Raw genomic sequence first — 288,358 nt, 5'->3', positions numbered from 1 at the left:
ATGTGACTTTGCTCTATCACCCCCAGGAACATACCTGAAGGACTCCAGGGCAGCTCTTCAATATATACCACAGCACTGTCCACAGTAGCTGCCAGCTGGGCCAGCCTAAACATCCACAGACATGGGTAGATAGAGATGTCATGTGCACGTGTGTGTGTGTGTGTGTGTGTGTGTGTGTGTGTGTGAATTTTATTCATCCAGAAAGGAGACTGAGTGGAGCTATAGAATACCATGCTAACCAAAGTCGGACTCAGAAAGACAAATATCCTAATTTTCTCTCCTATGCTCAGTCTAGGCAATATTAATAGCTGTATATGGCTGGAAGTAAAAGGGATACTGCGAGAAAATGGCAGAAGTCTAAAGGGAGTGAGCGAGAGAGGGAAATTGGGAGAAGGAAGAAAGACGCCAAATAATTATGTGTTTGTAAATCATATGCAGAATACACACACATAAGCAAACATACGTATGATCACATGAAAACAGAAGAGCTATTTGAGGGGAACCACTGGGAAGAAAGATGGGGAATGGAAAGAGGGTGGTGGACTGACAAGGTAAGATTTCATGTGTGTGTGTGCGTGTGTGTGTGTGTGTATAATGTGTGCATAATATATGTATGTATAATCTATAATGGAATCCATTATTTTGTGCAATAAATTTTTAAAGGAAAAAACCTCAGTTTGGCTAGCAAATCTTTTTCAGAGTCCCCATAGATACTACACATCCTATAAATATTAACTTCAGGTGACCCTTAAAGGTGAGTGGGTTAGACAGCACCACCGAAAAAGGAAGCTGTGGTAGAGCCTGAACTGGGGGCTGAGGCCTGCCTTCTGCTATGCAGAGAGCACTGGCTCTCCAGGAGCTGAGACGCAGAAGTGAGGTTCTGTGTGGCCGTGATGAGCAGCGTAAGTCAACAGACACGAGTGAAGACAGTATGGGAGAGGTGGCAACCCTTCAGGGTGGAGATGGCAAACCTTCAGAGACTGACTCAGCTCACCTGGGCCAACCGGACTGTGTGGTGAGGCCTAGAGGCCTGAGAAGGAGGAAGGGGTGCTTGGTGCTCGGCGGATCATGACGTGAGCACCGACGGAGGGTTTAAACACCCCCAGTGACCACAGTGGAGAGATGTCATGAGGGGACCGACCGCCTTGGCAGAAGTGCTGAGAGGCCTAAAGGCTTAGAAAAGGGGATGAGGCCACTGGAATTTTGCCAGAAGAATGTCACTGGCGGTTTTGGTAAATGCAGTTCCTCCAAGGTAAAGAGCAGAAATGAAGAGCCAGTCAGCCATCCTGCAGTGCGCTCCGGACAGGAACCACGCTCGGCTGTGTCTGTGTTTCCCCTAACACCGCTAGCACCGAGAAGGAGAGCAGGTTCAGCCCATGCCAGGTTTCAAGTAATCCAGAAAAGGACATTCACGTGAAAATAGAAGTAACTGGCATCCAAGACATGCTTCAGGGGAACTATCCGACTATCCAACAAAAAGGAAGAGAAACAGGGGCCGTCACAGAGATGGGCACTGTTAAAGCAAAGTGAAGAGGCTGCCCTTGGGCTTGCTGGAAGCCAACATGATTAGTTAAGCTTGCTGAGATGTAATTTTTCTGATCTAAAGAAATGTCTTTATAGGTTTAATCACATTGTGTGTTTATCCTCAAAGAGTGTTAAACTCAGAGGGAAAAAAGAGAAAAAAATTATATGAATATTGTGTGACCCCTAACCATGTTGGTAACATGTTGGGGATTTCCCTAACTGCCGTATCTTTTTCTCAGAGTTAAGATCACATCATGCATGCAATTTTGCATCTGCTATCTTCCCTTAACCTCGAATCATAAGCTTTTCCCCAAAATTAACGAAAATTTTCATAAGTATAAGTTTCCAACTGTGCAGATGTACCAATGCATATTTAGTTGTTCCCCCGTGATTCAGTATTTAAAGTGTCTCTTAGTGTCACCTCCATCACTGTTGAGATCAATGTCTTTGAAGACATTGGAGGAAAAATGCCCATTTTAGCCACGTGGTTGTTATCTGCTCTCATATTAATGCATGGGAATTTGCTGTCTCTTGTTCAAGGACCAGTTACTTGTTCAAGGACCAGTCTCTTGTTCATTCATTCAGAAAACAGCCCTGCCACATCTTCACATTCCAATGGAGATGGCTCCAGAGAACAAGACCATTGGAGGACCCTGTGTTCCGGTCAGAGAAAGTGATTACAGAGAGCATGCTTAGAGTGACTGAGACAGAACATGACCAGCAACCAGGCCTTTGTGGATAAATGTGGTATGGGTGCTGGAAACCCCTAAAGACTCCCTAGGAAGTGGCCTTTGAGTATAGGCCTGAAGGAAGGCAGGGGGCAGGCAGCATTCCAGGGAAAGGATTGCTAAGAAGGACAGATGTGTTTTTCTTTATTTTTCATATGGTGCATTTCTCAATGAGGCATGTGACTGACAGAGGCTGCCCTCATTCCCCAAATGACATTGGAGAGCTTGGCCAGGTCCCCTTCACCTCATTGTACTGTCTAGAATGGGATTATAATGTTCAGTTATACGAGACATTGCTGGGGTTCAGTGAAGAAAGTCCCATAGCCTCTGACCAGATATCAGGTTGATCCTTGTGCACTTTGATGCCCAACGCTGAGCCAAGATCCAAAGTGGTTAAAGCTCGTATGAGGTATCCTCTGGCCTCCCAAGACCTTTCTCGGTGATGGAACCAGGCCCCAGGCTGAGCACCAAGTCCAGGATCCCTTTCCAGAGCTCAAAGTCTCAAAGCCAACTCAGGGCAATAATGTTCCAGTCAGTCCCTTCCTAGAAAGTCCCCTCAGACTGTGTCCCACACCATGCTCATCCAATGAGGATCAGTTTCCCTTGCTTCAGGCTGTTGTGCTTGTGCCTTCCAGACAGGCAGCATTTCCTTCCTGTGCACAGGAGCCTGTGACAGGCTTCAAAAGGAAGTGACCTTCACTGTTCCCACCCTGAGGGACTCCAAAGCCATCATGAATAGACCTGAAGGGAGGGAAGCGATTAGTGTCCATGGTCATAGGGAACCTAGTTCCTCCTGACCTCCCCCTGGCCCTTACCTAACCAGTCAGAGGCAGGAAAATAGAGAAGCCAGCTGCTCACCACAATATCCATTCTGTTCAAGATACTTCACCATCCACATGTCCCTCTGGGTGTGCAAATGCATCCTACACATGTGTGTCCAGGCTCAGAGTTTCAGGGAATTCTGGGAAGTCATGGTGGCAAGAGCTTGAGGCAGCTGGTCACATTATGTCAGCAGCCAGGGGACAGAGTGATGTTGGTGCTAAAGCTGGGTTCTTTTACTTCTTCTTGTTCGGCTCAAGACTCCAGCCCACAGTAGGATGCCATTCACTGTCAATATGGGTCTTCATACCTCAACCGACCCCATCGAGAAACTTCTTCAGAGACTGTTTTCATGGCAATTCTTTCTCCATCTCATTGAGCTGTCAATCTCTATTAACTTCGCCACTTTCAGCCTTCCCTTCTTAATATCACTTTTGTCTTTGTTTCCTTCCCCCTGGTAATGACACCACAGTCCCTAGGGCTCAACATCCTTAATGACCCACCCACCCCTCACTTTTGCCCTCTGAGTCCCAGGCTTGCCCTCCTTCAGCATGTCCGTCCTATCTTTCCATAGTTTGTTTACACCTCTATCCAGGCTAGTCTTGCAAATTTGCCTTCCTAGAATTCCAGTTGAATTGTGTCACACATAACTACCAGCCGCTCCTCTTCCAATAGTGTTGTCTGAAGCACGTGTCTCTTAGACTTGACCTCCCCACACTTCTATCCCCTTACTATCTAATAGAAATGTAGATCCCAAGGTCTACTGGCTGAACCTTAGAGTTTGGGCTGGCCCCAGAGTGTATCCTATCCCTGTAACGAAGAAGAACTAATGTCCTGTCCAGAACAAGGGCCTTAAAAGTCTGGAGTTTCTCCATGGCCTTCCTTTTCCAGTTCCTCAGTCCCCATGCCTCCTTCAGACTGTTTCTCTTCTACTAATATCCCCTGTCATACTTTAAGATTTCCAACTCTGCTAGTCTCGACCGAGAAGGTTCTTTTCCTTCATATTGTATTGAAATCCTATGACTCCGAGGTTCAGAAGAGAAGTCTTCTTGCTGATTTTTTTTCTTTGGTTTTCTCAATCATCTCCACTCATCTGCTACTTGGTACTTTCCTAGAGAACGATACTTTTGGAGATGAGTGATATGAACCCAGTACCAAGCTGAGTCACCCTCAGCAAGCTCTTTCGCCATCCCTCACTGCCTCATCTTGAGCCTCACAGGAGCTAAAGAGCTGAGATAAATCAATAGAACCTTGGGAGAACATCGTAGTGTTCCACGCAGGTGGCCATTCTAGCTTGAGCGTTAGGCCTCAGAGTGTCATAAGAAGGAGAGGCATGTAGTGATATTTCATTTGTCTTTCATTAAATAAAGCTGGCCTGAAGATCAGAGAGTAAAACAGAACCTCCTGGTCAGCCTGACAGACCAGGCAGTTGTGACACACACCTTTAATCCCAGTAGCCACAGTAGTTTGCTATAGAAACCAGGTGGAAGTGGTGCATGCCTTTAATCCCAGCACTAGAGAGTAATATAAAACGGGAAGAGATAGCTCTCAGTCTTATTCTGAGATTCCTAGAGGCAGGACCACCGTTTCAGACTGAGGTAGGGGTATGAGCCAGTGGCTGGCTGTTTTTGCTTTTCTGACCTTCAGGCTGAGCTTTAATACCAGTCTCTGAGTTTTTCTTACTCATGCTATGGAGGCAGACCTCAAAGGTTGGAGCTTTGCAGTCACAGCAGCAGTGCCACAAATTTTAGGCCTGTTTTTGCAAGTACTACCTCTGAAGAAGGCAGCTGCATACGGTAGAATATCTCATCCACCTACAAAACAACACTAAACCCCACACAAGGGGCCTCTGCAAAGCAGGGGCACAGCCAGCAAAGAGAGATGCTCCCTGGCCCTTAGGAAGGCTAGCTCATGGCAATGAAGAGAAGGGAAGAAAGTATGAAAGTTGAACTTGGTACTCAAATCCAACAGTGTGAGGCACCTGCTTATTTGCCTTTTAAAGGCCTGCTACCATAGGGTCTACATGCCCTGGAAAGTCAATCTCCTCTTGGAATATTGTGACACGTTGGGATGTCTTCCCCTACTGCACAGATGGAAAAGCCAGATGACAGCTCTCCTTGTTGTTTTCAAGCTCCATCTGATGCCAGATGCCCCCGGTGCATCCTGAGGATGCAGCTACAGTAGTCCTTTGGTCACAAAAGACTGACAACACTCATGTCAAGGAGTGTCACTGCTACGTTCTGAAAACGCCCCTAGGTTTATGCATTAGCGCCCACTGAGTACATACCATCGGAGTGAGTGGCTAACATCCTGAAACTTAACTTTGTTTGGTGTGTGTGTGTGTGTGTGTGTGTGTGTGTGTGTGTGTGTGTGTGCTTAATTTTCCAAGGGAAAAAAACTCTGAAAGAACTGGGAAGTTTCTGCGGGGGGAAATGTTGATTTCCAGTTTATAAATGGTAGAGGTGAATGAGCCAGCACACGAGAATCCATTCATCACAGATTTCCTGATAAAAAAGCAGGAGAGACTATGAGCCTGCTCAATAAAGGAGGCATTCAATTAAAATTTAATCAAATTAAAAGTTCATACAGTTACAAATAAAAAAAAGATTAAAGTCCATCATGCTAAGCTTCTTCTGTGCAGCTCACTCCCTCTGAGCATGTCCACATGCCTCTCCGAAGAACCCCATTTCTGCAGCTGAACACACTACCAGGGGCTACCATGCACCGTGAGTGTTCCGTTTCCAGCAGAGTGCATCTGCTGAAGAAGACTAGTAGAAGTACACACAGCTGGGCCTCAGGGGCTCATCTTCGGTATGAATGAGTTTCTTTTACGCTGAGCGGATGATATCAAATAAGAACAATATGTTATGGAGCTACAGGTAGCCAAGGCCGTGTATCTTTTCATAAAAAACTGCCTGCGGATCATGATTTTGCAAAGAGTCCAGGGCAAAGCACAAGGTTTAGAACAGGAGGCAGATCCCAGATGAAGCGTCATGACCTCAGTTGGTCTGAGTTGGTCCAATAGGCTAAGCAGAAAGACCCTTCCACAAAGATGCTTCCAAAAGGCACACGGGGAAACAATCCTAGAGAACTGGAGGTGTCGAGGGAGGAGAAGAGAACCAAGTTATCCGCATCGAGGAGGGACCCCATCTCATGAGGATCGTAGGATGGGTTCTTAAATTCATGCTGTCAGTACTGCTTGTGGCTGCTGCCTGGTACAAAGCAACACACTTCACATAAACAATCTACGTCGCAGGCTCGCTTAGAGATTGGTACAACATGTTGTATAGTGTTGTCGAAAACAAAGACCGAATTCCTCAGCGTGACCTCTGTCAGTGCCCACAGCACCTTCAGCACTTGTTCTCTGTCCTAACGTTGTATATTGTCCAAACTGTCCCTACCTTTGAATGTCCCCAATATGATCTCTGCCCATGCCCACAGCTCCATTAATATTGTCACTTTGTCTTTCTAGAATTCCAACGACTTGAGAGGAAATGCCTAAACAACATCAAAAAGGTGAACCTCGCTGAGTACCTGACCTAACTGTAGTGGCTACGAAGGAGATGCAACAAGTATCTCTTAGTGGACTCCATGATTCTTTTATTCTCTTGGATCATGGGAACAAGCTACAGACAGGCTGAAGCGTCCTCTGAGGAGAGGGTGAAAGGGGAGACGCAGGATGCTCACACCTTAACTGTTACTTTCTCTAAGAAGGAGATCAGGTGGGTTGTAGGTAAGGTGAAGGCATTGGTAATTGTGAACTATGAGACGCAAGTCAAAGAGGAAAGCTAAGGAGACATCACACTGCTCCGTATTCCTGGCCTCCCAAATCCTGGGGAGAAGAGCAAATGAAGATGAACGAAGAGAACCATCCAGAGTCGTGACCCCAGAAAGGTATCAGGAACAGGCCAAAGTTTAGAGCACACGACACCTTCCCAGTGTGTGGTGAGGCTGGTTCCATGGCCATCTGGGCAACTCCAGGGGAGCTCCATGGTGTTGACATATTCCTCTCTAAGATAGGACTATGCTCCCCTCTTGTCTCCCCCACCTGGCCATAGTAAAAACTGACTGAGGAAACTGTAGCCTGGGGCTGCTACTGAGCTGAGGGTTTGTGCTATAGCCACCTTGTGAGATCATCCAAAGCCAGGGCAGGTCTGGAGGGCAAGGCTCACTCCAGTTCAAGACTACATTCTTTCCCATCTGCCATGGAAGGTCTGTGGACACTGCCATACCCCACTGCCTTTAGCTTCCAAAGACATTACTTTTGGTCACTGATCCTTCAGAGAAGACAGAAGGCACAAATCCACAATCCTGTCTGAGGAGAGCCCTGGCTGCCTGGTCTATGCAGTCCACCATACTTGAAATGGGAAAAATCAGCTGCGTTCATAAATGAGAGCCTTAGAATACTGAAGAGAAAACATGTTCAGATGTTTAAATGTTCATGGAAAGAAGCTGAAAAAGAATCTTCTCTGGGTCGTCCAATGCTGACATTGAAAAAACCTTTCGACTTTCTTGCTAAAAGTGGTTGGTTGTGAAGATCACTTTAAATGTTTGTGTTCCACAGGAGGACAACGTGGACTAAATTGGACCCCCACAGTCTGTTTAAAATTGCCTTCCTGAAGACTCCCTGAGCAGCCAGAGGCATGACTTCAGGACTCAGAGGCAGGCTGGGAAAACTGGTCTGTTAGCCTCTGATGCCTCTCTCTGGAGTTTTCCTCCTCCTGCCCAGTCTGGAGAAGCATAGTTCTGCAATCAGAGTTCTGCTCAAGTCTAGCATGATATGGTTCCTTCGCACTCTCTGAAGAGCCTACTGCCCATGGCTGCTGTGTGACATGGGGGAATGTTCCTGCCGAAACCTCAGGGAGGAGTGATGCTCTCACACACGCCACATGCCATATGCCAGCACTTACCAGCTAATCACATCATGTAGAAAGGAACACTGGGCACACAGGTATCAAAACACCGCACAGCACCCTAGTAAGGCACACGATTTTCATATTTCTCTTTGGTATCACCTAAAAGATAAGTTTAAATTGAAAAATGTTGATCTCCCAATGTGGGAAATAACTTTAGTTTATTTGAATGACATGAGAGCTAAGATTGCTTTGGATCAGAAACCACTTCCTCTGTCTCTCTGCCTCAGAGGACCGAAGACGCTCAAGAGAACTCTTTCTGTGCACTCACAACCATCAGATATAAGCAGCAAAAGTTTTAATGTAACTGCTTCTTAGTTTCTCTTTCTGTCCCTTGTTGTAGGGTAATCTGCATCAATAAACTTTGTCAAGATTTTGAAAAAAGAGAAGTAGAGGAGAAGGGGAGGGAGGCAAGGGAGGGGGAGAGGGAGGAGAGGGGAGGAGGGAAAAGAACAGGGAGAGGGAGGAGGGGGAGGAAAAGAGAGGGGAGATGGAGGATGAGAGAGGGGAGAGGATGGGAAAGAGAAGGGAAAGAGAGGAGGATGAGAGAGGGGGAGAGGAAGGAGGGGGAGAGAAAGGAGGGGGAGAGGAAGGATGGAAAAAGAGAACAGGATGGAGAGGGAGGAGGGTGGAGTGGAGGAAAAGAGGAAGGAGGAGGGAGAGGGAAGAGAAACAAGCAGGTGAAGTTTACACAGAGAAGACAGGAAAAAAGAGATGCCTGGTGCTGTCCTTCATGGATGCAGGAGATACTGCCCAGGTGGTATCTTTGGCTGCAGAGGGAACTGCCACTCCCAGAGGCTCTCTGAAAAGGATAGTGATTCTCCCCTTGTGTAAGTCACCGTGCTGCTGTTATCTGCCCCTCTTCCACCCCATCCTCATGGCTATGCAGAAACCAACAGCCAGGGTCAAGTGACTAGATGGCGCATCGTAGGGAGGATGGGGTCTGCTTCCAAAAGGAATCACAGTGTGGATGGTCTCTGATTTACCTTAGATTGACTTAATAGTTTTTATAATGCCATAAATGATGCACATCTAGTGCAATCATCCTTTGAATCCTCAACTCTGATCCTTTCCCTGCTTGGCCACAAAGAGTTGATTCTATCTATCCAAGCTAGGCAGCAGCAGGGGCCTCAACTTCCAGTCTCAGTGCGGTGGCCAGAGGAGACAGCTCTGCACTGTGCTGATCTCCGAAGCGGGGATGTTTGAAAGGTTAACTGTAGCAATGCATGTGACTTATGATATTTTCAGCTTATGATGGGTTTGGCACAGCACCAGTAGAAGTTGAGGAACATTGATACCTACCTGGAAGGAGCCCTCATGAGGCTGATTCTGGGGAAGAGAGGACACTGGCTCAGTTGAGAGAAAAAAATCACTGTGTCGTCTTGCTTGGAGAAAAGAACATGGTACACTCAGAAGGACTCCTGGAAATGCTAGCAACACACCACTCTAGGACTCCCAGAAGAGAGATCATTGAACCACAACAAGTAGGTAATACATCAACAGCCAGGCTGTCAGGGAGACAGGAAGGATACATACGGTACACAGCAAGCAAAATCCTTCACTTCTTATTCACCTTAAGAAAGTCAACTTGAATGACCAGCAGCCCTGTTCCCCTGCACTGTCTATGATCAGTGGGTAGTCTCTCAGTCTGAAGGTTAGAGGTCCAGAAGACACAGAGAGATGCACTTGGTTGGAAACTGAGATGGACATTTAAAAGGCTCCTCTGGTACAGGATTATCAACATGCTGATGGTCTGAAGACCTGAAGACATGGGGTTATTGCTCATACAATGTAGAGGTCCAAGGGGACCTACTTGGATACCCTTAGTTTTTCTTTGTCAGTGTTGATGGGGAACTATAAAGTGTTGACAGAGATTTCTGTCCCACCTGGTCCCACAGCCATTCAGTCCCAAAAAACCACATGGAGGTCTAAGTTAATCATAAACAGATTGGCCTAGTAATTATATTATATTATATTATATTATATTATAACTTATATTAGCCCATAATTCTTATCTGTGTTAGCCACATGGTTCGGTACCTTTCATCAGTGAGGTATTCCCATCTTGCTTCCTCTGTGATGACTGCAGACTCAGCCTTTCCTCTTCCCAGAATTCTCCTGTTCTTGTCATCCCACCTCTACTTCCTGCCTGGTTACTTCCTCGGCTATACTTCCTGCCTGGCTACTGGCCAACAGCCTTTTATTAAAATACAAGTGACAAATCTTTATAAAGTGCAAGACCATTGTCCCACAGCAATAAAGGCAGTGCAGAACCTTTGGACCAGAAAGGACTTGGAGACCAGCAATTCAGATTCATCATGGATAAAGGCTTGCTTTGTCTAGTGATCTACTCAAGCTTTAGTTGAGTATTTTATCGCAGCAACAGAAAGAAAGGTTTGTCTGAGCTAAAAGTGAGGATTATCAAACTTGGATACCCTCAAATTAAAAAAAAATTAGCCTAGTATAGACAATACCTGCCCCAGACATGCCCAAAGGCTCATCTCGTAGATCTAGACATCATCAAGTTGACAGTATTAACCCAGGTCCCAACTTCCAGCTCAGAGTCACACTTTCTCTGTGAGAGTCTGGGAAGTGGATTCTCAGGGGTACCATTTCCTAATCTCTGCACCTGGATCTCTCCTCATCAGGCTTCAGGTCCTCTTCCTTAGCACCCCCAGTTTCCCATGTGCCTGCTCTGCCTGGGACCTTGTCTCCTCTGTAGAGTCCTCCCAGGACTGGTCATTCCCCTCTGTCTGCCGTACCCAACCAGAGCCAAACAATCCCTCCTTTGCTGTGGCTCTCACCTCCTAACAGGCAATGTGGGTCATGGCTCTACACACACAGCTTGTTGCCAGCATGACAAGCTAGTGCACGAGTCTTGCTGAACCCCTTTTCTTTGCCAGAGGTCAATGGTGTCCCACACTGACTGGTCCTGAATAGCCCATATGAACAAGAAGGAAGTCAGACCCCTAAACCTGAGGTTGACCATACACAATGTCACGTTCCCTGAAAGATATGCTCTACCACCCCAAGTGCCCCAGCATCAGAAATAATGGCACCCGTGTGGCAAGTGATGCACAGTGTTCTGCTGAAAAAATAGCAGCTACAGTTTAGAATGATCCAGAGTCAAGCAATGCTACACACGGGCGAGATGAGACAATGCTATTTGCCTTTCACCTCTTGCTTCAGTTTTCAGAAATTGTCCTCAGTGATTGCACCCCATTTGCACTTTTGCTGGCTTGGGAACAGGAGTTGGCAGGATCAAGTGGCTCCTTGCTCAGAGTCACGTCACTATTTACGCAGCAAGCCCAGCAAGTCAGAGAGGACTGTTACGAGGAAACTTCTTAGAATGCTGTTGATAAAAGGGGACAAAAGGGGAACAGTCCCTTGTTTATAAACATGACGAAAGAGAAGGGGCAGTGTTGCCCTAGAGTCACAGGCTTGGTGACTCCTTATTACATAATTGATTAAAATGACAAGTCTCATTTCCTATTAGCCTGAAAGTGGTTACTTTCTGCCTAGGACACAGCCACATATTTTTTTTTTATTTTCAAGACAGGGTTTCTCTGTAGCTTTTTGGTTCCTGTCCTGGAACTAGCTCTTGTAGACCAGGCTGGCCTCGAACTCACAAAGATCCGCCTGCCTCTGCCTCCCGAGTGCTGGGATTAAAGGCGTGCGCCACCCCGCCCGGCTCAGCCACATATTTTGACCCCTGGCATCGACTGTGTTCACAGCAGCTTCTGCTTCTCTATGACTGATATTCTGGAGGATGTTTAATACTGGCGCTGTGCAAAAGCACAGACACACTCAGAGCATTTTGCAACTTCAGTTAAGGAGATATGTTCAGGACTACATAAAAACAGTTGTATGAATGATTGCCCAATAATGCATCGCTTTTCTAAGTGTTCAGTTCAGCTCCTGGGATCCACCTGCCTCATCCTCTCAATTCTAAGGTTATATGTACACAAAGATATGCCCAGCCTTTTATATGGGTGCTAAGGACCTAAACTTGGGGTGAATTTTTATGCTCGCAGAGGAAGCACTCTTACCCACTGAGCCATCTCCCCATTCTCTAACTTTAACCCCAGGAGCAGCAAACAGATGTGTACATGGGAAAGGCTGGTCCACAAAAGCTGAGTCCTTGGGCAAGTCACAGAGACGGCCAGTATCCCTTCTGGGTCTCTCTCCTCATGTGCACAATTGGACTGAATACATGTTGCCCTGAACACCATGGTTGAAGGACAAATGTCACTATGTCTGTGACACTTCCCAAGTGCTGCTTTAGGATACAAACAGTCACAGTTCCAAGAGAATGAACACTTGTGACATATATATATATATATATATATATATATATATATATATATATATATATATATATATGATTTCACTGTCAGGACACTTTAGAGGGCGGGTCACTATCACTCTTGACCGTGGGAAAGTTAGATCACTATCCAAGCCTTGACTACATGAGCTCTAATCACTACCTCCCTGCTACTTACTTACCAGAGAGTAGTCAAAGGTCATACCCAGCATTCCCTGACACTAACCATGGAGTGGTCAGAGGTCATACCCAGCATTCCCTGACACTTACCAGAGAGTGGTCAGAGGTCATACCCAGCATTCCCTGCCACTAACCATGGAGTGGTCAGAGGTCATACCCAGCATTACCTGACACTAACCATGGAGTGGTCAGAGGTCATACCCAGCATTCCCTGCCACTTACCATAATGTGGTCAGAGATCTTACCTGACTCTCCACACACTGTAGTCAGGGCATCAGATTTTTTTTTTAAAGTCAAAGGCAACCTGCATTAAAACCGTAGAACATGTTTTTAAACTTTCCTGTTTCATTTTTTAGTCTTTTTACAAAAGATTAAAAATAGTCACATTAATTTTTTTCAAGTACAGAATTTCACTTTTTTTTAAAAGACAAATTGTTATTCTCATTTTAAAGAGTGACTTCATGAGAAAATACATTTATCCAAAACAAGGTCTGAGCCTCTTGGAGGGGTGACGGCTTTGCTTAGGGATGTTGGGGTTGAACCCAGCGCCCATTAGGAGCTAGACAAGCACTCTACTGCCAAGCTACACCCGTGGCCAAATAACAACTTTTGGTGTGTCCATGGGCTCTGGAAACCATTTTTCTTACATGTGAATGTATAATTTTAAAAGGTCAATTCTTAAACTATCGAGTTTAGGTCTATTCAGTTTTTCTCACAGTTTCCTTATGGTTAAGTGTTAATGAAAAGTTTACCCTGTTCAGATCTGCTTCCCTGCTTAGCGTTCTTTAGCCAAATAACCCAAATAATCTCCATCTGGACCATAGAGTTCTGCCTTTGGGATGGGTGCTCAATTAACTCATTTCACATGACATTTTAGAACGACTGTCCACTACTTCACTGGGGAATGTGTCGGTTTTCTCAAGTCTCAGTGGGAAAGAGGATGGGGGGGGGGGTCTGTGACTCTCAAAACTGCCCCTTTCCTGTCAACTGTGACTATGATTAAGAAGTTCTCAGTGAGCACCTTGGTCACCCCTTTCTCTCCACCAGCGACAATGTGAACATCAAGAACCTTCAGTGATTCATATGGAAATTTCATTTAACCAAAAAGAGAAACAAAATCATACTGTCTGCAAGAATGGTTGGGACCAGACCTCAGTGTGTTGTGTGAAATAAGCCAGTCTCTCCAACATGTGTCTCACATGCTTTCACGTGTTAAGGCAAGGGCATGAAAGTAAAAGGGGACGCCTAAGGATGTGGGACAGGGCGGAAAGCTCGAGGGGTGAGTGGTAAAAAAAAATGGCACTAGAGGAGGGGAAGGTGACCCGAGTATTCTCTATCTGTGGATAAAAATGCCGGGAAGAAACCTAATACTGTATGCCATTAAAAGATGCCAATGAACCAGGAAATGCTAATGGTTCAGATAGTTTATTGTTTGCATCCACCTCACCGTTAAATTATCACAGTTAGGGGATCTAGCCGATGACAAACAAGTAAGCCAGAAGATGGCGTTGAAGATTAGTAATCACATCTTTAAATGAGATAGCCATGCGAAGTCTCAGAAGGTTTCTGGTAATGACTGTTGTTCAAACTTCTGAAAACAGAGGATGTGGATGGGCGAGGAAAATGTTAAAACCGTCTAAGCCAAGACAGAGCACACGGGTATGGAAGGGCAAAAAAAAAAAAAATCTCTGGTTTGTTGTTTTTGCGCGGAGTAGTCTCCTATTTGTGCACACTGTGAAGGAAAATAATTCCCCAGTGGCAACACCGTGCTATCTGAAGCAACAATCTCTCCTTCACCCAGAGATGTGTCTCCAGCGACCAGGGCAGTTCCCAACAGGTAGAAGGTGTTCAAAGAATATTTCTGAATGAACAAAGTTGTGAAGGAAGAAGAGGGGAAAACGGGTGTGACCAAAGTTTTCTTTGAACGAAACTCTGTTGTTTACTACCCTGGCTCTGACAGTGGAAAACTGGCTGGGGTGAAATAAAGACATGGCATCCTGTTAATTTCTGAGAAAGCCTGTTGCTGTTAGGAAAAAAGCATCACCGTGGGCATCGCTGAGTCTGTTGTGCTGGGGCTGAACTCAGCTGTTTCTTCTAAAGTCCAGGACCCAGGGTAGAAGATTAAAAGAAAAACCGAGAAATAAGTGAAATGAAAAGCTTTACAAACGTCCCAAACTGACCTGTGGTGGCTGTGATCTAAAATCATATAGAAACTGGTGATCTAGCTGCTTACCTGAAAATATCAAGTAAACAACATATTGCAGACGTCCAAGGCTGGCTGGAGAAAGCCAGTGGTGAAAACTCGGGGAATTAAATTGACCACGTTGTCACTGAAGCAAACTCCTTAGTCCACTTAGCTCTCCTGTTTGGGGCACTCTTACCCCACCGGTAACTGGTAACTGCCTCTCGGGAGGCTGAGGTTAAAATTACCATTTTAACGTGAATTGACATCCGGAAGTACTAACTACCTGAATACTTAGGGATCCCCATCTCTTTTATGTTGCCATAATTGAAACTTTGGGGGCTGTGTGTTGTCTGAGTCATCTCAATTCATCGGTTTCATACACCCAACGTGTGTATAAGCGTTTCAGACACCGTATTTGGACCACGACTTATGGACTCCTCTCTCTATTTTCTTTTTAGTGAGCCTGATGCGGAGAGACAGGGCTTTCCGTTGTCTGTGCCAAGGATGCTCCCTGCCTCTCAATCTATCTCTTCTGTCACGTGCTGTGAGAACCAAGTTCCCTAGACTCCAGCCCCTCCACCGCTTCCCGCCCTGGTCGTGCCGATAGAGATCAGCGGTTACTAGTTAGTACCTAGTCTCCGTGTAGATTCTAGTATCTAGCGGAGATTTCCTTTCTGGGCTTTGTCCTCCACTGGAACGGGCCAGAGTGACTGTCCCATTGGACTGAGAATTTCCGAGTGTGTCAGAGTCCCAATCTCCCTCCCCTGGAGGGACTGGAGAAAGTCAGAGCTTGTCCGCAGGGGGACAGCCCCTGACCCTGTGGGCTACAATCCGAAGCTCCTGTCCCAGCCGGATACCCTCCTTTGGCCTGGCACGCGGCAGGGATGGAGGGCTGGCCCGGTCTAAGCGAGTCACGCCTTCGCAGGCGGAGCCGCCCCGCCCCGCCCAGCGCAGAGCCCCGCCCAGGCTCTATAAAGTTCCTCTTTCTCACCTCGCTTTCCGAGTTTCACCACTTGAACTTGGGACCCTTTGCTGCCCTCAGCTCAGAGTGCGGGTGAGGTAAGGCCTGGAGTCGGGCAGAAGGAGGAGTATGATGCTGGTGACAGGACAGGGCGGGAACGAAAAGCTCAGCTTTCATCCCTGAGTCCAATCCCTGAGGGAACGTGGCGAGATAGGGGTCCCACAGGCTCCCCCCACTCTGCGTTGACCCGGGATATGTGCACTGTGGGTTCTGTGTGAGGCTACTTGGACACCCAGAACATCCCCACGGGCTGGGCGGGACGAACTAACGGGACTGTCTTACCATCAAAGGAGCACACACTGGCAGCAGCTTGCCCGCAGTGGGACAGCCACTGACCCTGTGTTGTTTCCGTTGGAAAGTTCTTTCTCAATCCTGGTTCATAAGGACCCAAACTCATTGAGGGCTCCAGCGTGATTCCTAGGCTAATGGCAAAGGAAAACTAGGAGCTCTAAACTTGGGGCGCTCAGAACCCCTTCCCCACGCCCTCCTTCGCTTCCCGCGCAGGGGAGCTGGTGCTGTCTGCAGCACCCAGTATCGCCAGATTTGCCTTAACCCCCGCCTGGGGTCGCACCGACCCTCTGCAGGCTGGAATCTCCCACTTTTTGGCTGCGCTGCTCACCCCAAACCCAGACTTCCACTTGTTGCTTCCAGGGCCCAAGTAACCGTCTCTGGCTGGGTAGGTAGGCCTGGCGTTATCCCGGGGACAAAGTGAGGGTGTCAAAGAAAAGAGGGAAAAAGTTGAGGGAGAGGAGAGCGAGGTGCTCCACATCTACCATGGGCACAGGACCTGGACAAGGGCTAGTCCACGTGTCAGGTCCTTCGCGCCTGGAGAAGCCTAACCCCAGGAGGGGGACGAAGGTAGAAAGAGAGTGAGGGGAAAGTGGGGTGAAAGGAGCCGGCAAAGAGGAGCGAGCAAGCAAACGGGGCGCCCAGGATTACACAAGACTTGGAGTGTTCAGAGAGTTGTGTCTCTAGGAGCTTGCGATGGGGAGCGCGTTAAAATAGTGAACAGTGGGGCGAGGTGGTGCGCGCCAAGGGATGCTCTCCACATCTTCGCCAAAGTACCTTCTCTTGGGGGACTCTGGCGAAATTGCACGCGAGCACCTCGCAGCCTTAGGAACTCCGGGGCCTCGTGGTCACTGCAAGGGTTTGGGTCAGGGTGCCCCGAGAGAGATGCGACGGTGGCTGCAGGGAAGTTTGTCTCCCCGCAGTGCGCGAGCTCGGGAGGAGATTGGCACGCGGCATGAACCTGGAGGCGGGTAGCCGGGGCGCAGAGTTCGGCATGAGCGCGGTGAGCTGCGGCAACGGGAAACTCCGCCAGTGGCTGATCGACCAGATCGACAGCGGCAAGTACCCCGGGCTGGTGTGGGAGAACGAAGAGAAGAGCGTCTTCCGCATCCCGTGGAAGCACGCGGGCAAGCAGGACTACAACCGCGAAGAGGACGCCGCCCTCTTCAAGGTTACCGGCAATCGGGGATCCTAGGGCGGGAGAGAGTGGGGGAAGAGAGGAGAGTCAGACAGCTCTCTGGACTCTCTGTACCTCCAGAGCAAGGGACCGGGAGGTCGGGTGGGCCCGCGAGGCAGAGGCCTAAGCGTCAAGCTTGAGGTCCTGCTTGGCAGAAGCCCCGGGAGAAGGGAAAGAGGCTCTCTGGTGATTATACCATTGGAAAACCAGGTCCCCATTCTTACTTGAGCATCCCTGGGGCGCAGAGGTGCCCCGAGGCTGGGGCTCCTGTTACATAGTCCCCTAGGCGATTTCCTGCCACTGTCACCACCGACTACTAGGACCACTCTCGGCTACCCTGTCTCTATTTTTCTACTTTTCTGAGTTTCTCTGGGTTTTGTTTCTTTGGTTGGGCTCCTCTGTAGTCTGGTTCTAGTTCTGGAAGCTTCCATCTCTGTTTTTGTTCTATGGGTGACTTTGTCTATTCCAAGTGTTCCTCTGGAACGCCCCCACACACACGCATGTGAGTAAGGTCCCCAGAGAGTTGGTTCACTGAACTGTGAAGCCCCCAGCCTCCACCTGGCAGCAGGGTAGGGGAAGGGGACTTCCTGCGGGAATTTGTTCAAAGTACCTCAGTGTGACTTCGTAGATGTCCTCTCTGGGGCCTGCCCCTCCGCAGCTCTGCAAGCCTTAGTCTTATCCACACTTGATGCAGGCACTGGGCACCTAGAGTCCACACTAGCGGGGGTCTCCCTATCTCACAACAGGGTCGTAGGTGAGAAGTTCTTACCTTAGCGGAATCCGGTATCATGTTCTATGTTTCGGGCAGCAGCCAAGCTGAAACGACAATCTTCCTTTCAGAAATACAATTTGTAAATTCCTTGTGAAGACCTAAGCATTGACTTTTGCTTCTCTTCACTCTTAGGCCTGGGCGCTATTTAAAGGAAAGTTCCGAGAAGGTATCGACAAGCCAGATCCTCCTACTTGGAAGACAAGATTACGATGTGCTCTGAACAAGAGCAATGACTTTGAGGAATTGGTAGAGAGGAGCCAGCTGGATATTTCCGACCCATACAAGGTGTACAGGATTGTTCCAGAAGGAGCCAAAAAAGGTAGGGGATTCCCCCGATATAGATCTTAGGGTAGAGGCAGCCTGATACTCACAGATCCCAATTCCTACTTGGGCCACCTTCTACTTCTGTTTTGTAGATTGCTACCTCCTGCCCCATGGCCAAGCCCAGCAGCCTCTTTGCCCATGCTCTCTGGGTTATGAGTGAAAACCCTGTGGTATTAGTTTAAGATTACGTCTCAGACTTTAAGCCCGGTGGGGGCGTGGGTATGCCCATGCAGGCGTTAAAGTGTTCCGGTTACTCCATTCAGTTAGGATGTGAACCAAATCTCCAAACAAAAACTGCAAGGTCCACTAAAGTTTTACTTACCTAATATCCTCTAATAATTAGGCATTTTTAGAGGGGAAAGCACATTGCACACTCCATAAATATTGACACTTATTGTAATAAGAATGCCAAAGTTTCTACGGCCTGCTGGGGTACTTATGAAGATTCAGATCTATGCTTTCCTCTTTCAAAGATTCCAACTGGTGTGTCTAGATCGGAGCCCGGGGAATATGTGTTTGTTCCAATCAGGCAGGATGCCTCAGCTAGGCACCATCTCACTGCCAGAAACCACTCACTCGGTGGATCACAGAGCCCTGCGTTCTGTTTCTTTTTCTGGCTGTCACGCACAAGTCAAAACTTGTTTAAACAGTCTAACAGCACAGACAAATAATAGCTGGAGGGAATTGCTTGAAAATAAAAAAAAAACACCTGATGGGTTAACATGGCTATGCATTCTAAGAATTAAATGCTCAGGTATTTTTCTAAGATTTGCTATTCAGTTAAGTCAGTTCCCTCTTTCAGTGCTGTTTCTTCTTCTTCCCCAAACACGCAGGAGCGAAACAGCTCACTCTGGAAGACACACAGATGGCCATGGGCCACCCCTACCCCATGACAGCGCCTTATGGCTCACTGCCAGCCCAGGTATGTGGGGGACTGTTGGGCTGAGTCTTCTGACCGGCTCCACCGAGAGGGGAAAACAGCGGGACTTGCTGTTGGCTGTGGCTAGGACAAACCCCTGGCCGGAGAGGATGTTTCGGTTTCAACATGGTGTCACTCTCCCTGGTGGTTGAGTTGGGGAGTCTGATGTGTCCCACCTATTGAGATGTGCTTCTCTACTGATGGCCAGTCTTCTGGGAATGAGACCTTTTGTGGAAGTCAAGGAATTTGGAAGTAGGACCCTGTCATGTGAAACCACAGGGCAGCTGACTTCTCTAGGCTTCCCTGACGTGAATTACAGTACTGTTTTATTCTCTTTGGAGGCTTACAAAGGGCAGACTGCACTGCAGCTTTTTTGTTGCCACGCTCGGGCCATATGATGAAACTTTACAAAAATCACAGATTAACACAATGTCCCCATTGTGCCCCTAGACCCTCTATGGCTGTTTCTTACCTACTCTGATAGACAGTGCAAACTACTTTTTGGACAGGAGGAGTTAGCTGCTGGCCAGAAAAAGGTGTTTTCCTCTTAGCAATGCCTGTGCTCTGTCAGCAGGTTCATAATTACATGATACCACCTCACGACAGAACCTGGAGGGATTATGCTCCTGATCAGCCACACCCAGAAATCCCCTATCAGTGTCCTGTGACGTTCGGCCCCCGCGGCCACCACTGGCAAGGCCCATCTTGTGAAAATGGTAAGGAATGTGCCAGGGAAGGAGACAGAAGAACAACCTGGGCTCAGGGTGTGGCACCCCTGGGTGACCCTCCTGGCTAGCACCATAGGGCTGTCCCCTTCCACAGAGATGCTGAGAGACATCACATGAAGACTGGGGAGGGTGGGGGCTGTGGGGCGGGCTCTTGCCTTGTCCTGTAAGATGCTGAAGTCTTGAGAGCCATGAGAAGTATCACTCTGTGTGGGAACTTAATTAAAAGATCCCAGAAATCCTTTCAAGCAGCTGAAAAATGCCCCCCTTTTAATAAATAGAGAAACGCATGGGTATCTACAAGTGCCCAGTGTCAATTATAAAACTTGTCTATTTGGTTTTTGTTTCAATTGTTTGGCTAACATGATCTTAACTCTCCATAGCATCATGTTTTCTTTGACATATTAGGACAGAGGGGCAGATTTTTGTCAGCCTTCCCTCTGAATTGTCCCTTATTACTGATAGAGAGCCATATTATCTCCCGAGTCTATTTCTTCCAACTCTCCTGTAAGGGACCATACTACAAACTGTGCCCAGCCCACCTTTCCAGGGACTTCAGGAGATCACTGTTAGTTCATGGCTTTTGAGTGGTGAGTCATAAGTAGCCGTTCTTGGTACTAAGGGAGGAACAGATCACAAGTAATCCACAAAACTTCTCTACAAACGAGTGTCAAGTTCCAGAAGACCTGCAGGGTCCCCAGATGCCAGAGGAACTCCCACAGAACACAAACAAACAAACAAACAACAACAACAAACCCACCAATTAACCGGACACAGAAAATTCTACAAATTCTGTTAGGCGAAGCTTTGATCATTTGGTATTTAATCAGGCGAGAGCACTGAGCTGCACCCTGCACCCCTTTTAAACTGTGTGTATTAAGGGAGAGTCTTGCTAAATTCTCCAAGTTAGATCACTCTTTGAACCTCTTGCCTTGAGCTCCTGAGCAGCTGGGATCACATGTCTGTACCACCAGGTTGGCCTTCAACCAAGCTTTTAGGACTTCTAAGTTTATTATTTAAATAGAAGTCTTGACACAGGTCACCACACATGTAGTCCTTTTAGATTATTCTGGGAATCATTTCCTTGTCACAGTTTCACTGCTCCCCGCCCCCTAGCACCTGCATTCCATACTTGCTTAGACTATTCTTGGTTTAGTGTGCCATAACTTCTGGGCTGCCGGGGAACATGGTTCAGTTTTCCCCAAAACTTACAACCAGCAAGGAGCATAAATGATGACTGAAAAATTTGTTAGGTTTTTAACCAGCTTGTATCTAAATCTGAACTCTGGCCCCGCTGGAAACGTGATGTGTGGGCTGGTGCAAATCCCTCTCCTTCCAGGCCCCAGGGTCCTGCTGATGGGATAAGCAGAGAGCTCCACATTTCCACCAGGGCTGGGCTCTAATTCCTTCCTCCGCGCCACTCTGCGTTTTCCCCACTGAACTTGGACTCTGCCCTTTGCCTCATAATCACATGCTCTGCTGACAGCGGGTGTCGGGAGCCTCTCAAGCTTGGGTTGGAAGGTGACAGGGTGTGGCTCCTCCCAACTCTAGAGCCCCTCTGCACTTGGACTTTCTGCTTAGACATCAACTGATTTTTATTTGCAAACACAGGTTGCCAGGTGACAGGAACCTTTTATGCTTGTGCCCCACCTGAGTCCCAGGCTCCTGGAATCCCCATAGAGCCAAGCATAAGGTCTGCTGAAGCCTTGGCGCTCTCAGGTGAGTGTAGTGCTTCCTTTAAGGCTCTCAGGGAGGTGGCATCTCTCCTCAGGGTAGGTTGGGTGAGGATTTAGATTCTTACCTTGCTGGCCCTGGGGTCTGGAGTGGACATTCACCCAGGATATGCAAATATCACAGAGACTAATCTTTGCAGGAATACCAACTAGCCAAACACTATTTGGATGAAGTCCTTAACCTCTCCATTACCTGCCCAGCTTTCCAGGAATGTGTAGCCAGGCTCCTCCTCCAGCCAACATCACAGAGCAGAGAGTCTTCATAGGCATAAGGCTTTTCATTTCCAAATGCTGTCTGTCCTTTCAGCATTAGCCACAAACAGGTGGTCCTGAACTGCTTCCAGGGAATGCTGGTTCTGGACCCTGGTCTCTGAGAAGTTCTTATGCCCCGCAAAGGACCATATTGCTCTGTCTCCCTTGCAGCTTCGACAGAATTTCTGATCAGGCATGGATTTGATCTGATTTTAAAGTTCTGCTACTAATTAAGCCTGAGCTTAGAGATGCCTACCTGTTTTAAGGGAGCCCCAACACACTTGAAATATGCAACCTATGTCCATTTAATCTTTAGATGATTTTTTTGTATGTTTTCAAATGGGTGAATATTAAAGATAGTTTGCACATTAGAATTCCCACCATGCCTATCGCTGCCTTAAAAGTCTGAGATTAAAAATATCAACTAAATTGTAACAGTTTTAGGCACTTCCCTTGCTCACAAGGGAGGAATAAATCTTGACACCTAGTTCCTTCCAATTCTGATGCTCAGGGGGACTTTGTGAGCCACTTAAGAGCAGCAGAGGGACAGGTGGGAGCATTAGGGCTTGCCACTGAGTCTAGAAAGCCCCAGACCCTCTTCGGGAACACCTAAGACTTGTATGAGTGCCCCAAGAGTAGGAAATAAATATCTGTTTATAGCTCTGCAATCTGGTGACTCTGGTGACATTAAATGAAATGAAACCTGCCCTGCCAGTCACCTCAGATGGCCAACGCCCCCTCTCTTTGGGTTCATTGACTGACTTGCTCTTTATAGCAGCAGAAATGGGAGACACCATGATGTGGGCTGTGTCAGAATCTGCCATTGAAGAATACAAGGGTTTTGTGGGTTTCTTTTTCTGGTTTGCATAATTAATTATCAACCCGGGGTGCACTTTTCAGAAAGCCATTCTTTCCAGGCATTGTTTGGGCTCCAACCCCCACCACAGGTATCTGTCTCTGCCTGGGGAGCCCTTTACACACCCAGCCTGCCCTTTAAGACTGTGGGTGGTGTTCTAAAGCGGTTTCTGAAACAATAAAATCATTTGTCAATAATGTCTTAAAGCTGTAGAAAATGTAGTTGTTGGGTTCTTTTCAAAGTTGAACACAAAGTTTAGAGGGATTTCAGAAGATTTAACATTAATTTTTGGCTCTTAGAGCATTTTCTAGTCAATTCCTTTTTCCCACCCAAAGAAAATAAAAAAATAAGAAAATAAAGGTATCATTTTTTCATGGTCCAGAAATCGTAATTTCATTGCTTACTTCCAACATATGTACATGAGAGTTTGTTGGTTGGTTGTTGTTGTTTTGTTTTTACTTAGATGACATCATGGTGATACGTTAGGGAAGTTTCAGAGCTATCGATACATTTGACTTGTCTTCTGAGATGTTTCTGTAGTTTGTAACTAGTGAAATTAATCTTAGGGTTCAACTTCAAAATTAAAATGGATTTGGCTGTGAAATGACTTCCTATTCAGTGGTGTTACTTCCTATTTTAGATAAAATGCCATCACTGCTAACATCATCATCCAGCCAACACACATAGAGGTGCTGTCTAGTAAAAATGGGCTGGAAATCCAAGCAATACACCCCTCCCCCAAGATGAGTAAATGACCACATCAACCTTTGAAAATGAAAATGTCATGTTAGAGAAATAAGTTTCCTTCCAGTTTCTTTATGGTCCAGGAATCTGCAGGGGACAAGGGCAGCTCACATCTCCCAGACTTCCTTGGCCCTGCAACCTCCTGCTTGTTCATGGAGCATCTTGACACTAGTGTTCCACCTACTGTACTGATATGTAACACATATCAGTGTTGTCGTTGAGTCTTTGGGCCTCTGAGCATTGTAGTATCCGCCCCAGGTCCATCAACACTGACTCCAGAGTTCTCTTCACAGACTGCCGGCTGCATATCTGCCTCTATTACCGGGATATCCTAGTGAAGGAGCTGACCACATCTAGTCCCGAAGGCTGTCGGATCTCCCACGGACATACCTATGATGTCAGCAACCTGGACCAGGTCCTATTCCCCTACCCAGAGGACAATGGGCAGAGGAAGAACATCGAAAAGTTGTTGAGCCACCTGGAGAGGGGACTGGTCCTCTGGATGGCCCCAGATGGGCTCTATGCCAAAAGACTCTGCCAGAGCAGGATCTACTGGGATGGACCCCTGGCATTGTGCAGCGATCGGCCCAACAAACTAGAAAGAGACCAGACTTGCAAGCTCTTTGACACGCAGCAGTTCCTATCAGGTAATATACCTCACAACCTGTTTGATGGAGGTGGTGATGGAGGCTGGCATTGGAAGGTCCCAAATGGTGGAGTCTGCCCAGGCAGGGGTCTTCCTCCTGAGATCATGAGCTCACCCAGGAATATGGTTTCTGTTTGACTCGTGTCTTATATTTGTCTGTTGTGTGCTCCCCTTATTAATAGAGGACCAGGAAGAGGGTCCCTATGACCTGGCCAGGATATACTATGGTGCAGAGTGATATCTTAAGTTATCATTATTATTGTCAGTCTTTCTTTTGAGGCAAGAGCTATGTAGCTCAGGTTGGCCTAGAACTGGAGATGCACCATCACACCTGGCTAATGAAGTAAAATGTGGGTTTTTGGCAGCTCGTGCCTCTCCACCATCAAGGTTCCACTGTATCGGCTCTATGCTCTCCGCAAGTTTATCTGTTGATACTACAGCTTCTTAGGGGTTCCTAGAAAAATGAAGAAGGTTAGAAGCATATTGTTAACATTCTTGGTCAGAAGATGTGTCACCCTTATGGAAATACCACACTGCAGGTGGGACCAAGGTAGAGAGTGTAAGGACCAGCTTCAGCAGGGGGGACACGCTGAGAAAGCTTGGCCTTATCTCTGGCACATAAAGGCTTCTAGTCATATTTTCCAGAACCTGTATTTCTTATTGTTTACATTTTGCTTTTGTTTAGTTAAGTTAGCTGCAAGCTGACTTCTATGAAGTCATTCTCTATGCCACTGTGGGGTGCCATCCAGAGCGTTTCCCTAGCTGTCTGAGACAGGATGTCTTTGGGGGAGTAGGCTGCTCTGCTGGCTGCTGCCAGTCTCCCCATCATATCTTGAGCTTGCTTTTTCCTGAAGCCCTTCCCATACAATCCACACCTCTGACTTTTCTTGTGCTTTCGATTACTTGAACCTGAACTGGTTTTGCTCCTTTCATCCGTGCATAGCAGGGTAGCTTAGAATGCATGTACACTGTGTAAATCACACTAGTTAGCATGTGTATCATCTTGCATGCCTATCTTTTTTTTTGAGGGGGGACAAGAACACTACTTGAAATCTACTCTCGGCTATTGTCAAGCATGTGGTCCATTATTGTAGTCATGAGAATATACCATCGTTGAGCTTGTGTTCAGCAAATTTTTGTCTTAGTGAGAGCCTATATTCTTTGACGCATAGCTTCCTAACCGCTCCCCACTTTGGGTGACCACCATCCAGTGCTACTTTTATGAGGTCAACTCTATGAGAGTTCACATGGGGGTATCGCTCAGTATTTGTCTTCGGATACATAGCTAATTTCACTTAGCGTGATGTTCTCCAGGCTCCTCTGTGTCATTACAGCTTGCAGGCCCTCCTTCTTTATGAGGGCTTAGTAATAGTCTGTTGTTATCTGTATTGCATGGCATTCTCTTTATCTGTGTGTTAATTGGCGGGCACACAAGATAACTCCTTATCTGAGATGCTCTAACTGGTGCTGTTGCCATGTGAGAATCTAACTGTCTCTCCAATATTGATTCGCCCTGCCTTGGATGTATACACAGGGAAGACAACTGAAACTTCCATGTGCTTCTTCCTTCCATTCACTTACAAGTCCCAGCGTTCTTGGTGCTAGCGGCGTTTCCTCGGTCTTTTGAGCTTCGGTGGCCAGCATTTGCTTAGGTTCATCCAAAGACTCTTTTATTTCCCAAAGCAAAGCATGTTCCTTGATAAATACTGTTTTCTAAGAGTTGGGACACTAAAAGGGAACCATCTCAGGCTCCAAGGCAGCTGTATAGGGAAGACCCTTGGAGCTTGGCAAGACTGTTTTGCTTCCCTTGTGGTGAATTCTAGCTTTTGTAGTCTAAGGCAAAAAAGAGCAACTTCTTGGGATGGTCATCCACACATCCTATGCTAGCACTGGGGTTTGGAAGTCCTCATGCGCCCCCCCCCAGAAGATTACCACCAATTCCCTGCTTGACTAAGGAGTCCCAGAACAATGACGGTTGCCAGAGTGGGGGGCTGGGAAGTACACTTGATTTTATTTTTTTCCTGCTGGGGATCCAGGCAGGAGGCTGGTGCCACAGTGGAAAGAACACTTCTGGCTGGAAATTTACTTTCTCGGACTTAGAGTTATCCATAAGCAAGAACTGTTCATTCCTGTTTCCCCCTTCTGTAGTGGGACTTGTTCCTGTGGCATCCACAGCCTCCACAGTCCCCAAGCGGCAGAGCAGCCTCTGCACCTAGGGATTCCTTGTTCTTGAGTTAGCTGGCTGAGGTGGGCTTTCTCAGACACTTGTCCTCACTTGCTCCTCTGACTAGCCTGTGGTATGGGTGTCCTCCCAGGCTCAGGGCTATGCCCTTTACACACTGTGACTGAACCACTTGGGTTTGATTTGAATTCTGGAAGAAGAAAGAGAAAGAGAAGCAGGAAGTCGGTTCTGTGAGCTTCTAGAAGCTCTTCAGTTGCAGAGAGCAGTGGAAATCTTTGATATCTACCCATTCAGGATTTGCACCCTACTAGGGACAGTCCCTATACGCTACAGGGTTGAGCATTCATATCAGATAAGGGCAGAGTCTTCAGGGCTGCTCTGCAGGAGGGCAGCTCCTTTATGTCAGTTTTATGAAGACAAGACCTGGGAACCCAGTGCCAGGAGGAAGAGTTAGGGTTGATGTCAGTGATTGAATGCGGCTTTCTTTTTGTTCTTAGCAGTGCTAGGGGTGGAACCCAGGGCCTTGCACACATAAGGCAAAGGCAAATGCTTGGCCAGTGGCAGTGCGCCCGGCCAGGGAGAGGTTTCTTTTCAACAATGTTCTTCTCTGTTTCACGTCTCTCAAGAAGGAATACCCTCAGCAGGCACATCCTTGTCAGAGGGGTTTATCAACCCTCATCCCCCCCCCCCCACCTCCACCTACCTGCCGTTCTTACCTCATCATTCTGTCCCCAAAGTGAGACTGAAGTCTGCTCAGGTCATGGTTTGGAGCTTTAGACATAGTACCCTGTGGGACACTACTGCCAACAGCTGGTGTGGGAGACAGATGCCCTCCATGCCCAAACACCACGTGGCCACCATGGGTAGGGCAGCGGTGTTTAAAAATAACCTCAGGCCACCAGAAGGTTTTGCCTTTTGAAGTTGAAATGTCTCCTTTGCCTGTGCTCTTTGTCTGCTTCAACAAGGCTACTTTTCTTTGTCTTTTCTGTCCTCCCTCACTTCCTTCTCTCACCTTGTGCATTTCCATGAGTCCAGTGCTGCAGAACCAAGTTTTCACGCTTTGGTCGTGTTCCTCAAGTAAAATGAGCTTATGAGGTCACATGTGAATTCGAACATGAGGTTCTGTGTCTGGGGTCTGTCCCAAGAGCTAGATTTAGGTAAACAGAGCTTGGGCTCCCCCAAAGCAGAATCACACGTGGCTCTTGTTTTCCATCCTGCCCACTTTACCAGATGTCTGAGCAGTTTTTTTTTCCTTTGTGGGTTCCCAGAGCTGCAAGTGTTTGCTCACCACGGCCGGCCAGCACCGAGATTCCAGGTGACCCTGTGCTTCGGCGAGGAGTTTCCAGACCCCCAGAGGCAGAGGAAGCTCATCACGGCTCATGTGAGTTCCCAGTTACATCACTGTCGAGTCACACACTGTGGAGCAGTCCCTTTTAGAGAAGTGGCAAGCGAAGAGCAAACGTCAACTCACCTGGGAAAATAAACGCAGCCCTTAAAATAGCAGAGGAGGAAACAGGCTCCAGTGAGCAGCACAGCTCAGGGTGACAAGCTTCCAGGCAAAGTCTGTCACCACCAAAGCAACAGGGTGGATGCCTTCAACCCAAGGCTCTGTGTGTCCGGTATTCTTCATCTCCCGTTCTAGAGGAATTTTAAGCAGTTGGTACCAAGAGCTGCCCTCTGACCTCTCTGCTTCTTGTGGGCTTTTAAAGGGCTGTCCATTCTAGTAGAGCTCCCTTGAGGGGAAGAACTTTCCCCACAGGGAAGCTGCCTGTTGTATATAACGTAGGTTCCCTCCAGATAGTTCCGAGGACCTCTTTTTGTCTGTGGTACTTTGGGGAGTTATTTAATAGTTCGACAAGAGGTCTGTGGAGGAGGCCTAAGTCTTCCCAGGAGTCCAGGTAGGCCAGTCTGTCCTTACGCCCAGTCCAGTTTAAGATGTGTGCAACCGTGGCCTGTAAATATCTTTTGCGAAGAAAATATAGCAGATTTATTTAGACAATGTTTAACACTCATTTAATAATTAAAAAGCAGTTCTGAATACCTGATGTTTTTAATTGGAAGATTTTCCTCTATTGCCTGTCTAGAAAAGTATCCAGTACCAAGTTACTGTTACTTTTCCAAATACCCACGATATCCAAATGCAAAGGGGATTTTAGTTCTGAGAGTATTTCTTAGTAAAAATTAAAAGTCAGGCATACAACTCAGTGGTAAACAGTTGTCCAGCACTGGTAAAGCCTTGGATTCCAGACCCAGCTGGGGATGGGGGTAGGGCACTGATGCTGAACACTCAGCCTCCCTTCCTGATTGCAAAACAAAATCCAAGAAGCAACTATAATCCCGGACTTGAGCATTTCCTCCGTTCTATTTGGAGGTTGATACAATAAGTTTGTAATCGAGTGGGTGAGTCTAGCATTGATAAGCAGCATTTTAAAAGTAGTGTGGAAATTCCTGCCTCGATCTGATTTGAAGGAATTTGGGATGCAGTGGGGCTCCACAAGGAAAATCAAGGGCGGGCCTATAGGCAAAGGGCCTCAAAATGCTGCCCTAAGGTCCATAGGTGGAAAACATACTCAGGCGCCCAATCACGGACTCTCTTTGTTGTCTTATTACAGACTTAATTCATGTAGGTGATTACAGAGGAGTCATATCGATCATTGTATATCAAATAAGAAAAGTTTTAATGCATATGTGATTGGTTGATAGAGATCATTCAGCCTGACTTGGCGAAAGCTGCCTTTCATTGGGAATGTGATCTATGCTCACAAACAAACTACATCCACCAGAGCCAGTGAACCACGGTTTGCCATAATGCTGTTCAAGTGTTTGTCTTCTCCCTGTGGTTCAGAGCTGTACATACTACACAGTCATCCGGTCATTCAGGGTGACCCCTCTCCCTGTGGTTCAGAACTGTACATAGCGCATGGTCTTCTGTCTGTTCAGGGTGACCCCCTCTCCCTGTCAAACTCATGAACCTAACTTACCCTGAGTTTTACTTACCCCGTTATTTAAATTTTAATTTAATCACCTGATAATGTCCAGTCATTCAGTCAAATAAATTCCAAGAGACAATTGGTTTGAAAAATGCCATATTCAGCTTCAATTATAAAATCAAGAATACTGTTTCCAAGATATGATCTTTGGGGTGTTGTAAGTGCAAACAAAACTGGTTTTTCAAATGGCTCTGAACATGTTTTTGCTATGTTACCTTATACAACTTGGGGTTGTGCTTAGAGTCTGGGGGTCATTTCATGACGCTTCAACTGTATGGTGCTAAGAGAATGCTTTTTCACATCTACTAATGTCTCTTTTTAAAAAAAATGTCTTATTAAAGGTGGAACCTCTGCTAGCCAGACAACTGTTTTATTTTGCTCAACAAAACAGTGGACACTTCCTAAGGGGCTACGATCTATCTGAACACATCAGTGCTCCAGATTACCACCGATCCGTTCGTCATTCTTCCATTCAAGAGTGAACCAGCCACACCAAGGATTTGGCTTCGTTGTATATACTCTGACACGGCAGCTGATTGATGCACCCTTTTTTCGAAAGATCTACCAAGTGGGTTCACAGTTGAAGACACCACCAGCAGGGATCTGTGATGAAAAACAGCTCTATCTGCTCAACAGAGGCGCTCGTCCCAGAAGAGTGACTCTCATCCAGGTCTTGACAAGTGCTGGTATTTTGGTGACCGTGCTCTGGCTTATAACTGTGAAACCTGATCTGACCAGTGATGTGTTTACATGTACTTAATGCTCGCTAGAGCCTGGTGTAGACCGGCTTTTGCTTGCAGACTGAAAAACTGTTGGTATGAATCCCTGACTAGAGAAGGCAGACTTAAGCAGTCCATTTCTCAGGAAAGTAAAATCTATACTGGAGACTACCCTGCCCACCCACAGAAAAATGTGTTCCGGAATGGCGGGGATCATGTCTCTCAGCCTTAGCCTAGGTTGCAATGTCCCTGTCACTCAGTCTCTGCAAGTAGACCCTGTATCCTGTGTGTTCCTTCTCCTTGGCCTTCCCTCACAGCCAGCTGGTGTACTCTGTGGTCACATACTTGAGCCAAAAAGCATCAGGGATACATAAGATGGGGCATTTTTTAATGTCCTTCCTTCTAACAATGACTACAAAGCATTTTTCTTTGTCTCCCTTTATTATTTTTTTCTGAAATAAAGGAAGAAAGGAAGGAAGAGAGAGAGAGAGCGAGAGAGAGAGAGAGAGCTAGAAATCAAGAGACTGAATACTAGAGGTAGTTTTTTTTTTTTTAAGTTCTGTGCCATTTCCCCTTCTATTTGTTTTGCTGGCCATCTGTAGTCTCCATGGCAACACTGGAGGGGAGGAGCTTTTGTGCAGGTTGGGAACTATCAGGACACCAGTGGTTCAGCTGACTGAACAGCTGCAGAGTCAGTAGGTTGTTTCTGTTTATTTTGTATGTTAGATGCTTCCTTGTGTCAGTAATAGTCTGACAGTCTCAAAATTACTAGACTTTTCCCAAAATACATTCTTTCACAGAATTCCAAGAGGCCCATTTGCCTTCGTCAGTCTGGCCCCTTACTCTCTTTCTCCTGTTTTTGTTTAGGTGACTTTGCCATGTTCCAGGATTTCCCCTACCACCACGTACTTTCTGTTTCTCCCAGGCTCAGGAAGAGTCAGCTTGTCTCAAACACGCGACACTCATTTGCTTTGTTTTCTTTCTTTTTATTTTTTTAACATGGTACTCCTTACTATTTCTTAAGTCATTCCACAGTATATATTCAAAGAAATGGAGCATTGGAGTGTCATTTTTTTATGTTTAAAAAGAAGCTTTTGTGAAATAATACACATTATGGAAAATATCATCAATTAGAGAAGGGGAAAATTGAAAAGCATTTTATGTTTAAATCTTCCTTCCTAGAATTAGCTCTGAGAGTTCAGTCTGTTCTTTAGAGCTGTTTTAGTTTTCTATACTTGTGCATACAGACGCCTTTTACCGAGAGAGGGAGAGAGAGAGAGAGAGAGAGAGAGAGAGAGAGAGAGAGAGAGAGAGAGGTGGTGACAGACTCTTATGGACCTGACTATGCAGCCTTACCTCACCTTTTGAGTGGCATGTGGAATTCCACAGCAGTGTGCTTGGCTGTGGTTTAGGCATCTCGTTAGTTACTTGTCAGGGATGCATCCCAGCAGCCCACTGAGTCTCGTGAATGGAAGTCATTTATACATCTTATAGATGCAAAGCATTCTGGGGTATATTATCCCAAGGGAAGAAAAAAAGTGAGAACCGCTCTTTCCCCGAGGCCCGAAACTGTAGCTATGATCCTGGAGAGTATTTAACCACACCCACAGCTGGCACTTCGCCAAAGTTCTCTGTCCTGTCCGGTATGACCACGACTCTTCTTCCCCCCACAAGCAGATGCTTCATCCCAATTGCCATGTGAATTCTTTTCCTCTACCTTAATGCTATGCCGTTTTAAGAGTGGAGCTGAATTTTCTGGAAAATGCTTGGTCGTTTGGACCACCAACTCCTATTTCACTTTACAGCCATGTGCGCTGATGGCTCCAATCTTGAGCCACATATAGGAAAGAGAAGCACACAGAACGGTTAGGCGAATGCTCCTGACATAGAAAGGAATGGCTTCCTCATCCCTTTTAAAACAAAGCGGCTTGCACATACTGGAATCTAGTTTTCCTCACGGGAAGATGTTGTGGGAGAGGCAGGCTGAGGAACACTGCATCATGGAGGGAAAGTACTCGGCTCCCAAGGACACATGCTGTTGGCTTGTTTCTTGTCCTTGGGCAGTATTAATGTTTAGTTTAAAATTAAAAGCCCCCAATCCCTCCGTTGTTGTCCTAGACAAAGGTTATAGAAACCACCTTTTGAGATCTGGCTAGACTCTGGAATTGGAGCAATGAGGGGCCTGCCTCATTGTAAAAATACCAGGACTATAGAGGCCTGGGTGGACTATCTGACTGGCTGTATGCTGGGTATAAGGAATGCCACCAGGCTGAGTTTGGTGACTGGTTAAGGCATGTGTGAGGTACTCTTACTCTGTAGAGGAGTTGAATGTGAGCCCCAGCAGCAGAGGATTCTGGGAATCTAGGTGTCATGTCCTATACAGGAAAAGCCTTCACTATTGCTTTAAAACTTTTATTCCATGGGTGATATTTTGACCAAAATTCAAACAAGGTTTAAATGCCCTTTTGTTCCTCCCTCCTTTCTACAGGTGAATATGTTGTTGTTTGTTATTGTTGAAAAATGTGAAATTGTTAAGCTCTCTGTTTTTGTTATTTATCTCCCTAAATCTCGTGGCTGTTGTATCCACTTTGATGTTGCCATAGGGTCACACATCTTTTTGCAAGTCGCCTCTTCACTAGTTGAGGCCTGTGCTGTATGCGGGGACTCACCCAGTCTTTGCCAACTGCTGCTCACTGTTACACGAACACGGGGAAGGTCAATTTTCCTGGATCCATTTTCACCGCTTGGAGAAGCGCATCTCCCGAGATTACGAAAGTAGATCAGAGAAAGGCCAGCAGGCCAGCCCTGTTAGACACTGAGATAAGCTTCACACTCTTCAAGGGAAAGACATCCATGCCCCCTTGCTCCCATGCCCTGTGCACCCACTTCACAGTAAGAGAACTGGGTGGGGGACAGGACTCAGAGATCTCTGGATCAGAGCCCATACTTTGGAGGTCTGAGCTGGGAAAGCAAGGATGCCTCCCATTCTGCATGCGGGGTTGGCATATGCCATACATTTTGCTGTAAAACTTGCTTCACAGAGCGAACTGTGTGTTTTTAAATATTTGATAAATAAAGGATTTCTAAGAAGATGGACTGTGGGGCACATTTAATACAACCCTGGCAGCCTTTGAAATACTTCCTCCATCTGCTGGGTTCTTGGAGAGCCTGTCAGCACTCTACTTCCTTCCGGGCTGCCTGCATGTCCTTGAAATCAGAGCCCTATTCAGCTGAGGGGTGGGGGGAGAGGGAGGAGGAAAGAAGGAGGGAAGACAGCAAGCCACGACTGTGCCATTATAGACCTAAGTCTTTAGTTTTGTCTGAAGGCAGCACCTAGTCACCCCATGTGCTCTCTCTGCCCTGTCTTTTCCTCCCTAGAGCTGTCTTCTGAAAGGCCTGGTGGACCCAGGGATTATAATTTTTTCATTTTAAGAAAAAAATAATTTATAGTACGTGTGTGTTTTCCTGTGTGTAGGTACGTGCACATGTAGGTGCCTACAGGGCCCAGAAAGTGGGTCCGATCCCCTGTGGTTGTGTTACAGGGGGATGTTAGCCACATATATGGGGACTGGGAGCCGATTCCCAGTCCCCAGGAAGAGCAGCAAGTACTCTAAATGAAGGTGAGCCATCTCTCTAGTCAGGCAAAATAGTCTTTAATTGTTTTAATGCTCGGTTTTATACTTCAAGTCCCTCTGAGCTTCTCGTCACGGGGGTAACATAGAGCAAGCCAGCATTCTGATAGTGTAGGTTTTAGGAGACAGGCACAAGGTGCAGGTTGACTCCTGGTTGTTACCTGGAACTCCTTGGCTGGAATTCTCTCTGAGAAGCCAAGCCAGAGAATCTTTCTCTCCTGAATCTCTTTTCCTGACAAGGCTGTGAACTTCCATATTGCCCAGTCTCATAGGAAGACTGTCAGCCCACAACTACAGCCTAGGCTGTGAAAAGCTCAGGGCTTCATGGAGCTCTGGGGAAAGGTTTTAGTGTAGCTGTAGGAACCCAGAATATCAGGGTGATTTTGAATTTACTAAATAGTAATGAATAACCACTAATTCTCCTTTGGAAGCTCCCTGCGCCCCATAAGCATAGATGGACTCAAGTCAGCACACACAGCCAGGATTTTACCAACTAATTTTACTACTCAAACCTATGCTTGTTCAAAGGGATTTCGCTGAATTGAGTTCTTAGCTTTTTTGTATTCCTACTGGTTCCTCGGTCTAAGATTTTTCTTTCCAGTACAAGGTGGACTGTTGGTTTTCTGTGGTCAATTGGTAGTGCCAGGACAAACACGATTATGCTTTGCACTTGGAGCGATATTCATCTATATCAGGAAGACATGGCATCCATGCATGCTGTCTTTCTGGGAAGGAACTGCAGGGTTGGCTGTAATCTCTCACATTTTCTAGCAGAGGCAAGTCTTTTCCAGTTTGGGTCTAAAGGCCAACTGAATTAAAGGCCAACCAGGATGTACCTCCTGCGGTGTGAGCCAGGGCTGGAGGGCTATCTTGAGGATGTCTTCACAGGTACCCTGGTCCTCTCTCTTGGGAGACTTCTCCTGGTACCTGTTCACCTAGGCAACCCTCTCTCATGAGGTTAGAGTGTCGTTTCTAGAAGTGCTTCACCTCCCGTGCATACTTTGTTCGGTTCCGAGAAGGGTGGCATTTCTGTGGTCCAGAGAAACTCCATCTCCTGCTTTTACTTCTTTCCTTTGGGACCAGGGATCAAAATGGCCAGAACATTGAGAAAGACTAATCCTGTCAGTTCTGTTGGTCATCTTGCTTAGCAGAAGAAAATGGTCAATCTAGCTAGGGAGAGAAGATAGAAGATGAGACCAAATGAGGTATAGATGCCAGCAGTCCCTTAAAAAGAGAATTATATTCTGTGAAGCAAGATTAATAAAAACTCAGGGAGAGAAATTAGGGTTCAACCTGACGGTCAGAAAAGCAAAGCAACCAGCCACTGGCTCTTACCTCTACCTCAGTTCAAAATGGCGGCCCTGCCTCCAGGAATCTCAGAATGAGACTGGGGCTGTGAGCTGTCTCTTCCTGTTTTATATTCCTCTCTAGGGCTGGGATTAAAGGCATGTACAACCAGAATTAAAGGCATGCACCACCCGGTTTCTATGGCAACTAGTGTGGTTCCTGGGACTGAAGGTGTGTGTCACCACTACCTGGTGTGTAAGGCTGACCAGCAGGGCTGTTTTACTCTCTGATCTTCAGGCAGGCATTGTTTATTAAACCACACATGAAATGGCACTACAGTTCTGCCTCCTGGAAGAGAAGTAAACTGGAAGGAGTAGTGAGAGCCAATAAAGGAGTAGTAGAGAAGCAATAAAAGACTACATCCACAGGGTGGGAGGACAATTTCCTGGTTGACTATGTGGACCAATAACTAAGAATTATGGACATGCTGAGATGGGTCTGAGTAGAGCTGAATATGGGGCCAGAACTTACAAACATACATACCCACATGCACACGAACAGGAGATGGGGGCGGAGTTAGGGTCCTAATAACTCCTTCAAGGGCACACCCTCAATTATCTTCCTCACGGTAGGCCCCACCCGTCAAAGACTGAACTAAAGACCATTTCACCTCCCAGTAGCGCTTACCAACCACAGAAGCTATGTAATATCTATGTCTATGGCCTAACACTGGCCGTTCTTTACGGCAATTTCCAAGTTCATCAATATGTCCTCCTGACTATCAACTTCTTACAGAGAGAAAGTGTGTATGCCATTATGGACCTGCCATCTGCCCACGGTGGGAACTCAGTAAATAGATGGGAAAAGACAGACTTAGGAAATTTAGATAGATCTGCATTTCTGTGTAACACTGCCCATGAAGGTCCACAGGCAATCCATCTATGGACCAAAATAGTGCATAACCACTGAAAGCTCAATACTAGTTCAGTACTTTATGACATGAGAAAACTTACTTTCTATTTATTTTTTTTACTTAAAATACTTTAAATGTACACACTTGTACTATAATTATTCAGTTCTGATTTGGTTTCTGCCTTGCTTAAACAAGCACTTATAAATGCCCTTTCTCTTTCTGCATCTATGCCAGACTCTTTCACCTCCTGCCCACACACATCCATACCTCACTTCCTCTTTTTCCATCCTGCCTCATTTCAATACTTCCTTATTTATATCCATTAAATGAATAACTGGATCACACACAATCGATGCACTAGTGCTGCTGTCCCTGAAACGTCCTGGAGACACAAGGGAAGCACCGGTGTCTTCTACTGCGGGTTAGCACCAGGATTGCTGAGAAACCATCACGCTTTTTACTGCAGCTGGCTTTCTCCATGAGTTTTCGTGAACATGTGAATTCAAGTGAAGACAGCACACCAGGAAGACTCAGGAAAAACACAATAAACACACAAAAAGAGTGTGTGTGTGGGGGGGGAAGAATCAAAACCTGGAGGACATATCCAACCAAACAGGTATAAACCAAAACAAAGATACACAAAACAGGAACAGTTGCCACCCTGACCCTTCCACAGCTTCACAACCTAATTCTGGAAAACAAAAAATGGAATGACAGAAGATTTCATGATCTCAGTCTTGTAAAGGATCAGTGTCAACATAGAGGAGTTTAGTACACAGAGAAATGAAGTAAGACAACCAGCTCAGGTTCTAGATTTCAAGTATGCAAAGATAGAATATTAAAATCTGTAAATGAAGCCGGGCGATGGTGGCACACGCCTTTAATCCCAGCACTCGGGAGGCAGAGGCAGGCGGATCTCTGTGAGTTCGAGACCAGCCTGGTCTACAAGAGCTAGTTCCAGGACAGGCTCCAAAGCCACAGAGAAACCCTGTCTCGAAAAACCAAAAAAAAAAAATAAAATAAAATAAAGAAGATCTGTAAATGAGGGACACTTACAGTAACACTAGGATGTCGGAAAAAGCCATATGGAAACCTACTATGTTACAAGTTTCATACACACAGGGAATAATACTTATCACTGAAGCCATATGCTAACAGCACCAAGTATGAGATACTTCCCCTCAAGTTGTTAGTCAGAGGTGTCCTGGAGACCCCCCAAAACAATACAGACCATTTTCATTGCTGTTGGTTGCCCACCAGAACTTCATGGTAAAACCCATTGCCGAAGACATCACACACATTGGTCATAGGAACAGAGAGATTCAAGTTGGTGCAGACTAGGAAACTACCTAGTTTTCATAGTTCGGTAGGGAGGGGGGATATCATAAGCGATCTTACCTAGCTGTAAACCCTGTGAAATATAGCAATGATTGGCACAATAATGGCATGATCGTTGTATAGGTAACCAACTACTTTCTGATTTCTATTCCACAGGAGGAAACTCATGCCTGGTTACTATAAGTCTGGTCAGAAACCCATGGTAGATGATCCCATAGGCCTCAGGATATTATTCTATTAAGTGAACACAGTTTCAAACTGCTTTCTAAATTCATATCTTTATACCCAGAGATCAGTGCAATTTTCAAACCTCACCTGAGAAGTTTCTTTATGAAGCAGATGGTGGTTAATGTAGAAACTCACACATGGCAGAAGTGAAGGGAATAAGTGTCAGTGGATTTTTCAATCACAAATGGGACATCCAAAATATACCCCTCCAAGGACGAGGGACCGTTAAGGAGAAGGGGGCAAAAAGATGGCAAGCTCCAGATAACGCAAAGAACCAGAGCGAACAGTGTCTCCTAGACAGAGAAAAACTGTGGCATGTTGGCATTCATGAACAAGATCAAGTCAGCCCACATTATGGCAATGAGGGGGAAGATGCTCCTGAGCCACCACTTCTAACCAAGGAACTATAGACAGTTGATGGCTTCTCGGGGAGAGGGAGTCAGTTTTTTTAAAAGTGTGGTCCTGGTAAGTCAACCAGGCTCCAGTGTCTGGCCTCATGTCTAAGAGTGTATGACACTGCTAATTGGACTTGGTGTGTTATTTTTAAAAATAATGAAAAAAATAAAATTGTGTCCATAGAGAGGTGGGAGTAGCTCTCAGAGGAGCTGAGGAAAGATTGGGGGTTGATGTGTTCAAAATACATTGTAGTAAATTCTCAAAAGATCAATTTGAAACATTTTTTTTAAAACTGCAAGGTAAAAGCACTTGTTAGCATGTAAAGAAAATTTCACCAGAGTATCATCAAATCACCAACACCATGCGCAGTCTCTCATCTTTCCACAGGTCTCTGTTCTTGTGGAACAGAATAATTGTTTAACTGTTAAGATGTGTTGCTTTTGTTTATGCTGCATTTGTTTAACTATATAAAGATGTGTGGCTGTTTCATCTTACCTGCCTAAGGTAACTGATTGGTGTAATCAAAAGCTGGACAGCCAATAGATAGGTAGTAGAGGGATAGGTGGGACTGGCAGGCGGAGAGAATAAGTAGGAGAAGGAATCTAGGCTCAGGAGAGAATGAGGGAGAAAAAGAGGGAGTTACAGGGGTCAGCCAGTCAGACAGCTGCCAGACAGACAGGAGGAAACAGGAAAGTAGTAAACACAGAATAGAAAAAAAGGTAAAAAGCCCCAAGCCAAAATGTAGAGGAAAGGGAAACAGGTTAAAATAAGTTATAAGAGTTAGTGGGACAAGCCCAAAGGATTCATAATTAATAGTCTCTGTGTCATGATTGGGGGCTGACATTTCAGGAAAACCTGCTGCACCCTGTGATGGTTAACTTTAATTGACAACTTAATGAGATCTAGGATCACCTGGGAAGAGAGTCTGGGTGAGGGATTGTTAACATTGGCTTAGCCTTTGGGCAAGCCTATGGAGAAAGTCTTATAAAGTTAATTGATGTGGGAAGACCCAGCCTACTATGAGTGGTGCCATTCCCTAGGCAGGGGGTCCTAAATAGTTTATGAGTGGAGAAATGATCTAAGCACAAGCAAGCTAGCATGTACACATTCATTTCTCTCTCTCCCGTTGACTGTAGTTTTGATTTGACTTGCTATTTGATGTTTTTGCCTTGACTCTCACACAGTGGTGGACTGGAACCTGGAAGGGTAAGCCGAAATACAATCCCATTTAATCCCGTTTCCCCTTAAGTAGTGTGTGTGTGTGTGTGTGTGTGTGTGTGTGTGTGTGTGTGTGTGTGTGTGTAAGAGAGAGAGAGAGAGAGAGAGAGAGAGAGAGAGAGAGAGAGAGAGATTTTAATCACAGCAACAGAAATAAAAATAAGGGTTTCCAAACTAAGAGTAAGCAAAGGAACTTCACAACTAAAATATACCAGATATCAAGTGGACTTAACAGGTATCAACAGACTCATTTGTCTAAAAGATACAAAGCATGTATTCTCATTTTCCCATAGAATCTTCCTTAAGACTAATCACATTATAAACCATAAAATAATCCTTACCAAACACAAAAGAACTTAAAAAAGAAAAAAAACTTGGACTTCATTATACCATAGTGGAATAGAACTAGAAATTAACACCAACAGAAAATAAACAAATTCTAGGAAGGTGGGCAATTTACTTCTGATTGAACAATAGTTATTGAAAAAGCAAGGGAAGAAACTTTAAAATCCCTAGGACCAAATGCAAAATAACATACAGCCAATCGAAGAGTTGGTCTTTGAAAAAGCAAAGAGAGATAACTCTCAAGTCAAAAAACTAAGAGACAAAACAGGGGTTGTTAAAACAGACTACAGTGAAATCCAAAGAATCATTAAGAAGTACTTTGGAAACTAAATTCTAAAAGCAAAAAGTCTAGAAGAAATAAATACATTTTAAAACACATATGATCTATTAATAAGTCAAGAAGATATAAGCAACATAAACAGGCCAAAATAACCAATAAGACTGAAGCAGTCATTATAAATTTCCTCAGAAAGAAAAGTCCCAAACTGCTTAATACTACCAAACTGTTAACGGAGCCTTAACAGAATACTCTTCAAACTGTTCCACAAAATAGAAAGAGATGGAAGAGCACCAAAGTCATTTAACAAAGCCAGAGAAACCCAGATTGAAGAACTGGATAAAGATACAATAAAAGCTAAAAAACACAGACCAATTTCCTTTAAGAATTCTCAGCAAAATACTTGCAAAATAAATTAAAGTACTCAATAAGGGAACACAACATAATCAAGTTAATTTCATCTCAGGGATACAATATTGGTTTGACACATGCAAATCAATAAATATAATATATTATAAGCTTAAGGACAGGAATCAGAAGATAGTCTCAAGAAATGCAGAAAAGACATTTGAAAATGCTCAACTTTAATAGAGTCCTAAAGAAACTAGGAACAGAAGGAACACGATAAAGACCTTGTAAAAACTTATATCTAATGTTTTATTAAATGGGGAAAAACTGAGAGCATTTCTTCTAAAATCTGGAACAAGACAAGGATCCCACTGTCTCCATTACTATTCAAGATACTACTTAAAGTCTTAGCTAGATCAATAAAATAAAAGAAATAAAATGGATACAAATATGAAGGGAAAATTCAAGATATCTATATTTTCAGATGGCATGAATATACTTAAAGTCTACTAAAGACTCCACCAAAAACCTCTTAGATATGATCAAATACCTTCTGTAAAGTAATAGGATACAAAAATAATATACAAAAGCAGTACCTTTTCTTTTCTTTTTTTTTTTTTTTTTGGTTTTTCGAGACAGGGTTTCTCTGTGGCTTTGGAGCCTGTCCTGGAACTAGCTCTGTAGACCAGGCTGGTCTCGAACTCACAGAGATCCGCCTACCTCTGCCTCCCGAGTGCTGGGATTAAAGGCGTGCGCCACCATCGCCCGGCAGCAGTACCTTTTCTATATGGAAACATGGGACTAGCTGAAAAAGAGAAGAATGAAATATCTATTCACAAGAGCTTCAAAAATGCCTAGACATGAACCTAATACAGAAGATAAATGTTCTTTAAAGCAAGATTTTTAAGACAATGAAGAAAGAAATAAAAAAAGACATTAGGATATGAAAATGTCTTCCATGCTTATGGAATGGCATAAATTAATATTGTAAAAATAAATACACTACTGAAAAGGAATACAGGTTCAATTCTATTTCCAACAAACTTCGAGTATTGCTCTTAACAGAAATCCTAAAGTTCATATGGAAAGACACAAGTTGTTAAAGAGCCTAACCAATCCTAAGCAGAAAGAACAATGCTGTGGGCGTTATAATGCCTGACTTCAAACTGTACCACAGCACCCCAGTGACAAAGTCAGCATGGTACTGGCACAAAGACAGACTAAACTAAATGGACTAGATCAGAGTAACCAGAAATAAACCCACACAACTGCAGCCAAATAATGTCAACAGAGGTGTCAAAAATATATATTTAAAAAGATAGCTTCTTTAAATAGTGCTGGGAGAACAGATATCACAGTTCAAATTAGATTTTTATGTCTCATCCTGCACAAAGCTAAATCTGTAATGGATCAATAACCTTACGATAAGACTGGAAACACTGAACTGCTAGAGGTAACTATGTCAAGACAGAGAAGCCTAGACAATGAGTTTCTGGAAAAGGACATGTGACGCAGGAACTAACCCCAAGGATTAACAAATAGGATTAAAGGAAATAAATCCTTCTCTCCGGGAAGGAAACAGCCACTAGAGTGAAGATTCAGACTGCAGAACAGCAGTTTTGCTAACTATAAAGGGTTAATATCTGAAATATTTAAAGGACCAGACAAAACAAAACCAAAAAAATCAAGTACACGCAAAACCAATATTTTTTTTCTAGTCAATAAACGGGCCAAAGAACTGAAAAGACAGTTCTTCAAGGAAGAAACACAAATGACCAACACATTTTGAAGAAGTGTTCAGCATCCTTAAGCGTCAGGAAAATGCAAGTTAAAACTGTACTGAGACTTCATCTCACCTCAATCAGAAAGCAACCACCAACACACCCTGGCAAGTGCAAGGGAAACAAGACACCTTGTCAGTGTTGGGGCAAGCATAAACCCATAGAGCCTCTCTGGAAATCAGCACGGAGGTTTCTCAAAAAGCTAAAAATAGAACTACCAATAACCCAGCCCTTTTATTACTGGAAGATGCCAAAGGATCCTAAGTATTATCTCAAGATACTTGCCTGCCCATGTTTATTGCCCTCCTATTCATTAAAGTTAAGACATGGAATAACCTAGAAATCCATCTAGGAGGGGAGGAGGAAAATCACCAGGACCTTCATTTAGGGATGGGGTAGAGTCTCAGAGCTCCCTTCTCTGTAGGTCCAGTCCAGAGATTGTCCTAAGGCTGGACCACATCATTGGCTGCTTACATCTGTCTAGGTCTTACCTGCCCTCCACCTTTCTTTTTTTGTGTAACCGTGGCTGAGGGGATGCCCCACATCATGCAAAGGGTATCTCATGAACTCCTATTCCCACCGAGGCTTCTCTTCTCCAGGCCTGACACTTCATCTCCTTCAAAGATGGGCAGAGGAAGTGAACAAAATAACATTCACCTGAAAGAAAGCCTAAGTCTCTGGACCTTCGTCCTCCTGCCGCTGCCATCACACTGTGGCTCTCACCTGTTCCCACCTGGACTGAGCATGCTCAAGGTCTTCCTTATGTGAGTCACCTAGGCTTGGGGAAAAGTCTCTTGATATTGAAGAAGTCACATGGAAATGGCACAGAGTTGAATAGCATAATCTCAGAGACGTGAGGAAGATCGTAGGCCCCAATTCTTTACTCCAAGAGAAGCAACCATGGATGAAGGCACATTGACGAAGAGAGGGGACAAGTGGCCACTCTTCTTTCCTACATTGTTCCTAAACTTTCCAGAGTGGCATCCCTCCCCAGAGGTAACTAAGTCTGAAAGGCAGGGAGCCCCCACCCCAGCATTTGATATTATCAAGATTTACTGTATGCCTGCTAAGAGAGCAAAAATAACGTGCAAAGGGCTGTGTCACTGAAGGCCCCTGTTTTGGAAGGTGTGGGACTAGAAATGAATGGAAAACATTGCAATGGGTACACTTTGTTGTGCTACATCTTCCTTCCAGTGATGCTGTCCTCTTTGTTTAGACATCTTAAACTCAGCTGGTATGTTGGTATTAGTAATTCCAATTTCTTGTTTAATTTCCACGCAAGATAGGGCTTGCCTGTAAAGTGCCCTGACAGAGGAGGCATTCTATATTTAGTGAGGCAGATGCTATCGACAAATTACAGGGAAGTGATTGCATCAAGGTCCTGGGTTGGTGAAATAAACCACAATAAAGAAACGAGGAGCAGGCAAGAAGCAGCGTTCTAGAAGTCGCTAAGAACCAAGTTGGTTGGCTCCGACTGGTGATGATTTCTTGGTCCTCAAATGCCCTCCCATACCTGAGCAGTGTGGCCTTCATGCCCCTAGGGTTAAAGGAAGAGCAATCACATCAAACAATTTCCTCTGTACCCTGAGAAAATGATTATCTTCTCCACTGGACAGTTAAGTGAATAAACCTCAAACCACCACTGCAACTGGGGGTTTTAGGAAGGAGGAGAAACAGGGCATATATCTTGTGACTCATCTAAACCAACGAGCCATAAGAGGGCTTCATGCCACCTTTTCTGGGAAAAAGACAATAAACAAACAACAACAGCAAAAATGGAGAGACGGGGCAGGCATGGGGCCTGTCTGGGCCATAAGACTAACCAAGTCTGCAGCACCCATGCCATGTTTTTCCCATGGGATTGTTACCATAGACAAACACAATTCAGGCTGCCATGCTAAACTGCCTTTAAGATGGCAAATTGCCCAGCAGGTCTTAAAATAAAAATATATGGATCCAGTACATTTTATAATAGTCTTGTAATCCAATGTCATCTTTTCAGCTCACGACCATTTAATTATCAGGGATTCAGGCTAACTTATTTTTTTTATACTTGTTACACATGTTCATGTAGACCAGCTGCATGTCAAGGCATCATATGTGATCTATGGCTGTCACTGTCCCCTGGCCTGTAAAGGTGAAGACTCAAGTACATAATCAGAAGTTACAGTGTGAGTTCCTAGCGCTCTGGTGACATAAGACCACCTCCTAGCTTTATGTCCAGCTTTTTCAGTCCTGCAAACCCAACAAGGCCAGATGGCTATCAGTGTCCTGCCTGCTGTCTAGCCCTTCGAAGTCCACTGAGGTCCTCCATTGCTAAGAGGGGTTCACGTGGAAGCGCTGGGAAACATGCCTTATTGTCTTGCCGGTCAGGGTTATTCAGGACTCATAATGGCAGAGATCATTAGTGTCAGGAATTTCATTCATTTAGAAACAAACGCTTTCTCTGTGCAGGAGATATTGTTGGCTAGCACAGCTTGGTGATTAAGTAGCCAGATCCTACGGTTGGCAGAGAGGATGAATACTCTGTACTGGGCATAGTTGTTCTGAAACTCTGAAACTGGTCAGAAGCAGAACTGTTGTCTACACTTCCCATTGATTATAATCAAGGCAGTTATTAGCCTGGATGGACTGTTATAGAAACAAGGCACCTCTTCCTAAACCAATTGCACAGCCAATCACCACAAAGTTGTACCAAATACGCATACAAGTATTACATAGGTGTATATATTTATCAATACCTGTGTGCGTGTTACAGTGCAATGGCATCCCTAGAGTTGTACAGTATAGACCTGCACCGTAGCACACAGAGGCTCTGCCTTATTATTACTTCATTGGAGGAAGAAGTCCCATGAATTAGTTACTAAAGTCAAAGTCAGGGAAACAATTCACTAACAGAAGAAAAACTCAAAACCAAAAAAAAGAAAGAAAGAAAGAAAGAAAGAAAGAAAGAAAGAAAGAAAGAGAAAGAAAGAAAGAAACCCAAACACACGAAAAGACAAAGGGTTAAAAAAAGAAGTAAACAAGAAGAAAGATACAAGAAAAAGATTAGGAACAAGATGGGGGCCCTAGGCAAGTGATCAGACACTAGCTTCACCCCATCATGGCCTCCTGATGTTTCTTGTTATTACTGTTCTAAGTGGGCTGAATACCTGCTGATGTGCCCCTGGGCTGCCTCAGTACTAGGGACATCCCCAGGAGCCCCACAGCTTATAAAGATATCAACTTCAATCTCCTGAGTTCCTGGGGCCACACTTACCCAGAACATGAGTCGCCTCCCTAAAAGGTATCACTACCATGACTGACATCTGAGAAACCTGCTGGGCTGGCACAGGGATTTGGGGCACAAGCAGTATGGCTGTCAGTGGACAGTGCTGGAGTCTCTTTGACTGTGACCTAGATATCCATAGACATGTTTTAGAGAAGGCCCACTGGACTCTATATTATGGCTTTGTCCATAGTCCTAGTCACTAGACAAAGAAGTGGGCCCAACCTCAGAGCCAAAGGAACACCTCAAGAAGTTTAAGTGACTCATTCCTACTGAGTTAAAATAACTCCAGCAAGACATACTCACTGGCAAAATAAGGGCATAAAGACATGGGAGTAATCCTGTACTATTAAATTAAATTTAAGTCCCGCTGCAAGAGATAAAACCCATATCTAATACATTAATCCTACCAAGAACATGTGGCTAGACAGGTCATGGGCACGAGGGGAGAACTTATTACTACTACTATTCTATATATAGAATATATATATATATATATATATATATATATATAGTAGTATATATATAGAACCAACTCTTAATGACGTGGCATTATACCCATAGATCAACACATCTCTCAACCCTCATCAGAGAAGCTTCTATTTACAGTAGATGGTGATTAACACAGAGACCCACAACTGACCAGGATGCAGAGAATGGGAATCTGCAGAATTTCTCATCCCTATAGGGAACATATGTACCACATCCCCAGCCCCAAGGCTCAGGAGAAAGAGAAGGTAGAAAGCTTGTAAGAGCCAGAGGATGACTACAAAGAAACAGTGTGTTCTGGACCCATCAGTGGGAGGAACATGTATGAACTCACAGGGGTTGCTACAGTATGCACAAGACACATCTAAGAACAAGCCATGCCAAATCTCAGCATGAAAATTGGAGTCAGGCATAAAATCCCACTCCTATCCACAGAGCTGTTGGCAACTGTTAGCTACTTGGAGAAGGGGAGACAATTCTCTAAGACCTTAGCTCCCAGTAACTTGACCACAATACAGTGAAAGAGCACACATCCAAGAATATTTGGGTCACAAAATTAAGTTTCAGTTTTTTTTTTTTTAAAGACACACAGTTGCGTGAGTAGGGATCTGGGTTGACAGAGGTGATGAATTGGTCAAAACATGTGCAAAATCTCAAAGAATTAGTTATATATTTAACTATGTAATTATATTTTACATAATATAATTATATAGTAGATAATTATATAAAATATAAACAACTATACATACTATATATGAATAAGAACTCACAGCCCAAGAAGCCATGGAAGGGGGCATGTAGCACTTCCATCCCGTCCATAAGTCAACACCATGGGGAAAGAGCTCCCAAGAAGTGTCAGCCTTCAATCTCATAGAGCTGGGCTGCTGCAAACCACATGCTCATAGAGACAGAAAGAGCTTTTCAAAGGACTGAGAGACAGTGGGTGTGACCACATCCACCAGAGTTTAGGATCTCCTCAGCGAGGCCTGCAAAGTGAAACACATGGGAGAAAGACAAGTCCAAATGGCAACGCATCCTTGCCCAGCACGAGGAACATAATAGCAGAAGTACGCCTGAAGGCTAGGCCTTAAATAGGTGGCCCATGCCAGTTCCGTTAAATACTCTCTTTCCTTGCTGCACCCTGAGCGCAGATAAGTGTAGATGCCTTTGAAGTAGGGAGTGTGCAATGCCTTTGAGTCATCTTGACTCTGTAAGTAACAACAAACTCATTGTTTCACTAAGGTAGACCATTTTGGGGCAGGGGGCTTGTCATCAGTGCCCTCCTTGGGGCGAATGGACATTTGCTCATTTGTCCCCAGAAGAAGTCAGATAGTATGGAAAGTTCCCAAAGCTCTGCCACATGCTCACCACAGGCCAGACAAATTCCTTTCATCACGTCTTTGCTTCAGCCTTCATTGACAACGCTGGCTTCAGGATGACTTTGTGACAGGTACCTAGTAGCCACAGAACCACATGAGTATTGGGCAGCTGCCTTCTGCTCTGCCTGGAGCTGTGCGCTATAGTAGGTTGTTTCTGACTCAGGCGATACCCCAGGGACCACCAACTTCACCAGTGAGTCACTGAGATGAGCCTAGGGTAACCAAAGGCCTGGTAAGAGCCCAGCTTGGGTTGTCCACAACTCTACCTCTCAAAGGGAGGAGCAGAATCTCCACACACATAAACATCGGCTTTAGGGAGAAGTCTGCCGTACCTAGAAATATTACTTGTGTAGATCTCAGATTGTACCCACAGAGTAAAGACTCCATCACCGCAGTGAGAATTGCACGCTGTTGGAAACGGTCACTCCAGTCTAGCAAGAAGACACAGGTGTCACTTGTATGTTTGTTCTGTCCTGTCTTTACAACGTGTGATAACAACACACGCCTTGGACTGAGGAGCTCTGTGACTGGGCAGGACAGTGAAGACATCCACGCAGAGGCTGTGATCCTGGGGTCAAACAGAGGCAGAGTGGCCATGTGGAAAGGCTGAGCTGTGACTCATTTCAATGAGATGTGCATTTTCATCCTCTGCTGATCAACTGTCAGCTCGTAAGGGGGAAACGCCCAGGTCACACACAGTTCTTCAGTTATTAGAACCGCTCTGTGGTTCCCCAGCTCCTTGGCCATAGCTACTGGCGTGATCTGAAGCACTAGAGGCTCTTGCCCTGCTAGCCGCCTCATTTGTTTTTGATTAGGGGGATTGAGGAGGGGAGAGACCCAAATCTCTGTCAGCCCGAGGCGCTGATGGGTGGAGGCTGGCGATGCTACAGGAGCTAAGTCTGGGGCCCAGGACTAGAATGTAGATGGTCAGGAGATAAATGCTCTCAGTTTTGCCGTGTGCTGCTCATGCTGTAACCTCCAGCCTCTGTCAGGCCCTGGAGCTGCACCTCAGAACAGTCTCTAAGAGGGACAGCCTAGACTCAATCCCGCTCATGGATGAGGAAGCCTTCCAAGTAGAACCAGTGACCTCCGGCCTCTGTTTCAACCTGGTACTGGCCTCCGCTCTGCCCAGAAGACACCTGCCAGGCTCCAGATGTTCCATGTGGTGGTGCAGAACGATGTCTAATTTGGACTTTCCCATCAAACCTGAACCAGTTGCCAACTGCTGACATGCCCCTGCATGGTGGTTGCCTGATCTCTACAGCAACTGTGGCGAAGGTCAAGAGAACGCCCTGCAGCCTGTCTTAGTTAGGGTTTCTATTGCTACGTTGAAACACCACAGTTGGGGAGGAAAGGGTTTATTTGGCTTGCATTTCCACATTGCTGTTCATCCCTGAAGGAAATCAGGACAGGAACTCAAGCAGGACTGGAACCCAGAGACAGGAACTGATGCAGAGGCCATGGAGAGCTGCTTACTGGCTTGTTTCTCATGGCTTGCTCAACCTGCTTTCCTATAGAACCCAGGACCACCAGCCTAGGGATGGCACCACCCACAAATGGGATGGGCCCTCCCCCATCAATCACTACTTAAGAATATGCCCTATAGTTTGCCTACAGCCCAATCTTATGGAGACATTTTCTTAATTGAGGCTCCTTCCTCTCTGATGACTCTAGCTTGTGTCAAGTTGACGCACAAAACCAACCAGTACAACTTGTCTCATAAACACATCACCATGAAACCACAACACTTCATTTCTTATTCATCCCCAAGAGCTCACATTAAAAGCATAAATAGCTTTAAAAGCCCCACAGTTTTACAGATTCAAACACATTAAAATTTCAGCCCCTTTAAAATAGCCAATCTCTTTTAAAATCCAAACTCTCTCAACTGTGGGCTGTAGTAAAATACTTTCTTTCTTCAAGAGGAAAAAAAAATCAGGGCACAGTCACAATCAAATCAAAGCAAAACCAATTCTAACTGTCCGGTGTCTAGGACTCACAATCTTCTGAACTCCTCTGAAAGGCTTGGGTCACTTCTCCATCTCAGCCTCTGAAGCACACACTGCTGGTCTTCTAGGCTTCAGCTGCTCCGCTCTGCCACTGCTGCTGCTGTTCTTGGTGGTCATCCACAGCACTGGCATCTCCAAAACATCCAGCTCTTCTGCTGCAAAGAACTGGGCTCCACTTTCACCAATAGCCTCTCACAGGCTCTCTTCATGGTGCCAAACGTCAACTTCTCTGCATGATCCCTTCCATCCTGGGCCTTCACCTGCCGCTGAGGCTGCACCTTCACCAATGCCCTCTCCTGGCCTCTCACAGTACCGAGCCTCAGCTGCTCTCCATGACCCCTTCATGCCTTTCAAACCACTGCTACCTGGCTGATTCTTACACATCACCAAGTCCAGTTGCCAGCACAAGGTACAGCATTGACCGCCTCTGGAGCACAGCTTCTCTGTGCTCTCAGGAAACACTTCCTAGAAGATTTCACTTCAATGCTGGTCTCTTCTCAGTCACCACTAATTTCTTAGCTCTAGCTAACCAGTATCTAGTGTCCCAGCAAAGCAAAGGCTTCGCTTCAATGGTACTGGTCTCTTGTTTATCACGCTGACTCTTCAGCCCCAGCTCACCAGAATGGCAGACTCTGAACTCAAAATAGCAAACAGTCCTGATAGAGTCCTTAAACTTCCCTCTGAAACCTCACAAGCCCAGCCTCCATCCTATGCACCGCTCTCATGATCTTCCAAGCTCACAAAGAGCGTCCTACTGAGCTCTTAACACTCAATGGTTCTTCTAGCCCAAAGTTCCAAAATGCTTCCACAATCCTTCTCCAAACACAGTCAGTTCTATCAGAGCAATACCCCACTCCTGTTACCAACTTATCTTAGTGAGTGCACCCCCTCTAGGAAGAGGAGACAGAGCCCCGGACTCTGAGCTATGTTTAGGGACTTAAGGGCTAAGGAAATGTGCACTCCATTTCTTTATATACATACTCATTAAAATGTGTCATCTAAGCCATTTTTAATTACTTAGTTTAGTGGCATCTACGTGGCTGTGAAGTGATCCCACAATCCACATCAAGACACTTTCATCTTCCTAAATTAAAGCTCTGCACTAGTTGAAACACAACTGTTCACTGCATCCCTGCCCCCTGAACACCAGTGATCTCCATTCTGCCTTGTTTCCACGAATTTACCTCCTCTAGGAACTGCACATGACTGTTTGTCCTTTTTTTTAAAAAACAGAATTCCTTTAGTGATTCTTTGGGAGTTTCACATCTTGTATCCCAATCCCACTCATTTCCTAGTCCCTCCATATCTGTCCTTCACCCTTGTAGCATCCTCCCCGCAAAGGAAAACCTAAAAAGAAACAATAAAACTGAAAAATAAAAAATAATATAAATAATATTAATTCAAAAGCAAACAAAAAACCCGCACATCACTCCTTCATCTTTGCTGCCTCTCCATCACCTCTCCATCCCTTTAGTGGCACTGGGAGCTGTGCTGTCTTTTGTCCAATCAGCTTTACTTGCATATGTTCCTTGTGTAGTATATTGTTGCTGGGGTTCAAGGCCTCTGGCTTCTGGCACACTATTCACCATCAATGCTGGACCCTTACCAGATCTCCTCTCAGATTTCCTTCCATTGTCATGGAGATTCTACAGCGACAGTTCCACAGGGCAAGTCCCATCATGTGCTCCAGCAGGTCATAGGTGGGGTAGATGTTGAGGAGTAAAAACTCAAAGCTCTGGATGTGTGCCTGGGGGGGGTAGCTAAGGAGGTCAGTCTGGGCTGCTGGGACCACCCACCTTAGGTGAGCGGGCAGAGCCAGCTCTCCCACTCCCATCGTGAGGGGTGGGGCCAGCATTCTCAAGTGCAGAGGTGGAGGAGTGGGGAACGGACAGCTCTCCTATGAGGGAAGGGCCAACAGGGGCAGGGTTGGCTCTTCTGCTCTCCATGAGTGGGGTCCAGCTCTCCCCAGGCCAGTGAAGTTTGGGACGAGCTCAGTATGGCACTCGTACTTCAACACAAGGTTCAACACATGGTTCACATAGGCCCCTGTGGTAACATGGGTAATAGACATCAATCCATACCCCACCTGCATCAGGACCATGGATTCAGACATGACCAGCAGAAGCAGCTTGGGTCCATTTGTCACCATGGCCCCAGGTGGCAGCACAAGGCTCTCAGATCAGAATGGGTCCAGCAGTACTGTGGTCCCTGGACTTTAAGCTGGTGTCCCAGACCCCAAGTGTTTTTCCTTTTTATGTAACTATCCTGTTACTTTGACCATCGATAACTTCCATGATGTAGCATAGGCACGAATTTTTTTCCTTTTATGGTTAAATTGCATTAACCACATGTTACATTTTGTGTATCAACCTAGCCATTGTTGGATGGGTGGCCAGCTTCTACCTTTCTTTACTGTTAAGTAATGCTGCTATGTACGTGAGTGTTTGGCCATCACTGGCTCCTCCCTGGAGCTCTTTTGGGTATATCCTCGGAAGTGGAGGAGCTGTATCACATACTAAGTCCACACTTAATCTAGAGGAATGGTCTTACTGTTCTCCACAGCAACTGCTTCATTTTGTCATCTTGTCATGACTTTGGGTGTTATTTTAACACTTTGAGACAGGTATAAATGTGTTAGTTTAACCACAGTTGGGGGCAAGGGTGGTGTCTGCATCCTTGGGAGTCCAGGACAGGAACATCTGCCTTTAGTTCTTTTACCCTCTTCAAATGTGTACCTTATTAGCTAAAATCGAAGAGGGCATTGTCAGGATAGTGGTGGAAAAGGTGCACCTGGCCACAGCAGCTCTCAGGGACCCTACAGACATGTCCCAGCCAGAGTGACTAGGCTTCCCTGCATCGGGGAAACAAAATGGCACTGTAAGTGCAAGGACTTTGTGTGCACCTGGCAGACGCTTTTAGGACATGTCAGCCCCCCCCCCCCTTTCTGGGCAGATCTAAGAAGGCCAGCTAAAAGGTATTACAGAGCCACTGAAACTGGCTGCCATTTGACAGATGAAGGACAGGGAGGTCACACGGATCATGGGGGAAGCTTGGGTTCATCTCTGGGCAGCCTGACTGCCGAAGTGGGGTGCTGGACAAGAGACACCCGCCACCCTTAGGGTGCACACAGTGGAGTTGAGGGCTCCGATAGTAAATGCACACGTGTGTGAAGTGGCACAGGGATAGGGGCTATGCATGTTCTCTTGTTCTCTGGGAAGAAGTTCACAAGGCCCATTGAAGTCCCCTAGACACACTCAAAGTCTGCATATTTGCTATGGGGGAGGGGCGCAGAGAGATCAGTGCCTTGGCCTCCTCTCGGGCTGTCTGCATCTAACAATTTATCTGAACCACAAATTATAGACTTGGGCTGAGCCCAGGCCTCCGGGTTTTATTTTATTTATTTTGTGAAAACAATTCTGACCTCGTTGGCCATCTTCACTTGTGCAGCAGTGATTTCAGGGATACCTCACACACCTTACATTTGAGTCTTTACACTCATCTCAGAAAGTAAAATACTCTCAAACTATTGGTCACACTCTCCATCCACCCCCCAACTAATCTAGTGGAAACAACACATGGGTCATCTATCACCAGAGCTAGTCATTTTCATCTTACGGTCAGAGTTCTTGACTGCTACCACCTCCTCCCCTGGGACTGGGATGTGGGATGTCCTTCTGCATATGTGTTGCTTTTATTGGATAATGAATAAGGCTGTTTCAGTCAATGGCTTAGCAGAGTAAAGCCAGGCAGGAAATCCAAACAGAGATATATAGAGACACTGACAGTAGGTGGAGTCAAAAAGATGCCATCTAGCTGATGAATGAGACAGATGCTGGAACCTTACCGATAGGCCATAGCCTCATGGTGATACACAGATCAATAGAAATGGGTTAATTCAAGATGTAAGAGCTAGCTTGAAATATGCCTGAGTCATTTGGCCAAGCAGCGTTGTAATTAATATGGTTTCTGTGTGATTATTTGGGTCTGGGCTGCTGGAAACAAATTCACAGTCCCGTTACATAATGGTGCCAATGTGCGGCAACTACCTGAGATAACTTGAGAAGGGATTCTAGACATAAAAGAACAGAGTTAAGCACTTCTTCTTGGTAGTTGCATGTTTTTCAGATTTGCTCTGTTTACTGGTGATTATTCAGCTCTGGGTGGTCAGGAAACATAAATGCAGTCTCTGCTTACAGGATTGTATGGAAACAGATGCTAGACGTCATGCCAAGCAGCAAACTGATTTTAAACCACATAGATCTCAGCCCATTTATTATTTAAGAGAAATGTACTAAGCAATTGCAATATCCAAATAGCTATCATATTTCTTCATTTGAGTGTATCTGAATTGAGCAGGAAAACCTGTCTTCCTACTTCCTGAGATAAAGCACCAAACATATTTTACCAATCCACTTGCACAAACAATAAGATCTTTTTTTCTGTGCATCCGCATCACACCCCTGCAATGGCCCAAAGAGTGTCTGACAATATTGGAAAACATGAGGAAGTGATATTGTCCCAGGAGAACCCGCTGATAGGCTGACAGGGTGTAGCTAGGTCACTCCTGCCAGACTGGCCCTTGGAAGCTGTGGAGCCTGAGGAGAGGGTATTGTAGAAGCTGCTCTAGGAAGTCAGCTTGTTGAAACCAGTTGGGCAAGACTGTCTGACTGCAGCCACAAGGAGACGTGACTGCGGTCGGCGGCTTTGTGATAATCACCCTTCTGTGACCTGTGACCTGTGGCTGAAGTAGCAATGAAATATCTGACATCTGTCCAGCACTTTCCAGTTATATAAAAAAAAAAACAACTTCCCTTCATGTCACCTCACAGGTATATCAGCTTCCATTCCTTATTTGTGGTTCACCAAAAGAATCCTGTGATGGAAACTACGGTGGGCTTGATGTGGCCACATTAGGGACCGAACGTCCTTAAGCTTAAGGCTTCTGTTCCGTCTGCTGAGATTTCTGTTTCTTGACACCTCTTCCTAGTGAACAGTCTTTGCCCCAAACTCTACGCCAGCCAGAGATGTCCTTCTTCTAGTGGTTGAGACTGAGGGCCAGGCATATCACCATGCTCTTGGAGAGGAGCAGTCTGGTTCGGCATGTCACTCCTAGACTGGGAGCGTGATGAGGCTATCTGAGCCTGAGAAGCAGGTATTCCAACCCATCCATCCCATCGCATTCCAGATTTCTGTTGTTATAATGAATAACTAAAACAAATAAATTTTAATTTAATTCATTTTGGCTCACAATTTTGAAGGCTTTATGATGTGGAATATTAATTTAAGACGTGTTGTATTCGTTTATGCTATGAAATATTAATTTAAGATGTGTTACATTTGTTTATATGTTTAATGCTGCAAAGACATGTTGCATTTGTTTGATTAAATAAAATTAACCTGGCGTCAGGAGGCTGAGTCAGCAACTATCTGACAGGAAGTGGTAGAGAAGAACCATGTGTAGTTAGGCTTCCTAAATGGGAGCTGAGCAGAAGGTCACCCTGTTTTCCGGGGAGACAGGAGCTAGGAGAGGAGGTTACCTACTCTCTGAGTGAGCGGATTTTCATCTCAACCTTTGAATCCTGAGTTCTGTAGAGGGATAGAGATCTAGATAAAGTTCCCTTTAGCAGCTGTGATAGAGCCAGTGCCTGAGGGAACAGAATTCTCACCTGGCTGCGGCCAGTGGATCTTGTAGCTGCAGAGATGCAACTACTGATTAGGACAGCAGTTACTGAAGGGGCAGCTACTGAATTTAATGAAAGACAACAGTTTTAGCTCGGGATTGCTTGGCAGCATTGCTTTGGGCCTGTGGAAGACAGCATACCATGGGGGTTTGGTAGAGTAAAACCCCGTTATCAGCCAAGAAGGAGAGGGAAAAAGAGTAAAGGCTGGTCCTAAAATCTTCAAGGGCAGGTCCTTAACCACTCTGAATCTTTCCCAAGTCTCACCTGCTAAAGGTCTCACCGTTTCCCAACCTGGCCACCCCAGTGAACACCTTGGACATGTGGACCTTTTGGAGATAGCCAAACCACAACACCAGAGTGTCATCTTATCTCACCTCATCCATCTCCCCCCAGATGTATTAGCGTGTGTGGCTGTGACCACAATAATTGACAGGAACAACTCGGGGGAGGAAAGGATTGTTCTGGCTCTGAATCCATCCAGGTGGAGAAGGCATGGTGAGATTGTGGTCATGGGATCATGAAGCAAACGCTTCTCACTTCACAGCGGACCAGGAAACAAGAGAAAGAGAGAGCCAGGGGCTAGGTATAACCCTCAGAAGTACCTCAGCAACCTATTCCATCTAGCCAGACCCCACTTTCTTCAGTTTCCACAGGACCCCCCAAATAATGCCACCAGCAGGGGGGCAAACATGTAAAACATTAGCCTGTGTGTGTTGGAAGTCATTTCAGATTCAAATCATAACATCATCCTTATACTTTCTTTCCCATTCCTTGCAGGCACATCCTAACCCAGTCCATCTCTTTCTATAATATCCTATTGGATCCCAACACCCCAGATTCCCACTGCCTAGGGAAGCCGGGATGCAGCCCACCAAACATGCTGCCTATAGCTTCATTTCCCTTTCTGTATAGTCTCAGCTGTTCACGGGCCTCATGGCAAGACTACCTCTTTGAAGTATAGCTCCCCTCTGTCACTTACTATGACAGAGGGAATGTGAGAGGAAATGACTTGTGTCACCTCACGTGGGTACTTTAAGAGTGGGTGCACAGAGTGCCAGTGTCTCCTTCCCCTTGCCAAGGGGCACATGCATGTATGATGGGCTGGAGGATCCTGCCTGCTATCAGCTCAGTCCCAGCCTTTTTCCTTTTTCCTCCAGCCCACGCAGCTGTCCCAGCCTACCCACCACACACTTCAAGCCTCCCTCTTCAACGCTGCTGTGCTCTTTGCTTAGGGCTCTGAGGGTGATCTTAGGAAGGCTGAAGGGCCCGCGAGCTGGCAGGGACATTGCGGCACCTCCCTTCAGGCGGGAGGTGGGGAATTACGGGCAGTTTCTCACGAGAACCCTGTCTACATCATGGCACGACACCACAGAGCTCTTCCTTTGGGATAGGACGGCCATCTGTCCTGATTTGCCAGGCACCAACTGAAGGCCTCTCCACACATTCTGTCTCTTTACAAGGCCCTTCTGTGCCTCTAAGCTCAAGAAATGTGGCCTCTTCCATGCCCACAGGGAAGTTCTGGACCAGCCTCTCTGGATGGACTGGCTCTTGAGTCACAGCCGGTGTGGGAGCAGTCAGGATGCAGGCTCAGAACAGAGGAGAGGTGCCACATGTACCTGGCTTCACTCCTGGGGGTACCCAGGCCTGGGCCATGTGCTGGGCTGGCAGGAACAGCTGTTTCTGATTTTCCCTTTACTGATTCACTGTGGCAGGTTATTACAGCTCCCTCTCCTGCGCACCACGCATGCTCCAGAGATATTTTCTTCCATGAAGCTGTGACATGGAGGGAGGTGTACAGTGCAGAGTGTCCATTTCCCATGGACAGGATGCTGCATTGCCATCTTGCCTCCTGGTCCCATGCTTTGCTAGCCTGGTCTAACGGAAAGTATCCCTGCTCTACGTGTGCTTTTAAAGACTCAGGGATGGTGTTGGAGGTCTTCTGTCTATGTGTTGCTTTGATTGGTCAATGAATAAAGGTATTGCTTTGGACCTATAGCAGAGCTATAAGAGAACAAAGCTGGGGGGGGGGGACTAAACGGAATGCTGGGAGGAAGAAGGCAGAGTCAGAGAGATGCCATGGAGCTGCCAGAGTCAGACATGCCGAATCTTTGCCTGTAAGCCACTGCCACATGGTGATATACAGATTAATAGAAATAGGTTAAATTAAGATGTAAGAGTTAGCCAATAAGAAGCTAGAGCTAATGGACTAAGCAGTGTTTTAATGAATATAGTTTCTGTGTGGTTATTTTGGTTCTGGGCGGCCAGAGCAAACAAGCGGCCTCCTTGCCATATTTGTCTTCAAATTTTCTGATCAGACACTTATGTGGTCATGAAGAAAATGCTGGTGTGGTGGTAATGGTAGTGGCCATTGTGGGGCATAAGTATTTCACAAGTTCCAATGACAAAGCCCCAAGGTCTACGAGGATGGATCTGTTTCTCATGGGCAACCCCACCCCCATAGTGCTGGGACATCACAGAGTGTAATAGGGGGAAAAAGCAGAAGCTGCTTCTCTCTCTCTCTCTCTCTCTCTCTCTCTCTCTCTCTCTCTCTCTCTCTCTCTCTCTCTCCCCCCCCCCTCCGCCCCCGGGCTCCTCAGCACCACACCTTCTGGAAAGGGCTCCTTAAGGCTACACCTCTGTGGTTTCTTTGCTCCTTTCCAAGGCCTGTGGGCTGTGATCACAGTGTAAATGCAGTTTTGTTGTTTGTAAAATAAAGAAGTCTTCCAGGACTGTGTGGCTGGCAGCGAGGCAGTGTTACTAAGCACCACGCTTTGTTTCTTCATTCTCTGTTGCTCACATTCAGCTTGGCTTCGTCAGCCAGTGCAAAGCATTAGTCAGCTTTCACTACTGTGAGAAAATAACCCAGAGCAGTTGATTTAGGGCAGTCTTGGAGGTGTGGGGGCGTGGCACCTGCATCAGCTCCCTTCTGGTGAAGAATTACTACAGTCACAGCAGGTTGAGGCTCTTGAGCACGTGCGTGTGTGAGTGTGCATGTGCGTGTGCGTGTGTGTGTGTAAAGCTTATGTCTCCCACAGGAAGTTAGGGAGGAGCTGAGATCCCACAGTCCCCCTGAAGTAAGAACCTCACACTGGGTCTCTATTCCTAAAAGTTCTGCCATTTCCAAAGGGCTCCACCCTGGAAACTGGCCTTTAATCACAAGTACCCCTGAAGGACATCCAGCCCACACCAGTTTTTGTCAGCTTGACACAAACTAGAGTCATTTGGGAAGAAGGAAGCTTAACTGAGACAAGGCTTCCATTACATCGCCCCACAGGCAAGTCTGTGGGGGATATTTTCTTGGTTAATGATTGAGTGGGGGGGGGCTGCCCACTCTAGATGATGCTGCCTCTGGATTGGTGGTCACGGGTTGTATAAAAAGGAAGCTGAGCAAGCCATGGAGAACAAGCCCGTCATCGGTCTTTCTCTGTGGACTCAGCTTCAGCTCCTGCCTCCAGGTTCCTCCTCTGACTTCCTTCCGTGATGGACTATGACTGCAATATGTAAGCCAATAAACCCTTTCCTCACCTGCCCACCTTGGGCACCTTTGTAACATACAATTGCTTTGCCTATCTTTGCTGGGATTTTCCCTTACAAACACAGTCTCCTCATTTATAGGTGCTGCACGGCCCTTGACAGTACCTTTATTTTAGTCTCAAATGACTTGCCTTCCATTTTCTAAGCAATGATGATGATGATAAGCACGCTGTTAATAACAATAATACTAGTAATAGTAAGAATTATAGCTGCCGGTCCACACAGCTGATTAAACTTATGAAATTTCTAAGTGTCTTTTCTGGATCTCACAGAGATTCTTCATGGGAAAAGGAGAGAGGTTCACAATCCATAGGATTGGACCCATGAAGCTAACATTATAATCCAGTTCTTCTAATTCTGTCAATAGAAATCTAAAAGGCTGGAGAGATGGCTCAGACAAGGGTTTGCTTCCCAGCACCCAGCTGAGAGCTCACAGACACCTGTAACACCAGCTCCAGGGAACCGGAGGCCCCCCCCAATGCCCCCACAGTCACCTGTACTCTCATGAACATACCCCCCACATAATTAAAATAAAATAAATCTTTCTTTAAATTATGAAGGCAATATACATAAACTCCCAAGGGGTACAGCAAGACTGGCCACAGAAAGAAGCTTGCTGCCAAAGCCCACTCAGGGCATTCCCACACATTGTTCCCTGACTTCTGCATTTGAAGGGTGGTCGAGTGCAGTGACCGTGAGTACTTGCTGTCCTGCCTCCATTTCTCCTCTAGGCACATTGCTGACACTAGCTCACTTGTGGGATTTCCTCCTCCTTGTCTTGTTGGTGGCATCTTCCGTCCATAGTTCCCCCATCTCTTAGGATCACTTTGGATCTGCCTGATCAAATTGCAGGTGACGATACACTCTTTCTGCTTAGCCATCAAATAAGTCCTCCTCCGCTGCTATGATGTTTCCTTCCTTGTACAGATTTTTTTCTTTTTGTTTTTTTTTTCTCTTTCCTTTTAGTTTCTGACTCACTAGTGGGGACCCAACTAAAGCAGACAAGTGGGAGGAGCAAAAGGGAGAGGATGGACTAGGAATGCTGGCACTTCATGGCATCTTCCGAAAGGCACCAGATGTGTGCTCCTCCCAGGAGCACAGAGCCTCATGCCACACATGGCTAGGCCCTGCACTCCCAGCTCCAGCTCCAGCCTTGTGGTGAGAGCAATAGAGGAACATCTGGGAAATAACTGGGTGCCCACAGACTGGCAGCACAAACAGGGAAAAGGGGGTTTCGATGCAAGCAAAGGAGACCTTGTCTGACAAAGCTGTCACACGGAAGGGAGTTGGACCCAGTGGAGTGGATGGCCCTCTCTCTGGGAAGGTGGGACGAAAAAAAAAATGGTCCAGGACAGCTGGAGTTGTGTATTCTTAGCCCCTCTGCCTTCTGTGCTGTCTGCTAATAGGTCAGGAGGGCCTGACTTAGGTGGTCGTCCCAATTGATCCCCAGCACGAGCCTTTTCCCAGCATCTGTGATGGGAAGACCTAGGCCCTGGTGGTCACAGTTTTTCCCTGTGAACATGGGGATGGATGGCTGTTCAGTTGTTTTTAGTGAACATGGGGATGGCTGTTCAGTTGTCTCTAGTGAACATGGGGATGGCTGTTCAGTTGTCTCTAGTGAACATGGGGATGGCTGTTCAATTGTCCTTAGTGAACATGGGGATGGCTGTTCAGTTGTCTCTAGTGAACATGGGGATGGCTGTTCAGTTGTCTCTAGTGAACATGGGGATGGCTGTTCAGTTGTCTCTAGTGAACATGGGGATGGCTGTTCAATTGTTCCTAGTGAACATGGGGATGGCTGTTCAGTTGTCTCTAGTGAACATGGGGATGGCTGTTCAGTTGTCTCTAGTGAACATGGGGATGGCTGTTCAATTGTTCCTATGAACATGGGGATGATTGTTCAGTGTCTCTAATGAACATGGGGATGGCTGTTCAGTTGTTCCTAGTGAACATGGGGATGGCTGTTCAGTTGTTCTTAGTGAACATGGGGATGTTTCATTCTCTTCTGATCTTCTTGCCCAGCCTTGTGTCCCTGCCAGGAACACGGCCATCCCTCTACTGGGCATAGGTGAGATGGTCTGGGACCCCCCAGTCCATCTGATTTCTCTTTTATTATTCTCCTTTCTTGAGATAAGGTCTTGCTATATTGAGGCTAGCCTCAATCTTGTGATCCTCCTGCCTCAGCCCTTCTGAGCATTTTATTGACAAAAAAATGATACAAGGAGCCAACAATTAATCCAATAACAATTATGCATTTGTCTTTGCTATATTGCAGCAGAGTACACACAAGTAAAAACAGGGGCATCACATATGTGCTTCCCCACCACACCTGGCGCCCCCTAGACACCAAAACCAAACAGGCCCTTTGGATCTTAGACCCACTGCAGTGTGTGGCTTAGATTTGGCCTCTGCATTTTTGATCCATTGCTGTGAGATGTTCTCACCTCCCTTTGCTGTGGTCAAGTCTGCACAATATGAGCCCTGCTACAGAGCAGCTGGACATTTGGGGGCACCCCTGACTCCCATCATCTCTTAGGTAGGGAAGGCAGAGACACGGTTGCATTCTCAGGGTTGTGGTTAGCATGCTCTGGGCAGGTACAGGACAAGGACAGCTCATGGCAAGTGCTCATTAAAGGAAAATCCAAGGAGTAGAGGCACATTGTACCCGTGGGCCTGAGATGGGACCCCAGCAGTGGTTCCTGCCCCAGAGGGGGCCAGCATCACCTTCCCCTAGAGGTCCCAAGGTGTCCAGGTGGACACACAGCAAGGCAGGCTGTCAGGACATAGCTGGCAAACAGATTGGTAGCATACCCATTGAGAGTGTGCTGGATGGAAGTTGACTGAGCTTGAAATCAAAGAGTAAACCACAACTCGTGAGGAGGAAACATGAGATGGTTCTAGAGAGGGCGAGGGTTACTGAGTGGCAGACAGTGGAAGAGCAGCCACCCCTCCAGCGGGGGCTCAGAAACCCAACCCTAGCTGCTAGTTTTTCCTTCTCAGATGACTATGGTGACTGCGTTTTGTTTTGCTTTTGTCTTCCTCTGATTTTCTTCAGAGTGTGAAAGCGGCAAGTTGGTGGGTTTATGAGAATCCCTGTAAATGAGCTAGCTCGCCATGACTAAGCTGGCTCATTCACTGGCTACCTTGGTTCTGCTGTTTCAACTGTGAAGGATCAGAAACAAACACAGGTGGAAGGCTGGAAGGATTGTGCCTCATGCCCAGGGGCAGCCGCTGAGGACCAGAGAGGCTCCAGGAGCCATTTAAAAGGAGACACAGATACAGGCCCATAGGGCCTTGGAAACACAGACAAACCATGCCAGAGATGTGTCACCTGTAATAAAATATGACACTCTGTAAGATTCAGGTCAGACAACGTGGCAAAGTGGTGGCAAAGGGGCGATCAGAAGCTTAAACACAGGGTGTTGTTGATGAGCCATAGGGAGATCTGTATCAATCAAGGATAGGACAGTTGCCTTAAAGCACCAGGGCCCCATCTCCACAGCATTGTAGGAAGCCAGGGAGTGGGTGCTTGATGACATTCATACCAGAGCTGGGAAGGTCTTCAGGGTATCTAGTCCTCAAGGAGGGAGCAGCAAGGTCCCTCCGAAACACACAGAAGTTTACTGAAATGGCCCATCACACGGGTCCCTGGGGGTTTTGCCTTCAGCAAATTCCAGTACAGGGACTGAGCCTGTGGCTGAAGGTAGGGACAGATGGCTGGAGGGATCACACAGGCTGTGGGAGCGGGGTTTGCAGCTATCTTAACAAGGCCCCAGGTGGCTCCACCCTTCCCAATACAGGCTAGCCATAATTTATATGCTAGATTTGGGTGCTATCTGAGAGAGCACCTGCTTCAAGACTGCTGCATTTTCTCATGGAAATGCTTTGAGCCTGTCTCTTGACCTCCTGCCCCAGAGTCTAATTCTTGCAACTTCCTGAGTTTCTTGGTTCTAGACCCCTCCACCGCCACTCTCAGGACTTTTCTTGCTTGCCTGGCTCCCTACAGAGACAGATTGAGAGTGGGAAAGCGTGCCTGCGAGGGGAGACAGAGCTCAAGGCCGAGATGCTTCTGAAGAGGAAGTTCAAGCAGATGTCACATGCAGAGGAAAGACCACGAAGGGCACTGGGCAGCAGCTGGCTTGCGAGCCCATTCTGCCCAAAGCATCCGCACAGCTCTAGTGTAGACAGAATTCAGTACACAGAGGATGGTGGCCAAGAGGAACACTGATGACAAGGTGCTGTGTGCCTTCTGCTGGCAATCTCTCCCCTCCTTGGCTCTGCACACTTGGCTTGTCCTTCTGCCCATCCATCATTTCCTTGAGCTTTTTGTTTCCCACCTTGGACGGAAGGAGCTGGACTCAGTGGTCTCCTAAGTGTGGGTGTGATGGGCCCTCCTGGGCTGCTTCAGGTTGGGGACATCAGCCAGCACACCCTCCTCACCTCGTTAACCTACTTAGTGGATGACTTATGCAATTGAAAAAACCCCAAACCAAACAACAACAGAAACACAAGCCACAGCCCCAGTGACTGAGTTCCACCGGGAAAGTCAATTTCTTGGTGGAAACAGTGATGCAGCGCTCGATCCTGTTTAGCTGGCACAGGCAGCTGCTGCAGCTCTGCGAAAAAGAGGCGTGGCCGGCCTGACTCAGTGGAAGGAAGTGGTGTGTTTCCATCGCTGAGCTCAAAAACAAGGTGGTTTGAGGAACAGCCTGCGTGTCGTTGGCATTTCCCTGTCCTGTTTATGAAACAAGGTGGGAATAAAGGCAGGGTTACTCTAATCTCGTCTTTTACAAGAAACCAAGAAGCCCTCAGTGGGAAGGCAGCCTGAGGCAGGGGGAAACCCAAGGGCAGTGGGCAGGCAGGGGGCTGATGCACTGCTGAGTTCTTCAATGCCACATTTTAGATGGGCCGCCAGCCTAGTCTGATCATTGGGTCCTGGGCCAAGAAGAGATCTTATCTAAAAGCATGTGCACACATGCACACACACACACATCTCACACTTACAAGACACAAAAGAACACAGGTGCACACTGAGAGGGACAATGCGAGGATACAAGGAGGCAACCCCATCTCCAATCCAGAGCAACTGGCCCTGTCTATGACTTGATCTTGTGTGTCAGCCTTCAGAACTATGAGCAAACAGACTGCCGTGTTTGCCCTGTGCAGTCTGCTGTTTCTCATGGCAATGCAGCGCTTTTCCTAGAGTCTGCCTCTTGCAAAGAAACCCAGAACCCATAGAAGGGAACCCTCGTTTGACAGCTGACTAAACTGAGGTCCCCAAATTGACTCCTCACCCCCAACAGGAGCCAATCGTATTTCCTGAGTGTTCTCTAAGAGCCTGATCTGAGGGACAGTCCAGAAGGACAGGAAGGTGTGCGGTTGGGTGGTTAGGCAGTTTCCCAGGGAGAGCCAGGAAAGCACGGAAGGGCTGCAGCTGGAGCCCAGCAAAGGGGCAGAGATAAAGGAGAGAGGATGGGCTGACAGGACAGCAGCTTTGTGAGAGCGCCAAGGGTGGCTGAGGGTTAGATCCCTGCGCAGATCTCCCTTCCAGTGGAGGGATGCCCTGAATGACCAGGGGACCATGGGAGGAAAGGGAACAGTGAGGAGGCTACCACAACTGTGAGGGTGGGATGAGAGCGGCGAAGCAGCTCTGGGTGACCCTGACTTATGGAAGGATATCTGTGACAAGGTTAGATGCGGATACAAGACAGAGGGGAGAACCAAGAAAGTTCCTATGTGACCGTGCGCCAGGTGACGGGAGGCCAAAGGAACTGCGCTGCAAATCCCACCTGAAGCCGAGGAACGGCCACGATGCCTGAGATCGTCCTCAAACCTCCGGTGGGCGAGGGCAATCAAGATCAGAGGACTGCAAAAAAGTGGGGCCAGCGAGCAAACGAGACACAGGCAGAAGGATGAGGAGGAGAAGCACAGGAGAAGTTACCACGAAGCCAGTGAGGGCTAGAGTTCATGGCATGCTGCCAGGACCACGAGCCTGTGATCCTGGCAACTGCAGTTTGGGGGTGACGGATGAAGGCCAATGAGACAAGACGAATTGTCCGGGTGATGAGTTTGGGTAATCCAAGGTGGGGAACTGAGAGACCCAGCAAGTGTTTGGGTGCCCTGAGCGGGAAGGATGTCTTTAGGGGGAACTGGTGAGACTTGCATGCCTATGATAAATGATGCTACACAGAGGATGCGTGCTAACGGGAGGGAGAGAGCAGGACCAAAGGCTGACAGAGCCAAGACAAGTGCCACCAGCCACTTCTTCACCGCTAGGAAGACCTAATTCTGTTCTCCTTCCAAGAAGTCATACCACTTAGGGAAGGCCCCTAAAGTAAGTGAGTTCTCACCAAAAAGACACTTGGCCCTGGAGATCGAGTGGGTTCTGGAGGGGACGCCACCCTCCTATGAGATGCCCTTCTTCTCCTGGCCCTGGACTTAGACCCGACTTGCAGCAACTACTTTGGGATCTTAAGGAGACCACTTTCAAACGAAAGCAAGCAAGTGGACTATGGTAGTACACTGGACTCTTGGTGTCACCAGCTACCGGGGACCAAACTCTAGCCTCTTGGTAGGTGAGACTGTGAATACCACACAAACCAGTCACTTTCTTTTCTTTCTTATGACGTCTTTGATCTGAGGAGCAGAGAATGAGTTGGCAGGTGTCCTCTCCTGTGACCTGATAGCGTTGCAGCACATTAATAAATACCTGAAAACCAATCTGATTATAAAGAAGAAAGGTTTTCTGAGGCTTACGTTGGAGGCTTAGCCTATGATGAGCTGATTTTCACCGCAGTGAGTACCTATAAGAGCCTGGTGCATGGTGAAGGAATACCATTTCTGTAATGGCTGGTGGTGGTCACTGAGTCAGAGATAAGTTGAAGTTGGGGGTGCTATAATCTATTTCAAGGACACACCTCCAATAGCCTAAAACCTTATCATAAGTCCTACTGTTTAAGAGTTCACCACCTCCTTGGTGGCCAGCTCTCAAGCAATGGACCTTTGGGGGTTCATTTCATATACAAACTATATCAAGATTTATATTTCAAAACAATTTAATTTTTCTTTAAATATTTTAAATTCGTGAGGGAAGACATTTAAACCTAGAAATTTCTTTGTGAGAGGAATGTTAACTATAAATCCATGTATGACTGTTTGGGTTGTCTAATTCTTCTTCTTCGAGGTAGGATCTCACAATGTAGCCCAGGCTAGTCTCTAATGTACTATGTGTCCTGGCCTAGGCAGGAGAGGCTGAGGAGGGGAAGGGAGATGGTACGGGTTTTCAAGAACACTGGGAAGCATGAGGAAACTTTGGCCAATGGAGATCTTGAAGGAAATGGAGAAAGAAAAAGGGAGACCCAGTGTGAAGAGCTTGGCTTTGACATTCTGAAACATTACATTCTCTTGGAGAGCAGAGACAAAGCACCTGCCACTAGAAGAGAGGGCGTTAATTTCACATCACGTGACTCCACTTAGAGAAGTGGTTCTTAACCTTCCCAACACTGCGATGCGACCTTCATCTTGGGATGACCCCAACCATAAAATGATTTCATTACTACCTCATCACTATAATTTTGCTACTGCTGTGAATCATCATGTAAATATCTGATTGGCGACTCCGAGGGGTTCGTGACCCACAAAGACGAGAACTGCTGCTCTAGATGCGGGGTCCCTGAGCAAAGGGCTCCCAGAGTCCCAGGCCTCTTCCAGCTAATGGGGAAACCATGCTAGCACCTGCTCATCTCTGGGCTTTTTTTCCAAACCTCCCCTCTTGCTGTCAGGACTGGTCCTGAGGAGGCACCCGCACTCTAAAGCTCTTTAGGGGTAGAGCTGCTTAAGCATCACTTTAACTTCTGAAATGCTTAGCTGGCCCTGAATTCTTCCTAGCAATCTAAAATTTCAGATAAATGTAGACAAACAGAATCAAGACAACCATAGAGGGCCACACACTCTTGATTTCCTTTACGGTCAACATTTTTCCTCCCCACAAGCATTGTAGAACCATGCAGACAGGAATTAAAGCGACTTAAATACAGACTCTGCATTCAGATCTGTATAACACTTTAATGAAAGCAATTCTGCCATTTGCGGGGGGATGGAGGAAAGAGCAAGTTCCAGAGCAGCCAGCAGCAGGAGGCCTGATTTCACTGTCCCCCAAATCCCAATGCACTTGTTACATCTTGAGGCTGCAGGTGCGGCTGAGCTGAGCGAGATGGAGGAAGGAAGCCAGTCAGGTGGGAAGCATGAACTGTCACCTCTGTTCTGTGTCTTGATGGCCCTCTGAGGGTGAAAGTGCTAGGAGCACAATTGGGTTGTGGGTTGTTGTGGGGAGAGGCCAGCTATCCGATAGAGAGGGAGATAACGCTTGTGGGATACTTTACAGTTTACAGAGCTCTTCACAAAATGACTAACGGTGTCCAGAATCTGAGCATGACTCACCATAGGTGAGTCCTAGAGAGATGAGGAGCTTCAGCAGTGACCTGGTCCGTTTCCACCAGGCACGGAGCCAGAACTCGGGGGTTGGTGCTAGGAGTTGCTTCTCCAGGGTCAGAGTTGAGGGGGGAAAGCCTTCTGGGACATCTAAACTCCCAGCGTTGTTCTGTAAGACATTTTCAACCTGTATGTCCAGAGGGATCAGCTTCGGCAGCAGAACTTCAAGCTAAGACAGAAATCCGACGGCCACCCTCCGCTGTCCTGATGAAGAGCAAAGGCCGAGAGGACTTCAGATCACGCCCAGGCCTGCCAGTGTTGCCAGCCCCAGAAGCAGAAATTCTGCTGGAGTCAAGGGAGGCTCAGGGAATCCCTACTTTAGGAAGATAAAATTTTAATTCTTTCCCACGTTTTCTTGAGGGTTCCTGCTCAGAGATGCTGGCAGAGTTTTATGAAACCCCAATTTTACTTGGGACATTTTTATACTTAATGACTTAATGCTCCATGGGATTTTGGTTTCGGTTTTGTCTGTTTTTCAAACGCTTTTAAAATATTCAGAATTACTTGAGTTTCATTTGTAAGGCAAGTTATCAAAAGTATTTTTTACTTAGTAAATAAACACTTGTTTGGGTGAAGCAAAGTTTTTATGGTGTTTTCTTCAGACAGAACAGCACTGAGGTCTTCTGAGTTGAAGCAATAACAGTCTACTCTGCCTGGGGGGTAGGGAGGAATTTAGGACCCATCAGTATGGTGGTAGAATCATTTGCTTTGGGTACCAAACAGCTTTCTACCTGACCTTCACTGTCTCCCTCAGGTGACCTCACGGCAGGGGAGCAGGTGTGTCTACGGGGTAGTGGAAATCAGGCTCCTCATGTAAGGTGACCGCCTCTTTTTTTTTTTGAAAGATTTATTATGTATTCAGTGTTCTGCCTGCATGTATCCTTGCAGGTTAGAAGAGGGCACCAAAGCTCATTACAGATGGTTGTGAGCACATGTGGGTGCTGGGAATTGAACTCAGGACCTTTGGAAGAGCAGGCAATGCTCTTAGCCACTGAGCCATCTCTCCAGCCCAAGGTGGCTGCCTCTTAGCAAACTTAAAGGCTGACAGCCTGAGGGATTTTTCCACTACAGGGGGTTAGCAAGAGAGAGAACCGCAGACAGAGACAAGCCGGAAGGTCTTTACTGATTTATAATCAGTAAGGACAGACTCTTCTCCCAAGCAGAGAGTGTGCAGGTTGATTCTAGGGCCCCTGGACTGACTTCTTACACACGGTAAAAAGCCACTAGAAAATGACTTGAAATGCTCTTACAGGGACGCTTTAGCGCACTCTGAATTTTCTCTGAGTTGTATATTTCCTGAAAAGTAAAATCAGGAAAAGCAGCACCTCTTATTAGCAAACATCTCGCTCTTCTTTAAAAGTGTAGGGTGTGTGAGAGGGACAACTGTTGGCTTAATGCCTGTCAGCAGAACCCACTGGGTGTTCTGGGTAAGGTCCAAGTCACCAGAGGTGGGGATGGCCTTGGGACACCCTCCCTTTCTCTTGCCTTGCTGGCATCCTTATAATACCTTGCTCACTCCAAGCTCTGAAGAAGAGGAGCCCTCATTTCAGAGACATGAGTAGTTTCACACGCTCAGCTGTCCTTGACACACCCCCAACCCTGCCCCTCCATTCTCCGTGTCACTCTGTCACTAGGGCACCCATCATGGCCCCAAACCGTGAACGCTGGGAGTGAGGAGGCTGCTGGAACACTGGTGGAACATCTGGCTTTAGTCTTGACCGGGCAATTTAGAAAAACGAGTGAAGGAAGCCCTTAAAACAGCAACCCAGAAGTAGGATCTGTTGGTCTGTCAGTGATGACGCCTCAGAGTTCCGGCCTTAGTGTATAAGGTTCCAGCGCTCCTTAGTGTAATAAGCCATCGGTAGTTGTTCACACCCAGTCCCAGAAGGATTCTTTACAAGTGTGATGATTCTTTGTAGCTCAAATCAGCTTTCATGGAATTTTAGAAAAATCAAAGTAAACAAAACACAACATCCTGACATTCAGGAAGCAAAGCTGTTGTCTACCATGGATGTGCAATTTCTCTCCACCGGCTTCATGCTGTGGCACCTGTCACGGAAACGAAGTGCCCAAGTGCCTGTCATTTCATGCTGACATACATGCAGCACACAGCACACGGAGAATAAGGCTACTCTCGCACATGACAACACCATTATGACACTGACTTTGACATATCAAACCCCCAGGCCATGTTGAAGCTCCCTCTGGTGACATCCAAATCCTCATTGTATGCTTTTGCTTAACAGTTATTCTAATACAGAAGCCAAGTACCATAAAGGCATAATCCATTCAGATGAGAAGTTCTGATGTGGATGTAGTCGGTTCCCCCAGAGACTGGAGAAATGACTGGGGGGAGGGGGGAGGTTGCTGCACACGGGGATCTGACTGTAGATCCTCAGGGTCACCTGGAGAAGGCAGTGTGCCTCTGCAATCCCAGCACTTCTACCACAAGATGGGAGACAGGGACGGAATTTTCGGAAGCTGGGGCAAGCTAGACTGGCATACACAGTGAGAGCATCAACAAAAAACCTGTCTCAAAAATGGTAGAAGACAAGGACTCATAGCTAAGGTTGTCCTCCAAGCTCTATCCTGGCCCCTGGCATGTTCACACACACACACACACACACACACACACACACACACACACACCCCTTCCAAGGCCCACTGGACTTCAGGTTTGTGCAAGAGCTGAGGGCAAGCAGCAAAGGCCAAGGCCAAGGAGATGGTCATGGGAAATTGTCTTCCTTGTCCTCTCCAATCAAGCTTTAGTCCCATGGTAGGAAAGGCGTCACTAAAGTGAACACTAAGATTCCATGAGTGGTGTTTTTTTTTTCCTCTCATCCCTTTCTCAAATGAATTGATGATTACAGGTAAGTTATTAAACTCTCCTGGCCTGTTTCCTCTGTTCAAAAAAAAACAGACATTAAAACATTCTGATGAAATTTGGTACCTGGAGGTACTTGAAAAAGTGCCATATGCTACACCTATGAGGTGCTGTCCCAAGTCAGAAGCTAAGATAAATATAGATACACCTGTGCAGACATGCAGGCCAGGAGCGGCTCTGCAATGTCAAGGGCAATGGTGTCTGTACTGGAGCTAGCACAGCTGAGTAGTTAGCTTGTTTCATTAGCTTGGCCTGTTTTCTTATAGAACCCAGGACCACCAGCCTAGGGATGACACTACTCACAATGGGCTGGGCCCACCTCCATCATCAATCACTAATTTAAAAACAAACAAACAACTATATAGGCTTTCCTACAGCCTGATCTTATGGAGACATCTTTTTTCTTTATTTTTATTTGTTTTTTTAAAAAACTTTTTTTTTCATTTTATATACCAATGCGAGTCTCATTCCCTCCCCTCCTCCGTTTCTTCCTCCTCCTTTCACCCCCACCCTCATCCACTCCTCAGAGAGGGTAAGGCACATTGCTCTGAGGAAGGACAAGGCCCTCCCTGCTGTATCTAGGCTGAGCAAGGTATCCATCCAAAGAGAATGGGTTCCAAAACACGAGTACAAGCAGTAGGGATAAATCCTGGTCCCACTGCCAGTGACCCCACAGTCTGCTCCAGCCACACAACTGTCACCCACATTCCGAGGGCCTAGTTTAGTCCTATGCTGGTTCCTTCCCTGTCCAGCAAGAGTTGGTGAGCTCCCATTAGCTCAGGTAAGCTGTTTCAGTGGGTGTACCCATCATGGTCTTGACCTCTTTGCTCATATTCTCACTCCTCCCACTCTTTGACTGGACTTTGGGAGCTCAGCCCAGTGCTCTGCTGTGGCTCTCTGCCTCTGCTTCCATCAGTTGCTGGGTGAAGGTTCTATGGCGACATTTAAGATAGTCATCAATCTGACTACAGGGCAAGATCAGTTTGGATCCCCTCTACTCTATTGCTTAGGGTCTTAGCTGGGGCCATTCTTGTAGATTTCTGAGAATGTCTCTAGTGCCAGGTTTCTTGCTAGCCCCATAATGGCTCCCTTAATCAAGATATCTCTTTCCTTGCTCTCTGTCTCTGTCCTTCCCCCATCATTCCCTCAAGTTCTCCTCCCCCCTTCCCTTCTCTTCTCTCCTCCACCCCTTCTGCCCTCTTGAGAAGATTGAGAGCGTGGGGGTTGAGGTTGAGAGAGAAGGGATGGAGGCATTTTCTTAACAGAGATTCCCTCCTCTCAGATGATGCTAGCTTGTGAAGGGCTGACGTAAGAGTCTTGCATCTGTGAGCTGCCCCTTCAGCCTGGACCATCTGGAGTTCTGTCCCCAGCCATGTCTCTAGTCATGACATACGAGCACAGTCACGCTCCCTCACAGTACATTTGACCTCAATGTACTGCAGTCTCCATGTGTAAGCAAGGATGGCACTGTAGACCTGGAAAGACCTGAGTGCAAATGCTCACCGGTGTCAACTTAGAACAATGCTTGACAGATGGCAAGGGCTTAATGTAACATGACGGGCCTGCTCTTTGGGGTTTCTGTCCTGCCCAGTTCCCGCAGCCATTTAACCCCAAAGAAATCATGCAGAGAGGTCTATATTAGGTTATAAACTGATTGGCCCATTAGCTCAAGCTTCTTATTTACTCTTATAACTTATATAGCTCATTATTCTTATCTATGTTAGCCACATGGCTCAGTACCTTTTTCAGTGGCGTAGGTCACATCCTGCTTCTTTAGTGGTCTAGGCAGGACTGGGAGGAATGGGCTTCCTCCTTCCTAGAATTCTCCTGTTCTCATCACCCCGCCTCTACTTCCTGTCTGGTTGACCTGCCTATACTTCTTGCCTGGCCAATCAGCGTTTATTTCAAACATAATTGACACAATACAGACAATTCTCCCACAACAGCTTAATGTCAGCAAGGTACCAGGGACACCCCAAAGTGACGTGTCACAGAGGCTGGAGAGTGTAGGAGCTTAAGTCTTCTGCTGTGCGCATCTCAGAAGCCCTGGGGAATTAGTAAAGAACACGGAAGCTGGGGCTTCTCCAAGTAACCAAGACTTTGTGTGCAGTGGGTAATCCCAATGTTTGGGGTCCATATTCTTAGACCCTACTTCTGGATAGCTCTCCTTCCCTTGAAAAATAAAGCAGGAGAAATAGCCAGGTTCTCCTATGCCTCCCCACCCCCGCTTTCTTCATCAGCATGTGCCTGTGGAGATGCTAACCCATACAGAGTTAGGGAGTATGTGAATCCAGCTGCATGCATCTGGCCAAGCCATTATCTGCATGCCAGGAGAGAGAAGAAGCAGGTAGTTTTAGTCTTATATATGGCATCATTTCTCTAAGGCTCTGGCTAGGAGTCTCCATCTTTCAAGAGCCACTTTTTATTCACAATGTCACCTTAATGATATCTTACCCATCAGCTCACACATAATAGGGTTTCATGTTGTGACATGGCACTGTCAAACACAGCATAATAAACTTTTAAAGAAGACAAATCCCACATGGCAGCTTCTCATTCTCAAAAGAACCTTTTTCAAAGAGGACCTGCATAAGCTCTAGGTGGCTGCTTGCAGGGGGGTGGGGGAGGGGCTCACTGGTGGAGCCGCTGATTTTCCTGTTCTGTTGGGATGGCAAGAGAGCTAGGAGAGAGCTGGCGGGGAGAGCGGTGGCTCCATGGCATCTGTACCTCCTGCCCTGCCGACCTTGTCCAGAATGCTCGGATGGGGCTCGGCTTAACTGGGAAATGCCATCCTTAAGAAGCGCTTCCTGGATTATTTCTTTTCTCATCCCGGACATTTGGCCTCACCCTTTTCTTCCCCCACTTTGACCCACCAGGCCAAATTTGGACCCTAGTCTCCGTTAAAATATTGTCCAAATATTTCATTTGGCCATCGCTGCTTCATCTTCTGTTTTCACTGTTGTCTTTAACTTCCTCCCTTGACTTTCTCTGTAGCCGTTCCTTTAATTATGTTTAAGAGTTTTGTGTTTGACACCCAGCTCATGTTCAGCAGCTCTCCTCTGCCACCTAAGCCACAAAAGGTGCACATTTCCACCTGATTTACACATGTTGATGAGAACATATTTACTGTTGTTGCTTGACTTGTCTTTTTGTAAGATTTAATTCGGTATGTATCTGTGTTTTGCCTGCATGCGTATCTGTACCGCATTTGTGTCTGGTGCCCAGGGAGGCCAGAAGAGGGAATCAGATTCTCTGGAATTGGAGTTAGGGATGGTTGTGAGCCACCATGTGGGTGCTGGGAATCAAATCCAAGTCCTTTGGAAGAGCAGTCAGTGCTCTTAACCACTGAGCCATCTTTCTACCCTGGTTCTTGATTTTTTCTAAGTTTTGGAAGGTTTCTTTGTTGGCTCCTGTGCTGATCAGAAGTGTGTTCTGAAGTCCCCAGATGTGCAGGTTGCAGGTTCCTTTCTGTTAGTGATCTCTAAAGTGCTGTCACCATGGTGGGAGAGTTCACTGCTTTCCTCAAGTCTCTCTGTATGGCTGCCAGGTAGCCACTTGCCATTAAAGGCCCTGAAACTTCTGCCACATTAAGCCTGCTAACTGCTGTTCAAATCTTTTTCCAATTAGTTGATTTATTTTTTTTTTACCAGTTTAGCTAACCAATCCTGAGGAAATCTTGTTAAAAATCCACTAATACAAATATTAATTGCAAATTCCAGACGTTTAAAAATCATCTACCAAGGTTCTATTAAGCAATGTTTTTCTTCTTAGGAAACTGTTTTTATCTAAGTGGTAGCTTTTACTTCTAAGCAATTTTGCTTTTAAATGTCTTTTGTGTCATGTTGACTCTTAGCTCTCTTATCATGAATGTCCTTGATACTCATGGGATCTCAGCTGGCAATAACGAAGTGGCCCTAAGGCAGCAAGCAGGTCTCAACCTTCCTACTTTTGCGACCCTTTCATACAGTTCCTCATGTTGTTGTGACCCCCAAACACACAACTGTTTTCATTTCTTCTTCATAATTAATTTTTCTGGTATGAATTATAATATATATATCAGATATATATATATATATATATATATATATATATATATATAAGCCCTGTGAAAGCGTTGTTCAACCCTCCAAAGGGGTTAATGAGCTGATGAATCTGCCAAGAATTCCCCTCTATTCCCTGGTTATTTCCTCAAATGTGTAGGCTTTGTCTTCATGGGGGATGGTAGTTACATTACTTGATTTCTTTGCTTCTACAATGCTGAAACTGATCCCATCTGTTCCTTGTTCCTATAGCTTCATGAACCAGGTTGTGAGACCCTCACTCATTATTCAAGAGTATTTCCCAATCCATGCCAGGTGTGGCGCCATATTTCTTTAGTCCCTGAACTTTGGAGTCAGGGGCAGAAGGATCTCTATAGTTCCAGGCCAGCCTGGTGGGTGAGTTCTAGGATAGCTAGGGACTATTTCCCCATTGTCAGTTTCCCGGGCCATTATTGATGCACCCCTCTCTCAGGTGTGCCACGGATTTTCCCTCCCTCTGCATTGAAGGTCAATCAGGAGGGGATCTTGTACCACACTCCAGTCTCACTTTGTCTTCACGGCCGGTTCTTCCCAGGTGTCCCAAGGGTTAGCTCTCAGGACGGGTTATTCAACACACATCTAATTTGGACTGCTTCCCTTCTGTGCCCTAGCCTCCCTCCCACCACAGCCACAAGAAATGGCAAGCCAGCATCTCATCTCATTCTTTTTACTTTTTATTTTCCCTGTCAGTTCAGAAGCTAATGCCAAAGGCTGTACCTGCATGTCTTTTTCTCATTGTAATCCCCGCCCCTTGAGGGAGTTCTTTTGGGGAGCACAGCTGAGCCTCAGTTGTATATTTTATTGCCCATAGAAAGGGCTCAGGACTGAAGTCGTGCCCTGTTTACCACCTTAAAGTGTCACTAGAGTCTCCAATTCCCCCATTCATCAACAAGTCTTGCTACCCCACCCCACATAGAAGTAGCCTGCCAGTCTAGGAGTCCCAGCATGGACACTTGCTTTTCAGACAGCAGCCTTAACCACTGTCTTTCCATCCACAGTCGGGTCAACAGGACGGCCACCGCAGCCATGACACACCAGGAATGGCCATGTTTGGTGCACCCCAGCAGAGGCTCCACCACACATAACTTAGCTTCTGTTACACATCTCACTCCCCACAGCAGAGATGCCCCTGCTCCCAAACTCAGGTTTGGTTTTGTCATGTCTCACACATAAGTGCCAAGTTTTGTGAAGAACTCTTTCTAGGAAGATGAACGAGTAAGTATCTCTTCACTTCAGGTCACTAACCACAGACCAAAGAAAGAATTCTGCTCATGTCTAGCTTGGTGAAACAGTGATGTTGATTAGAATGCTTTACAGTAACGCATGAATAGCTATTCCACTGAAGCAAAAATCCTTCCTGGCAACAGTGAACTGCCGCAGCAGTGAGGGGCGTGGCTTTGAGCCCGGTCCCTTGGCCGTGAAGGAAAGTTAATGGACACAGTTTTGTGCAGGTCTCCTTTGAGTAATCACAGTTGCTGACAGTTCCAAGAGAAACAGTTGCCACATTATGACCAGAGGATGGGGGTTCTCCAACTACTTAACTCCATACAAACTGGTTTATTTCATAAACTATTTTTCAGTTTCAAAATTGTCATCATCTTTCTGCTGAGATTTCCCATTAACTGATGGCTAGAATGTTTTACTTCATTGTGGACAGTTAAAATATCTCTTCTAAACACCAATCAGTTACCCATATGCTCATCCCTGAAACCACACACAAGGAACATTACAGAGGCTGAGCAGGTGGTATTTCTTTGTTTAGGAATAAATATGTATACACATATGCATGTAACCACAACTGATAAAAAAAATGAGGTCATGAATTTGAAAGAAAACAAAGGAAGGGTAAATGGGAGGGTATTCAGGGTATTCAGGGGGAAAAGGGAAGGGGTAAACTATGTATTATATTATAATCTCGAAAATAAAAATAACTTAAAAAATGCCCACATCTGGATCATTTGGGGGTCCTCATCAGTTGACTTCTGATGGTTTTTAAAATGTATTCTAAATTGTTCTTTTGTTCTGCATGGCTCAGGTGATTTCGCAGTCTGTCCTTGACACTCTGAATGGCCAGTAATGGTTGGTCTGGTTCCTGCTTTCTTTCCTTGTGCGGGTTGGGACAGTGACTTCTTTCTTGGATGCTGCTTTTCTTCTCAATTACAGCCCTCGTCTACAGCTAACCTGTTCTGAGTCTGCTGCATACACGCATTCTTATAGGTCTCCAGGAATTGTAATGGACTCCAGAGATCTTTCCCTTTTCTAAAAACCACCTTCCACCTCTCTCCAGTAGCAGCTATTTTCTGGATTCAGTTTTCTGGGCCAAGGGACCAGAAAGAGCAGTTTTCCCATGGCACCTTTTGGGTCCATTGCAGTGGTTGCAGACTAAAAGCCCCGCGAAGGGAGGCCTCTCTGCATATTTGGGTGTGGTGGTTTGAAAGAAAATGGCCTCCAAAAGGAGTGGCACTATTTGGAGGTGTGGCCTTGTTGGAGGAAGTGTGTCACTGTGGGGGCGGGCTTTGAGGTCTCTTTTGCTCAAGCTTTTCTCAGCATGACTCTCAGCTGACTTCCTGTTGCCTGTAAGATCCAGCACTCTCAGCTCCAGCACCATGACTGCCTGCAAGCTGCCGTGCCCCCCAACATGCTGATAATGGACTGAACCTTGAAACTGTAAATGAGCCCTTCCAATTAAATGTTTTCTTTATAAAGGTTGCCACGGTCACGGTGTCTCCTCACAACAATAAAAACCCAAACTAAGACACTAGGTTCCTGATGATGTGGGTGCTCTATTTATTTCTGTGTCTTTGGGTAGTTTTTCATGTGCCACAGTCAGAGTTTATGGTTGTCAGCCCACAGAACGTCAAAGGTATGGAATTTTACCCAAAAATCAGAGTTGTAATGTAGCTCTTTCTGAATTGATTTATTAAGTTTTACTCCGACTCTAACAATATTCATTAAAATGCTAATCCTGGCTTGGTTATGTAACTTGGTAATGGAGCATTTGCCTAGCATATATGAGACCCTGGGCTTGACCTCAGGATTATTGAATGAATGAATGAATGAATGAATGAATGAATGAATAAACGAATGAATGAATATACCAGTGTTCCTGGTAGCCTTAATGGAAGGGTTATAACTTTTCTTTATACAAAGCTATGTCTTGTAAGGAGATTTCTTTTCTGATACTTGCTTGTACAGGTTACTGACAATAACCTGGAAGGGAACAAATGTCTCATCTGCTAACCCAAGACCACAGACATGATTTCTCATCCAGTGATCAATGAACATTCGCTCTAAGAAACACCCCTGCATTAGTCACCTTTCTTATTGCTGGGGCCAGATCCTTGGTAAGTGACTTCAGGGAAGAAAGGCTTATTTTGGCTCCATTCCATCTCATCAGAAATAACAATAAGAGAATGAAGTGGCTGGTCACCTTGCGTCCAGAGTCAAGAAACAGAGGCAAATCTGGTATTTAACTAGCCTTTTTCTTTTCTCTTTTTTATTCAGTCTGGGATCTCAGCACAGAGGATGGTGCCACCCACATCCAAGGGGAGTCCTTCCTCCTCAGTTAAACCTTCCTAGAACCCCCCTCAAAGATATGTACAGAGGTGTCTCCAAGGTGATGCCAAATCCTGTCTACCTGACAACAAAGAGCAAGCAACGTAAGCCACTGGCCCACATCTGCTTGGTGCCTAGACACAGTTCGACACCCCTTACCTCTTGCTGGTGCCCAATATCCAGCGGCTTTACCATCACCTTTTTCAATTATGATAATATTTGATTCTAGTTACTGGCCCTTGTTTAACTGATCATCCTTTAGAATAGTCTAAACGTGTAATCTGAATTTCTCAGAGTAAGGTATTATGTGACTCAAGATTCCACAATTACTGGCTCTGGGCTACTCATCCTTACCTGACATGTTGTGTTCACCCTTCCCTTATCTATAGTCTACTTTATGTCTTCACCCACCTGTGTTTTAGAAGCAACCCCTAGACATTTAAAGGCTAAAGACATCATATGCACAGCTGTCCCTTGGGACTCTTTGTGGTGTTAGTTCCAGGACCTCCAAGGGCATTCAAATTTACAGGTGTCCAAGTCCCTTATATAAAGTGACATGGCATTTGCATATAACCTACATGCATCCTGTGTTCTTGAATTATCTTCAAAGTACATGTAAAACTTGATCCTATATCAATGTCTTAGATTATTGTCCCCTGCATTATTTAGGGAGTGATGAGAAGAAAGGAGTCCGGAAGTGACCATCATGACCTAGTATCAGGAAGGTCAGGTTTAGATGGAGCTCACAGAAGAGCTGTGGGGACATGGGTAGCAGAAGCAGCAACAGGACAGAAGGAAACTGATACACTCTCTGTGTGCACTTAACATAGGGCTTAGTGCACATCAAATTCAAGTTTTGTTTTTGAAACCTTCTAGGGGTTTCCTTGTGAATACTTCCACTCTGCAGTTGGTTGAATCTATCTATGAGTGTGGAGCCAGGGCACAGAGGGTTCTCCACTATCTATCTTTTCCAGCACTTTCCCCCCTCCGAGAGGTGTTTTAGGTTCACATCAAAACTGAGTGGGAAATACACAGAGTTCCCACATACACCGGCCTTTCAGACCCTTAGTTCTGCCTAAGAAACATTACCTGCCATATAGTACATTTGCTACAATGACTCCCTATTGACACCTCACTATCATCCACCCAGAAGCACAGCATTCAGGCCAGGTCCTGTGCTTCCTCCAGGTTTCGAGAAATGTAAAAGGATGATATCTATCACTGCATTAGCATAGCACACAAGATCGTTCCACTGCCTTAAAAGCCCTGCTGTCTACTCACTTCTTCCTCCCCTCTGGTCCTGGAAAACACCAATTTGCTTGAGAGCTTTGTAGTGTTTTCTTTCTAGAATGTCACTAGTTGGAATCACAAGCATACAGCCTTCTCAGATTGGCTTGTCAATGTACGCATTGGGGTTCTGCCCCATCTTTGCAAAGCTTGATATATGTCTCTTATTGCTGAATGTTCTTACACTGTCTGGTTGGACCATTTAGTTATCCAACTACCTACAGGTCATACTGGCTGCTTGCAAATTTGGGCATTTTTAAGTATCTACTGTTCCCAAAAAGTTCTGATCCCAAACTCATCTAATTTTTTCTGTTATTTCCCAGGAGCTTTCTAGTTTTCATGTTGAATTTTGATATACAATCCACTCGAATCTGCTTTTGTGAGGACTGAGAAGTCTATATTCACTTTTTGCAGTTTGATATTCAGTTTTTTCAGCACCATTTGTTTTATACTTTCTCACTGTATACGCCTTTGCTCCGCTGTCTGAGATCATGTGGCAGTATTTATGTAGGTCTATCTCTGGGTATCTCTGGGTTCTAGGATGTTTTATTTGTTAATTTACTTATTTTTAGCAATGACTTAAAACTCATAATCACACACATAAAATATTAACAAGACCTTACTATCAATTCTGCTCACAGATTTAATTTTTGTTTTATGTGTATTTGAGTGCTTGCCTGAATGTATGTCTATACACTACATGCATGCAGTGCCCATGGAGGTCAGAGGAGGGCATCAGACACCCCCCTTCCCCGGGACTTGTGCCACAGTCAGTTGGGAGTTGCGGTGTGGGTGCTGAGAACTGAACCCTGGTCTTCTGGAAGAGCAGCTATGCACCCACCCACTGAGCCAACTCTTTAGCTCCTTAGGAATCATTTAATACATCTCAATTATTAGTGAAGACTTTCTTGGTTTGAAATATTCAAAGTCTAAACTGTGTCCACAAAATGCCACTGGATGACAGATCTTGGAAGTACCTACTATTGTTGCGTAGGCTCTCTCTGGCCTCGCCGACCTTCCTACTCTCTAATTCTCTCTGTATTTCCTTCTTGAATTCATGTGGTTGTCTGCTTTCATTTCCAGCAACGCAGACGATGTTGGGTGGCCACCAGGATGTTTCCCTGTCTTGAGTTTTCTGTAGTGTCAAGCAGACTACTTCCTTGGTGTGTCTAAACCTTGTTTCTACCTAATTACAAGAGATTATTTCCTGCAGGCAAACCCTGATTTGGTGATGCCACTGGTGACCAGGGACAGAGGGAGTGAATTCACAGGACTAGAAGGCCCATGGCCTGCCTTCCATTAATAGTCTTTCACATCTCAGGAAAAAGCAAAGCAGCATACACATGAACACCATTGTTATAACCAAATTTAACCTGAATTTTCTGCAGCATATAGATGGGTGATACAATGGCTCAGGGTCACCAAACTGCACATGACAGGACAGGGTTTGGGGATGGGGAGCAGTTACACTGCACATGTGCCTGGAAGCTGATTCGGTATCCAGAGAAGGTAGGCTGCAGACTGGCAGTGTTTCAAGCAAAAGATATCAAATTTGAAATTCTGATGGCAAGATTCCTATTATGGAATCAGAGGTGAGGATTAAGTTAGGGTCAAACCCCAATGATCAATGTGAGGGCACTGAGTAAACAGCCTGGTAACCCTGGGGCTGCCTCTTGCCAACACAACTGGGCAAACATCTTGACCCTCTGCCCCAGAGGAGCAGGAGATGCAGAGGACTCAGGAATGTCACTGCAAGCAGGCTATTGCTGATAAAAAATGACTTCAGACTTCCTCCTCACTTGGCTCCCAGGACTCCCTCACATGAAACTCTAATATCTTTCCCTTGGAATCTGATCAGCCCCAGAGGGATGGCCCAAATATGACAAGACTAGAGACTTCCCACTGAATGCCCATCCCAGCATGACCGATGTACCAGCTGAGTGGCCCTGCCCACTATTAGAATCACAACCTCAACCAGCTCTAGAGACCTCCTACTCTTAGACACCATTACAAACCCACAGCGACTATTTCAATGGACAGTCGGGTGAAAACAGAAATAAAAAGAGCCCCCTCACCAGAGTATCACGATTATTTCCAGGGAAATAAGTAAGTAGGTCCTAAGAGACTAGTCAGAGAACAAAGAGCTTAAATTAAACAATTCTCATAATGCAGAATAAATACAGAAAACAAGAAGATTTTTACATTTAAAGGACACTGCTAGGGGATCCAGATACTGAGAATAAAAGAAAACAACCAACCGAATTAATCAACCTTCTAGGATTGTTGAAGATTTATAGAAACAATTCAAGGAAATTTCCCAGAATTTGCAACACCCTAGTAGGAACAAAAGAACATCAACCCAGAAAGGCATCACGGACTTCAGAAACAAGGCCAAGGAGACTCTGTAAGCAGAGACATAGAAGATACTGAAGGGCAGCTGGGCAGAGACTTCTTTATGCCGAGGGCAAATGATTTCCAGTCTAGCGTTTGACATCCATCCAAGCAACCAATACGGATTTTCTTCAGATATGAAGACCTCAGAATTTAGACTTCCAATGTATTCCTTCCGCAAGAAGCTACCAGAGGACGGTTCTACCAAGTGAGGCAGCAAACCAAACTGACACGAAGTGGCTGATGCACCAGAGGAGCGAGGATGAATTCAGGATGATGACTGCGGCAGGAGGTCCTAGCTGGAGGCTTTCCCAACTCACCTCACACAGGGTCCTGCTTGCCAAGGTGTCAGAAGCTTTCCAGAAAGACACATTTGTAAATCCACCACAGAGACATCTGAATATTCAGGATGGAGGTAGTTTCTGAGAGAGTGAGGACAACACAGGATGCACAGAAAATACAAAAAGCAATCAGAACAGGAACAGTGTGTACTGGCAGCACGTCCGCAGGCTTAGTAACGTGGGCAGGGAATATCGACCTAAGCAAAGCTGGAGGAAGAGAAGGGAAGCTGTAACGAGAGAGCTAGATTCTTACATCCAGTTGTAGGAAGGCCACAGTGATCCAAACTGAAAGACTGAAGAAATAACAATTTAAAGCTGTTAGGAAGTGACACGGAGGTCAGCACTAAGAGATTAAGGACGGACAGAGATAGATAGATAGATAGATAGATAGATAGATAGATAGATAGATAGATAGATAGATAGATGATATCTATCTTAAGTAGGGTTTTATTGCTGTGAGGAGACACCATGACAACGTCAACTCTTAAAAAGGAAAACATTTGCATCCTCCTGAATATTAACCTTCATCAGGTGATGAAAGGAGACAGAGACCCACATTGGAGCACCAGACAGAAATCTCAAGGTCCAAATCAGGAGCAGAAGGAGAGAGAGCACGAGCAAGGAACTCAGGACCGCGAGGGGTGCACCCACACACTGAGACAATGGGGATGTTCTATCGGGAACCCACTAAGGCCAGCTGGCCTGGGTCTGAAAAAGTATGGGATAAAACCGGACTTGCTGAACATAGCGGACAATGAGGACTACTGAGAACTCAAGAACAATGGCAATGGATTTTTGATCCTACTGCACGTACTGGCTTTGTGGGAGCCTAGGCAGTTTGGATGCTCACCTTACTAGACCTGGATGGAGGTGGGTGGTCCTTAAACTTCCCACACGTCAGGGAACCCTGATTGCTCTTCGAGCTGATGAGGGAGGGGGACTTGGTCGGGGGAGGGGGAGGGGAAATGGGAGGTGGTGGCGGGGAAGAGGCAGAAATCTTTAATAAATAAATAAATTAAAAAAAATAAAAAAAGGAAAACATTTCATTGGAGCTGGCTGGCTTATAGGTCAGAGGTTTTGTCCATTATCATTATGGAAGGAGGCATGGTGGCATACAGGCAGACAATGTGCTTCTACATCTTGATCTGCAGGCAGCAGCAGCAGCAGCAGACTGTACACAACACTGGGGTAGCTTGAGCTTATAAGACCTTAAAGCCCTCCCCCACAGTGACACAGTTCCCTCAACAAGGCCACACCTCCTAGTAGTGCCACTCCCTATGGGCCAAGTCTTTAGACACATGAGTCTATGAAGGCCATACCTATTCAATCCACCACAGTGATTGAATCTTCATTTTCTTAATGAGAATTCCATACATGTATAAGCGTCTGACTCCCCATTTCCTCTCCTTCACGTCTCCCTCTCCTACTTTTTTCTCCCTACTTTGTGTGCTGTTTCTAAAACCACATGGAGTCCACTAAGTGTTGCCTGCGCATGTACAGGTGTAGAACCATCTACTGGAGTGTAGGAGGCCTTTCATGTGCCCCATCCCTGAAGAAAACTTATTCTCCTTCACACAGTAGCCAATAGCAAGGGTGCAGGCCTTTCATGAACCCCTTCTCACCCATGCTGGGATTTTGCCAGGCTTGATCTTGTTCAGGTCTTGTGCAATTGCTATGACTTGACATACACAAGGGCCTAACAGACATCTATATTCCACCTAAACACTAAAGAGATACACATTCTTCTTAGCAGCCCATGGAATTTTCTTTAAAACTGACCAGATGTTAGGACAAAAAGTCTCAATAAATTTAGGAAAATCAAAATCATATCCTGTATTCTATCTAACCAAAATGGAATAAAGCAAGATCTCAAAAATAACAGAAGCCACAGAAAGCTCACAAACTCATGGAAACTAAACAGCACAGTACTAGATGGTAACCAGGGCAAGAAGAAATCAAGGAGGATATTTAAAAATCCATACAATTGAATGAAAATGAAAATACAACATCCAAAAATCCATGAAACACAATGAAGGCAGACCTAAGAGGAAGACTTACAATCCTGAAAAATTAGAGCTCTCAAATGAATAGTTTAATGATGAACTTGAAGGCCCTGGAAAAACAAAAACAAACACCGCACACAAAACAGTACTAGGAAGAGGTACCAAAAAAATCAGGGCTCAAATTAATGAAAAAAAGAAAATAGAGTTGGTTATTTGAAAGATTAACAAGATGGACAAAGCTCTAGTGAAATTAACAAAATTAGAGATGAAAAGGGAGACATCATAACAGACATTGAGGAAACCTGGGGGAAGCAAAAGGACAGACTTTAAAAAAAAAAATATTGGGGGCTGGAGAGATGGCTCAGTGGTTAAGAGCACTAACTGCTCTTCCAGAGGCCCTGGGTTCAATTTCCAGCATCTGCATTGCAGCTCACAACTGTCTGTAACTGCAGTTCCAGGGGACCCGGCACCCATGGCAAAACACCAATGCACATAAACAAACAAACAAACAAAATGTTCTACTAAGTTTTATTTTAAAGCAGTAGAAACTTTAAAAACACAGCGCTCTTCCACAACTAAGAGTATACCACTCTACAGCAGACATTCAAACAGAAACACACACCATTACTTTGTACTCAAACCAGAACACAATGCACCGTACTCCATGCACTTTTCTTTAAGGAACTGCACGCCAGGCTGTCAGAAGCACAAGTGAGACAGTGAGCTGTGCCTGCCAGTGGTGGTTGTTTTGCAATGCCCACATCATTTCTGGAACATGCCACTTTCATGGTACATTGATATAGAAAGTCTTAGAAAAACCAAATTATTTCGAGTAGCCCTTTTAGTCCTCAAGGTGAGACCAATGTGGTAACTCTCATGAAGCCATGTGGAGCCACATAGGCAGGGACTTGCTAAAGCCAGATGCTCCCTAAGGAAGAGCAAGTCGCTTGTCACGAAGCCTGGCTGCCTCTTGGCTTTCTAACTCACGTCTTGTTGCTGTGCCTCTCTTCACCACTAAAGTCACACTCATCTGTAACTCACGCTTTCGAAATCCCCTTCTTCCAAGAAGTCCCCCAGACTTGTTGGAAGCTGTCTCTGAGCTCCCTCATTTGGGTATGGGGATTTTATGCCACTCTTCTCCACTCTCTGTGCCATCAAAGTGTTCACATGCTCTGAGCCGTGGCCCCAGTGAAGGACGACAAAAACTCTGCTGGACTGGGAGGAACAAGTGGGTTGTGGTGAAGCTCAGGGCCAGGAAACGAGAAGGTTGTAAGTGCAGGCGTGTGTCCCCAGCCACCTCCCAGCCTTAGAGTCTCAGGAGGAACTCGCCCCTCGCTAGGCCTGCCTGAGGCCGTCCTAACCAGTGTCTGGGATGGAGTCACTTAGTGTCCACAAACATAGTATAAACAATAATAATAAACAATAAACTCAATAATTTTCAATATAAAAATTAGAAATAAACACACAGTATAAAACAGAGAACTCAACATTTTATTTTGAATATTAAAATTAGAAATATAAACAATTACAGAGTTAATAAAAGTGTTGAAGAAAAGACACTTAGATTTGAGTATTGAATTTATTAAGTATTTAAAATAATAAATCATTCCATACTTCCATTTTGGGATTGAGTTTGGTTAAGCTACCTATAATACTGGTGTACCAAGAGACACTGCTGTATACACGTATCAGCCTTACCAACACACATGCGAATGATTACGTCTGTGGCAGACACTCACTGACCTCAATCCTCCATATTGTGCGCACACTGTGCTCTGAATTATGCGAACTAAGAGTGACGATGACTTCTGTCTTCTGAAAGAGAGGCTCCTACACTATCCCTGCGTCATTTTGAAAAGTGAAGTACAACTGAAGCCAAGGGTAGGATGGAGTGAGGTGAAAGAGCCGCTTGCAGGTCACAGTGACCCGAATCTACTCTGCAGGCCGTCAGCAGTGAGTCACTGCTCAATGCTTGGTGACCTGAGGGCACCTCAAATCTTTACAAAACAGCCTGTGTCTTTCCAGCTAGGGAGCAAGACACTCCAAGGGTGGGAAGTAGCAGAAAGGAGTGGCCTGCTGAGGGGAAGGAGTGCCGCCTTCCCCAGGAGCTGCCTTTGTCTTTAGGTTGCAGTGTAGACCACAAGGCTTCCACAGGGCCTGTGGGTATGACAGGGCCTCTACGTGCAGGTCCTGTGAGCCCTCACCACACTAGTGCACACCGACAGATCAACTTCAGTGTGTAGCACTAAGAAAATTAAAGTCAGACTATAAAGTTCAGATCATTTATGGCCATCTGCATCACAAATTATCCAAAATTTAACATTTTTTATATGTAGATCGTATATTTTTCTAAAAAACAAAAGCAAAACAAACCTAGGAACCTTAGAGCGAGTTGTATGAAACGATGACTTTTAGGTTTTGGGCACAGCTCCAAAGCTGTGACTTTAAATCTCTTCTCGAATGTCTCGCCTGGACTGGAGATTGCCAACACTGAGGCAGTAAACAGGTGCTTAGAACTGCATTCATTTACACCATGGGCCACTCCAGAACACTCTAGAGAAGTCCCCTGAAGCTCACACCATACAACATTTAGCCAAGAAAAAACATTTAGAAGAGTATGCTATGTAGCCTTACAGGACCAAAGCTAATAACAATAAGAACTGTTTGTGCACATTTAAGATAGGGTTGTTTAAATAGGCCTTAATTAAATATCCACCAACATCTTTCTGTGCCACCATAAAGGGGAAAAGAGAAATTAAACGCAGTGCTTGGACATGGGCTAGCCCTCCGGCACAGGAAGAGGACGGTCTCACACTGGCTGTCTCTGGATGCTCTTCCTCCACAGGCAGCTATGTTTTCATCATGGTGGGGGATGCAGCTTGGAAACAGGCGAGCTGCAAGTGCATACTGCTCTTGAACTTGTTGAGTAGCTCTTCTAGTAACCTAAAGGGAGGAGACAGCTTAACATTCTGACAGTACAGGTCTGTGCTAGCTGTATGCCAACTGGATACAAACTATAGTCATGAGAGGAGGGAACCTCAATGCGAAAATGCTGTCAGAAGTAGGCAAGCCTGTAAAACATTTTCTAAATTACTGATGGAGGAAGGCCTTACCCACTGTGGTGCTATCCCTGGGCTGGTGGTCCTGGGTTCTGTAAGAAAGCAGGCTGAGCAAGCCATGAGGAGCAAGCAAGTAAGCAGCACCGCTCCATGGCCTCTGAATCAGCTCCTGCCTCCGGGTTTCTACTCCACATGAGTTCCTGCCCTGATTTCAATGATGAACAATGGTGTAAAATTATACGACAAATAAACCCTTCCCCCCACATTGCTCATAGTCATGTGTTTCATCATAGCAATAGTAACTCTAACTCAGAAAAGGGGTTGTCTTAGTTTGCTTTTCTGGTACTATGATGTAACACCACGGCCAAAAGTAACTTGGAGAGATTAATCTTGATTACAGGTTACAGGTCCACCCTCATCTGGGGAACCAAGGCAGAAACTCAAGGCAGGAGTTTGGAGAAGAAAGCACAGAGGGATGGTGTTTACTGGTTTGATGTCAGGCCCCCAGGAAGCCACCTTTCTTACACAGGCCTGGCCCACCTGCCTAGGGACGGTGCAGTTCACAGTGGACATCCATCAACAATCAAGAAAATGCCTCTCAGACAGGCTATGGGCCAATGTGGTAGGGGCAATTGCTCAACAGAGGTCCTGCTTTCCTCGGCTGTCAAGTTGACAATGAAGAATAGCCAGCACGCTAGCTTAGCAACTCAGCAAATATGTAGGGAGCTGGGGCCCAGGTCTGAAGTCATTGTCTATGGGGTCTTAATCAGTAGCAGAAATATCTCAACCAAAAAGAAAGGGGCTGCTCAAAGAATACAATAATATACAAGTCTATGTTTTTCTTCAGTTATTCTCTTGATACTCCTTCTCTAGAGTCCTTCCCAGAACAGGATAATGCTTAGGCCTACTCTCTAATAATTACTCTAACAATCAAGAAAAACTAAATCTTACTTTTTGTTTTCAGTTCTATGACTGTCAGCAAGCACACAGCGTAGGACGGTTCCAGGGACACGGCTTTCTTTCACTCTACTCATTAAAATTTTCATTTCACTTTATTTATTATCATTGCCTGTGTTGGGGGTGGGCCTGCACGCCACAGCACACATGTGGAAATGAGAGATAACTCTGTGGAGTCAGTTCTCTCCTACCTATACGAGGTCGCCGTGGACTGAACTCAGGTCACAAGGCTTGCAGCACCCGCGCCAACTGCCTTTACCTAACTGAGTCGTCTCATTGACTGCTTTTTTTTATTTAATTTTGAGACAGACTCTCAGTTTATAATGTAGATTACTCCAGATATTTAAACAAAACATATTATTACCATTTATTATCATTCTGAGGGAAAGATACACACACAGGCTGGAGGACAGCTCATAGAGCTGACGTCTCCCCTCTCTTTCTATGGACTCTGCACACAGAGCTTAGATCAGCTTCCATGGTAGGTATTTTAACTGCTGAACCATCCTGTCCTAGACCCTGCACTCTGTTTGCTCCCGAGTACTGACGCTACAGGCACACAAGCCCTGACACACAACAGCATTTCGCTCCAACAACCGATTACTGGTTGTTCTCAATATGTTCAAATGCACTAGCCTTTTGAAACACGTTTCATGTATTAAGGATAGTGGTGACTATTTTTTAATCTTTTATTTTAAAGAAACAAGAAGGTCTTGGAATGAATTCCGAAACAAAAACAAAGTAGGGAATGGAAGCAGGGTATTCTGTGGTGTGGGCCACTGTTCTGCTGCTTGCCTGCCACACGCAAGGGTCTGAACTGGGGTCACACATTCAGGAAGGCTGGTTTGCCCCCTTTTCTCCCAAGCTCAGTCACCCTTCATGACTACTGCTGGTCCAGGCACTTTCTCCACACAGCAGGCCTCTGGGCTTGTCCACAGAGCCCGGCACTGTGTGTTTTCCCCAAGCAAAGGCAGGTGGACTTTTACTAGGAACGGTGACAGAGCAAAGAGCTACAGGGTCTCCACGGCCTAAGCTGAGGCTAGACTGGACATTTACAAAAGATGCATGGCCTAGACTTCCCCTCAGGTCACAATTTCCTGATACACGAAGTTTAAATTGAGGCCATGCTCATTAATGTAGCAATGCCAGAGCTGTTCTGTGCCATGTTTGCAACTTGTCTAATGGTGGGTTTATAGACGTAAAAGCCAGTGGATGTCCTGATCTCTCTTCTTCACACAGAAGTTGCTGACTAAGTCAAACGGCTTTCCTAGATTCTCTGTACTTGTCACTTAAAGCTGTAAGCCAAACCTAAAAGACAGAATTCATCCTGTCACTTGGAAGATAAGCGAGGCCTGGGTAGCCTAGCATACCATATTCCAGGTTAGCCTGCACTCTCCTAACACCTGAGCGAACCTCTCAAAGAATCTTCAGACACTTTGGCTACCAGAGCTTGTGCAGTTCAGCCAGTGGGCTCAGAAGAGCACCCAGAACTTACTTTTTGTCTGTGCCACTTGCAAGTTGAGGCAGGGCTTCCAGGGCCTGTTTAAAACTAGATCTGAAACACAAAAAGCACACCAGTCAGATAGCCCACAGTTCTGAGCAGCCTGTTAGGAGATCACTGTAAACATGCCCAAGCTCATTTTAGATATAGAGACACTAATGGAGGCCAGTGATGTCAGCAGAGAGGACTGAGAAAAAGTAAAAGTGAAAAACAACAGGAAAAGAAAAAGGGAAAGTAAGGCTATAGTGAGCAGGCTGGCAGGGCTTCAGGGGCAGGGCCAAAGAGATACAGCCAGGAAGTGGAGCCTGGCCCAGACAAAGGGAGGCTGCTCAGGAGCGCTGAGGCTGGTGTGACTGCGCAGAGCCCAGGGCAGGCGGGAAGGGGGGCAGCTCTAGCTAGACAGCTGTGAGGGCAGTAAGGAGAGGCAGGACAGGTCTAGAACCGTGCTCAGGACAGTCGCAGCGTTGACAGGGCCTGCTTTACAGCTAAGCCTTCTCAAAGTGGACACTGGGGGACAGCTTCTAGTTCTTATTAGAATTAACATAGACAAGAAAGGAAGATGTTTACATGAGAAAGGGAAAATGAACGACCTGAAGAACTACTTACTTAGTAGTTTAGTTTTTCTCAAGTAGAGAGTACCAGACGGATTACTGAGAGGGGTGAGGCTTATATTGGAGAACGTAGAATAATACCTATTGCTTCTGAGAATAGTTTTGAACTTTTCATGTCTTCTACTTTTCTAGTGGAGTTGAAGAAATACATGTAATCACTACTGATCAAGGAGGTCTTCGATCTTGTATGAAAATCGACCAGGACATGAATGTCCGAACCACGTAAACTAAAGGGATGCGAACAGAATGAGAGTCCTAACAGAATCCTAAAGACGCCTCTGGGAATCATCCATTGTCCCTAGTTGAGCAGCTTGTGGGTGGGGACAGTGTCTGTTGGCACATTAGGCTGCCTTTCCCTGTCCACTGGGCTCTCCTCTTTCCTGCGGAAGAGGGAAGTCCCTTCTATCATCTCTACCACATCTTATTCCCCATAGGGCTGGATTAACTGAAACAAACACACTGCTTTATTGTTCTTTGTTGTCAGGACAAAATGATGGTGATGAAAATGAAGGGCATTCTATTATTTGTAGGACACTCACAGCTTTGAGGGTGACCTGACATGCTATGAAGCTCACAATTCTGTGTAGGAGTTCACAGGATGAGTGTCTCTAATATGAAATCCAACGTGCTCCAAAATTTAAAATGTTTAGAGCACCAACAGGATGGGAAGTTCCATATCAAACATTAAATTACTTCTCTTTTTCATTTTATTTTATGTGCAGGGGTGATGTGGGATGCCCTTCTGTAGGCTGTGAATATATCTTATTATCATTGGCTAATGAAGAAGCTGATTTGGTCAACATCCAGGCAGAACAGAGCCAGGGGGAAAATCCAAGCGGAGATACATGGAAAAAGAAGGCAGAGTTGGAGGGATGGACACCATCAAAGGCCACCAAAGGAGAAAGATGTTAGTCAGAGCATTACCAGTAAGCCATGGCTACATGGCAATACATAGGTTAGTAAAAAATCCTGTCTCAAAAAACCAGACAAAAAAGGGCGGTGTAGTTAATTTAAGTTGTAATAGCTAGTTAGTAAAAGTCTGAGCTAATAGGCCAAACATTTTGTAATTAATATTAAACCTCAGAGTGGTTATTCGGGAACTGGTGGGCGGGAGAGAAACCTCTAGTTACACGTGGGTATTTTGCCTGCATGTATGTCTGTATGCCACATGCATGACTAACGGGTGTGGAGGGCAGGAGACGGCATTGGGTTCTCTGGGACTGAGTTGCAGACAGTTTGAGCCACCATGTAAGTTCCGGGACTCAAACCGAGGTCCTCTGGGACATCTGTCAATGTTCTTAACCACGGAGCCACCTCTCCAGGCCTTCAATCATTAAGTGATTAAGAACTGTATTAAATTACCTTTAGTCGTGTGTTTGGATATAACGAAACTTAAATAAATTTCCTTGTTTAGACCTGAGTTCCATCTCCAAGATAACTCTTCATGTATCACACATATTCTAACACACACACACAAAACCTAAAAGTAAATATGCTTCTGTTCCTGGGTATTTTGGATACAGGATACTCAGTTTGTATTATCTTGAACCTAGGTTCCAAAAGGTTAAGTCCAGGGGATAAACAGGCAATATGGATGGACTGGGTACTTCCAATTGTTGTACCACTTTAGGCAGGAAAAGGACTGGTTGGGGAAAAGTGTATTTAAACAATGAACACAGGAACCAACTAGAAATAGTTTGTGGTACACCATGGCAGGAAGGAAGAAGACAATTTTACCTGTTAAGAAAATAATGAGCATTTTCAGCTGCACGGGTGACAACCAGGCTACCGAAGGCCAGAGATGAATGAGCGGTGTCCCGCAGTGTCCTTGTGCTCACAGCACAGAGTGACTTCCCGGGCAATGCTGTGACTGTGGCAAACATTCTGCGCACGTGGGCAGAAGGTCAGCTCACTTCACCTACTGATGTCTCAATAGTAGGAAATCCTGACTTTCATTCAAAACAACTAAAAGTTACCGTCAAATTTCCACTACAAGACTCTGCAAAGAAACCACAGGCTTCCTCTTACGCTGGTATTTACAACACTCAAACTGTCCATCAAGTCTGGTGAAGATTTAATTTTTTTGTCTTTCCTTTTAAAAGAGTATGTCATACTTGGCCATATTATTAAAAAGATTAAGTTATATAAGCAATGAATGAAAAAGATCACATTAAATTTACAATGTGCTCTAAAGAAGTGGCCTTGAGAGTCACTGTCTTGTAGGTTTGTACTTCTGAGTAAAAATTTCTAATGAAATATCAAATTTATTGCAATGCAAATTTATGAGCATCTTTGGTAAGTTATCTGCACAGAGGACACAGTACCTGAGTAAAGCAATCTTGATGTAAAAAGAACTGGGCAGCAACACTCAGCATCTCACCTGCTTTCCGGGGTCAGGTAAATGGCTACGGTGTCTCTCAGAGCACAGATTTCAAGTCTTGCCTAAAGATGGGAAAAAGGTAAGAGTGACAAGCGTCAGTTACCAAGCGACAGCAAGTGCTGAGGAGATGGTCTGAAGCCTGCTGACTGTGGGCCAGGTTGGCCAGAACAACAACACAATGACAACATGCTGGGAAAGACTCTCAAAGAACAGCACTAACATACCAGCGTGCTAACCCTGCTGTCAAAAACGACTCTGTGGGTAGGGGATGGACATACTGCATGAGAATTACCAGCCTACTAGGATTTGCCTTTTAGTTTGGTTGTGTGTGTGTGTGTGTGTGTGTGTGTGTGTGTAGGGGGGGGTATGGAAACACTAGCCTGATTGGCTGGGCTTGCTTCCCGGCACCTACATCCTTTCAGGTATAGTCTCTTTTACAATAAAACCAAGCTCTACAAAGTCAATACCATCTTTGTTAAATTCATGGATGAACTGTGAAAATGATGTTGGAAACAACAACAGTTTGGAAGCCTCATATTTTCTGATTTCAAACATTCACACAGCAAGCATGTCGGTGTGTCTCCACACACGGACAAGCACTGAGCTCATACTGCAGAACGAGAGCCAACCGACTTCAACAAGGGTCCCAATCATTCAAAAGGGAAAACATGCATTCAGTGAACAGAAACAGCACAACTGGAGCTCTACACGAAAGAATGAAGCCCAAGCCACTCTTAACTCAAAACAGACCACAGGCAGACCTAAATGTAAAACCAACTATGGATTATTAACTCGCAGAAGAAACAGCAGTAAGTTTTTCTGACTTCAGCAAGACTTCTAGGAAAATATAGAAAGTACCAGGAATCAAGTGGAAATCAGCTGAACTTCATCAAAGGAAGCACAGCTACTCAGCAGAGATGCCATGGGGAAAGTGAGACCACAGCTCACAGAACAAGATACCTATTCACAGCTAGGACGATGGCCAAAGTCCATAGGGTAGTTTGCTAATGAGTGTTGATAAGGCAAGGGGGTAACAAAAGGCCTTGTTAATGGCTGTCGGGTGGACAGCAGTGTCACTGCTTTGGAAGACACTGTGGTACTTCCGATGATGAGATGATGTGCACCAACACTCTCACTGGGCCACACACCAACCTTTGTTCTTTTTATCTGGAGAGTCTTGCTGAATTGCCAGGCTGCCCTTGAACTCACTGTACAGACCACGTAAACCCTGATTTGCCATCTTCCTGTCTCGGCCTCTGGAGGAGCTGGGACTGCAGGTGTGACCATAATGTCCAGCAGTAGATAATTCTTACTTCAAGTTTCCTAGTCTGAGGTGGGCTGGTCAGAGTGGAATCTGACCACGCACACACGTCTTACGGGATCAGCCAGGAAGATGGGCAGTGTGCGCGCAGAGCTGCAGTGTTGCTCTCTGGAACACTTGCCTGTGTTTGGGGCTACTCCAAATTCTAAACCACAAAGATGGGAAGGTTTGTACTGAAGTGAACAACTTCCATGCTAAAAACCTAGAAAAACTGGGAAGTTTCCTGAAGTTCCATTTCTTCTAGTCTATTCCCTCAACGCCAGTTTGTTCTTTGATGTCATCGACTGTGGTGCTTACTTAAACAGACATGTTACGTTTGCGAGTGGTAACCGCAGCAGGCAGGCCTGATAAGCTTCAACTGCCAGCTGAGAAACTGCGACTATGCTGTTGTAGTGTGTGTGTATGCAAGCACATGTGTGTTTTACTGAAGAGTGAACCTCCAGGGTCTCATACAAGCAAGCACATCTTACACCACAAAACTACACCCACATCCCACCACTGCTTCTTCAAATGCACACCCACTGTCTCAATGCACAGGAAGCTTACAAGCAGGCCCTGTCCCGTGTCCTAACAGATACCTTGCTGAGGAGGAGGAGACAACCAGCGCTGGATGCTCTGGAAAGACATGGAAGGACCGTGGGTCCGTGCTCAAAGAGTTTTATAAAACTCTTGTTCTGTTTTAATGCCTGAAATAGAACCTCTGGGAACTGCAGACAACACACACAGTGTGTACGTGTGTGCATGCACAGTAGGTATATGTGTGTGTGCTGAACAGTAGCTATGGCTTGTGGGTGTGTATGTATGCATGTGTTGTGTGTGTTGTGTGTGTGTGTGTGTCTGTGTGTCTGTGAAATTAGCAGGGGCACTGGAAATACCGGCTGTGTCTACAAGGCAGGTAGTTAACACACCATTGCCTATTTATAAACCAATTTCTCTTGAAACTGAAGGACTGGGTACCTGCAGCGCTCCATTTCTGCTGAAGGAAGACACACACTGCATCAGCCGGCTCAGCTCTTCAGAGACTGCTTCTATCACCCTGGACAGGACCCGGGGCACCAGTTCTTTGGAAACAGTGAACACCTGATGGAAGGTTTGGAATAAGAAACAGCGCATTACACATACTTTTCCTGGCTCCTGTCTGTCAAAACAAAGGCTTCTGTCTGTCAAAACACGGTAATAAGTAAAACAACAAATCATCTAAGTTTTCTAATATAAAAATTAAAAATATCAAAGTTATGAATGGAAGATAAATAAAATTCAGCTTTTAAAATTTATTTTTTGTGTATATATATTTTGCCTCACAGAAGTATGTATACCACATGTATGTCTGGTGCCTGTGGAGCTCAGAAAAGGGCATCAGATCTCCTGAGATTACAGTTACCAGTGGTTATGAGCCACCATACGGGTCTGGGGTCAAACCTTGGCCTTCCATAAGAGCCACAAGTGCTTTTAACTTCTGAGCCACCTCTCCAGTTCCCAGACATACACTTTGGATACATTTACTGATTAATGACAAATACAGCTTTAAAAAAAAAGTATTGCAGATGTTGACTAAAATTTATTTTGAAAATTTTGCTTTTTTTTTTCCCCCTGAGACAGGGTTTCTCTGTAGCGTTGGAGCCTGCCCAGGAACTAGCTCTTGTAGACCAGGCTGGCCTCTAGGTCACAGAGATTTGCCTGTCTCTACCTTCCCAGTGCTGGGATTAAGGGCGTGCACCACTACTGCCCAGAGAAAATTTTATTTTTTTTTAACGTCCCTTTTATAAGAATCAAAATTCCTAAAAGGGATAAAACCTCTGGGTTGGTATTTGCTCAATATAAAAAGATTAAGTGAGCTGGCGCTGGTGTCGTGGTGTGCTTCTGCTGGCCCAGCTGCTCACACAGGGGATAGGGAAGAACTGCAAGCCAGGAGTGTGAGTCTGGCTTGGGCAACACAGGGAGACCCTGTGTCTAGTAAACAAATGAGTTTCATTATATGTAACGATGAACATTCTAGTTCTTTTGTGTGCTAGAAATACATTATTTCTTTTCATCTGACATACAACATTGTTCAATTTTAAACACACACACACACACACACACACACACACATACTTTGGCGTGCATATGGAGGTCAGGAGATCACTTAGAGGAATTGGTTCTCTCTTTCACGGTGTGGATTTTGGGGGTCAAACTCAGTCCATTGGGCTTTGCAATAAGTGCTTTTCTCTTGGTGGTCCTACTTCACATTTTAACCTTTGACAAAGTTATATCTGGAGGTTTAGTATTCACCAATTAAAGTATGTTTTCTCTTTACCTTTGCCTGTTCTCAGTTTGAGGGGCTAGTGTTAATTAAACATTCTTGTCAACACAAACAATTTGAATATTCGGCAAAAATTTTGGCAATTTAAGCTATTATTACAAATGGTAGCCCTGGTGAACTTCTACTTTGGGTTACTGGACTAAAAAGGGACTTGAAAGGCTGATAATTAAATAACCTCACAGCTACTGATAACGGCTAATAGCCAACCTTCAAGATAGAACCAGAGTGACCCTTACAGTCTTTATGTCTGCAGTTCCTTGCTCTCTGCATATAGGGTGCTCCTATCCACCAATCATTTCATTTAATGCTTGAATCTTAAAAGAAACGAACACAAGAATTATCTCATATGTTTAATAAAATTACAGAGATCAATGAGACCAACCCCTGCCAGAGTTAAATCATATAAGATCTTTCTTTCTAGAGAGATGCTCACAAACATCTTCCCTAAGAAGTGCAAAGTTAGGAGGCAACATCACTCCTGTTTCCTCTGATCGCTCTGTTCTTCTGTTTTTGCTGTCCTTATCCCTGTTTTTCCAGATACCATGATGGCCTGCAAACTTCTAGATGGAGAAAGCCATATACACACTTGCCTGGTGCCTACAGCTAAGCGGAGGAGATATCTGACCCTCAGTGTTGTCTTGGCCTTAATTTAGTCTATGGCTTCCCACCATTCTGTGAGCAAACCTTAGAGTGCTGGCCATGAAGCCTGCAATAGACTGAGCTCACTGCATGAAAATACGGCAGCAATGGTGGTTGTGGCACCAATGGTGGTAGCTTGTTTTCCCATGTGCCTTGGAAGAGTGACTCTCACTCCTAGGATGTCTAGTAAGGATGCCTGCATGATGCTTCAGATGTTAACTGTGGGGGACAGCTTGTGTGAACCAAAGGGAAGCAATATCCACACACCCCTAAGCAACACAAGTGATCTACTAGCTTCAGTGTTTAGGCTCATAGAAGACATGTACAATTTCAGAAAACACTAAGTTACACACAGACACACATATGCATAGGCACACACAAAGACACATGCACACACAGAGACAAGCACAAGCACTGCACACAGACACACAACATATGCAGATGCACATACATATGAACATGCACACATATAACCATACCCACGCATCATGCACACAGATGCACATATAAATAACATACATACATGCACACAGACACAGGCACATATACATAAGAAAGCTGAGCTCTCTTTTACTTATATGCCCAAGATACATTCTGAAGGGGGAAAAGAGACCCCTCTAATGAATAATAATCGAATTTGCTTCTTTTTCTTTCTTCCCCCTCAATTACCTACTTTTGTAGGAACAGTTAATGACAGCTTACCTCTGCGTGCACAGCAATTATGTTCACCAACGCTTCTTTTAAATAGTTTCTGACACCTGAAATCAAGATGGGGGAGGGAAAGGCACTCAGTGAAATCCTCAGCCAGCCTCTCCCCTGCAGCATCAGCATGCAACTGCCAGAGTGGTCTGAGGAAAACTGAAAATAACACCATTACTGTCCATTTCCTTCTGAGATAGACCGGTGAGAGGACTATTTCCAGAGAGGGGAAAACAGAACAGTGTGAATGAGAAATTTTCTTTCACTCTTTTTCATTCTTATGACTGTTTGCATGGAGTTTACTATCAGTTGGTCTCAGAACCAAAACTTAAAAATGTCCTCCTATTTCACACACATATCAGAGAATGTGCAGCGGGCAAGAGCGGGGAGCTGGAGTCTGGAAGATGCATGTTGGACGTCCATCACAGCATTACACAGAAGGAAGTTTAGATTCTGAGGAATCACTATTTTTCCTGTGTGTATATGTGTTTATTTGTACCATGACCGTGCAGGTGCCTGCTGAGACTAGAGGGCTAGAGGGCATTAGACCAACTAGAACTGGAGTTATAGGCAGCTGTGAACCACAGGGCATGGATTCTCTGCAAGAGCAGTAAGTGCCCTAAACTGCTGAGCCATCTTTCTAGCCCATGAATGACTTTCAAAGAAGAAAACCTGAAGGTCTGGGAGATCACTCAGTGGGGAAGCACTGGCTGCGCGAGCATGAAGGCTTGAAACCCAAACACCCATGTAAAACCCTGGGCTGAGCAAGGCTTTTTGTGCCTTTAACCTCAGTTCTGTGGGGGTGGAAACGTGAGGATCGCTGGGGTTTCCTGGATGCCAGCCTAGCTCCAGGTACAGTGATAGACTCTGACTCAAGCAAGTAAGGCAAAGAGTGACAGAACAGGATTCATAGGTGTGTGCAACCCCCGTCTATGTGCCCACGTAACCCACTACACACAAGAGAAGCTTGTTACAAAATTAATTAAACCTGATCCTATAAGCAAGTTAAAGATTGGACAAAATAAAGACATCAGACTGTGGGGCCCGAGCTAATTAGCACAGCTCCAGTTGAGAGCAGCACCCAGCTTACGGGTGCAGAGTGTGGTCACAGCGCTCTGACTTTGGTGAGGAAGCCTTCCCACGTGTTGAGCGAGTATAGATTTTGCAGCTCTTCTGCCAGACTGCAGTGAGGATTAACGGTGACCACGCATGCACAGCATTGTGCTCCTTAAGAGGCCACCATGGTGTAAGAAAAACTATGTAAGCAGAAGCAAAGTGTTGTTTCCCTATAACTCCAAAAGACAGCTTTTTTTTTCCTGCAGTAGAATACTCTAGACTGTCTCCTAGAATTAACTACAAAGGCTGAAGGTCACTACTCCCTCAAACTGTCATCCATAACGTGAATATGGACAGACTATGAACTGGAATCAATATTTTCTGGTTGTTCTGAGACAGGATCTTGTGCAGTCCAAGCTGGTCCTGAACTCACTATATAGTCAAGAATGACCTTGAACTTATCCCTCTGATTCCCCTTCCTGAGTGCTGGGATTACAGGTTAACTCCAAGGGAAGGACAGAAGAACACAAGGGATCTACAAAAGTGAAATACACTAACTTGCAGAACAAAGCAATTTCTTCCAGTCAAAGAAGCGCCATGCTACTGAGGTCTCCTGCAGCAGCTGGGCCTTCTCCAGACAGCGCCTTGAGCATCACTCCAGGTATCGGAGCACACCACTCAAAAATTTGGTCACTGTCTGGAGTCCAGGGCAGTCTGTGGCAGACCTGCTCATGTCTACGCATATCTCTGCATACCTGCCTAACATGCACAGGAACTGAAATCGCAAGCCTAGGGAGAGTCTGGTGGTGCTCTGAAGAAGCAAGAGCTAAAACTCAACAGCCTCTGTCCTGTGAAGCCAGGCTCTGTTAGCACCAACGCAGCGTAGATGCCAGCCAGGTGACTGCAATCGTAGGGCAGCTTTACCGTCCTTAACTCTTTGATGCAAAGTGAGAGTGGGGCTGGAGTGCTGACTGCTAAGCCGAAAATTAAAACTCGACTCCAGCCAGGCAGTCATGTGCCCAGTGACCACATACTACCAACTCAGCTTTCCCTCTGGCCCTGACAGGAAAGACATCTGGCAAGAACATTACACTAAGCACCACCACCGAAATACCCCATAGCAGAGACAGCCCTGGATTAGTCAATACAACTCTAAAGATGCAGCTGTGATAGCAAACAGTAGGAATATCAGCAGAAACCGGGCTCCTGTGAGCCCCACTGTAGGTTTTGCATGGATAGAAAAGAAGCCTTAACCTTGGGGAGAGTATTTTATAATTCTTGGAGTTTTTATCTTTATGGCTAGGGAAACAAACCTGCTTCTCTTCACAGAACAACAAAAAACTGCTTCATGGACTATGGGGCACGCTGGAGCAAGGAAGAAACAGACAGCTAGTATGGATGGAAACAGCCCTTCTGCATAAGCGGTCTCAGGCCAGTGAGAGTACAGGCTGATGTTGATCACCCCAGCACAGGGCAACCAGTCCCAGCTGGATCTGCCTATGGCAAAATCCTAATGTCCCAAAGCAATGCATACACTACAGGAATAATGATTACAAAACCAAGCTTCTTAGGATGGGGCATGCCTGCAATCCCAGAACCCAGGCAGCCAAGGCAGAAGAACTGTGAGTTCCAGGGCTACACAGTGAGAAGTTTATAAAAAATATATAAAAATAGAAGAAGAAGAAGAAGAAGAAGAAGAAGAAGAAGAAGAAGAAGAAGAAGAAGAAGAAGAAGAAGAAGAGGAGGAGGAGGAGGAGGAGGAGGAGGAGGAGGAGGAGGAGGAGGGATGGAGGAGGAGGAGGAAGAGGAGGAGGGATGGAGGAGGAACAGGAAGAAAGAAAGAAAAGACAGACAGACAGACAGAAAGAAAGAAAGAAAGAAAGAAAGAAAAAGAAAGAAAGAAAGAAAGAAAGAAAGAAAAAAGAGAAAGGGTTAAAACCTCTCTAATTCGTTTGTCTGCTCTTGGGACTCTTCTTCCTACTGGGTTGTAGTGTTCAATTTTGATATAAAAGTTTTTCATCTTATATTTTATTTTGTCATATTTGGTTGTTATCTCTTAGAAGCCTGTTCTTTTCTAATGAGGGACAGAAGGGAGTAGATCTGAAAGGGAGAGGAGGTGGGGAAGAATTGAGAAGAGTGTCGGAGAGGAATTATAATCAGGATATATTGCATGAGAAAATAATCTATTTTCAATTAAAGAAAAAATGCTCAGAACCCCTCCCCCGACAGGCTTTCTCTTTTCAAAGAGCAATCACTATACTGAACAAGTATCTTCTGCTAGCAAGAGAACTGACATATTTCATCCAAAGGAAGTGACTACAAATATTCATTCATTTGTTAGCAAACATTTCCTGGGATTCTCCTATGTGGTAGACTACTTAGGTAAATGTCTATCAATCAGCCCTTTAAGTGGAACATGCTGGTAATACCAGAAAGATGATCACAAAGATACCAAAAGTTTGGCCATAATTTACTGCTGTTGGTTTTTGTCTATATCACATATAGCAAATTTATACAAGACAGTTATATAAAAGGGTTTTATATTGCCAAGAAAAACCAGTGTAAAAGAATCTATAAATGTGTTTGGTTGCTCTCTTCATTTTATGACACTCTTAGCTGGTTAAACACCAGTACTGGGATAGAGGTAGAAAAAAATCATGGTGAAGGGCCAGCCTAGGTAGCATCTATGTTTGGAAATGGTCAGTCTGCCTCTAGTGACTAGGCGAGCTGGCGTGATTTTCGTCCTGCCCAGCTCCCGCACGGCTAGCTTTACACCTGAAATAACAACACACAAATTGTATTCTTTTAAACACTGCTTGGCCCATTAGCTCTAGCCTCTTACTGGCTAACTGTCACATCTTGATTAACCCATTTCTATTAATGTGTGTAGCACCACGAGATGGTGGCTTATTGGGAAGATTCTAACCTGTGTCCATCTCGGAGAGGAGAGCTATGGCATCTGCCTCACTGCCTTCTTCCTCCCAGAATTCTGTTCTGTCTTCCCTGACTACCTATATTCTGACCTATCAGGCCAAGCAGTTTTCTTTATTAACTAACCAATGAAAGCAACAGATACATAGAAGACCCACCTACATCATCTGCCTGCCCCTTCATGTGGTGGCAAGCAGCTGGCAAATGTGCTTTTTGCTGACTGGGCAAAGGAAAGTACAGTTGGGCTTCCATTTCCAGAGATTCCATGTCCACAGATTCAACCAACAGTCAACGCAGAACATGGAAAGCATCAACACAAACACATTTTCCTGTCATCATTCTCTAATTAAAAGCCTATTACAGTTATCCATGTTCAGCATCATAAGGAATCTAGAGGTGATTGACAGCTAGCAGCTCTGAACCCTTTCACAGGATGGATCAGGCATCTGGAGCACTGGTGTCTGCTGTGGCAGAAAAAGGGAGACCTACTTCCCACTGAGGCTGTGTGCAAATGTGCTGGGAAATGTGAGGCTGGGTCTCACCCGTGGCCTCAAGGACAACAACTGAACCTGCCATCTCGTCCTTCAACTAGAAGTAGGGCAAGGAAGGAAGGCAGAAGCCAAGAAGATCCCAGGGAAGCTGTGCAGAAACGCACTGTCTAGAGCAAATGGCTGTCCCCCTGAGGTGAAAGCAGAGTGGATTCCCAAGGTGCCTGGCTTTGGTGCCTGGGGGCAGGATCAGAATTTGATTTTTGGTAAGGGCTGTTTCTACAGGACAGAGGACTATGAGGGAGGAACGTCACTGTAGTCTACTCTAGAGGCAAATGTTGGCTTCTGTCCTTGTCACATTTTATTCTATTTTAATATGATTAATATTGACAGTTGCTAATTACTTTTTATGTTCCTTGAGATGACAAAAAGCACATGTAGGATCCAAACTGTGACTTGTCAATCACTAACCACATGACCCCAGACAATTCAGTTTGCCCCTGAAGTGACTGCCAACTCTGAAAGGCAGTGATTACAGTGTGTCCTTTGCTAACAAAGCCATTACAAAAATGCTGTTTATTCCCTCAGTCTTCAACAGCACCATCTAGCCCGTGTGAACACCACTAATGTGGAGTAGGAAGTAAGCAGAGCACATACATAGAGTCTACAGCCCCAGGAGAGTTCAGACTGGTGGAAGAAGTGTTCGCTTGAGTCTCAAGCAGAACAGAACACGTCAAGGGCTACAGCTTTAAATAACAGACTAACAGGCATGCCGGATGTAAAAGGCACTGAATACAGCTCCACCTTCTGAAACTCCAGGTGTACACGTGGACGCTAAAACCCACTGTGACTGACTGCCATCCAGCTGCAGCTGCTTTCTTTGGAGCAGTATGGGAATTAATTAACTGCTGAAAACCTGTTTGTCGTACATGGTGGCAACAGGCAGCCTGACATAACATCCAGTGTGGCTGTGGTGGGGGCTTACGAGGGCTCTGTCTCTGATAAAACTTCTGGGCTGGTTTCACAGCAAGTGGGCTGGTGATGCTTTAGTGGAATTCCTATGTCATATTTTGCTTTGGCTTTGAAAAGAATGACAGAACATTACATATTAGCATGGCTAAAGGAGACTATGATGTTTGGTCTGACCACTAGAATTTAATGAACTGCCAAGTGAATGGTGAATGAATCAACAAGCAAAGGAAAACTGAACTGTGAGGAAGACTTCTAAGATCCACAGTCAAATAGCCTCAGCCTTCAGCAGGCTGCTAACTAGAGACATGTGAGCCTGTTAGGAGGTGTCCTCTGGTAAACATCTCTTTGCATAAGACACAGGAAAGCAAGGGCATTATGTTTGAGATTAAGCACAAGGATCCACTGAACCATACAGTTAAAGAAAGCAGAGCAGAATTAAGTGTTTCTGAGGCTCAACCAATCTGCTTCCCCAAACAAGCTTTGTTCTTCTGATGACTGACAACTTGTCCCACACAATAAGCAAGCATTTTGCTCAGTGCCCGTGATGTACTAGACACTACAGCAATGCTCAGGTGGCTAATACCACAGTGGGCACAGCCTGTGAGTAACAGAAAACCCTGGGTTTTAGTTTGTACTCCAATGGCAGTGAGCAAGAAGTGCTAAGTGTACAGTACAGACCTGATTAGGAAAGGGGCCCTCAGTGTTGACAATGTGCACAGGAGTAAAGAAGAAAACCAACTTGCTTCTTAGAGTTGTAGGAAAGTGCCAGGTTATTATGATGTAGTCATGAGTGTTGTTTTTAAACAGCTCTACTTAGATAAACCCCCATAACTTTCCATGTTACTTAAGTGAGGGAATGAGAAGAAGTTTCTGAGCATTCAGAATATCGACTTCTCTGCTCTGAATATGAAATTAGAATGTGTCATGATATTTGACCAACAAAGTGTCCCCACCCACACAGCACAAACTCAGACGATCACTTAGCAATTAATTAGAAGTGTGGAAATTCCTCTGAGCAAGGTCTTAAGGGCTGCTGTTTGCACGGTGGGCTTCCGGTTAGTGAGCGGGTGTGACTTGACATCTCCCACGAGGAAAACAGTGTTTGCACACATCGAGTTAAAAAAGAAGCTCCTTGATCAAATTGTCAGTTTCTTCTTTTTCAAGTAGGCAGGTCACATGATTTGGGGGATAGGCACACTATTACTAAAAACACCACAGTGAGAGCCCTAATATTAGTATTCCATGCCAGACCCCATGTCACATTCTGAGGCAAACTCAAACACCTTCCCCACCGAGCACAGAGCCAAGGAACGTAACACCCAGGTTTAATATAATAAATGGTCTGACTGCCTTACATAAAAGAAAAAACAGTCCAGTAAATGATCCTTAAACAAGAAAATAGCTGCATCTCTAAAATTAATCAGGCAAACAGTAAAAGCTGAATTTGGTAAAGGCAGGCTGCTGCACATGAAGATAGCACCACTGTGTCATCATTGACGGTTGAAGGGATGCTGGTGTCCAGGCAACAATGTGCTAATGCTCCACTGTGTACCGCAATGAGAAGTATTAAAGGCGAGCTGGGAATCGGGTAGTTCATTCGAGCTTTGAGTTCTCCTCACAAGGGGAAATGCTCTATTAATTAAAAAGTGTTACACGGCCAATTCATATTATTATTTTCATTATTAATACAAACCAACTGCTAGACAGACTACTGAGGATGTACCCATATGAAAGAACAAACTACTGAATGATCAGGCCTTTCTTCCTATTATTTTTTAATTTTGAAATTTAAAAAATTAAATGTCAGCCGGGTGGTGGTGGCGCACACCTTTAATCCTAGCACTTGGGAGGCAGAAACAGGTGGAGCTCTGTGAGTTCGAGCCCAGCCTTGCCTACAAGAGCTGGTTTTAGGACAGGCTCCAAAGCTACAAAGAAACCATCTCAAAAAACAAACAAAAAAAAATTAAATATCTGCTGAATTAAACACAGAAGTATGAGTTTATTTAATAACAACTAAAAATTCAATAAATGTTTTCCTCAACTAAAAGTTCAATAAATATTTTCTTCACCTCTTTCCCCAGGACAATTTGGTATATTCTTTTAGACTTTTGACTAGGAATATATATATAAAAGGTTATACCACACATCCCTTCTTAAAACTTAGTTATATTATATTCTTTTTTTTTTTTTTAACAATCTGTTCAGAGCAGAGTTGGGTCTTCAGCATACACCCATGCCCTCCTGCTCCCATGTACAACAGCACAATAGGTACCTTCCCAGGCAGGAACAGCTGTCCTACTGCCCCTCTCTCTCACTAGAGGGGTACAGTTGGTACAGTGATGGCCCAGAGCCCACGGTCTGTTACAGCCACTGCTGGATAAGCAGATTCTCAGCTGCGTACGCTCACTGCTATCCTGTGATGTGGATGGTCTTTACCGCCTGAAACTCCAGCGCTGCCTCTCCACTAATCCTGAACTCGCTAAGCTTTCACTCCCTCCACTGCTCTGCCCTTTCACAATGTCGTAGATATGGGGTCACACCGTATGTAGCCTTTGTAGACCAGAGCCCTGAACTTGTAGTTAGTCCTCTTGTCTTAGCATCCTGAGTGCTGAGACTACAGGTGTGTACCACCTAAGTCACACATTTTCATAGAATAATCCAGAGATGGAACTGCTGAGTTCAAAGGTTTTCAGTCTTGGTAAGGCCACAGGAAAGTGAACTCTTGTTTCTTTATGCGTCTTAAACGTGAGTTGTCTGGTGCTATAATGTGTCCCAATTTAGTGGTGATGGTTCAATGAAAACTCTTAAACAGTTATTTGACAAAACTTTTCAACTTAATCAAGTAGAATTTTAAAGCTAAATTTAAAGGTTGACGATGTGCCGAGACAGGCAAACCTTCCCCTCTTCTGCCTAGACAGAATCTCAGAAGGAGTTACAGAAAGCATGCTGTACCATGCAAACCTCTACCAAGAATGCAGCACTCCCTGCCCATGAAGCGCTTCCTGGCACAACTGACATTACTTCTCTAAAGGCAGAATCATTCAAGGTACTCTGCCTAGTGTTGTTTTGAAACCCGGCACTCCCCAGTAATACTTCAAGAAACTGAATTGGAAAGTCTGGAGACAACCTACTTCATACACCACATTTCCTGTTTTTAACCCCCATGCCCTAAATCAGTTAGCACTCCTAGTCTACAGACAAAAATAGATCGAAAAAATACTATAAATATCCCACAATGTACTTTTTAAAATTGTCAAACTGAAACAATACATGAAAGAAGCCTGGGGTATTTTTTTTCAAGTAAATTATCTACTCAATTATATCCTAAAGGCACATCAAGATGACCGCCTGTTCTTTGTTTAAAAAAATAAAGGTGCTAGAAACAGTATCAATATTGGCATAACAGACAAAAGAGCCTAAATAAAACACAATACAGACAGCTTTTGTTGGAAAAGAAAAAGCAAGCTTCTGTTGACACGTTTGGTCTTCACGTCTTAGTGCACAGTCCCACCCTGCCTTATCAATAGTGTTTAAATGCGGACCCAGGGGCAAAGCGCCCTATTAGTGTGGGAGAAACTTTTGCCTCTACACCATTCTGTTTTCTTTCCCAGGACTTTTTCCCTTTACCAACATGCCATCCTACTGGTCAGTATGGTGGGTTTCATAGGAAACGTCAACCCCTTAGAAAACAGAAAGTATTACCTGCAAAATGCTAATGCTTCATGGTTTATTTTTATACTCATATATATATATATATAGTGCAGTAGAGCTTAACATCAATAAACTGCACAGACAAACAGCTTTCAAAACTTAAAAACAGGCAAGGGGAGTGCAGACCCCCACCCTCTTTTCAGAAGTTTACTTGGTGAGTTAAAGGGACCATGAATCACACTATTAACATGTTACAGGATACTCTATACAATCAGCACACAAAGTCATTCCATCCTTCATAAACCCAATGTACTGAATTTCAGGATTAAAAGGAGACGGAGTTAACACGACCTGACAAACTAACTACCTTGTATCAACCTGGCTGTGCTCGCACAACTCTTTCTCGCCCTCCCTGACCCCCAGGCTCCCGCCATATTTTTCATTAGAAAGCAGCCTCAATTGGAAAAGTAAAAGTAACAAGAACATAAGATTGTCTACATGCAAATGAATGTTTTTATTCACACCGTGAACTAACACTCCTGGACATAATTGCATATGTAGGAACTGTTTAATTTTCAAAATCTCAAGGAGACCTGTTCAAAGAAAGGATGATTTCAATAAAATTGAAAACCCTGAGACTTGGGCTGGAAGCACTGCTGGGAAGCAGGCTACTGGGCTGTGGTCTCTGGGATGAAATGTGAACCGTGAGGAGCCATGGCCTGGCACCTGCAGAAGGTACAGGGCTGCTTCTGGGCTTATGACATCAGAGAGTGGCAAGGCTGCTCTAGGGCTGGAATACCACTGTGGGGTGGAAGAAGGACTAGGTGAGGCCTCATCATCCTCAACATCTAACTCCATATGCTGAGCTTTGATAAGAAGGAAGCTTTAGTCATTAAGTCAAAGGAGAGACTGGAAATTACAAAAACCTTAAAGTCAGCAGCTGTGAGTAGTTCATTTCCATGGTAAAAAATCCAGGGAGAAGTATCTGTCTGTAGAGTCCTAAGTTTCTGCACACGCCACTCATCTGCTCAGAGGATTAAAGCCACAGTGTTGAGTTTGCACCCCGTTGAATTCAATGGCAGAAGGAAGAGGCTGAGTAGAAAGGGCATAATGGTGGATCTGAGTGTGTGCCTCTAGCTCCCTGCAAGCTAACCACATGCCCGGGTCTGTATTTGTAGAGCTGTGCTAACAACTTTCAGAAATGGTTCTGAGGACAAGGCATGAAGCTCAAGGGCAGAAAGAAAATTTTCAAGACAACAGAGGAGTTAGCGACTCATTTCCTGCACAGGATTTTGTTTCTGACTCCTTATAATGCAATCTTCCTTCAAATGCATGAACTCAAATGGCGCTTTCACTCCAACCACTGATCTGCTCTTTGTCCTCACGTGAAGCTTGGTGCTCCAGTCACTCTGAGAAATGCACCCTGAGTGCCCTGCAACAGCTCAAGCAGAGTTTTAATGCCAAGGAAATGCAATGCCTTTCCTCTCACTGATCCTTTGCCATTCCCGTGAGGGACTTGTTGGTAATACCTAAAAATGATAAAGGCACAGCGCCTGCCACCAGGAGGCACAATCTAAGATTTTAAAATCTACTGGACTGTTCAAATCAAAGGTGGACAAAATTTAACCCTCAACAGATGTATATTTACATCTAAGGCTATAACATGACCCAAATATAAAGCATCTATTTCATAAAAACATGTGTCATACATGTCCAGCACTTGGAGGGGTCTTGTCATTGTGGTGGCTCTCTAGACTCAGGAAGCTCCCTTGGAACCTATACTTCCAAGGTCACAGGTGTAGGAAGAAACAGTGCAACCTTCTCCCAGGAGGGAAAGGGAGTTCAGTCAACAGCAGCACAACAGACAGTTTCAGACAAGTGCTCTGGAGTTTATACTTAAATCATCTGAAGGTCTGATTCTAAATCCAATCTGTTTTGCTACCTAAATTTAGTGGCTTTCATCGCTGAGAAACCGCCACACTAAGACTGCAGGTGTATTTAAAAGAGGTACCTTTACCTCCCACCAAATCACTATCCCTGGCTGTCAGGGCTTCCAAAGGAGCTTTTCCTTCTGTCTTAAAATGGAATATAATTCTATATAGTGAACTATGGAATTCCATTGTGTACAATTTAGTTTTGTACATTTTTCACATGCATATATAGTACATAGTCACACATGCACTGGCAGGATATGGACGGGAAATAGTAGTCCTATTCCAGCAGACTGCAGCAGTCCTTGCCTATCTGCAATGGCACACCCTTCCTTACACCTGTCTCTGTGAACACACACACACACACACACACACACACACACACACACACACGTGCGCGTGCGCTGATCTGTAGTGCATGGTCACTGCATACGCACATGCTCACACACACACACACATGCTGATCTGTAGTGCATGGTCACTGCATACACATACACACACGCACGCTGATCTATAATGAATGGTCACTGTTGTTCACACGCATGCTGAGCTGTAGTGCATGGTCACTGCATACACACACACACACATACACACACGCACGCTGATCTGTAATGAATGGTCACTGTTGTTCACACACATGCTGAGCTGTAGTGCATGGTCACTGCATACACACACACACACGCACGCACACGCACGCTGATCTGTAATGAATGGTCACTGTTGTTCACACACATGCTGAGCTGTAGTGCATGGTCACTGCATACACACACACACACACACACACGTGCGCGCACGCTGATCTGTAGTGCATGGTCACTGCATGCGCACACGCTCACACACACACACACATGCTGATCTGTAGTGCATGGTCACTGCATACACACACACACACACGCACGCTGATCTATAATGAATGGTCACTGTTGTTCACACACATGCTGAGCTGTAGTGCATGGTCACTGCACATGTCACATCTGTAGTATGTGCAGTCAGCTGTCTAGTAAGGAGCGGGGCAGCAGGGTTACAATCCCAGCTGAAGAGCATCCCTGTTCAACAGTTTATTTTCAGGCTGCTCCATGTGGGCTTTCATATATACGAGCGGCACTGCCTCTAATGAAAACAAAACAGGAACTGCCAGACCTTTTTTTTTTATCAGTATACCCATTTCCCAGCATAATATAAAAACACGAGTCAAAGCACCAAGCTACAAGGAAGAGAAATAAAAGCCCGAGAACGCAAAGCATTTTTTTCTTTTCTTTAACACTACCTAATAGCAGAGTACAAGATATTACATTTTTTCATCTCCATCATATTTAAAGTTTGTGAAGACAGTGTCGGTAATTTTACAAAACCTATTATTAAGCTCTTGAACACACAAACTTGCTATAAAAGTGATATGTATTCTATAGAAGATGCCTCAAAGTCCCTGTCACCATAATCACAGGCTGTTGTAGCATCTGCAACCAGAAATGACAGCAATTTCAAAAAGCAAGAATGGGTTTTCAAGTATATCGTATTTATGAATTTACTGTGGCTGTCATTCAAACATTTTGATTATTAGTATGTGGTATTATCAGAAAATTGAAGTCAATTGATCAAAAAGAGAAGGCACATCCTGAGGATCCTGTACAATAGAGGTTTTATTAACTTTCTCTCATAGACACAAACTGCTTCATTTTGTTCCAAATATTGATAACACAGCTACTTGCTGAGGTTTTTATTTGAAGTGTCTATTTTTTGACTGCTTACACAATGCATAGATCAGACACATTTAAGGAAATATTTTATGCACCTACGTGTGTGTGTGTGTGTGTGTATGTGTGTGTGTGTGTGTGTGTGCACGCACGCATCCTGAGAATGTGGAGCTCAAAGGACACAGTGGAGGAGTGGTTCTCTCCCTCTGTCATGTAGGCCTAGGGGACTGAACTCAGGTTCTTAGGCTAAGCCATCTTCCTGCCCCTCAGGCACACTAATTAGCTTGCTGATAATGGTATTTTCAGAGAAGCTAAAAGAGAGAAATTCCAGGTTTGTCAGGCACTGGCAACTCTGTGGCTTAGAGGACATGTCAACTATGAAAGGAGGGAGGTCCAAGGCCTCTCTGGCCACCTCAGACCCCTACTTTCTCCTCTATTACGGACTTCGAAGAAATGTTCAAGATCTTACTTTCAAAGTCGGCACCCTGGCTTTCAGAATAAACAGTAATCACGATGGTTAATTACGGTGTTGCAGGGTGGCTTTTACTGATTAGTTGGAGAGAGCAGACTTCTGGAAGTGATCACTTCATTAAATATTCATTAAGAACCTTTATCTGTGGGCTGGAGGAGGTGCACAGCGACGGCAAGACTGGGTAGGGACCGCTCTGTGGAGGACACAGACAGTGAAGACAATTCTAACCCGAGTAGGAACAGCTCTGTGATTTAACTCTTTAAAAAATTCCCACCAGCACAAGCCATTCACAGATATGCAGCTGATGGTTCACTGGAGGCTCCTGGGAGAGGCAGATTCACACCCCAGAGCTCTCAGGAAAAGCTTCAGTAGAGTCCTGTGCCAGACCCACAGGGCCCCAGACACAAGGACTGTAGGACAGAGGAGACAGGGAGGATGAAAAGATGAAGATGTTTCAAAGGGAAAGTAACAGGAACCAATATGCATCTTACATAAAAAACAAAAAGAGATGATAAGCAATGAAAGCTCCACTCTGAATGAATCACCCTTAAAAAAGACTGTGGGGAGAGGGGAGCTCTAGAGATGAGGATAACAGCTACTACAAAGAAGGAAGTGGGAAAAATGGGGGACTTTAATTGGGGGGTGGGAGGTAGACAATTCATGAGGAAATGGACAAGGGACAAATACCAAAATACCCAGGATGTTTGAAAAAGCAATAGGGAATATTGTTTTATTTAGAATACATATATAATGTGAATATATAGAAACACACACATATAATTTTAAAAGACAGATTTATGCCACTTGTGGTGATAATGCTCCCTCCCAAAGACAGAATATCTAACAAAACCCCCAGTAATAGGCATGCATGTCCTCCCTTAAAGAGCTGGTCAGGGGAACCCAAGAAACTCTCAAAACAATATAGGCTGTTGCTGCCAGTCCGTGGCTGCTTCCCAGAACCTGAAGGTAAAAAACTATTGGTAAGATATCCACACTTCAAACACAGGAATTGGAGGAACTGAGATGAAACTGACCCTAAAGCCTGATGCCTAAATATGCTAGTGCCCGAAGATGCCATGCAAGCTGCCAAGAGAGGAAAGTAGTCAGCAGTCCTACCCATTAGTAAGGTTTACAAAATACAATGACCAGCTGAGCAAGATATCCCGAATCACACAATAGAGGAGCTTTTGTCTTGAGTGTAACCAACAGCTCTCCAACTAAAGATAAGGACAACTCAATAGGAAGGAAATCATGCCTGGTACTGTAAACCTAGCCCACTACCAGTGGTTGAAGGGGACAGAGACCCTAGAAGAGAACCTGGCATTTTCCTAAACCAATACAATTTCAGTTTCCTAAATACTTATGTTCACAGGTAAGGGCAGTTACACACACACACACACACACACACACACACACACACACACACACACAGAGAGAGAGAGAGAGAGAGAGAGACACAGAGAGAGACACACACCTACCCCCCACTCTCTCTGCAACAGATGGAGACCCAGCCCCAACTGATACATTTACAGTGTACCCTGCACCTAAGGTTCAGGCACACCACAGAAATGGGGGCAGAAATATTCTGAGAGGCAAAGGATTAAGATGCCTGTTGTTAGATTGTCTTGTAGACATGACAAGAAAGTTATACCCATGAAATCTCAACAGCGTGCCAGCCTAAACATACCTTCATAATGGTAACAGCAGCTGGCATGATAACGTGGATGAGGAAAATCTCACAAGGTCCCAGGTGAAGAACTAGAGAAAACTAACAGCTTCCGGGAGAGGGAGACTCAGTTAGCCAACCCCAGGCAGTCAGCTCCAAACACATTTACACATCAACAGCACTAAGTGGAAAATATAATAAATAGGAGTTAAAGAAGAGGCCATGATTTGGGAGGGCTGTGGGGCCACAGAAGGAGCTGGAAGAGTAGTGGGAAGGTAGAGATGATGTGAATACAATACACAGGTAGGAAATCCTCAAAACATTACACAGAACTAAACAAAACTGTCTTTTAGTTCCAGCACACACAAAAAGCATCTGAATGGTGCTGCTTCTCATCAAACCAGAAACAAACTTCTAACAGTTATATATAAAGGAAAAGATCCTTGAAATACACATTTTTTTCCAACCCAGCTCTCAGAATTATTTTAATTGCTCAAAATTAGTAGCTAGGGGATATAATCTATTTTACCCTATACCTCCATAACAGAACAAAAAGCAAAGAAATTTAAAGACACCCCAAATCCAGAAAGGCGGGCTAAGCCATGAGGGTGGTGGCAGTGAATGCAGAAAAGCTGCGTCTTCACTTCGTCTCCTCGGCCTCCCCTGTGGACCTGTCACCTCTCATGCCCAGGAAGTTATCTACTGCACAAGCAGGAGGACCTAGGGAAAGAAGGTGACAGTGGCGGGAACTCCTGTGACCCTAGCACTAGGGCAACAGAAACCGTGGATCCTGAAGCTCACTGGTCAGCCAGGCTAGCAAAAACAATGGGATCTAGGCTCAGTGAGACAGCCTGTGGCAAAACAAACAAACAAACAAAATAAATGAAGTTGAAAGCAATTAAGGAAAGACACCTGACAGAAACCTCAGACTGCCACACTCGTATGCACCCATGTGCATGCACACTAGCATGCACAGGTGCACATATTCACACCAAGAAGCACAACTCAACACTGTGAGCTAAAATCCCCATGTTACACAATACATCTAGAGGCCAGCAGCAGCTTTACAGTTGGCTACAGTCACTCCAATTTCAGCGTGTCGGCTGGGAAGAGACACCCTGATCCTAGGGAGGGCAGGGCTAGTAACAATAATTTCCATTACACAATGGTTTTCTATTAAAAATACCACCCTCACCACCCCACCCTCCACACACGAGTGGCCTTGAGTACCTGAGCCGAGCACAAAAGGACCTCTGCGTTTCTTTTCAGACAACTCATCTGTCCTGAGCCTCGCTACTGTGACTCTGATCTCTCGGACCCCAGGAAACAGGGCTACACTATCAAGGCACCTTCGATGGTGACTTAAACCTTGTAAGTGGTCCAAGTTTAACATTTGGAACCTATCTGGGCTTTGGCTTTCTGTTGTGATGGGTGTTATAAATCAGCAGGAAAGCACAGCACTGACCCCTTTCCCAGTTCAATTTAACAACGTGGCCATGTTCATGTCGCAGAGGGCAGTGCACCCACCCACCAAATCTCATGGTAACCCTCAAGTGTCACCCAGCCCCACCTTCAACACCCAGTAAGAGGCTAGAATGAGCCTAGCGGGTTTTCTACACATTTGCTTTCCTAGACCAGGGTTTTGACTACTAAGTGAGGCTTTATTTTGAATAGGTGTTGGGTGATAACATGGCAACTCCTAGGCTAAACACAAGAGACCAACAAATCCAAATTTTAACATCTGCTGTAAATCTATGTTCTCAGACATGGAGCTTGTGCCCCTGTGCAGACAGCTGCCATTGAGCAATGGGTCTGCTCACCAGACAAAGGCAGACTGAGGCAGACGGCACCACAGGGCAGCCCTCAAATGCTCTGGGAACACCGTTAGACAGAACTACTGAAGACAGACAGACAGTTCGGGGTAGCAGGAACCCAGTGTAACAGGCCACAAACGAGCACTAAACAGACCCTGGAGGAAAGCATGCCCAACCAGAGTTCTTGCAGGACCTCTTTCTTTTACCCTACTGTTTACTGCTATACAAAGGGCTGTAAAGTGTGAAATTAGTTTTGGAAAGAGTCTCTTAGATTTAGAGCTAGACGAAACGGGGCAGACTGAGGGGGAAATCCCTAACACTTTCCATAGTCCTGTAGAAGCTTACGTTCCACCGGCTCCATACAGATATAAATTACTACATATATACTTTTTTTCCAGTGCTTCACTACCTGGAAGGGGCCACGGCAGAGAGCAGGGACACACCCTCTATCACCTGGCAGACGGGAACAGTGGTATTCTGGAAGTGCTCAGTACATGCTAGCTAAAAAACAGAACTATGGTATCCTTAGTCCAGAAGACAAACCAGGCACTAACACTGCTCAGTCAACTACACAACAGACTTCTGGATGAGATTTACTGACAGAGACCACAGAAGCCTGGGCAAGATGAAGTGGGCAGACACACTGTGTAAGGAGAGAAAGAGAACTGAGATAAGATTTCCTTCCTCCAGTGGCTGGTCCTTCTGGGACAAGGATGTCACACTGAATGTGGTATGCAGCACCACAGCAGAGCACAAGATTACAGGGGCAACAGTCTTCAAGACCAGAAGTCTACTCCAGGGGCGGATTAGTAAACAAACACAACAACTACTGCTAATACAATGAAATAAAACTTACCAGATTATTCATACTGGGTCCATAAAATTTTAAAGCTAAAACTATATTGAAAAATGCTAGGAAACTTGTTGGGAACTGGCTAAACAATGGACACATTCTCCTGCCCTTCCTGTATGAAGGAATCAAACAGCTGATGGGGAAAAGATTTTAGAAAATTTGTTTAGTTTTCTAGCAATATTTTTCAACTCTTAATAAGAAATAGATTATCTGGGTGAAATGGAGGGAAAGGAAGAGAAAGGATGAAACTCAGGAGTTAGGGCACCAGACACTTCCTGTAACCCACAACGTCAACCCAGTCAGTGGTCTGTTCCAGGCTCTTGATTCACTGACTCTAAGACTGAGGTCTAGAGAACAACCAGAGAGGTGGATTTTAAAAGGAGTTTTTACGCTGGGCGGTGATGGCACACATATTTAATTCCAGCATTTGGGAGGTAGAGAGGCAGGTGGATCTCTATGAGTTCGATGCCAGCCTGGTCTACAAGAGCTAGTTCCAGGACAGTGAGGGTTGTTACACAGAGAAACCCTATCTTGAAACTGAGCCCCCAACCTCCAAAGGAAAAAAAAAACCCAAAAAACAAAACAGGAGTTTTTACTAGAGAAGGTTTAAAGAAGAAAGCTTAAAGTTCTGAAGCAGAAACTACAGAGTAGTGAAGCTCTGGAGGGCCCAAGAGAGGGTCTCCAGAAACGGGAGATTACCTCCCATGCGGGAGGGGCCTCATGAGAGGGGAAAACCTGCTGGGCAGTTTTTCTAGGGGCTTCTTACAGGACTCAAGAGAGAAACCTGACGAAGAATGAGATGGATTCTATTGAAATTGGTTAGTTTCTCTGGGCTTACGTCTGACCAATTAGGGCACTGCTGTCCTATGTCTATTTCCCTAGCCCAGCCAGTTTCTGAGCACTCCTACACTCACTCCACGCTGTCTCTGACCTGCTCTACTAGGTGCTGATCTTGACTGTTGGTCACTAGCTTGGGATCGCACCGCAGTGCTTGGACCCTGCAGATATTGCTGGTCTTAGAGGCTATCAAGTCTGCTGGCCATTAATCAGACTGTTCCTTCTGTCCTCACATTCACAGTATCAGCTTGGAGTTCATCTGGATTTTTTTCCTCTATGGCCAACAGGTAGTTAACTCTTACCACAGTTACCAAGATGTAGCTGTTACCTCACCTTCAACTCCTTGCCCATGACTGGTCTTCCAGGACTAACTGGGAGGAAAATGTTACAAGCCAGTCTTACTTACAGGCTGCTCACCCACACTGTATTATCGGCGGCATTGGAAGCAGGAACTTGTGAAGGGATACAACACCTTGCTTGTGTTCCTTAAAGGGTGGGAGTGGGGGTAGGGGTGGGGTGCTTTGTGGGGGCAGCCAGCACTGCCCTCCTACTCAGCTTATTTTAACCTTTTCACTCCTCTTAATTCTGATGACTGTTCTCACCATATCAGTGGGTTGGGGATATAGCTGTGTGGTAGAAAACCCGCCTCACATACAGACAGTGTAGGGACTGGGTCTGACATCCAGTAGAAGAAAGGCAAGAGAGACATTTTTATATTTGAGTTGTAACTTCTCAAGATTAACGATATGACTTAAAAAACAAACAAAACCCAAAAAGAGCAGTCGCAGCAGCTCACTGGGTACAAAGACTTGCTGATGCTTTGCACTCGAGCCACAGAACCCAAGGACAAAGTTGGCGTGGTACCACTCTTCTATAATCCTAGCACTGTTATAGTGAGATGGGGAGTGGAGACAGGAGAAACTTCTGGAAGCGACTGAGCCAGATAACCTGGTGATGGGGGAGTGTCATATATCAATCTGTTGATTTCATTGGTTAAGCAATAAAGAAACTGCTAGGCCCATTTGATAGGCCCACCCTTAGGTGGGAGGAGTAAACAGAACAGAACGCTGGGAGGAAGAGGAAGTGAGGTCAGACTCGACAGCTCTCCGCTCGGGAGCAGACACCTCAGAGAGAGACGCCATGCTACCTGCTCCAGGGCAGATGCACGCTATGAAGCTCCGACCCAGGATGGACTTAGGCTAGAATCTTCCCGGTAAGACCGGTGCTATACAGATGATAAGAAATGGGCTAGTCCAGGTGGGAGAGTTAACCTAGAAGATGCTAGGTAGAAATGAGCCAAGCAGTGTTTAAATGAATACAGTGTCTGTGTAATTATTTCGAGTAAAGCTAGCCGGGCAGGCGGCTGGGGTGTTGGGGACGCAGCCCCGCCGCTCCTTATTACTACAACCTGGAGTATGCAGTGTGGCAGAAGCAAGAGAGACCTTGCCTTATGAAACCCAGCTGGAAGAAGAGAGCCTGCTTCTGAACAGTCTGCTGACTTCCACGCGTGTCTCAGGACACATGTACACTCCACTCATGCACACACACTAAAAAAGAAAGAAAGAAACAGATCACGGCACAAATCATCAGTGTGGATGAATCATTAGAGACAAGTTCATGGTGAATCAGTAAAAGGATGGTCTACATAACACTTGAATTCCATTTTCAGTCTTACTACCACAAACAGGAAGAGTAGCAACAAGCTTGGCTACTATGGACCTTGCGTAAGTAAACTTTCATTTCAGAAATAGAATTTAACCTACACCTTTTTTTTATTAATTTATGGGAACACAAAGAACAGATAACAGCATGGAGACAGACTCCTAAAACCCAAGACTTCTGAAAATCCACACAAGAAAGAGCCTGATTTATTCAACAAATACACTGGAAAGGGGACCCAAGTGAGTTAAACAAAACTAATCAACCAACCAACAAAAACAAGGATGAGTCAACCAATGAAATACAGAGACCTAGGGAAGCTTGAGCATGCCTTCTACGTAATAAATATCTATAATTAGAACAGTGACAGGACATTTGGTGAAATTAAGGAATTACTATTAACTTTCTTCCAAGTGTTATGATTGGTTGTTTCATTTGGAAACATTCGTTCTTATGTTATCTGCATATAGATGACTGATCTAATATCTGAGATTTACTTCAAAATAATAGTCCTGGAGGCAATAGGAATCCTGCGTACAAACAGAACATACAAGGCAAGGGAAGGTAAATGCTGGAGTTGGGCAATCGGTCGGTCAAGATTTGTTATTCTGGTCTATTAAGTGTCTGAAATTCTCTATGAAAAAACTTAAAAGAATGAGTTTGATTTGCACAATAGGATATTAGTTTACCCCGACACCAAGCGGCATAGTTTACAGCTAGCAATTTAATACATAATAAATACTTCAGCAGATAAAACATGCAAAGAAGAAACATGCAAGCCACAGTCCACCTCAAGGTTAATCAATTTCACATTGAGGACAAGAGAGGCCAAAATTAAGCTTTATTGAAAAATGCTTGGCAGACGAAGAAATTATAACCAAATGTCCAAAGCATTGTGCAAATGGTTTGATGGCATTGACTATAATATATCAAGCTGTTTGTTAAAAGGAGACAAGGTCTGAAGACCAACGTGAGCTTACACAACGAAGCTGTGATCTAGAGAGATGAATAGTTAGGCTTATCTTCTTTCAAAAAATGGAAAATTGCTTTTTTCTTATGATCAGATCAAATACAAAACCATTAAAACATCCTCACAAAATTTAGGTGAAACCAAGGACGTCCTGTGAGTTATGAACGCTTTTCCTTCAGAGTTCAGGACAGAGGAGGATGAGGACTGGGGCTTCTGCAGGGACAAGGGCGCTCAGTTGGCAGCTGTTTTCACAGAGAGCAGCTTTCCTGCTGAGCTAAGTTGCTCAGAGCAGGATTCCAGGAATCCGGGAGGAGTGGCCCCAGCACCAGCACATGTTCCACAGCCAGAGAAGAAACAGACTTTTGACAAGTACTCAAGCATATAATATATGATCTGTAAGGCTCAGAGAATTCTCAGAAGTGTTCTAGAGAGGCAGTGCTGCCTCTAGGAGATCCTCAGTGCTAAGTGCATTGCAAATACTCCCATCCACTGTCTATTCTTTTTGCAACTGCTATGATATTTAATCAACAAAGTTCCCCTCTCTGACATTCACTGAATAAGAATAGTTGATTCCATCTGACAGTCTGTTGAAAATTAAAACTAAAGTATAAGTTGGCATTTTAATTGCTGTTTATTTTCCCACTGTACCTTGCTGGAAGAAATTTGTCAGGGTGTTTCTTGTGAATTAACTCACTAATTGTTCACAGTCTGTTAGAAAATGTACGTTGTGAGTAGAGTCCTACAGAGGGTGGACACAGCATAGGATAAAACAAGTTCAGGCAGGGCAAAGAATCCAGGGAACACCAGGAGAGAAGTCCTGGCCGGGCTGAAGCAGCTGAAGGTGCTCTCTGTGTCACATCTAGATGCTGCAGTTAGAGCAGGCAGGGTGATGGGAAGTCCCGTGGAGGAAACACCACGTGCAAGAACCTCTGGGAAGGAATGCCATGCTCTGAGATTGGGAATAACTGCATGGCTGGGTGTTAGTTACAAGAAGACCTCATATTAAGCAATGACGCGGGAGAGGGACACAGGTTCAGCTCATGACCAGCACGGAAGCTGTGTATGTCCCTGAGACCAGGGGGACCCTTGTGGAAACTTCCAAACATCTCAGGCTATTGCCAAGACTACTACTGCTCTCTATAAACTGACAGTAAAGCCACTGCTGATGACAACACTTCAATATTTCACTGAACACGGAGAAGTCAAGCCAGTGGGTGTCTAAGGCCTTCACTCCTACCGACTGCTGTTCATGGTACTGGAAGCTGTACTCTGCTTGCTACCAGGGGAAAAAGGTCAACACCAATCCAGCTACAAACCCTTCTATCAACAAGAGTGGCTGTCTGAGTGACATGCCGATGCCACAGTGGCGCAAATGTGGGAGGACCCACCCACTCTTTGACTAGATCTAAGGTCCACTCCACGAGATGGAACCATGCCTGACACTGCCCAGGCAGGCAAGAACTGGAGACTGGACAGGCCACAGGCACCAGGGAAAACCCAGTATGATTGTTCTGCTAAGGAACAAAACAGTAAGTGGTTCCTAAGGACATCCTGCTATATCCATATCAGTACCCTGCCCAGCTATCATCATCAGAGAAGCTTCCTCTTACTGTAGACGGGAATAAATACAGAGACCCACAACTGGACAACGTGCAGAGAATGAGAGGTTTTGGAACACCCCGTCCTAAATGGAATGTTGTAATCAAACCTCTCCCCTCAGGGCTCATGGAGCTATGTGGAAGAGGAGATGGAAAGATTGTTGGAGCCAGAGAGGACCGGTGATTCCAAGGAAACAGTGTCTTCCAGACACAAGGGGACTGACACACATAGGAGCTTACAGACACTGTGGCAGCACGCACAGGGCACACACAGGTTCAAGCTAGACTGTGTCCCAGCGCTGAGAAGGGGGAAGTGGACGTGCGCTCCTACCCTTATCCAAAAAGTTATCTCCAATTAACATGTCTGCAAAACAAACAAAAAAGCACATATGCAAACAAACAAAAAACTGGTTTTCTCCAATGGAGTTTCACAGGGAGAGAGGCTGGGGCCAAGGAAAAGGCATAGTGAGTCTCCACAGGTCAGTGGCAGGGAGGAAGGGAGGAGAAAAGGAGGGTACGAGGGGTACACAAGTGCGGCAGAGGGGACTGACTGCTGGGTTCCATTACCTAGAAAACCAGAAGGTATTTAGGGAGAAATATTTCAAAGTTCATTTGCAGTTTACAAGTTGTCTTTACAATTGATCCTTTTGAAGTGTTAGCAGAAGAATTTTACTTGCATAGGAATCGATACTGAATGTTTAGATGAAATACATGCTTTATGTAGAGCTCAATAAAAATTAATAAGAGAAATAAATGCTTTGCTAATGGGTAGCATAATTTTATTTGTTGACATTATTCATACCTTTTTTGTATACTCAGAACTGATATTAGTCACATTCATTATACTTATTGGCTACAATTAATATAGCAATACAGTGTATCAATAATTACAAATAATTTGAACTCACATGAACATGACTCAGAAAGGTAAACCTATGTGTGCCGTATAAAGGATCCTGAAGAGTCGGTTAGCCACCTTCTACCCGTTCTTTCACTGCTGTGAGGATACAGGCTTTGTCCTCTCTGAAGGACATGGCTACACAGTACCACTGAATTTATTATACCTTGATCTTAGACTCCCAACCTTATTCTTCATAAACTACCTGGCTGGAGGCATTTTCTTACTGCAGCACAGAGGAAAAGGCAGAGCCAAACATTTATTTTAATGATTACTTGTTAGGGACAATATCAAGGTTGTCTTCAGTGTTCAAATTTTTCAAGATCAAACAGAAAATCAGTGTTTCCTTATCTCCCCTCCTCTAGCATTCTTTTAGGGGCACCTGAGCGTGTGACAAGATACGGTAGATGATGACCAAATGTGCAATGTCTTTCACGCAGTTCAGTGAAATATGTCAGACAGATCCCAAAGGCAGATATCTGAAGGCACAGTTGAAGTTGCTCTGGGGAAAACAAACACAGACACGGAAGAGCTATGTACTTACTATGTCACATGAGTAGTGCGCCTCTGTCCTGCCTCAGACTGAGGAAGCACTGCCTAATGCGCACTTCTGGCAGCAGACAACTCTCACAGCTCAATCATGGGCCGGGGCACTATGGTTGCGTCTGAGCCATCATAGGAGTTAGAATCACGCTGCTCTGGACCACAAACATTACCTACTCAAGCTTTTGATTGAGGTGTGATTCCAGAATATTACTGTTGTAATATGGGCGGCAGCGGGGCTGCGTCCCCAACACCCCAGCCGCCTGGCTCGGCTAGCTTTTGCCCCGAAATAACAACACACAAACTGTATTCATTTAATCACTGCCTGGCCCTTTAGCTTTTGCCCTTACTGGCTAATTCTGATATACCGATCAACCCATCTCTAATAATCTGTGAGCACCGGTCTTACCGGGAAGATTCTAGGTCGGAGCTTCATCGCGTGTGTCTGCCCGGGAGCGGGGCATGGCGTCTCTCTCTGAGGCGTCTGCTCCCGAGAGGAGAGCTGTCGAGTCTGCCCTCACTTCCTCTTCCTCTCAGCGTTTTGTTCTGTTTACTCCTCCTACCTATCTTCTAACCAATGAAATGGGCCAAGGCAGTTCCTTTATTAGCCAATGACCTTCCTCCATCATATTACTAGACATTTCATGTCATAATATGTGAATCTCTACAAGTCCATCTGAAATCCACATATCACAACTAATACAAAACATTTGGATCAAAATTCAGTTATGTACGTTACCTGAATAAAAATGGCTAAGTTTAAATTCATTTATTAAATACTTTAAAGAATGTTTACAAATTTAAGCTTATATGCATGATGGATTAAAAATAATAGCTAAAAGTAGTAGTTTAGAGAAAATTTAAGTAAGTTTTTTTCCCAATATGCTTCTAAGACCTGAACTTGCATGTGTATTTGACAATGAGAGATCAACAATATTTTCAATTTTGCTAAAATTCATAAAATGTAAATACTCAGAACCTCCTAATAATCATTTTAATAGAACACTTGAAATCTTAAAAACAGTCAGTTATCTGATACAAAACTAGTAAGAACAATTTTAGTGACATATATACAAACACATATACCAACAGAAAGGTATGTAAGTATCTGTCAGGTTGCAAAAACATAGCTATGGTTTTAGCTGAAATTTCTTCTTAAATTATAAAATTAATCAACTGGATTTTTAAAAATTACTGTGTATAGTATTGGAAACACAATTTACTGCTAACTCCTCTAACTAGTAGTTAGTTACCTACGTGGTTTCTACAATTCAGCTGTGGAGCTGAATACTCTAAAATAATATTAAAGTTGTTGACTGAAATACTTTAGAATGGTTATGTCAATTTTGATCAATCACCTGACATGAGGGCCCAGCTTTTAACCAACAAAAACTCACTAAATGACTATACAAGACTGAGGTTCAGCCGTAATCAAGAAGTCAAAACTACACAAAGAACAAAACTAAATCATGTTAAGAAGTAAAATAAACTTCTCAGTGCATTTGCAATGTGAGAAATGTGAACTGTTGACAGTGCCATAAAGGAAGGTTATCTTATAATTAAGATCAAACTAGGTTAAAAATGCCACTCAGCCAGGCAGAAACTCTATCCTGAAAAGTCTGAGGCTATCGACTAGTATTAAGATAAATCTTATGATTAAATATTTCACACTCTAATCCTAACCTGCAAGTGCCATGATTGGAAGAATCTGAAGATAACAGAGAAATCAGACTTTGGTTACTTGAGCTAAAAACATCATAGCAGAGGATGTGAACTGTGGAGTCGGGCTGCTTTAATGAACTCAAGGCACCTGGCAGTGCTATTCACATACCCCTGCCCCTCTGGCTAATTACACTAAGTATTGTCACAGGAGCCAGGCCACATGAAAATGGGCAGCAGAGCCTGCACAAGAAGTGCTGGGACCTCACAATGCTCTCGGGGAGAGTAGGACCTCATACTGTCCGTGCCCGTTCCAAAGATGTCCCTAGAGAGGGAAGTGGGACAACAACTTGGTTCTCCTCGAACAGGGAAGCCTCACCACCACTGCCAGCATTCCCCTTAACGGAATGCTACTGTTGGCATACACAGCAGTGAAGAGAGCTGAGGAAAAGGAAGTCCTCTGCCGCAGTGCAAGCTGCTGCTGTTCCTCAGGACCAACAGAGCTTCCCATGAAGACAGACACCAACCCCTGACAACCGAGACTGAAACTCAGTTGCAATTCTAATTTGTTGAAGTTTATTAAAGCAGTTGCACCAAGAGCCACAACAAAAAGACAGCACAAAAGAGACATGTATCAATATGATAGAAAGATTGTCAAGATATAAACCCACCAAACTGAAACAGCCTTTCTCTCAACACAGGTCTCAAAAAAAAAAAAAAAAGCGCAATAGATAAAAAGGGAAACCTTTCCCCAAACGCTGCTTGGATGGATGCATTCAAAAGAATAAAACTAGATTCTTATTTTTCGTTCTGTACATGAATCAATTCACAATATAGATAAAACTTGAAAGCTTTGAAAGTGCTAGAGGAAAGCACAGGAAAACACTTCAAGATACTGTCAAGGGTATTTCTCTGTTAGGACTTTAATAGCTGAGGAAGTAAGAGAAAGAACGGCCAAAAGGGATTCCATCAGATCTGGAAGCTTAATAGCTTAGGCAAACAATCAGGACATCGAAGAGACAGCCTACAGAATGGGGAATGCAGGGATGGGGAGACCCAGCTTTTACATGACACAGGGGATAAGGAACCCCCTTCCTAACAGCCTTCAATTATTCAATCAATAAATGGGCGATGGTTAGAAATTCTCAAAAGAAGCAGAAATAGCCAGGAAATATATGAAAACATATTCAAGCCAGGTGGTGATGACACACACCTTTAATCTCAGCACTCTGGAGGCAGAGGCAGGTGGATACCTGTGAGTTCAAGCCTGATCTACAGAGTGAGTTACAGAACACAGAGAAACCTGCCTCAAACAAAAGGGAAGGAAGGAAGGGAGGGAGGGAGGGAGAAAGAGAGGGAGGGAGGGAGGAAGGAAGGAAGGAAAGAAGGAAGGAAGGAAGACATACTCAAGATGCTAAGCTATTGGGGAAATGCAAATAAATACTATACTAAGATTTCATTTCATAAAGATTATCAAGAAAACAATGTCAACAGATCTTTTCATCTTCAATTTCTTTCTCCCAATACTTGAAGTCCTTGATATACAAGTGTTTCACTAGCTTGGTTAGAGTTATCCCAAAATAGTTTTTTTTTCCTTTGAGCAATTATTAGTGATTATGGTTATCTGTTATTTATGGGTTATGGCAGGTGACCATTTTTATTTTGTTTTAAATTGAGATATATTCCCCCCCTCCCTTCTACCCTCTCCCATGGTTCCCATGCTCCCAATTTACGCAGGAGATCTTGTCTTTTTCTACTTCCCATGTAGATTAGATCCATGTATGTCTCTCTTAGGGTCCTCACTTTTGTCTAGGTTGCCTGGGATTGTGAACTGTAGGCTAGTTTTTCTTTTCATGAGTGAGTACATATATTTGTCTTTCTGGGATTGGGTTGCCCCAATCAATATGTTTTCTAAATCCATCCATTTGCCTGCAATTTTCAAGATGTTACATTTTTCAGCTGTGTAGTAATCCATTGTGTAAATATACCACATTTTCCTTATCCGTTCTTCAGTCGAGGGGCATTTAGGTTGTTTCCAGGTTCTGTCTATGACAGACAATGCTGCTATGAACATAGTTGAGCACATGTCCTTGTGGCACAATTGAGTATCCTTTAGATATATACCCAAAAGTGGTATTACTGGGTCTTGAGGAAGGTTGTTTCCTAGTTTTCTGAGAAATCGCTCCTTTGTACCTGCTTCTGTAGAAGTCACTGCCTCAGGCCAGCTCCAATGGAGGTAGCTGGCTTAGGCTTACTCCAGTGGAGGTTGCCTGCTCAGCCCTGCTCCAGCGGAGGCTGCTGGCTCAGGTCTGTCCCTGACTTGTGCCTGGTCTGCAGATGTCTCTGGCTCAGGTCTACTCCCTCCTCAGTTGCTTCCTTGTACCTGCTCCTGTGAAGGTCGCTGCCTTGGGCCCCAAAATATTTTATATTATTTGTGGTTGTTGTAAAAGGTGTTGTTTCCTTGGTTCCTCTCTCAGTTCATTTCTCATTTGAACAGAGGATGGATACTAATTTTTTTAAAGTTAATTTTGTATCCAGCCACTTCACTAAAGGTGTTTATCAGCTATCGGAGTTCCTTGATGAAATTTTTAGGCTCATTTATGTATACTATCATATTATATGGAAATAATGATACTTTGACCTCCTTCAGTTGTCTTGTGCCTCTAGCTAAAACTTCAAGTATTATATTGAATAGATATGGAGAGAGTGGACTATCAGATTGCTTTTCAAAGAATTGCTGTGATTTTCTCTCCATTTAATTTGATGTTGGCTATAGGTTTGCTGTAGATTACCTTCATTAGGACTTTTATCATGAAAGGGCGTTGGATTTTGTCAAAGGTCTTTTTTGCATCTAGTGAAAAGATCATTTTTCCCACTTTCAGTTTGTTTATATGGTGGATTACATTTACTGATTTTCATATATTGAACCATCCTGGCATTTCTGGGATGAAGCCCTCTTGATTATGGTGGATGATCTTCTTGATGTGTTCCTGGATTCGGTTTATAAATACTTTATTGAGTATTTTTGCATCTATGTTGATAAGGGAAATTGGTCTGTAATTTTCTTTCTTTGTTGAGTCTTTAGGTGATTTGGGTATCAGGGTAACCGTGGTCTGATAAAATGAATTTGGCAACGTTCCTTCTGTTTTTATTTTGTGGAATAATTTGAGGAATAATGGTATTTGTACCTCTTTGAAAGTCTGGCAGAATTCTAAAACCATCTGGCCCTTATTTTGGTTAGAAGACTTTTAAAGACTGCTTCTATCTTCTGGTGGGGTTATAGGTCTATTTAAATTGTTTATCTGATTTTGATTTAACCTTGCTTGGTAAAGTGGTACCTATTGAGAAAATTATTAATTTCTTTTAGATTTTTCAATTTAGTGGAGCACAGGTTTTAAACTATATCTTTATGATTCTCTGGATTTCCTCAGTGTCTCTTGCTTTGTCCTCCTTTTCATTTCTGATTTTATTAATTTGGATATTCTCTCTCCATCTTTTAGTTAGCTTGGATAAGGATTTTTCTATTTTGATTTTCTCAAAGAAGCAACTCTTTGCTTCACTGATTCTTTGTATTGTTCTCTTTGCTTCTGTTTTATTGATTTCAGATGAGTTTGTCATCTACTCTATTAGGTGCTTGCTTCTTCTTGTTCTAGAGCTCTCGGGTGTGCTGTTAAGTTGCTACTATGAGATCTCAGAGACTGAAGCAGCAAGCATGGGGCCTGCATGAGTCTGTAGCAATTCCTCTGTGTGTATGTTGTGGCTGTTAGCTTGGTGTTTCTGTGGAACTCCTAACAATGGAAGTGGGTGTGTCTTTGACTCTTCTGCCTACTCCCAGGACTCTTTCCCTCTTGTTGGGTAGACTTATACAGCTTTGGTTTGAAGGCTTTCGCCTTGTCTTATTGCATTTTGTTTTGTCATATTTGATTGTTTTCTATTGGTGACCTGCTCTTTTCTGAAGAGAGACAGAGGGGGACTGGATCAAGGAGGGGAATGTGGAGGGAGCTGGGAAGAGTGGAGCGAGTGGAAACTGTGGCTGGGATGTATTGTATGAAAACAGAATCTATTTTCAATTTAAAAAAGGAAAGGAAAAGAAAGGAGAGTTTTACTTGCTCATAAAGAAGAAATTATGTTACCTGCAGGCAAACAGATGGAAGCAGAGGTTATCACAAAACAAGCCACGTAAGAAAGACAGATGCTGCATGTTTTTCTCTCACATGCAGGTGGAGATTTTAACACAAGAGGTGTGAAAACAGAAGGGAGGAGTGACTTGGAGTGAGATAGGCAGTCAGCAGGAGAGATGAGATGATGCTGAGAGAGTAACTGGGGAACGGGCAATATGGCACAAGTCCAGGATACACATGTATGAAAACACGGATACACATGTATGAAAACACCATGTTCAGGATACACATGTATGAAAACACCGCGTCCAGGACACTCATGTATGAAAACACCACGTCCAGGATATACATGTATGAAAACACTACGTCCGGGACATTCATGTATGAAAACACCACGTCCAGGATACATATGTATGAAAACACCATGTTCAGGATACACATGTATGAAAACACGGATACACATGTATGAAAACACCGCGTCCAGGACACTCATGTATGAAAACACAGATACACATGTATGAAAACACCACGTCTAGGACACTCATGTATGAAAACACAGATACACATGTATGAAAACACCACATCCAGGACACTCATGTATGAAAACACAGATACACATGTATGGAAACACCACGTCCAGGACACTCATGTATGAAAACACAGATACACATGTATGAAAACACCACGTCCAGGACACTCATGTATGAAAACACGGATACACATGCATGAAAACACCACGTCCAGGACACTCATGTATGAAAACACGGATACACATGCATGAAAACACCACGTCCAGGACACTCATGTATGAAAACACGGATACACATGCATGAAAACACAAATACACATGTATGAAAACACCATGTTCAGGATATACATGTATGAAAACACAGATACACATGTATGAAAACACCACGTCCAGGATACACATGTATGAAAACACCACGTCCAGGATACACATGTATGAAAACACCACGTCCGGGACACTCATGTATGAAAACACCACGTCCGGGACACTCATGTATGAAAACACCACGTCCAGGATATACATGTATGAAAACACTACGTCCGGGACATTCATGTATGAAAACACCACGTCCAGGATACATATGTATGAAAACACCACGTCCGGGACACTCATGTATGAAAACACCACGTCCAGGATATACATGTATGAAAACACTACGTCCGGGACATTCATGTATGAAAACACCACGTCCGGGACACTCATGTATGAAAACACCACGTCCGGGACACTCATGTATGAAAACACCATGTCCGGGATACACATGTATCCACAGAGAAGCCTTAGCCAACAACCAGTAGGGGACCTGCATCTAAGGACCCATGAGGAACCGAAGGTTAATATCAGCATGGCCACTTCCACAGAAACAGGAGCTCATGTAGTCCATAACAGTGTAGAAAAAGAAACAACTATTTGTTTAGTCAGAAAAATTATACAATGGCTCAGATCACGGCACATGTACATACACACACAGAGAAATTTAAAATATTTATTTGATTCAAAAAGCAACAGCTATTTTTAAAAGATCTAAAGTGACAGAAGCTGCTTTCAGCTATCCCACGAACTTCCCACTGGTACTCCACCCAGCCATCCTGTGTACTGCTTTTTTCCTCCCTGAATTACTGTAATAATCTTACTCCTGCACGCTTTCCTTCTACACTTTCAGCATCAACAATTAGATATTTCACAGGACTAAAATATCTTTAATTTTTTTGCCAACACTCACAAGATCACAGAATAAAACTGTCAGTCCTTCTAGTATCTATGTGGAAAGGGAGTATTGTAGGAAGACATTCTACATCTTCAAGTCATCCATAATCCAAATGTATAATTAATGATTCTCTGGAGGCAAAGAATAAGCTACTGAGTATTCACGAGGGAAAGTACACCAAATTCCACTATAAAACATAATTTAAACCAATAAGTAAATATAACAAATGTCCTATCTTTGGTAAGAACAGGAAAGAATGAATATAAAGAAAAACTGTTTAACCACATCTTGGCTGAGAAGCCTATCTATATCTAGCACCCTAGATAGTATTTGGAGAAACTGAGAATGCTTGTAGACTTACCTGTTGGAGGCAGGCAGTCTTTCCAGTCAAAATAGCCTGCATATATCCCGGGTTCCAGGGATCCAACAATAGGATCTGCTTTTAGCTCAATGTAATTTTCAAAGAGTCGTTGGTCTAGTTCTTTCAGTGATGCCATGCTAACCTACAACACAAGAGAAAGAGTATAAGATGTCAATTGAGGAGCTAAGGAAAAATAATGCAAGTAAATATTCAATATACTTTAAAAAGAACTTTTCTAGAAAGTTCAGGTTTCTAGCTTACCTACCTCAGTAATAAGGAGAACTATTAGCATGGCTATTTTACACAGTAAGAAAGAGTGCAGATTATGTTTTGGAATACTTTAAACATTCACTCTGTAGGCAGAGCAAACTGGCAGCATAAATAGCAAACAGCCACTGGCCTACAATACAAAGGGCACCAACCGCAGCGTGCCGCATCAGTGCTGTCACTGGACGGCATCCTGCTCTAGTAACCTGCCTGAGAGTTGTGGGAATTCGGACTGAGCCATATGGATATGGTCTTCTCTGGGTATGTGACCAGCTAAGAACTGAGGGTGAGAGCTGGGCTCTGTCTCTGGGATGGTGAGGGAATTGGCAGAGCTACGGCTCCCCTGGCCTCCTCAAATCCCATGTCTGCATGACTGAGATGTGTCTCAGCGCTGAGAAGACTAAACTTATACTACTGTTATTCCACGGAGACACAAAGTACAGGTCTTGTTCCCTCGCAGTTTAAACAATAAAACAAAGATGTTACTAGAGAGTCCTGGTTTGAGTATTACAGAGGCCCGGATCCAGGTACAGTCCAGCACAGACCACCTGTAGCTCCTGCTGGCAGGAAGGGCAAAACAGACAGAGAGGCTATCATCAGCCTTACAGGAGTGGGCTTGGTTTCAATGGCACTCAAATGACTAAGATGTCATTTGACAGCAAAGGTGTGCTGGCTAGGGGCACTCTGTAGTGGAACATGGCAATCTTCTTTCGCACTGCTTACCCGAGGGACACACAGGCTTCTTGAACACTGGACTTGAACACACTGATGAGAAAGTGGAACGCACATCTAAGGAGTGCGCCCAATGGCAACCACAGCACCTACCAAGCAGCGATGAGAGCAACAGCAGGAACAGAGCACAACGAACGTCCTTCAGAAGGGGTACAGTAGATCAGAGGACAGGATTTTATGGAGACAGGACATGTAATTTTCAAAGAGATTGAAGTGAAAGGCAAGTTGTCCTTCAAAGCACAAAGTAACATATACAGAAATCTAAAATTGAAGTTAGAAACAAGGAAGATGGTCCCAGGAGGCTGTATAGCACAAACCCACAGAAATTCAATGGGGAGATATATGGTCAACAAAAGAAGAGTCAACAATCCAACAAGCAAAAGCAGGTATTTTCCTGGATTTTGAGCCGGAGTTTGAGCTATAGTAGATTGCGGATGACACTGTACATACCTAGGCGCACGCGATTAGAGTTCCCGGTTTTTAAGTGAATGCGAGGGGGTGAGACTCTCTCACGTTTTTAGAAGAAAGTAACGATACGTACAGAGAATCAAGGATCAGTGTGAGTTCTGAAATGCCATTCTCAAACCCGAGAGATCACTGCAAGTATCTCCAGCAGTAAAAGAACCCAACCTCGGAACCATGTCAATCCCTTAACTAAGTCCACAAGACATACATTTGGTCATGAAAAGATACAGAGAACGTATCTTACGAATTTGTGAGAAAATGTACTAAACTGAAGTCAAACAAATCAGTCTGGGAAAGATGAACTGTTGAGGAAAACAGTGGTAGAAAACGAAATCCAGGTCCCTTCCCAAAGTCCTCCATGCCTAATATCTACAAACATAAACCTAACAGACTAGAAGCATCCTAGAAAAGTGAAATGAGTTCTACATAAGTATTCTTTTCAAAAAGGTTTTGTTTTATGTGCTTTACCTGCCTATATGTATGTGCACCACTTGTATGATGTGCCTGTGGAGGCCCAGAAGACGACATCAGATCCCCTGGAGCTACGGGTGGTTGTGAGCTGCCATGTGGGTGCTGGGAACCAAGCCAGTGTTCTCTGTAAGAACAGCAAGTGGTCTTGACTGCAGAACTATCTGTCCAGCTCCAAAGATTCTTTAAAGTATTCTTAAAAGAGGGTACGGAATACAGTGCAGAGGTAGAGCCTTGCTTAGCATGTGCGAGGATTTGGTGATTGTTAGTAATGCCTCCTCCAAGTCCTCAAGAAGAAATTCTTAAGCAAAAGGAGATGGACAAGGAAAAGGCAGCCTTATCTAAACCTATGTGGAGACTGGGCAGTAAGTAAATAACTTTGAGCTACAGATATTTAAAGAGAGCACTTGAAAAGAAGAAAAGCTTAGAATTAATGTTTTAACTCCTTCAAGCAGCTAATAAAATAGAAATTTAAAGTGTAAGGGAACAAATCCAGTTATTAAAGAAAACCATTAATGCCAAACATAGTATGTAGGTTTGTTGGGAAAAAAAAGTGGGATGTAGTTCAGTGGTAGAACATTTGCCTACTATGTACAAGGTCCTGGGTTGAATACCTGGTACTGTAAAAAACAAACAAACAAACAAAGAAACCCTAGGAGATGGGAGAGGAAGTGGGAAAGGAGGAAGGGGAACAAGGGATGAGAGAAAAGGAAGAAAGAGGAAAGTTCCCAGCAAGGCCAATCTGCAAATGAAGATGAGGCTGGGAGACCACTGAGTGGGTAAAGAGACTGCCATGTATCCACTTAGAAAACCACTTGTGTAAAAGAGCCAGGCCACAATAGACAGTTGTGGTGACACAAACTTGTGATCTCCACACTGAGGAGGCAAACAGGCAGACACCTGAGATTACCAGCCAGGCAGCCTAGCCTGATCAGTGAGCAACAGTTCTTAGTAAGAGACTGCCTCCAAAAACCAACATGGACATTCATAAGGAATGACACATGAGGATAACCCCTGACCTCTACATGCAAATGCATACAGACCATGCACACCTGCACACACACAAAGGAAGCTGCACACATATGAACATGCATGCACGCACTCCTGTACACTTACCCATAAACAATGGAAAACAAATGGCTGAGAACAGAACACCTACACTGGCAGGCTAGAGAGAAGGTGTCACAGTTTCATTCCAGGAAGTCTGGTAATGTTGAGAAAGCAGACAAACTCAAAAGTCATTTGAGGCTACTATTTTAAAAAGCTTTGCACTTGCTACTTTTGTAGAGGACCAGAGTTCAATTCCCAGGACTTTCATTGGCTGGCTTACAACACCTGTAATTCCAACCCCAGGAGAGCTAATGCCCTCTTCTGGCCTCTGTGGGCACCTAAACATACCTGGTGCATGCATGCACGCACCCACATGCATGCACGCAACATACACACACACACACATCTGGTGCGGGACAATTGTCTGTATTCTGTCAATTATATTTTAAATAAACGCTGACAGGTGAGTAGCCAGGCAGGAAGTATAGGCGGGACAACCAGACAGGAAGTAGAGGTGGGTCAATGAGAACAGTAGAATTCTGGGAAGAGGAAAGCTCTCTCTGCAGTCCTGGCCCAGCCACAGAAGAAGCAAAATGTGACTGCCTCGCTGAAAAAGGTACTGAGCCATGTGACTAACACAGATAAGAAATATGGGTTAATATACGTTATAAAGAGTTAATAGGAAGCTGAGCTAATGGGCCAATCAGTTTTATGACTAATGTACACCTCTGTGTGATTTCTTTAGGACTTAACGATTGCGGGAACCGGGCAGGAAAGAAACCCCATCAACACACATTAGTAAGATAAATCTTCAAAACTTAATTTGGAAGAGCCAGGCATGGTGGCACATGCCTTTAATCCCAGCACTCAGGAGGCAAAGGCAGGTGTATCTCTGTGAGTTGGAGGCCAGTCTGATCTACTAAGGGAGTTCCAGGACAGCGAAGGCTGTTACACAAAGAAACCCTGTCTCAAAAAAATCAAAAATATAAATCAATTTATAACAAGAAACCAGCTGATAATAAGAGGGGTGGCTACTAACAGAAAAAAGCAAACTGGATGAATCAGGATGCAGGTCGATGACAGCCTAAGAGCTGGCCAGTAGGCTGCTTTCCCTTGCAGGGGGGGGTCTCAGTGACTCACTAAACCTGGGTGCTCAATACAGCTACACCTCAAATGCGTTCATTCCCTGTGACTGCTTATAACCCACCGGACACCTGAGGATTAGGCTTCACTCCTGTGCTCCAGTCTCTCCCTCAGTGGCATAATCACACACCGTCACTGATTGGTTTAGCCCTCGCCCCATCGGAAGGATGGGAGGATGTGATGAACAACTGCACACCCAGTATTTTCACCACTAGTGTTCGAAATCATTTCACAGTTAAGTTAGCTGTTTCTCCTTCCTTCCTTACTATCCCCAGAAAAACCAGGTTTCTAGAGATGAGAATTAACTGAAATATTATTCCAATGAACAGGACATTTCAGTGAAATCAGACACACGTGAAGATAGGATGAATGAGAGAACAGAAGAAATACCCCTAATTTTAGTACTGAGAATTAATGATGAGGATCAATGAACTCTGACAAAAGCTGAAGCACTGTGGAGAATGAAGTGAGGAAGTTTTGTGGTTGATGAGCTAATAAGAATGTACGGTTAAATACCAGCCATTGATGGGAAGGAAATATCACAAAATATGATGAAAAGGCCAGCGGTTCAGAGGGCAACAAGACTTTGTCAAGCTGACATTGGCTAAAGAAAAGCTATTCTATACAGTCAGGGAAAGCCACAGGCAAATGTTCTTTCAACAGAGCACAGGAAGCCGGTGCTGAGTGAGTGGCTGAAAGAACAAATGAATGAGAAAGATGGCTAGATCAAATGAGTTGAGTGACAGCCCTCTAAAGTTAGGGAGACGGATGAAAGCCTCCACCAACATCAGCTAGGGCCATTTAGGTTTCATTCTTCAGGCAAGGAGATGTTCAAGAATATGGGACGGAGGAAGAACTATGCAGTAGATTGGTTTCTGGATACTCTGTGAAAGATAAGCTGGATATCAGAAAGAAAACAAAAAGGTGAGAAAAAAAAAATACATCTGCAGAGCAGGTTCTTGAAACACCTGAGGAACAGAAAGGCCAGACTCCAGACAGGAACAGCTGCTCAAGGGAGCAGAAGATGGTCCAGAAGAGCTGGGGCTTAGGGACAAGTGCTCAGCGTAGACTGTCACAGGGTACGCCGGCAAACAACTCCCATCAGCAGAAGAATAAATGCGTATGAGTTGAGGATGTGACTCAGCTGGTGGGATGCTTACCCCACATGCACTGGGTTCAGTCCCCAGCACTGCATAAAACTGGTTGTTTTTATGGCTGTTGTAATCCCAACACTGGAAAGAGGAAGATCAGAAGGTCATCCCAACTACACAGGGACCTTGTTTCAAGAAAAAACAAACACCAACCACAAAAACAAATGAATAAGAAAAGGTAGTAAGTATACATAACAGAATACTACACAGCCTTAAAGAATAAAAGCCTGTCATTTGCAATGATAATAATGAAAACAGAGGACTCTGTATTTAGTGAGATAAGCCAGGCACAGGAAGACAAACACTGTGTGGTCTCACCAACAGCTATCTTTCTAGTACAGTTTCATAGACCCAAAGCAGACAGTCCACAAACCATGAAGTAGGGGTATGAGAGAAGGAGAAACTGGATCAAAGGCACCAAGTTTCAGAGTCTGAAAGAATCCGGTTCAGGGACTACTGCATGGGGAGGGGGCGGTACCTACCAATACGCATTTTAGCTTTAAAATTACTCAGATAATACATTTTAACGTTCTCAACACAAAATATGGTTAATGAGTGCATGGAGATGCTAATTAAACTGAATCTATTATGTATACAGAGAACAAAACATTACCACTGTACTCTACAATATACATAATTAGCATTTGCCATTTAAAACAGCTACATAATTTAATAAGGAAAAGGGTACAATTCACAGGTTCTAGCTGGCTGACCCAATGGTGACTGTCTACAACAGGAAAGACATTGAAAGAAAAAGGAAGGTGACTTTGGCTTGAAATCCCACTGGAAATGTCTAGTGAAGATGTGTGGTAGGAAATGGCAATCAAGTCTAGGGAGGAGGTGGAAGGTTCAAGCATTTGGGCATCACTGGCATTAATGGTGGACAAAGCTGTGGGCAGATCTTATCACCAAAGGAAACAGTACCAGGGTGATACGGAAGCAAAAGTCATGGTCAGAGTACACAAGTGTGATGGAGATGGTCAGACGTAAGTTTCTAACTTGAGACCCTCACACTCGACCCTGGAGAAGTAGCCATGGCACTCTCTTGTTCCTATCACTTCATGGCTTTCGAAAGACACAGGAGGCAATCCAGTCTCTCTGACCTCTGAAACCACAACCTGGGCCTGAATCTTTCATCTCCTTTCTAAAAGCTTTTGGAAAGGCTGCACTGGGAAGCACGCTGTCAATGGTAGGCTCCTGACTTGACTAATGGATAGCTTTCTTTTCTTCTCTCCTCTCACGCCTACTCCCTCCTCCTTTCCCTCCTTCCCTCCCTCCCTCCCTCCCTCCCTCCCTCCCTCCCTCCCTCCCTCCCTCCCTCCCTCCCTCCCTCCCTCCCTCCTTCTCTGTTTCTTTTCATGGTACCATGGATGGAACCAGTAGGCAAGCAAGCCTACTCCACCACTGAGCCACATCCGCAGCCGGACTGTGGATTTACTCACATTTATATCTTTTTGCCTTTCCCACAAAGGGAAGGATGTGAGGCAGCTCAAGAGCATCAAACATTTGCTCAGTGTTTGGTAAGAGGGAACACATTTGTTCAACTTACTTGTCTATAGAACCTTAAACTCTAAGGTGAATTAATTACAAGTAACTTGTACAAAAATAGTTTCTTAACAAAACTTAAGGTACTCTGATAAAGAAATGGGAAAGCTAAATCAAGCATAGACACAGATAATACAACAGGAAGGAAAAAAAAGCTGCATTCATTTCCATCAATACATTCAAATGGACACAAACTTAAAATATCTAACAAGTATATTCAATTAAACTAAAAATAATGAACTAATGTAAAAATAATGAACTAATAAACTATGTAATAATAGCACATATGGCTCAAGAAATAGAAAATACTTTAAATTGGTGACTGGATATAAAGGCTCTTCTCTGGATTTGTGATGAAAACAAACTGTCCCCTTCACCCTCCTGAGTGGAGTTTCTGAAGTTAGGAGCATTTAATACCAGACTTGATCAATGTCTGCATTCTCAAGGCAGGGAGACTCTGTAATTATACAAATGCTAAATCAGATGTTTTTCTTAACACTGATTCAGGCTAAGCAGCATGCAACAGATGCAAAAAAAAAATGTCCCTAGAATTACATCAGTATAGCAGCCACAATAAAGTAACATGTTAGGCTTATTAGCCATGTAGCTCTCATGTTCTCACCAAATACTCCTGAGGAATTTGATCTGTGTCACATCCAGTCTCTGTCCTCAGAACAAAGCTCTCTGTCTCCCTTGGTCTCTAGATACTTCCCAGCTGTCTCTTCTATCATATAGTTAATAAAAATGGAAAAGTATTCATTTCTAAAAAGAAAAGGCATGCAAATTAAAACACATTAATGGATATTTTTACGAATGAAAATTAAGAATTATGCTGGGAAATGATGATTAAAACATAATGTAGCTATCGCCCCCAAAGCAACCTGGCTATTACCAGGAGCCTGCAAATCTTGGGGTCCCATGTGAAGTCAGTGAGGGGAGCTGACTGGGTGTGGGGTAGTGATGTGATATGGATCTGCTAGGTATGGGAAGGTGATTAGGAAAGGGTTCAGGTTTACTGTTGGGGGGCAAATGGACACGTTGGAAGTACTCTGTCTTATGAATAACAATAAACACTTTGTTTAGTACATTAAAGATGATTCTTACTTTTATTTCTCCTCAAAAATTTTGCTAGGATTTTCACAAACAGAAAAAGATGGGTGAGAAGGCACAGAGCACTCGTTGTCTGTGTCCAAAAGGTAGAGGCCTGAGTGTTCCTCTAGGGAGGCTGTAAGGTGGAACCTTACAGGGTAAGAGGACTTTTATATTCTTATCCAATGGACCACCATTCAGTGTCACTCAAGGTTAAATTGTCACACATTAGTCAATTACCTTTGTGTCCTAGTTTCATTTCCTTGGGGGTCTATCATGAGACCAGTTCCATTCTCGGCCTTAGTATATAATATGGGGCTGGAAGCGCTCAGGACATGGAATCAAGGACTAATTTTCAAGTCCCTGCTATATTCCAGTGAAGTTCACACGCTCTGCACTTATGCCCCCATGAAAATCACAGAACTAAAACATCATCCTCACTTATTTCTCAGAAATTCTACATTAAATAAAATTACATATTGAGGGGCTAGGGAGATGGCTAGTTTGGCTGGTGTTCTGTGTATAATCATGAGTAACTATGCTTGACTCTCAGCTACAATGGTGTGTACCTATATCCCAGAACTTCATGGCCAACTAGCCTTGCCAAATTGGTGAGGTCTAGGTTCAATGAGAAAGCCTGCCTCAAAAGATAAGGAAGAACACAGAGGCAGACCCCTGATGTTGGCCTCTGGCCTACAAAGACAGCCCCCCCCCCCCGTACACATGAACACATACATATGAAAAATGACATAAAATACAATTGTATCTGTGAAAATCATCCTACCCATAAATGTAATTGATCATTAAATTTTAATAGTCCTAAAAAACATGGCAATGCATATGCTATTTTTATATTAAATCAACTCTTTTGAAGGTAAAAACAAAATGAAGGGCCAGAGAGATGACACAGTTGGTAAAAGGTGCTGGCTGCCAAGCCTGATGACCTGAATTCAATCCCTGGGATCCATACTGTGGAAGGAGAGAAACAGCTTCCACATGTTGTCCTTTGACCTCCACATGAATGCCATGACATGTGCAACATAATACATTTTTAAAAAGAAACAAGATAATTAAATAATTATTAATCGAGAAACAATATGAAAGGAATTTTAGAAATGGTTGTTTTTAGGCTTCTACTGGCAGAGTACCAATAAGGAAGAAAATGGGAAGGGAAAAGGAAAGGCAGCAGGAAAGAGGAAGAGAGAGGAGGAAGGAGTGGGAGAGCTTCCCTGCCCTGCCATACAGCACATCTCTAGGAGGAACGGAGAGAGGCCTGGCACCCAGTGACACAGAGAGAGAGAGAGCGGGGGTGGGGTGGGGGGGGTGGGGAGGGAGGGGGGCGGGCTTCCAAAAGAGTATAGCGGCCGGCCGGAGTAAACACAGAAACAGGAGAGACAGCTGTCCATCGTGACCCGCCCTATGATTTTCTTGGCAGACATCTAGAGTTATGTCATTGGAAAAGGAACTGTGAAAAAGAAGGGCTGCGAGGGAGCTTTTTTCCTTCAGAGCAAGTGGGTTTTACTCATTTGACAGCATGGAAATAAGAGCTTCAGCACACAGTATTGTAGGCAGGTGTGCTGTGGCCCAAACCACTTTATTCATTTCAGCCACAACTGAATAATTTCAAGACATTCAAGAAATAATTTTTAAAAATATAATGCTAAAGTGGATAAAAAGCCTGTTGCTTATTCTAAGCTGTCCCCAGGTTCTCATATTATCTTCTTCTGTGATTTAGACAAAGACAGGAAAAGATACCGAAAACCTTCCTTTATGTCAGTTTCGCTCTGCTTCTTAATAGTGTAAACAGAGGCAACATAATTTCTGCTTATTACTTCACAAAAACAGAGAATCAAACTCTGCTTCTAACCTATGCAACTCTTGATCACTTCTCACACTTTAATGATAAAGTTCTGCATATTGAATAAAGATAGAGTGCCTACTTTCCACAGATCTTGCAATTATGAACATAAAAAATTTCTGGAGCTAAACTAGACATTTGGCCCCCAAGCCTAAGTCACAGCACTTATCAGCAGGATGATTAATCTTTACGAAAAGGCAGGAAAACAAGACAGAGCCACCCACTCTGACATTTTCATTCTTAAAAAAAAAAAAAACCCAAGCTAGTTTATGAACTGGAAGCATCATTTATAAAAAGTAGATCGTCCACCGAGAGTCAGCGCTGATGACATGATTAATAAGATGGTTATCTTTCTTGTTTTCTTCGCTGAGAAAAGTGTCCTGGCATTAGACAGTTGGCTCAGTTTTACCTAGAAATCTGATAAACTTTGCTCAGGAACTAGCAATCTTTATAACAAGGTACTTCATTTTTTCCTTTTCTGCTTATTTGAAAAACTATAAACAAGAGAGTGAACATTCTAAATCACGAAACCGGCTCCCCTGATCTGCACACTTTGCCTACATCCAGCAGGCGGAGCACAAAGCATATAAGAGTTCTGGTTAAGCCAGGAAGGAAGAGGCCAGAGGCTAGGGAGCAGGATGTGTACTGTGTGCAAAGGCAGGGCTTGACTCCCAGGGAGATGAAGAGGGGAGGGACAGGCTAGATTAGCAAGAGGTCTCTGTGCAGTCAGGACCAGGGTTGATGTCAGCAGTACCCAAAGGCTAAACCCAAAAGGAGTCAAATGGAAAGACTCTGACAGATTCAGGCTTGCTGTTTCTCTCTCCTAATTGAACAACTTTGACAGGATTAAGCAAACCACTTCAACCATGAGAAAGCTTTGCTCCAGAGAAAAGCAGTGTTACATTAACAATTCAAGGCAAGGAAGGAAACCATTCCTCTGATGGATGGGTCTGGTAAGAATGGACATGGGGGCCTGGGGAACCAGAGCGAAGGGGAGGCCAGGAGGTGCTGAGAAAATAGTGTGGAAAAGCAGTGTACTTGACTACCGAATACCAAAGCACTTACCTGTGTTATTTTTTCTATTCCCTGGAAGTTGTGCTTTTCAAAATGCTCTGCTATGTTTAGGAAGGTGTGACGTTCTAAATAGCAGCAATTGCTCAGGACTATCAAAAGTCGCTGCTCCTAAAATTCAAACAATTCATTAGCCGTTTACATTGACAGCGCTGGAGAATGCAGAAGATAACCCTGATCATATATTAAGTGTAGTGATAGGCTTCTGCCCTTTAACATCAATACCCAATGCCTGGATTTTCTTGGCTGTTTATTTCCTAACACACAGAAAAACATAATCCAATTCCACTAATTGTTGATTATTCCATTTACACTGAAGAGTTGAACAGAGACTTGGAGTACAGCCCAGCAGTGAGTTGTTCTCCTGAATGGACAAGGCTCTGGGTTCTACATCCAATATCCCCCAAAGAAAAGAGTCAAATGTTTTCTTTAATATTTTATGTACACAAAAGGCCACCCAAACTGATATTATAAATAACTATATAAAATATAGAAACTATTAGAAAATGATTTATGAATCTTTCACAACTTAAGAACATTTTAATATCATATTATCTATCTGAAGGGCTCCTTGTTCCTTCAAAAAGCTCCTGCCTGTGGGGGCCTGTGGGACTGTTTCCTATATCCAGGAAGAGCCTCCTTCCAATGGGGAGTGAGTGTCTCTGAGGACACTTCCCCTTTCCTCTCCCCAGAAAGACAAGGAACAGGGAAAAGAGCTTCTTGCTGTTATATTCTTCAAGGTTTTACCTACCTAAATAATCTCCAAAAATTATTAGACGGCAATTACAATGCTATGAATACAACGGGCTTCTTACAGTTCAGAAGAACTATATCTGTAAACAAAATTCTAGGAATGGGCCTGCTGCTGCTGTGGTTCACTTCAGGGCAGCCCCAATCTGTGTTCCTGCAGGTGCGAGGTATTCTTTGGAATGGTGACTCAGCTAGGGCCTTCAGTCAAGATCCTTGACCAAAACTAAGGCAAAACCACTTTCCAGGAACAGTTCTCACCCACAGTTGGCTACTTTTTCTGTGTACAATCACAGTAACTTAGAGTTAAGTACTCCAGGGGAGAAAATGCAAAAAAATATAGCTTCCTATTCTTTGAGACATCTGGACCAAGGGATAAACCAGAGTCTCTAAAGTCAATAGCCAAGCAAATCTATCTTCTAGTACTTAAACATCTTCTCACTTCCTTATTACAATTCCCTATCTTTATTTCCAGCACAATGCTGCCTACGTACCACCAGCTTTGATCATCAACAAACATAAATAAAAGATTACAGAACCATGAAAGTGACCCAGACAACCAAAGGTGGTGGTCCTGAATTAACTTTTAGTTGGGAAATGTAATATAAAAAGGCCAGATGACTCTCTCCTCCAGCTGAGCAAGATGCCCAAGGGAAAGAAGGCCAAGGGGAAGAAGGTGGTCCCAGCCCCCGCTGTCACGAAGAAACAGGAGGTCTAAAAAGTGGTGAATCTTTAGTTTGAGAAAAAGTCTAAGAACTTTGGTACTGGGCGGGGCGTCCGGCCCAAAAGAGATCTCAAAGGCTTCATCAAATGGCCCAGCTACATGAGGCTGCAATGGCAAAGGGCCATCCTCTCTAAGCTGCTCAAAGTACCTCCTGCCATTAACCAGTTCACCCAGGCCCTGAACTGGCAAATCGTTACTTAGCTGTTAAGTTTGTCCACAGCTACAGGCCACAGACAAAGCAGGAGAAGAAGCAAGGCTGATGGCTCACGCTGAGATGAAAGCTGTTGGCAAAGGGGATGTATCAACTCAGAGACCACCTGTCCTTCTAGGGGGGGGGGGTTCAATACAGTCACCACCTTGGTAGAGAACAAGAAGGCTCAGCTGGTGGTGATTGCCCATTGATGCAGGCCGCATTGAGCTACTGGTCTTCCTACCTGCCCTGTGTTGAAGATGGGGTTCCCCTACAGCATCCACAAGGGAAAAGCCAGGCTAAGTGGCTGGCACACAGGAAAATATGTACCATTGATGCCTTCACACAGGTTAACTTGGAAAACAAGGATGCTCTGGCTAAACTGGTGGAAACTATTAGGGCAAATTACAATGACAGGTAAGATGAGATCCACCGCCACTGGGTCCTCCTAAAAGACGAAGAAAGCAAAAGCATAGTTGGGCCAGATGGTTGGTAGGGTCTTAGTTTCAAAGGCCTTTTCCTCCAGCCCCATCCCTTCTACCCCACTTTCTTCCCAGATTCACAAGGAAAGGCCGGCTTCAATCCACTCTGCGGTTTCCCATAGCTCTTACCACCTGTCCTAGTTGACTTTCCCCCCAACACATGCGAGGTTATCTGGGAAGAAAAACCTCAACAGAGAACTGAGTAAATGCCTTCATTAGATAGCCTGTGGGAATTTGGTTTGGCTTTGTCACGTAACCTATGTTCAAACAAAACAGGAGAGTTGTAGAAATAAAGCAGCGAAAAGTGGGGTTTGTCAGGCTGAAGGGGCAAACAACACAATGTAAATGCCGTGCCTCTGCCCCTCCCAGGCCGTCCAGGCAACTCTGCAGCACCAGCGAACAACCAGGGCACCTTTAACACTCAAGAGGCAGCGGACACGCTGGGTCTTTTCATGTTTAACTCCAGGGAAAGATCTTTTTCTGTGTGATACACACACACAAATATTTACACAACATAATGTAGTCCCACAGCAAAGTGCAGTGTCTACAGAGTCCATCTTACATGACTTAGGCGGATTACCACAGCCACAACCTTTAACATGACACACTTTACTTTCTGTGTTTGGCATTTTACTTACTGAAGTCAAACTGAAGTCTTCATGGATGCTTCCAAACAAATCAGGAGACGAAACATCCACAGAAAGACTGAATGTAGAAGAGGCAAGAAAACAGTCACAATTAAAACTGGCTTAAAACTACATTGACTTCAAATGTTTTGATAAAAACAGCTGTACAACTTCCAGAATGTCTTCTTTATATTTAATGTATATAAGGAAGCACTATGGACTTATTTCTTATCCAGGGCTACATAAAACTTCTTTGGGAAAAGTCTCAATACTCAAGTGACTGTATTAAATTAAAAAACAAATTACCAAATGGTCAAATGTCAAATAATAGTCATATAATTAAAGTGTTTTTAACTATTAGAATTTCCAGGGGAAAGTTCAAAACTCATTTTCACAGTGACCTACTTACAGGTGAGCTAAGTTAGCTGATCACGCATAAGCAATCAAAACCACTCAAAGGTGAAAAGCGAGAGCAGGGTAACTCACTCGTTAATTTACTGATTTAACAGAATCAGAAGAAATACCTTAGCAAATTTTTTCTTTAAACTTGACTGACTTGAATTTATATGGAAGTCTAATATGATGAATATAAAATAATACTTCAAAATAGCAATAATAAAAACACTTGGGAGGCAGAGGCAGGTGGATCTGAATTAGAGGCCAGTTTGGTCTATAGAGCGAGTTCCAGGACAGCAAGTTCCAGAAAAACCCTGTCTCAAAAAAACCAACCAAACAAAGCAAGCAACAACAACAACAAAAATACGAATCTGAAAAAGAGTTGAAATATAAAGAAATGCTAATTAAAACAGCCCTAACTAACACAGAGTTACATATGATCAGAGCAGGAGATAAAGTTCGGAAATCCGCACCACCTGGTAGAATCCAGCAATGAAGGAATGAGAAATTCTAGCAAAGCATAAAAAAAGACTGACTTCACCAGATCGCAGATCTGGCTGTGATTAGTGATGCAATGTTCTGGTGGCATAGTGAGCCGAATACATACGATCATATCAAAAAAGACCTACAAGAATTAAAAATGTGGGACTAAGGCGATGGCCATTGGTATAGTGCTTACCACCCAATGTGAGCAGCAGAGTTCAGCTCTCTAGAACCCATATAAATACCAGGTGGGTATGACAGCTCACCTGTGCTCCCATTACTTGTAAGGTAGAAACGGGCTAGTTAGGCAAGCTGAGTCAGTGAGCTCTGGGCAAATGAATGACCCAGCCTATATACGGCAGGGACAGATCTGGGAAAAACATTCACCAGCTACTTCTGGCCACAAAGTATGCCCTCCCTGCCCCATTTCTCCCCCCCACCACACACATACACACGCAAGTAAACACACTGGGAATGTGCATATACATACAGATTTTTCAAAAAAGTATTTGTTCCCTAGAGACAATAGTTTTATATACCAAATGAACAAAATTTAATGCTAAGCATGGTGGTTTGAATAAGAATGTTCCCCATAAAGTCTTGTGTTTCAATGCTCATAGGGAGTGGCACTATTAGAAGGTGTAGCCTTGTTGGAATAGGTGTGCCCTTGTTGGATGTGTGTAAGTGCATGCTTTGAGGTCTACGCTCAAGCTATATGCTCAAGCTATGCCCAGTACACAGGCTCTCCTTTTGCTGCCTTTGGATCAAGATGTAGAACTCTCAGCTCCTTCTGCAGCACCATGTCTGCCTGCACACCACCATTTCAAATCAATGGTAATGGACTGAAGCTCTGAAACTGTAAGCCACCTCAATTAAATGCAATTAAATGTTTTCCTTTATAAGCTCTACCATGGTCATGGTTGTCTTTTCCCAGCAATAGAAACCCTAACTAACACACAAGTAAATAGAAAAATTGCCAATTAGGTTCTGTAAACACTTATTTTGATACTATCTGTGTTAAAGCATGAACCTTAGGAGCATAGAAGTTTCAAATGCCAAGTGTCATCCAAAAAGACTGCACACAGGAGTTTCACATGCTAAGTATCAACTGGAAAGCTGCACATTACAAAAATAAGGACAACAGCATTATGTGCTGCTCCATGTGACAGAGCCAGGAGAGAACAAGCATCTGTCAAGTCAGGGCAGGGTCTCAGAAGGCCAGGACCACAGAGAGAGGGCAACCCAAGCATATAGTAAGTTCACAGCAACCTAGATTTCACGTGAGACCCCACCTCAGTATGGAACATATTTCTTACATTTTATTACTCTTAAATGCATCAATGAGATTAATTACATTTTTACTTACTGAGTAGTATCTATGTCTGCATCAGGCTTGGTGCTCAGTTGTTCCAGGCAGTATATAAAAACCTGGATTAAAAATAGCAAGTTTCAGTGGTATGAGTTTTCAGGTATCAATCTATTTTAATATTAAAACAATTTTATATAAATTAAAGCAGAACTGTCTGGCCAATAAAATATAAAGTAGGGGAGAGATACGTCTAGTAATGTAGGTGTGTAGGTGTGTGTGTGTGTGTGTGTGTGTGTGTGTATGTGTGTATGTGCGAACTAAGTAGTAGAAATATATATACTCCATCGATGTCTAACTACAAAAGCAACAGAATATCATAAGCACTTTGAATCAACTTTTATGTATTTAGTTATGTTCTTGAATACATTTTAGGAGAAAGACTCCTTTCCTTTTCTTTATTCGTTCACAAACATGCTCAGTTTCATTTATGTACTTATGAAGCACTGGTCCCAAATAGCTTTACAACTCTAGATGAATTATAAGCAACCAATTTTCATTCAGTTTACTCTGCCGTCTAAAGGATATGAATACAAAGTACCATGAAAACAGAACACAATATAATGAAATATACAGGCATTGCTAAAATAAACAAGAACTATTCCTACATTAAACTTTATCTGCATAGCCAACTTATTTTAAATGCTTTTGCACAAAGGTGAGATTTTAAAAGAACTCTTATTTAATAGTGATATGGACATTATCAATGGTGAATGACAGATCAGTGCATAGATTCAGTCTCGACCACTGCTTTTAGTTACCTGCATGATACTGATGCTTAGTTGGCAAACCTCCTCCTGGGTTTTAGGCTGTTGAAAGACCTATGAAGGATTTAGATAAAAAAGTTTTGATTTTGCTAAGCAAACAAAACGTTTTGCTTGAAATACTAGATGTAAAAGCTAAAACACGAAACACCACTCTGGGTGTCAGCACCCTCACTCCGAAGGGCAGCTTCCTACCAGTGGGTTCTGATCCCCAGTTGGCTGGTGATATCCAAGTCAGACATTCAATCAGTCCACAAGAACTCTGCTCTACTCAAAGCTGCTGGACCACATTTTATCTGCTCAGCCTGCCTTGGATCCTGAACTCAACACATCGAAGTAGAACTAAACAAAAGCATTTAGATGACAGAACAGCTCTTGGACATCAATGACTACTATTTATTATAGTTCCCAGGCAAGGAATTTCTTTTCTTTTTGTTTTTACATCCCAACTACAGTTTCTCCTCCCTCTTCTCCTCCCAGTCCTTCCATACCAGGTAGGGATTTCTTAAGACTGGCTAAGGCATGTGGAAGAGGGCCAAAACTCACACTGGCTTCTCCAGGCTTGCAGTCGACAACACCCTTCAATGACTGCAGGGAGTGCACGATGCTCTGTTCAAACTGGTACGGCTGAAAGAAAGAAAACCTCCTATTTATGGAGCTGAAAGCAACCAAAAGCTCAAGTCTCCGGAGTTACAGAAAAGAACAAAGACACAATCTGACCAGAAGTCTAAACGCAGTGGAGTGGAGACTGGCATGTTTCAAAAGGGTTAAATTTTGAGAGTAAAGCTTTTCTAATTCATGTAGAACTGATTAAAGTTTTTTAATTAAAATTGTTCTTTCATAGGAAACTTACAAGGAACAAATGTAAGACATTCATACCTGAAGACTACATTGCATGCATATGATGTATGAGCTCAATTTTCTAGGTGGGCCACCTCTTATATTGCTCAGTCAAACCTAAAGTTATAAGAACTATCTAGAGGATGTACAGATCCTTGAAGCCAAGTAAGTCGCTGTACTCATTTTCTACGTACACTACATCAAAAACTGAAACTTGCAGCCTGCCTTTAATCCCAGAGCTCGGGAGGCAGAGGTAGGCAGGTCTGAGTTTGAGGCCAGCCTGGTCTACAAAGTTAAGTTCTAAAAGAGCCAGGGTCACGTAGAGAAAGAAACACTGTCTTAAAAAAAAAAAAAAGAAAGAAAAGAAAAAAGAAAAAACAAACCGAAAAAAAATAGAAAAGGAAATGAATGGATAGAAAAGAAAAGAAGTGGGAACAGATTAACATCCTAGTGTCTGTGTTCTGTGATCACTTGAAGTTCACACGAGCAGATCTGATAGAATTCTCACTACATGCTTTTCCAAGTTGAGAGGCATCCAACATGACAGTCACAGGTTTTTGTGTTGTTGCTGTTTTGTTTTTTATAGACATGAAACTGTAACTTAAACAGTAAGAAGCATCGGTGGAGAAAATACTGGAGCTCATAGAAAATGGTGTGGGAGGGTCTTCTCTCTAAACAGGATGGCCAAAGTCCCTGAGAACAAGGAAAAAGGTATGAGGACATCATGACACACGAGAGGACAGCAAACCTCAGGACTGAGGCCTCAGTAAGACAGTGAGTTGCTGGCACTGAACACAAGTGCAGAGAGGGATTAGGACCTAAGATTTGCAAGGGCTCTGAGCAAGGCCAAGACTAACACTGAACTAACACTCTGGGCAGGACATCTTCAGGAAGAACCAGAGCCACCAGTTTTTAGAGGGAGTTTGGGAAAAAGCAGAAGAAAAATCCATACACATCGAAAACAAAACAAAACCAGTTTACTTTTCTAAAATAGGGCCTTGGTATTAATGTCACTATACTGACGCACACTGAAACCAGTAGGAGCACCATGAAGAGGAGTTAAAAGTACAAGTGGGAAAAGGAAGAATAGGCTGAACCATAAACGCACAAAAAGCATTTGGAGTCACACTGTTCATTACTGCCGAGCATGTGGGAAGCCTGGGATTTGAGCTGAAAGATTGCAAAACAAAGAGAGAACAAATGGTCAGATGGTGACCTGCTTATTAGCCTATCGTCCACAGTAGGCACAGCTATCTAAGATGATTAAACAAAAATAGCAAGCACAATGTTGAGAATAAAAACTGAATGTCACCTGTGGGCAGTGAGACACTGGCGTTCATGTGTGCTCACTTAGACATCATATGTTAGGATCTCAACTAGACTTCCGTACTCTTTACACCTATATTAGTACCACGAATGGACAGAAAATACCAGACGGCTTAGAGAGCAGCTTCAGCCAAGGCAGCAGTAAACAGTCTAAACGACTGCTCTTCCTATTCTAGAAACACCTGTCTGTTGTCAGTGAATCATCCACCTGTAGGAGGTTATCAAAACCATTCTAGTTCTGAAAGAAATCTCCAAATTAAATAAAAAAGAAAGGAAAAGGAAGGAAAAGAGGGGGGAAGGAGGGAGAAAGGGAGAGAACAGTATATGATAAAACAGTACACTTTCACCTGATCTGTTGTAGAGCCTCGGTAAGGGTATAGCTAATGAGGGTCTAGCTAAGACACTTTCCAGATGCAGAGCAGCCATGCCCTCAAAGGCTCAGCGCTCACTTCCAGAGCACATATGGGGATCCTTCCTAATCCCAGGCACAGCAAAGGGAGAAGCAAGCTTTCTCCTCAGAGGGTTAGATCAAAGTTCAGGGCATGTAAATGAGTCTGTCCTTAGGGTGCACATGCACAAAGGGTAGAGCTGCTCAGAGCTGGGATGTGGGCTCCTGCTCTCTAAGTCTTGACCCCTCTTTCCTCTTGAGAAAGTTCTGTGCTGAGCGGCTACAAAGGTCATCAGCATCATCAAGCCCACCACGATAGCTGCATTCTTCACCAGCATTGGCTAGAAGATGTTTTAGCTGACTCCAGATGCACCACTTCAGCGGTTTGTTTCACACAGCCCACAGGGTTTAGTTCTTTTTAACCCTGTGTGTATTCATGTGACGTCTGTGTGTAGTGAGGGCCAAACAAAATGAATTATCTTGTGGTTATTACTGCACGAGGGAAATCCAATTTTACAAACAGAATAGAGCTATGCTTACCTAATAATAATCCAGTCATTTTCCAGGGTTCCCAGCAGAGTTCTACTCTGTGGTGCAGGCCACGGGAGTCTGCACATGCTGACTTACTGACCAAGGTGCTAAAGCCAGCACCTATGTTGTGCTGGACGACTGAGTGTTGGTCAGCTTTTGTTTTTCATGAAACAAGGACTTTTAACTTTCTCAAACTGAACATACAGGTTTTTTTTCTTCCTTTGTACAAAATTCATTTGAGACAGAGATCAAGCATGGAAATTAAGGTAACTTGAGGTCTGCATGGTGCCCCAGTTGCTATAAGCATTAACTTAACAAATAAAATTCTTTGTCCAAAACTTTGTAGTTCACGTCATGCTTTAGTGCACAGAACCACATCTACTTCTAAGTCCACACTATAAAGGCATTCTGCTCAGTTTTGGTGAAGGGAGACTCAGGCCAAAAGGATTCTGGGTCTTCCCTAGGAGAGACTCTGACTCTCAGGAGGGCAGTGTTGACTCCTCCATGCCACCATTCAGAAGAGTGATGTGTGCTATGGGCATAAGCCGTAGAGGAAACATGAGATATCCCACGTCAGACAGCTTAAGAAGAAATTTTAACACAGCATCTCTTGTTGCTTAGATCTCCCAGTCACCCTGACACAGCACACAGTCATCTGAGGGAGAGCCTCAGTGCCGCAGCTGCCTGGATCAGATCAGCCCGTGGATGTCTGTGCAAGGCTGTACTGATATAGTAGGGCCCAGTACACTGTGGGCAGCACCAACCTAGACAAGCTGTTCTGAACTATACAAGTGAATGGGAATATAAGCCTGCAGCCAGCCATCAAACATCCTGTCCCACGGTTCTTGCTTGATGTCACTGGCTGTGAAGTGAGTTCCTTGACTAATGACAATGCCAGATGGAATAGCCTTGAGTTCTTGCACTGACTTCCCAATGATGGGCTGTGACCTGGGCTTATAAGCTAAAGAATTCCTTTCTTCCCTAAGCTGCTTTCGGTCAGAGTACTTTAACACAGCAGCAGAGATAAAACTAGAAATTCAAATGACTTCAAAATATAATCAATATAAAAACTATCTTCTTAGTCTTTTACATATCTCAGGAAGTGATGAGCTAAGTACCACATGCACTCTTTCTCTACAGGGCTAGTGTGAGAACTAATCAAAGAATACTTTAGATTTAAATGCAAATAATATGATCAACAGAACAAATCCAATCAATTAAGCATTTTAATCTAAAGATCCTCTGAAAAAATCCGTACTGATTATTAAAAATAATGAACTTTCTCAGCTCATCTCTTGCATGATTTAACTTAGGAAACACTGGCGATAGCTATGTCTTTTCTAAACTTAAACAACACTGGCATCCATTTATACTGACCTGGAGTAGAGCCTTGAACTTCAAGGAGACAATCAGCCCCAGCTTTTGAAGTGAGACTACTTAGAGCCCATGCAGACTCCAGGAGAAGGAAAAATGCTGGGTGGGATCTCTGTTCCCAACTAACCAGTGGTTTATAATTTGTGGGGCCAAATCCACTTTATTCTTGGCAGAAACTACAAGTTCCAAACTCAGAACTTATTTTCTCTCCCTTGCAAAGGAGGACATGAAAGAAACTGGCAGTAGTCATACTGCCGAGTGGCTACTTCCTCAGGCTTGGGGACGTTTTCGGCCAACAGACTCTGAAGACAGTGGCTGTGGAGACTCAGACTGCTCTACGTTCCTCCTGACAGGAGTGAGGCTTAAAGGACCACCAGGATTGCCAGACTGAAGCCGGTACAGGGGGTCACCCTGGGCACTGGCTGACGACAAGCTACGTGGCCAGCATGAGGAAAAGGCACCCACTGTTGTCCTGCCTAAGTCTCCGTTTCAGCGGCCACTCAGTCTCCATCAGACTGCCAGGCACCCCTCGAAAAGGCATGAAAACACGAAAAACTATGAAAAGTATTCTCGGTGGCACTTAAAATTCTAAATCCACCCAGAAAAGAGGATGTTTCTAGAACGAACACTCTAGAAATAGATCATGAGTCTGTTTGCTGCCAGACCTGTGTGGAGCTGCCTGCACTGGCTTATGCCTCTAGCTTGGGTTTGTTTTAGCTTTGGGGACAGAACCATCATTCCTCTAGCTTGCATTTCTGAAAATATCAAGTTGCTAAGCAATGCAGAATTAAGCACACCCTAGTTTTAAAAAGTAATGCAAACAGAAGTAGTGATATAGTAGCGGTTCAGGCCAACACAGACTCTACCGTTTTCACTCATTTTAAATGTCTGTGATCAGCAGTAAGCAAAACTGACTTTGGGAATGGACATTTTAAGATCATGACACAATTTCTAGAAACCAGTTGGAGTTATAATGCAAAGTGAACATGATCCTTAAGAAAATAAACACATTTCTCTTGCCTGTAACAAACATTAATGACTAACAATAAAATTAATTTAAACTTACTAGGGAAGTCAGTCCTTCATTGTCAACAATCCAATCTTCTTTTTCAGCTAATCTCTTTATTTCTTCATGGAAAAGAAGGACACAAATACTTTCTATGACAACTGTCTCACAGAACTTCAACAAGACAAAAACATCCATGGGTTGTGGCTTTTAATTATTTTACATAAGTTTGTGAAAAAAGAGATACAATGCAATATTTACAGATTTGAGGACTTAGTTATGTGTTTTTCACATTTTCTAACAAATGGCTATTTTGTTTGTTTGTTTTTAGAAACAGTTTCTCTGTGTAGCCCTGGCTGTCCTGGAACTCACTCTGTAGACCAGGCTAGCCTTCAACTCAGAGATCTGCCTGCCTCTGCCTCCCAAGTGCTGGGAGGATTAAAAGCATGTGCCATCACCATGCTCATGCAAATACTTTTGGGTTTTTTTTCTTTGTTTTTAGCAGCACAGCCTAATTTGGAGCTTTCTAGACTAGGAGCAAAGAAGCCTTACAACAGTGATTACTCTCTCAGTATTCGTCACCAAGTGCTAGACATGTGCAAAATCAGCCCCCAGTGTAGTCTAGAGTCAGGGTGAGTCCTCCTTCTCACTCCTGAGTGGAGGCTGGCTCCCTCTTGAGGAATGGTACTTGCTCAAACCTTCAGCAGGGAGGCTTGCTGAGGTGAAGATGGAGGGAAATGTTTAGCTTCTTAGCTGTGCAGGGTCTTCCACACTTAAAGTCCTGGTGGCCTATGTTGTTTATAACAATGTTCTTATTTGTTTCTTTTTTAAAAACACATTTAATACTTCAACGGTCATGTTATAAAAATAACTTGGTAGCCTTTTGGTAGCTCTATATAGAAAATTCTGGAGACGTTTCAAAGTATAAAGAAAAGCATGTATAATTTCTAGTATCCACAAAAACACTGCCAATCATGTTCTGATTTCATGTGATTTTAAAATTTACTTAGAAAATATCCACAAGTTTCTTAAACAGGGTCCGTATTTTACATAAACTTTTCTATCCAACAGCTTCTATTTAAAATTTGTTATTTTAAATAAATTCTTAGCTTCAAGTACATCCATCTTAACTTCTGCAGTGTCTTAAATCTCAACTAAATTGTTTTTAAAAGGTACTTTTTAAAAAAAGGAAAAATTCTATTCTACAGTTAGAAATGAATAAATACATGCACATTTCCCTAACACTAGTTTTCTCTTATTTTCAAGGCTTTGGAAGCTTTCTAGGGTAACCTTGTCAAGTAAATGCTACTAATTTTCCTAACATACCTTCTGCTGTATGCTGCAACGTCACCATTATACAACGTATGCGGAGGTCCAAAATTAGGTCCTGGATAATCTGTAACATGTCATTGGGAATTTCCAGGGCAGTCAATGATTCATACGTCAGCCTGGCAAACAAATAAAACACAATACAAGAGAGTAAATGGGGCCCCAAGCAATCCCTGCCACTGCTTGGAACTATCCTGCAATTATGCCAAACAGAGCTTATGAGCAACAGCATGAGTGTTGAAAGTGGAAAGTGGAAAATGCAGCAGGGACTGTACAGGGTCCCTGCAATAGATGGATCCGCATAAGTATGACACTCTCATCTAGCACTAACACCAGGAATGCTTAAGAGCTGCTTTGTTAGATTATAAGTGAGAAATAGGCAAAGCAGCAGGACAGAGAAATAGAAAGTTGATTCTTGGTTGACATGTTAAGCAACACATTCTACTCTAGGGTGTTGACTGTTTTCAAAAAGCACTAAAGCAAACAAATGCATGTAAACCCACCAAGCCCTTTCAATGAGCATGGCTCCCAATGGGTCCACACTTACCTTATAGTCTGGATAACATGAGCGAGCCACTGCCCTGAGAGCTCCGCCTGCACCTCCCAGCCTCCATACTGCCTTCCATCACCCTCTCTGAGGCTGAGTGGGAGCAGGGCTCCCCGGATCAGCTTCACCAGGGATTGCATAACTTCCTGAATCATTTTCTAGAAAAAGCAAAAGCAAAACTGCATTATGATCATCAGTCTGGGAAAGCTTGAGCTGAATGATCAAATGCATCTTGCCTATAAAGTTTTCCACAATGTTGGGGAGAAAACCCAGTGCCCTGAAGAGTTGACTCTCATCCCTCGCTTACCTTGAAGTCATTTTGTCTCTGCCTTACATTCTTGGATCTTTCAATCTGGCCTGACTTCTCAGCAGTCTGAGAAATTGGAAAACAAACACGTATTAGTTCTCTTTTAGAAATAACCTAGAAAAGTTAAGAAATGCTTTAACATCTATACATGAAGACATGAAACTTAACCTGAAATGAAATGCTAAGACATAACCAGAGAAATCTTTCTTATTCCAAAAGAAGCTAGCCTGCCTCTTTCTAAGTTCTGGTATGAATCTATGTACAAACCCAATAAACAAGTTGAAACTACCAATTTTGTAGTTGCACTGGGTGTGCCATTTTCATCAGCAATCGACACAACTAAACCCCAGTGTATCATGTCTATGCTGGTGTTCTTCCCATCATGTCTCGGGAACAAAGGAAGAGTAAGCTTTGAATTAGTGAAGTGATCCCCAGGACATCTGCTCCATGTCTTCCATAAATATTTATTATAAACACAAGTACTACATGTGCTACTTTACTTTTATTTATAAATCATTGTCTTCTCTACAGTGTACCTTAGAGAATACATCCTACCATTCTAGAATCATTTATTTCTGTTTACTCATAAAGCCTATGTTTTTCTTTACGTAATGTGTGGAAGACTGTTTTCATGGCTAAGAGAAATCTGTTCAACAAGAATTCTTGTAGTTTTTTATTAATAAATGTTCTGACAACCAAATATTACTACATAAAATACCCTAAAATGACAAGCTTATGATCTTTTCAGATAAAGAAGCAATAACAAAATTAAACACTGCAAAACCAAACTCTTGATACTTCATTAATACAACACAAAACTGTTAAGTTTAAAAACTTAGGCACTAGCCAGACGGTGATGGCGCATACCTTTAATTCCAGCACTCAAGAGGCAGAGGCAGGAGGATCTCTGTGAGTTCAAGGCCAGCCTGGTCTACAAGAGCTAGTTCCAGGATAGGCTCCAAACTACAAAGAAACCCTGCCACAATAAAAAAAAAAGTAAGTAAGTAAATAAATAAATAAGAAAATTCAGATACTGTTGATTAAGGTTAAAGATATGTCAAAAGACTCTTCAAGCTAAATATTTAGGCACATCATAAATAACTGCAGCATTCCCTTGAAGCTAATGTGGGAATATAAGTAATGCTTTATCTAAGCATACATACAGCACACATTCTAGAGACACAGCATGTGGAGCTGAGTTCTACGTGAGTGTTATTGATGAGAATGGGTGAAAAGGGTAGAGTGTTCTAAGAACCAGTACTCAATATACATACAGCAATACCCTTTAACTCACATGTGTCTTAAAACTTCATGTAAGCTGAAGCTTTTATCACTTTTCCTGTGTGAAAATACACTTTTGCTTTCAAACCTAAAAATGCAAACTGCAGGTTTACCTATTAATCACGGAAAAAGCTAACTCCTGAGAGCACGGCCTTATGCCACTCCGAATGTTTTGCTAAACAAGATGATTATATCTTTATTTCCAATACAAATGCGAAATACCCAGAACATAACAAGCAGGAACGTGCCAAGATTAAGTGTTCCATAATAAGCAAGCTCTGGGTCAGCCTGAGTGTTGCAAGGGGCAGACCATGTGCACAGGTGAGATGCTGCTGCAGCCAGGAAGGTAGCACACAAATGCTTCTCTTCTACACTGCCAAACCACAGGGCTCTACTGACCTCATTTCTGCTCTGTCCAGCTCACTGATACACAGCAGCCTTCCCGATGCTGCTATTTGTCAGATCTCAGTTGGAACACATTTTTCTCTTCTATCTTCTCTCACTCATTTTGCCTATAGCTTCAGATACTATCTCCCGTATGGGTACCTGCAGACTAAACCCTCTGAGACTCATCAATCTCAATTACCTACTAACTCTTGAATAATTCACAGGAACCTTGCATGTACCACAATAAGAAAACCTGTAATGTTTCCTCCAAGATACTTTGTGAATGGCATCTGCTTAGTGAGAAACCTGCTTCATTGCTGTATCTGCATGCTTGCCTTCAGTTCTCCCCAGGATCCACCAACAAGACCTGCATACTGCCTCTGAATGCAAACTGCACCACTACTTTCTCTCTACTTCCACTGACAACACCTCTCCCATCCCTACTCCTCCTGCACACACAGTCCTATGGCTTCTTCCCATGATTCCCTCCAAAAGGCAGCTGGCCCACTGACATGGAAGCTGCTAGGACCTGTGCATGCCAGGGCTCTCCTTGGAGCCTCCCCTTGGTGATACATGTGCTGTGTGAGCTTCTTTGTCTACTTATATGCTAAGGTTCAGTTGAGAGATTATGGCTTTGAGTCGTTTTCCTTTGCATCCTACTACTGACCATCTTCATTACAAGTCTGGCTTTGTCCTTTTGATAGATACTCACAGAATTAAGATGAGTTTTTAGAAATTAGCTTTTAATCGGCTTATTCAAGAGGGGAAGTCATTGTTTTATTTACATAGTATCTTTAGCATTTTAGAATGGACTTATGCATGCATGCTACATGTATGCGCATGTGTGTATATAGTCTGTATATAAGTGTGTGTACCAGTACCTGGCATACTGTGATTAAGATCCTGTTCTGAACATGCTTTCAAAAGCATTCCTACCTCCAATCTGTGCTGATCTAAATGCTTCCCAAAATCCCCGAGGTATCAAGTCTCGTGACAGACTAGCCAGCCACCAGGATATATCATACTATACTTACTGTACTTACTACACCTCGCTATGCTACACCACACTACACAAAACCACACCACACTACACTATACTGCACACACTATATTACACCACACTATACCACACTACACTATACTGTACACACTACACACACTACACAAAACTACACCACACTACACTATACTGCACACACTATATTACACCACACTATACCACACTACACTATACTGTACACACTACACACACTACACAAAACTACACCACACTACACTATACTGCACACACTATATTACACCACACTATACCACACTACACTATACTGTACACACTACACACACTACACAAAACTACACCACACTACACTATACTGCACACACTATATTACACCACACTATACCACACTACACTATACTGTACACACTACACACACTACACAAAACTACACCACACTACACTATACTGCACACACTATATTACACCACACTATACCACACTACACTATACTGCACACACTATACTCACCACACTATATTACACCACACTATACTACACTACACTATACTGCACATGCTACACCACACTACACCCCACACACTGTACACTATACTACACTATGGCTCCTGAAAAGCCTGGTGAACTCAGGTCTTTCTTAGAGACCGAACTGACAACGAAATGGAGAGCAGAGGGCTGAGAGTTTTGTGTGGTGGCGACAGTTTCTGATAGTTTTGATATTATAGAACTGAGCAATCCCGGTATAGAAGAAAGGTTCATAATGTCTGCCCTTTATAAAAGCAAATCTAACTTTTCAGCTTTTAATAAAGTGTATATTTGCTTAAAGTTCTAGGACTTGAAAAATGTTGACTCCTAATGTTTAGCAATTATTTGGTGCTTTAAAATAGACTACATTGAAGCACACCCACAGTGAGACAGTGTTGGTACCCATTTCGTTAACTAAAGCCTCAATTCTTTCCTGCACACACAGACCAAAACCAGTTTGTGGTGAGCCCAACGGCAGATTTCACTGTTCTGATTCACATGGGCCCAAATAGGTGAAGAAGTGACTATTGTTTAAACTGCTAGAAACTTCTGACGAATGGCCTCTTAATAACCCAGGTAGTTCTACAATAAGAGAAATAGGACACTGACATGAAGTGTGTTTAAAGTTCTCCGGTATCAATTATCTTTAGATAACTTTAGTGCCAAGCCTCCTCCCAGTGTCCACTCAACCATGTTTCTGGTTTCACTCTCCAGCTCTTCTGCTTCTTGCTACTTTCCTGCGGTGGCTTCCAAGCTTCTCAATAGAGAAGAAATGCTCTAAAAATGTGCTGAGTTATGGACGTAAATAGAAACATCACAGGCCAGCCAATTCAGCAGACGAAGTAAGATACATTTCTTTTCATTTAAACAGTATGTTGTCATGAAATCCGAAGGAGGTCACAGGCTTCATCGACAACCAAATGTTTACATATTTACTCTAGGTAGGACCTATATGGAAGTGTGTTCTCTTTTAACTGATATAGCAAAAGATCAAAACCATTTGTCAACTTTATGATTCCTGAAAGACAGAAACCAACTACTCTGAATGTGCGGCGTGCCACCTACAAGAAATGATACAGCTGGGAGGCGGTGGTACATGCCTTTAACCGCAGCACTCAGGAAGCAAAGGCAGGCAAATATCTTCACTCAAGGCTAGCCTGGTCTAAAGATTGAATTCCAGGACAGCCAGGACTACACAGAGAAACTCTTATCTTGAAAAAACAAAAAGAAATGATCTGAATTACTGGAATAAAACACTTGGCTGGAATAAAATCTATTTTCTAGGGGACTTGTTTTTCTCATGAATTAATTTACCCTGACATTCTTTTGTGTTACTGTAGAAGTTCATCGGTCTGCTTACTTCCCACCACTACTAAATCTTGTTTACACATATGTGCCAGGCCAATGTCATTTCAAATATTGGAATAATTCTGATGGGGGACATAACACTAGAGATCAGACTTTGGGCCTACTGCTTTTTAGACAAGAGTCAACCACCGGGCTGCATTCTCCAAAACTTAGGAACACAGTTTTCCAGAGAGTATCTATGCGCCGTTTCTCCTCAAGATCTGTACTTGAAGAGATGATAATGCCACTCTTCACCAGCAGTAAGCTTCACACCCTCCCAAATGGGGACAGATGCATACTGTGACTAAGATCCTCAGTAAATGTGAGAAACTGCAAGGGAGGTGCTGCTCGTCACATACACCAGACCTGCAGACCAGAAGAGGCCAAGGTGGAGTAGAGGTCCAAAGGGAACTACAGAAAAGGACTTATGACCTGCCCTTCCCAACACACCAGAATCCTAGGACTGCAGAGTCTGCAGAGACCAAAGGCACCCCAAGAAACCTGCAAGAGCCCGAGGTCTGAGAACTTCCCCCTTTTAATTCAGAGTAGCTGTGCCAGCAAACCTTTCCATAAGTGCTGCCTCTATTGCTTACTTCCTATCATACTCTTGACTCTGTAACTTAAGACAGTTTTGCTTGTATATTGCTCCGTAGGCTCTTCGGGCTGCTGTTTATCTTCTCCACCCAGTTTCCTATGGCATTCAGCCACTCTCCAGCACATCCCACATACTCACTCTCAGTCCTACACCTTTTCTTCTTTCTCTCACACTTCCCCCTCATCCTTTTCCTTCTTGATTGTAAGCTTCCACATATTTAATACTTTCTATGATACATGGACCCAACAGCATCCCAACTCCCTCCCCTCTCCTCAGCTACTTTACCCACTTCATTTTTTTGAAGTTGATCTAATCCTTGACTCTTATCTTTATCAACCCTACTTTTCTCCCACTTCTAATCTTATTAACTAAAATCCGCATCTACTCCATACCATGCTTGGCTGTGTATCCTCCAGGAGCTACTGAAGTCAAAGGGACCACTGTTATTAATTGGCTAATATGTCTTTTGCACAGTGGTAATAGCAAGCAGATGTGGCTGTTCTTCCAGCTAATAATTTACTCAAGGCATAATACAGTGTTTACAACAGATAACCATAAACTCCTAGACCGAGGAATTATTTTATAAACTACACATTCAATTCTACCATACCCGAGTCCCACCTAAACACTGCAAATACTTCAACAGCTGAGAAAAAATATACAAAACAACACCAGATGTATAATTACAATGCAGTAACAAAAGAAACTGAGTAAGACAGCACAGTGCTTCCAAAAATTATTAACCCTACAGCAATGCCATCTAGTGAGAGTGAGTTAAACAAAATTCCAGATAGAGAACTCAGAATAATTTTCAGCTATGTTCAAAGACATAAGCAAATAGCTGAATAAATAAGGAAGGTGATACACGACATGAAGAAGGAATTCAATTAAGAGAACACTAAAATGTTGAAACAAAAACATTAAGTTCAAAAAAATTCTATGGAGTCTCAGGAACTCAATGAACTTCAATGAATCAAGGAAGGAGAGGACAGACTATCTGGAGTTTAGGGCAAAGTAGAGAAGCTTGAACAATTTAACACAGACAAAGATAACTAATAAGATAGTACATCTGAAGATACTTGACAATCTGAAAAGCCCAAACCTAAAGACACCTGGCATAGGAGAAAAAAACCTTGTCCAAAAGGCATAGGAAGCATTTTCAAAAAAAAACATAATAGAAAACACCCAGAGTTAGGAAAAGAGATGCCACTCAATACGTAGGGGTATTTAGGGTACCAGACAGACAAGAACAGGAAGGAACCTCCTTGTGTCGGATCATAATAAAAACACTAAATATTTAGACAATAAAAAAATATTGAGAGCAACAAGAGAGAACACCAAGTCACACGAGAAAGCAGCCCATTAGAATATAAGTAGACTATCAGTCTGAAACCTTAAAAGCCACAATGGCTCCAACAACAACGGTCTACACAGACATATATACATACATATATAATAAAGTGACCTATCATAACTGGAGGAAAAATAAAAACTTTTCATGATAAAAACAGAACGAAGACATTTATGACACTAAGCTCTACGGATGATATCTGGAGGGATACTTCAGACTAAAGAGAAAACAATTCCACCGACGAGCCACAGAAAGGATGGCCTGCACTAGAAATATAGTTAAGCAAGAGAATAAGGAGGAAAGAAAACACTATGAGATCAACAGGACGGTAGGAATCAGAATACTGATGGTCTCAGTTCCCCCATTCCAAAAGCACAAGCCAGTACACTGAACCAAAAAGCAAAGACTGTCTATTTGCTGCCTCCAAGGAATGTACCTCCCCTCTAAAGACAGACAGCACCTGCAGATAAAGGGTGGAGGTACATATTCCCAAGCAAATGAACCTCAGAAACAAGCAGGTATCACTTGGCTGATATCCCAAGTTAGTATTGTTTTTAGCTAATACATGAATTCCAGAGCTATCTATTGTATTACCAAACAAACAAACAACAACGAGGCGTTGGTGGTGTCTGGGAGGCCATGCCACTGCCAGAACCATCCTAGTCTGAGTAGCCAGTGCTTCCACCCAGAGCCAGGATGCCATCTGGGCCGAAGTTGCTGCTGAGGGCCATGTCTGAGTCCACTGTCCAGCAGTAGCTGGGGTCTATGCTGATGTCTGTGGCCCATGTCACCTCAGGGATCCATAGGAATCACGTGTGATGAAATTAGAGGATCATCCTGAGTCGGCCCCGCCCTTTGCTGGCCCTGCCTCTCTCTAGACACTGCAGCAAGAGAGCTAGCTGGCCCTGACCCTCATGGGAGAGCTGACCCCTGTCAGGAGAGATGGCTCCATTCCTCACCACAGGTAAGAAAGAACCAGCACTGAGAGCATAGGTATAGGAGAGCTGGTCCCACCCCCTTGCCTGAGGCAGGTGACCCCAATGGCCTGGAATGACCAGCTCAGCTACCACACAGGCCCACAGCCAGGCCTTGGGTTGGCCCACCCTAACATCTACCCCATCTAGAACCTGCTGGAGCTGGTGAAGGTTCAGGGCCTGTGGAACAATACCCACAGGATCTCCATGACATTTAATTATCATGGACAGGTTGGTTTTACTCCAGAGGTGTGGGCATCATTAAATATACATATCAACTAATGTTATAAATTGTATTAACGGTTGAGATCTCAAGGACAGAAATTATCACATGGTCATCTTGATAGACACAGAAAAGGCTTAACAAAATTCAGCATCCTTTCCTGTTAAAAGTTGTGAAAATTCCAGTGACATTCTTCAATAGAAAAAGAAAAATTTAAAATTCACATGGAAGTAAAAAAGATCCCAGAGAGCCAAAGCAATTCTGAGCAAAGATAGTAACTGCTGAAGGTAAAACTATACTTGATTTCAAACTATACTGTAGAGCCATAGTCATGCAAACAGCATAACACTGGCATAAAAACAGATATGAAGGTCGATGGAAAATAACAGACGGCCCAGATATAAACCTCATACCCATAGCCACTTGATTTTTGACAAAGGTAACAAATACACACACTGGAGAAAGGACAGCATCTTAACAAACAGCACTGCAAAAATTCAATGTCTATATGCAGATGAAACCAGATCCTTGTACAAAACTCAACATCAAAAGGCTCACGGACCTCAACAGGAAACCTGGCACTCTGAAACTGCTGGAGGAAAAAGAGGGAGCACACTTCTAAATAAAGGCATAGGTAAAGTCTTTCTGATACAAATTCAATCGCTCAGGAAATAGGCCAGTAATTGTGCTACTTTCAACCTTGATCAGAAAAGCTTCTTTCTCTAGTGGGCAGAGACTCAAAATTGGTCAAAGAGCCAAGAACAAATGATGTAGTGCTCAGTCCTAAAGGGAAACCTGCAGAAGATGATGCAGAATGAATTAAGGGGCAGAAGACGGAGGAGTGCTGTGAGCACGTCCTCTCGACATGCCATGCCTACTGACCCTGAACTCACAACAGCTGCGGTTACTCCAAAACCGACACAAAATCAAGTCCATAAAACTCAAGCAGGAGAGGGCACAGCTCATGAGGCTCCAACCCTACCCCAAGAGCTACTGGCAGATGTTGGTCGCTGAGGGAGAGACACCTTTTTCTTTGAGGATGTGTACCCCGTAAGGCTAAAACCGACACTAGTGAATGTCCAATTCCCATGTGTATAGATAAGACTAACTGGGCTCTGTGGGGGGTGGGAGGAGACACAGGATCAGGGCTGCTTGATGACATTGGGAAGGGGCTGTTGTGAGCAGCTGAGTGAGTTAGCCAGAGAATAGGTGTGGATATGATCAAAATAATTGTTTACATATGCGAAATTCTCAAAGAATAAATTGAAAACATTATGTTAAAAAGATACTCACTAAATGTTGCCCCTAAAAATGCAGAGGCTTATAAAACAAATAAACCGAGCCAGGGACCAGGCGACTTGTGTCAGTACTAAGTTCTTTCCCCACAGGCCGAGCTCCAGCAGTCCTCCTGGACTATCCTTTGGTCGCACATAATAGCATCCACACAATTTGGTCTGACTGACCTTCCACTTGACTGTGAATCTTGAAAACAAAGTCTAGTTCTCTTTTTAGATGTGTATCTCATTTAACCCTTAGAACCACTTGCAGAGCAGGAGAGCCTTGCTAGTCTGTTTAGTTCCAGACAATCGCATAACGAGCTCAAAGTCCCAGGGGTTTAGAACGCATTTAATTGATCTAAAAGGGTGAAAATGCTTAGCTTGGTGGGTGGTGGTTTTATTTACTTGCGAGTTTCTTTTATAATAAAGTTTACAAATTTTAAAGTAAGTGGATAAAGGTGTGAAGACTTTTAAGTCTTGAAAAGAGAACCTCAAAACCTTAAGTTTTAAGACCAGAAATTCAGTGACCCAGTTCCACCTGTAGGCAGAAGTGCATACAAACCTCACTGAAAAGACTTCCATTAACATATGAAATCCAGAGTTTCCAGAAGTTAGGCAGCTGACTTAACACAAGCTTCGTTAATTTTTCAACAAATGCCACTCTGTGGGGAGTTTTGTACCTCCATGCTAAAGGATAAAAGAATAAAACATTATAAATACATAGTTGAATCAAGAAGAAAAACGTGCTGAAACAGTGACCCCGCCTCCTTCCCTTCTTCCTGGTACGGCATTTCCTTAGGCCTCCTACTGGCAGCACCAGGCAGGGGGACAGAGGGACAGCAGATGCCAAGACCTCAGAGGACAGTGCTTCATCCTTGTCCTCAGAGTTGTTAGTTGTTCTTTAAAACGTCAAACATGGGGGCTAGAGATGGCTTAGAGGTTGAGAGCACTTGTTCTTGCAGAGGACTGGGGTTCAATTCCCAACACTCACATAGTGTTTGTAATTCCAGTTCCTGGGGATCTGACACCCTATTCTGACCCACAGGGACAGAAGTATAAGGTGAAAAGTATACCAAAACCTCATTTAATAGAAGAAAACAAATGGAGAAATTCACGAATACTAGCAGTTTTCGGGTTGTCCTACCTTTAGCTATGAGATCATCATGCCCTCTATGGGTTCCTCTCTACCTCCTCAGTCCTTACACAGTAGCCACCAGGAACACCCTGGGGTCCAGTCCTAACCCTTACTTGGCCTCAGGGTAGGGTATTCATTCACTCTATAACCAAACCCAGGCTTCTTTACAAGCTATCCCAAGGGTTGCCTTGTGGCTCAGTATCAGAAATTTGTGCAGCATGCATAATACAGGTTATTCCATCCTAGGCTGAAAACAGTGAAGGCAGACAAAAATAAAGAAACACCAGACAAAAAGTGTTGGTGTTTGCATTCCAGTGACGGAGGGGCTCTGCTGATTTATTTTAAAATGCTTATTACCATCCTGACTTGCTAATAGACCTCCAGAAAATAAGCTTTCAACGAAGATGTGGAAGGCCAACTCTCCCCTTCCCCACTAGCCTGGTGATAAAGAGCCACTATTACTGATTTCATGTCACTCTTTGCTAAATGCTATACACACACACACACAAGCAAATATAAATATGTTCTCATCATTCTCAAATGTCCTGTAATTGCTTGACTTCTGAAACATTTGGCTCTCTCTCCTCATCACTGTTCCTGTAAGTCCACATTCATACAGAGAGCACTTCCCTCTCTCTGAGAGACAGACTGTTTCATCTACAATTACTCAAATTAACAAGCTTCCTTCTAACAGTGAGACTGCCTTCCGTGTTTTAGTTAAAACTGATACTTTCACTAAAAGAAATCCTCCTGATTTAGCACATGTGCAAAAAGAATAAACAAGATAAATAAATAAACAAGAACCGCTGGGTCAAAGAGTGCAGCTACGGGGAATGTTGAGAAGGGACTGCATTGCCCGTGGAGGGGGGCTGTCCCCTTGCAGGAGAAACAGGAAAGCAGCAGCTTTGTGATATTCTCACCAGCAAACAAGCTGCCAAACCTGAGACAAAACATAACAAACTCCCCAAGGGCTTTGTGAGACTCAAGTACTAACTGCCCCTTAAAACTGTTATTGTCATGAATGAGAGCAAGGGCCTGCACCTGCTTAACCACCCTTGAGGCTTCCTTTGGCCACTTCAGGGCCTGCATACTTGGGCACATCAGTATTTCCATACTGTGGGGAAAAGACTGAAACTCATTCTCAGTGGTAAAAGGTGTAGTTCTTTATATCTAAGGGTATAGATTGGGGTCCATGAAAAGTCCCCAAAAGACCACCAGTCACGATATAATCAGCAAGAGCATTTTTATTATACCACAGGCATGTGGGGTCGTACACACCTGTACAAAATGGAGACAACAACCCCAAGACAGACGCATAAGCTTTTAAGCAGAGCTACAGGAATTTGAAAAGCAGTGTGACCATTCTATTTAGAATTGACTTACCCAAGTGGCAATCATATTAGTACATTTCTAATTGGTTAGAGCTAGGAGGAGTGGGCCCAGGCCATAGCTTTTCCATTCTTGGGCAAGTCTGGACCTGTGTGGGGGTGGAGGTGGGGATGTGAAGACCTAAAGATTATCTGTGAACTTATCATACAGCTGTAAACTGCTGAAAAACTGTGTTTTCAAAGTTTCTAGAATAGGCAAGTATATATACCAAGAAGATTTCATTTGACAACATGGCTTTTTTCCCTAAAGTAAATGATAACACCAAACTATTTTAGAAATAGTAGACAGCATGTTGCCTGCAATGCACAGGCCAGAGCCAGAAGTATCATGGGTTCAAAATAAGAAAATCTTTGAAAACATTAATTTAAATCCATTCTTTATAAGATTCATGTGAGTGTGTGTTTTAGCTGCACATGTATGTATGTGCACCGTGCTGTTTGATGCCCATGGGTGAGACAAGAACATTGGAGCCCCTGGGACTGGTGGTACAGATGGTTGTGAGTCACCATGTGGATGCTGGGAACCACATCTGTGCCATCTGCAAAAAGCAGCAAGGGCTCCTAACTACTGAGGAATCTCTGCAGCTCCCAAATTCAATTCTTTAAATTGAAGCACTGAAAGATTTGCCTGAGCACAGCAGCTGTATGGCATTTCCTCCAAGAACAGTGTTTCAAAGCACTGTGATTCCACCAGGTAGCTCTCTGACCTCGGTTCTGCATTCCTATTGCGGGACACTAGCCTGTATCCTTATCTCATGGATTCTTTGCTGGGAAGTAAGTGAAAGCAACATGGACACAATCCAAGACCCCATGGTCACTGAAACTGGCAGAGAGCTTTCAATGGTCCACATGTCCCTGTGTACTCTAACCATACATGTATACAGCAAGCAGTGCAGACATGCAATCACCCAGATTCATACACACTGTACACACAAGTCTCAAGGCAGCCGATCACGAGAATCGTTCTGTAGTACCAAAGAAAAAGAGGGAACTCTGATTTCCCACTGACTTAAAGCAAACAAAATTTTATTTGAGAAACCACAAGAGCAAAATGAGAGTAAATTCAGCTCCCTTCTTAAATCCAATAATAAGTATTGTAATGGAAACCATTTTATGATGGGAAAATGACTTAACAATCATTATTTAAAAACAGCAAACTGATTCCAAAAGCTTAATTGACCAAATCTTTTACAGCAGCTTTCTAGGTGAATTATGTTGTCGCATTCACAGCAGTGGCAAAGGCTGGCACAGCTGCTGGACAGTGATGTCAGACAGACTCTAGAGTACTGGAAGTGCTGCAAGAACTTAGCATACTGTTGTGATGTGGGAGTTCCCTCTGTGTGTTGCTTGTATTGGTTAATGAATAAAGAAACTGCTTTGGCCTCACAGGGCAGATCGTAGGTAGGCGGAGAAAAGAGAACTGAATTCTGGGAGGAAGAAGGCAGAGTCAGAGGGACACCAAGGACCTGCCGGAGTTAGACATGCTGAGACTTTGCTGGTAGGCCTGGTACTCGTGGTGATACACAGATGAAGAGAAATGGATTAAACTAATATGTAAGAGTTAGCCAATAAGAAGTTATAGCTAATGGGCCAAGCAGTGATTTAATTAATACAGCTTCTGTGTGGTTATTTTGGGGCTAAGCTAACTGGGTGACTGGGACAAACAAGCGGGCCCTCCTTGGAACACTGTTGCTCAGTCATCCAGGCCTGTGCAAAGCAGTGAAAGTAATGTAGTTCCAGGGCCTGTGCGGCACAGGGGAACTCAAGAGTATCATATTCTCTCATCTTTTTTACTACCTGCCAATTTTCTTAGGTATTAAATGGAGCCTTCCGGAAGTGTACAGACCAGGAAGATCATGCAGAAGAAAGGGTGATAACTTACTGTCATCACGACCAGACTGAAAGCTGCTACCCCTCTTCAGTGACGCAGTCTGGCTGAGATGGCCCAACACTGAGGGGCGCACGTCGTTATCAAGGTCCAGCATGGGGCTGTGCGGGCCTGGGTTACCTGGAAGAGAGATGACATTAGCTATTACGGTGGGCTATGATGTAATATAGAGTTTCTTCAAGGCTATTTCCTGCTCAACTGTTCCACTCTTTTACATACAGAATTGAAATAAAATTTTCTCCAAATAGCTTTCTTTTTCTTTTTTGTTTTTTTTTTTGAGACAGGGTTTCTCTGTAGCTTTGGAGCCTGTCCTGGAACTAGCTCTTGTAGACCAGGCTGGCCTCAAACTCCCAGAGATCCACCTGCCTCTGCCTCCCGAGTGCTGGGATTACTGGGATTAAAGGTGTGCGCCACCACCGCCCGGCTCCAAATAGCTTTCGCTTTTTAAAAAATTTCTTATGGTCCTAAGGATTGAGCTCAGAGCCTCATTTAAGAGTTCTGCCACCAAGTTATGTACAACCGTAAACAGATTTACAACATTATTTCCATTATGACACATGCGGAGAACTTGGTCTGCTATTCTAGCTTAATACAAAGTTCTAAGAGTCAATGTGGTAGGGTCAGTGCATGATCTAATAGTGAATACAGCAACCTAATATGCGTGCTTTGTTGATGCTCACGGGAAACCTGTCCTTTACTAAACAAAAATGGAGGAGCGGACCGAGGTGGGGGTGGGAGGGGTGTCGACAAGCTCTAAAATAAATAAGTAACTTTGTTTTATGAAAGAATGAATGCAGCAAAATTAGGTGTGGCCATAGTACAAATGTAGACATTAAGAAGTCAACTTTTGCAAAACAAGATCCTGGGTTAGAAAGGAAACTACCGGCTTCCGACTCTTGTTTCTCTTATTGCTCCACACGTGTGTATTTACGACATAAACGCCACAACTCATACTGGCTTCCGCTGGCTGGCTATCTCTTTGGAATATAGGATTTGATTCTCCATTTTCTCTCCTGGTGCCTGCCACCAAATTAACCTTCTAACCTCATGCTTTTAATATTCTAGCAGTTAAAGTCTGCTTCCATGGAGAAGGCCACACCAGTCATGAAGTACTCAGGAGGCAGTGGCAGGAGGATCAGCAACACAGCCTCAGGAGTAAGAAATGAGTATTTTATCTCTCCAACCCCACGGCACTGGGCCTTGATGACTCCCTCAAGATAAGAGGGACTGACATTATCACTCACTAGGAGCTATATTCCTTATAGTTTATAATTTAAAGACAAGATATTTTCATGTTCTAAAGAAAAAATTTTAGAAATTAAAATAATATTTTAACAAGAATAAGATGATAGCTACTCAGGAACATCTGATAAGCATTTACTGGGCAATCCTATGTGCACTATTCTGGAGGAGTTTAGATTCTGGCTGACTGGGGGCTGAAAATAAACCAATAACAACTAAATATAGCTCCACTTGCTATTCAGAGAGTGCAGTGAGAAGGAACAGGACCCTTTTTCACGGGTCCTTGCTACTGTGCATCACTATACCAGTGGGTTTTTATAGAAAGGAAATTATGTCACTTAGACAAATTTCTTGTGGGATACAATATTTGAGGACTATGTTCTGATGACTCTGCCAACTGCTGTCCCTTTACCCCTACTTTGAAATATATATAAAACAAGACATTGAAAAATCCAGAAGGTAAAAAAATTAAAGGGCATATGATGTAGAGTTTAAATGCGGTGACTAATACCTGTCCGGATCTGGAACGATCTTGTAGGTGAGTCTCCAACACACCTGTGAGGGAAATGCTGACTGGGTTAACAGAGATGGGAAGACCCATGCTGACAGGGCCAGCACCGTTCTCTAAGTTGTCCTAGATTGTACAGGGTGTTTCTTGACTGTGGACAGACTTTGCTGCCTAAGCCTCGCCACCATGGACTGTAAGTCCAACTGAGCAGGAGGAAACCGTTGTCTCTCACAGCTGCCTATACATGGCATTTTGTAATGGCAACAGCAAAAGGAATTAAGACAGGTAGGATAAAACACCATATGTTTGATTTCATTCCGCATTAAACAGAAAAATCTGTATGGATCTTTTCGCGAATTATGACATTTTACATTGTAGTTTATAGTCTTCGCTGTTATTAATCATAGAATTCAAGAAATATCAAAACACAAATTCTCTGATGTACCAAACACGGATATTAAATATTTCACAAAATGCTTTTATTTTATAAATATATTCTGCATTTTACTTTTATAGGCTATGAGGTCATATGTTTATAATTAAGAAGGAAACATTTCCAGGTCTTATGTAAATAAACTATCTATATTCCTAAAATATTACAATTACCATTGATTAAGTGGATCCTCAGAAAATGTGTTTCTCTATAAGTGGTATTTTAACAACTTTAACTCAAATGGTTTGATATTATATTATCTGGAGTTTAAGCAAGGCTTGAATTTGGTTTATCATTTTCTTTAATAATAATCTTTATCAGGCATATTTTGTTAGATATCAGAAAGCACTCCTCAGAGCTCTGTTAGCTACACAGGAAAGACTTTCTGAACTGACAGCTAGCATTAGCAGCAAGGATAACTCGGAGCAGGTAGCTGAAACTGCATGTGCCCAGTGAGTCCACCTAGCACCTGAAACATCTTTGTAAGCACGATGTGAGTCCAATGACCAGAAGGTGGCGCTGCGGGGCTGCACGTAAGCATTAAAACCTCTGAGTGGTGGACACTAGGAATGAGTTTCCCCTAACAAAAAGTCCCACCGTGTGTTACAGAAAACTAGAAGAGTTATGCTTTCGGGAGAAAATTTATTCAAACATTTATTTAAATCAAACCATTTATCACAAATCATGTTAAAAATCAAAAAGCCTGAAAGATTCTGACATTCCTTTGAAGCTTCAATTACAGGTTTTGATACTTTTTATTTCTCAATGATTATAGATATGAAGTTGCTTTGACAGTGAGTATTCCTATAAGACAATGAAGAACAAAAGAAACACATTTTTTAACTATAAAATCAGCAAAAGACTTTAAAATACTTCACAAAAGGTTAGCCTTTTTTCCCTTGATTGTTTTCACCTTATAATACAAGAATCTCATGATTGAAAGAACCTGTTCAGGCACATACAACAGAACTGGAGAGGACTGTGCACTTGCTGCTCCTGCAGACACCCTAAGTTCAGTTCCCAGAGCCACATGGGACCAGCTCCAGGGGATTCTTTTGGCCTCCTGGACACTGGCATTTATGTGCACAATCCCACACAGACCCACATACAGATACATAATTTAAAATGAAGTAATCTATTTTAAGCACATACAGTTGAAGGTGATGTCACTTTGCATATTTTCTTTGAAAGCTCACAGACCTGGCTACCGGGAATCAGCTGAGGAGAATGGGCACCATTGCCACACAATTTCAGGCTTTCATTAGAGTGTTTGCCCTGGGCCCTTTTGTAGGTGACAGGGAGCAAAGTTTTGTGATGCCATGTTTGCCTCTGTTCTTTTCAAAATAATATTAAGTTAGCATAAAATCTGACCAAGTGTTTTCGTGGACATAAATTTTCTCAAAAAAAAACAAACTCTTATGATTTTTGCTGAATAGAACTGGGTCACGGGTAGGGGGTTACTGGCAGTTCTGGGGATCAGGACTGGCTCCACCTCCAGCACATGGAAAACTTTAAAAACCTTATAGTCAAATACGAGGCTATTACATTTATTTACTAACTGTCCCCACATCAGGAAGAGGGGCAGGAATTTATCTGAAGAGGAAGTTGCATGGCTATCAATAGCAGATCATTGTGTCAAAAAATGGTGCTACAAAGACTAACTAAAGATTTAAACAACGCAACGATGCAACTGTTGTACCACGAAAATTCTGATTTTATGATTCAGAGTTTCAATCTAAAACTGTGTATCATTTGTATGGACAAAATGGAAAGCATCCTTTTTTTTTTGCTCCCAGCTCTACAATTGAGGCTTGATCAGTGTTATTTGAATAAAGGTATAAAGTTTGCCACTTCACATTGAGCACAGACACAAACTACTCTCCTTGAATGTATGAATGAATGTATGTATGAATGAATGAATGAAATCTTCCCCTCTCCCTGGCACTGGGATCTGCGGAAGCATCTGCTGAAGAACTACCCTACAGAGATCACTCTGGAGATAGCATTTCAAGCAGGGACACAGCCCTGCAGCACAAGCCATGAACACTGATGATTCAGGTGGTACAGGTAACACTACCAGCACAATTCCAAGGGAACTTTAGCATCCAGCTGCATCCCCAGCTTCCACAAACTAATGTCTTAATTTATAACTTTGCCAAACGCCTGAAAGAAAGCGACCTTTAAAGACACTTAACATTAAACACATACACAATGACATTTCTTCATTGCTGACAATCAAAAGTTGGTCTTATTTTCCCAACGTAATTTTCTATAACCTGTGGAAGCAACACTCTTAAAAAGGAATATTTTGTATGTTTCTTTCTTCCAATTTGGCGTATGCAGAGATAAACAAATTGAAACAAACAGTAAATCTGGGAATTATTTTTAAAATAATATAAACAAAGAACAGAAATCTTGTTTTACTCGGAGAAAACCAGTTGGAAATCTGTATTTAAAAATAGCAGCTGGGCGTGGTGGCACATGCCATTAATCCCAGCACTAGGGAGACAGAGGCAAGAGTAGTTCTGTGAGTCTGAGGCCAGCCTGGTCTACAAAGCAAGTTCCAGGATAGCCAGGACTGTCACATAGAGAAATCCTGTCTTGGGAAAAAAAAAAAAAAGCAGCAGCACACTCTGTTTTCCTAGGGTCACTAAAGCCCCAGTCACGCCACCATTTTTCAATTTGCTATGATTTTTGAAACATTTCTGATTTGATTTCCGCAAACTAGAATTTCTGCTAAATAAAAGCTCTTCAGTTTTTAATTGTTTCAGAAAGAACTCCGGTGAGACTCACAAACTTAATCTTCGAACTTTTATCAGTTTTAAAGAGTGACAAGGACTTTTAGAAGACTCAGTAAAAAAAGAAGGCTTCCGAAGGCTTCCAGGGAGCCTTATCATGTGTCGTATATCCTGATTATCATACATCAAATTTTAAAAAGCAAGGATTTTCCTATTTTAAATGCAAATATTGGTTAAAATTTGTTTAACAGGCTCTCTACATAAACAGCGCTCAGTGCAAGCGCAGATGTGAGCCAGGTGAATACTTTCACTGTGTTTTCAGGCCTCGTGCCTCTTGTGGCAAGTTTCTCACAGTCCACAATAGTGGGGAGCACTGACCCACGGCCCCAGACTCAGGAGGGCAGCCTACTTCCTCACCACCCTTAAACACCTTTGAACACATTTTCCTGTGCACAGCGGGCCCTTGTCCTGTGCAGAGGCCCGACCACCCACTGTTGCTTGTTGACCAAACACATAGGGCCAGGAGCCTCAGGCAGAGGCCGGATAGGATCCTTTCAAGCACCACACAGAGGAATTTCAATGCCAAGGCTGGGTGGGGGTGGGTGTATCAAGGCAGAATTACAAATTCCTCACGAATTAGACCTGTGTCAACAGATAAAAAATGCTCTTTGATCTTCAGACTCTATATATTTGAAGCACCAACAGAAAGATTTCCTCAATTTAAAGGAATAATTTAATCCAATTAACCCACGGGAGTCACGGTCACCACAGTTTCCCTCACTCACAGTGGAGCTCCCCGGCCCAGCTCTAGGCCCTGTTCCTGGGTGCCACACCAGATTCAAAACAACAGCTAGAAAAGGAAATGAATTTTGAAAACAAAATTAAAGATGTAAACACTCAAGACACTAGAACAGCTAATGGGTTAGTTAGGTAGTTTGTAATAAGGCGGGTATCACCAATAGGATTATTTGTGCTTTTATTACGGTCTTAACACTTTACAATAGTTTTAATAGATTATATAGAGAAAATATGCCTATATTATGCAAGCCAAAGAATTTAAAAATGTCAGAATCAGAATAAAAACACTTGCAGTAGTCACCATTTTAAAATTACCAAGAAATACGCACACAATTTGTACTGACGTGTACTTGGTGTTTAGAGTTAAACTCACAGTAAAGCACAAAGGGCCAGGGGCTGGGCACCGGTGGCAAAGACACAAAGGGCCAGCTGCTGGGCACCCGTGGCAAAGGTGCTCTTGCAAGGAGAGAACACCTCCAGCTATTCCCTATGGCATGCAGTTCTCCTTTCACTGTGCAGACCCAGAATGCCACTCCCAAGGCAAACCAAATTACTCAAGTCTTTACCCCCTTTTTAAAAATGTGCCTAAATTACTGGTACTAATTACGTGTCTTAATTTTTCTTTGAAAGGTAAAACTGTCATTGTGCTTATTAGTTTTCTGTCAACTCGACACAAGTTAGAGATATCTGGGAAGAGGAGCCTGAACTGAGAAAATACCTCCATCACACCGGCCTGCTGACAAGTCTGTGCAGAATTCCTTGATTACTGACTGATGTGGGAGGACCCAGGCTACTGTGGGGGATGTCAGCCCTGGGCAATAGTCCTCTGCTTTAGCTCCTGCTCCAGGGCTCCTGCCTCAGTGCCTGCTGAGTTCCTGCCTAACTTCTCAATGATGGATTATATAGTCCCGAAACTGCAACAAACCCTCCCCTCTACCACATGCGCTGTTGGTCAGTGTTGTATCAGAGCAACAGAAAAGGGAACTAAGACAGTCATCAAATTGTGTGTGTGTGTGTGTGTGTGTGTGTAATCTACAATCAATTGTGTTCAAAAGTGCCAATCTATATTCTAGCAAATACAACTGCTTATATATACCTATGCCAGTTGAAAGTGACAATTTTTAACTTGTGCACTCTGAATCCAATTCATGATGCTCTTTCTCCTTCTGGAAAAAAAAAAAAGGCCTGGCTGGGAGAAGATGGCTTTGGAATTAGCACTTCTCCCATGCTTCCCTCTCTTGCACCCACTTTATTCTGTGTGTCCCCATAAAGCTCCCAGACTTAAAGCTGGTAACCAAATCCTGCTAAATATTCTCTCTTCTAAAGCCAATGTAAGCACTCTGTTATCACATTGTAACTTAAATAAAAAGTATGATTTCTATTAAAGTACTTAATATACACACAACATATACCTACTACCTTCTTAAGTAAGGAACTATTTTCTATAGTTCTAAGAAAATTCAATGAAGCTAACAGTTTCTGCAACTTAAACAAATACAAGAAAAACAACCTACTCTTCCATTAGGACAATATCAGAACTGTATTACTAGCCCCATTATTTAAAATATTTATGAATAAAATGGTACATAAAGATAACTTCAAGTATACTTTTTAGACAAGTATCAATAAAAGCATAGTTGAATTATACTGTATAAAGACAATTAAACTTCAAATACTATTATTCAATGAGCCTCAGCTGAAACGGAACCTTTATATCTTAAGGCCCTTGGAGAAACAAGTATTATAGTTTTCTCAGTATTTAACAAACTGCTACATGTCTGAAATCATTCATATCTTAGGCTGTTGGCTTCTGGGTTTAGTGCTGGGCATCAAACTCAGGACCTTGAGCACTCGGATCCTGAGCCACTTCCGCTGGGTGCAAAGCCCACAACCCACACACCACTGTGAACTGAGAAAAGACTGCTAAGGGGAGATATGCCCCCTCCAAGTCTTCAAAGACAACCTGAGCCGTATATGAATGCTCCCTCCTTCTGCTTTGTATCTATTTTTAAGGACTCACTGCTTACATAAGTTCTGGCTCCTCTTCTAAGTGTCTCCCATTGAGCCCTAATTCTAGGAAGTCCTTCTGGAAGTCCTAATTAGAGCACAGCTCCCAAGATGCCAGAGCAGCTGATGGCCTTTCCCCCAGTTTACCAGACAGCCAGCTGCTCTGAAGAGTTACAATCAAGCCATCTCAGGAACAAAAGAAAAGACACCTTTGAAGACCACCTTTCAAAGTCCACTGGAAAGGTCCAGCAGGGGGCTAACCAAAGCCTTTTCCTGCCAGGAAACCTTAAGGCGTACGCTAATTTTGGACCTATTTCATAGGAATTCCTAGAGACCAATCCTGATGCAATGGAAAAAGTTTTACATTTGCACTCAGGGCACCAGAAGCAGGATGGTCACTCAAGCTCAGGCTGGAAAAACACCATACTCAAATCCTCTATGTATTTAAACTTTCAAGATAGGGTTTTATAATGTGCATAAATCATCAAATTTTGAAAAAACTAAAAATACGTTTCTCCAACATAAAACATTGGTTTTATCCCAATACTTTTCAATGGAGAAAAGTCCAAAGATCAGACTTGGGTTTCAGGGCCAGGACCCAGCGAAGTGGGCATGGGGAGGATATCTGGAGTGCCAGTTCTGTGAGGAAGTCAGTAAACCCTCCCACTGACTGTCCTTCATTTGATAAGCAGCCTCTACCAGGGCAACAGTAACAACTGACATCCCCGGGAGAGCCCATTCCAGTCCTCAGTACAGGTCAAAAAGACACCAAGAATTCCTTCCCTGCTTTTACAGTCTCTCCATTTAAAACTGGGTTTTATTTCACAAACTCAGTTCTTAGCCACTGTTTGGCTTGGGTTTAAAACACTGCATCCACTTCTCTTCTCCAGAGTTAGTAGTCTAACAGCTGTAATAGAAAGCCTTAAGACCAACTGTTCCTAGAGGGAAGAGACTACAAGCTTTCACTGTGGGAACTGCAGCACTCTGACAATGGAGTTCTACATGAAATACAGAGCGCCCCTTCTAAGCAGTACCTGACAGGTGGAGTATTAACTACCCTCTCACATGCAGGAGCCTTCAACAGAAGCTACAATCAACGCCACCAGGCCTGGACCTGGCAGGCAATCAGCTACTCTGTTAAACCAAGCCACAGGTGCCAGCATGTAAGCTTTTCCACCTCTGCCACCCTTGGGTCCTATAGCACTAGAGGAAAAAAAAGAGACGCCCTGCTCAGATCCAACTATAATTTCTGGGCCCTTCCAGCAGTCACCTTCATCTTCTCAAGCGTGCCAACTCAGAGCGCTTATATCCTCAGCGTATCACTTCAGAGATTCCTAGTTAGTACTATACCGCCTTTCCTTAATAAAATCCACCTGTGACAGAAACGAGCACCAAAAGTCACAGCAAGTCAAAGTGGTTTATGTAGCTCAGGAAGTTTCAGCACAGGTATTCCTAGCAGCTGCGGCCAGCTTGCCTTCCCACCAATGAAATCCCGGCTGATGGAACACTTGCTGCAACAGTGCAGTGAGCACAGGGAGATGAGGAATGACACGGGATTCGCAGACCTAGCAAGAGCAGCATGGTGTGACACCTATGTGCACACACGCTCCTCCTTCCCATCTTCAGTGCACGGAGAAGGTCCGTCTGTCTCGGACTCCTGTGACACCTCCTCACAAAGGAACCGGACCTGAGCAGCCACTGCTACAGATCTCTCTAGTTCCCTCCCACTCCATCGCATCACTGTGTAAGACTGATGGAGGACCCATATATTTAGTGGACCTTCTTCCATGCTGCCTTACATGACTGCATGCTTAACTAAGAAAATTGTAAGTATCTGATAAAAGTTCATCAGCAACTATTGATCACATGAAAGAACATCTGCTTATTCCCTGTAAACTTATACTAAGGCATGTGTTTTATATAAAGACTCGCACACACAGAAACATGTCACCATCATTACACTGCCTGTCAACCCGTAAGCATGTATTAAAGGGGTAACATATTCAATGGCATATACACACAAAATGCTGACATGAAAACATCCATGTGCAAAGGATCAAAGTCGATGTATTTTCTCATTGGTTCTTCTATGCTAGAAAACAAACTCAATTTGTGCACAGGGCACAATTGCCAAGATGTCTACAGAAGTATCAGTTAAGAAGTAATGGTATCATTGCTTCTTGGCTTTTGGCTAAGATAAAGTGTAAAAAGAGATGGCATAAATACATAGAAAGAATACTGGAGAAAATTAAACTGAACTTGAAAACTGACAGATATTTGTTATTTGTAAGTCATTAATACCAAGAATGGTGGCATACATCTGCAATTCCAGGATTCAGAAGTGGGAGACGAGAGGATCACTGCAAGTTCTAGGCCAGCCTGGGCTACATAAAAAGATCATGTCTCAAAAACAAACAAATAAACAAAGAAATAGAAGCCCCCAAATAGAAATAAATTACTGATAATATTTCAAGAACTAATACTGATATTTTAATTTAAAATTTTAAATATGCCTCACCTCTGAAAAATTTATAGATAATTATGTGACTTACTTCAAATAATAAAAAATGAAGAAGAGGAAAGTAGCAGGTGAGGGAATAGCTATAAGATTAAACTAATTAAACTAAGGTAGGTATATGCGAAATTGCGTGTGTGTGTGTGTGTGTGTGTGTGTGTGTATCTTGCTGTAAAATACGCTTAGTGGCTGCCAGTATACATAAGGTCCTGAATTTAGTCCCCAGCACTGTGTGTGTGCATGCACATACAGAAATTTTTCTAAAATGAAATAATACAAACTGCTTCTTCAAGAGATAACATCAGTCTTTTAATTAAATGTTATATATAAAAATTATTTACATCCAGCACTATTTGGACTTGGGGATATTAACAACAAAAGAAAAAATAAAAAGTTGTAAAGTTGAGAGGGAGATGGGTTGGGGCACTAGGGGAAACTGGAAGAAGGTAACATTGGAGGGATATGGTCAGTATACACTGTATAAATATTAGGAACTTTCAAGGAATAAAAACTATTGTTTAAAAATTATTTGAATGGGGGCTGGAGAGGTAACTCAGAGGTTAAGAGCACTGACTGCTCTTCCAGAGGTCCTGAGTTCAATTCCCAGCAACCACATGGTGGCTCACAATCATGTGTAATGAGATCTGGTGCCCTCTTTTGGCCGACAGAATATATGTATACATAATAAATAAATCTTAAAAAAGTTTACTTTATCCCATGCTTTTTCAGACCCAGGCCAGCTGGCCTTGGTGAGTTCCCAATAGAACATCCCCATTGTCTCAGTGTGTGGGTGCACCCCTCACGGTCCTGAGTTCCTTGCTCGTGCTCCGTCTCCTTCTGCTCCTGATTTGGACTTTGAGATTTCTGTCCGGTGCTCCAATGTGGGTCTCTGTCTCTGTCTCCTTTCATCGCCTGATGAAGGTTAATATTCATGAGGATGCCTATGTGTTTGTGTTTGGATTCACCTTCTTATTTAGCTTCTCTAGGAACATGAATTATAACATAGCGGACAATGAGGAATACTGAGAACTCAAGAACAATCGCAGTGGGTTTTTGATCCTACTGCACGTACTGGCTTTGGGGGAGCCTAGGCAGTTTGGATGCTCACCTTAAGAGACCTGGATAGAGGTGGGCGGTCCTTGGGCTTCCCACAGGTCAGGGAACCTTGACTGCTCTTCGAGCAGATGAGGGAGGGGGACATGATGGGGGAGGGGGAAGGAAATGGGAGGCGGTTGCAGGGAGGAGGCAGAATTCCTTAATAAATAAATAAATTTAAAAAAAGTTTACTTTAAAAAAACATAAAAATTACTTGAATAATTCATATTAGTATTTATTAGCAAAAAGGTACATTTAAGCATATTCAGAAGGCTAAATTCTGAAAACTTAAATTCAATAACAACCCATTTAAATTTGCCTAGGAAATTAAATGGTATTGCCATGAAGTCTACAGAGTGGGTTCAAGGAGCTGTAAGGTACCATATTTTACTTTCAATTGAGAAAAGCTATGAAATGAACTAGGTTAAGCTTGTAACTAATATTCTCTCTAATGACGAAGTTCTACACAGACTCTCAAGAAAAAAACTAGAGGAATCTGATTACATGTAGGCTTTTCACCTCTTCTTTTGAAACGCTGATTTTTTAAACGCATCAATACAAATATATATGGCAATGCAGAACATGAAGACAGCAGGAAAGAGCACTTGTCTAATACACACAAGGGTCACACATGGAGGAAAACAAGATTCAGATCTCTGAGTGGGAGAATACTGGTGATCAGCTCTCAGGCAGAAGTGGCATGAGACTTGCAGGGACGTTGTTTTCAAACAAGCATGCATAAATATCCCAGACATTTGTATACTTTCATACTAAATTATCTCTTCAGACTGGTTCTAACAAGGGCAGATAAGACAATCCACTGTCAGAAGGCATTCTGTGTGTAGCCAGCAAGTGACAACAGTGTTGAGGGCCATTATCACGGCTCCAGAAACCTCTCTTGTCCTCCTGCCACCAGGCTATATGCAATATGATTTCATAAAGTCTCTCTGCACTTCCCAATCTTTACACAATTATAATCAAACCTACTTATGGCATTTGAAAATACTATGTGTTCATAAACCCAAAGCTCCAGCAGGTCTGCTTACCACTGTCCTGTGCCTCTGGCAGGACACTGATGACGTAGCCTGGCTACATGTGACCTGTATCTGTCCTCTGCCAGCAGAGAATTGGGCAGGCATATCCAGTCTTTAACCTGTGGGCTGCTTGAGCCACTGACAGCCATGAATGTAGCTATCACATAGCCATAAATTTACATAACACTGGATTTGTTTTGTTTGTCTGTCTATTGGGTGGATTTGTTTGTTTTGCTTTTTTGACTCTCAAGATTGAGAACTTGAACTTTGTAGAGCACAATTTTCTGTCCTAATGTCAAAGGCTGGGCATGCCTGAGTAGAGACTAGTAGATGACAGATTTTAAAAAGTTTCCGAGGTTCTGATGGTCAGTCTATGGAACTGAGTAGACTGAAAAATGACTGCTTGGCACTCTTAAGATTTCCAAAGACCGTCCATATCATATGCTTTTACCTTCCCTTACAGCAATTTAAGAATTGTTAAAACTATTAAGAGCAATTGAGGTAGTGGCATCATTTCAAATACATGGGGTTTCCAAAGTATCAAACATGGAAACAGAATTGGAACTGAAAATTACATAAGCCCAAGACAGCTCATTAATGACAAACTCACTACCAATGAAGGCTGGTGTTGAAATAGGAGCGGCGGGGCTGCGTCCCCGGCACCTGGCCGCCCCCACGGCTAGCTTTACCCAAAATAATTACATGGAAACTGTATTCTTTTAAACACCGCTTGGCCCATTATATCTAGCCTTTTCTCGGCTAACTCTCGCACCTGGACTAGCCCATTTCTTATAACCTGGGTAGCCCACGAGCTGGCTTACCAGGAATGATCTTAACCTGCATCTGTCTGGAGTGGGAGAATCATGGCGACTCCTGACTCAGCTTCTTTCTCCCAGCCTTCTGTTCTGTTTACTCTGCCTACCTATGTTTTAACCTATGAGGGCCAGCCAAGCAGTTTCTTTATTGCTTAACCAATGAAATCAACAGATTGATATATGACACTCCCACATCAGGCTGGTATCTTCCCAGCCACTTCTCCACTGCCACAATGCTGGCCTCATGCTGTTTGCTCCCCCACATTCCTGGGATCTGGCTGCCATTCATTCCCTTCCCAGGTGCCTAAGGCTCTGAAGCTACACTCACCAAGGACACCAGGCGCACGCAGTGCTCAAGCAATGAAGTTCTTTGTCCTTCTAGCTCTTTTGTTTCTCAAACTATGCTGTCATGCTGCCCTGCTGTTCCTGCGGCCACCTCTTCACTGCTGCCAGTCCAGGCTGCTCTCCTCCTCCCAGCCATTTTCTGAGGCCCCTCAGGATTCTGTCCTTGATTTTCTTTCTTTCTTTTTCCATCTTCATGAATAAATGCAAGAACTTCAAGGGACCATCTAGGTACAAACCACCTCCAAGTCTCTGAATCTAACTACCTCTTCATTGTCTTCTCTCATGACAGACAATTCCAAACTCACCTGTCAAATTCAAGCTGGGGTAAACACTAAGTTCCCCAGTTCTTAACAGGGCCGCCACGCTAATGAGCTACTTCAGGCAGATGCAGACTTCTAGGAGGCACCATCCTCCATCTCGTCCTCCTGTTCCTACTTCCAGCCCTAGTCCTGCCCATTCTATTTCCTAAAGAGCCCTGACCCCACCCTCGCACTTCACGTTCCCCACCCTATGCTAGGTCAATTGCTGACACCTGCCAACCTCACCTACCCTGTTATAGAATTGTTCCTTCTTATCTATTCTCCACACGGAAGCCAAAGATACCATGTTTCCCTGCTTGTCATCATTTCATGACCCTTGCTGCTCTCTGGACAATCTCCAAACCTCTCCAGGCAGCCATCAAAGTCCATTATTTGTTCACCTTAACTGTAGCCCGAACTCTAGTTGCTTTTATCAGCACTCAGTTCCAGCCACAGAGAGCACAAGGCTGTCTCTCTCTGGCTCCCTTATGTTCTTCCTAGAATAGTTTTTCATGCAGTTCAGATTTTTCTTCCTCCTCCCAATAGAGATCTCACAACACCACTTCACCAACCATCAAAGCTAGGATCAGAATTTGCTCCTGTAAGCTACCATGCCACTCAGAATTTTTCTTGTCTTAGGAAATGGCATATTCTACAGCACCCCACCTAGTCAGTTACCTCTGCCTCCTTTAGCATGTTAGACACAAATCAGACCCTTGCGGTTGTACTGACAACTAACAGTATCTTAAGCACAGTCAGCAATATATATTTGCTGAGTGACAGAATTAAACAAAGAAATGCCAACAAACCTGCACACAAATACACTTTTAATTTTTCTTCACACTTACCTCAGAGTCCTGGGCAGTGGTTCCTTTCTCAAGCTAGAGCTTTCCTGGCAGTTACTTCCAATTCTCAGCTAACCTGGAGCTGTCAAAACCAACTGTCTGAAATACTCTTCTAGGTTACCTTCCTTCAGAAGCTTTGTCATTTTCCTTTTACTCACTTGTCCCAGCACTGTCGCTGTAACTGCCTAGTTGCATGTTAGCACATTGCCCTTCCTCTTCCAGGGACCCCAGGAGGCAAGGCCTGCTTCTCTTACACCACTGTCTGTCTAGCACTTGGTACCCACCTAGTCCACAGGTGACTCTGACAGGCCTAAAGAAGAGGGGAACTTATCAAGGACCAGTACGGTTTCTACAGCATCATGCATCATGTCAACCCCTTATAAAATTTAACTCTCCCATCAAATAAAATAAAAGTTTTGCCAATACTGCTAGATAACAAAAAACACAGATTTATTAGGAGTGCTTTCCCTTATTTTTGGCACCCACTGTTAGGTAGAGTGCTAAACAGCGGGGTAGAGGGCCAACAGATATGAAGACAGCTACCAATATCAGGAACATCTCAAGCCGGGCAGAGGTGGCACACACCTTTATTCCCAGCACTCAGGAGGCAGAAACAGGCAGATCTCTGTGAGTTCGAGGCCAGCCTGGTCTACAAGAGCTAGTTCTAGGACAGGCCCCAAAACTACAGAGAAACTCTGTCTCAAAAAACAGAAAACAAACAACATCAACAAAACAAACAAAAAAGAAAATCTCGTCACCATTCTATTAACTACTAAGCATTAAGAAGTAAGGTGGAAGAGACTCTTGCCTTTTAGGCTCTTCATGTGGCCCTCTTTGCAGTCTTGCATGAGTTTGAGCGTCCACTTGTGCTGAGCTCCGATACACTGCCAGGCAGGGTCACCAGGTGCATGGAGGTCAGAGAGATACCTGAAAAAGCAAAGGGCAAGAGGCCTCCTGTTATAACAGCAAAGGCAAAGACTGGTATGTCAGAACTACCATTTTTTAAAGAAAAACTAAAACTCAACTAACTAGAAAAGCACTTGTCATTATTCGCCTTTAATATTTTGTTCATAATGAAATACATTGGGGAAGATACAGAAATCTTTAATAAATAAATAAATTTATAAAAAAAATGAAATACATTAAATTGTTTTCACTCAACAGAAAATTATAAAGCTGTGGGTTTTTTCGTTTTTAATTTCATGTATACGCACATGGCTATGTTATGTATATAGTGTCCCTGGTGTCTGTGGAGTTCCATAGATGGTCTTGGGTTCCCTGGCACTGGAGTTACAGGCAGCTGTGAACGTCTATGTGGTTACTGGAAATCAAACCCAGGTTCTCTAGAAGAGCAGCCAGTGCTCTCAACAACTGAGCCATTTTTGCAGCCCCAGCTGCAGGCTTTTAATTTATCTCTTTACCTAAGTCAAGAACACTTAGAACTAAAGAACACTTCACATTTAAACTTATTCTATCTTTCTTATTTAAAGAAAAACAAAAGGGGTAGGTAGAGGGAGAAGGAAAAGGGAGGAGGAAAGACAAAGAGAAAGATAAAGAGTGGGGGAAGGAGAAACCAGCTGACCAGTGGTGCTCAGAAGCAAGTACACTTCCCATTTATCAACCGCAGCAGATCCATTGGCCATCCCTCTATTCTACTCCACTCCTATAAACCACATTATGGTAAGCATTTATCATGCAAAGCTGCCCAACCTAAACTGGGGGTGGGGTTTGTTCTTTTTTTTGTGACGAAGAGGAAAAATTAACTTTACATTTAAAGTCACTTCTCTCATGTGTTTCTATTACTTGAGAGTTGTTTCATTTAACCTAGGTGGAAGCCAGCAGAGGGCACTGAGTGGAAAATCTCCCCTCTCTGGTATGAAATACGGCCACTGGATGGCAATGTGACACTGTTCTGAGATGACTTATGTTAGAGGCCACTGAAACTTAAGGTCTCCAACAATATGCACTTACCTCTAGGGTGTAAACTAATTCACAACTGAGGGGCAACTTCTCCATGAAATGTAGTGCAGATGGACACTTTCTTGACTTCCAATGCTTCTTAAAATATTTAAAGTTTTCTTTGCACAACAAATACCTACATCCATCTAGAAAATTTAAATGTATTTCAACTGAAATTTTTCTGTCAAACATTACTCGCTTGGCTCTGAGCCCTTGTATAATACACACGTGTCAACTCCAGAAGCATGCCTGAACAAGCTTATCACCCTAAAATACTTTCTAACCCTCAGCTTCTTTTGTCTTGAGGTTAAAAATTTGTGGTCCGTGATAAATGTTCATTGATGGTTACAAGCTGTGACCTTAGCCAAGTCCTGATCACCGTGGGGCATGCCCGCATTTCTTCAGGAGTGGGCACTCATTACTCAGACATCTCAATTAGCAGCTAATCAGAGGAGAAACAAACCCATTTTGTAGTAAGTTCACAACAAACAAGATGGTGAGCAGAATACTGGTATGCATTTAGGAACGCCCCACGCCAACCCTGACCCTCAGGAGTTAATGGCTCAGAGGCCCAACTCCCCAAGGAGCAGCAATTCTGCCTGCCAAGCACTGGGATGGTTGTCTGTCCAGGGGCTGCAAACAGTTGTGTCTATGTGCTGAGTGGGAGGAAGCCAACTTAAAGGAAGGATTTAACCATATAAAAAAGGCACCTAAGAGCCTTCCTCATTTGGGAGAACACAATCCTCAGAAGAAAACCACATTCCAACAAATTACATTTAGCTTACTATGAGGAATTCAATCCAAACAAGCTCCCCAAATCCAATCTGATTTTTCCTCTCCCACAAAGCTTGACTCTTTTATTAACTGGGATATAAATGCAGTAAATAGTAGTCTGTGTCTTTACTTTCCTAAGAACACACGATCTGTTCTTTCCTGCTGGGAACAGCAGTGGCAACACTCTCCCTGTCTGCATGGCTGCTGTGCATCTGGGCCCTGCAGTGCACCTAGCACTTCCGTTCACCCCTCCACGTTCTCTGTCCACAGTAATGCAGAGCAGTGTTCCCTCACAGAAGCCGCAGCCTTTCCACCGTGAAGACACTGGCTAAGAACGCACTGTAGCACTGGGGCCCTTAAGCAGGAGACCAGTAAATCTGCTTTGTAACTTCTAAAATTCTAAATCTCTTTAACATATACAGTATGGCCCTGAATTTTTTAATAATCCTCTATCAGCTTAATATGAAACTGAAGGCTCTTAGAAATATTTATGAAGAAAAGTGAAGTTCCTGTCTCAAAAATCCTAGGGAATGTTCCCGTTAGAAAGTGTGATGTTCTGTTCTAGACTCCAGTACATCTCTTTTCTTTTTAATACAAAGCTTGAAACTGGCAGTTTCATTTCAAAGATCTTTGTTCAGAAGGTAGAGGTTATTGCCTTTCTTTTTAATGACATATTGGAGAACATTTTTGGGAGAGGCTTTCTAGAAAGGTAGGGAGGTAAAGAATCTTAATTCTGACGAGCATAGATTGAGAATGGGCTCAATTCTGGGGAAAATAAAGGGAACCTAAAAGCATTTTCAGCCTTTTTCTTTGGTGACTAAGCAGCTCCAGGAGCAGGGCCACACTGCCACAGAGAGAAGAGAGGGGCACTCTGCTTCTGGCTGAGCTACCAGGAGAGGGTGTCTTCAGTTACGGCTGGGGAGAGTTAGACAAACAGCAGTATGCACGGCAGCGACAATCTGACACACGTGGCTGTGCCCAGGCTGTCTGGCTTTACCTGGTGCTCACCGGCCCTATCACCATAGACATTAAAGTCAAACACACTTGACCTGGCTCTGATCTGATTTTATTTTTCTATTCATTAATGCCCAAAATGTAATTTTTAAAGTTAATCACCAGATTTCTCAATGCCTTCTCGATTTTGGACTCAGGAGTTCAGTGTAAATTTAGCTTGTTCACATGTGACAAGGGAGCTAACCCTCTAAGGCACAAACAGCAAAACTCTGAGGTACTTGGCTGATTCATGCCGTGTTTACTTCCACTCTCTCTGCCTCCAGGAAAGTACTTTGTGTATACATTTCCTCAGACAGGCAAGGGGGGCCAAGGGGGGCCTGTGAACCCCGAAAAGCAGGTGTCCTGGCTGTGTGTGCTGGACAAGCCCAGGTTCCTCTGCCCACTTGGGCCCTTTGGCCAGAAAGAAAACACAGTTAGGACCCAGTCCAGTGTGACAATAGCCTGCATTTCCCAGCAGCAGCAGCCACATTCACTGCTCTCGGCTCCATTGCTAAACCCTGTTCTACATCTGTCCCCACCGCTCCCATCAACAGAAGACGTTTAAGTGCAGGTCATTAGTCCCTCCCACCAGTGTTGGGGCCAGGCCATCTTCCCAGGCCTAAAGACAGTATTTTCAATGGCCACAGCAAATGTATACAAATACGTAGTCTATTTCATTTTCAAGCTACTGAATTTTTAGTAAATTTCACTAATTAAAAAAGTCATTGAATTTGGGAAATAACAGCTTATTCTGAGAACAGACCACACTTAGGATAGCTCAGCAGAAAATAAGTCCATATCCTTTGCGACCGTCAAGCCACGGCACACCCGAGCTCTAATTTCCCACAGTGGAACACCTACTTACGGAGCATGGCATTTGCAGGGTGCAGCACCCAGACCACCAGGAAGTCAGATGGAGAAACAGGTGACTGCGCAATGAGATTGTTTTTCCTTTGGTCAACCCGGCAGGTCATCTTTCCTTCTCATAACTGCTCCCTATTTATTCATATTCAAGCAATGTTCATGTCCTATACCAAATACCTCCAAATTTTTATTGTCTTCCCTTTCACTACTTCATTAATTTCCTGAACGCCCCCAATAAGCTCTGCAGGTTTCATAATGTATCCCATACATATACACAATCTGTCATAATTCTTGCAGAAGTTTTACCTTATGTAACGCTTTTGGTCATGCAAGGTTGATGGAGTCTCAAGCAATTTCTTTAGAAGTAATTCTCTTAGATCTTCAATTCCTGCTTCTACTTCAGCATAATCTATTTTTAAAAGATGCAAGATTTACAGAACTGAACTTAAAATCAAATTTCAGAAAGTGGAATACCGGTTGCTTTTTGATTGAGAAGACACACAAGGGACCTTTGTGGAGAGATCAAAACACACCATCCCAAGTGTATGGGAGGCACAAGCATTCGCCAGAACTCAGTGACCTGTAACACGTAAGGTCTGTGCCTTTCACTGCATGTAAGTTTCACCACAGTAAAGAAATAAATTCTGCTTTTTGAGACCTTATGGGTTTCATTCTTTTAAATTTAATAAGATCTATGGTATTTCTCCTAGTTAATAAGTTTTTAACCATAAGATATTTAAGCTTTTCTTTTGTAAACCTGGTATTCAAAGTAATTTTTAGAAGTATTGAGTTTGCTTTAGAGTAAGATTAGAACTCATAAATACACTGTTTCAGCTTGAAGAGGGAAGACTGAAATACATGTTTGCACATCTCTAAAATGCTCATCACCGCTTCCTTCTAGCATGAAAGCGTTCACTAGCACTGTGGTTAATAAACAGCAGAGAGTCTAAGACCAGCCCCCACCATAAGTGCTCATTCCCACTACAGAGCAGTAAGAAAACTTGTGCTTATTTTGAACTAATCGTTTTACATTTTAAAGACAGCACCACATAAATGAGATCTAAGATGCAAGCAGCACTCTTTGTAGAATATACACCCCATATTCTTCTTACGAAAGCAAAGGAAAGGTCTAGAAGTAACAAAAAAAAATATCTTACATTTCTTGAAAACTTGCACCTCTGTTTTCCCAAAGAGTGACTTGGCTTTTTCATAATCATTAATTACCACATCATAATCCCCCTTGAAAAGAAGAAACAACGTGAGATTATCAGGAAAGAGCAGTAAGCACACTGGTTAATCTAAAATACCTTAATGCAGCTTTAACACCGGCAGCATCTATGGCTGTATATACTCTACCTTCTGAATGTTCCGTTTAATATTGAGAGGAAGGTTGAAGAGAAATTTAAATCGCTGCAGCACATTGAGGGCATTCCTAGTGGAATCTGCTTTGTCTTTTCGACCTAACACTTCTTGAAATAATGTGTCAGCAGTGTTACTTGCTCCTGTTTTCAACAGAGAAAAAAGAACATAGGTGACAGTGACCCGAATCTGAACACAAAAGCTACCTACCTATATAGAGATCTTTCACAGTTTACTAAAATGAAATTGGGTTTATAAGTCCTTTCATATGTTAAGAATGGTATCTAATTAAAAGCAACAACATTTACTAAGCCTAAGTAATTTTCTCCAATGTGAATCTAAACTTATTTTATCTACTCGTCTAAATTTTTTAGCAATTGTGGGTGCTTAGGCTATTTCATTATTTTGGAGAATGAGGCACACACACAAACCAGTTAAATTCTATTAATTCTATATCAAACTATCAGGTAATAAATTAGAGAAGGGAAACTGTTTTCAGAAGAAGCTTTTAAGAAAAGTCATGACAACTAACCCTACTTCTTGACAGAATTATCTATCCCTCTATGTTGCAGGCCCAGAGAATTCTATAAACCTAAATGGCAAAACCCTAACACAGCATCATTACTGTTTCTTAAATCAGCTGAATCTAATAAAATTAGGTACAAACAGGACATTTCCTAAGATTCTTTCCTTTAAAAAGCACAAATTATATGTATCACTTTAATGAATGCTGTTTTTCTAAGGCAAAATTTGCTATACAAAAAATAGTTTAAATTTTGAAACTCGTGAATTATTTTAATTAGCTATGAGGAAAAGAGAGAGAGGGAGAGAAACTGCTTTCAGCTGTCTGCGCTGCTTGTAAAAAGTTTCTACATTATCTGGTCTAGTGACTATACTTTAAGCAAAGATGAAAAACTCACCTCGTCTCACTGGGTGGCTTGCACATCATGGCCACACTGTGGGTGGCCTGATCCTGTTAAAAGTCGTCTTTGTAACATGATTGTTTTATCTAAATAATGTTTAAATTCTGTTGAAATTTTAAAGGTCTGATATAAAAACTTGGTTTGGTCAAGAGAGCTGTTTTTCCCACGTGCTATTTAACGTGCATGCTAAACCTCTCTTGTGGGATGAGAAATACATTTCCTTCATGCCACCAAGCCACGCAATGGAGGCTTGAGCAAGTATTTGAAAGTTGATTAGAATTTTAAAACTTTCTTCAAGAAAAACTAACTTAAAGGATATGTTTATCATTTTAAAAATACAAACTTCGTGAGTGTAAGCTTTGTAACTGGATAAGCTCATGGAGCAGAATTTTTTTTAAAGGCTACTTATTTATATGTGAAGTTTGAGTCTTACACCAGCAAATTCCTTTTTCTATGCAACGAAAGAATTCAGAGCTAACAGTCTGAGTTCAAAATTAAATTATTCTCATCATTTTAAAGTAACAAGAAATTTTCAGCTAATAATTTTAACTCCAAAAATATGAAAATAAGAACCTGTAGAAAACACACTGTTAAATAACATATATACATTTTCTAGAGATAATTTTGTAGGAAGAATTTATAAACTATGAAAAAATCTAACTTACACCAAAATTTGTGAACTGGGAATTTGAATTTATATGATGTTGAAAATTATATAGACAACTTTTGCAAAAATTATGATACTGTTGTGATTTTTACTGCATCTACAATAAAAATTTGGTTGTTATAATTCTGACAACTGGGAGAGACAGTAAATGATAAAATATATGAGCGTAATGAAACCAGGATCTACACAGCAGATACAACCAGCAGCAGCCCCAAAGTGCTCTAAGTGTCTTTCTTTCCTAGGACGTAAGCAGACCACAGCACCGTGCAGGAGAGAGGGACTAGTGATGTAGACAAAGACATCAGCTGGGTGTCCAAAAAAATCATCTGACAGAAATCCTGCATGTATGCTAATCCACACATACCTGCTCCACCCTCATACCAAGAACGCCCAATCTGAAGTCAACTGATAGCCATTTGGGTGTCCAGTGAGTGACCACGGAACAAATGGGATCTGGGTTGGATGGCCATGCCTTTGCCCGCAGGCGCCAACAGACTGGCACTGGGTCTCAAACACCCTTCCTCCTTAACTGGGAATGGCCATCCCAGTTTGATGCAGTTGATGGGACAATGAGTAACTGCCTCACAGTTACACATGAGCCCCAGGGAAAACATAATGGCAAAGCTACCATGCCCACCATAGCGGCCCCTACAAGCTGCTGGACTCACAGAACAGTAAAATGTGCTCCAGCGCAGCAAGAGAAGCAGTTGCTGTCACACTACACACTGATCCATTACAGCCATACCTGTCTCTTAGGGCCACCAGAAAATCTAGTTTTGTCATTCTGACTATGGTTTATAATTTCAGGCATGTTTATTTAAAGTAGACATTATGCTGTCTCCTATTTCAAAGTGACCACACTAGTCCCTTTCTTTGTACTGACAACTTGAGATGTGAGATCACAGAAGTGATTGCTCTGTGTGTGTGTGTGTGTGTGTGTGTGTGTGTGTGTGTGTGTGTGTGTGTGTGTGTGTGTGCTGTGTTGTGCCTCATGGGAATACAGGGGCTAGAACAACACAGGAGTTCCCAACCATCACACAGTTTGTTCCCAGGGAAAGACAAGCTATGTGAGAGTAGGAAAGCAAATGTGAAAGCAGCCGGAGAATTAAAATACCTCAAAAATGCACACTGACATTGGCAAAGGCAGGGCCCCCCAAAGACCAAACCTACTTCGAGTGCCTCTGTTTCAACTGGCGCCAGGATGACTAGCTAGCTGCTCTCTCTAACTGAGTGCTAGAGCAGAATGCCTGAGACAATGGACACTGCTTTCTCAGACAGCACGCCACAGCCTGGGGCCCTACAGATCCACATCATGCGCTTGCACACTCGCACGCGCACATGTGTGCACACACAGAAGATGTCACCAGGAATCAGACATGAACCAATTGGTTTCAATACAAGCTTAGGAAAAGTTAAAATTTGGGCTGTTCATCTTTTTTCTTTTCTGAATGCAACTTAATAAATACTTAGCAGCTAATCAATTAGTAGAACTCAGTTTCTTTCTCACAGACTTGATTCTTATTGTTCTAAGCAGGCCTGGTTATTTCATTTTATACATACTACTTGGATTAAATTACTCTGTCTCATTGCTTCAAGTACCATCTCTACACTGCTAACTCCAGCTGTGTATCTCGGGATGTGTCTGTGAACTTAAGAGGAATCTTTACAACATTTTCACTAGACATACAATGACAGCTCATATGCTTGCTTCCCAGGGCATGTTCCTATAAAGGCCGCACACACACACCACTGTGCACATGCTCACACTACTCCAAGACAGACAAGGCTTCTTCTCACTTCACAGTGCAAGCAAATCATCTCATCTGCACAACACTTTTTAAACATTTTAAATTTGTTCTCTGAGAATTTCATATATGTATACAATGTGATCATATACCCCCACCCTTACCCCCTATAACTCACCCAGCCCCTCCTAACATATGTTCCTCCTAACTTCAGATTTTCTAAACCTATCAACTTTGTACATTTTTTATTAACCTCACTGAGTATAATTAGTGCTATCCATATATACAAAATGTGGGGCTCTCCACTGAAGCATGAAAACCTCAATGGCCACACCGTCACAGAAAATGACTCTCTCCTACAGCAGCCATCAGCTGTGTCAACATCACCTCAATTAAGGGTGGAACCTCATGAGCCCCTCCCCAGTCCTTGCTGGAGTCTTGATGGCTTTCATCTTGTGCAAGTGCTGTGCAGGTAACGACACTGTCCTGTGCAGGTAAACCCAGGGGACTGTGAGCTCCTAACAACACTGTCCTGTGCAGGTAAACCCAGGGGACTGTGAGCTCCTAACAACACTGTCTTGTGCAGGTAAACCCAGGGGACTGTGAGCTCCTAACAACACTGTCTTGTGCAGGTAAACCCAGGGGACTGTGAGCTCCTAACAACACTGTCTTGTGCAGGTAAACCCAGGGGACTGTGAGCTCCTAACAACACTGTCTTGTGCAGGTAAACCCAGGGGACTGTAGCTCCTAACAACACTGTCCTGTGCATAAACCCAGGGGACTGTAGCTCCTAACAACACTGTCCTGTGCAGGTGACCACAGCGACTGTGAGCTCCTAACAACACTGTCCTGTACAGGTGACCAGTGACTGTAGTTCCTAACAACACTGTCCTGTGCAAGTGACCACAGCGACTGTAGCTCCTAAAGACACTGTCCTGTACAGGTGACCACAGTGACTGTAGCTCCTAACAACATTTCCCAGTCCCCTCCCCCACCCTCTGGTTCTTCCATTCTTTTCACTTTCTCTTCCACAATGTGGAGGGGAGCCATACAGACGACCCACTAAGAGTTGAGTTCTCACATTCTTCACTTGTTATCAGCACCTGGACCAGTAATGAACCCCTGTATTAACCACAGCCCACCACAAAAAGAAGGTTCGCTGACCAATGTTGGGAGCATCACAAATCTAAATGTATAAACACACACACACACACACACACACACTTAGTGAGAAGGCAGCTTGACAACAGAACTATTTAACAAAACAAGAAAAGGTTTCCCACTAGGATTTAAGACCTTCTCAGCCATGGGTTTCACACCAGGGACAAGCCTAAACACCCCAAAGACGTTGGCTCTCCCAGAACTGTCCTGCCACTGTCGCACTGGTGTATATATCTTGTCTGGCGGGTCAGTTTGATAGCATGCTGGGTCCAGTTCTAGGAAAGACTGTATTGATTCATTTTCTACTCCAAAACTATTCATGCCACGTGGTTGTGGCGCACGCCTTTAATCCCAGCACTCGGGAGACAGAGGCAGGCAGATCTCTGTGAGTTTGAGGACAGCTTGGTCTACAGAGCGAGTTCCAGGACAAGCACCAAAGAAACAGCATAAAAGAAAACTATGGAGAAACCCTGTCTTGAAAAACAAAACAAAACAAAATAAAATAAATAAAAAACCAAAATGCAAAACTATTCAAAGCCCATTTGCCCGATTTAATACAAGGAGGTAGTGAGTGATAGTCAGGAAGACAGTCAGTGATCAACTCTCAGGAATCCCAGTCTCAGGTTACACATAAACTGAAAAGGACTTTTTCTCTACTCTCTTCTTACCTAACCAGTTCCCTTTCCTTCGTTTAAGGCTAGAAAGGTAAATGTCTCACAAACCATTTTCCTCTTATTATTTTGCACATATACACCCAATGATCCAGTACACCTTTACCTGCCCTGGATAGTCTATTTCATCTGCTAAGTTCACTGACTGTTGACCTTTATCTGGTCTCCTACTGAATCTACGGGGGTACTACCTAGCTTACCCTCCTCAGCACTCCATCACATAGCTCCCTCACTAAACTCCTTTAGGGGCTTACCACCTTCAAGACTAATTCTACATTAAGGAGAACTTCATTGGGCTCAGCAGGCATCAATCACTCCTGACTTACCTGCCTGCAACCTATTCCCTTTCTAGAGCCACTGCCTCCCTTTCAGGCTGCTGGAGACCAGGCAGGAGACAGACAAGGCTTCTTCTCGATGTATCCACCTATCTCGCTGCCCACCTGCTAGTCTCTGCTTATCCATCTGGCTGCATCCTACTTCCCTTTTAAGGCACACGTGATGATTTTCCTATTTTCCACTTTGAGGCTAGGGAAAATGAACACTATGCTGAGGATGAACTTGTGCTCGGCAAGTGTTACACTGAGACACTCCACCCCCAGATTCCTTACATTTCAGCTAGGTGCTCTTTGTGTAAGTTCTAGATATACCCCTGGATTATCATCAGTAAGACATGTATTGCGACAGATACTAACACAGCATGATTCAATAACCAGCTTACATGTCTATATTTTCCAAGCAGTTACACACAAAGCACAGGTTCTATTTTTATAGCCCTGTGATTATAATAATGAGTGCTCATCAAATGCTTATAGAACCAAGGACTAAAGCTCAGGATTTGAGACAATGACTGTAAGCCCAGGTCTCTGGCCTCCATCTTTGGAGAACCTGTCCCTATGCCCGCCAAACCTTGACACCTCCCCGGAGGACAGTCAAGACAGTCTGCCAAAATCTTGACCACTCCCTCAGTTTATTTAAACCGCTCCCCCAGAAAGTCTCCTCGTGGTCTCTTTCCTCTCCTCCCGGTGGTGGCCTTCGCAGCTTCCCGGTTCCACCCGAGGAATCCCATTAAACCTGGATATTTTTTAATTTGGCTTGTTGTGATTTGGCTTGATTGAGAATTTTGCATCGGCAGAGAGCTCACTTTAGGAAAATTCCTAACAATGACAAGTATTTTTTTTTCTACCCAAAGAGGCAGAGCACAGTATACAAAGGCCTTATGAGTAACCATGGCAACAGATATACAAGCCGAAACACAGCAAAGTGATTTTAGTAGTCAGTAGAAACTATGTCAGTGCCGGTGCTATATCACCATTTAAATTACCCAAGTAATCTCATTCTTTTGTACAAATGCTATAGCTTGTTGACAACTCCAGAGATGCAAATAACACCCGTGGGGAGAAAGCACCCTTCCAAACCTTCAACAGATCTAGCGGCACTGACACTGAAAAGGCTTTGGGAAATATTTGTTTGGGTAAAATTCTGACTATATTCATTTTAACAAAGTTTGTAACTTGGTCTCAGAAGCAAAAGTACAGCAAGCCCCAAGGCAATAACCACAGGAGTAATAAACAAAGGGAAAGGTTTTAAGTCCTGTTAAATGCAGGCTTAGAATGAAATGTCCAAGTATTTCAATTCTAACACCAAGGAAAGCCTACACCAGGGTTAGCACTCTTTCCACAAAATACTTCCGTACTGACATCACTAGGGCTATGAAGAGATGGTTACATAAAGACAGAATGTTCTACTCATGGAACTAAACCAAGCTATAAATACAAAATTAACTTCCTATCATAATCCTGGTTGGAAAAATCTCTAAACATCTATGTGAGGTTGCCTGACTTTTTTTCATTCCTTCTTTATAAGGAAATCATATTTCCAAGGAAACTCTTATGGACATCATTGTTTCAGACTGCATATTGACTACATGTGTGAAATATAACTTACATTTAAAACACATTACATACAATAAAAATTCATTCATCTGATGAGATTTTTCTAAATTACTAGGGTAAGTAGTTTGGAAAGTCAGAAAATGAACAAAAGGGAAAGTAGAGGAAACGCCAAACGTGGAGTCTGTGTGGCCTCTAACTTTTACAGAATGTTCCAGAGTGTATCCTGGTGGGGAAATGCAGAGCATAAATAAGCAGACAGTGCTGGGCAGATGCTGGACAGGGGCTGAGGCTCTGCACTGGGCACTGCACATCCTACAGCTGAGACTCGGGTGTCCACTCGGTGGGAACCCTGGCTGCTGTCTCAGTGCCCGTCCGTTCCAGGTCAGCAAATGACAGTTCCTGAGGAACACACCTTCAGAGTAAAATGCAAATGAGTTCCCTTCACTCTTCCCACAGCCCTGCAGGCTCCTTAAGTCCTTGTTTAGAAGTGAGGCTAAAGCACAGCTCAGGACATTGCCCTGGAAACCCCTCAGACCTGTACTACAGCGTGTTAGCCCCTGCTAGTCTGGGTAGCGGAGCAAACTCACTGTTGAGGACATTCTCCAGTTTCTGTGTCATGGATCCTTCTACTTTTTCAGTTCCATCCGCTTCGAGTTTTTGGTGGATAGCTAGGAAAAAACAAACAAGCCTAGTTAAAATATGGGCCACTTCAATGGACAGAAAGATAGTTCACCAAAATAATATTTTGAAGCAATTTTTACAAATTATTCTATCATTTCCACCATTCAAGAGGAACATATTTAGGCAATATTCTGGAATAGAAAAAAAAACACAGATAACAGCATTAATGTCACTCACAGCTTAACATTATTCAAGTAGCACCTAACACACTCGCCTAATCTTAAGACACAGTGAAAAAAAAAAAGGAAAAGAGAAAGTAAGTCTTCAGGCACTGCAGATCTTTAGCATGGCCTTTTAATGTGGCCACAGAAAAAAAGTCTTATTTCTCAGCTTTACTTTGTAAAATAGAAGTAATGTTATTTGGATTCCACCAAGCTCAAAAATTTTAATTTGGGGCCCAGACTATAACATGGGGAATATATATTACTTCTCTTATATTCACAATAATTTCCTGGAAGTTCCAAGGAAACATTTCACAACACATATCAATGCACCAACTCTGGACAGATAGTGTGTGGGCTGTTTACATTCCTTGACTCTGATAAAAATATTGGGGAATGAACCACTTAGTAAAACATGTTTAGAGCTGTTACATAGTGAAAAGGGAACCTTCCAAACAGCTATCAGGTAAGAAGTCAGACTCAAATGTCAGATCTTACAGCCGTGACATAATGAAGACAGCAGAGCACGCTCTGGGTGAACTGGGCATTAAATGCTGCAATCCTGAGGTGCACGTGCCACCACTGACAGGGATGCACATCCCAGAATTTCTATTTGAAGGATGACAAAACTGTGGCTCCACACAATTAAACATGTTTGGCAAGGTAACAAAGCCCAACTTGGACGTGAACTCAGGCAACCTCGGTACAGGCCTTCAAACCTCATCCCAGGCTGCCCACACAGCAGACGCCTAACTCACACGACCTAGGCGTCTGTTTTTATGTCTGTAAAATGAGAGCAGGAAATTTACCGTGCCTTAGGGAACTGTATTCGCTTATAATGAAGAAGTTTCTCCTCCAAACAGTGGCAGAACCAGCCTGGATTTCTACTTTTCCACACAATTTGCTAAAGTGAAAATCCAAATCTAAGATGTTTCACTCTGAGGTCTTTCAGAATTAACATAGTGAAATAAACATCACTCTTAAACATTAGGTACTCACTAACATTCAAATGGTGAGTCTGTTGCAGATTCTGCTTGTTTCCTAGGCACAGGTGTCAGGTTCAATCAAACAATCAAACAAGCCTGCTTCATGCAAATGTGGATGTGTTTATTTCTTTTATGAGACCTATATAAATCAATTTGACCCACTGGTCTTTTAAAAAACTCAAGAGTTAAATTCAGTGTTCAAATGCTTATGGATATATTCTCAACTCCAGAGAACAGGTATTTTTCTGCTTCTTCTAATTAGTTTTTAATCCTAATTTTGTCCTCAATACTACATTTTTCTGTAATGCCACCACAGTTGTTTTAAATTCTAAAATAAACAGACTGCTCCTATATTGAATTGAATAAACACATCCATAAAATGAAAAACAAACACATGGGAAAGGAATAGTCAGTACATATTTTTAATTGTCTTCACTGATTTTGATAAAGAAAAAGTAATTTCTTTACGGTCTCAAACTTAAATTATACGGTAGAAGTGACCCAGAATATTCCTGCACATCAGAGCTTAAACTTACATTCAACTTGTAAAGTTAAATGGAAGAGAATGTTCCTACATCTAAGCATTAAAAGCTAAACTAGAAAGACTGCTCCAGGGAGCAGATCTGCCCACACCACATTTAATGCTGCTACAATGTTTGGACAAGTTTGGCTGCAAAAGCAGGACTCACATGTGCATCTCACTGTGCGGGACGGACCACGCGTGTCCTGTCCTGAGCAGGAAGGAAGTACATTTTACACATGAATGTTACTCTCTTAAGTCAAAATTAACCTTAAAGGAAACTGTGCAGCCACATTTTCTGATGCTGACATAAGCCATCAGCGATCAGCAGGTCAAAACGGGGTGACCTGGTTCCCTGAGCTCAGTTTACAGCCCTGTCTGCTGACAAGGCCGCTTCCTCCAGCCCATCGCTACCCCAGCAGAGCCACTGTCAAACTGTCAGCCAAGCGAGGGGACTAAGAGACACTGGGATCTGATAAAGGCAATCCTATTTTCTAGAAAATTAAACCAAATAACCCAGTGTCGGATTCATTTGGCCTTTTATTTTCTCTCAAAACATCTTTAAATAGAATAACTCAATAAGCAACTGGGTACATGATCACAGGTTTGTTATTGTTTCTAATGTATTAAAAACTTAAATATGTGCAGTAGTTGAGCATCATAAGCTTAAATTTAAGAAACAAAAAGGTATTATAAAAGCACCAGTTAAAGAAAACTTGAGGTTTTAGGACAATGTCCACTATTTCACTGGGACCGTATCATCATTTCATTCAACTTGAGTAAAACATACACTAAGTAAAATATGGAACTGCAACGTTGACCAAAAGATTCCAAATGCCCAAACGCGCACCTACATAGATGTCACTGTTAAATGAGTCACTAAGAATGGGGTGTGTGTCTGTGTCAGTACCAATAAGAATGCATTGCTAGGTAAAGAGATATGAATATGGTCTAGCCACTGTGCTTGCTGCTGGCCTTGTATGAGACAGAACATTAAAGCCAGAGCAGATAGCTCAAACCATTTCCATAAGCAACCACAGAGCAAAGATGTTACAGCCTGTATCCTGTAGTCATTATCGTCATCAATTTTTTTTTCGTACAACCTCCTTAAAAGCATAGCCACAGTTAGTTCCAGGACTGTATAACTAGGCTGTAGCCTTTGCCATGTTAATGTCCCAGACTCGGAAGGTTATACTTAATTTTTTTAAAAAAAAAAAAAGGAAGGGGTGAATTGTGGTATACTGTTAATTCAAATTCATTAAAATGCCTTTTGCACACATAGACATTTTAACTATCATGGAAAACTTCTGTTAGTGCTACAGTTTAGATGCTAATGTCCTCAAGGACCCACATATGAAAGGTTGATTGCACATGGAGGTACTAGGAGGCAGTGTGGGTCATTTGGGCATGCTCTTAAAGAGAATGCTGTTGCTTTGGGTCCCTGCCTCTGGCTCTTTTTGCTTTCTCTTCAGTGAGCTCTGCCATACACTCCTAGTGTGATATGATGCCTCATTAGAGGACCAAAGCAACACCCACCCCCAAACCCAGGCAACATAAAAACTGAAACTAAGAGCCAATTATCACAAATATGTCATTACAGTAACAGAAAGCTAGCTTACACAGTGGTCAAACCATATATGTTACATTTAAATTGACTAAGTAACCTGTGGTTCCTTTCTTTCCCTAATTATACTGCAAATAAAAATAATAAAACAATCCCAGCTGCCACAAAAAGACAGCAGGTAAGAATAACTCACTTAGATAACTGAGTCCTACAATGGCATGCCGCCTGCATCAACACACCAACAACAGTAAATGTCAAAAGCCCAGTTCTGCTTCAGGCTTCCTGGAGTTGCTACAACACGCAAGCAATGTACTGAGCTGCTTGGTTCTGCTTTGGTCTCTTTGTGTACTGTCATAGGTATCCATTCAATTTTGCCATAGTTCTAAAAGAAGCAAAACACTCATAGAGTTTTGGTTTGGCACCAAAACCAAGTAACTGTAAATGCATGAGCTCCAAGGGCATTCAGGGAAATGGTGATGGAACAGAGCAGTGGAGGAACAAGGAGCTCAGAAGGGCCTCCCACACCAAGATATGCAGCAGAAACAGCTCTCATGCTAGCGGCTGGCTAGGGACTGGCTGAACAGCAGCAGCCTGAGACTCTTGAGCATCAAGACTTCCAAAGAGAGGGAGGAAATGGCAAAGTGGAAGCCAGGGAAAGAGAAGCCTGGTGCTGAAAATGCTTTTGCAGGCTACGGTAAAGAAGGGTGACGCCAGACACAGTGCTAGTTGAGTTCTGACTAAAATAATGGTGGCCATATACTGGGGCAATAAACCTAATAAATGAAAAAAAAAAGTCAAAGAGAATAAAGATTTCAGACTGCATATCTTGTTGGGATCAGCTTAGAATAGACTTGGGGTGGCTCTCCCAAACAGTTCCCACAGTGAAGGAAAACAGCAACCACGTGGATGGAGCACATCTTCAAGAGCAGGGAGCTTTGGGTTCCTCCTGACCCTTTATCTATCCCTACAAAGACCCAACACAGCAGACCAGACGAGCAGCATCAGTTCTACAGAGCCACCTTCAGTCCCGCTCCCCACGCTTGCCTCCAGCAATCCTTGCCTTTTACAGCCATTTCAAGACCAACTCCACACACAGCATGTTAAAAGACAGACTGCTAAACAGGCTGAGCACCTTCTACCAGGTGTAGAAGGGAAAGGCTATCTTTATTTAAGGCTATTTTCAGAAAAGCTATGCTTTATGACATCTAAAACCTGTTTTTGAAAATTAAAGACATTAGTTGGCAGCCCCCAAAGTTTATCAAACACTGGAATAAGCAAATGAAAACAAAATGCTTTAGTATGTCCTGTAGGGCGCGCTCAAAACTTCTGCCCTTCTACTTTTTAAATCAAGTCTACACAAACATCTTTTAATCATTTTGGTGGAGGCAAACTAATTAGCAAATGTTGGCTCAGGATAGTTGTGGAAAATTATTTTAAGGTGTGTTACTTTTGTTTATGCTGCATTTGTTTAACTCTGTGGAGCTGTGATTCTTTGTCTGTGTAAAACACCTGATAATAAAGAGCTGAAAGGCCAATAGTGAGGCAGGAGAAAGGATAGGTGGGGCTGGTAGGCAGAGAACATAAATAGAAGGAGAAATCTGGAAAAGAAGGAGCAAGGGAACGCGGAGAGAGGACACAGGGTGGCCCAGCCAGCCAGCCAGCCAGCCAGCCAGCCAGCCAGCCACAGAGGAAGAGTGAAAGTGAGAGACACAGAAGTAAGAAAAGGAAAAAGCCCAGAGGCACAAGGCAGCTGGGATAAGGTAAGAAGGGCAGACTAGAAACAAGTCAAGCTAAGGCATTTATAAGAAAGACTAAGCCTCTGTATATGATTTATTTGGGAGGTAGGTGGCACCCCCCCAAAAAAAAATAGTTAAAAGAGCAAAAGAGTAAAAGAAAAACCAATACACAGAATTTTTTTCTCAATAACATCATCACTGGAATCAGAGCCTCCTGGGCTAATTATCTTTCAGCCCAGTGGCGGAGGTAGATTCCTCAGGTGGCAGTCCTATCTACCATCATTCACTGTTATCAGCAGCTAGTGCTAACCCACAGACCTCTGGAGATAAAACAGAAAGCTCCACCCACAGAAGTTCCCCAAACTCCATTCAACACAAAACCCTCTCTCACAGCTAACTAGACGGCACTTTCCCCAGTGATTAGCAGGGCTAAGAGCTTTGAATGAGCTCTGAGATATCCTAGCAAGTGGTCAAGCCAGAGGGTCACCTGCAAGCTATCCTTATCTTTGTAATTGCTATAATTTTAGTATTAGCATCAAGAAAACAGACACCAAACTGTCAAAATAAATTTACATAAATTCTACAAACAAAGAAAACCTGACTAAGCTAAAAAGAGAGATTTATCTGCCAGTTTATTACAAATAATGTGGATTTAAGAATGTCATTAATCTGGGTATTGGGAATAAATCAGGCATTCTACAGAAGACTTCTTCCCCAACCCCTCTCTTTCTTCCTTCTTTTTCAGGGTGTGTGTAAGGGGGTGGGGAGGGGGTGATAATGAGAATAAAACCCAGAACCTAGGTGTCTAGGAAAATTAGTTAATAGGTGATATATTCCCAGGTCCTTCCTTTTTCTAATTTTTATACAGTTATGTAAAACTGGCATAAACTAAAAAACTTACAACTTGTTGACAGTAAAGTCAGAAACACACTTTAAAAACAAAATTGACAAAAACTAAAAGCAAATATTACAAATTTTAAAAGCAGGCCAAAAATAGGTATCAATAAAAGAATTAGTATAAAAAGATAAAATCACTGCTTGACCTATTAGCTCTAGTTTCTTATTTGCTATCGCTTACATCTTAATTTAACCCATCTCCATTAATCTGTGCATCACCACAAGGTGATTCTTTGTAGATGTTGTTTTCATTTAAAGGGAGATTATAATATAGAGATGAATACATTGGTATGGATGTTGATCTAATGATACAAATTTAAGGTAAATTTGTTATACAGCGTATATGTATTTTTGCTCTTATTTAAGATATTGTGTTTGTGTAGCTCATTTTAAAATGTTATGTATAATTGAGAAATAGAGATTAATAGAGAGTCATTTATAATAGTCAAACCTTGTAGTCATGTTACTTAGGTTTTCCAGGTGTACAGAGATATATTTCAGATGAACAGGTATTCCTCAAAACTTTCAAAGACTTAAAGAATATAGCATTTAAAATGTTTTAAGAACTTAGATTTTTCTTGACAGTGAGACATATCTGCTTCTGGCAGCACCAATACTTCAGAGAGGTTCATGGGCATTAAAGAAACCCATTATGCAATTTGCCTTCAATGTGACTAGCCATTTGAGCAAGAAACTGCTCTTGCCTAGACTGCTTGATTGCACAGAGGCTAGGTAACAAATGATACAGCTACCTCTCCCGGAACTTGACCATTATCCCAATTTTCCCAGGGTTTCCTAAAGATGTCAGCGCCCCCAGACAACTGGATGCAGACTAGAAAATACAGTACCACATTCCCAAGAGGTGGGGTGGGTGGCTTTGGTCATTCAATGGGTTATAGGTGTCTGTCATTTGGGGAAATCATTTACAAGTTGTTATTAGTCATGGTCAGGAAAAAAGCTAAAGAAGGAGTTAGATTCAAGGATCTCTTTCTGAAGGAAAAGGGGGATATAGTATAAAAATGATGAGATAAATGGGTAGATTGCTGAGCCTACTCTTAAACAACCATTGCTCTCAAGTATTTTACACTGGGATGGATTTTTGTATATTTGATTCAAATTTAAGGTTATGTTGTTATACTGTATATGTTTCTATTCTTGGTTAAGATATTATACCTATACAGCTCATTTTAAAAAGTTATGTGAAGTTTTAGTTTTTGAAAGATATTTAGGATAATAAATACAGATTAATAGTTAGTCATCTATAACAACCTTATCTTTTACCTGTTTTTAAACAAATACACACACACCAAAAAAAAAAAATCACCTTACGCAAAAAAAATCAAGACCTTACTGTAAGCCCTGAAATGGTGAAAACTGTTCAAAAACAGAGAAAAACCCTTCAAACTACATGATTGGCAAGAACTTTCTGAAAATGACTAAAATTGTTCAGAAAATAAAACGAAGATTTAATAAACAGGGTTGCATGAAATTACAATCCTTGGCACAGTAAAGAAAATAATCAAGTGAAGAAATAGTCTATAGGATGTGCTGACTTCATCTGACAAAGGAGTAATATCTAGAATATATAAAAAACTAAAAAACAAAATATTAAACCCCATGTAACTCTGATAAACGAAAAGGAAAGGAGAGGGCACCTCTCAAAAGATGAAGTATCAAGCCCCAACAGATACGTGACAGAATGATCAGAATCCTGAGTCCGAGGAGAAAGTCAAAGGGAAACTGCACTGAGACTCCACCTCAGCATCGGAATGTGATCACTTAGAAAGACACACAGTGCTTGTAAGGATGCAAGAGTCTGGTAGGAGAAAGAACCCTTATACACTGCTGGGAATGTAAACCAGTGCAGTCACTATGAAGATCCCTCAATAGAGCTATTATACGATCCAGCTATACACTCCTGGGAATACATCTAAAGGGTTCTAAGTCAGCATACCAGAGAGATGGTCTGTAAATCCGTGTTTACTGCAGTGCTACTCACAACAGCCAAATTATCAAATTAGCATAGGTGTCCACCAACAGATGCATGGGTAAGAAAATGTGATAAATTAGAGAGATGATAGATACATAGACATAGACAAACAACAGAATTTTATTCAGCCACAGTTAAATACAAAACTGTATTTAACAGGAAAACAGACGTACTGGACAGTTTATTAAATGAAGTAAGCAAATCCAGATCTCTCTCTTTCTCTCCCCCTCCTTCTCTTTTCCTCTCTCCCTCTCCCTCTCATGGAAGGAAAACTGCCTGAGAGAAGAACAGGAGGAACTGGGTAGGAAATAAATATAATCAGAGTATATAACCTATTTGAAAAAAATTATGAAAAATGTCACAGCACAATGAACATAAAAGGGTAAAACAATTTAATGGAAAAAAAAAGGTGTCTAGTACATCCAACTCGACATATGGTATTATCTCACAGTAACATATACTTAATATTAGCAAAGAAAAATAGACTAAAAATACATCACAATGTTAATATGATTACCTCTGCCAATAAGTAACCCTTGTTAATTATTTCTGCTTTTCAAAAATATGCTTTCTCTTTCTATAAAACACAGAAAAGCCATAAGTAGGAGAGACAGGTGAAGGGGCAGGAAAAGGGGAGGGAGAGGGAACTGGGGCTAGCTAATATATAAAATTAAAAATTTTTATATAAAAACATATGGCATATTGCTAATGTTTTTAAATTGACTATGATAACCTCTTTATACATGCTATAAAGTCATCAAATTAGTGACAGTCAGTATGAACTTTGCAAAATCTGAAGCTCCCAATTTACTTCCAGAGTACATGTCTGGTAAATACTATATTTACCTTACAACACAGAGCTGTTCACACAAGCTCAGATCTCTCCTGCTGCCGTAAGAACAATGACTAGGAATGCAGAGAGACAGCAATGACATACCCATCAGTGATGACAGGGAGCCAGGGGTCAGCCCCGCTCTACTCCTTCCCAGCATGCACTGCACCCAACCAAAGCCCTAACCTCCACCTACAAGGAAGAGACTCACTTAGTGAACAGAGGGATATCATTATCTGATTTTTAAAAAACAGTAAGAACTCTTAATACACATTACTTTCTGAAGAAGGTACAGCCTTTTAAAATACAGTTAAGAAAAATGGACTAGTTATGGATGGGTAAGATAGCTCAGTGGGCAAACACGCTTACCACCAAGCCTCAAAACCAAGTTTCATCCCCAGGCACAATATGATGGAATAAGAACTGACTTCTACAAGTGGTTTTCTGACCTCCACACAAGTGCTATGGTATACACACACACACACACACACACACACACACACACAAATTATTAATAGAATATAAGTACTTAATTATAAAGACCTTCATTTCCAAAAGGAATTATGGCAAATTTTATACATATATATATATTTCTCACTATAAACAAATGAACTAAAAGCAGCTTTTAGAAACCTACTCAGTGTCTTCCATTGTGAAATCTAAAGCTCTGATAACATAATTTTCCGTTCTTGTAATGATGATGTCAGAGAGTAGTAGTTGATTGTGTATGCTGGGGGCCTCTGGGTTAATGGCTAAAAATAGCGCCACATCATCATCAGTCCTTCCCAAATGAAACATAGAATGGAGAACATTTTCAGAATTAGGCGCATGAATAAGATGTGATGTCTGTAAAAGGATTTTAAGAATTCTAGAACTTTGCCCACTGGGATTCAATTTCTTATCAGCCCCAAAGACTGAGCATCACGCAGCGGAACAGGGGTCTCCTATTTCACATGTAAGATGGGTCAACAGAGCCTTCGAGACAAATATTTACAGTACCAGGCCATCAAAGAGATTTCAGCCCAGTCTGCAACAAATATTTATGGAACGTTTTAAACCTCTACTTTTATAAATACAGACTGAATGTCACACCCCATAAACACGAGGGAGCACAGTGTCGGGTTTCCACAGTGGAAGCCCCGGCAGATGGTTCTCAGGGTTTCTTTACCTGAGAGAGCATCCTGAGCTTCAAAGAAGGTACTGAGGCCGCCCTTCACATAGGCCAGACTCCCCTCGCTCTTCTTATTGGCCTGCCTTTTGAGGTTGGTGACTGCCATCTTGAGCTGTTCAAAACTGAAATGAATTAAAAGAAATCAACTGCCTGAGACTCCTGACAAGATAATCCAATAAGTGTAAAGCAACAGGAATGCTGAAGGTTCTGTGCGGCATATACATTAATAGCCACGGAAAAACAAAAATATTTCGAATTCTTATCTAGATTTAAACATTTTATTTACTCTGATGCCCAACAGACATAAAACTAGTCTTATAGCATCAGATGATAATTCCAAGTATGCCAGGTCACTAAGAAGTAAGTACAAACGTAGATATACAATATTCATGATTTGGAGCTAGAGGTTCTGAGTATCTTTTACTGACAGGAGACCCAGCTGTCCCAGGTAGTAGTTCAAAGGGGCAGTTGTTTGAAGGCAGAGTCTTCCACTCACTCATGCAAGTATCCTGGAACACTGAGCACAAGGATCATCTCACCCTCAATACACAGTCCTCTGTCCTTAATGACAAATTACACAGAGCCTGGGGTGACTCCCAGTTCAAGCAAGAGACAAAGCACATGTGATGCACGTGTGAAGAGGCATGACGAAAGCTACCACTGTGTAGACTCGTTTAAAATTTGTAAAAAGGCAGTAAGACCATATCATTTACTTCTATCAAAAGCTGAGAGGAAGAAAAGATGGGACTCTGTATTTTAGAAATTTTATTTCCATTTGAGATGACAAAATCTGTTAAGAAAATCTCGATATTGTTTTAAGTACCATAGTACTTAAAACCGAACACACCAATTCTGAGTTATGACAGGAAAAGCATGTCCATAGAGAAAAATTCAAGCTAACTTTACAATCATGGATGGACTCTTACAGCATCTGCTTTAAAATATTATCAAACCAAATTCATTTATGTATTAAATAACCAACTTTTCCTCATATTTTCTAATAATGGGTTTCACTTCTGTAAGTGAATAAAATTATATTAACATACACTTTAACTGTCTTACAAAGAATATAAAAAGCAACTCCTTTATCTAAATGGTTTCATTAACACTGGTGTTTTAAATCAATCTGGCAAAAAAGTTACAAGTATGCTCTTTATAGTGAAATAAAATGCTAAAGGAACAAAAGACCTCGGAGAGCCAACCCTGGCCTTATCTTCACATAATAATAAGCTTGCTGTGTGTTCTACATTTCACACAGAACTTACCAGTGTGTGTGACTGGTAGGGAAGCACATGACAGTCACAAGAATCTGTTTAGGTCACCTACCAACACTACACATGTTCCAGGGGTGCACAAATAATGGTGGGATGAGAAAGAAAAGTCTTCTAACACTCTACAAACAAGGAGACAGATAAACTGAGACTGTTAGGGACTCCCCAAGTCAGAGAACTCACAAACCTACAGGTGTCACCATCTGCAAGGCCAGACTTAAGTCAGGGTTACTGGACACGGGCCCACTGTCTGAAGCCCTCAGAGTTCAGGGTCTGAAGTCCACTAACCTGGTGGTGGAGTGATTCTCTATAAGATACCACGCAGCTGAAAAATTCTCGCTTGTAAAATCAGCACTCATGCCATGAAACAACGCTTCTAAGTCCTTCTGAGGAAGCTTACTTCTAGAGAGAAAAAGAGTTAAAATCCATTACAACTGATACTATCATCACAAAATACTACACAATAAATTAAAATACAAGTCTGACTGTATATTATATACAATAAGCTATCAAGAACATATTTGAACACAGTATGGAATATTATTTCTATATTGTGGCTGATTTCCTATCATGTAAACTTTGTTGTGGCAAGCTGACATTTAAAATTAACCAGTGCAAGTGGAATCATTTCTTTAACCTGTCACTGTTCTGAGGTGAACACTAGCCTGTAACTGTCCTAACTCAGGTGAACACTGGCCTGTCTTTGTCCTATCTGAGGTGAACAGAAGTTTGCTATTCTCCAGGGAAAGTTCACACTGTATCTACCCTGATCAGACCCTGTGCCTAGTCAAGCAATTTTCAAGCTTTGCCGCTGACCCACCTCCCTGTTTGCAGGACCAAGTTCAAATTCTCAGCTGCACATTTAAGGGTTTCCCTGTACTGAACCTGCTTATCTCTTAAGACTCATTTCTGCAACACCAGTTCTCACATTAGAAGCTTCAGAGCCTCAGGCAGATTATATTCCCTGGTGCATTCATGTTTATGTGTACTTGTTCTTCTTGCAGAACCCTTTTCTGAAAACGCTTCCCCAGCCCTGATAGACTGCTCATGACAAATTATAAGGTAAAAACAGAAAATCGCTTCATAGACATTTACATTTTATTCAATGAGAAATACCCCTATGCTAAAAGAAAACACGGACAGTTCCAGTATTTCTAGATTTATGTCTGGAGTCTTAATATCTACGTATTAACATACACAGCTCACACACACACACACAACGGAGCCTCACCATGACAAATGTGCCATCTTCACCCCAAGGTAATACTTTTTCTTCCTTCTCCCAAGCACGATCAATAGTTGATAGTCTGACTGTGACAGGGTGGGTAGATGGTGACAGACTCTCTTTCCTCTGTTAGTTACTGTATCACACTGTAGGCTATAATGGGCACTTAGAAACTAGTTTTGCAGACTAGATGTGGAGGCGTGCGCCTTTAAACCCAGCAATCGGAAGGCAGAGGCAGGTGGATCTCTGAGCCTAGTCTACAGAGCAAGTTTTAGGACACACAGGGAAACACACTTCTCAAAAATCCAAAAAAAAAAAAAAGAAAGAAAGAAAGAAAGAAAGAAAGAAAGAAAGAAAGAAAGAAAGAAAGAAAGAAAGAAAGGAAGGAAGGAAGAAAGAAAGAAAGGAAGGAAGAAAGAAAGAAAGGAAGGAAAGGAGGAAGGGGAGGAAGGAAGGGAAAGAGAGAGAAACAAACTGGTTTGGGCCCACAGGGTAACTGAGAACAGAGGCGTCCTTACCCTAAATCTCATCCTGCAGCAAAAGCAGTCACATTCTAGGAAGCAGACTGAACTACTCACAGGACAAGAACTTTGTCCAACAACCTTGCAGAATCTAAACAGAATCTAGAGAGACAATAACCATTCAGAGCACACTTGGCCAGGGCTAACCATACATATCTTCTGCTCCTTACCCCAACCCTGCTTCTTTTGAAACCTAAAGCTGAAAATGGATTTGAGATCAATGGATTCCTTTATCTATCGTGGCAGAGGCAACCAGAACTGAGACACAGAGACCTTCAGCAGCCTGAGAACTTCCCTTAAATTTTTCAAGACCTTAACTCAGGTAAAACTGGATCCTGCCTTCAACACAGAAAATCTCAGGATGAGCCACTGTGAAGCAGAGCTGAGTTAATTCAACACAGAATGACACATGGTTGACAGAGGAAAGGGGACCAAGAAGAGCGGAAGGCATCTGACAAGAGCACAGTGCGGGCTCTTCTAAGGAGAGCAGCACTCCATTTTCTTTACAGCAGTCCTGTGTGCTGTTCTGGGGGCTCCTGATGCTAGTATCTTCAAAGGGTTAGCAGCCAAGGCTACCTGCTAGGTACATGACCTGATATTTCTGCCCTAAAAACCCAGGTGCATAACTAAGGCAAGATGGAAGGAGGGAAACTGGGACTTCTAAGCCCTCAACAGTGCTGCCATAGGAGGCTTGTACTCTGTTCACTGGGTACTGAACCCTATTTAAGCCATGTGTACATTTTCATATGCTTCCGGGGCCTGCATCCATGGCCTTCAGATTCATTCACTTGCTCCCTACATTCATGTCTGCTGGGTGTCCCTCCTAGGACACACTCCACACAGCACTATCTGCGCTGGGGACAGTGACTGCTGCAAGCCAAGCACATGTCACTGTCCTCTTACCCTTTATTCAGTGGCCCCGCTCAGATCAGAGATGTCTGAGAAAGACTGATGGGAGTCTTTCTGGAGACGGTCTCAATTTTAAAGAGAACCTAGAAGAAATAGCCATCTTCTGTCCCTGAGCATCATTCTGCCAAGTTTCAAAACCAAGAATTGTGAAAAATATTTTATAATTATGAAGGAAACTGGTTTATCAGAAGAGCAAACCTGAGTTCTGCAAACCTCACTGACATGACTAAGAGGGTCACCTCTGAATTTTCTAGAAGAGAAAGAAATGTCCTTTTGGTTTAAAACAAATGAATTGACATTTTTTGTTACATATAGCTGAAGGCATCTTGATTTACAAATATAGCCTTGCCGGGCGATGGTGGCGCACGCCTTTAATCCCAGCACTCGGGAGGCAGAGGTAGGCGGATCTCTGTGAGTTCGAGACCAGCCTGGTCTACAGAGCTAGTTCCAGGACAGGCTCCAAAGCCACAGAGAAACCCTGTCTCGAAAAACCAAAAAAAAAAAAAACAAAACAAAACAAAACAAAACAAATATAGCCTTAAAAATAAGCTAAATATACTAATCTTTTACATGTATATCTGGAAGATAAAACAGAAACCCATAAGAGCACAAGCCCCCAGATCTCTCTGCCTGTAGGCCTGGGAAAGCAGCTAAGCTCTCCAGATTCCACTACTCCTGAGGATCACAGCGGTTCATTCTTGGCAAGTTTGAGAATTAAAGTCGATGGTAATTATGAAAAGCTGCTCAAAAATGCTATTAGCTGTTAAATTTTCTTCTAGTTTTTATATTTTACAGATTATTTTCTTAAGTACCACTGTGTTTTACTCTAAATGTAGCAAGTAAATTAAATATTCTCATTTTTACAAACGAATAAACATACTTTCAGAGGGTACAAGTCATTAGTCATGGTTTTGCCTGGAACCAGTCTTAGATCTGAAATAAAAGCACTGCTACAGATCTATGTGGATTTAAAATGCCTGTGATGTTCCTCCCAGCAAAAAAAAGGAAGGGACACTGTGTTAGGCTAGCCCACGAGGCACACAGTCACAGCCCACAGAGTAACAGGATCCAGGAGGTCAGCCTTCCAAATTAAGGGACAGCTCAGCGAGCCTGGGAGAGGGAGCAAGGTGAGTATGCAGACTCCCAGTGTAGTCTCCCCCACCGGCTGGGAGAGAGAGACGGTCAGGCACCAGGAAAACTGTTTTCAGAAGGAATCAAAGCAGTTCAGTCACTAACCACTCTTGCTGCCCCTAAAACTGTTTCCGTTAGATGGCAGTGTAAACTCAGACTTCATCCCTCTAGAAAGGGTCAGCCTCAGGCATCTGACCGAGTAGACAGATACATAAGAGGAATGTTCATAAAACACATACGAGAAAACATGCTGTGCTTTCCTTGATGCAGTCATGGAGGGCAGGACGGCTGCGACAGTTAATGGACTGGCGCTGTTCTTTGATGGCATGGGCTACACTCATTTCTCTCGGCTTTAAACTTCAACAAAAATAATTTACAATGTTACATTAAAATATTATAGGAAAAGTTTTATTTTAAAATCTGGTATAGTTTCTGGACTTAGGCACTGTACCATAGCCCACAAATCTACTTCTACAGAATTCTAATGGTAAAATCGAGACACCTCTATGATCTTCCTAGGAATGGCTGCTGTCACCCTGTTTTATAAAGGTGACTTTCTAAATGTACTGGGAAAACTGGTCACTACTTCTTTCTGTTGAAAATCTGACCCGATAAGAACAGAGCCAGATGTATACTGCCCAAAAGCCATGTAGAGATAAAACAGCTATTACCTATCAACTGACTGCTCCAGACATCATCCCCCAGGAAGAGTTCACTCAAAAAATGAGCAGAGATTGAAAACAGGAGCCACGCTCTACTTCTCTGCCTTCACGTCACACAAACACCACTGCCAAGGCTTTCTTGATAAACATTCTCCTCGGGCAAAAGGACTTTGAAGAAACTGAATCTAGTGAAGACTTTCACTTACTAGGAGCCTATTTTTATCTCCTTTTACAGCTTAAATAGTTTGTATCCATTATAACTGAAACCAGGCAAGAACATACATATTTGTGACAACCAGCACAGTAAATCAGAAATACAGGCCTTTTACAAGCAAAGCCTCGTCTCAGGAAAAGTGAAGTTACCTTTTCGGAGCAATTAGTAACATTTTTATAAGTGCCATGGCACCATGTGTGCAAAAACATCAGTTAGAAATTTAGGGACATGAAGGACTTTAACAGTCAAAGATACCAATAAATGCCACTTGTTAAAAACTTGTGGGCTGAAAGATGACGGCATGCATGCTGGGTCCACCAATAAAATATATTAAAACCCGACTCATACCAAGAGCAACAAGGAGCCTATATTACGCTATTCTCACTTGCGTTTTCATGGTCTAAGTGCCAGGCACAGCACTACGGGACTCCTCACCCTTCCACTGGACACCTATGTGAGCTACAGTGACCTCCAGCACTCACAGGGCCGTTACCAGGCGCTGACTCATCTCCCAAAGGCCACCTCCTACTAGTGAGAGTCACTAGGACCACAGAGGATTATTTTATAATATGCTTTATACTTCTTCAGACCTTGTTAGTTACTGCTTTTCTACTAACAAATAACTGTAAAGTCCCCATGTTCCTCGGCTAATGCTTAAAGATTTTAAATGATTTAAGAAATTCATACACAATATAGTAAAACCAAAGGCAGTAAGGATTAGAATCTGAATGCAACATCACTTTCTACAGGGACAAAAGAGTTTTACTAAAAACTTTACGTGGGTTAGGAAAACAATTCCACACTAGTGTGTGACATTCTGCCCCTCCTTTCCCTCACTCTTTTTCCACCTGGGCCAGGGGATGACCCAGTAGAGAGCTCATGCTTTGTTTCACCGCCAGCAAAAGAATCAGCAAATCCTTAAGTAAGAGAAGTCAGTAAACTCCATGTAGTTTTCTTAGGTGGGAAGGAAGGAGCAGCAGAGGGAAGGAGAGAAAACCTATTTGAATAAATAATACCTATTTTTAATTTTAACACAGATTATTACTGAATATACTTGCTCATGATAGTTTTAAATGTCAACCTGCCACAACCTCTTGGAAGAGGCCCTAACAGAGAGATCATGGAGAGCAGGTAAGCCTGCAGACATGACTGTGGGGGTTGTCTTGATTGTTAATGGAGGTGGGAAGAACCACTCTGAATGTGGGTGGTGCCAAGTCAAGAGCTGGGCCCTGGATTGCTTAAGAGTGGACTAAGTACTGAGCAAGGGGCACTCTTATTTTGCATGTGACTGTAGATGTGATGTAAAAGGACCAGAACTGGCACAGGACACATGAACATCAAGTTCTCAGTACAAAGATTTATTTGCCCCACAGTGGCAAAGACAGGGATTAGGAGACAAGTGAGAGGGGAGAAAAGGAGCAAAGGAGAGGGATAAGGGATATTTACCCTGGCGGGACAAAAGACTGCCTCTGAATAAAATAGAGGCAGGCATGTCTCATAGGCAAATGGCAGTTTATAAAGAGAAAAAGGGAAACTCATGTTAGAATGAGTTGATCAGTTCTGATTGGAAATGCTAGCCAAAAGGGGCTCTTGATTGCTGCACTTTAATACTTTGAAACCTGGACCTTGGTGGCCAGTCTCAGGAATGAGTTTGGAATAAGAAAATATCTAAATAAGGAAACAGACTTTAGTGGCTAGCTTTAGAAATGTAAGCTAAAGTTTAATAAGGAAGAAGGGGGGAGGTCAAGATCTGCCAGAGCCATGGTTGCCATGCTTGAGCCTACTAAAACCCTTCATGATGTCTTCCGTTCCTGCCTTGACTTCCCCACAATAATACTGTAATCTGGAATCTTAAGTCAAATAAACTCTTTCTCCCCTAAACTGCTTTTAGTCAGGGTATTTTATCATGGCAACAGGAGGAAACTACAGTATTAAAAGGCTCTTTGCCCTGAGTCAGGGACAAGCACAGTGTCATGGCGACAACAAGCACACAACCCACTGTGGCTGCAGTGCTCGTCTGTTCTCATGCACAGCCCTCACAACAGCCCAGGGAAAGGTCTGACCTTAAGCCCTCAGTAGTAAGCCCTAGGTGCCTAATGCAAAGCCAGAAGGTTTGGCTCCAAGTCACACAACACTACCTCTTAAGAGAAAGGTAAAGAAATGTTTAGCTACAGGCTGTGCAGTGTGTTCGAGGTTCCCAGCTTTGTGAGTAGCATCTATCAACTGCAAGCCTACCTAATTATGTTTGGCAGTGAGCTCAAACATACCTGCCCTTTACCCTTCTATTTTGAACGGTCTTGATCTTAATTTATAGGATACTGAAACCCTTGAAAATCTAGAATATCCCATTGTTTAAATATGCTACCTAGACATCCCAAGCTCACTACAAGTAGCTAAATGCCAGGGCTTTTTAATAGACAGCTGAGCAGGAACATTACAGCAGTGAAAATGCAGTTTTCCCTCAAAAGTATTAATGATCTTCAAGTGTAGGCACAAAGGTTCCATATTTAAAGATTAATAAAAATGTTCCCCATTCTTAGAAAACCTAAACACGGATATGGTTAAGGCATTAACAGAACTTGCTACCTTCCATAACTCTTCATTAGGTTAATACCCATCATGTAACTCTGTAATCAGAATCACTAAGGCCAGAAAACAGATGAGATAAAAGGAATATGTTATGTAACTGGCTTAAGATACATGGATAAAGGTAGCTGTGGTAGTTGGTCATAGGGAGTATCACTATTAGGAAGTACGGCTTTGTTGGAGTTGGTATGACCTTGTTGGAGGAAGTGCACTGTGGGGGCAGGCTTGGAGGTCTCTTTTGCTTAAGCTTTGCTCAGTGTGACTGTCAGTTAATTTCCTGTTGCCTGCAAGATGTAGGATTCTCAGCTCCTCCTCCAGCATCCTGTCTGTCTGCATGCTGCCATACTCCCTGCCATGATGACAATGGATTGAACCTCTGAAACTGTAAGCAAGCCATTCCAATTAAACGTTTTCTACTATAAGGGCTGCCATGGTCATAGCGTCTCTTCACAGCAACAGACACACCAACTAAGACAGCGGCCACATCTGGGATTATGAAAACAAAGCTTTCATAAACAAGGCTTTCACTTATAAAACAAGGTATCACTAAACTGGCACAATTCTGATAAACAAAACTTTAGGCAGGACTTATCAAAAGCAAAAGATCCCTTTGGACCAAATTATTCTAAAATATTACTAGGAAAGTGAAGAAAATCAACAGATTATAATGCTATTGATTTAAATATCATCTAAATATATTAAAATGTGCTAATGCTCATATCATTAATTAAGAGTGTGCTACAACAAGGGGAAGCTTCATAGGAGAATAGTTGACTAGCATGTTTTCCACAACCAAAACCCCAAACTAAAAGTTAGTAGTTATTAAAATTTTTAAACATTTTATAATCACAAAATGTAAACTCCCACCAAAACAAAATAATTTTGACAAAGATTTATCTAATAAAAACACTGAAGCAAAACTCATCAAACTTCATAAATTTTATTACAGAAATAATAATTAATAATCAAAATAAATAATAATAGTAAATAATCCATTTGGCTGAGTTGCCTTCACCTGTGCTCTCCAGGACATCCCTGAAGGTGACTCCCTCCACTGAAAGAACATAAAACTCTTAGAAGCTGGAAATTAAAGAGCCAGACAGTACTCACTTTTCAATTTCAATGCCAAGTGGATTTGCAGGACGGAGTGACAAGGGAGGAATCCCTTTATTTCTGTCAGTCCGCATATCATAATAATTCATTTCATCCACCCACACTGCAGACTGATCTAAGATGCCTGAAAAGATGAGAGGTATGCATTCAATAAGATACAAATTCTCCAAGCACCATGTATCTCACCTTTGTTTTTTAAGAGGTTTGGGTACTACAGCTCAAATCTTCTCATGCCTGGTGACTTTATAAAAACTACTGAGATTCTAGAGAACAGCCAAGCACCACCTCTGGGTTTACAGAGTCACTATACATTGTTCAATGGAACTGATTTTAAGTAACTCACAAAGCATTCTGAAAAAACAAGACGTTTTCCAAATAACATATAAAATTATTTATACACTGTTAAGTATTGATTAAGTTGATATTAATATTTGGAAAGTTAAATATAAGACACAATGATATGACTTATAATAACTTTTTATTCAAGAAAATACTCTGAACTATACCAGCTTTTGGCTAAGAAATCTCAAGGCACTAAACATTCAAGCTAAGCATCAGTGCCACAGAGAGCTCCTTGAACGTAACTGCAGAGAAGCTGTCATAGATGTATGACTTGTATTTTTTGCTTTTGAAAACTCTCAAGAAATGCCTTTTCTTTCTCTAAGCACTGACATGTTTTCATGAATAATTATGCCAAGATAGAACAGTAGTTATTTCTCATACTGTTCATTATTCAGAATGCTGAAAATGTCTTATAACAACACTAAGAATGAAAGAGAGAGAGCGAGAGAGAGAGAGAGAGCGAGCAAGCATTTTTCCCTAGCACAGGCTGATTTGGTAAATCCAACCAAAATATCTAACCATTAAACTGGTTAAAGAGTACCTGGCTTCCATAATGGAAACGGCAAGATTATTCAGGGAAAGCTGACTGGGTAGACACCTGCAAACAAGACACAAACTCTACAGACAGCATTCTCCTTCATGGACCAAACTCTGACAGCACATGCCCATTACCACTCCAGGGACTCCGGGGGAACAGAGCAGGACTGAAGAACCTGCTGGCTGCACTGGCAGTGGCAGAGCTGAGGCTTCCCAGAGGAAGGTTGTCTGAACACCGGGCAACAACAGGACTCAGCAAACAGACTACTTGGGCAGCCATAGCAGACATTAACAAGGGCTCCACACAAGCTTGTGCAGAAGTCCAAAACTCCAGGGCTATGTCGTTAACTCTGCACTGCATCTTCTGTGAGCCATTCTACCCTGGGCTGGGCATTCAGAATAAAACTACACTTTCACCTAAATTCTCTTCAGGTGCTATAGAACCAAGTATTATAAAATATGAATATTATCAGTATGTTTACACTTCCTCCAGAAAGCTGTAAAACAGGCACATGCTTTGATTTCAGATTTCACTATCTGAAGATGTGAAAATATATAAATATATATAAATGGGGTTATATTTCTACATATACATGTATATATCATATACTAATTACAATTTTAGTTTTCTTCTATACGTTTTTACTTCAAAATTGTAATAAGGATTTGTGGAGGACAGCACTGTAGGAAAGCTTTATGAGGTAAGATAGATTTAAAAAAAAAACCTTATTTTTCTCTATAGTGAGAGCACTGTCTGAAATAAATTAGGACTGCCATTCTTATATTACACAAAAATCTTATATTTGTATATTTATGCAAGATCTTACAGGATCACAATGAGAGATAAAGTATCCCAGGGAATAATTTTAAAATTACTAATTTGTTCTTTAAAGGTGCTAGACACTTTACATTTATGTTCTAACTTATCTAACTTCCTATGAGGTAGATGTCACCACTCTGCTTTTATTACCAGAAAACAGGTATTGTAGCTACATAGCTATTGGTAAGAGCCTAGGTTCAGAATTTAAAGAGTCTGGTTCCTCAGACCCAAATCTTAAGCACTGCAAGGTAGCAGGAGGTAAATACACACGAAAAGAGGAAGTATAACTCCGGAGGACGGAGGACAAAGAAGAGCATGGGAAGCTAGAAGGCTACATTTCATCTCGCCCTGGAAGGATACAAAAAATAAAGGGGGAGGGGGAGATCATTTAGATAAAACCATCATGGATTTGGTCAACCTAGAAGCTACTCCACTTCGAATCTTAACGGTGTAACAGTGTTAAAGCAATGTCAATGTCATATGTTCAAGATAAAGAAGCCAGAACTAGAATCCCAAACTGCCACGGAGACAGATTTTATCAGTTGTAAGACGTATCTTCCAACTGTCATCTTTACACTGACAGTCACTTAGTAAACTGCCTTTCAAAAGAATGCTGCACAGTGAGTTCAGAGTCAGCCCGCGAGGCTCTAACATGACAGAGAAAACAGTCATGAACAAAAGGGGTAATGCAAACTTAGAGACGCATCCTGGTGTCATCAAAATGAACACACTACATGCAACGAGAATGAGAATTAAGTGGGTTTGACAAAATCCACCAGTGTTAGCCTCTGAAGGCCAATATGCCCTCCTTAAAATAAAGTCACTACGAGTCTTACCTATTTTTTCAGGTTTCAGTAGTTTAAAAGATACTGTTGAGGTTCCTTTGCCCCCTGACTTAGTTGTGACAATAATGTCTCCTTTGTCATTTTTGGCTTGGCCCACGCGACACACGATTTTACTTGCAGACATCCATTCTGCCGTGAGGAGGCAATTATGGCCACAAATTGTCAAGCCTGGAAGTAAAAGCAGGTATACAACAAATTAAAAACAAACAAACAAATCAACCACATTTCCTATTCTAACAGATGTTAAAGACAGTGCCTGGCAGACACGGAGCCTGCTGAGTCACCACCGCCCCACTCCATCTCCCTGGTCTTCTCTCTGACACCTAAGACTGCTTTCAGACTGTATTAAGCTTTTTCCACTCCCAGCAGAATTAGAACAATTATGGGCTACAGCTAAGCCCAGGCACTCAGATTACTTAGACTATAAGACTCCCAATTGTTTCCAGAAAGCACTGCTACCATAAGAAATTTAAGTTATTGACACAAGGGATAAAACACACAAGACATTTGGGGATACTTTCCTAAAAAATTCTAAACTTATCCATCTTCTAAAAAGAATCTGAGTGTGCTGTTTCCAGTGCTCTGTTACACTCAGTCTTATTGAATGCACTGAGCTGGGTACTGAATTATTTCAAGCAAAGGCTAGAGCAGTGACTCAGACGCACTCTAGGCCACTATCGGATGACTCTCGGCTCTTATATCGCCTCAGCATCTTCTCGGTGGTAGTCTATCTAACAAAACTTTCCTAACAAAACATCACTATACTAGCCTTCCACCATTCAGATTCCTAATAAACCAGCACCCCCAACTCAGGCCCATCGCCAAGCTCTGACATGACTGAAAGCAATACCCAGCCAGGTTGTCTGAGAGAGAATGACTCAACTCTAAATGCCAGAGTATAGTGTAAAAACACTGTATGGTAAAGCACATTCATAAGATAATATTTCAGATGCACCTCATATGAGTAAATATAAATGATATCCAGGAAGGCACAGGTGGCATCAACTAGTCAAGAACAAGGCTATGTGCTGTATGAGAGACTGCTTGTTTCCTGGGTGCCCAGACTCCTGAAATAACCACACAGAAACTATATTAATTAAATCACTGCTTGGCCCATTAGCTCTAAATTCTTATTGACTAGCACTTACATATTAATTTAACCCATTTCTATTAATTTGTGTATCGCCACAAGGCTGTGGCTTACCAGGTAAAGTTCTGGCTTCTGTCTCCACTGGGGTTAATGGCTTTTTTTTGACTCTGCCTTCCTTCTCCCAGCATTCAGTTTAGTTTTCCCTACCTAGCTCTACTCTACCCTATCACAGGCCTAAGACAGTTTCTTTATTAACCAATGGTATTCACAGCATACAGAGGGGAATCCTACATCACCTCCTCTTTTTTGTGTAAATAAAAAGGAAGGTTTTAACTTTAACATAGTAAAATTACATATAACAAAACAGTTATCAAGCAAGAATTATAGTTACAATATTTATATCTATTTTATCTTTTATCATGACTAAGGAAAACTATATCTATTCTTCAGCTCCATCAAAGATTCCAGAAGGATATAATATTACCTAAGTAAACAGGAAGTACACTGTAAGCAACTTCTAAAACTCTAGAATTGACAGAAACATCTCACTGCCTAGACAGTCACTCAAAGTTCTTCTGTATCATTGGGGCATCCAATCTTCAGCCCACAGGCCCAAAGTATCCACCAGACTTTTCCACGTAGCAGGAAATTTCAAAGACAGTTCTGCCTATATTGGAAGTGTGTCAGTCACTTTCTTCTGTATCCTGCAGAATGTCTAGCAGACTCTTTCATGAAGCAGGAACCTCAAAAGATCATCTCACCTTTAGGCAAGTTCAGCAGTCATTTCTCTGTAGGTCCTGCTGGTCCAGTTCATAAAGCATAGCATCAAGCAGTCCAGGCAAGAGCAGTTTCTTGCCCATATGGCTAACAAACTCCATAAGGAGCCTCTTTGATGCCCATCAAACACTTGAAATAGATTGGTGCTACCAGGAGCAGATATGTCTAATTGTGATGAAAAGTCCTAAGTTCTTAAAACATTTTAAATGTCATATTGTGAAGGTCTCTGAAAGATTTGAAGAATACCTATCTAACTGAAATATATCTCTATACATCTAGAAAATCTAACTAACATGACTACAAGCTTGACTATTATAGATGATTATCTATTAACTTATATTTCTTCACTATATATTACATTTTTAAATGAGCTGTACAAACACAATACCTTAATCAAGAGCAAAAATAAACAAATATGCATCCGCTCATATATGTTTCCAAGGTTCCTCTAAGTTAAGTATCTGATCTGCATTTTACTCCAAAATATTAATAATCGGCATATAAATTAGATATAGATTCCAACAATTATTTTTAATATCACAAAATGAAAATAAGATCATATGACCTTTTTTAATTGCTTAAGCCCCCCCCCTTTTTGCTTACTTACAATTTTCTAACAAATCTACCTCACGAAATATAATAGCATCATTATTGTTTGGGAAGCACTGGAATTTTTGTGTTGACACTGTTTGTTGAGACAGGGTCACACTGTGTTGTGCTGACTTGCCTGGAACTCCATACTGACCAGGCTGAGCTCAACCTCACAGAGATCTATCTGCTTCCTCTGACTCCATGTGCTGGGCTCAAAGGAGCACACTGCCCTTCCTGGTTTAGCCACAGGTTTTAAAATGTAACTTGACAACATTGGTGTCATCTCAGTTAAAAACACAGAAATTATTTATCAAGTTGAACATGCTATTTTTTAAAAATGGTTTATTGGCAACAGATAAGACAGGTTGAAAGGTAAACTAGCAAGGTTATGAAAGTAATATTCACTTGGTCAAATAAAAATAGCATCATCCAAAGCTAAAGCAAGATTAAAATGTACAGAAACTGCTGACTCTCATATTTTGACACTAGAGGTTACAATCTTAGAAATAAATTTCATCTATATGGTATGTTTTCACGCATTCCAAGGGTTTTCCCCCCAACATGGATAAAGAGACAACTGGACTGAACTACATCAAAAGCCAAGACATTGAATTAGACATGACGATCTCTGGGTTGGAATTTGGCTCCTTCGGTAGAAGGCTTGCCTAGCACATGCAAAGCCCTGGGTCTGATCCCCACCAAAGCATACATCAAGCATGGTTGTGCCTGCCTACAATCCCAGCAATTGGTAGGAAGGGGCAAAGATCAGGGCCATCCTCTTCACTCACTTATCTTTGTAAAAATAAATTTAAGAGATGTTTCCTAACTACAAAAAATTATCAAAAAGGGGAAATTGTACATAATACAGTTAAATAACATAAGCAAAGATGATTATCTCGGAAGCACAAACCTCAATTATAAACTACAATGCTGTACTTCAATTTGCTTCCTCTATAAAGAAAATATTTCCTGAATAGTCAAAATCTAGTCACCAGCAGCCAGCACAGAAAGGCGGTTCCAGCTCAGACTAACTGGGTCTCTGGCAGTAACGAACTCAGTCGAAAGAATGCCAAGTCTAGAACAGACTCATGTGAAAGATTAGGGCAGTATCCAACAGCATGTGCTGGGAATGCACCTCTATACCCTATTTTGTAGTTCATATAAATTGATCACAAAATTATATTTTAAATTTGCCCTCTAGCCCCACTATTCAACAATCACTTCTATTTTCAAAACTAGCATTTAGCTTCATCATTAGCAAAATAAGCAGGGCACACCAAGTTGAAGGAGTGGGAACAAATCTCAACCATGATGAATTTTCCAAAGGACTTGGAGAAAGACAGCATAGAGATCATTTGATAGATAATGACTTCCACAAAAAAAAAAAATCATTTTTATTCAGGCCATTTTATAGAGATCACTACTTGAAAACTATGTAGCCTACCTTAACAATTCAAAATAAAACCCAGCTTGTTATAATACATTGGAGGCCATGCCCTTACCTATAAGGTCAGTGGGACCAGTACCCAGGTTCTCCCCTCGAATTGTGACCTTGGTCCAAGGTATTCCTTCATTTGGAGAGATGCCTGTCACAAGCGGAGGCTGTCGGGATCGAGACATTGTGCTTTATGTAGCAAACACGTGATCCAGTTATAGAAGCAACCTGTTTAAAAAAAGGAAGAAAGATTGATACCAATTGAGATAACACTAACTATAAGCATATAGATGTTTGACAGTTGGTACCAACACATAAAAAGTATTCATCTACTATAGTTGTGGAGTTTTTATGGGTTCGGTCATTCAGTAAACATTTACTAAAGATGAAGTTTATGATGGACACTTGTTAGCACTGTGAAAAATATTTCATAGAAACAAAGAGCATTCCAAATGCTTTCAACATGTTACTGAATATAGGCCTACGCAACAGAATCTCAAAGGCACACATAAAGTCATTCTATTGTTCTACTCTCCAAGTTTTCTAAGAAACATACGCTAGCTGTAATTAAAATACATTTATAAGCTGGGTAGTGGTGGCATATGCCTTTAATTACAACACTCGGAAGGCAGAGGCAAGTGGGTCTCTGTGAGTTCGAGACCAGCCTGGTCTACAAGGGCTAGTTCCAGGACAGGCTCCAAAGCTACAGAGAAACCCTGTCTTGAAAAGGAAAATATTCAAATAAGTGTAAAAATTCACTTCATTTTGAATTATTGTGCAGTTTATATTTTCTATAATGTAGTAGATATATATGCTTACAACTCATAATACAAATGTCCTCTTATGAATTACCAATACTTTCTGAAAACCTATGGCATACATTTATGGGCAGAAACACATATTTCCTCACTACTAAGGAAGGCAGCATGAATAAAAATGCACATTGGGAAGTCAAATAGAGGTATGCTCAAATCCTGTATCCCTTCACTCTCAGCGATTATCGGTTAGTTCTCCAATTAAACATCTAATCAATTCCAGCCCTGCTTTTAAAAACCTTTGTAAGATACTCTCAGTTCGCAAAATACTTAGTGCTGTATTTAAACCTGGCCAGAACTAGACTCTTCTGGCACTCCTCCTCCATCTTCAGACACTTCATTCCCGTTCAAAACCAGAACATCAATCATCGCTGGAAATGCTGAAGATGCTCTACATCCTACAGCATCAAATAGTTAGCCAAGACTTAATGTTTTATGTAAACATTAACAAACAGATCTATTTCATTAATGGGCAAGTCCACATTCATCCTTATTAACGGGCAAAATTCTCTATCAAAGACTGCTTCAAAAGAAATTTATTTATGCTTTATTATCAAAAAGTGTTTATATATTAACTTTATATACCTAAGAACTTCTCTGTAAATAGAAGTAACAAGCAGAAAACCGGCAAAATCAACTGTACTACAATGTGGGATTCCCCTCTGTATGCTGGGAATACCATTGGTTAATGAAGATGCTGTTTTGGGCCTGCACAGGGTGGAATTGAGGTAGGCAAAGAAAACTAAACTGAATGCTGGGAAAAGAAGTCAGAGAGATGCTGTATAACCACCAGAGGGAAAAGACTCGAGCTGCCAACAAGAACCTTGCTGGTAGACCACAACCCTCATGAAAAAATATAAAATAATGGAAATGGGTTAATTCAAGATATAAGAGCTAGCCAATAAGAAGCTAGAGCTAAAAGGCCAAGCAGTGATTTAATTAAAACAGTTTCTGTGTGGTTGTTTTGAGTCTGGGCAACCGGGAACTAAAGACCAGCCCTTCTACTACAGTACTAAATCAATTCAGAACTAATAACTGAGCTTAACTATTAGAATTAGCATATATATATAGTTATATATATATAGTTATATATATAACTAATTCTAATATATATATATATATATATATATATATATATATATATATCAGTTGTTTAGAGCTAGAGAAATGGCGCAGCAGTTAAGTGCATACTGCTCTTGCAAGGGACCCAAGTTTGATTCTAAGAACTACCTGAATAGCTCACAACCAGTTCTAGGATAAATTGATGTCTCTAACATCTGTGGGCACATGTACTCACGTGCACATACATATACATAATTAAAAACAATACAAATGAACCTTTAAAATTAAGCTATTTAAAATATTCTAGGAGGAAATTATTGGAAAATAAAAATTTTCAAATTCTATCAACAAGCTACAGAAGTATTTCAACTGAACTGTGTTCGCAGCCATCACCAGGCTGCTCTCTAACGTCAGCAGCGCCTCTCGTTTGCCGAGCTCCAGCCAAAGGAGAAGGGGGTTAAGTCAGGAGGTGCTCATCCCGTGGCTCATACAAAGCTGACTGCCCGTAAATCCACCAGTAGTAAAGCACCCAGGAAACAACTGGCTACAAAAGCGGCTCCCAATAGTGCGCCCTCTACTGGAGGGGTGAAGAAACCTCATTGTTATAAGGCCTACTACTGTGGCACTCCGTGAAATCAGACACTATCAGAATTCCACTGAAATTCTGATTTGTAAACTCCCCTTCCAGGGTCTGGTGCAACAAATTGCTCAGGACTTCAAAACAGATCTGCACTTCCAGAGCACAGCTATTGGTGCTTTGCAGGAGGCAAGTGAGGCCTATCTGGTTGGCCTTTTTGAAGATACCAACCTGTGTGCTACCCATGCCAAACATGTAACAATTATACCAAAAGATATACAGTTAGCACGTCGCATACGCGGAGAACATGCTTAAGAATCCACTATGAGGGGAAACATTTCATTCTCAAAAAAATTTTTTCCTCTTCTTCCTGTTATCAGCACTTTTGAATGTTAGATATTTTTCCATGGGATCAAAAGGTACTTAAGTATATGACTGAGAGTGGAAAAATCAGGGACAGAAATCAGGTATTGGCAGTTTTTCCATTTTCATTTGTGTGTGAATTTTTTATATAAATGCAGATTAAAGCACTAATGCAAGCAGAATGTTCCAGTGAACACATTTCAACAGTTCAACTTCGTAACAACTATAAAGAAACCTGTTAACATTTTCTGGACAATGTCAGCATTTGGATTTTTTTAAAAAATAAGTCAATTTTTTATTGAGGGCAAAAAAAAAGTAGTTCAGCTGGGAATGCTTGCCTAACATGCATAGAGACCTGGTTTAGATCCACAACAGTACATACACTGAGGGCAGTAGCCTTTGCCCGTAGTCCAGGACTTGAGACACAGGCAAGATGATCAGAAGTTCAAGCCTTGGCTACATAGAGACTTCGAAGACAGCCTAGCAAGAATGAGCATTTGTGTCAAAAAAAATTTTTAATTGAAATTATTATTATGAGCAATGAAACATATAAGAACTCTTTAAAAAAACTACAAACAGGGATAAGTGAAGATCTGCATCACAATTCATGGACCAGAAGGTTTTTTAAAACTGACTTTTTTTTTAACTTCAGTAAGTTTCCTGATGGTGGGCGGGGGGAAATATTCCATAATAAATATATGTAAATAAGTAGCTTATACAAAAAATTTGTGCAACTTAATAGCAAAATATTTTTTAAATAAGCCAAACATTAGAAGACACTTCACAGAAGATAAATAAACTCAGTTTAGGGATATGAGAGCACACATTTGTAATCCCAGGAGTTCAAAAGTAGTCTGGGCTATACAATGAGACCCTATTTCAAAACAAGTTTTATACAAATAAACTCATATGTATGCATATATGTATACACAAATCTACAATGCATAAGCAATATAAATAAATATATACCTGAGGCATACAATTGATAGAAGCACTTGCCATAGTATTGCAAGCTGAAATCATCTGAGGAATGAAATCTTCAGAAAAGCCATCTGCTCTCAATCTCCTTGTGTGCAACAAACTATTAAAATTCTTTCCAGAAAGATGGCCCTTACATATAAAAGAAGACATATATACCTCCAGGGACACAATATTAGGCCCAATACAACAAAGGTTTCTCTTGGGTGTCCTGGTACTCCTTGCCTGCTTTTAAAACCACACATGAGGTGGTGGGGGTGGGGGGTGGGGTGGGAGGAACCAAAACCAATAGCAATAGATTGCCTATGTTTTTAAAAACAACTCTGTTGGGGAATATTATTTTCAGGTGTGTGACATTTGTTTGCACTGCATTTAACTCTGTGAAGCTGTGATTCTTTGCCTGTCGAAAACACCTGATGGTCTAATAAAGCGCTGAACGGCCAATAGCAAGGCAGGAGCAAGGGTAGGTGGGGCTGGCAGGCAGAGAGTATAGATAGGAGAAATTCGGGGGGGGGGGAGAGAAAGAGGAGCAAGAAAACAAGGAGAGGAGGACATCAGGGGCCAGCCACCCAGCTACACAGAGAAAAAACTAAAAAAAGGTATACAGAAATAGAGAAAGATAAAAGCCCAGGGGAGAAAAGAAGTCAGGATAATTTAAGTTAAGGAAAGATGGAAAGAAACAAGCCGAGCTGAGGCCGTGAGTTTATAGCTAAGAATAAATTTCCGTAAGTGATTTATTTGGTAGCTGGGTGGCAGGCCCTAAATAACCGTAAGAGTAAAACACACACAACACAACTCTATTCTAGTAATGAAATCAGAGAACAGATAAACAGAATGATTACTGTGGAAAGTCCTTTACTAGCCTATGACCAAAGAAAAACCACTCAGGGAACATTAAAACAAGTAAGTACATGATTTGAAAAAAATGGATATTCACATAGTATTTAAACATCTCCCTATAAATGAACTTCAAAGGAAAATAGGCAGTGCCCAAGTCAAATTAATAAGAATATTCGATAAACCTATAATGAAAAGCAATTTTATAAAAGAACTGACTGCAAGGTACACTCAGAAAGTGCCAGGTTGAAGAATGTAAAAGACTGAGTATCCTCTGCTGGGGGCCCCACTTACACACTAGAGCTAAATATCCATTCCATCTAGTCATGACTATTGGATGGGATCCCAGAATAGAACATTTCCTATCAACTACATCATCGGAAGGATTGTCACCCACTATATCTGAATTTGGGATTGGGCAGTATGGTATCACTGGTAAACTTTCCAAAGTAGATAATGGTCCTGCGACAATATGAACCCATGTGCTTAGTGACTCTCTGCTGAAATATTTACGAAGTGGTGTAATTGATATAACTACACTATGCAATATAAACCCTATGCTTAGTAACTGCATACTAAAGTCTGTAGGACGTAATGTATTTGACAATATGAGCCCTGTACTTAGTGGCTACACACTAAAGTATTTAGGAAGTGTTGTTCTTTATTTTCAAAAGGCAACAGACAGAACAAACACGGATAAAGAAAATGGGCCAAAAAGAAAGTATTTGATGATCTAGCTAAGGGTTAGGCAAGAATTGTTACTTTTAATATTCTTGCTTTTTTTTAAATTTTGAAGTATTATTTTAAATTAAAACACAAACACAACAGGCTAACATCCTATTTAGCTCATATTAATTAAAAAAATCTCACAATAAATATATTTATACCTATCACTGACAAAGTGCACAAACAAGCAACCAATAAATTGATTTAAATAATAGTGATAATCAATAGGCTAAAAATAAATAGTTAATTTTACATAAAATAGCATTTTACAAATAATTATTCTGTTAAAGGGATAACTATTGCTGACTATTCATCTAAAAGAATATATGAGTTTTTCAAATACTTAAGTATATGCTTGGAAACTACAGTGTGGAATTTAGCCTGGTAATGTATTAATAAAAATTTAAAGACCTACGAAGACATATATTTGGGGAGTGGGAGTTCTAACAACTGTTTTAACGAATAACAATGATATCCCAAAGATACTATAACACTTAATGCATTGAAAATAGACAAGAAAAGATTGAATAATTAACTTGTCTCATGGATTAACATCCACAAACCAGTTCTTGACAAAGGAAAACCCTCCTTTAATTGACATGGAAAATTGGGTCCTTTGGGTGATTTGAGTATCTTACTCACACACTTGAAATTATAGCCCAAATTGGATAAGCATGTGACTTTTTTTGGACTATTTTCAGAATCTGGTGTAGTTTACCTAAAGAACCAAATTTCTAAGTACAAATACTCTGCTCTCTTTGTTGCCAGAAAAACAGTATCATGACAATTTAATGAAAGTAAGTAACTACCATTGATATTACAGGGGAAAGATAACTAACAGGAATGTTACTGTAAGTAATTCTTGATAATGGTGACTCAGGCTAGCAGAAGGGATGTACTTGTATTCACAAAGAAAGAAAACATTTTATTAATCCAATGAATGCCAAGTCCTTCATCTGAACAAACTGCCCCAGTAATATGGAATGAATTTTAGCTACTTCTACACATGACTGTCACCTGCTGCCCAAGATTCCCTACCATGAAGGATTCTCACCACTCTAAAAGCAGCAAGTCAAAAAAACCTTCTTCTATAAGTTGCCTTGGTGTTGGAGCTGTCCAAAAGAAATCACCATGTTATAGTGCAGACTCACAGAGACACAACCTGGAGATCTGAAGTTTTCGAAAATGGTTTGTACACATAATCCTCACAACTGCTTCAGAGTTTAAAGTCTCCAAAACGGTTAGTCACCAAAAATGTTAAGACTAAACAATTGTTAATCCCCCTGAATCAAGAGATTTTAACAAGACAATTTTCAACTGATTTGTGTAATCCTCTCCATAAGACAGGTGGAATTTAGAAATAAGCAAAACTCTAATTATTCCATCATCAAAACTAATATGAAATTATTCATTACTGATTAAAATATAGTCATGAGAATACACCCCAAAATAAAAGTTCCTAAGTCCACAGACAGTTAATCTACCTATTATCAAACTAAAATTTAATATGCAATAATGAGCCTACTCTCAATGAGACTGTTCGTCACTGCACTAACACTTTATAATATCTTCTATTCCTTAGGTAATGAAATATCCATTTTATTTTCTGGGGCAATGGTTCAGCAGTTAAGAGAACTTGCTCTTCCCGAGGATCCGGATTCCCACAACCCACATCAGCTTACAACAGTCTGTAACTCCAATTCTCAGAGATTCAGTTCCCTCTTCTGGATTCCATGGGCACCAAACACACACATGCATGCAAGCAAAGCACTCATACACATATAATTAAATAATTACTATTCTCTAAGTCGAAATAATGGAACACAATGGGCAAAAGGAAAAATAAAAATGGAAGCTTTGTTTACTCAAAAGTTTTCCTATAAGCAAATCTTGATTCAAGATGAGCAGGGAGTTCCAGGAATTCTTGAGTGGACTTTTCAATGACCTACTTGCCTTTGAGCCATGCATGATCCTATAACCCCAAATACTCTCATAGGTTTTCTAAGCTATACTTGGATTCAATCTCCTTAAGTTTTTAGATGTCCTCCCTATCTGCAGTAAACATACATTTGTTCGTGTCCCCAAGAAAAGTCACACAACAGTCCCTTAAGTAAATATATGAAAATTAATAACCAACTCAATCTTTATATATGATAAATCCAAAGTCTAAAGTTATAGGTGTCAACTCTATGCAACAGAAAGTTTGTAAGTAACCTCAGACTTCCCACAACACCAAAAGGAGGAGGATACTGATTTACAGTAGTACAGTATGGACCACAGCTAATGTTATGTGGCCAGACCGCATCTTCACGTTTACCTCCATTGTGAACGGCACCATGTTTAGTCTGCATGCTTAAGCACTGATAAATGTTAACTTAGCAAATATATACAATCTACATATATGTATGGATTTTGTTCATTTTAAAGTATTTTATGCTGCAGGGATCCTCTGGATTAAAAAAAATTACAAATATCCATACACACAAAAAAAATCTGCCAATCAGTGGACCAAAGCAATTCGAATCCATGCTATTAGAAAGTCAGATGTATGTTGTTCAAGCATAGGCACAAACCTGAAGATCTTGGAATCTTCTCAAAATGTTTCCCAAAATTGGAACCCAGACAAAACAATTTTAATAGTATGCTATTAAATATGTACACACAAGTACAAAATCCATCTTATACTTTTCAGAGAAACTGAGCTTATTAAGTTAAAAGTCTCTCAAAATAATATATGTTTAAGAGGAGAAATTTCTCATTCTTCACAATAGTATTTCATAATAAAGTAATACAATTGTTTCAGGATTCAGCTATTTTTTATTGCAATCCTTTTTTGCAAAACAACAAAGTTGAATATAATTTAACTGTCAAAGCCAAAAAGCAGGCACATGAACTATTCAATTTTTTCTCCATCGTTTCCTAACATTTTACAAAAGGAGCACTCAACAAAGCAAACACCCTACATAATCCACCGGGAGCAGGCTTTTCATTCAAGTAACTCAGTTTCAGTTCTGGAAAGATCTTGAATTAAGATTTCTTTGAAAAAGAAAAGCAGGACTGCTTGACTATTTATGAAGCAGGGATAAAATACTGAAGAGAGACACCATCGTGAACCAAAACAAGATGAAGCAGAGTATTGCTCAAAATATTACATAGAGCCATTGTGGGGTTTATCTGCTGTCCTTCAAAAAATAGTAGCAGCTTCCTATTGTCCACCCTCACTTGCACCATGTTCTCTGGGTCTTCACCTTGAGTCGCACCCATAACAGCCTTTGGAGGATTTCCAAGATTTTTAAAATAGCTTTTAATTGTCACTACATCAGTTTCTACGCTCAAGTTCATTTTGCCATTTAGGTTTGCTTCCACCAGCACACGATTGCCCACGTTTGCCATCCTCTCCACCATGTTCTTCAGGGTCTTCAAAGATGGCAGATAAACACTCACATCAGAGGCCCAAACTCGGGGCTCGGTGCACTCTTTCCACCACCTTCTAGGAAGCACCTTCACAGGCAAGTCGTGGACCATGGCGCGGGTGTGGCCAGGACACGACGCCAGCTCCACCACCACAGTGAGGCAGGGACGAAGCTTGTTGGTGAGCTGGAGCTTCAGGGATGAAGCGTTGCCCGCATTCTTTACGGCTCTGGCCAGATGCTCAGACATCAGCTCTAGATAGATCTCATTGAACTCCTCCGAAACACCCTCCATGCAGAAGTGGTGGAAGACGCCCCGCTTCGCCTCACCCCACAGCCGGGCCTCACCAGGAAGACCTGTGGGGCAGAAGCACAGCCTGTCCGGGCACACGCGGAGCACACAGACCTTCGCCAGCTTTGTTACGGTGCCGCTGACCTGGATAAAGAGTTCTAGAACACTCTTGCTGGTGATCCTGGCCCGAAACCTCATGGCGCCCGTCTGGTAGACGGAGTATTGTGAAGAGAAAGCTGACAGAGAAGCCAGCTGGTTCACCCTTCCGGCCAGGGTGCAGCCGGCTTACCCTTCCGGTTTTACCCTTCCGGCTCGGGGCGCAGCTGGCTCACCTACCCAGCCTGGGGTGCGCCCTGCCGCCGCTCCCTCCAGCCCCTGTACTGACTACACTTGGGTTCCACCTGCATGCAGGCCCACTTCCATCTGAGGTCACTTAAGGCAAATGCTATGGGAAGATGGCCTCTGGGCCCATCCTCACCTCCCGACCTCCACCTGCCTGCCCTATCTGAATGCTTCACTGCTTCCGGTCATCTCATAAGAAGGACACTCTACAGTGTGACCACAATTTAAAGCATCATTGAGATAACCAGCCCTTTTAAAAACATTTTGGTACATGCATATACCAAATATATATAGTCTTGTTCAATCTGGACATTACTTGCAAATGTCATACGTGTCATACAAAGTAAATTAGACATGCACTTTACAACCTGATATTTGCACCTAAATTACATATATAATGGACATCATTCCATACCACTAGACAAAAACAAGTGTATATCATTGTTTGTGACTGCTTGATTTTCCATTATACTGATGAAGTAATTATTCCACAAGAGGAACTCACACGATCCAATTTTGCCCTATTATTAGACTAACAATGAATAGTTGTTACACAATATTGTCAATATTTACTTGCTTAAATTTAAAGGGGAGCTCCTGGTCATACCACGTACACATAAACCTCTTCTATGTTACCAAACTGTCGTAGAGAAAATTCTATCAACATAACTTCCCACCAGCACCATTACCTAACAATCTATTTTGTATGTAGCAATGCGATGGGAAGAATAACTTAGGTTCAACTTGCACGGTATGTATGTCAATTTTACTTTCATGGCTTTTTATGGAGTTTGTTGCTTGATTTTTAAGATCTCTGGAAAGGTCTGTCTGGTGACACATGCCAATAATTCTAACACTGGGAGCCAGAGGCAGGGAGGATCATAGGTTTAAGGAAAGCTAGGATTACATTCCAAGGCCAGTCTAAGCTGCATAGTGAGATTTTTATCTCAAATAAATAAATGAATAACAAAAGAATAAAATCTCTGGCAAGAACATTAGCCCTCTGTCCCTGTAAACACTGCCCAGATTAATCCTTGGCTTTCTTTCATATTGCTTATGGTGCTCTTTATACTTAAAAAAATAGGTATTTATATGTGAAATTTATTTGTCTTTTTTTCCTGTTGTTCCTAGAGTCTTGAACATGTGAAATATGGAGTACGCAGCTCAAATTTCTATATTCATTCTATTACAGAGATGTTTGTTTAGCCCCACTGTTTTCAATGAGGCAGGGATTCCACACTGATGCAAGCTCTCTAAGGTCTCTTAGAGCCCATGGTCTCATGACTGGTTACTCCTTGATCTCACTTCTGGCTCCAAATGAGCCCTGAATCTCATCCCAATCCTAGCCCATGGACAGCAGCATCTTGGGTAGAAGATTATAGCAACCAGTGGCTCTATGTAAGCTTTCAGTTCCTCTTTATCTTATCTTTCTGTTCTACTACTGCAAAGAGACTAAGTCCAATGCAACTCCTTTCAAAGGAAACATTTAACTGGGGGCTTGTTAACAATTTAAGAGTTAGTCCATTTATCATCATGGTGGAAAGCACACAGTTGAGAGCTTTATATAGCCTTGATCCACAGGCAGCAAAAATGGACAGACAGATGGGATGAACGGACAAACAGACACTGGGCCTGGCATGGGCTTTACAAACCTCAAAACCTGCCAGCAATAACACACCTCCTAATCCTCCCAAACAGTTCATCAACTAAAAACCTAAAAACTAAGAACACATATATATGAGCCTATGCGAGTGTGTGTGGGGGGGGGGGAGGATTCTCATTTAAACCATCACACGCTTCATGGCCTCCATTTGTCCATCAGTACCCTCAGGATTCCCTCTAACATGCTCATCTTTCTAATGATCAGATTATTGAAGAGCAGATATTTCAAGTTGTCACATATCACAGATACAGGGGAATGTATTATAATCCTCTGTCTGCTCCTGCACTTACACTATGTTCCAACCATCAAAACTCAGGGATGCAGTGATTTTCATAGAGAGGATGACTCCAAGACTTGCTGTATCTACCACGGGGCCCTTGTACTTTTGGTCCCAGAAGAAGGGGACCATAGTATATGGTACCTAGCCTGCTTCTAGAACTGAACACATTACAGATGCCAAAGTCCGTGAGACATTCAGGTCAGCATCTACTGTAGCTTGGGCATAGAATGACCCACAAAAGCTACTGTGTTAAATGTTTGCTATCCAGGATGGTGCTACTGGGAGCTGCAGAGGACCTTTAGAAGGTGGAGCCTAGCCCTCAGGCCACTGGGACACACATTCAAAGAGACTATGGGATCCTCACCTCTGTTCTATTTCTTCCTGCTCTCTGGAACATGAGAGAAATGGTGTTGCTCCTCCACGCATGCCTGCCATACCGTGCTGCCTGGCCTCAAACCTTATAATATGAACCAAAAATAAATGTTTTCTCTTTATAATTGTATCAGGTATATCATCATAGTGACAGGAAGCTGACCAACACAGATGAAAGGGCAGGTTGCTGGTATGGAAAGGAATTTTGGAATGGGACGGAATTTTAGAATGGGACAGAACAAAACAATGAACTAGATGGGATGACAGAGAATGTTGAGATAAAATGTGATACAGGGATAGAATGGAATGAAATGTTGGTAAGGATGGGATGGAACAGGATGATGTAGGATACAATGTTCATTTACAACACTTATTTATTAATATGTCAGGTACTGTTTCCATTAGAGCCTTTGACATGTAATTGGAGTTGTAAGCTATTAATTCTCATATCTATGTTATACCTAAGCATGTTTGTAATGTTTGTTTTTCTCCAAATTGTCGCACATGGTATGCTGATTAACCCAGTGCTAGGTAACCGTGGAACAGGGTCTGCTGTGCTAACAATGGCAAACCTCTGTATCCACCGGTTTGTCTCTGCATGTAGGGCAGCAGTCTGCCTTGTGATAAATATAGGATTTAAGCCAGGGACTTTCTTTTTTAAAAAAGAAAAAAACTAAAGTATTTTTCTTATTAGAGGAACAAAAGGGAGTAATCTCTAAGTTTCTTGCATTCCAGACTAGAAACTACAAAGTATTTTTATAAAACATATATTACTAAACTTCAAAAATAATCTTTACAATAACTCCAAGCTTTAGTATATAAGGGGAACCTAAAATTTAAATTATTTTAATGGAATATGAGTGTATTGAATTAAAGGTAAAAACCAGAAGTGTGCACTATGCTTTAAAATTTATGTTTATGAAAGATTAACAGAAAGAAATATCATAAAATTGTATTTTGAACTGTATGTATTTTTATTAGTAATTTTCCTTTTAAAACTGTATTATCAAAAGATTTGACCAATGTAGCAAGTAAGCCATAAACTGCAGCAGTATATTGTAATATTTTCAGCTACTGGAAAATTAAAGATGAGATGTAGTGGTTCAAATGAGAACGGCCTCCACAGACTCATATATTTGAATGCTTGGTCCCCAGTTGTTGGAACTGTTTGGGAAGGGCTGGAAGGTGTGGCCTTTTTGGTGCCACTCGGGGGTAGGTTTTGTGGTTTCAAAAGCCCACAACCATTCCTAGTTATTTATTGTGTGCTCTCCCTCCCTCCCCACACTCTGTCTCACTCTTGTGTCTCAGGATGTGAGATCTCAATGACTGCTCCAGCACCATGCCTGCCTGTTCACATGCTCCCTGCCCATGATAGTCATGACTCACCCTCTAAATTGTAAGCACCAACAAACTCTTTCTTCTAAAAGTTGCCTTGGTAATGGTGTCTCTTAACAACAACTGAAAAACAAACAAAACATGAGGGCTGGAAGACGGGTAGGCTGAGCAGAAGGACCTGACCCAGATCCTCAGAATCCTTATAAAAGCAGGGCATAATGGTATGGTATGTACTTGTAATGTCATCCCTGAGCTCAAAGCTGTCTCAAAAAGTAAAGAAAGATGCATGATGTCGATCCTAGGCATCTACACACATGTACACATGCATGCAAGTATGCATGCACACATGAAATAAAAACTCTTTTACTCTCTATAAGTAGAAGAGATTTCTAAGGACCACAAAACCCTCAGGATAAGGAGGGACAGAAACTTTCTAATAGTTTTTAAAATTGTTTACAAGCATAGAGCATGATATGGCAAGGTTTTACTTACTTTACTTAGTAGAGGCCAATGATAATGAGGATTTTTGAAAATATGTTTGTAAAATACAGCATAATATAGCAGGGTTTCACTTAATAGATCACAAATAATGAGACATTTCCTGTAAAAGAAATTTCTAAGTAAGAGGCTTTATACTTTAAAAATATATCTGTAATTTTCAAGTATTTTGGCCAAGATGTTTCTACTCTGCATTTGCCTTTTCAGTATTACATGAGACAAAACTCACCTCTAATAAATTCTGAGCTGGAAATGTGGCTCAGTGGTAGAGCATTTCCTACCATAGGAAAAGCTCTGGTTTTAATCCCCAGCACAGCAAGAAATAAAAAATCACCACAAAAGTTACCACACTTTTTTCTGTTACCGTGAACACTAATTACTGTTCTGGGCATGTTCCTAGATTACTGCTTCAGACTGCAGTGTTTAATAACCTTGTTTCTTTATAGTCTTACTTGATGTCAAATTCTTACTGATTATTAAAACCAGGGTACCAGCCAGCCTCTGCCAAGTCTCTCAACTTCTGCACTGTTCCTGCCTGACGGCCATTCTCCCAGGCTAAACCCTGCTAAGTCTGTCCTGGAAGCCTTCTCCAGGATGGCAGCTCTGATGATGCTCATGGTGTTCCAACAGCACTCAAGCCTTGCTCAGGTCAGGAAGAACCAGAGTATCTCGTGCTTCTCATCCCAGACTGGAGTTCTCCACTGCAGCAATAATCCAAGTTTGGAAAAAACCAATCTTTGTGGTAAAGGCTGCTTGCTCTGTGTATAGCAAGACACTGAACAGCATAGTTGGTCTCTATGCACTACGCCAGTAGCTCAGCTGCATGAACTGCGTAAGAGTGGAGAAAATAAACTGAACACAATAGCAAGCAGCGTGTTCGCATCCATTTCACTCTGATTCTGGCTATCGGTGTAATGCAACTATATGCCTTGAGTCCCTGCTACCTGGACTTCTCCACAACAATGGACATACCAGGAATGGTGAGCTAAAATGAGCCTCTCTCATCTAAGTTGCTTTCATCAGGGTATTTTATCACAACAACAGAAATGACACTAAGACACAACTGAAGACCAAGCCTCAGACACAAACCTGTAGGTAAAACTGGAGGTTCAGAACACAGCAGTGTCCCTCAAATTCACAACCTCATGCTAACATCATGACCTTTCTGAAATTATGTCTTATGTTTCCTTTGAAGGAACCTAACCCCTGCGTCCTACGTGCCCAGACTCCCTAGGCTCCGTCTCTAGTACCTTCAGATCCTGTCTAAAAAGGAACAAGCAGACAATGGGACTACACTGTGGCTGTGATGGTGTCTATTCTGTATCAGTTTTAGCCACCAGGCTCCAGACAGGTCGACATGATGGCAAACAATGACCAAAAATATTGCTTGTGACTTACATAATTAAACATGAAGCTGAATATGTCCTATGATCCAAAAAGGGCAAACTAAGAAATAGCAGAATCTATTCCTAATTAAGCTTTATATTGCTATTCCAGGGCCAAAGAGAACTAATAAATGCAAAACAAGAAATTAAGCAAAAAATGTTAAATCAGTCACAATTCACACACAATACTTACAGGGAAATCAAGGTTCACACTTTAAGTTCTTAGTCTCATTAATGAAAGAATTTAGAAACAGACCTGGAAGAAAGGCGAATTTTATTAAGAGTCTGAAAGATAAAACAACAGGTCCAACTAGCCGAAAATCTCAGCAGTTGCCAGCAGAAGGAGGATGAAGAAGAGGAAGAAAGGCAAGCCTTTAAGAAAGCAGGCGGCTTAGGTGATGGAGAAGAGCAAGCAGCTATGGCAGAGGGGAGTGGAGCTTCTGAGAAAAGCGTGAGAAAGCACAGAGTATGCAGGAAGTGCCCAGGCCTTGGCAAATACACAAAAGGAAACAGAACTATCCCAAAGAAGAAAAATTTAAAAGTAACACTTTTCTGAGCAACCCAAAAAAAAAAAAAAAAGCCAACAGGCATCCATCCATTAGATGCTGGGAGCTCTGCAAATGACTACAACAGAGGAAAAGCCTCTCAGAAGGGTAAATAAATTATCCGGTTGAGGGGATAATTATTCCTACCTCCTTGGCTTGGCTTCCTGAAGGGTGGTCTCTTGACCAGGTGATTGACAGGCCCAGCTCTCAAGGGAGGAGACAACACTATGCAATATTCTAATCTTTGGAGCAGATCAGAATGTCATGTCTCCATCCAGGGTCAGAGGTAGATGCCATTCTTTGACCAGGCGGAAACAGCTTGTTCTTAATGGGCCTCAACAGAGCCCTTAGATCTGCAATGGCCTCCAAGGCTACTCTAACACAACTAGCCAAATTTGAATCATGCAAACTGACTAAACAAATACAAACATCAAACCTGTGTGTGCCCTGCTGCAAGACATACCAACAAAAATCAAGAACTGAATCTTTAAGCTGTGCTTTATTGAAGGAGTTGGAAACACGAGCACCCTAAAGCTCTTCCGCAGTTTAAACCGAGAGGGGAAACAAAGGAAGACAATCATTTCCGGTTTACTTTTGTTCCTCTGGTCAGGTGGTTCAACTTATCCTCAACACCTGTGGTGCTGGGATATTCCTCCTCCTCTCTTTAACAGGAAGACGTTCCCAACACCAAGGTCAGTAGTTCCTCCTGAACCAATTCTCTGTATAACATCTCAATGCAAGAGCAGCTCAGAGCAAGCAAAGCTTTAGCAGTGTGCTACTTCCTAACAAGAAGGGCCAGTGCCTTACAGTGCAGACTGCAGTGCTTCCAAACCTGCGCCCTAACAGAGCCAAATCTACTGCCGTGACAGTTCCTAGACAGCAGTTGTAAATAAGTAACTGAGATTTCTTCGTGGCCACTTCATTGCCCTTCATAATTCAATATAAACAACTTAGAGCATTTGCTTAGCCTTGGAAGTAGCCTGTTACATACTCTATTACATACTATCATATGATGGCCATTTGAGCAAGAGCTCTGGAAAGAGAAGCACCTGCCATGAAATCTCCTGCAAGGTTTAGTGACTGATGGGAAGTTCGGTGCTCGCTGGAATCCTGCAGTCCCACAGCCTAACCACAAATCTTAACAGGTTACCTTCAGACTCCTCATAGCCATTCCTTGCTGACTGAACATCCTTGTAACTAACAGGCAAAACTTTTCTGAATCTATTCACACAACAGAGCACACTAACTTCTACTAATCAAAAGGCAAACATCTTCTGCTATAGTCTGAGGCCTGAGACAGGTTTCCTTACTTGGATTCAGGGCTCATTCCTAGTGCATTTCGAAGGTGTCTAGATTTATGACTTTGTTCTTTCACTATAAACCTTCATGACACGATTAGCACACTGGAACATCGAGCTATGTTCCCAGGCCAGGGTCACTCACATTTGAATCCAGAATAATCTATCTTTTACTCTCTTTGAGGTGTTTTGCTTTGATAATAACTAGAATTTAGGTCAGACTTCCTTGGAAAAGTTCACAAAACACTGTTTAAAAAAATGAAAAAATCACCATAAATTATATTTAAACTGTGAACAGTTTCTTGCAGAGTCTGGCCCAAAGTGAAAAGAAAATCTACAAAATAGAGACTATAAAAAAGTGTCTAGGAGCCACCTTGCAGGTGGCTACAAGGCTCCCCTAGGCTCATGCTCCCTAGGCTAAAGCATGCCTCCTGGGGACCATAACCTCCTATCTCTCTACACTGCTTCTAAATCCTGAAGCTGCCGTTCAAAGTCCTCCCAGTATGATGGGAACTGGAGAGAAGGATCACCTGAGCCATCTCTCCAGCATCAGTTCCAGAAATCAAAACAAAAGCTACCTTACTGAAAGTATATAAGAAGGTATGCATGCGTGAATGAACACACAGAAAGAGTGAGAAAGATCACACCATAGGTTAATTAGAGTAGATGACACTGGAGGGGATGAAAGGGGTCAGAAAAAAAAAAGATGCTTTAAATAGAGTTCTAGATGCTTTGTCTGTGGCTCTGAGTATGGATACACAATTTAGGAAGTACAGGCGGGCCTTGAACAAACACAAAGTAGAGCATACCCCGAGGCAGCACTCTGGATGGGAACCCAAGGGGGAGAGCAGAGAACACTGGTCATTAGAATGACCCTTTTGTCACTCTGCCCTACACCTGCTCCTGTGAGGTAGACTATGACATTGACTAGGACTGTCATCTGAACTCCTACATCCAGCACTGTGCCAGACCCCCAGTGCCTGGGCTGTGCGGCTCCACAAGCACAAGACTCTCTGGTTTGGCTCTTTTATAAGTTTTTCAACCAGAACAGCAGGGACCTCAAAGACCATGTGAAATTCCAGCTATGCAAAATCATGAACTGAGGCCTTTGAGAGAAACATCACTGGGCCTTCTAATGCAGAAGACATGCCATTCTTTGTCTCTGGGCTGTGTCCCACATGCTCTGGAGGCTTTTATTTTTTTAGTTTTGTAGTTTGTTGGTGTGTGTGCGCATATGTATAAGGACACATGATCAGTATGGCATGCGTGTGGAGGTCAGAATTCAATTCTGTGAGGTCAGTTCTCTCTTTCCGCTGTGATGTGGATCCTGGGGATCTAACCCAAGTCATTAGGTTTGCACAGCAAGCTCAACTGAGTCACCTTGCCATTACATTACCCTGGCAACACTTCCCTCCCTCCCTCTCTACCTCCAACTGCCTCTCGCTCTCCCACACCGTGTGTGTGTGTGTGTGTGTGTGTGTGTGTGTGTGTGTGTGTGTGTGTGTGTCTGTGCGCGCGCGTAGGTCAGAGGACAACTCTGTGGAGTCAGTTCTCCCTTCTACTGTTATGTAGGTTAGGTTCTGGGGGCTGAACTATTTGATTGTCAGGCCTGCATGGTACTAACCTTTCTCCCCTGAGCCATCTTGACAATGCTAAATCAATAAATCTTCATAACAACCATCACCAGAAGCTACCATAGAACCTGAGTTTGCTAATTACACCGTACACTGGCAATCAATCATGACAGCTACGCTTGATCACCAATACAAAAACATGCTACAGGAAAATAAAGTGAGATGGATTCCACTTAAGCAACAAGATCTGAGCTGAGTAGTTTCTTTCCTAGGGCACAAGAGGTGCAAAGATCAATATTCTGTTGTTTCTCTAAAGAATTACCTGAAGAACCAAAAATTCAAATGTCTAAGTAGGTTTGAAACTTTTCATTATTTCACTGAAATGAGTCCTACCCCCTTCACCAATCTTGATATCAGAAAAATCTGTTTTTTTCCAAACTGGTGACATAAACCTACAAGCCATACACACACAACACACACACACATACACACACTCAGAAGGTTGAAGCAGGAGGATCACTCAAGGCCTATGTGGCTTCAGAGTGAGTTCCAGGCCAAGGACACCTCTCAGTGGGAGCCCATGTGCTTAGCATAGATAGAACCCTACGTTAGTTCATTAGTATCACCAAAAAAGAAAAAACTATTGTTTGTTTTTTCAGTTTAAAAAAACCATACATGAAAGAAAAAGGGACAGTACTGACAATATATAAAATGTAACAATCTTTCAGTTCTAAATCATGAAAAGTCCAAAGAAATGAACCTGTCTTCGACAAAGTGTGTCCAAAGCACTGTCTGCTACACTGCTTACTTCCATACTCTACAGACCTTCTGTCCACCGCTCTTAAGACCTGACCTGCTCCTAAGGCAGTGGCCCTTTTCCTGTCCAGTTCATTCCTGAAGGAGCAGCCCAGAAACAGCTCAACTAGAAGAGCGGGATTCAGTTAATCAAGGACCACTCTTTCAGAGTTTCCTATCTGCAACCATAAGCACTTGAAGTGGCAGAGCCCGGAGAAGGTTTTAAAAGGCAGCTGTAGAGGTAACCGCTGCTATGGATGACAGACAACTGAGAAGACAGTGCGCTCCATGACATTCCTGTCATATGTGAGTCTAAAGCCATCATGTTCCCAAAACACAAGTGCATTTTTAGCTATCATTATTTGACTTAGCCATCATTTATAGGGATTTTTTTCTTTCTACATAAAGAAGATTTTTACTCCTTACATAAATGTCTGCTGTGGGAGAATGCTCTTGTAAACTGTAAAGATCTGTCACTCATATTGGTTTAATAAAACACTGATTGGCCAGTAGCCAGGCAAGAAGTATACGTAGGGCAACCAGACTAGGAGAATTCTGGGAAGAGAAAGGCAGAGTCACCAGCCAGATGCAAAGGAAGCAAGATGGCTTACTCAGAAAAGGTACCAAGCCACGTGGCTAAATAGACAAGAATTATGGGTTAATTTAAGTTGTAAGAGCTAGTTAATGATAAGCCTGATCTAATAGGCCAAATAGTTTATAATTAATATAAACCTCTGTGTGTTTCTTTGGGACTGAACATTTTTGACTGCAGGACTGGGCAGGACAGAAACTTCTGTCTACAAATGTCTCAGGTCATGACTAGTAGTACTATTCCTTTACCATAAGTAACACAAACAGTCAAGTTAACAGAAAGGTCAGAACAAATAAACTCAACACACAGAAAGCAGAATAGTGGCGCCCATAAGATGGCTCAGAGGGTAAAAGTGCTTGTAGTCAAGACTGACTGCCAGAGTTTGATTCCTGGCCCCCCGGCAGTGGAAGAAGGGAAATACATGGGGTCATACCCTTGATCACTCTGCCCCACACGTGTTCATTTCTCCTGTGAAGTTGTGTTTATGGAGTTACCTCCGCAGCAAGGCCAGGATGGTCATGGGAATTCCTATTCCTCCAACTAGCCTGATCCCTGGGAAGAGTGCAAGGTTCCAGGAACACAGAGCTCACTGATTGGCTCTTTTACAGGCTCCTCAGTCACGGCAGCAGGGACCTTGTATGGTGGAAGGAGAACAGACTCCCCACTAAATTATCCTCTGATCCCTACACATGAGCCATGGCACACGAGCCGCCCATATAAATAAACAAATGAAAAACTACATCCTGAAAATAAAGTTAATTAGTTGTAGTTACAGGAACAAGGAATGTTAAAGGACTGATGAGATATTCAGGGTTTCCTTCAGGATTAAAGAAAATACTCTAGAATAAATGGTGATGGCCACCCAACTTGGAGAACAGACTAACTAGTTCATAATTTTTCATTAGAGTAACAAACATCATTATCACTGCAAATACATAATCCCAAGGAAGTTGAACACCAGAAGAAATAGCAAGATGGTTGTATTTTTTTTTTTAAAGTTTTAGAAGTACTTGAAGTCTCCTGATTTTAGACACAGGTGCTAAGGAAAACCTTGTCCTCAGTGGAGAGACACAGGAGGAGGAAGGGGAGACAACCCTCTTGAGGATGCCAAATGAATTCATGTACAACTCAGAGCTAAAGGTAGATGGAGGTGCGGTGGGGTGTGGAATACAAGGGCCTCTCTGAAAAAATGCCCTTGGCCTAGACTTCCTTGTTCTCACTGGACAACTCATCAACAAAGCAAACCCACTCCAGCAAGAGTGCCAGAAGGACAGGACAGAAAAGCTAAACAATGCACAAATCCCAAGGAATGTTAAGAAGCCTATAGCTGTTTATTCAAATAACAACGCACTTGAACACCTCAACAAAAATGTTCAGAAATAACACCAAGGAAATATTATTGAGCTGTTCATAACCCGAGTGTTAGGAAAGAAAATACTCCCCTACTGTATACTACAATATAAAACAAGGTTTCATTTGCCTCAATTTGTCAGACATTGAAGATGAAATAAAACAATATTCCCTGCTGACAAAACAAGAGTAAACAGGCATGCCAAAATCAATGGGCGTTTCCACAGAAGGTCAAGGAATCAACCATCAGCTTAAATTGGCTTATGTTATTAAAATGGTTAAACATGGCAGATGTCACCTAACTCCCAGATTCTTCTACATGACCACAGTTGGATTCATTCAATCCAAATTCTGAATGACAGCTTTCCCAATTTCTAAAAATACATCAACTTTGTCGCTATCTTACAATTTTTGCTTTATTTGTCTAGCTCCCTCGCAAAAGAAATTTCTTCAAGGCCATATATCCTGACACAGTGAAAGGAAACAGCCAGCACTCAGCAGTGCCATTAACATTTCTGAGCCACAGGGGATTAACCAGGCAGATGCTGAGGAAAGTGCCTGTCTGAGAGGCCAGGGCAGCTCAGCCTGCACTGCAGCTGCAGTGCAGTCGAGCTTAGGAGAAACTCTGAGCGCAATTCCAGCATCCGAAATAAATTAAAGTAAACAGTATTGCTCTCTCTCATCCACCCTGTTAGCAGCCTCTCCTCGGAGCTGGAGACCACACACTCGGACCACACAGCGCCAGTCCCGCTCACTCGCACGCAACGTCTACAAGCTGTCACTCTGCAGATGGGGGGGGGGGGCAGACGGAGAGGGTGGAGAGAGCTAGAGGGATGAGGGGAGGGGAGAGAGCAGGAAAGGAGATGGAAGAGGGCCCTGCACAGACAGCTGGAGAGTGGTGTGGGCTTTGGGGGAGAAGGGGAGGGTGGAATCCATAACCCTCCTTGAGAAAACAATCTGGTCGTGGCCCTGTGCAGTCTTGACCTGGACTCCCCCATACCAATTTAGTAGCTGATGAAGGATTAACAAAGCATCCATTTAACATCAATTAACCTCCTATCCATCACAGGTCAAAAGAGAAAATCACTACTATAAAAGCATTTCATTAAAATAAAGTCAAAAGGCCATCTTTTCTTATAGTTTATAATGTATAATTGCATTTTTTTTTTTTTGGTTTTTTTGAGACAGGGTTTCTCTGTGGCTTTGGAGCCTGTCCTGGAACTAGCTGTTGTAGACCAGGCTGGCCTCGCATTTTCTTTATGGATTTATATTAGACAGATTATACAGTCTATCTCTTCATTATTAATGGCATACATTAAAGGGTTTCTGCAACAGAGATCAGGAAAAAGAGTGTGTGCAGGCGTGTGCACGTGCATATGTGCTGTGTGTGATATGTGTGCAGGTGTGCTCCCCCATGCGTGCAAGTGAGGAGGGCTCCCCTGCTGTAGCTCTCCACCTTCCTGGTGTTCAGTCTCTCTCTCTCTCTCTCTCTCTCTCTCTCTCTCTCTCTCTCTCTCTCTCTCTCTCTCTCTCTCTCGGGCACTTAAGGTGGCGCTCCCCATTCTGCTAGGATGCCTGCTGGCTCCAGGGATTTAGCTGCCTGTCTCCAACCCTCAGTCTTAGAATAAGAGATGCCAGGCTGGTACAAGGGTGATGGGGATCCAACTCAGAGACTCATATTAACACGGCAAGCACCTGACCCACCAAGCCAGCTTGAAATCAGAAACTTTTAATTTTATAATTTTCCCTTTTTGCATTAAGGCATAAACTTAATTTTCCAAAATAACTATTAGTAGAATTTTTTTTAAAGTGAATTGCTATTGCCTGTTACAGAATTTCAGGTTAAAAGTACATTTTAAAATTAACTGGTAGAAATAATGTTAGGAAAAAGTCAGAAAACTAAATTACAACCAAAAAAAGAGTTCTAGAATCAAAAAATACTCAGGCCTCAATGCAAAAACTACAGTCAACAAAAACAAAAAATTAATTCCTGGGATGTCAGAAATTGTAATAATCAGTGACTAATCCTTTTCCTCAGGCCTCAATGCAAAACCATAGTTAACAAAAATAAAAGCCAACCCAACCTGAAAGAGGTCACAGAGTTCAAACTATTCTGCAGTGGGGCCTGGTCAAAGACTCAAGGTCTCAAAGGGTCTGCAGAAAGGCAGCGAGGGGGCAAGAGCATCCTGCCTGGCCGTCCCTGCGCTTTCTACAGAGCACGTTTCCTTCTCTACCTCACAAATGAAAAGTAATGGAAATATGTTACCTATGGTTTTTAATGAAAAAGATTACATTTTAGTTTCTATTTTAGACTGTTAGGGCAGGAAATACAGTATTAAAGTAATAATAAATAAATGGTATTTAATTTTTTTAATTTTATCTCATGTCTATTTGTTTAAAGATGGAGAAAAACTATTATCTCCTACTCCATGTGGACATATGGAACTGAGGGTGAGAATGCACCTGAGGTGGCCAGGAAGCAATAATGACCAGAACAAGAGCGATCACAGGTGAAATCTGACGAGGCCTTCAATGGTCCACACACCTCATTTATTACATAGACCTGGATTATCTAGCTATCCTCATAGAACAACATGGCCTCTGAGATTGTGTCTTGTAGGCTGGTCTTCTTTACATGGGAAGTAGAAAAAAGACAAGAGCTCCTGAGTAAAATGGGAGCATGGGGACCATGGGAGAGGGTTGAAGGGGAAGGGAGAGGCAGGGAGAGGAGCAGAGAAAAATGAAAAATGTATAGCTCAATAAAATCAATAAAATAAAAAAAAGAATAGCATAGACTCACCAGGAAAAGCCACTCATGAAATCTTTCTCCTTCCTCAGAATTAGCCCCACAGCTAAGCATCTTCCCACACTGCACAACCAAAGTCTGAGGTCTAAAGGTGTCTCAACCCCTGGATGCCGACAAACTGTCAGCAATGAAGTCACACTGCTTAAGAAAAGGAAAAAGGAAGTGTGGCCTCACATAAAAGCAGCACTATTCACTCAAAATCCTTTGCAAATTGTATCCTATGCACACAACAGTCCCTTCTTCCCATCCATGTGGAACAACAAAAATTAATTCCTGCAAAGGCAGAAATAGCATTGTTCAGGGGGAAAAAAAAGTTGAAGTATCACCTCTAAGGACAAATTACCTACACAAGACAGAAGTCATTAGCAAATAAAGCCACCAATTATGCCACTGAGACAATCTAAAGAAAAAGATCACGTGGAACCTCCACAGGCTGGATCCCCATATCCCAGGGACAGGGAGGGGCTAAAGATAAACTAGGACCGAGAAAAGCATTGTTCAGTCAAAACACTCATAAAGGGTTACCTGTGTCCCTGCGCACCACAGTGGACAGAAGGAACACTAGGAAATCAGAAGGCCAAGAAGGACCATGGTCTTCAGAAGGGTCATGGCAGTGGGTCAGCTGAACAGAAAAGGGAATATCAGCAATTATTTTTAAAATATGGCTGCGAAGGGAAGAAGTACAAAAACAAATGAACAAGATTCTGAGAACAAGGGAGAGATGATTTCTTCTGCAGGTGCCCTTCTTGTTGCAACTGCTAAGCATACACAAAGGTCAAGAGCTGTTGTGTTAGCAAGACCAGAATGACAGCAGAGGAGCTCCTGAGCCAGGCACAGAGATGTGTCTCTATCTATACCTGGAGAAGAGACTGTCTTAGTACAAGGACCACAGAAGTCTACTCAGACAGTCCTATTTTTCTGGAGCATGTGGCAAGATCACTTATTAAGAGTTGATGTGGATGGACAAGCAGTTTGAAAAGCATGAAAAATGCTCAAACAGACTTTGAATAGATCAGAAAGTGGGTGACAATCTAGAAGATTCCTTAACAGCCTCATTAAAAAGTACTCCTCCCTGCCTCCAGCCCTGAACAGCTTCTACTTCCTCCCTCGGTACCTTCCCGCTATTTGTTGCTCTTTGAGCCCCTCCATCTTTTAAATAGCCATGCCTCTCCAAATAGTCATTTAAGTCTCAATTGAACCATCTGGCATGAGTTCTGATTCCTGCAAAGCCCCTGACTTATATACACATACATCATGTCACTCACATGGAGCTCCCATTATGAGACCACAGCCAAGTAACTCAAGCTATTTGTCTTGCTTTCTTGCTCGGTAAAACTGTAATATAATGAATGCAATTATATTACTCCCAAAGTCACATTAAAACTGAAAGTGACCTTTATAAATTCATTGAATGGTAATACTGGGGAGGCAGAGGCGGGTGGATCTCTGAGTTTGAGGCCAGCCTACTCAGTCCAGGCCAACCAGGGCTAAGGAGCTACACAGTAAGACCTCAAAAAAGGAAGGGAGGGAGGAAGGGAAGAAGAGGGGCAAGCAAGAAGAGAGGCATGGGGGAGGTAGGAAAGGGGGAGGCAGGGAGGGAGGGGGAGGGGGAAGAAGGGGAGGGAGGTATAGAGTGGGGAGGCAGGGAGGGAGGCCCATGACTGCTCACTGGCCACTCAGAGGCAGTCCAAGTTACACCCACACTCAGGCCTTCCTTGGCTCTTCATACTCCTCAGACCTTCCCCTCTCATTCTGTCCCACCAGACCCTTTCTTCTCTGAACACCCAACCCATGACAACGGTGTGGTTCAAGCTATTTTTTTTTTTGAGAGGACAAAAATGGTCCTTCTTATTCCAGGCTGATGTCATTTTGAATGCCTGGGTCATATGCTGGAATTGGGAGAGACAGGGATGACCAGAATTACTGCCTGTGTCAGTAGGGCTTCCTTAATCCCAGCCCCTGGTCTAGGAGCGACAATGTGGGAACATGACTCATGGGAGCGGGGATTTTTAGATTCAAAGACTGAGACACTGCAGTAGGTGATGTCTCTTGCTGTTCTTGTTTGCCTACTTTGCTTATGTTTGCTTTGAGACAGGGTAACATCTGCAGCCCAGGCTGATGATCTCTTCCTCAGCATCCTTCTGCATTAGCCTCCCCAGTACTGACTATACAGGGATACACCGTCACACATGGCTGAGATAATCAAGTTTTTTAAAGTCTCTGAATACACAAAAAAGGGAAACCAAGGCCCAAAGCTGGTGAGTCAGGCAGCTGAGGTGATGCAGCTTGCTGATGGTAGTGTGTGGAGCCATAAATGGTTACCTTTACTCCTATACTGAAACAACTTGGACTCTAATTTCCAAACTGAGACCAAAAAGGCCAACGTGTATATTTACAACTTCAAAATTTCACAATGTCTCTACAATTATATCAAGTTTGTAGGCTCATACCAATAGGCAATCATTCCTCTAATCAAAATAAATATACTGTAAAGTGTTTGATTATAGTGAACAGCCTTGACCATCCCAGCTTTGCAGGCAATCCAGGGGGTCCATACACACACTTCCCAGAGTTTAAAATCATTCAACACTTCTAGATACTGCTTAGTAATCAAATCAATGTTATTTCCCACTCCAATCAATCTCAAAATCGCCTACTATCAACGTAAGCCTAAAACCCCTCCACTGGATAAACATTTACAAACACACTGTGCACACTATGCAAGAGGCACCACTAGGAACCTGGGCCCAACAGAGGTGAGTAAAGAGACAGACACCAGAGAACCTTACTAGAAAACCACAACTCTCGTGGTAATACATAGATTAATAAAAATGGGTTGATTTAAGTTGTAAGAGTTAGTTAATAAGAGTCTAAGCTATTGGCCAAGCAGTGTTTTAATTTAGTTTCTGTGTAATTGTTTGGTTCAGGACAGCCAGTCTATGCCTAAAGGGGTCTCAGTGATTAAGAGCCCTTACTGCTTTTGCAGAGGACTCAGGGTCAGTTCCCATCACTCACATGGGAACACATGGATGTCGTCTGGTCCAGGGAATCTGATGCCCTCTTCTGGCCTCTGGGAGTACTGCACATATGCAATACTCATGCATATATGAAGGCAAAGCAGTAATACACATAAAATAAAAATAAATGTTTTTAAAATGAAAAAAAAAAAAGAAAAGCCAGGCATGGTGGTGTGTCCTAGGACTGAGGAAACTGCTAGAAGGACCGTTTGCGCCAAGGAGTTCAAGACCAGCCTGAACACACAGCGAGACCATCTCAAAAGAAACACTACCAGAAAATCTGTGCTAGAGTAAGTGAGAGACAAGTCTATCGCCAGCATTTCCTGCTGCTGCTACACACTTAGGAAGTGTATCCAATACAAAGTCTTTACCAGAATATAGGTCCTTAAACTGTGGGTGGCAATCCTGTAAGTCACATAGGGCCGTATAACTGAATGTGGAGGTAGCAAAAAAAAAAGAAAGAAAGAAAAGAAGGAAGGAAGGAAGGAAGGAAAGAAAGAAGGAAAAGAGAAAAAAGAAAAAAAGGCAAAATGAAAGTCTTCTGAGGGCACAGGATCAAAAATAAATTCAAAAATCAAACCCAAGGTGTTGCTACTAGCAGAACCCAATCCAACTTCACCAGCCTTTATTCTGACCTTCTCTCTGTGCCTATGTATAATAAACACCCAGGAGTGTTCAACTGAAACACTTTAATTCAGAGCGAATTTACTGTATGTGAAGAATTGCTGTGATTTCACTGTGTGTTACTATTTGAATACAAAAACCCTAGGGGCTCAAATGTTTGAACACTTCCTCCCCACCTCCCAACACTGTTCTAGGTAGTTCCGAACATTTTAGGATGAAGAGCCCTGTTGGAAAAGAGAGTCACTGGGGTCAGGGGCTTGAGGTTTTCAAGTCCAGCTCACATCCTGACTTCTGTCTGCTTCCTTTTTCACCCAGAGGTGAGGAATGCAGGGCACAGTCCTGCCACCACGGAGCTACCTGCAGCCATGCTTTCCGCTCTGGCATGGGCCGGATAATTCCAAACTGGAAGCCAGAGAAAGAAAGCCCTTCCTCCCTTAAGTATCTTCTGGCAGGTCCTTAGTTATGGCAATGAAAACACTAACATGCTATATATACAGAGTGCTCTTCTCCTGAAGAAAAAAAACGCTTTGATTACAGAAAACAAAGACTAGATACTTCCTACTGGCATTCCTCAACATGTAATCATCAGAAGACTGGGTCTCTGACCCAGTTCAGTGAGATATTTCATCTGAAGAACTGCTGTTTGAGCTGCGGATTTGAATATTCTAAAAGATCACCAGTGACTTCTGCTTGGGAGTCAGGACAAACTTCTAACAATTTCCAAAATGTTCCCTAACTACTGCCATTTTGTCTACATACATATTTATACAGAGCAATGTTTTTGATATTGACCATTATAAAATTAAGATACCAATCAACTCTGAAAGACGCTGAAGATGCTCAATGTCCTGTAGCATCAAATATGTAACCAAGACTTAATCTTTTATTTGTTTGTTTTTGGTTGAGAGAGGGTTTCTCTGTGTAACAGCCCTAACTGTCCTGGATCTCATTTTGTAGACCCGGCTGGCCTCAAACTGAGAGAGAGCCACCTGCCTCTGCATCCCCAGAGCTAGGATTAAAGGCACGCACCACCACACTGGCTAAAACAATTCTTTATGTAAAAAGAAATGAATACATCCAGCACTAATACTTTCATCTTTAATAAATGGTAAAATTACATGTATTCAAAAAATTGTTTTAAGATGAAATGATTTGTTTCAATGATTTTAAGATGAAATATGGTTAGCGAATGCTTACACTGTCTATGTATTTTATATACTTACATAGGTAAGATCATGGAAATTCTTTCAGAAGTTTTAAGTGGCAAAAGTTGAAGCCCCACATTATAACACTGCATTTACAAAATGTTTGGAACTTAATCTACGAGGTTTATTTATCACCCTTTGAAAGGTAATTCAAAATGTCTGGTACAGAAAATTAAATACTTGACAATAAAAAGGGGGCTCTTTCTAACGACTCCAAGAATTGCTCCCAACAGATGGGGGAACGTTCCGTTTCCCTACTTAAAAATACTGTCTACTGAGTCAAACAAAAGGGAACATGTAAGCAGCGAGCATGCATTCTTGTCTTTACCTAGCCCTTGCAAACCCCTAATTTTTCACACTTAGGTCATCCTTGTTTTGACTTTCAATTTCTTGCCACTGACTGAATCTGATACCAAGGAGGGGTCACACGCGCTAAGCTTTATAAACAAAGTCTTACTATGCATTTGTAGAGGGATCCTGGGTGGCCTTAGCTTTTCAGTAAAGAGCACCAAATGGCCTAAGAGGTGTGGCTGACTTAGAAACACGCACTTGCTGCTTTCACTAAGTCGACTCACGGAGTCGTAAAGATACCACGGAAGCTTCCCACCCGCGTCAGTGCAGTGCAGAGGTCTTCAGCAGATTAAAAGCCCAGCCGTCCACACTGGCCGCTCCTCCCAGGATCCAGCCCGGCGGCCTGCGCGGAGGCGGACGCGGCGAGCAGAAAGGCTTCCTCGGCGGCTCCCACACGCAGCCCAGCGCCCCTCACTGTGCCTTTCCAGCTCGCCCAGATTCTACGATCCCGTGCCGCGCGACTCCCCGCCGGACCCGGGGCATTCTCGGCCGGGACACCACACTCACCTTCAGCCTCCACAGCCTGCAGCCGGCGACAGATCCCCGCCGACCCACCCCAGCTCCGGGCCGCAGCAGCCAGCCGGAGGGCCGCACTTCCGCACGCTGCGAGCGCCGAGAGCGTCGATCCGCCGCCCAGCCGAGCGCCGAGCCCTGGATGGACCGCCTTTCCTACAAAAGGGGAGGGAAGTGGGAGGGGCGAGAAGGTAAAGAAGGAAAAAGGAGAGGAAGGTAGAGAGGAGGGAAGGAGAAGAGGAATTAGTGGGGAAAGGAGCAAAGGAAAGGGAATCAAGAAGGAGGAGAGAGAAAATGGAAGCTTGGGATGAGAGGAAAGGGGAGCAGGGTTAAGAGGGTGCGGCAGATGGTGGTGGAGGGTCCTCAGCGTATCTGAAGTCAGCACCAGGCCAGGAGTCAGACCTCAGTCAAAGGACTCCGTCGAGCTAGGAGTGCCTGCCATATTAAGGGACCCCAGAGGTCAGAGCTTTGGGGTTCCAAGGGCCTGAGAGACAAATTGACTTGCAAACTCTCAAGACCCCAAAAATGTAGAACTGACTCCAATCTACAGCCCGGAAGTCCTAAACTTTGGATTTGCCCGCCTGTGGGCTGGGCTGTGTAGCTCTGGAGATGGTCAGCTAAATGCAAGCATTCCCCTGGGGCTTCCTTCTTCTGTGGCAGTCCAGGCAACGCAGGATAGTGGTTTGTACATGAGGATGATGGGGGAGACAGAGAACAGGGGTCTTCTTGGGGTTGTGTTGCTGTGGCTGGGGAGAGAATTAGCTGCAGGGTGTTGGTCAAGAGCATCGTTTTATAAGACCAACAACAGCCTAAGCCATTACTTCTCAAATACCCTCCTGTGTTGAATTATGCACTTATTCAGTATATTCATGGAAGGGGTGTTGTAAGATAACTATGAATTAAGAGACGTAGTACAGAGGCTGAAGAGCTGGCTTAGAGGTTAAGAGCACTGGTTGTTCTTCCAGAGGACCCAAGTTCAATTCCCAGCACCACATGGCAGCTCACATGTGTCTGTAACTCCATTCTAAGGGATCTGACTCCCTCAGATGGACATACCTGCCGGCAAAACACCAATGCACATATGATCATAATAATTTTTTTAAAAAAAAGAATATAGTGCGGCTTCATTTTTCTCTCCTTTTTGTGAGAAGATATGTCTAAGTGTTTCCAGAACCATCCATCTTGAATAGCAAGGGTACACTCTTTAAACATGAAAGAGAGACTTGGCAGCAGAGGTCCTAAGGAAATACTGTAAGAAATGTCTGGCAGTCATGCATCTTTTCACAGTGAAACCAAACCCTTTGGATCTCAGTGACACGCCATTTCTCAGGTTAGGCTGTCCTGCCATCAAAGCCAGAATGTGCGGCCTTGAGAACTCACAGATTTTTCCTGGATCAAAAAATAATAATAAATATACCATACTACTGAAACAGAAACACTCAGAAGAGGAAAGGGACTCCTTTGTTATTATAAAGAACACTGGTACAATTTTCTTTCTTTTTTTTTTTTCTCCCTCAAGTTTCTGGTCCAAACTCTAAGCCAACTAGCAAACAGTAGTGCAGAGGTTGCCAGAAAATAAAATCGTTAAACCTAAAATTGCAATAGTAGCTGCTAGGGCAATTACAAATCATTGTACGGGTTTATGCTTTCAAAACTGTTTCAGATTTCATTAGAACTAAGAAGGACTTTGACGCAGTCCTCCGTAGCCTCTCCCAAACAATCTTTGGAAACACCGAAGGACTCTGCTCGGCTCCTTGGATAATTTATGTATCTGTTTTGCCTTACATCAACACCTTAAGTACTCAGTACTGCATGGCATGTCAGTTTGAAAGGGGCCATAGTTAGCATGCAACACTAGCCCTCAATGCAGCTTAGTAATGTGCCATCTCTTAACGCTCCTTTTTTGTAGAAACTAACGATTAGTCAGTCATTTAACTCACAGACTCCAAGGGCCTGGCTGGAGTAGTCCGTTTGTCATTGTGTATACCATAGAGACCCCGCTATGACAGTTATTCAGTCCTCCAGGCTGGCCATCCAAAGACCAGTAGCCACAGCCTGTCAACAGAGCACTGTCTCTTTGTTTACTTTTTTGTCCCAGCCCTGAACATCTCGAGGGAAGGGATTGTGTGTGCTTCACTCTAGATAAATACCTGTTGGATGAAAAGCTGAAGTTCAAGTGTTTGTTATGGTAACACCAGAGCCGTGGGGAAACCTGTTTCCAGTCGTCTGCTTCAAAATATACTAAATGGCCATGCAAAAAAAAGGGGGGGGGAATATTTGATAAATAAATCCTGACAGTATAGTGATGGCTGGCATGCTTCAATAAATACCACCAGCTTTGAGATAATTCATGTTCAAAGCTACAGAGAGGACTTGAAATCTTGCAAGGTTGTCATAATACTGAGCTGTTAGAGCAATTCCTTAGCCATGGTTCTTGGTTTAGGAATCTCTTTGACTCAGATTCTTTTTACCTTCATTTTAACTATTGTGTGCACCTAGCAAATGCCTTGGTATGGACTTAGCTATCTTCATTTTTCACTGGCTTTAGATCTGCTTGTGGGAAGTCCTCCACACGGTCATATGTCTCTGATCAATTTTACAGTGAAATGGAGCCCTGTGGGCTTTTTATTTACTTGAAATTTGCATATTTCTTTTTGAAAATTGTAAATAAACTTGGCTCTAAAGAAGAGGCATGGTGTTACTCTTACCCTAACCATATGGCTATTACTGCCATCCAGTGCGATAGTGCAGATGTGCTGAACACCTGTGTTTACATCTGGGTGTCTCTGGCAGTAGGCTATGTCCGTAGGTGGTCCACAAGGGAGGGAAGAAATCGAGGAAAGGCTCTCTGTGCCAAAGATGTATTAGAGCCGCATAGCCTAGGGAAAAAGAACTGGGTCAGAATGTGGAAATGGCTCAGTTAGCATCCCAGGAGGGTATGCTCCAATCCCTGCCCCCTTTCCCAGCTCAAAAATAACCAAATACTGTGGTTATATGTGACCAGGAATTAATATTTCTTCATGTCATAAATAGGGGAGTTCTAACCAGATATAGCATTTTAATTACTTTTAGTTTTTTCTTTTTCTTTTCTTTTTCTTTTCTATCAGTGTTTTGAAAGAGTCTCATTGCGTTGCCCAGACTGGCTTTGAAATTCCCCTGCCTTTGCTTCCCAAGTGCTGAGATTATATGCTTGTTCTAATTACACCCAGCTTTTAATTGAGTTTATATTGCTACCTAGGAGTAGGTGACTCTCAGTCTGTCTGTTTCTCTCTCTCTCTCTCTTTCTCTCTCTCTCTCTCTCTGCATCTGTGTGAGTGTGTGAGTGTGTGATATTAGGTATTTTGGATTCTTTTCTACTTAGAGACAGGTACATCTGGTTCAGTTTGAACAAAACAAATTTGCACTTTGTGAGCCATGTAAGTGACTATAGACGGACATAGAAAATACGACCTATTCCCAGTTTCCCCATGGATGCGGTAGTATCCTATAAAGAAGAGGGTTCTGGGTAGAGGTGCTGACTTTTTACCCAGGTCTATTCTCCCACTGGGATCAGAAGGATCAGCTGCGGGATCATGCTGCCTACAAGACTTGAGTCTTGCTCCTTTCCTTTAGCAAGGCTTCACACTGTTCAGGGTACCAGCTTGCATACAGTTTGCCAGTTTGTCTTCAGATCCCATGTTTTAAAATTCTGATATGACAAAAATGTTATCCCTGCCCTTTCAGTCTGTGATGACAGGTTTCCCTATGTCCAGCAGGACGTTGCTAAATTGGAAGGCTCAGATGTGTGTCTCTCACAGAGACTGACCTGGGGTTCTCAAGGCAGTGACGGGACACCAGCACTGTTACTGCGCATATGAGAAACCATGGGGAAAAGGTAGTTGTGTCGTGAGGACTCTGGATGTCTTCATCCACAAATACCCACTACCCTGTAGATCAGGGAGCAGCCCATTGTCCGCATGTTTTTCTATTTCTGGGGTCCCAAAACATAGGAGCACACACACAAATGAACACAGGGGTGTTTCCAGCACACATACGCTTTCCAATTTGCCAAGGGGAGCTTTGTTTTCCTGACTGCACCCTTGTAACAAAGACACTTCAACTGTAGAGTTGAGAAGCACTCCACTTCTCACTGATCGTGAAAAACACTCAAATCACAGGAAACAAAAATATCCATATACCTGGAAGAATCTAGATCTGACTACAGCATTGTTGACTGAAAGAAAATTACATTGAAAATCCAAAACCCACATTCTGTTTCCTACATGTGACCCCGAGTCTTTGACCTCTGGAAAGTTCCAGTTTTCTCATTTTTAAAATTAGGTGGTTGGAGAGGAGAGTGCCCAAGTGGTTTAAAGCCCTGAAATCTCACAAGTAGGTTTCAGCAACAACCCTCTGAAGGAGTTCTGGCAGAGCTTCAAGACCCTTTCATCTGGCACCTCTGTCTGGCCATCTGGGTGGAATGGGGCATATGGGTGGTGTTAGTGCAGTTTTTCCAAATAATTCTGCCTGCCATGGGGGTGAGTGGATCACACTAATTACTCTTCTCTTCAATTGAAAGGTGGGGGTCCCCAGAGGCTTTGTTCTGTGACTCAGTTACCTATAATATAGTCCATTTTAGCAGAAGTTCAAGGTGGCGCTCTCCACCTCTCTGTTTCTATAATCCTTTGCTCCTTGGCCCTCAATCACATCCACACCTCCCTGATAGCCTCCCACTGTGTAATAATTGCTCTGCTAAGGTACAATCATCGAAAGGCATTTTGTGGGCTAACTGTGAATTAAAGTAATAAAAAGAAAACAATATAACGATAAATAAGTGAGCTGTGTTTTCAATTTTTTACTTTTTATTGAATTTCTGCTTTTTCCATTAAGCAATTCTTCCCATGCTTGACCACATTCTTCAGACCCTAGATATATGGGTTATGTGTTTATGTTTTCTTTCTACTTAGTGTGATACGTGCCCATCCCAGTCACAGGTTGGAAATTTAGATGATTGCATGGACATGAATGACATGCTTCCTTCATATAAACAACAGTTTTCCCAGCCCTATGGGTATGTGAGGATTCTTACCAAGTTTCATTTAAGAACAAAGATAAGTAAAAGTATATATCTGCAAGTGATATACCCTTGATAGCTGATAAGCTTCTGGAAACTTCATTTTAGGAAAAAAAAATAAATGTCTGAGATTGTTACTTACTCCATCATGGCATTTTGTGTTTTAGATCTGTTTAAATGGAATTGTTACTGCTGCTAAGTGACTCCTATTTGAGAGCTTGCCTTTGTTAAAAACACATTCAGAAGGAAGTTTTCATCTTTTATTTTTTAAGAAAATCAGATTTGAGTGGAAATTTCTAGACCTTGGTTACAGTGCTGGCTTGCTTTAATGTGCCAATCCTCTTCCACTGCCTAATGGAAAAACGACAAGCCACGGCGTGACGAGTCACTGCATTGACCAATATCCAGGAAAAAAATATTAAACACCGTGCAGCTTCTTAAGCACTTGCTTTACACAAATAGGCTGATAACTACCGACTCTGCATTTGGCATAGATCTTTCCAGTAAATATCATCTCAAGCCAGAAACTCTGTAAGTCAAGTAAAATATGAGTCAAAGGCAAAAAAAAAAAAAAAAGGCACTAAGTGCAGTGTTCTTTCTGCCCTTCCTCCAAACGGGTCTGGGCAAGTTTGAAGAGAAATAAAATACCAAGTAATTCTCAAAGTATTTGGGTTGCCTTTTCAGCCTGCCATGAGTCATGATCCCACATCACAGAAATCGGGGGACCTTTTTGTTTGTTTGTTTGGTTGGTTGGTTGGTTTTTCGAGACGGGGGTTCGCTGTGGTTTTGGAGCCTGTCCTGGAACTAGCTCTTGTAGACCAGGCTGGTCTCGAACTCACAGAGATCCACCTGCCTCTGCCTCCCAAGTGCTGGGATTAAAGGCGTGCGCCACCACCACCCGGCTCGGGGGACCTTTAACATATTTAGCTTATTGGTATATTTTTCAGAATTTCCACATTGTTTTCCTTAATGAATTATGACACAATAGTCTTTTCCTTTAAAGGTGTCTAAGAAACCTGCTTCTAGCTGATTCTAGAGGTCATTCCAGGAAGCATTTTATTCCCCCTCCACAAAAAAATGTTTTTTTTTATCTGCAAAAAAATATAAACTTTCCAGCTGATAATTCAGAGAGATCTGTGTATGTGTACAATGCAGCAATTCAAATCAAACTCTTCAGTTCCAAGAATATTGACTTGGACCTCTTATATGTATGACGTTGTTCATTTTCTGTACATTAGCTCTTATTCTCTATACATTAAGCCAACCTGACATCAAAACAATAACAACTGTAATAGTTTCCCAGAACACAATCCTAGATAGCAAGAGGAAGAGGAAATAAATACAAAATCTGTTTGGTCTATTTATTTATTTATGAACAGATTTTGTTGCTTGGCCAAGGTTTACCATTGAGGCCTGCTGATACAAAGCAGTTTGCCTTATGAAAAACCTAGAGGAATATCATTAACAGCGAAGGTAACAGACTCTGAAACACCGAAAATTGTGCTTGCTTTTTCAGATGTGTTAGTCAACAAATTTTGTATGGGACCAAATAAAGGTTCACACTGTTGGCCAAGTTCCTGTGAAAATGTGAGGGGAGAAGGATTTGAGGGTGGGAACTGTCCGATACACAAGGCTACTGTCATGGCTAATCTCTTTACAGTTGGTATCTTACTACTTTAAAAAGTTGAGTGTCCCAAAGTCATCAGCCTTCAAGATTTTTAAAGTGAATTTATTCACACTGGAAAATATAATAACTCACATGATCTCCATATTCATTATGGATGCTTGTTGAAATCCAAAATGCTAGGCATTTGAGGGGTGGATATAGATGTTGTTCAGTACTGGAAGAATTTCCTTAGCATGGCCCGTGCCTGTGATTCTATTCACAGCACTACCAAACAACAATGACAAACACAAAGTAATTTCCTTTCTGAAAAAGGAGAGTGAGATAGGCACACGTAGCATCATATGAAAATCTCTTTGCTGTTAAATTTACGCTTAATTTCTATTTTGTAAAATGGCAACAAGTTTTTCAAATATATTTTAAAACTGAATATAGATCTAAGACTTTAAGAACTGTATGTAGGTTTATACTTGCAATGGCAGCACTAGAGATACGGAGGTACGAAGGCAGGAGGTATAAATTCAAGATCAGTATGGGATAAGAGTCCAGTTTGAGCTTCAGAGTGAGACCCTGTGTCAAAAAATAAAACAAAAAGACTAATTATTGCATACTAAAATCAATCAAAAATGTTATGTATTTCATGACATTAAAGGACCTAAATAATTTAGGATACTCAATGTTTTTTTTAGAGAATTCAAGTTCTTTCACAGAATCAAGACCTTCTACTTTTATCCTGTATTTTCTTGACATATAAACTAATAGAGACATCAAATTAATTTTTATAAGCCCAAGAGTCTTTAACATTTCTTAAATAGAAATTAAAATGTTTCTAAATGTGGAAGCATTTTAGGAAGCAAAAACCACACCATTTAATGAACTATTCTTCAACAAAATCTTTACAATTCGCTTGCTTAGTTATAAAAAGCTAAATATAAAGCCCTTGATGAACTCTGATCAATGAATTTATGCTGCTGCATTGTCTCTTAGAGTATCTTTAATATTACTGCAATTGATAGCAATACTTCTGATAGTTGTGATTGGTAAAGACCTTCTATTCCCAAGAAACAGAGCTAGACACCTGCTCAATGTCCGCCAGAGTGTGGAGTCCCAGGTGTTAAGATCTCCATCTAGTTTCATAGGCCACCTTTCTGTCATCTGTTTCCAGCCATGGTAAACATACTGCACACCCTAGTGGCCATTCCAGGAGTGCTCATCCTCTGGGGTTATCCTTGGCCACCAGAATATTCTACGAAAAACAAAGCAAACATTTCAACCTTATGTGAAGGTGGGAAACACTCCTATTCTTTCTAAGGAATTCATCTCTAGTTCATAGAGACTGAGAATTATCCTTGCACCTTTTATCTCCAAACACCATCTTTTCTATATTAAGGAGAGAAAGGCTACTACAGACTCAAAACTAGCTGGTGCTGTACAAGTTTAAATTATCGATTAAGAAGAGAAAGGGAGAGAGGGATAGAGGGAGGGAAGGAAAGTAAGCATAGAAGAAAGCTTTAAGTTTTCCTTCTCCTCTCTTCTCTCCTCTCCCCTCACCTCCTCTCCTTTCTTCCTCTTCCCAGTCCACCTTCCTTCCTTTTCTTATTTTAAGCAGAACCAATTTTCCTAAGATCAGAAATTATTTCTTTTTTAAACAGTAACAGGTGTCTGTGACTGTTAACAACACACATACACACAAACATGCATACTGAGCACACCCGCTATGCATGTGTTAAGGAGATATACACATGTCTGCATGCAAGTGTACCTTCATATATGCACTTGTTATCAATCCACATGTACATAAGATTATGCATAGCCACATGCATGCACAATGTATATATGCAGTCACGCGCACACACACGCAAGATGAAAACTAAAACAGAATTCAGAAGTAGAAGCTCCTACAAAGAGCTCAATGGATAAACCTGGAGGTAGATCCCACTGGAAATGAGTTCAGGTGGTGGGCATCAGGAACCGTGGGGTCTCACCGCCTTTGCCATGTTTAGATTCTATTTTACTTAGCCACATTTTAGCCTGCCTTTCATCCTCCTGTCTCATCGATCATAATTTCCAGTATTTATTCCCTACGTGGCTTGGGTCTTGGGCACAATACCACGTAAAAAGAATTCCGACTTCAGGTTTCCAGTTTTTTTTTTCTTAATTCTCTAATTAACATACTTTTTTTTGTGGTTCATCACAAGAAGCTTGTTCAATGGTTCTTTGCTTTCACCAGCTCTTCAGATCACTCGAGGGATATGTCACTAGAGAATTGTGTTTGGGAAGGTTTGAACTTCCTGGCCACAGGCTTCTTCAATCTGAAAGTGAGTTGACAGGTCCCACTGGCCAGTCTGTAGGCCTCCAGGTCTGTTGCGCTCCTCGCTGTTTTGCCTCTTGCTGCTTCTCTTATGAGAAAAGGTTCTGAAGAAACCCTGGCTTATTTTGCCTTGTGCTTTGGATAAACTAATCCAAATCAGGTGAGTTATAAGTCGTTTACAGTTGGATGTCAGATGTAGAACACCGACTCAAAGAGCCAGGAATCGTAGAAGCCAACACTGCACGGCTGCTCCGGTTCTTTGTCTAAGTCCTTGAGTTTCAAGAGAGAGCAAAGGGGAGAGTGTGGCTCACACTCGGGCTGGTCTGTTGTTTTGTTTCATGGCTCCTTTAGCAGCTCCTCCTGTGGCAGGCACAGTACAGATGATGACTTGTCCCTTCTCCTGTAAGTCCTTTCTGCATTGGTAGGAGACACAGTTTTGAATTAATGTATAAATTAGATGCTATAAATTAATGTCTTTTGGGCAACACCTAGCTCCATCTGTGAGTTGAGTATGCAAATTTTAAAACACACATCTCTGTTAAAATGAAATGACTGCTCTGGGCCCCACCCTGGAAAGGGTAAGTCATGAAAGGCGATTCTGCTTTTCATCCAGATTCTGCTTTTATTTATTTTATGAAATACGTTTCTTGGAAAAACATTTTAGATTTGTTATTTGGCACCAAGGCAACTACCTCAGATAATCTAAAATCTATTGCTAATCCCAGAGAAGTGAATATGATAACAGAAAGTATGAAAAAGAAGATAGTTTTATTTTTTGGCATTTTATAAAAATAATGAACACAGCTCTCTTCTATCTGTTCAGACATATCTATAAGAGCTCAGGCTTCTAATTAGACTATAACTTGGTGCTATTTACTTTTATAAAATACAATATGATGTAACAATACAGATGGATAGAGCTTAGCATGCTACTGCAAAGGGAAAAAACAAACAAATGACAAAACAGGAAGAAGAAAAAAGAAGAAAGAAAGAAAAAAAGAAAGAGAAGAAAGAAAGAGGAAAAGAGAAAGAATGAGAGAAAGGAAGAAAGAATATTAAAACACTATTGCTGCAATATTGTGACTTACTTTTTAAACGTTTTCTTTTTAAAAGATCACATGGGAAATCTGATAAGTTGAACATGCTCATGTTTACCCAGTTAATGTTTTTCCCTAACTATTTGCTGAAAGTAGAAGAATTCAGTAATTTTATTCTTCACTAGATGAACTATTCTGCATAGCCATTCAAGGTTAAATAGACACATTCCCTGTGCTTGATGCTGATTTTACTTCAAAAGTGCTTACCATAAAGAAATATAGACTCATTTCTCTTTGTATTTTTCTTATTGAATTTAATACGTCTTTTAAGCAGGTTAGCCTCTAAGAATTATGAATCTCAATGAGATATATTGGAAAAGCTTTTTATAGTCTATGAAAAGCCATATAAACAAAAGGTATTGCTATTATTATATGTAGGGCATTTCTTAGGTATTGAGTTTCAAATGTATAGCCAGTATCGTGTGAAAACTGATTATTATGGAGCCTGTGTATGTATAGTCAAAGTAAGGCCTTTTTGGGAGGCAATATTTGCATAACCAAAGTTTTCCCCCCTGGTGAACTCCTTTAACTGTGAGTAAAGACACAGGAGGTAGGGGGACAGGGTGGAACCACAGCCCAAAAGAAGGGAGAAGAAAAAGGAAAGAATCAAGTTGACATCAAAAACAAATCCTATTTGTGCAGAATAGTGAGGCATTAGTAAGCTGTTTTACTCATGAGCTCTGATATCTTTATGTTTATCTACAGGTATGCTTTTTGACAGCTTAAAGCTATTTCTATAAAGACTCATTTCATACCACTACTTTTTATTAAAATGCGCAGATGAAGTTTTTTTTTAAACCTCTCAGAATAAGCCAAAATTTTAAAAAAGAGCCAGCATTTATTAAGACTTTACTTTTCACTCTCAAATAGACCTTTGTGCTTGCGCCGCAGAAAGATCTTCTCGTCTCTGAGGTAAATCCACTCGCACTGTAGACAGGTCAATCTCCTGCTAGCAGAAGTTGGTCTGAGTCAAGGGAAGGGACCTCCAAGATGACGAAGGGGGTCTAGAACCAGTCCACTCTGAAGACAAAACCGGTGGAAATAGACTTGCCCTTCAGTGGCCACTCCTTCGGAGAGTTGAATTAAAACAACCATCTCCAGGAGCCAAACGGATTAAGCATCTGTAGATCATTTGACCAATCTAAAATTATCCTTTAATAGATATACGCAAAGTGTTTAAAGTTTGCTCTCTTTTCATAGTTGTAGCTTAGAAATCAAGGTTGCACATACACAGGATGAAATCGAAAGTCAGTTCTGAAGTGTCAGTTCCCTAAGCTTCGTGTGTAAATGTAATTTTGTCAACATTGTGTTTTTATACAATTCCACCGAGACTTTTTACTGTCAGGCAATACAGGATTCACAAAATGGTAGATTATTAGAACAACGTGGCCTGGCAGGCTCGAGAAAATTAAAATTTCACGCTTAGCTTTCGTATTCTTAAGAAAAAAATGCTTGTACAATATATGCAGTTCCAACCTCAGCGCGACAGGATGCAGTAATAAGCCCTGTTTTTTAATATTAAAAGAACAGAAATCAGAGTCAACACGTTTTATGAAGAGCTGTAACGTGGTAGCAGCTCCTCCTTGGCTGGCGCTTGTCAGGCTGATGAGCTTGTCGCAGCGTCCCAGGCTGAGAGGGGTCTGTACCGAGCGGGAGCTCCGCAGTCTCACGGAACAGCAGGCGTCTCTACCAACAGAGAGCAGAAGCAGGACTAACGCAGCCAGAGCCAGTCTCCTGAGCCTGCTGCTGACGGGGGACTGGCTTTTCTTCTTGCTGTAGTTTGAAATTGAATCGCCGCACTGCTGAGAAAATGCCATGAAAATATAACCCGCCGCATTCCAGGAAAATAAATAAGCAAGGCCACCCAAATTTTCAATTAGAGCCGCAGCCGCATGCAGGAAATGGCATGCGATCCATCCAAGGCGCCCTAGGCCGTGGAGGGGCAATGGGGACAGGAGGGGAGGCTGTGACAGCGGCTTTCATCCTGGCCGGCAGGCACTGCCAGGCTTCCAGGGGAAGCTGCACCTGAACTTCCTATTTCCTAGCTCGATACCAGCGTGGCGTGTGGGCCGCCCGGAACATCAAGGCTCCGGGCGGTTGATGAAAATCGTAAAAGAGCTTTTGATTCCAAGTGCCAGACTTTAAAATCTGGTTATTACCAGCGGCTGGCTACTGCTTGTCCGATGCCACAGGCAGCCCAGGAGGCCACTGCCTGTAGGCTGCGGGGCGCAGGACTGGTCTTGGCGCTTGAGGGTCTGTCAGATCTCTGCAGTGAGCAAGGGATGGAAGGCTCTCTGCCATCCCTGCGAAAGAGAGAAGTCGCTTGGCAACTCCCCTCCTTGATGGAGGGCGTTTGTCCGAAATCCCTGGTTTGAAGGCTTGTATTCTTCCCAGGCCCTCCAGGGTTCTGTTTCTCTGTCTGGGACCTGCTTTCTGTTTCACTTTTCAGCTCGTCACCACAGTTTGGAATTTTCCAACTCATCATGTTGGAGTTGGGCAGAAGAGGAGGGTCACGGATGGCTTTTTCAGTGGAATGGTGCCGCTTCCTCCACAAGGCGGTTATTATTCTGGATGAATTCTGCCAGTGATGTGGGCTTAATTATTTTTAAATCTAGAACTAGAGTAACGCGTTTTTTTTAACCCCATTTGAAGTGAACTGATAAACAAAAAGCAAATTGACACAGGCTGGTTAAAAAAATCAAGAAATGAACTAATGGAGCCCCTCCTGTGGTTAAGGAAATCTGCTAGCAATCTCGTACCCTTATTGCATGGGGGCAGAAAAGAAGCTCACGGGAGACAAATGAGCCCCACTTCAGCAGAATGTCAAGTACAAAATTCACATTGTGCTTTGTAACTATGTGACTCTCAATGCTGTGAGTTCTTGGTAATGGCAGGAGAGTTTTTGAAAAGAAACGTGTCCCCTCACTAAGACAGTGTAAACAAAAGCGCTCGCTGTGCGTTTCTTCTTAGCTGGCATCTCCTGGTTCAGTATTTTCTTCACAAATCCAGTATTCTGTTAGGTCAGAAGGGCTATCGCTTCCGTTTCACAGCAAAATCCGGAATTTCATTTTTGTACACTGTGGCAGCACTTCCCGTAATTGAATTCTAGTGGTTCTTGAGTGTGTTTTTAACTTTACAAAATAAGGATGGGGAAGGGGGGGTTTCTTCCCCATTTACATAGTTTCAAAACACGTAAGCTTTTTAGATGTAGCAGGTTGTAGAGTCTGGAGTTACAGGAAGCTCAAATTTAGTATCCTGCTGTAAGCCAGGAGCTTGAACACAAAGCTGTTCAATCTAGGCCTTGGCCCTCTAGCCTCCCCCACAAGACTCTCTTCATGTGCCTGTTGTCTCTTTCCCCTCTCTGTTACATTACATCATTGAACCCCTTTCCAGGAAGGTATCTAATAGACAAGCACCAAGTATACATTTTCTTGGTAGGATTTAACTTAGTTATCCAGCAAGTGTGTCTAAGCACCTTGCTTGATGAGGTCTCAGAAATAATAGACGCCATACTATTTCATATGGATAAAATCCCCCCCCCCGAAAAAAAACAACCATAATGCAAAGGTTTGGTCTCCATGTCAGAGCTGGAAGAGACCTTGACACCCTGTAAACCAAATCTTCGATTGTAGATGACAAAGTTAAGGCCAAGAATCAGCCAATTGACATGACCTGCTGATTTACCTAGCACCCTTTCTGGATTATGTCACTATCCAAATCATCCTTGTACACCACAGTAGGTAAAATTGTTCAAATACAGCCTCTGCAAGAGTCTTCTCCCTCTGAGAGAATCACACCTTCATTCTACTCCAGACAGCGTATCAGCGGCTTGTTTCAACAGGAATAGGAACAGATTGGTCTATACCATCTGCCATCATTCTCCCTCCTTCAGGACATCCCAACGTCCCAGATAAAGGTCGCTTTTCCTGCCTAGGTTCCGTGATAAAGAACACATGAGATGCCAGGTGGTGGTGGCACAGGCACTCTGGGAGGCAGAGTCAGGCAGGTCTCTGTGAGTTTGAGGCCATCATGGTCCAGAATAAAGTGGGTTCCAGGACAGCCAGGGTGGTTACAACAGAGAAACTCTGTCTCAAAAACAAACAAACAAACAAACCAAACACATGAGATGAAGTCACAGTGGTGGACGTAACCAGGCTGAGAGAAGTTGCTGTTATAACCACCCTGAGAGAGTGGTTGTTGCAACAGGACACAGCTTGGCAGATGGGTCCGTCATTGTGTTGCTGAAAGGGAGCAGTTACTTACTCTTCTGTAAGCTTTAACTGGGACCCTTTTTTTAAATAGTTTATTTGTGCAGTGCTGAGGGTAAACTCAGGACCTTGCACACGTTAAGCAAGTGTTCTGCTACTGAGCTATCGTGATTGTGGATTTTTATACTGTGCTATCAAGGGGAGTTTGTGGACTGGAGGCTTCCATTGCTTTGTTCTGGTGCCATAGGATGGTCTGATTTCTAAAGATGGGTCCAGGTGGGCAGAAGCCCAAGTGGAAGGCTGTAGATTCCACTGCCCAGCAAACACGCCTTGAAGTGCTTTTATTTGACAGAATTTTAGTAGCATTAGCCGCCTAAGAGGGAAAGATTCTCCAGAAAGGATAGAAAAATGTGCTTTTTCTTGGGGCGTTCTTGGATCTTAGGAAATGGCCCTCTGCATTAAATTCCTGGTGATCAGAGGCGTCTTCTGGAAAGGCTCTGAGGGGAGCCAAGGAAGTAACTCAACACTAGAAGCATTATTTGGCATGTGCAAGGCCCCGAGTTCAGCCCCCAGTGCTATTTTTAAAAAGGTCCTCAGAATAGCTTGTAGTTCATTTAGCTCTTATTGCTTCTTCCAGGAGCCTGTACCCTTTAATACAGAACAAAACCTAACCCAAAAGAACTGCATCGTTAAGCCCGCAATTATACTTATTAGATTAGGCCAAGGGTCTTCTTGTGTTTTCCAAGCAGGGGGAAGCAGTTCCGAATTTCCTGCGAGTGTCTCCTGTTGCATTCCTTACAGAGGATTAGTGGTATGTTGGAATTGGTCACCCGTTAGGATGCTTTCTCAGCTTCCATGTGTGTTCTCCACTCTGAACATGGAGACAGCCAAGGGCAGTGGGAGAGCTGTGCTGAGCACTTACTCATCCTGAAACCTAGCAAGTTCCTCACACAAACAAGCACATATAAAATACCTATAGAAGAATAAATTAATAATATCACCAGCTTTCCCCATTCCTCATGCCTAGACAATATGACTGTTTTACATGGTGAAGGGATTATACTCTTGTTTTCAACAGGCAAGAAAACATTAGAATCCTTGTCAAACCTTACCCAACAATAACAAGGGCCTTTCCTGACAAGCAAGTCAAATGCCTTCTCTTCAGTCATAGTTCTCAGCGGGACTGTCCATCTTCCAGGTGTCCACGCAACCATATGTGCCATTCAGAGGCCATTGGAGGCTAAATAGTTTAGAAATTGAATACAAACATTTGATATCACAAAGTTATTTTATAAACCACTGCTTAATTCAGCTCCACGCTCTACGATGGTATTCACAACAACCTGCGTTTTATCTTTCTTTCCTGTGGGGTCTTAGGAAGTTCAGCAGTCACAGACTATGCCCTTTAGACACTGAGGACAACTGTCCACTGGAGGGACCTGCTCCTCTGAGTAGTTCTCTGAAAACGGGAATTGCCGGCATCATGGGAATTCAGGAAACACAACACTGGATGATGTGGTCTGGCTAGCTCCATACAGCTATGTCGGGCCACAGCTGGTTTACCACTTTAACTGTAGCCAAAACGGCACCTGAACAAGAACAGTAACAAGAATAAAAAATAGATACTGTGTATAACAGGTATCTCTTGCCGTCATCACTGGAGGCAGTGCTGATACCCACAGCAAGCAGGTTGGGGAATTCCCCTGATGCTATATTGGCTTATTCTGCTCCGCGAGCATTACTCCGGGCAAACGAACAGGATCAGCGTGTTGTGTGCTGTGCTGAACATCGTAACCCGTAACGCATTCTGCTTGCTGGCACTGTAGGGCTTGACTCAGCATAGGCTCTTAAAGCATTTGTTTCCTGCTCTTTTTCCCATGGCAAATGAGTATCGGCCGTGCTCTCCAATGTGGTAATCACTGCTGCTTTGGATTATTGCTGTATTTGGCAAATGATGCTATCTGCTGCCCCTTCTGTGGACAAGGCAGAGGGCTCAGTGCTAATTGTCCAGAGGCTCGGGGGCCCATCCAGCACTTTCTTTTCTCCTTCCACTTCTGCATATCCTCCCACCTCCCACCCTCCTGATGAAATACACACCAAACCATAACCTATTTAGAGGTTGTGGCACATGGCCATCTTCAATATAGCCGTCCACTCTGAATTTAAATTTGTCACCATTCTCCTTAGAGGGAATGAGAGGGAAAATGAATTTAATTTAGTATAAAAAATAAACATTTCTGGGCGCTGGAAACGTCTGCGGTGTTTTAAGAGCTGTTATCATTAATCAGTCAGGCATGTTTACCCAGCCCCAGGATTGCTTATGCAACGGAACCGCAGGCCCCGGCCCTTCAGCGAGCGATGGCCACCAGCATCCGAGGCAAAAGAGCATGTTCACAGCAAGCACAGTGCTCTCGACTGCTCGGACATGTGGCCTCTTTCAGAGTGTGCTTTCTGGGGCTGAGAAGCAGTGACATGAGATGACGCAGGGAGCACTGTAGCGCCTATTTGAACCCCTGCTACCTTCGGGCTTTTGCTCTGGTTTTTGGCTAATACACTTTCTTGTGGCTGTGCCTCTCACTAATTTATCCTGTTATAATTTTGAAAGGCACTGTCTTTGGCATGAATTCTCTTTGGCCTACTTGTAGAATATCCATGGTATTGTCATCAGCCAGTTTTCACTATACAGAGCTGAGGATGCATTTGCCCAGGACAGGGGAGGTAATTAAAGCTCCAGCCAAGGGCCGGACATGGTACTCTAGTTTCCATGGTCTAACCCAGAGGAATGGGAGCTGGGAGCAGCGGGGCTCATGGGCATGGTAACTTGAACATGCTTCTTTGCTGCATAGGGGGTACCTTCCTAAGAAAAGAGGAAGAAAAGGAAGTCCACATAAAAACATGAAGCCTTCAGGAGTAAGCCATTTATCTGAGTACAAATATCCATTTTTTTTTTTTTTTGGTTTTTCGAGACAGGGTTTCTCTGTGGTTTTGGAGCCTGTCCTGGAACTAGCTCTTGTAGACCAGGCTGGTCTTGAACTCACAGAGATCCGCCTGCCTCTGCCTCCCAAGTGCTGGGATTAAAGGCGTGTGCCACCACCGCCTGGCTAAATATCCATTCTTTTATGAAATAAAAATTTGATTTCTTGTTACACATTCGACTCCATTCTAGACCATTGACAAATGCACAAACAAAACAAGATTCTTTCCTCGCCATGTGGTATAAGCAGTTGAAAGATGTAGCCACAACCAACAAGCACATATTTCACATAATATCCAAGTTCGATCCATTTGACTTAAATAACTAGAAACAGGGTGAGAAGATGAAAAACGGAAGGGAAACAGAGGACTATTTCACACAGAGGGACTGGAGGAGACCTCTTCAAGAACTTACAGGTCGCCAGAGGAGACACAAACTGAGTGAGTGGGCTGCGAGGGTTTCAAGGGAAGGGTCTAAGCAGAAAGGGGCAGGAAGCGCAAAGGCCCTGCCTGCAACAACCATCCTTGGCCAAAGAGGAGCAACACAGCCCGTGTGACAATCACCACAGGGAGTGGTCAGGGTGTGTGTTGAGCTCAGCGAGGCATGTTTGGAAGGCTAGGCTGAGCTGTGCTGGGGGGTCTGGGGAAGGAATTCTGGAAAGCTGAAACTGGGGGCAGCAGGGGGGAAGGTAGCATGAAACATGTTAATAAATACGAATTATTACGTCAAAGAGTTCAAGGACCACCAGGGACAATGATTTGAAGGCTTCACAACAGCCTAGGCAGACACTAGGCCCTGCTTGGGAAAATGAACGCAGGCTGTGTGGGAGAAGGGGCTCTATTTCAGAGAGAACTGGGGACTTGCTGGTGGAGGACGTGTGGGACGAAGGGCAAAAGAAGAGACGGGACAGTACGGCGCTCTGCAGCAGACTTGGGATCGGTGCCCTTTCACTCCCATCCCGCCTCTGCTCCTTACTTGGTGCATAATCTTGATATGCCAACTTGTCTGTGCTTGTTTGGAAAATGAAGATGGCAACAGGGTCAATTGGACATTGTGAAGATTAGATATGTGTGTTCATAGGCTGTGGTTTGACTTCTCATGACATTGGGAGCTGCTTCTGCTGAGAATTAGTTACAAAGCGTGAGCCTTAGCCCTGGGTTTCTATCTGGTCTCCCAGCTCCTCATGTTATTTCCACCAAGACAGATCACCTGTAAGGCCTTCCCGCGTGGAGCTGATGCCAACATTATGGATTTGAATCTCCAAACCCGTGAGATACGTAAACCTCTTTTCTTTATAAACTACCCAGCTTCAAGTGTTTTATTCTATTACCATTTATATATTAGATGTACTAAGATATAACACAATATAATGTACTTAGAACCTGATCTCCATTAAGCACATGCAAATTAGTAACTATCACTAATGAATAAAAGGTGGCTGCCAATGTGGCGTCATTTATTTGAGATGAGAAAGATTAGAGGAAGGCTGATTTTAAGTAGAATACCAGCAGATTACTGTGGAGACTTTAAAGACTTCTAAACGGAAGTGCTGAACTGGACCTAGCAATCTGGAGGGTCTGGGGGATGTCAAATCTCCATTCTTCTGAGAAGTCGTCAGTGGGTGTGGATGTTGCAGAATGGAAGGTGATAGGGGATCATCAAGAACTGGGGAAGGGGAAGCTTCAGTGCCGTGTGAGACCAAACACCTGTGCGGTGAGTCAGGGTGAACAGCAACAACCTGAGAGTGGAGAGGACCCTGAAAGGGTAACAGTTTCTATGCCATCTCCCCGGTATGGCGAGCTCAGGTTCCACACACCCTTAATTCCATGCCAGTGCTGTAGTAAGTCTCACAGGGTTCTCAACCCTCCCAAATCTTCCAGAGAAGAGTGGGACTCTGACTGTACAAACACTGCCTAACACACTCCTATATGTGCACGCATTGGCACGAAGCATTGGTGAGCGTAGCTTGGACGTCCAGGGAGTCTGTGTTTATAACTAAACATAAGAGAGAGTCGTTGAGTGACAGAAGGCTTTCCTGCCTTCCAAAGTGATCATAATGCACTTAATATAAAAAAAAGTAAAATGAGAAAGCCTGGGCTACATGAGACTGTATTTCAAATAAACAAAAAGATTTTGTCTATACATGTAAGATATTGAACATGTATTATGTTAAATGATAGCATATAAATGACTTAGACTATAAGCATTACCATCCTGATTATTATTTTAAAGAATAATTTAATGACTGCTAATATTATACTAGAATTTTACTACAAAGTGGCAACCCATTTGGTCTGTTACTGGCAGACTGAATAAAAAGGTCCCAGTAAACATTTGTAGCTCAGCTACTTCGAAAGCTGAGGCAGAGAACTGTTTGATCTTAGGGGTTTGAAGCTAGTTTGGGCGATGAAGTCTGACCCTATGTCACAAATTAAGGGGAAAAAAGAATAAAGAAAAAAAGAGTAAAAACACAGAGAAAGAAAGAGGAAAAGGAAAACGATTGCTTTTTGGAGACAATAACAATAGACCAATTTCATTGCTCGAATTTTAGCCCTAAATTCTGTTTCACACATGTGTGTGCCAGGCTAGCCTTGAACTCAGGATTCTCTTGCCACGGTCCCCCTGGGCTGGGATTCCAGGTCCCCTTCCATGCCCCACTTAGGCCTGTCATTCTTTCATGTTGCTCAGCTCTGGGGAGCAAACCAGTGGTCCAGGCATTGCTGGGGAAACAGCTCTACTCAGCTCCTCTCCGGCTCTGTCATTAGAGAAGTTTTTCCGAATGCCCCATTTCTCTTGATCGTCAAGTTCCGCCAGTAGAGGGAGCTAGCAAAGGCCCTTATATAAACGAAAAAGAAACTCAAACTTTCCTTAGGCGAGACTTGTTAAAAACATTAAAAAACAAAACAAAACAAATTTTCGTAACAATTATTGTTCCTTGTAGCTGCTATTTCTAAGGGGAGAGAATTTGTGGCAAAAAAAAACAAAAACAAAACCCAAAACCAAAAAACCCAAACTCTAAAGTTAATGTTTTCTCTTTCTCCTGTAAAAGCATGTGGATTAAAAGTATTGGATATTTTAAAACTTTTCCAAAGACATAAGTTAATGAAGCCTGTAGAGGTTAAAAAATGAAATAAAAAGTTTTGCTCTTTTTTGTTTGTTTGCTTGCTTGCTTTGTTTTGTTTTGGTTTGATACTTCAAAAAAAATTTCTTGATGGGGGGATACTGCAGGGGTGAGGGAAGGATATGGGGGGTCTGGGAGGTGAACAAAATTGGGGAGCATGATGTGAAATTCCCAAAGAATCAATAAAGAAGTTAAATTAATTTTTTTTCAGATGAAATAAAATATTACGAAACCAAGCCCTCTGTTGCATTCTGTAATTAACTGGTCATAATGGGAAGGGAGGACCCAGTCCCTTCCATTTCCAAGTAGAAATCAGTCCAAGGAGGCCCCCTTCTCCCTCCTTCCACTCTGTTCCCTGCTTTTAAACACTCTGAAAACTCCCAGCCGTGGGATGTGTTTTCCTTCCCTTCAATGGCTTTCTGTGGTCCTTCATGATCTTGTAGAATACACTGTGGTTCTGTTTGCTTCTGCCTGCAGCTTCCAGACCTCTGTGGTTTCCTCTGCAGCTGTGGGTATTTCTCATGTGAAACCACAGGTCACTTCAGAACCACAAAACTGATCCTGACAATTAAAATTTTAGCCAGGGTCCTCTGGGATATTCTGAGCCACGCTGGGCTCTATACTTTAAGTATAGATGCCTTGCATATTCTTGATTTCCTTAAGGTATCCTAGGTCAGCCTTTATCAATGCCATAGAAGGTCAGTATTTGCTATTATATGTTTTTTATAAATCTTTATAAATATGTTCACTGGAAAACAAGAATGGGAAACTGAGGCTTTGGCTTCTTTAAGCTTTTATGTCTACCACTGCTACTTAGGGTGGTACCCCCTTGCTTATGGAGATACATCCCAAGACATCCAGTGGATGCCTTAGGTCATGAGTAGTATTGCCTCCAGAGATGCTGTGATTTTCATATACATAGACCTATCATAAAGTTTAGTCTACAAATCAGATATAGTAAGCAGTCATCACTAGCTTGTGGTGGGGTTTAGCAACCTCAACATATTTTTTCCTCTCTTCACTAAATCAAGAACTTTTATAAAGAATTTTTCTATAAAGTACGTCACAGTTTCTCTTTAGCATATCTGAATTGCCAGTCTCACTACTCTTGGACTTTGGGGTCATCTTTTATGATTGTAATTTTTTATTTGTTTTGTTTTGTGGGTTCGGTTTGTGTGTGTGTGGTTTTGAAACAAGGTATCACTATATAGTCTGGGCAGGCCTGGATCCCACAGTTCAGCCCAGGCTACCCTTGAGAGCTTTTGCCCCTTCTGCGTTGGCTAGCGAGTGCTGTCGTAATGAGCATGCCACCACTTCTATGACTTTGAGGCCACACTATGTAAAACAGGAGTTGCTCGAGGACTAAAAGGAAGGTTCAGCAAGTGGCACTTGCTGTGGGGCCTGACAGTCTGAGCCCTGGAGCCCAGGTGGCAGAAGGAGAGAGCACATACAAGCAGTAGCACCTGTGGATGAACACACAACAAACAAACAAACATATCTGAAAAAAGGAGAGAGTTATTTGAACACAAGCATTGCAATACCACAGGCCAGATGACAACAAGACACATACACCAGGTGACAGCAAAGCTCTTTGTCTCTAGGGAACACACTCCTATCTTCATTCCTTCCCATTATCCAACATTTTGCCAAAAGCCCACTGAGGTTTGGCTCTTCATTTTGTCTGTAAATCCTATTTTTTTTTCCACGTTCCACTAATCTGGGCTATTTATCTGAAGTTGCCTTATTCTAAAATAAACATTAAGAGACAACCCATTTAAAAATGAAATTCCTCAACCTATGCTGTTTCCATTTGTTTCATGGTAGAGCCAGGATCTGGGACACCTGGTGTCAAGTTTGCTCCTTCCCGTGTCAAAAATACCTGCTGGAAGCAGCCGAAAGGAGTAGAGATCACTTTTGTTCATAAATTGGGAGGACTCGGTCCGTTATGGCGTGCGGAAGGAACTGGCCGAGGCTTTGGCCATAGTGGTGGGAGCACAATATCAGCCAGCCGCATGTCACAACTGGGTGGGTCAGCAGACCTAGGGCTAGAACTGCTTGTGACCTTTGAAACTCACCTCAGTGATTCTCCTTTGCTATCTAGGCACATCTTCTGAAGGTTTCCCAACAGTGCCACCAAACGGGGACCAGAATGTTCAAATACGTAAGCTTTAACCAAGGATATTTTGGGCTTAACCCATAATGCCTGGGAAGCTCACCCCTAAATCTACACATGCGTCACAGTTCTTCGCAAACCCCAAAGGGCAGAGTATGTGGTCAGTGTGTCATTTTGGACCACAGACAAACCGACCTTTTGTAAATTGCTGGGAAGAGCATCACGCAGTATAATCCTGGGTAGGAAATTTTAACAAAGTACATTTAGTCATAAGAAGCATGGCGGAGAGAACATTCAATACTCCAGATGTAAGTCTTATAGCGTTAGTGCAATCATAAGCAGCATTGTTCTGAAATTTATTTGATAGTATAAATAGACACATCTTTAACGATGTTATTTCTATATAAGGATATTTAAAAAATCTATTTGAACATATTACTGCCAAGTGGGCTACATTTTTATGCCAGAAATACCTAAGAGTCAAAATACAGATGTTTTTAAAGCTAGGAGGAAATAACCAGCCTAAAGCTGAAGAAAGAACATTGCCCTCACTTTTGTTTTTAAATTTATTAGACTGAGTGGTTTTCAGCTTTAAGCTATTACATTTCATTGAGAGTATCTGTCTTAATACTCGTTTAAAGCGTTTATAATAATCAGAAACCTCTCAGTTTCTAAGTCTGAGATTCACCTGTTATAGTCTAGGCAGCCTTTGTTTCTTTCAGAAATGAAAGGTCATAATAAATAGCTCCAGGAACGAATATCTTCCCACTTCTCTTGGTTCTCTTCTTCATCCGCCTTCCTCCTCCCCACTGCCCTACTCTCCCTGCCCCTCCCTTTCTCTCCTCTGCCCTGCTCTGCCCCCCAACTCCTCTTCGCTCCATGATAGCCCAAGTGTTCAAACGCTTGTCTCCTTTAACTGTTTGGACTCTTCTGTCTTATAAACATCATGCTTTTCTCTTTGGCTCCTGATGAAGTTCCATGTCAAAAGTTGTTATGGAAGAGCAGGGAATACAAATGTCACATAAAAAAGGAATGAGTTGCAAAAGCCGGCCGTTCTCACCTCCCTCAAGACAGACAAATCTTTTAATGACCTCCCTGAGAGCAGGGAGCAGAGAGAACATTCAGCTTTTACAGCACCATGGCTCAGGATGTTGAATGAAATACAGCTATTTCATGTTTGAAAATGAAATGCATTGCAGAAAATATTTAACTGTCCAACTGTGCAAAGATAAATGTTACCGTATTCAGGATCATTCATATTTCTCCTCTAGTTATTAACTCCAGAGCCTATGTGATACATATGGCATAAGAAAATCAAGTACATTTGGGCTTTCAAATAGTTCGGTTAATACATTCAGAGCTATTGTCATTTCCCTCGTCAAAGATGGCCTTGTTGGAGTGAGCCTATATAAACTCTCTTTCCTGCTGAGCAGACCACGTGGGAAAATGCTTATTTTGTTTTTTCTTACAAGAATAAAATTGCAGTCTTTCAACAGAACATGTTGATCATGCCATCTGGCACATAATTTCTATGCTTAAATTAAGCTGAGCAATCAATGCAGTGTTGAAGGATATTATCCGTTTAACTTTTTTTTTTAACATCCAAGCAATTTGAGAAAGTGGAGTAAAAAATAAGTTGTTTTCATTTCTGAGGATGTGAATTACATACATTTTGGATATTTTCTTGCACATATATAGGAGTGAATTATAATTTATAAGTAGGTATCTATGGCCCACTTAGATTTCGTGCGCTCAAGTGGCTGTGCCCGTACTGCACTGTATGTGGAGAGCTATGTGGAAAGACTAGCATTTGGAAGTGACTACCTGCTACAGGATGGTTTGAGAAAATGGAGGTGAAGATTTGTCCTAAGGATTTATCTAGTTGTCTACATTGCTTTTAGGCTTTTTTTTTTTTCTCTTTCAGTACTGACAGGGAGGGTCCAGGAACCTCCAGCAACTGGGTAAGCACTCCATCACTGAGATACATTCTAGCTTGGGGAGTTGTCTTTGGTAAGTAATTTATGAATTTCACCTGGATAAATAAATTGAATATACACAAATTAAGTCACCTATGGCTACCTGGCGGGGTCAAGTTAACCCAGAAGAATAGCATGGAAGTGATTGTTGTGAACGTGCGTGTGTGTGTGTGTGTGTGTGTCTGTGCATGTGCACGTATGCATGGAAGTCAGAGGACAACCTCATGCATCAGTCACTGTGTTCTGTGTTTGAGGCAGGGCCGAGCAGTAGGATTGCAGGTGCTTCCTACTGTGAGCTTCACAAGGGCTCTGGGGATTAAAACTCTGGTCTCCACATTGTGCAGCAAATGCCTTACCCACCAAGTCATCCTCCCAGCCAAGAAGTGAGTTCTTCTGAGCTTCAGAAAGGAGTGTCCCTTCACCAAGTCCTCCTAGTTCACAAATGCTCGGTCATGTAGGATCTCCCATCTGGGAAGTATGAGCCAGGAAAAGCCTTTGACCAGTTCACAGCTGCTAAGACACAGTGGCTTGATTCATGAGAAAGTTGGTTCTGGGGAGCTCAAACAGATGCAAGAGAGTGCCGGGGGTGGGGGGAGGGGGAAGAGCTTTGAACCAAAGGCTCATGGATAGAAAATGGGAAAAAGATAAAAGCAAGAGAGATTGTCCACTTTCATTTCTTTAACTGCTTTTCATAAGTCACCTGAATGTTAAACTTGAAGCTTTTCTATTTAACTAGTAATTTTTTTAAACTGGGAAATAAAGAATGAGAAATTCATATTTGAGGGGAAGGATTTCATCTAGGAGTCAGCCATCTGGAGTCTCATGAAAAGCGTAGCTGTCTGACTCTTTGTTGGCCACCTGCCTATTGATGTCACGACACACCTGTGGATCTCCAGGGTGCTGGAAGAGGGAAACTCAAGTGTTTGCACACAAGGGAAGGTCAGGAAGCACGCATAAGCATCAGATTAACGGAGCAACAGATTTGCAATATCTGTGAAGGAAAGGGGGATTGTAACTTTTGCTTCAAGAATTTTTTCATGGTGATAATAGTATTTCTGTGTCACTTTAGAGCCTTCGAAGCTCACTCATACAATTCACATGCTACCCTGCTCACTAACCGTCTAGACTCAGGGAGAGAGCCCCAGAGCACCATAGTGGCAGATGAATTTGTGTCCTGTTGGGAAGGGTACATCTTGGCTGGCATGTGTGCTTAGGAGATAGCCTCTCACTTTGGCACCAAGGTAGAAACCCTGGGTAAAAGTGTGCATTTATTAGATGAAAGCAGTGAACCCTGGAGTGTGACAGTGACAATTTACTCATGTGCTGCTGTCTATGCCACAGAGCCTGAGACACACGACTCAAGAGCAGGTGCACAGACATTGCCTGGCAAGAATGTGGCCTCCTGGACCCCTGGGATGACTCAACAAGTCTGCTAAGCCTGGAGATCTGAATTTGATCCCCCAAACCATATAGTAGGAAGGGAGAACCAACTCCCACAGACTGTCTTCTGACCTCCACACATACGCTGAAGTTCTATATACAGTGTGCATAAACCCACAAACACACACACAATAAATACATGTAAAAAGCAATTTAAAGTGTGTGCTCCAGTACCAAAGGCAGCCACCAAAGAACCCATGAGCCTTTTGTTCAAAGCTCTCCCCTCCCCCCCCTTGTGCTCTGCCTTGTAGCCACACTACAGAAAATCTCTGACAACCCCTCTGTGCTTAGAAGGAGCCTGCAACCTCTTACATAGCAACCGGATGGAGGGAGAGAAGCAGACATGGAGAGACAGATACAGAGAGAGAGACAGACAGACACAGAGATACAAAGACGGAAAAGGTCCCCTAAGGCATATGGGCTAGAAGAGTTGGCACTTGGCAAGCATGACTTTTTTTCCTTTAAAACTGTTTCAGTGTATATATTCAGCACACTTGGAACAGTGTTCATATAAGTTCATGTCTATGTTGACTACATCTTTTCTTGCTTTCTCCTGCTCCATTCTCTCACCTCTTCTCCTCCCCTTGGTCCCCAGTTGTTTCCTTAGACAGTTTTCCTTCTGCTCTCATGTTGCATGCAGCCACATTTTTATAGATATAAAACCCGAAAACCACACATGAGAGATAACACATAGCATTTGTTTTTTTGGAGACTGGCTTAATTCACTTAATATCTTCAGTTGCATCTGTTTTCCTGAAAATGACACAAATTCCTTCTTCATGGCTGAAAAATCCCATTGTGCACATACATCACATTTTCTTTATCTAGTCTTCTGTCGGTGCACATTTGGTGGGTTCCATAATTGAGCTAACATGATTGGTGCTGAAATAAACTTCAATATGCAAACATGTCTGCAACTTTGAAGTCCACCAGTTAAATACCCAGGGGTGTAATTTCACAGTGCAAGCTTACTACTATTGGAAAACAAGTTTCTGAAACATTTCAGGATTTGCACATAAGAGCATGGTGGTGTGTGTGGGGGGGCATATGTGCACATATGTGTGTGTGATTCCTCCAAGTGGCCTCTTAGCTTTCAGATTTTTTTTTTTTTTTTGGCAGAGTATCAGCAAGCCCCATTGGTGGAAAGAAGGAAGTTAATATGGGGAGTCACAGGACCAAAGCCTCAGAGTGTATCCTCCCATACTCATGAGCCTGGCTCATCTGCCCAGAGGCCATGTCAGCCACTGTCCCAAGGCTGAGAGTCACTGCCGCCGCCATGGTCTGCCCTGCTTTTCCCATTTGTCTAGCAGAAACATCAGGGAAATCTTGAGTAGGAGAAGTGAAACAACTTGAATCAAAAGACTGAGTCCAGACATATTCTGTGGATCTCATTGCCACGCTTCCTGGTCCTGGTGATGCCTCTGGGCTCTCCTGACTGACTCGGTTGACAATTACAAATATTGAGAACAAGAAACAAAAAGACCCAAAAGGATCGCAAAGCACGAACTGAGTAACATAATAGAACATTGACTCTCACTTAGAGCAAGCTTCCTACCTTTTCCATATGAAACATGCGTTTTATGTACAATTTCCATGGCGGTTTACAGGTGTTAAATTGGGAACAGGAGTAGACTACAGACCGGGGAGAGATCTAACGCAACACTACAGAGTTCAAACAAAGTGTGTTTCCCTTTTTATAAAAAGTATATTGTGTTGGTGTCTGCAAAGTTTCATGCAAATCAATCTTAATTTACTATGTCTTTTGGCGTTTTCATAAAATGGTCTGGATATGCTATTTCTACGTTCTGGCTATAAAATTCTTCATAAATTGGGCCATATTACATTTTTTTAATATGTGGAATGATTCGCTTAGTATAAAAACTTGTATGAAGAAAAGCTGCAGGCAGAGGAGCCCAACTTTTACCAGTCCCCAAAGCAGTCCTGAGTTCCTGGTGCTCTCAGGCCACTGAGGCAGAGAGGATGGCTAGGCACCCCCCTTGTTTCAGAGGCCGGAGTACAGAGGAATAGGAATTACTGGGAGATCATTTGCAGATAAGAGAGCTCAGAGTGACTCCATATTTGTTACTGCTGAGTGAAACTCTGGAGAAGCAGAATCTTCTATGAGAACCGGAACTCTTGGGGGTTGGGGCTGCCCAGGATTCCTCCGAGAAGTCTGTCTTCGAGTGCATGCATGTGCTCGTATCCTCTCCCCTTTGAGGACAGTCCCACCATCCAGTCACGCCTCTGTCTCTTAACACACGCTCAAGAATATTTGGGCTTTGGTTATAGGGCTGCTTTGTGGCTGAGGAAGAGCAGTAGAGGATATTTGGAATTAGCATCCTCAAACACATTTTCTTCCCACATTCCAAGATTTCTTCCTTTGCTGGGAGAAGGGGAAACCAATGAGGAATAGGAGAATAAGTTCCTGTTTTTATTCCAACATAATCCCTAATACCCTTTCTGGGCACCCCTCCCAAGGAAAGCTGTTTTGAAAAGGAAAGCATCAGTTAAAACAGACCGTGCCACTAGGGAAACTTTCACAAATCATTCCGTCTCCTGGTGGGACCACACTCTGAGTAGAGATTCCAATCTGCCCCTTCCTTTAAAATCCATGAGGTGTTTTTGAAGCAGTTAATAATAATAAACGAGATAAGGGGATCCAGGTGCACAGGGCCTTGAGCTCTGGCAGCCTCTTGTCTCTTAGGTGTCAGGGCAGTTTGCAGAGCAAAGCCGGGCAGGTTTCCTAGGCAGAGCCTAAGAAGCAGAGTCTTGTGCCCCTTACCCAGCATGTGCTCCTGTTTGTCTTCTGTCATCATGCCCGGGCACCTGGGCTAACCCCACCACATTGCTTGCAGACTTTTCACGCCCAGACTCTGGGAGTTCCTGCTGTTGTTTCACCTGTGGGGGCACATGTGAAAATGGGGCTCCTGGAACCTAAATCTGAAATCCAGCACTCTATTAAGCCTGATCTTTGAGTATCCAATGAGAAAGAGAAGACTGGAGAATAATAATGGTGACTGAAAATAAACAGAGCTAGGAGCACAGGTCCGCACTAGAGCACGTCTAGCTTGCATGAGTCCGCCATGGTCTCCATCCCCCAGCACAAAGACAAGGAAATGAAATTCAATAACTAAGCAGATGCTTATGAGGTAAGCACGATGCTGATTGTGGCTACTGTGAGAAGACAGAACAGGAGCTGTTATGTCCAGTTAATTTTATTGTTTATAGCTATACAGTGTGTCTTGGTTTGATCACTGTTGTGCTGGTAAAACAGGCTTTGAGTGCCTCATTGGGTTTGTGTGTTCCAGGGTAGTGACACGTGGATTAGAATTGGTAGGCAAACAAGACAGAGATACTAAAGAAACAGAGTCACAGAATAGAGTCGGGAGCTCAGCTCCGTGAAAACTGAGTTTACCCGTATTTATGGAAAATAAATATATCCCTTATAAATCCCAACCCAAAAGGGGCATAAGAAGGCAAGAGATTCCTCTAGCATGACACAAAAGAACAAACAGAGCAATTACCTCTTCAATACCTGAAACATCAAGCAAATATATTCTGAGTTAAGCATTCTATTGATTAGGTAGGATATACAGCAACCACACCTTAGGACAAGCATCCTGTAGGCAGCTGCCCCCTGGGTCAAACCTCCTGTCCTCTTCTTGAAGGAGCAAGAACAGGCCTGAATTCTCTGACCTTTGATCAAGGTGGAACAGATCCACGTCCACAGGGCTTGCCGTTAAACCAAAAGCAACTTGGGAAGGGAGGGGCTAATTTGGCTTACACTTCCAAGTTACAGGCCGTAACTGAGGGAAGTCAGACAGGTACTCAAGGCAGGAATCTGAAACAAAAATCATCTCTTATCCAGATTTTCCATTTCCTGAATTCCCTCAGTTTGTGTTTTCTTTATTGTTTCTATTTTGATTTTTCATGTCTTAAATAGTTCCTTCCACCCATTTTCTTTCTTGCTTTCTTGACATTCATTAAGGAATTAGTTGTTTTCTTCTAATTTTTGGTTGTCTTTTCCTCAATTTCTTTTAGGGAGTTTTTCATTTCCTCTTTAAGGACTCCTTCCATCTTCATAAATTTATTTTTAAGGCAGTTTTCTTGTTCTTTGGCTGCATTGAAATACTTAGATCTTGCTGTTGTAGGATAGCTGGTGTCCTATTACCCTTTCTGTTGTTGACTATATTTTTACTGGCATTTAGGCACCTGGATTTGGAATGATTAGGCCTAAACCCCGATTTCTGAGTTTGTCTTTGTTGGATGGGTGTTTTGCTCCTTGGTTTATGTTTCCTCTTTGGTTTTCAAGTCTTTGTGGCCTAGGTTTCTGGCAGTCTGTGTTAGTAGGGAGTCTGTCCAGGTTGGGTACTGGCCTTCTGGCAGTTAACCTGGCCTTTGGTTCAGCAAGGGTGTCTCAGTTCTGACTGCTGTGGCCTGCACCTGAACAACTGAAGTCTGTCCTGACTGGTGTCACCTAAATGTGACTAGCAGAATTCTGCTGGGGATGGGGGCAGGGTTCCATGGCTGTGCAATGAGACAGGGTTTCTCTGTTTAGCTCTGGCTGTTCTGGAACTCACTCCATAGACCAGGCTGGGATTAAAGGTGTGTTTCACTCCTACCAGGCAGGGTTTTACTGTATAATCCAAGTAGGCCTTGAACTGAAGGTCCTCCTGCCTCAGGTGTTCAGTGCTGGGATTACTAGTGTGTTTTTCACTGGCACACAAACTTAACTTTTTCATCACTTTTTTTAAATTAAAAAATTTGTGTGTGGGATAGTAGTGATGTCTTAGTTAGAGTTATTATTGCTGTGATGAAACACTATGTTAAAAACAACTTGGGGAAGGAAGGGTTTATTCAGCTTTTGCTTCTGTATCACAGTTCATCATCAAATAAAGTTAGGACAGGAACTGAAGCAGGGCAGAAACCTGGAGGCAGGAGCTGACACAGAGGCCATGGAGGGTGCTGCTTGCTGCTTGCTTTTTTTTTTTTTATCATGTTTTGCTCTGCTTGCTTTTTTGTAGAACCCAGGACCATCACCCCAGGGATGGCCCCACCCACTATGGACTGGGCCCCCTCCCATCAATCACTAATTAAGAAATGCCCAACAAGCCTGCCTATAAAGCCTGAGCTCATGGAAGCTTTTTCTCAGTGGAGGTTCTTTCCCCTCTGATAACTTTGATTTGTGCCATGATGGCATAAAATTATCCAGTACAGGGTGTTGTGTGGAATGCACACATGTGGAATTCAGAAGACAATTTGTGTGAGTTATCTTTTCCATCCACTTTGTGGGTCCAACTTAGGTCTTCAGGCTTGTCAGTCATCACCTTTACCTGCAGAGACATCTTGATGAGGCAAGGCAGGTTATGGAAGTGACATTAAGGCATGCCTCTCATGATGACCTTAGAAGTACAGATATGTCAACATTTGTCTTAGGGTTACTATTGCTGTAATGAAATAACCATGACCAAATCAACGCAGCGAGGAAAGGGTTTATTTGGCTTACAGTTCCATATCACTGTTCATCACTGAAGGAAGCCAGGATAGGAACTCAAACAGACCAGGAATCTGGAAGCAGGAGCCTATGCAGAGGCCATGGAGGAGTGCTACTTACTGGCTTGCTCCTTATGGCTAGGTCAGCCTGCTTTCTTATAGAACACAAGACCAAGAGCCCAGAGATGGTAGCACCCAGAATGGGCTGCCTGCTCTCCAACACTACTTAAGAAAATCCTCTACAGGCTTTCCTGCAGTCCAATCATTTTTTTTCTAATTTAACTTTTTACTTAAAAGACAAAGAAAAATCAGAAAATACTCGTGGAAGTTTCAGCGTGACACCATGAGTCACCCAGTGTGCTCTTTAGTCTGTACTTCTTCACTTGCAAGTAATGGGACATTAGTCTAGACCTCTGGTTTCTGTTACACTCCCAGTACCCTCACTGGAGCTCCTCTTGGATAGCCTGTTGCTGTCCTTTGTCATGACTGCAGGACCAGATCCTTACCCTCCCCTCCCCATCAGATCACAGATGGGGTGGATGTTGGGATGGGCCAACTCTGGCCCTGAATGGTTGCTGGGCTGGTCAGTCTGCCAGTTCTCTCTCATCGTCATCACCAAGAGGAGTAGTTCTTCAACAGGACGGGGCCGATTCTCCTGCTCTCATGCCCTCAGGCCAGCTCACCTACACCTACATCGCCAGGGCCAGCTCTACTCTATTGTCCATGTGAGGTGCAGGGACCCTCTACAGAGCGCTGAAGCTGGTGAGGGGCAGGGCCAGCTCTCTTGCTCACATGACCTCGGAACTAGCTCTCCCACCTGCTACAGGGCTTCCCCCCCATTCCTCTGCACGACAGATAACTAATGGGGTCAGCTCTACCGCACTCACACCCTCAGGGCCAGCTCACCTGTGCCCCTGAAAGCAGTTTGACTGTGCTGCTCTAGAGAGGTACAGGGCCCGCTCTCCCAAGTGATGCAGTTGGTGAGGGGCTGAGTAAGCACTCTTTACTGCCATAGGTGGCAAGGGGGCAAGGTGGGTGGCATCTTTCCCTCACCCTCACCACCACATGGCAGACAAGGGGTCTGGACAAGTTCCCCCACTCTCATGCCTTCAGGGGTGGCTCACGACACCCCTCCCAACAAGACCAACTCTTTCATGTTGTAGCCCAATCTTACAGAGGCATTTTCTTAATTGAGGTTCCCTTCTCTCTGATTACTGTAACCTGTGTCAAGTCGACATAGAACTATCCAGCATAGCATATTAGCTGTGCTTTTTTAAAATGAGAAATGAAGAATTATTTTCTAAACTGGAATTATCCTTGATATTTCAACACGGCTTTGACATTAGTACTTATTTGATTTTAAAATAAAGAATTTTATTAAAAGAACCATGCATGATTTAGAGAACAAAATTGCAGTGAACCCCTAGGTACCCATTGCCCAGCTTAGTGATGGAGTGGCAATAGCACCTCTGCAGTTTCCTGTGCCTTCCTTTATCATCTCATTCCTCCTGACAGGAAGTAAGCCCTGTCCCCGAGCTTGTGTTTTTAGACTCTGATCTATAGCCATCTCTCCATTACAATTCACCAGGCATAGAGCCCCTGGCAAATTCAGCTTCGGAGCCTGGTTCCTTTACTGGGAAGCACTTTCTTCTTCTGGCTTCAGAGGAATTCCTCCCTTTCCGCCAGCTCAGTCATACATTGTACTCCCCTTCCCTCCCTTTCTTCATTTTTCCTTTGTAATGTACCAGAAATGGTTTCTCTGAATGTCCACTTTACCATGTTCTGTATTAGATTTTCAAATCACACGCTTCAAGAATAATAACCAGATCTGAAAGAAAATCTTGTAATTGCTTTGACTTCTTATTCAGTGTCCACTTTCTTAGACTCCACGACTTGGATCAGTTCAGGAAAGAGCTAGGCCCACAAGCTGCAGAGCGTCCTAGTCAGCCCTATGCTCTTGTTCTGCAATGAAGAAAACCAAGAGGTTTCTAATGATGTTAGGGTGTGGTGAGCAGAAATAGTGCCTAAGCATACTAAGAGAAAATTACTTTAAAGTAACATGTACTTTTCTGGTGCCAATTTATTGATAACATCAAAGCAGAATACTATTTGCTTTTCTTGATATAACGAATAGAGTACAGGAATGTTTCCAGTGGTAAAAAAGATCTCTATTTATGCCAATTTTTCACATCCTGTTAGCATGCTAGTAAATCTAGCTCAGAGCTGTGGAGCTGTTGGGAATCTTAGCTACTCAGTAGGCAGAGGCGGGAGGATACCATGTGGCCAGGAGTTCAAGGCTGGCCGGACTGTATTGTTTGACCCTAAACAGACCAATTCAACAACTTTATTGTTTCCAAATAGATCTGTAGCTTATAAAACAGCTTGGCTCTTGATCTCCCTCTGCTTTCCTCCTGCTTCACAATGCTGAGAATGGAAGCCTGGGCCTCACGGGAACTGGGGAATGCTTCCCGACGGACCTGTTCCTCTCCAGCTGGAGAATCACCGTGCTTGAGTGGCTGTCACAAATGACCTAGGTGCCACATTCTGTTAGAATCTATTTGGCAAGCTCAAATCTTAAGGATTTAATTTACCAAAGACCTTCTCTTGGATTTTCTTCCTGTAATCACTATTGTGTTTATAGGAACTTCTTCTACCATGTATAATACATTTGTCTTAAATTGTTTTATAATAGCCCATTGTATAAATAGAAAAATATTAATGCATCCGTTTTCCTATAATTGAATATTTTGGCTCTTTCTTAGTTTTTATTCTTTTTAAAATGTGTATGTGTGCAAGCACATGCGTGTTCGCATGTGCGTGTGCACAATTTTGAGTGTGGTATCATTCTCAAGAACAACCCACTTCCTTTTAGATAGGATTTGTCTTTGTCCTGAAGCCTACCAAGTCGGTTAGACTGGCTGGCCAATGAACTCAGAGATCATTCTGTCTCCTGTGTCCCCGGTACTGGGATTCCAAGGGCACACTACCATGCCTGCGGCATTTGGGCAGCTGAACTCAGGTCCTCATGTAAGGTGAGTGCTTTAGCAGTTGAGTAATCTCCAGCTCACAGTTTTGCTCTGAGGAAGAGTGCTGGTCAGGACATTTCTGTGATTTCTGTAGGCACTGCTGCTTTGTACCATCGGATTCCTTCATTCTTCCCACCTTTCTGTCTTCTCATCTCCTAGGCTGAGAACATCATCATGGATGTGTGTGTTTCTTCTGTGAAACACTGGCCGTAAGTTTTTACTAGTATTTCCATGGGCTTGTTTGTTTTTTTAAATTTGTTTTATATTTACAGTTTTTGTATTCTGCTTGTGAGCCATTTGTCAGTTATATTTGTCATAAGTAATTTTATAGTTTTTAGACACATTACCTCTTTTAAAATATTTCATCTGATGGTCTGGCAAGGCAGTGGGCACTTTCTGCCCAGCCTGACAATGTGAGTTTGATGCCTCAGACCCGAGTGGTGGAGGGAGAGAACCGAGTCCTCTTACACGTTGTATCATAGTACCACAGGTTTGCCCTGGCACAAGACTGTGTGAACACACACACACACACAGAGAGAGAGAGAGAGAGAGAGAGAGAGAGAGAGAGAGAGAGAGAGAGAATGACATTGCATGTAGCATGAGATAGAAAGATCTGTTTCCATTTTTTTTCTTATTGATGGCTAATTGTCCCATAGCCATTTATTGATTAGCTTCTCATTTTCCCATTGAAAAATCTTCAATGTCCCTTTTAAAACAAATGCACAGGTTTTTTCCAGGTTCTAGTTTCTGTTATTTTTGTCGGTTTTTTTATATCTCTATGTCAAAATTATGCTTTCTTAGTTCTGTAGCTCTGTATTGATTTTAGATAGATGGTATGTCAAATTCCTTTAGTTCTTTTACTTTTTATTTAATTTTTTAAATTTTACATAGCAACCCCAGCTCCCCCTCCATCCCCTTCTTCCGTCCCCCCACCTTATCCCACTCCTCAGAGTGGGCAAGGCCTCATTTTGGGGAGTCAACAAAATCTGGCATATCAAGCTGAAGCAAGACCAGGCACCTTCCTCCTGGGTCAAGGCTGAACAAGGTATCCTACTATTGGGAATGGACTTCAAAATGCCAGTAAATGCATGCACATGGGATAAGTACTGGTTCCACTACCAGGTCTCACCCCACCCCCCACCACCACTACCACCAACAGATCAAGCTACATAACTGTCACTTACATTCAGAGGACCTAGTTTGGTCCTTTGCAGGTTCCCCAGCTGCCAGTTCAGAGTCCGTGAGTTCCCAGTAGCTCGGGTCAGCTGTCTCTGTCGTTTTCCCCATCATTATTATGACCTCCCCCCTTGCTCATATGACCCATCCTCCTTATCTTCAACTGAACTCCAGGAGCTCAGCCCAAGTTCTATGATGACAATTAGAATAGTCACCGATTATAGGGGAAGGCCAGTTCAGGTAACTTCTCCATTATTGCTCAAAGTCTTAGCTGGGTTCTTCCTTGTGAGTTTCTGGGAATTTCCCTGGTACCAGGTTTCTCCCTAACCCCATAATGGCTATCTTCTTCACTGTTCTCCCTCTCCATCTCTTCCCCAACTTGGCCATCTCAATCCTTCATGTTCCCATCCCCATCCCCTCCCTTCTATCCCTTACCCAGTTTGAACAGGAGATCTTAACTATTTCTCCTTCCTGGGGTCCTCCATACATGTCCATTTTAGGGTCCTCCTTTTTACCTAGCTTCTCTGGGGTTGTAGATTGTAGACTAGTTATCTATTGCTTTATGTTTAATATCCACTGATCTCCAAAATATATAAAGAATTCCAGAAACTAGACATCAAAATACTAAATAATCCCATTGAGAAATGGGGTACAGATTTAAACAGAGAATTCGCAACAGAAGAATCTCAACTGGCTGAAAGACATTTAAAGAATTGCTCAACATTCTTAGTCATCAGGGAAATACAAATTAAAATGACTCTGAGATACCATCTTACACCTATCAGAACGGCTAAGATAAAAAAACAATGATGACAGCTTATGCTGGAGAGAATGTGGGGTAAGGGGAACACTCCTCCATTGCTGGTGGAAGTGCAAACTTGTACAGCCACGTTGAAAATCAGTATGGAGGTTTCTTAGAAAATTGGGTATCAATCTACCTCAAGACCCAGCAATACCACTCTTGGGCATATACCCAAAGGATGCTCAATCATACCACAAGGACATCTGCTCTACTATGTTCATAACAGCATTATTCATAACAGCCAGAACCTGGAAACAATCCAGATGCCCCCCAACAGAAGAATGGATAAAGAAAATGTGGTAAATTTACACAATGGAGTGAGTACTACTCAGCCATAAAAAAACAAACAAACTATATCTTGAAATTTGCAGGCAAATGTATGGAACTAGAAAAAAATCATCCTGAGTGAGGAAGCCCAGACTCAGAAAGACAAACACTCATAAGTATTACACACTCATAAGTGGATAATTATTTTTCTGTTTCTTCCTCAGGGCAATCTTATTTATTCTTAGCCCTTTATCATTCCACATGAATTTAAGGATTATCTTATCCTGTGAGATTTTTGGCAGGAATTACTTAGAATGTATACATCAAACTAGGAAACATTTTAATTCCTTCTTTAACTTTTTATTCACTTGTTTACTTAGCAAGCATATATTGTTATTGTAGAAGGTCCTGGTTAGTGAGGAAGTAAAGGAACTTGACCTTCAGACACACTGTGGTAAGAGGTGACCAACCAGACATGACCAAGATACAGCAATAATAGCACACCTATTGTAGATATTTATATTAGAGATTTATACATCTTTATAATAAACATTAGATATTTATCCCATGCCACACACTTTCTCCAATAATATATACATATAAATGTATATATATATATATTGATGTATAACACATGGGAGACTATTTTAACTGTATATTATTACAAACAAGAATATTGAGGCCCACAATAAAAAACAGCCCAAATATCCATTCTAGAAAAATGGATGAATAGATTCTTAAAAACTTTTGCTACAACGAAATATTGCACAGCAGATGAAAAGGACTGAAACATGAAGAGAAATGAGACGGATTTGTACAGTCAGTAAATGAGACCAAGGAGCAGATTATAGTACATATTTTTTCAGTATGAATTAGTTACGGAAGGGAGGTGCTGGGCATGGTATTTGTCACCTAGAATGTGTACATTTATGCTGGGATGCACGTAGTCTGTGATTCACAGTTTAAACACACCTGAAAAACAGTCCAGACTTTCAGATACGCACTAGGGTCTTGGAACATATTTCATGTGTGTGTGTGCATGTATATATATTCCACGTATATATTTTCTCTATATATATTTCATATATACACATGTGTGCATATACACACATGATGAAGTTTAATTTATAGACTAGGCATTCCAATAGTTTAACATTAATAACTAATAATAAAATAAAAACTTAAACAACTATTGCAGTATAATTACTAGGATCCCCACTCATGCCTCGGGGCAATTGCTTGAGGATTACTTCAGTCCAAACACTGGACTGTCGTGACAGCTGATAGCTGAGTGTGTAAGTGAGATGGCAGCTAAGAGAGTAATGGGTGGGGAGTGCACACAGCGTGAATTTACTGACACAGGAATAGTTTATATCCTGGGTGGAATGGAACAGGACCGTGGAGACTTTGTCAGATTACTCAGAACTACGTGCAACTGAAACTTTGGAGAGTATTTATTTCTGGAGTTTTCCACTTAGTATCTTATGATTGCAAACCAGGTAAGAGAAAATTTGCAAAAAGAAAAACTGGCTAAAATAAGGAGTTTTATTATATATATATATATATATATATATAT

The 288,358-nt window shown here is 43.0% G+C and overlaps 3 protein-coding genes and 1 long non-coding RNA gene across 7 annotated transcripts; 1 reads left to right on the top strand and 3 right to left on the bottom strand.

Annotated features, from left to right (window-relative positions):
* Positions 1–15,674: 15,674 nt before the first annotated feature.
* On the top strand, positions 15,675–33,113 carry Irf4 (interferon regulatory factor 4). 2 transcript variants are annotated; one of them, XM_075969968.1, is made up of 9 exons: positions 15,675–15,732; positions 16,906–17,153; positions 18,064–18,250; positions 19,089–19,177; positions 19,746–19,890; positions 21,511–21,618; positions 23,778–24,131; positions 27,581–27,693; positions 29,644–33,113. In XM_075969968.1, the coding sequence occupies exons 2-9, from the start codon at positions 16,938–16,940 to the stop codon at positions 29,782–29,784; spliced, it is 1,353 nt and encodes a 450-aa protein (XP_075826083.1). In that variant the 5' UTR covers positions 15,675–15,732; positions 16,906–16,937; the 3' UTR covers positions 29,785–33,113. The 2 variants fall into 2 exon arrangements, with proteins under 2 accessions (XP_075826083.1, XP_075826085.1); XM_075969970.1 differs by having other exon boundaries at positions 15,677–15,732; positions 19,749–19,890; positions 29,644–29,901.
* Positions 33,114–84,644: 51,531 nt separating this feature from the next.
* Exoc2 (exocyst complex component 2) lies at positions 84,645–250,219 on the bottom strand. 3 transcript variants are annotated; one of them, XM_075969965.1, is made up of 28 exons: positions 250,096–250,219; positions 220,564–220,724; positions 216,595–216,771; positions 214,057–214,183; positions 205,987–206,100; positions 204,425–204,549; positions 194,477–194,557; positions 186,828–186,973; positions 186,629–186,710; positions 185,778–185,880; positions 181,690–181,808; positions 166,202–166,327; positions 162,359–162,483; positions 152,819–152,884; positions 152,512–152,669; positions 151,962–152,083; positions 150,696–150,757; positions 145,717–145,797; positions 145,168–145,227; positions 144,407–144,468; positions 142,174–142,240; positions 139,387–139,503; positions 128,554–128,695; positions 96,647–96,702; positions 93,961–94,083; positions 91,683–91,744; positions 88,686–88,745; positions 84,645–86,117 (listed from the first exon to the last, which is right to left on the bottom strand). In XM_075969965.1, the coding sequence occupies exons 2-28, from the start codon at positions 220,679–220,681 to the stop codon at positions 86,024–86,026; spliced, it is 2,775 nt and encodes a 924-aa protein (XP_075826080.1). In that variant the 5' UTR covers positions 220,682–220,724; positions 250,096–250,219; the 3' UTR covers positions 84,645–86,023. The 3 variants fall into 3 exon arrangements, with proteins under 3 accessions (XP_075826080.1, XP_075826082.1, XP_075826081.1); XM_075969967.1 differs by having other exon boundaries at positions 205,987–206,097; XM_075969966.1 differs by lacking the exon at positions 250,096–250,219 and adding an exon at positions 244,917–244,935.
* Positions 228,924–229,786, bottom strand: Hus1b (HUS1 checkpoint clamp component B). Its single transcript, XM_075970975.1, has one exon. It carries the CDS (start codon positions 229,752–229,754, stop codon positions 228,924–228,926), a length of 831 nt encoding a protein of 276 aa, XP_075827090.1. The 5' UTR covers positions 229,755–229,786.
* Positions 250,220–256,192: 5,973 nt separating the features above from the next.
* On the bottom strand, positions 256,193–262,592 carry LOC142848800 (uncharacterized). Its single transcript, XR_012910478.1, has 4 exons — positions 261,059–262,592; positions 258,954–259,502; positions 257,857–258,024; positions 256,193–257,348 (listed from the first exon to the last, which is right to left on the bottom strand). It is a non-coding gene; the product is annotated as an uncharacterized LOC142848800 (long non-coding RNA).
* Positions 262,593–288,358: the final 25,766 nt, after the last annotated feature.

This window comes from Microtus pennsylvanicus, chromosome 4 (genome assembly GCF_037038515.1).
Source record: "Microtus pennsylvanicus isolate mMicPen1 chromosome 4, mMicPen1.hap1, whole genome shotgun sequence".
Taxonomy (NCBI): Eukaryota; Metazoa; Chordata; class Mammalia; order Rodentia; family Cricetidae; genus Microtus; species Microtus pennsylvanicus.
Note: the sequence above shows the minus strand (reverse complement) of the source record. Positions and strands in the feature narration are given on the sequence as shown.

What these genes read in the sequence shown, in the direction of transcription:
- Irf4 (XM_075969968.1), top strand. Translation starts at nt 16,938, where the DNA reads ATGAACCTGGAGGCGGGTAGCCGGGGCGCAGAGTTCGGCATGAGCGCG. An exon ending in AGGCCCATCTTGTGAAAATG is followed by an intron (nt 19,891 to 21,510) that starts GTAAGGAATGTG and finishes TTGCAAACACAG; the next exon opens with GTTGCCAGGTGACAGGAACC. An exon ending in CACGCAGCAGTTCCTATCAG is followed by an intron (nt 24,132 to 27,580) that starts GTAATATACCTC and finishes GTGGGTTCCCAG; the next exon opens with AGCTGCAAGTGTTTGCTCAC.
- Exoc2 (XM_075969965.1), bottom strand. Translation starts at nt 220,681, where the DNA reads ATGTCTCGATCCCGACAGCCTCCGCTTGTGACAGGCATCTCTCCAAAT. An exon ending in ACTGGAGAATGTCCTCAACA is followed by an intron (nt 186,974 to 194,476) that starts GTGAGTTTGCTC and finishes TGTTGAAAACAG; the next exon opens with GAGCAAGTAACACTGCTGAC. An exon ending in GCAAGCCTGGAGAAGCCAGT is followed by an intron (nt 145,228 to 145,716) that starts GTGAGTTTTGGC and finishes AATCCTTCATAG; the next exon opens with GTCTTTCAACAGCCTAAAAC.
- Hus1b (XM_075970975.1), bottom strand. Translation starts at nt 229,754, where the DNA reads ATGAGGTTTCGGGCCAGGATCACCAGCAAGAGTGTTCTAGAACTCTTT.